The 271,339-nt window shown below is 40.3% G+C and overlaps 9 protein-coding genes and 2 long non-coding RNA genes across 18 annotated transcripts; 6 read left to right on the plus strand and 5 right to left on the minus strand.

Annotated features, from left to right (window-relative positions):
• The first annotated feature begins 6,724 nt into the window (after positions 1-6,724).
• TMEM237 (transmembrane protein 237) lies at positions 6,725-24,543 on the plus strand. The gene is made up of 12 exons (XM_063304176.1): positions 6,725-6,996; positions 7,259-7,314; positions 10,995-11,048; positions 13,037-13,135; positions 15,656-15,749; positions 17,974-18,128; positions 19,373-19,496; positions 20,638-20,829; positions 21,341-21,414; positions 23,178-23,271; positions 23,436-23,557; positions 24,245-24,543. The coding sequence occupies exons 1-12, from the start codon at positions 6,725-6,727 to the stop codon at positions 24,304-24,306; spliced, it is 1,398 nt and encodes a 465-aa protein (XP_063160246.1). The 3' UTR covers positions 24,307-24,543.
• Positions 24,544-27,113: 2,570 nt separating this feature from the next.
• LOC134507371 (cation channel sperm-associated targeting subunit tau-like) lies at positions 27,114-57,493 on the plus strand. Its single transcript, XM_063317986.1, has 8 exons — positions 27,114-27,566; positions 34,588-34,674; positions 35,614-35,665; positions 36,714-36,862; positions 38,510-38,632; positions 42,661-42,705; positions 55,771-55,839; positions 57,243-57,493. The coding sequence occupies exons 1-8, from the start codon at positions 27,258-27,260 to the stop codon at positions 57,432-57,434; spliced, it is 1,026 nt and encodes a 341-aa protein (XP_063174056.1). The 5' UTR covers positions 27,114-27,257; the 3' UTR covers positions 57,435-57,493.
• A 3,227-nt stretch (positions 57,494-60,720) lies between these two features.
• LOC134507373 (cation channel sperm-associated targeting subunit tau-like) lies at positions 60,721-79,253 on the plus strand. Its single transcript, XM_063317987.1, has 7 exons — positions 60,721-60,869; positions 62,507-62,618; positions 68,552-68,950; positions 70,310-70,370; positions 71,479-71,525; positions 75,463-78,159; positions 78,825-79,253. Exons 1-7 carry the CDS (start codon positions 60,739-60,741, stop codon positions 79,158-79,160), a joined length of 3,783 nt encoding a protein of 1,260 aa, XP_063174057.1. The 5' UTR covers positions 60,721-60,738; the 3' UTR covers positions 79,161-79,253.
• Positions 79,254-86,294: 7,041 nt separating this feature from the next.
• On the minus strand, positions 86,295-105,881 carry STRADB (STE20 related adaptor beta). Of its 3 annotated transcripts, none has more exons than XM_063317988.1 (12): positions 105,529-105,881; positions 103,655-103,711; positions 102,605-102,685; positions 98,434-98,536; positions 97,442-97,563; positions 96,792-96,900; positions 96,223-96,346; positions 94,472-94,643; positions 91,868-91,972; positions 90,387-90,613; positions 89,452-89,494; positions 86,295-87,871 (listed from the first exon to the last, which is right to left on the minus strand). In XM_063317988.1, the coding sequence occupies exons 2-12, from the start codon at positions 103,664-103,666 to the stop codon at positions 87,719-87,721; spliced, it is 1,251 nt and encodes a 416-aa protein (XP_063174058.1). In that variant the 5' UTR covers positions 103,667-103,711; positions 105,529-105,881; the 3' UTR covers positions 86,295-87,718. The 3 variants fall into 3 exon arrangements, with proteins under 3 accessions (XP_063174058.1, XP_063174059.1, XP_063174060.1); XM_063317989.1 differs by lacking the exon at positions 105,529-105,881 and adding an exon at positions 105,458-105,491; XM_063317990.1 differs by lacking the exon at positions 105,529-105,881 and adding an exon at positions 105,134-105,154.
• A 216-nt stretch (positions 105,882-106,097) lies between these two features.
• TRAK2 (trafficking kinesin protein 2) lies at positions 106,098-142,068 on the plus strand. 4 transcript variants are annotated; one of them, XM_063317992.1, is made up of 17 exons: positions 106,098-106,291; positions 113,864-114,155; positions 114,698-114,892; positions 119,468-119,544; positions 123,429-123,545; positions 124,827-125,036; positions 128,446-128,524; positions 129,125-129,255; positions 129,379-129,453; positions 130,803-130,940; positions 132,843-132,919; positions 133,973-134,176; positions 134,766-135,064; positions 135,807-136,079; positions 137,163-137,262; positions 137,597-141,110; positions 141,957-142,068. In XM_063317992.1, the coding sequence occupies exons 2-16, from the start codon at positions 114,119-114,121 to the stop codon at positions 138,267-138,269; spliced, it is 2,685 nt and encodes an 894-aa protein (XP_063174062.1). In that variant the 5' UTR covers positions 106,098-106,291; positions 113,864-114,118; the 3' UTR covers positions 138,270-141,110; positions 141,957-142,068. The 4 variants fall into 4 exon arrangements, with proteins under 4 accessions (XP_063174062.1, XP_063174065.1, XP_063174063.1 ...); XM_063317993.1 differs by lacking the exons at positions 106,098-106,291; positions 113,864-114,155; positions 114,698-114,892 and adding an exon at positions 115,817-115,957; XM_063317995.1 differs by lacking the exons at positions 106,098-106,291; positions 113,864-114,155; positions 119,468-119,544 and having other exon boundaries at positions 114,802-114,892.
• Positions 142,069-149,302: 7,234 nt separating this feature from the next.
• On the plus strand, positions 149,303-190,121 carry FLACC1 (flagellum associated containing coiled-coil domains 1). Its single transcript, XM_063317997.1, has 15 exons — positions 149,303-149,435; positions 152,680-152,748; positions 154,663-154,720; positions 157,894-158,033; positions 159,454-159,474; positions 162,144-162,237; positions 162,797-162,858; positions 165,262-165,359; positions 169,253-169,305; positions 169,532-169,631; positions 170,694-170,797; positions 183,754-183,816; positions 186,539-186,628; positions 188,572-188,681; positions 189,995-190,121. Exons 1-15 carry the CDS (start codon positions 149,332-149,334, stop codon positions 190,071-190,073), a joined length of 1,245 nt encoding a protein of 414 aa, XP_063174067.1. The 5' UTR covers positions 149,303-149,331; the 3' UTR covers positions 190,074-190,121.
• LOC134507378 (uncharacterized) lies at positions 158,939-159,833 on the minus strand. Its single transcript, XR_010068898.1, has 2 exons — positions 159,647-159,833; positions 158,939-159,068 (listed from the first exon to the last, which is right to left on the minus strand). It is a non-coding gene; the product is annotated as an uncharacterized LOC134507378 (long non-coding RNA).
• A 72-nt stretch (positions 190,122-190,193) lies between the features above and the next one.
• CASP10 (caspase 10) lies at positions 190,194-210,233 on the minus strand. The gene is made up of 11 exons (XM_063317996.1): positions 210,115-210,233; positions 206,405-206,748; positions 206,054-206,153; positions 205,146-205,281; positions 201,420-201,502; positions 199,302-199,326; positions 198,658-198,732; positions 197,526-197,605; positions 196,328-196,427; positions 194,399-194,924; positions 190,194-191,934 (listed from the first exon to the last, which is right to left on the minus strand). Exons 2-11 carry the CDS (start codon positions 206,716-206,718, stop codon positions 191,757-191,759), a joined length of 1,617 nt encoding a protein of 538 aa, XP_063174066.1. The 5' UTR covers positions 206,719-206,748; positions 210,115-210,233; the 3' UTR covers positions 190,194-191,756.
• A 6,687-nt stretch (positions 210,234-216,920) lies between these two features.
• On the minus strand, positions 216,921-249,304 carry CFLAR (CASP8 and FADD like apoptosis regulator). Of its 3 annotated transcripts, none has more exons than XM_063318000.1 (10): positions 249,217-249,304; positions 236,690-237,154; positions 234,187-234,286; positions 232,396-232,531; positions 229,729-229,808; positions 226,913-226,958; positions 226,216-226,262; positions 224,596-224,671; positions 222,257-222,734; positions 216,921-221,227 (listed from the first exon to the last, which is right to left on the minus strand). In XM_063318000.1, the coding sequence occupies exons 2-10, from the start codon at positions 236,983-236,985 to the stop codon at positions 221,092-221,094; spliced, it is 1,395 nt and encodes a 464-aa protein (XP_063174070.1). In that variant the 5' UTR covers positions 236,986-237,154; positions 249,217-249,304; the 3' UTR covers positions 216,921-221,091. The 3 variants fall into 3 exon arrangements, with proteins under 3 accessions (XP_063174070.1, XP_063174068.1, XP_063174069.1); XM_063317998.1 differs by having other exon boundaries at positions 226,216-226,265; XM_063317999.1 differs by lacking the exon at positions 249,217-249,304 and having other exon boundaries at positions 226,216-226,265; positions 236,690-237,578.
• LOC134507381 (uncharacterized) lies at positions 237,574-242,994 on the plus strand. Its single transcript, XR_010068899.1, has 2 exons — positions 237,574-237,675; positions 242,721-242,994. It is a non-coding gene; the product is annotated as an uncharacterized LOC134507381 (long non-coding RNA).
• Positions 249,305-255,701: 6,397 nt separating the features above from the next.
• On the minus strand, positions 255,702-257,429 carry NDUFB3 (NADH:ubiquinone oxidoreductase subunit B3). Its single transcript, XM_063318001.1, has 2 exons — positions 257,267-257,429; positions 255,702-255,945 (listed from the first exon to the last, which is right to left on the minus strand). Exons 1-2 carry the CDS (start codon positions 257,386-257,388, stop codon positions 255,789-255,791), a joined length of 279 nt encoding a protein of 92 aa, XP_063174071.1. The 5' UTR covers positions 257,389-257,429; the 3' UTR covers positions 255,702-255,788.
• Between the last annotated feature and the right edge of the window lie 13,910 nt (positions 257,430-271,339).

Consider the following 271,339-nt stretch of genomic DNA (forward strand, 5'->3'; position numbering starts at 1 on the left):
GGAAAGAGTTCTTTTTAGCTTTCACAGAACCTTCCAGTTAGCAAACAGCACACTTCTAGCAGCGCTCATGTTTACTGTGACATCATTTAAAATTTTCCCCAGCAGCCTGTATCATTGGTAGTACTGTAAGAAGCACCATTTTAAGAAGACTTGAGGTGCAGATTATTGTACCTTGTCCTTTAAATGTGTTAGTTCAAAATAATTAAGAGGAAAGAAGTCTATATTATGAAGGGTGAAGGTTTTGGAGAACATGTCACTTCTCAAATTCAATTTAATATTAGGGTTTCAAACTTGATTTATTACACCATACAGTACAAGAGTTTAGGATATACGGTAGTTGTCAGTAAACTAAACAAGAACATGGCTATTTTTCTTTAACAAAACAGGGCAACAACAACCAATATTAAACAAAACTAAAAGTTCTTATTCCTCCAGATCCATTTAGTGGCCCTTATTGACAAAACACGAAAATATTAGCCATATTTAATTTCTTATAAATTGTTTAATGGACTGTCAATATTGCTTTGGTAATTTGTTTCATTTTGTTTTTTGGGTTTTGTTAGTTTTAAGTAAACCACCAAAACTAAAAGCAATGTATAAATAAAACTGACATAGAAAATATCGATCAGGAGGTTTAGTTATCTTCTTGAAAGCTGTTAAAAATGGCTGTTCAACAAGCCTTTGGGGATTAATATCTACTTCTTTGCCTGCCATCTTAAATTTTATATGGTTTATAATGAGTGTTATGATGTGGTTTCATGGTTTTACTGCTTTTATTTTTGTAGCTTTATGAACTGCCTAAAAATGTCAATCCTGGTAATATACTAGTAATGGAAAATAAATAAAAAGTAAACAAGCACTTAAGTCTGCTCAGTTGTACTCCCTCTCTTCTACCCAGCCTGTAATCTTCTTAGAAGTTTTTTTCCAGTAAAATTTACTGTATTTTAATTGCAATTGTTTATATTGCTTGCTAGCCATATTGGAAGGATTGTCATTCTGAAAGCCAGGTTATTGTCATTCTGAAAGCCAGGTTTATTACTTTCATAAACATATATGATGGTATAAAATAGTCCTAATTCAAGTTCCCTGTCATTTTATTGCATTACGCATTTCACAATTCCTGGCCAGCAAAGCCATAGGGGGAATGGTAATTAAGTACCTTTATACTATTATATTCTTCAGCAAAGGATCGTTAACTGGTCGTGGTGCTGGAGCTTGAGCACCTCAATGATGCCATGAGCTAAACCATGAAGGGCCACCCAAGACAGGAAGGTCATGACAGACTAAGTGAAATCCCTGGGGAAGGTAATGGCAACCCACCCCAGTATTCTTGCCATGAAAACTAAATGGATCAGTACAACCAGAGATATGTCGGTATACCATCGGAAGATGAGACCCCCAGGTCGGAAGATGGTCAAAATGCTACTGGGGAGGAACAGAGGATGAGTTCAACTAGCCCCAGACGTGATGACGCAGCTAGCTCAAAGCTGAAAGGACGGTTAGCGGTCGACGGTGCTGGTGGTGAATGGCGAATCCGATGTTCTAAGGATCAACACACCATTGGAACATGGAATGTAAGATCTATGAGCCAGGGCAAATTGGATGTGGTTACTGGTGAGATGTCAAGATTAAAGATAGACATTTTGGGCGTCAGTGAACTGAAATGGACTGGAATGGGCCACTTCACATCAAATGACCACCAGATCTACTACTGTGGACAAGAGGACCACAGAAGAAATGGAGTAGCCTTCATAATTAATAGTCAAGTGGCTAAAGCAGTGCTTGGATACAATCCAAAAAACGATAGAATGAGCTCAATTCGAATTCAGGGCAAGCCATCTAACATCACAGTGATCCAAATATACGCCCCAACCACAGATGCTGAAGAAGCTGAAGTAGAGCAGTTCTATGAGGATCTGCAGCACCTACTGGACGACATGCCTAAAAGAGACCTTATTTTCATCACGGGAGACTGGAATGCTAAGATGGGCAGTCAAATGACACCTGGAATTACAGGTAAGCATGGCCTGGGAGAACAAAACGAAGCAGGACATAGGCTGATAGAATTTTGCCAAGTCAACTCACTCTGCATAACAAACACTCACAATATTAGCTCACTAATATTCCTAAGGAATATGCAGTGGAGGTGAAGAATAGATTTAAGGGACTGGACTTAGTAGATAGGGTCCCGGAAGAACTATGGACAGAAGTTCGTAACATTGTTGAGGAGGCGGCAACAAAATACATCCCAAAGAAAGAGAAAACCAAGAAGGCAAAATGGCTGTCTGCTGAGACACTAGAAGTAGCCCAAGAAAGACGGAAAACAAAAGGCAACAGTGATAGGGGGAGAGATGCCCAATTAAATGCAAAATTCCACAGGCTAGCCAGAAGAGACAAGGAATTATTTTTAAACAAGCAATGTGCGGAAGTGGAAGAAGACAATAGAATAGGAAGGACAAGAGACCTCTTCCAGAAAAGTAGAAACATTGGAGGTAAATTCCAGGCAAAAATGGGTACGATCAAAAACAAAGATGGCAAGGACCTAACAGAAGAAGAAGAGATCAAGAAAAGGTGGCAAGAATATACAGAAGACCTGTATAGGAAGGATAACAATATTGGGGATAGCTTTGACGGTGTGGTCAGTGAGCTAGAGCCAGACATCCTGAAGAGTGAGGTTGAAATCTTTAAGAAGCATTGCTAATAACAAGGCAGCAGGAGACGATGGCATCCCAGCTGAACTGTTCAAAATCTTGCAAGATGATGCTGTCAAGGTAATGCATGCTATATGCCAGCAAATTTGGAAAAGACAAGAATGGCCATCAGACTGGAAAAAATCCTTGGGAGAAGAGCAATGACAAATCTCGATAAAATAGTTAAGAGCAGAGACATCACACTGACAACAAAGGTCCGCATAGTTAAAGCAATGGTGTTCCCTGTAGTAACATATGGCTGCGAGAGCTGGACCATAAGGAAGGCTGAGAGAAGGAAGATCGATGCTTTTGAACTGTGGTGTTGGAGGAAAATTCTGAGAGTGCCTTGGACTGCAAGAAGATCAAACCAGTCCATCCTCCAGGAAATAAAGCCAGACTGCTCACTTGAGGGAACGATATTAAAGGCAAAACTGAAATACTTTGGCCACATAATGAGAAGACAGGACACCCTGGAGAAGATGCTGATGCTAGGGAGAGTGGAAGGCAAAAGGAAGAGGGGCCGACCAAGGGCAAGGTGGATGGATGATATTCTAGAGGTGACGGACTCGTCCCTGGGGGAGCTGGGGGTGTTGACCAACAGGAGGCTCTGGCGTGGGCTGGTCCATGAAGTCACGAAGAGTCAGAAGTGACTGAACGTTGGAAGAGAGTGTTTGTTATGCAGAGTGAGTTGACTTGGCAAAATTCTATCAGCCTATGTCCTGCTTCGTTTTGTTCTCCCAGGCCATACTTACCTGTAATTCCAGGTGTCATTTGACTGCCCACCTTAGCATTCCAGTCTCCCGTGATGAAAATAACGTCTCTTTTAGGCGTGTCGTCCAGTAGGTGCTGCAGATCCTCATAGAACTGCTCTACTTCAGCTTCTTCAGCATCTGTGGTTGGGGCGTATATTTGGATCACTGTGATGTTAGATGGCTTGCCCTGAATTCGAATTGAGCTCATTCTATCGTTTTTTGGATTGTATCCAAGCACTGCTTTAGCCACTTGACTATTAATTATGAAGGCTACTCCATTTCTTCTGTGGTCCTCTTGTCCACAGTAGTAGATCTGGTGGTCATTTGATGTGAAGTGGCCCATTCCAGTCCATTTCAGTTCACTGACGCCCAAAATGTCTATCTTTAATCTTGACATCTCACCAATAACCACATCCAATTTGCCCTGGCTCATCGATCTTACATTCCAGGTTCCAATGGTGTGTTGATCCTTAGAACATCGGATTCGCCGTTCACCACCAGCACCGTCGGCCGCTAGCCGTCCTTTCGGCTTTGAGCTAGCTGCGTCGTCATGTCTGGGGCTAGTAGAGCTCATCCTCTGTTCCTCCCCAGTAGCATTTTGACCATCTTCCGACCTGGGGGTCTCATCTTCCGATGGTATACCGACATATATCTGGTTGTACTGATCCATTTAGTTTTCATGGCAAGAATACTGGGGCGGGTTGCCATTACCTTCCCCAGGGATCGCATTTAGTCTGACCTCTCTGTCATGACCTTCCTGTCTTGGGTGGCCCTTCACGGTTTAGCTCATGGCATCATTGAGGTGCTCAAGCTCCAGCACCACGACCAGGTAACGATCCTTTGCTGAAGGGGGAGACTCCTAACCTGCAAATATTTCGCCTAACAAAGTATTTGTAGTTTCTTTATAAAGCCTACACAATGCTCTTCAGGCAGCTGACGTACTAAATAAAAGTCATCAGCAAATCCATAGTTCTGTAATATTAGCTAAAACCAACAAGTTTTTAAAAGGTTTATTATGTCTAAACTTGTTGAAGTTCGATATATTACTGTATTTATAGACAAAGCTAGTTGTGTTCACAGCTCCATAAAGAGTCCAGTAGGATGAAGGCCTAGACCATTCAGGTATGACCTAAATCATATCCCTTATGAATATACAGTGGAGGTGATGAATAGATTTAAGGGACTAGATCTGGTAGACAGAGTGCCTAAAGAACTATGGACGGAGGTTCGTAACATTGTACAGGAGACAGCAACTAAAACTATCCCAAAGAAAAAGAAATGCAAGAAAGCCAAGTGGCTGTCTGATGAGGCTTTACAAATAGCTGAGGAAAGAAGGAAATCAAAAAGCAAGGGAGAAAGGGAAAGATATAACCAACCGAATGCAGATTTCCAGAAAATAGCAAGGAGAGATAAGAAGGCCTTCTTAGATGAACAATGCAATGAAATCGAGGAAAACAATAGAATGGGGAAGACTAGAGATCTCTTCAAGAAAATTGGAGATATCAAGAGAACGTTTTGTGCAAAGATGAGCATGATAACGGACAAAAAAGGCAGGGACCTAACAGAAGAAGAAGAGATTAAGAAGAGGTGGCAGGAATATACAGAAGAACTATACAAGAAAGATCTTAATGTCCCTGATAACCACGATGGCGTGGTCACTGACCTTGAGCCGGACATCCTAGAGAGTGAAGTCAAGTGGGCCTTAGGAAGCATTACTATCAACAAAGCTAGCAGAGATGACAGTATTCCAGCTGAGCTATTTAAAATCCTAAAAGTTGATGCTGTTAAAGTGCTGCACTCAATATGCCAACAAATTTGAAAAACTCAGCAGTGGCCACAGGATTGGAAAAGGTCAGTTTACGTTCCAATTCCAAGGAAGGGCAATGCCAAAGAATGTTCAAACTAATGCACAATTGTGCTCATTTCACATGCTAGCAAGGTTATGCTCAAAATCCTACAAGCTAGGCTTCAGCAATATATGAACTGAGAACTACCAGAAGTACAAGCTGGGTTTCGAAGAGGCAGAGGAACTAGAGATCAAATTGCCAACATTCGCTGGATCATGGAGAAAGCAAGGGAGTTCCAGAAAAACATCTACTTCTGTTTCATTGACTACGCTAAAGCCTTTGATTGTGTGGATCACAACAAACTGTGGCAAATTCTTAAAGAGATGGGAGTATCGGACCACCTTACCTGTCTCCTAGGAAATCTGTATGTGGTTCAAGAAGCAACAGTTAGAACCAGTCATGGAACAACCTATTGGTTCAAAATTGGGAAAGGAGCATGACAAGGCTGTATTTTGTCACCCTGCTTATTTAATTTATATGCAGAGTACATCATGAGAAATGCCAGGCTGGATGAATCACAAGCCAGAATTAAGATTGCTGGGAGAAATATCAAAAACCTCAGATATGCGAACGATACCACCCTAACGGAAGAAAGTGAAGAGGAACTAAAGAGCCTCTTGATGAAGGTGAAAGAGGAGACTGCAAAAGCTGGCTTGAAACTCAACATTAAAAAAGTTAAGGTCATGGCATCTGGTCCCATCACTCCCTGGCAAATAGAAGGGGAAGAAATGGAAGCAGTGACAGATTTTATTTTCTTGGGCTCCAAGATCACCGCAGACGGTAACTGCAGCCATGAAATTAAAAGACGCTTGCCCCTTGGGAGGAAAGCTAGGCAAACCAAGACAGCATACTAAAAAGCAGAGACATCACCTTGCCAACAAAGGTCTGTATAATCAAAGCTATGGTCTTCCCAGTAGTAATTGATGGCTGTGAGAGCTGGACCACAAGGAAGGCTGAGCACCAAAGAATTGATGCTTTCGAACTGTAGTGCTGGAGAAGAATCTTAAGAGTCCCTTGGACTGCAAGGAGGTCAAATCAGTCAATCCTACAGGAAATCAACCATGACTGCTCATTGGAAGGACAGATACTGAAACTGAAGCTCAAATACTCTGGCCACCTAATGGGAAGAGAGGACTCACCAGAAAAGACCCTGATGCTAGGAAGGACTGTAAAAGGAGAAGGGGACAGCAGAGGATGAGATGGTTAGATAGTATCACCAATGCAATGAACACGAATTTGAGTACACTCCAGGAGACAGTGGAGTGGAGGACAGGAAGGCCTGGTGTGCTATGGTCCATGGGGTCACGAAGGGTCGGACACAACTTAACAACAAGGATGAAGGCACGTGACTGGCATACCGACAAGACCTTGTGGTCTATAACAGCTTCACTTTGTCAGAGGGGACAGTTTGCACAAAATTAGGTGATCTCCCAGAATGCAAAGGACTGGGACCATCAATTCGATATATAAATCCCAGAGAAAGGAGAGCAGTTTCTTCTCCTCGCAAGTAGATCCCCAGCCTACTCTGCAGCCGACCAACCACCGCAATGCTCTGAACATCATCGGAAAACAGGAAACTTGCAGGACGCAGCAGCGGGAACTAGGAGCTCAGCCTCCCCACCCGGAAATGGCGCCGCCGGCTCCCCTCCTCTTCCCTCGGCGTCTGCAGCAGGAGCGTCTGGGAGATCTGGCGCGGTTTCGGTTGCTGTGAGGAGTTTGCCTTGGTCGCTCGGGCTGCGGGAGCAGGAGCAGGATGGAAGGGGTCCGCCCGGTGAGCGAAGGAAGGGAAACTGTTTGCCGGCCGAGTCCCCGTCCTAGCGCGGTTGTGCTGTTCTCAGGATGCTCGCGGGGTGGTTCCCGAGGATGCACCTCTGTTAAAATCGGGCTTGGCAGAATGTGTAATTTTAGCATCTCTCAGATTTGTGGTTTCTTAAACTGGCAATTTCATGGCTTTTTTCCCCCCTTTAAGATGTTACGGGGGGATTGTTTGTGCACAGAACGGCCCCAGTTTAGGTCCTTTTCGAAGTAAATGCCCGGCAGTATCTGCATCGTGAATTCTTAGGTGGTATTTGGAAACGTTATCGTATGCTTCGCTTGCAAAACTGGCCGCTTGTTGTTTTTCTCGACTGTGGGTATTTTCTGCACGTAGACTCTCTGTGAAACGTTCGTTATTCGGTGAAGAAATCCACGATGGATAATCCGCACGTGGCCGTAAAGGTTAATACTTGATGCTTTAGCAATCCCCCAATAGTCCATTTTACAGTGTTTTTAAAATACTTCGGATTTGTTAAGACAGAGCCAGGAAAAACTTGCCCTCACCTTAAAGCATCCTCAGTTCTCCATCAGTTTTAGTGACCCTACCTTGAGTTTTTCCTCTGGGTCACTGGCAACCTAATCCTGCACCTATTTAATCTGAAGGAACACCCTTGAATTCAGGGTGCACCTGACATTGCAGCAATTTCCTTCAGTGTAATATCACTGTGGAAGAAGAAAGCCTCCATCACTCTCCAGAAGCTGGAGAACTATCTTAGAATTGGGGTGTGAAGCATTTCCTCAATTCCTAATTTGGAATCCTGAGTTTTTAGGGGTCTTCTAAATTTTACTGGAAGCCAGTCGGAAAACTGCTTGCTTCAGAAGGCATCCTTGCAATTGCTCTTCTGAAGAGTGATAATGAGGGCGCTAAGACTGGTAGTACAGCTTGTTCCCCTTGTACTTTCCCCTTTCTCATTTACTGTGAAAAAGATTGCCTCAAAGGAATTTTTATGTTTATACAATTTAGGCCTCGATTTCTCTCCCTGTCTACTTAGCTGAAATTGCTAAGAAAGCAATAGAGGTATATGGAGTAGCAGTGATAAGAGCCTTACAGTAGTGTAAGTTCCTTTAGCTTCAAATGCCCTTGTACTATCAGATAATTCAACAGATCATTTATCATAAATCTGATCACAAGTTCAGTGTAGTACAGAATTACATTTCGGGACAAACCACCCCACCCATGAAACTTTGTTTCAGAATTAACACTCTTTTTTACCAGAAGAAATTGAAATAGAAAAGTTAAAGTCAATTTTTGCATACTTGTTCCCTAACTTTCACTAAGATTAGCATAATAGAGCCTTCCTCTTGAGAGACACAAGATGTTTGAGTAGCAGGTGCCATTGAGAACCTACTTCTGTAGGGCAAGCCATAATAAAATAATGCCCTTTAATGAGTACAACCTCCAGCCCTAAACTAGGTGGGGCAAAAGTTCATTTCCAGCTAATCCTGGGTATTGGAAGTTTATTTTTAGTACAGAATTAATCGGAGTCATTGTAGGTATAGGACTTGGTTGTTTTTCTTCACATGTAGTCTCACTTGAGGGATATGGGGAAGAAGCAAGTGGTGAGTCCTGTTTTGAATTGTCACACATTTGTTTTTCTAAAAGAAAGTAAGATAAAGAGTATGCCTGAGTCTCCAGCTTCATGTTTTCTTTGGTTTCATTTATACCGTGAAATATCTGATTTCAGAAATGTTTCATCATTTTCAGGTGTGGAGGATACAGTTCACTTAACAATAAAAGGAATTTTCAAGTGCTTTTTAAAATGTATGCATCTTGTGAGGTACCTGGGTAGACACTGATTCAATTCCATTGCATATTTCAGTGGAGCAAAGAACATTGTTGTGATTAGGCAGGCTTTTCTAGAAGACTGCCTTTGTTGTAAATAATGCTGGTGCTCTAAAATTGATGTTTGTGTTTTTTTAAGGCATCTAGCTTGGTTTTGATTATTGTGAATTATCTTTTGTACTTTGCTAGAATAGAAATATAGAAGCAGAAATTTAAAAGTAATAGTTTTGCTGTTCCTCCAGTAATACATTCAGAAATCTATGCACCTGTTTTAATAAATGTTTAATGGCCCACACTTTATACAAGAATGTATACATTCTTATATACAACTGCTGAATATGTGCTAAAATAATTTTTTTAAGAAATATATATTGAGTTATATATTTTTATATACATTGCAGCGTCCACCCCGGATTCTTCCTCCAGTACCAAGGTAAAATTATGATTTACTGCAAAAATAGAATGGACAGGTTAAGAAATTTCAAGGAAACTATAATCCTTAACTTTTTTTTGTAGCTATAATTATTATGTGGGTGAATTTTATTATGTTTTTCAAATTTAGTATTATGTGTTGTATTATATATTTCAGTATTAACATTTTATATTTCTAATTTCATTTCACTTTGATTTGGAAAATATTACTCTGAAGTGGAAACCAAGGTGAGTACTACTCACTTTCTCCAAAGCTTTTTCCATTCATTCATTCATTTGCTGTTTTAACTTGTGAGCCGACTCGCATAAGTGAGATGGGCAGCTATATAAATTTAAATAAATAAAGTCATCCATATATTTAACATAACAAATATGGTTGGTTTTCAGTGGCTACAAGTGGTATAGGTTTTCAGAAACAATAATGGTTGTCCTTATTGTTACAGCTTGATTGGGTTTTTAAATCAGAACAGACTTTTAGATGTATGGATAGAATTCATTGTAATTTATTATTTATTATATTATCTATACTGTGCTGACTATTACTGCTGTATTTATATTCTTTTTAGAGCTTTATGGCAATCAATAGCTTTTTAAAACACTATAATACCCATTTATAATCAACTAGGGAAATATTAAAAACACTATGATAGTTATAAACCCCCATCTATATACTCCATGCTCCACTTTTTATCCCCTTTTTCTCTTTTTTGTTTACTTATTTTCTCTTTAAAATATGTAATTAAACATATTTTTAGAAAATAAACACCAATGGTTGTCGTGGAGGAAGATGAATTAGATTATGTAAAGGGTTGTGTAGGTTTTGAATTGTTTCTTCAAGTATTCATAGTGAAGTTAAAGAATTTCTTGTTAAAATATTCCCTAATGTTGAAATAATACTTTCCTGTGCAGAGCTGTTCCAAAATAAACTTCATTAAGTTAGTGATATTCCCAAGTAAGTGGAAGCTGCAACCTAAATTATAGTAGTTATAGTAAAATAGTTGCATTTTAAGAGCACTTTTTAAATATTGGAGTAGAGCAAAGAATAATGGATAGAGTATTTTTAAAAAGATCAGATCAGTTCTCAAGTTGGCTTACAATAAACTCTGGTCCTCTTATGGTTAGAGAAAACTCTTCCTGGCAAAGCATTTCACTAGTCATCACCTGCTTCAGTCATGGAATTTTACGTGGAATCCACATGTGTAATATTGTCTTCCATTTGTAACTTGGGTTTTCCTACTGCAGCTTTTTTTTTCTAATGTAAGAAAAAAGGGAGTGGTTACACAATGTCTCTTGGGGTAGCATTAGGAACAATTTGTCTGGAAGCAGCGTAGGAATAAAGGTCAAAGTAAGAATAGTGTAACTAGTGGCATTCCCCAAGGAACTGCATTGGAATCAATGCTTTAACTTACTCATAAATAACCTGGAGTTTGGGATAGAGAGGTGGCCAAGATCCTAAAATATTTAGGTGGTTGAAATGAAAAGGGACAGCATAGAGTTCCAAAATCATGTCTCCAAACTGGGGAGTGAGCGTTAAGATGGTTGAACTGTTGTAAATACACAACTAGGTAATGCACATGAAATAGTGTGAATACTGTAGTTGAGAGCATTATACATATGCTAAGAATGTATGTTTACTATTATGGAACCAACTAGTTCTTGGCTTCTGGTTTTGCAGATGAAATTCCTCTCAGTCGCCCCAAAAAGAAAAAAGCCAAAAAAAACTCATTAGGTAAGAGGATTTTTTTTAATTTTATTTTATAAATTTATTCAGCACCCATCTCTCCCCTACGGGGGGGACTCTGGGCGACTGAGAGGATGATTTAATTAAGAACCTTTCAGGCAAATTTAGATGAAGAGGGTGTAGCAGATTTAAGGGTACAATTTATGAATGGCATTATACCTGTTGGCTACTTAGTTTTGAATTTTAGTTATCACTTGCCAAAAGCCTGAGCTCCACAAAGGGTATGTGAAAGGAAGAATGTATCTTCAAATACCATTTCATGGATAAAAGTAGTTCCATGTTTACTGAGTTTTATAACAGCCTTTCTCAACCTGTTGACCCTGGAGGAACCCTTGAAATATCTTTCAGGCCTCGGGGGACCCCTGCACAGTCACGCTCAAATATAGGCCAGAAGTTACAAAATTATTATATTCGTTTCATGCGTAGGCCTCTATATATGCATTAACAGTGTTCTTAAACTAAAAATAAAGAATGAAACTTGCCTCTTTAATGTGAAGTTGTCCGAATTTGAAATAATTTTTAAATAAATCATGATCTCCCAGGGAACCCCTAGTGACATCTCGCAGAATCCTGGGGTTCCACAGAACCCTGGTTGAGAAACCCTGGTTTATAATATAAACACAAGCAGCTAAAGGTAGTACAAAGGTAAATCCTAATGGCTGCTCATCTTTTTTGGATCTACTGGTGCATTCCAGGTCAAGGCTGGAGGAGTTTTACCTTTCCCAGAGCTGCATTTCACTCAGGAGAGGTAGAGCAGGTAGTGGGTAGGGTCAAAGCCTAAAGCTTGTACCAGAATAACACATCATATCACCTCTCTCTCTGCTTCTTTCTCTCTCTCTCTCTCTCTCTCACACACACACACAATTCTTCCTCACTATTCATTAAGGCATATATCTATTCACGATCCTATCTCTATCTATTGCAATGTATTTCATTTTTGTTTTCTCCCTTCCTACCTATCTCCCCTACAGCAAGGATTCCCCCCCCATAAGCTTTATTCTTAGCTTTCAATTTCAGAAATTGTACCCTCCCAACAGTTATCATCATCATCATCATCATCATCCAATGGTATATGAGCTCAACAGCATCTTTCAACTTCTGTTGCATGGTTATGAAGTACTTAATTTCTAATTTGCTGGCTTTTTGAAGTCATGTGGAAATTGGAAGGCACTTAGTATTATCATCTTAAAGGGGTTTTTTTATTTGAAATTTGCCAGTTTTATTAGTGACAATCTTGATGAATCCAAAAGTAGAAAAAGATATTTCACCAATTATTGTAAGTTGACATCTTTGCAGAACCAATTGCCTTCCTGGTTTGTTTTTTAATCTTAGCAAAAAGTAGGAATTACCACTTTTGTGCCCAGCAAATGCAGTATAAAGCATAATTACATGCACTTATTTTCTAATCACTTCAGCAATTTCTTCATCAGATGAATTGGACATCAGTCCCTCTTAATATCTAGATCCCATACTCATACACACAATCCATATTTTTACAATAGAATAATCAGGCTGAGGCAGGGGAATGGGATGGACAAAACATCAGTGAAGTGTATGACACAGTTAGGAGTTGGGTGCAACAATGTGGAGATAATTAAAGGGTTGTGGGAGCAGGCCAAGGAAGTGATAGGTGAAGGAATCCTTACAGGCAAGCAGACTTACTGGCAACTGAGAAGCATCAAGGAGGGTAAACAGCATTGATTTATACTGTAATTGACAACATCCTAACTTCAAATACAGTCTGTACCTGCTAGTAAATACTGTGTGAAATATAAAATGTTCCCATAAACTGTTTGAAGAACAGCAAGAGTTAACTAGGATCAGAGGGTTTTGTTGTGCAGTTCTTTAAAGTTATGGAAGCATCTTGTGATGCACTGAAGCTACCTTTCCACAGTGCTTTTTAGATGGTATCTCTCTGTCTGTCTATGCGGTTGCTAACAGTCGACACTGACTTGATGGCATATAATCCATTTCAGATGGCACTGGTCAAGTCGCTGAAAGCAATGAGCCTCTGACCGCTGAAGTACAGGGTGTTCCACCTCAGAAGAAGCGTAGGAAAAAGAAGATGCCTCCAGGTATGTAGCGGATTTTGGAAAACAATTCCAGCTGAGAATACAAGCCAATGCAGTGCATTATTGTTATTTACTAGACTGCATATGCTGCCAATTTAAAATGTTTTTAAATGGTTTATAATAAAGGAACGAGCCAGTTTGATCTAATAGTTAAGGCACCAGCTAGAAACTGGGAGACGGTGAGTTCTAGTCCCGCCTTTGGCACAAAGGCAGATGGGTGACCTTGGGCCAGTCCCTCTCTCTCAGCCCTAGGATGTAGGCAATGGCAAACCACTTCTGAAAAACCTGCCAAGAAAACTGCAGGGACTTTACCAGGCAGTCTCTGAGAATTGGACACAATTGAACATATTAAAAAAATAATAATAGTAAAGGAATGAAATTTCAAACTAAGAATATTAAAATGCAGTCTGTTCAGAGAGATGTTTTGAATTTAGACTAGAAGTCATAGAAGGCTTGAAAGGTAATAACTAGCACTTTGTATCACGTCTGGAAATGAAATGGCAGCCAATATAAAACCTTCAGCATAGATACAATATGATCTGAGTTTTTTCTGGTTGAATTCTGTATTAACTGAAGTTTCCAGAGCTTGCCCATAGTAATGCTGAAGTTTATCAGTGACTGCAGTACTCTTCTTAGGTCATTTTTCCCAGATAAAATTAAAATTTATCAGCTTTATCAACCAAAGCTGATAAAATACACACCAGCTCCAGAAGCACTCCCAGACAAGAGACCCTCTCCTGGAAATGTGAAGCCCATCTAGAATCTTGAACTGTGACCCATTCATAGTGAGCAACTCCGGTTACCCAGTTTCAGTTTATTATCCCATATGCAATCCATTATCAACTGCAAGCAATCACTCAGGTGTGTCATACCCTTACCTGGAGATGTTGCAAAGAAATAAATTGGGTATATTCAGCATACTGATAGCACCCAGCTCTAAAGTGCCTCATCTCCTTGAGCTGTTTTGTGTAGACACTGAAAGCACTGGGGACAGTATGGAACCCAAGGGACACCATGAATTCCAGTTTCATGGAGCAACTGTGTCCAAGCAACACTATTTTAAGTCTATGCCAGAGCGATAAGAATGGAACCATAGAAAACGCTTCTGCTTTAAATGGTGCCTTTAAAGCAATTTAGAAGGAGAGCATGGTTGATGGTACTGAAAGCTGGTGAGACATCAAGAAGAACCAAAGGAGTCACACTCCTTCTGTTCCCCAGCCAAAGACCATCCATTCTGCCTACTAAGGCAGGCTTAATCGTGCAGCTTGCTCTGAAATCGGAGTCCATATAATCTGCTTCATCTAGGACTGCTTGCAGCAGTTGAGAAGCCACTGTCCTGTTGATGACCTTACAGAATCCTACAAGATACAAACCAGCCAGTAGTTGATCATCTCCATTTCATTAGAGTGAAGTGACCAGAGGAACAGCTTTGACGTGGTGTTCAGTTCTCTGCTCAGCCATAATATGGGTTGGGACAAGTCAGCGTCTCGCCCTCACTTGGCTTAGAGTTGTAAAGCTGAAGTTCTGTTCTGACTGCTGGAAGAAGGGCAGGTGTGTTGCTGATGAGATGCCCATGCTTAAATAACCAGTGTTGTGATTAATTGTGTATATGAAACAGATTATTTTCTGATTGCAAATACATTTGTTTCTGCAGAATATTAAAAATAAGAGGAAAGCCAACCAGCAAAATAGTCACAACAATATTGCTCCCTTACCATTTTTTGCATTACTTGGTACAGAAGTACTCACAGTACTTCACAGTTTCTCATAGTGTGTCTTACAGACAGTAAAAATATAATAAAATCAATGGCAACTTAATGTTTATTTGCTTGGTCACTCTTGACCAAGTCTACAGTCTTATGATAAACTGTCTAATGAAAATAAAGATACTAGTTTATAGCAGAAATGATTTATAATTTGTATTATGTAATGCACATCAGCTGCAATGTTTTGGAATTAATTTTTAACATATAGCAAGGAAGAATGTTATTGTATTTTCCCAGTTGAAATATGACTAGGAAGGTACATGCTGCCATCCTAATTCACTCATAAAACATACTGTTTTGTACATATTACTTTGTGTAAACCATTATCTCTCAGCACAATCTACCTTACAGAGTTATTTATTAGATTTATATCTCACTGTTCATTCTGCAGCTCAAGGTGATAAATGTAGAGCTCCTGCCTGATTACTCACAAGAAAAGCTTTGTCAGGAGGAGATGCATGTAGAGCTCCTTAACTGAAAGGTAGGAAATAAATATACTGAATATTTCTTCTATGTGACTTCCAGAATTCCAGTCACATATTACTTAGTATATTTATTTCCTGCCTTTCATCTAAGGACTCTGCATGTATCTCTTCCTCACAGGGTTATTCTTGTGAAGAAAAAAGGCAGGGGCTCTACATATGTCACCTTATCGTCTCAACGGAAGTGTTCCCTTACCCATCTCTTCTGGAGCTACAGTTACACATCAATTTTTAATGCAGCACAAATTCCCTGGTTTTCCATTTAAAATTTGCAGAATCTGAAACATCATTTACTGAACAGAATGGAAACGACAGGGATCCTTCACCAGTGGAAGATACAGTAAATCGTAAACAGTGGAAAAGAGTAAAGTGAGACTTTCCATTTTGACTTCTCTATTCTTTCTGAAGTAACAGATTTAAAATTTCTGTTTGACAGTAAGCTGATGATAATTTTATATTTCAGTTATCTACATTTGAGTGTGGGTGTGGGGGTGTGTGTGCGTAATTTCAGAATGTTCAAGCTCTTCACATGTTTCATGTTATTCTTATACACCCACATTGCAAATTAGAACAGAGGCTTAAGAAAGTATTTTACTTAAGCTTATGAAATGAATGTATAGCTGAGACCAGATCTGAGTTTTTCTTTATTCACAATTTAGCTTCTTAATTGCTATGCTATCCTTCCCCATGTATGCCTGCCCAAGGGTTTTTGTAGATGCTTAACTCTTTTCAGGGTAGAAATAAAAAGTTCCAAGCCAAGAAACACAATTAAGATAATTTTGTGCACATATGTATCTGATTGTACTGCAGTAAAGGCACTCTTTTTTAGTGTCATGCTTACCTGTCTGTCTTAAAATAATGTTGGTGCACAGAACATATTTTAGGAAAAAATTATCCTATTGAGAAACGGTCTTTATTCAGAGACAAGAAGGACTTGTTCATATATGATTTGGTTTCTACTAGCCTCCTAGATTAAAAGTCTTGTGATTCTATGTATGCTAACATCCCCCGATGGATAGTCATCATTACTCTGCTCATTCACAAGCCATTCTGTGATGTCTGTGAAGTTGTAGAGTGTATACTGTGTTGAAACACGTTTCTACCATTTTAACTCTTGGAGCAAAATTTGAACAGTTTATGATGAGAACTCATGTCAATTTGTCATTTGTAGCCAAACATTCACATTTCAGTGGAATATATTTCCAAGTATGTTCAAGATTGCAGGAAGCCTGTTGGATTTATTTATTCACATCACTTTAAAGACAGAACTTCTGCCTCAACAGTACTTCAGGAAATTTGGAAATAATAATAAGTATTATTATTATTTATTAAACTTGTATGCAGATTGATTCTCAGTGACCCTGAGCAGCTCACAACAAAAGCATTACAATAAAATATAAAAGTTATAAAAGATGGCGAGCATGATGAAGCAAGGAGTCTCACTCTCCCTTGCCTTCACAGCTCTTTTAAACAACAGCAGAGTGGGAGCCATCCAGATCTTGGGGAGGACCTCCTTCCAGAGGGCAGGCACTGCTCCAGAGAAGGCGTGCTTCTAGGGTCCTGATAGATGAGGTTGTTTAATCAAAGGAATCCAGAGCACGCCAACCCTGCAAGATGAAATTGGTTGGGCAGATGCTAAGACAGGCAGTCCTTCAAGTAACCAAGCCCTGTGCCATATCTTTATTGTCAGCCAGTTCCTTTTTTTCTTTCTTTTTTTTTTTTCTTTTAATTTTTCAAGATATAATTAAAACACATAATGCAGAATATAAGACCAAAAGAATACAAGTCTAAAAATGAAACAAGAAAAACTAAAACGGTGCAGGAATAAACAGAAAAGTGTATCAGACAAGTGGCTTCTGATCTTCTCCAGCACAGATATAAAAGTACATAAAAGTTAATCTCTTACTATTAATTAAACATTTAGTAACATTATTTCTCTAAAATCAAACCATTCAGTCATCAAAACCCAAAATCACAACTTCATTCTTTTGTGTTACACGCAAATAGTTCAAGAGCAGCTTCCAGATAGAAGGGAATCCAGTTACGGTGTTTTCTCTTATCCATGCTGTCAGTTCAGCCGTTTGCGCCCATTCCATCAACTTAATCATCCAGTCCTCCATTGGGGGAATTTGTGCATCCTTCCACCTTTGGGCATATGAGTATATAAGAACAGAGTTCCATGTTGCTTCTCAAGCTGCTCGTCCATCAAACCCAAGAGAAACAGCTCCAGTTTCCAGTTTCTGATAAGGGAGCATGTACTTTGGATCACCTTCTAGTTCACTGCAGTGGAGTACTGCTTATCCTATGAGAAACACAATAGCTCTTTGGATTTGAAGGGGGAAAAATGATTTGGAGGATTCAGCAGTTCCTTAAAGACGCTGTATCTTTTTCTGAATCTGCAATGAGCAAACCTAGGAAAAGATACATATTTGCTAGGATTGTGCAGCAATCTGCATTCAAAGAGGAAAAGCTGGAATATGTGGTGGTGTGTGCATCACACCTTTCATCACCTGCTTAAATCAAGTACAAGCATTTAGTCACTCAATTTAGTCACTCTCTTTAAAATCCTTTCTCTTTGCTATTATAATGTTAGGAAAACCCGGCCTGCAGGGAGTTCCAGCGAATTGGTTGTGGAGGATGAAGATATAATTGAGGATGAGCAAGTAAAAGGCACAGAACAGCATCCTGTGTTTTCTGCTCCAACTGGGGTTAGCCAACCTATTAGCAAAGTGTTTGTTGAAAAAAACCGTAAGTAATTTTTTTCACAGCAACAAAACGTCAGCATATTTCAAGAAATAAAAGATGACGATGACGACTGCTGGCATGTACATTTCTGATCTTGCACCTTTTAGGAATTACTTTCTGCATCTAACCTATGCAGATAGATAGATTTATGTATGTATATATGTATGTATGTATTTATTTCAAGGCCGCTTAGTGACTTTGGGCAGCTTATAATAAAAGAAGCAATGCATATAAAAGAGCATGGCCAACCAGAAGAATAAAACTAAGCAAAACCAAAAGGGGCTCCGTGACCACCAAGGCCTGAGAGAACAGATCTTTAGTAATTTCCAGAGCATCATATTGCGGGACGGGGGGCTTCCTGAATCTCTCTAAATAGCCCTTGAGTTGCATTGTATTTCAAAGGGTGCAAGGCAGGTCACGTCCTTAGTTAAGTAGGACAGTTTTGAAACTCAGATAAAGCTTTCCTGAACTATCTGCACCATCAGACAACCCTCAGCATCCGTTCAGTTCAGAGATGTGTAGGGACTCATTGTAAAAGCGATTCTTGAAAGAAAATTTGAAAATCTGATTTAGAGGATTTGCCATTGTGCCTTTTGGCATCAATTTTTCATTTTCCTTTGTAGACGTTTGCAGAATTCTTGGGGCTTATGCATCTGATTAGTGCATTATAATGTTAGGAATAGTATGGTCTCACATCATGAAGTTGTAAGAAGATTTGAAGGATGTAGTCATGTAAAGCAGCTAATTAAAAGCTTTGTAACATTTGATAGTCTTTTGAATCTTAACCAAAGAGCCATTACCAATCCTAACTTTCTCAGATGAGGGAAAGGTGTCTAAACTTCCATTTGTCCCAAAAGTTGATTTAGTACTTTTATTATTTCATTCAGATTCATTTTTTTCTTTTTTAATGACGGCTGAGGTTAATGGAATGAAAGTGTTAAGAGTTTTGCTCTTAGGCTGAAAAAAAGGCTTTTGATGATTGCAGCAAATTGAGTACCACCAAATAGTCATCTTGTAACTAGTCGTGTTTCACTGAAGTCAGTGGGGCTTGCTTTCAGATGACATTCCTGATATACAGGAAAAGCAACAGTGGGTTTGTATAGAAAAGTGTGTAAATGTAGGTAGTCACAGTTTAGTCTCTCACCAAAAAACTCTCCTAATTCTATTATGAACAAGTAATAGGAAGCACTAACAGTACTTAACCGTACTTTTCTTATAAATGCTTACATTTTATTTTCTTTCCTAAGGGCGTTTTCAGGCAGCAGACCGCAAGGATTTGATTAAAACTACTGAAAATGTTGAAATGTTTATGGATATAAAAGCTTCCTGGACCACTAAGGATGTGGCACTTTCAGTTCATCGTGGTTTTAGGTATGAAATTATTCCCACAATAGACATTGAAAATGAACAAGTGATTAAAATGAATAAAATGTCCAGTGATGCCTCTTCCTGACCTTGGAATCAGACTCCCTTCTGCTCCTCCCTCCCTCCCTCCCTCCCTCCCTCGTGCACACTTGAAATGTTGCCTTGGTTCTCCAAGATGCAGTTGTTTAACAAAATCCCTGAGATTTTACTTCATAACTCAGGTGAGCATCTGCTTAGCAATCAGCTGACCTTGCTTTAGAACTGTGTGGAGAAAATAGGTTCCCCTGCAGGTTCTTGGATGTCATTATAGCCTAAGCAAAGGTGCTGCAGACAGTCTTTAGTTCACCTTTACAGTGTTGACTTGGTAATACAAGTTCTGTTTTCAGCTTTGAAGCGCAAAGATGCAGGCGAAGTTTGCAACCCAGTGCCAAGCATTTTATGTCCATACAGTTACAGTGTTTCAAACTACTACAGTGAACGTGTCTGCTGACTTCTGGCTAGTATAGATGTATTGTTCAATAGGCTGGAGCAGCTTTGTATGTAATAAATCCAAGACAGTTTACAGGAAGTTCTATTTTGGGTTATATTAACGGGTCAGAGTCCCACGATTTGAGGGACGCTTCCACTGCATCTTAATTCCTCTCATCCATCTTAGGATTTTAGTCTGAAAGATCTAACGTGTGATGCACGCATACCACTGTAATATTCTGCCCAGTGTGTTCAGTCACATCAAATAAATAGTCTTCCAAAAGAATTAACATGCTGGTAATTCCTTCAGAGAATGACAGTAGTGTGAAATGATGATTGGCCTCCACTTGTAATTGTTTCTTATAATTGTTATTTACCACCTGCAAAATATATTTGAAGAGAGCTTATTAACTGAAAGCTTTTGGTTTTGAGCCATTCCCCTCTATGATTACAGAAATAACTTGAGACTTGAATACAAAGGCCCCTATTGCATAGCTGAATACTATTGACATGGCAAATTCAGAGGCTAGAATTAGAATTTAATTCACTAAATTCTGAATTGATTAGAAACTGGATTTAAGATGGCGAATATAAAGGTTCTTGTAAATCTGACATTCTGAACATTTAACTAAGATTTGTACAAGCTGAAATTTTTGCTAATATGCTTTCTTTTATTTAGGGTGATTGGACTTTTTACTCATGGCTTTCTTGCTGGCTATGCTGTGTGGAACATCATAGTGATTTATGTTCTGGCAGGAAATCAGTTTTCAACTATTTCAAACTTGCTGCAGCAGTACAAAACTTTGGCATATCCTGCTCAATGCCTCCTTTACTTTCTACTTACAATTAGTACTGTTTCAGCTTTTGACAGGTACAAGCATTTGTGCATTCCTCTGTCTTGGTGACAATGCTTATGATTCCTTCTGAACTTATCCTATTAACTGAAAATAAATGATTAAAAGCTTAATCATTAATTTATCTTAATCTTTATAATTGCAGCAGTGCAGTATAAGTTGGCCCATCAGATGTTTTTCTGATGACCTTTAAGGTGTTATGTTTGAAAACTACTCCCAAGCCAGAAAGATTTGCTTTGTGTCTGTTATTTCCTTATACTTCCTACTTTTTAAATACTTTATTACATAATAAAAGAATAATCAACATTTCTGAACTGGAGTGACATCTAGCTTAACCCATGATACCAACACAGAATAATTAGTCTGATGTGCCACTTATTTACTGGCATAACAGCCCGCTAGATCAAGGTTTTAGAAGACATCCTATTTCCTTAACTTTAATGGATAATTTCTTATGAGATATATCAGAACAAACTGGACTGTTTAGTGACTACTCTTAATTAAGTCCATTTCATACCTATTGTTCAGAATCGATTTGGCTAAAGCAACAGTGGCAGTACGCAGTTTTCTTACATTGGACCCAGCAGCAATTGCTTCTTTCAGTGAGTAAGCAACATTAACTGACCATTAAGCATTAGCAAATTATTCAAGTTTGTGTCTTGATTATATTTTCATTCCTGATTTTAAGAAGGACCTTGTTCTTTGTTTTCACATAACTGTTCTTAATGTGTGTTCTGAAAAGGCAGTCATTTCCACAAAGACTACCACAATACTTTGTTAAATAAAAATAATGCTAGGAAGCTCTAAGCTGGTTATACAGATATTTATCAAAGAAATAATTTAAATTAATTCTGCAGATTTATATCTCACAGATACACTTCTGTATCTCTGATCTGAATAGATTAAATAGCAAGTGTATTTTCTGACGTAGGACAGAAAAGAGCAGACTGAATGCTATCAAAGTGTTTTGCTTTTTTGGAATTTATTTATTTATTAATCAAATTTATCACTGCCCATCTCCCACAAAAGGGACTCTGGGCGGTTTATAGTAAAATATAAATAAGAGGAATATAAAACTATAAAATAATAATAGATAATAAAAATAAATATAACAGGAACATGATGGCTAAAAGTTCTCTGTGATTCGCAAGCAGAGCAGGGTCCTTCCAAGAGACTAGCCATCCCCAGAAATGACTATTCTCCCTCCCGCCCCAGGCATGATGACAGAACCAGGTCTTTAGTTGTTTCCTAAAGTCCAGGAGGGAGGGGACCAACCTCACTTCTGGGGGAAAGATATTCCAAAGGGCGGGAGCTGTTGCCGAGAAGGCCCGCCTCCTGGACCCCACCAGATGGAATTCTCTTGCAGACGGGGTCCGTAGCATGCCCTCTCTGCATGACCAGGTGGGATGGGTTGATGTGATAGGGATGAGACGGTCCCTTAGGTAACCTGGACCCATGCCATGTAAGGCTTTAAAGGTGATAACCAACACCTTGAATTGGACCCGGAAGCATACTGACAACCAATGCAGCTCACGGAGCAAAGGAGTGACATGAACTGATCTTGGAATGCCTAAGATGGCCTGTGCGGCTGCATTTTACACCAGCTGTAGCTTCCGGATACTCTTCAAGGGTAGCCCATGTAGAACACATTGCAGTAGTCTATATGGGAGATAACCAGGGCATGAGTGACCATTCGAAGGGCCTCTCGCTCCAGGAAGGGGCGTAACTGGTGCACAACACGAAGTTGCGCAAAGGCCCTCCTAGCCACGGCTGCCATCTGCTCTTTGAGCAGGAGCCGTGAGTCCAGGAGGACCCCCAAGTTACGCACTGGGTCTGTCTGAGGCAGTGCACCCCCATCCAGAACTAAAGATGACAATTTCCCAGAAATCGGGGAGCCATTAATCCACAGCCACTCCGTCTTCCCCAGGTTCAGCCGCAACCTGTTGTCCCCCATCCAGGCACCCACAGCCCCCAGGCACTCGAAAAGGTGGTCACGGCATCACTGAATTGCTGAAAAGGAAAATCTAGGCAGTGAACAAAGAATTTGGGAGGTTGTGGCAGTAGTGTAACCAGTATCACAGTTTTGAAAAACTTGGTTACTTCAGGAAAACTTTCTCTTGGAGATTTACTGCTCCACCCCACTGAATATTTAAAGAAAGTTGGCCGACATATTTTTTGTGCTGGAAATGTAATACATTTGAAGGGACATTGATGCAAATTAATAACATGTAATTAGCTCTTACTATTCTGGTGAATCAGGTTCGTGGAAGATATGTAAGGATCAGAGGTGTTACTGTGTTGTTAACTCTATTCCAAAAATCTGGAATATCTCAATAATAAACATTATTGGCTTCATTTCTCTCAGTGTACTTTGCTGCTCTTGTCTTGACTCTGAGCCAACAAATGACGAGTGACAGAATCAACTTGTACACATCACCTTTAGAAAATGGTAGTCTTTGGTAAGAATTATGGGCTCTTTTTCTTTCTAAAAGACAGTTACTTTGTAAAAAAATTGAACAATAAGGATATCTGTACATTATGTATGTTGACAGAAACAATTGAAGCTTTCATATCTAATAAATACATACGATTCTCCTCTCTCCCACTCCCCATCCCCATCCAGGATTTCACATGAAGAAAAAGAGATTCTTCAGCCTTGGATTGTGATTAATCTCGTGATAGCTCTTCTTGTTGGGATCTCCTGGTTCTTCTTGTCATACCGGCCCCAGTTGGATCACAGTGAAGGTACAGACTAGATAAGAGAAATTGTGATCCAATAGTATATGGGCATCTCCTTAATAGATTATCTCAGTGGCAAATTGCTCATTTTTTCCTAAACAAGGTTAGATCAAAGGAGCTGCTAGGGAAAAGGGTATGGCAGTAATTTCAATAGTTAGTCAGAAAGAAAGAAACAGCAGATAACAGTGTTAGAGAGGAATATGGGAATATATTTGCAGAGACAGTAGTATTGCAGAATGACTAGAGAAATTAAATTGAGTATTGTCCAGAAATAAGTAGAACAATTCTATCTCAGTTTGACTATTCCTATAAATGTATTTAACGAGTGTTATTCCATTGTTAACAATACTGGCAAATATATTGAGAGTAATGTGCTAATAATTTTAAGGAAACTTAGAATGCTGAGTGACATCTTTGTCAGCTTACAGAGGAGAGTTTTATATCTGCAGTAATTTGAAGGAGTCTACATATCCAAACGGGGAGTCCTTATGCAAAGGGTTTTTTTCCTGCTTCCCCCAAGCTTGCAACTTATTTCCCAGCTGTAATATTTTTAGAAAACTGTGTTTCCCGGTGGAAGGAGGAAGTGAGGGAGTTACTTTTATGGACCTCCCTTTTGGCAGTGCAACATGAGATATTGCAAATATATTTTTCATTATATTTTGGTGTACCGTGATATTTCTTCTTTTCTTGCAGAGCTGATGTTTAATGGTGAAGTGGAAGAATATCCAGATAAAGAAGCTAAAGTGTCTTCTTAGTGTAGACAACTTCTTCAATTTCTTAAGATGCCTTAGTGATTTATACTTGCATGTAATATTTTTACATTTTTTTAAAATTTAATTTGAATGAATTTTGTAATTACACTATTTATAAGTTATGGTAATGCAATACAAAATTATTTTTCTTAATCATCAAGTTATTTTCTATGGATTTTATGCAGCTATCAGGGAAGGAAGATGAATAGAAAAGGGGAAAAATCCATTGTAACGTATTTATTAATCCCTGTCTGTATTTTGATATTCAAAATAATTGAAATCTGTGGATATTTGTATATTTCAGAGGTGTTAATGCTAATTTGTCTTTGAAGAATTTAAATCAGTTAAAGAGTTAAAAAGTTTTTGTAGAAGTAACTCCTAATAAAGATTTTGTAAAATTTATCTCTATAAATTTATCCATTTTTGCTGCTTCATTGTGTCATTTAAGGTTTCATGTATTTATAAATTCATAGATTACATAAATCCATACAGGATATATATATACAGTGCACTTATATCCACCGTTACAAAAGTGAATTTGTGCAGCAGGAATTTATCTTTTATCCCTCTTATAACCTTCTCTTCCCTATCTGTGCAGAAATGTCCTTGAATCCTTTGTAATAGAGATGTGCAGGGAGACTACATCGAGGGATATTTTGATTAATTAGCTATGTGTGTTCTTTTGGTAGAAGGACAGTCTGGTGTACAATATAATACTGGAAAGCTAATATTCTAGATTTAGATGCTTGTTAGGTAGATTTCTTGGGATACAGTGTATCTATGTAAAACTTATTAATAATGAAAACTAGATTAAAGCAGGAGCATAAAAACAAGGATTATGGAAGTTTTATAAAATTCTTATGCTTTCAATATTGTGCCATCAGACTCAAATTTTTAAAATTCAAACTCATTTAAAAATAAGTGTTACGAATTTTTAAAAAACATAATTTAGGATTTTCAGGATTTTTAAAAAGCAGTTTTCCATAATTTCCCCTTATTTGGAAGAATATGTTCGAACTGCATATATTAATTTTAGGATTAATTGAGGGAGTGCAATCCAGTGTCAAGCTGGATTGCACTCCCTTAATTATGGACAGACAACATTAACTTTAAATATTGAAACCAACTTTTCAGAGAGCATGCTGAAAGACAGTTCACATTACATTCTAAAAGAGGAGTGGATGACATTTTGGGAAAAATGGGGGCAATAGGGGATATAATGCAAAACACCCTGGATTGTGCCAGGCATGCAGGTAAGGCTAGGATTTTTTGTTTTTGCTTGGGCGTTGGGTTTTTTAAGCCATGCTAAGCATCTTTTAGGATTTGCATTACATTTTCCATTCAATTTCCACCTTGAAATAGCAGGAAACAGCTACTGATTTTTGGCAGATGTAATTCGACAGCTTCAAGTGCCACAAAAAGGAAATTCAGAAGCCACAGGTTGAAGATTTAAGAAATAAATCTTGCTTATTCCCCTAACTCAAGGGCATTTCATTCATTATGCATAATCTCCATATAGAAGTTTCTGAAAAATGCTTCCAAATATTGGTGCCCTAAATTATAAACATTTGTGCAGGTATCCCAGAAAAATGGTATGACTTAAGAGTCAGGTGCTGCTAGGACTAGTTCTGATGTGAACCTATAAGATTTGGGTAATTCAAATGCATACTTGAAAGTATAAATTATAGAGACCACTATAAATGTCAACATTTAAAATGCTGATTTTTTTTATCTTTAACATTTTAACTATACCCTTTAGAGTTAAAAGCTAAGCTGGGTTCACACCTTTTCCTGAAGTGTAAGATAGTTTATAGATTGTGTGTGAACCCAGCACTGTGATTTGCAATGTGTTATTGCAGTACTTAAGGAAGAGTGCAAAGTTTGAGGTTTTTTTCCTTTGCAGATGCAGTCTTGTTCATTTAGAAGCTGTACATAAATATCTTACCTTAATAAATTTTATGATATAGGGTCACTTTTATGAACTTTTGAAAAGGCAACTTATAGTATACAATGCGGCATTTAAACCTAATGAAGTAATCTGCAGTAAATGATAATGAAATCCTGTCACAAGACCCAATTGCATTGGAACCTTTTTATATTATGGAAGGAGGCATGTGAATAACTGAATGAATCTGAAGTAACAAATATAAAAATATTTTTAATATACTGAATCATACATAAAATATATCCATCATATATGACAGTATATTTGACAGGTAAGAAAATGCTTCATGACACCATGCTTCACAGTGATAAACTGGACTCGCCCATTATGCTTGAGCCATAATGAGCTTGGTTTGGTTTTGGTTTAGTATGTTATGCGAATGAGGCCATCCCTACAGACTGACCGCATGAACTCAAAAAACTTTGAAAGGCATTTGACAGAATGATAGATCTACCAGTAAATACCTCTTGTTAGCCGTGAACTTCAAATGAGTGACGAGTCCGCTCCGGAACAGTTTTACTACTTGCAAAGGGGCAACTTTAGGGAGGGCTCCGATTTCTGTGCCTTGATGGAGGGCTTCCTGGAGTATCTGGTTAGCCAATCTGGCGCTCTTCTGAATGCCAACACTAAATCCAGTTTCAGTAAAACCATCTTACCCAGTTGCGCCTATGTTATCTTCCGCCTCCGTCGGGCGCCGGTCCCGCAGTGGGGAGAGGATGCCAGAGGCGAAAGACCGGCCCGTCTTCAGACTGGGCAGGGATTCAGTTTTAATAATAACCCCGGGCAGCAGCAGCAGCAGCAGCAGCAGCAGCAGCCACGAGCCAAATTGTGACGACGCCTGAGCGGGAAAGGGGAGGGCAAGAAAGCCGAGAGGGAGGAGCAGGCGACTCGCCAGAAATTCTCCGCCTCGCGCAGGGAGGCTCCCGGTGAACCGGGAGATGGGAAAAGGACACGGCCGGCAGCCTCCCGAGCAGCGGCCGCCTCAGCCCCAGCCGCAGCTGCCCTCGCCATGGCCACGGCCACGTTTGGGCGCCACAAAGTGAGCGATTCTTTGACGCCGCCGCGGCCCAGGACCCCGCGGCCCCAACTGCTGGACTCGACGGACACCTCCACCAGTACATCGCAGGTCCACAGCGCGAGCACCACCAGCACGACCACCGAGGGCTCGACGGAGGGAATGTCGGGCATCTCGCACTTCTCAGTGTCGACGATCCTCGGTCTGCGCGGCTTCGGCTCCTCCTCGACCACGGGCGGTGGTGCCGCCGCCGCTGCCGCCCGGGACAAGCTCAAAGGAGAGAAGGCTCGCTCCCTCCTCAAGGTGCAGTACTCAGTGAGGGGCTTCTCACGGGTCGGGGCTGACGGGCAAGGCCGGGGACTTGTCTCTTTTCGGTGCCGGGGTTGACCCTCGCTCGCCCTCTGAACACAACCAGGGCTCCTTTTTAAAAGTTTTAAAAAGGAAGATAAAAACTAATGTAAACTAATACAAAGTAAGAAAGAAAAGAAATCCAAGAGAAAGCTAAAAGTGCAAGAAAGGAAAAAAGTAAAAGAAAAATAGATCAGCAGGTGGCAATTGTGGCCAGGAGGACCTTTGCACAGCTGCGTGTTGTGCCCCAGCTACACCCATTCCTGAACCAACATGCCTTTCTGACAGACCCTCATGCCCTAGTCACCTCCTGTTTGGATTATTGTAATGCACTGTACATGGAACTGCCCTTGAAGGTTATCAGGAAGCTTCAGTTCAAAATGCAGCAGCCCGCATAGTTTTGCACAAGCCTAGATTTTGCAGATGTGTCACCTCTTTTGCAGGAGCTGCATTGATTGCTGATTTGCTCTGGGTCCAATTCAAGGTTCTGGTTATCACTTTTAAAGCCCTTCCTGGCTTGGGGCCTGGTTATTTGCAGGACTGCCTTTCCCCAGTCACATCTACCTGGCCCACCAGGACAGGGAGGCAGGGTATGTTGCAGGTCCCTTCGTTTAGGAAAGTACATCTATTGGGACAGATGAAAAGGGCTTTCTCTGCGGTGGCTCCCTCCCTTTGGCACATCTTTCCGCCAGAGATAAGATTGGCCCCCCTCCCTGGTCCTTTTTGGGAAGGCCCTGAAGATGTGTTTTTATCATTGGGCCTGGGGACCCCAGATGCCTTCAGAGCCGATCAAGTAGTTGAATTGAATGTGTTCGCTGCCACCCTGAGGTGTGTATTGTGTTTTTATGGTTCTTAATTCTATAAGCTCCCCGGAGTCACTGTGTGTGAGTTGGCGGCCATATAAATTGGTAGAAAGAAAAGAAAAGGAAAGAGAAAAGAAAAGAAAAGGCTTCCAATCTTCTTTACAGCAGTTATAAGTACAATTATAATTTACCTGTTTCTTTAAACTTACAACATGTCTGTCATAGAAAGAAGAGATAATTTCTTTTAATCTATTCTGTCTAATCATCAAAACCACAAATCACGTGTTTTTTTTCTGTTTTCTGCCAAAAGTTCATAAGTAGTTTCCAGTCAACAATAAACATAGGTATTGTCTTTTCTCTAATCAAAGAAGTAAAGTTGGCCATCTCAGTGAGTTCCATCATCTTCACCAACCATTCCTCCATAGGTATTGCCAAATCTTTTCCATCTCTGTGCAAATAATAATCTTGCTGTTATCATATACAAAATAAAGTTCCATGACTTTTTCAACTGTTTGTCCGTCAGTCCCAAAAGAAAGACCTCTGGCCTCAATTGTATATTAATCTTTAAAATCATCTGAATCAGTATGTGTATTTGAATCCAAATTTTTCTAGCTTTTTCACACATCCACCAAGCATGACAAAATGTCCCTTCTTGTTGTTCACATTTCCAACATGAATTTGAAGTGCCTTTATACATTCTAAACAATTTCTCTGGAACACAACCAGGGTTTCCATAGCCGGGCTTGCCTTGGGAGCTGGGCACAGCTGAACAAGCAAGTTTGAGTCAGATCATGGCATCTTAAAGGCCAGCAAGCCTTACAGCACCACATACATGTGAATCTTCCACAAGACTCTGGATGGCTTTAGTACATGCACATCAGGGAATGGGAGAGCCCTCCCCCAGTGGAGGGCCGGAGAATAGGTGAGGATACAACTCCCACAATTCCAGGCTGTGAGGACACTGGAATTCTGGGAGCTGTAGTCTTAACTAGCTGCAGGCACCACATTGAGGAAGCCTGAGTTAGTGGAAAGGACAATTCTGTGTGATTTCTTAGTCATATCAGTTTCTTATACAAATAAAGTAAGCACTGTTTCATAATTTTCTATGAGATGCTTGCTAGGCATTTGCTTCCTCATGCCTTTAGGGTAACCACTCTGTAGGCGCCAATTCAATAAGAGGGTGACAAAATGAATTTCTGTTTATTATCTTCCCAAAAGTTTAGATTCAGTTCAAAACCCGCTCCAGTAATTCTGTTCTGGATTACATTGTTTCTGGTAAATGAAATATACATTCTACAAGCATAGATGAATGCTCTTGGGTATCAAAGATAGGCTGACCATACGTCCCGTTTTTTTAACACTTCCCGACCATTCTGTCGTTTTAATATAAATGTCAATTTTGTCCCGTTTTTTAAAAACATTGGAGCCGTTATTGGGAAAAGCAGGAAAAAATTGAAATTGAAATTGAAAAGGAGGCTGACTTGGCAGTAGTTCTCAATCCTGCGGGAAACCTAGAGCAGGAACCGCAGGAACAGCTGATCGGCAGTGAGCAAGAGGGAGAGTCGCTGCCACCGATCAGTACAGTGGAAGACGGTCGGAAAAGTGTGCCCAGCAGAAAAGCCAATTGGCTCTCAGGCCAAAACAGCAGGAAGAAAATAAAATAAAAGGGGGCGCCAGAAAGGAACAGGTTGTCGGGGACAACCGTTGACTAGACTCCTCCTAGTCCTCCCGTCCCAGCCCTCCGCTTCTCCAGCCTCCTGCCGCCTCGTTCCTGTCCTCCCGTCCCAGCTCACCGCCGCCCTCAGCCCTCGCTTCTCCAGCCTCCTGCCGCCTCGTTCCTGTCCTCCCGTCCCAGCTCACCGCCGCCCTCAGCCCTCGCTTCTCCAGCCTCCTGCCGCCTCGTTCCTGTCCTCCTGTCCCAGCTCACCGCCGCCCTCAGCCCTCCTGCAACCTCTCCACCCAATGTCATCCCTGCACTAGCCTCTCTGGACCCAACCATTGCCGCACCTCCCCCTCCTGCACCTTCCCAGCTTACTGTCAACTTTTTTTTATTGTCTTTTTCATAAATATGGAATATTACATAAGTTTAACCCCATCCCGTTTTGCCATCCCAATGTCCCGTTTTTGTCTCAAGGAAATATGGTCAGCCTAATCAAAAAGAATCCTTTCTCAAATCCTAATACAATTCAAATGTACACCAACATGGTTTTGCCTTCAATACCATGTGAGTTCAGTGAATTCTGGGTTACTGCTCACTGTCCTCCCCATACCTTTTGTAAGCTGTAATAAGTAAAAAGGGCCTTAAGCAGGTACAATGCTATGCATTTATATTCTAATTGCACCATCTAGACATACATATCAAAAGAGAAACACTCCCTATTCAATGGGAGGGACTGCCAGTGTACAGCGTCCCCATTGTAGAATTGTCCATTCCCGTGTACACACTCCAGTTAAGAACTTACTGATAGACACAAACCTGCTTCCTTCTTCTTGCATTCAGTCAACATAGTTGAGAAGGTGTGAATAGGGCTATGTTGAGTAGAAGCAGAACTTCCACCATCCAGAGTTCCATCCTAGCTGAGACTTGGTTTTCCCTGAGCTAGAATGCTGGCTATTTATTCTATTACCTCAGTTCTATTATGAGGTAAACTTTACTCTCCAGGTTTTGACTGGTAGGCACAAAAATGTCCAATTCCCAGGCTTTTCTAATGATAACTGTACCTTGCATTACAAAAGTGCCAAATTCCAAGTTTGGGGATGACCTAGAAGAATCTTTTTTATTCATTCATTCATTCATTCATTCATTCATTCAATTAATATCCTTCCAGGAGCTCAAGGCAACACATGTAGTACTCATTACTCCAGTTATTCCTCACCACAGATCTATGAGGTAGGTTAAATTAAGAGGTAGTATCCAACCCAAATTCACTCTGTAAGCTTCCATGACTGCAGGTAGAGTTGAATCTGGATTTCCTAGAACCACACTATGATAGGGGACCCCATCATGTCCCCTATTTCTAGGGAGAGATTTATAAATCTAACTTCCTTCACATTTTTAATCCTGTTGAGCCCCAATCTATGTTGTGAACTGTTTTTATCTAAGTATATATCTAGTTAGAACAGGAATGTTATTTTTCTGAGGCTACATATAATTTCTGTTGTTCTCAGCACAACCTGTACGTAAATGCTAGAGCTGATTCTGTTCTACTGAATGAGCATTTGCTTATTCATGGTCGGATCACCTCCTGCTCCTTTTATTCGTAAGTGACTTTGTTGTGTAGACCAATTGCCTTGGATGTGTTCTTTCCTAGAATTAGGAGCTCCAATTCAATTTGACTTACTATTGAAGCCACTCATTTCTATAGAGTTAGCCTAAAGGGTAAGAGCATTTGTGAGGAGAATTTACTCCTTTTTACTTGTTACTGTGATAGATTTGGTGGGGAAGAAGGTGTCTTCTATTCAGTTCCCTTACATTAATCTTTATTCTTTATCAGAGCACTTCCTGAAGCAATTTAATTCATCTGATTGACCAATGTAACTGATTCTTTAGAACAACAAAAGCCTGGCAAAGCATACAGGTTAAGCATTTTAATAACATATGCAAATTGCTCAGCACAACTAATTACCAATCATATCTTTGCTCCTATCAAATAGTAGTTTTCTCCATTAACAATATCCTATAGCCAAAGTGCAAGCATCTCACACAAAGCTGCAGTTCTTCTTAAAATGCACTTTGGTTTGGATGTTTGAGAAGTTATGATGAAAATGGTAAAATCAACTACTGCATATGGCAGCAAATGTAATATAACTTTATTGATTAATCAGTTGACCATATCAAAAAGTTGGGCATCAGCCACAATAAAATATAGTACCATAAGACAATAAGTGGGTGACACTTATTGTCTTATGGTATTAAATGCAATAAGATAAAATATACTGAGGTGAGATAAAATACGCTAAAATACAGTAGGGTAAAAAAGAGATGAAAGAGTAAGATAAAAGTGTAAGATATAATAAAACGAGTAATAAAATACAAAAACAATATGTGTTTAGGTGAATTCATTACTGTTACATGCCACCCCAATGTGTTCTATAAATTGTGTGCTCAATTGGAGAGCTCTAACTATAAACTTAACAGTTCTATTGACCACATATGGTCAATTAACTGCCAACTATATGCCCCAGCAAGGGCTCAGTGCCTCCAGACACTACTTGACAGAACCACATATTGGGACTGTCACAAAAGACTATGTTACTTCCTTCAGGGCACAAATACATATGTGGTCAATAGAACTGTTAAGTTTATAGTTAGGGCTGTCCAACTGAGAACATAATTTATAGAACACATTGGGGTGGCATGTAAAGGTGATGAATTCACCTAAACACATAATGTTTTTGTATTTTATTACTCGTTTTATTATATCTTACACTTTTATCTTGCTCTTTCATCTCTTTTTTACTCTACTGTATTTTAGCGTATTTTATCTCACCTTAGTATATTTTATCTTATCTTATTGCATTTTATCTGTCTTATGGTACTATATTTTATTGTGGATGATGCCCAGTTTTTGATATGGTCAACTGACTAATCAATAAAGTTATATTACATTTACTGCATATGGCCAGCTTACAATCTGGAAACAGTGTTCCTTATGACATCCATTTAAAACTCAGCTAAGTGAAGAGTAAGGACATGGTGGCGCTGCGGGTTAAACCGCTGAGCTGCTGAACTTGCCGATCGGAAGGTCACCGGTTCGAATCCGTGTGACAGGGTGAGCTCCCGTTGCTAGTCCCAGCTCCTGCCAACCTAGCAGTTCGAAAACATGCAAATGTGAGTAGATTAATAGGTACCGCTTTGGCGGGCAGGTAATGGCGTTCCATGTAATCATGCCGGCCACATGACCACAGAAGTGTCTACGGACAAACGCCGGCTCTTCGGCTTTGAAATGGAGATGAGCACCGCCCCCTAGAGTCGGACACGACTGGACTTAACGTCAAGGGAAACCTTTACCTTTACCTAAGTGAAGAGTATGGCAAGGATTATTTATAGTTTTTCACCATCTCAGAAAGCATTAAAATTGGGGTAGAGATTTGAAAAATTATTAATCTCTCCCTCTCTAAATACATTAGAAGATGAGTCACCTAAGGGAAACTAGATTGTACAAAGAAACTGAGTGTTCACCCATTCTAATAGATATGGTTCTATTATTTACTGCTTTATAGTCAAGCATATATTAAGCTGTGTCCTTTGAGATATCATTGATATTCCTTTCCTTTGTATGGTTTCATGCCTGAATCATGTAGTCAAGTACAATGTAAGCATCTAGTTAGATGGCCCAGCCTAATCTACTTAATTTACTCATTCCTAAGACATTCCATTTAATGCACTTCTTATCCACTTTGGCAGTTTAAAGTTTTCCTTTGTTCACACTTCTCACATTCCATGTTCTGGTTGCACATCCTTTTTTATCCTTTTTAGGGTGTAATAATTATAAAAATGTTCAGTATTTCAACTGTGAATGCATAGATGTGTATATGGAATTATGGATTGGTAATGTTTGAGGAGGGCTAGTTTCTTGACATGAAGAACATGAAATTGATTTTCTTTCTTTCTTGCTGCATGCTAGGTTGATATTTTTTATTGAACTATCTGCCAGGCCTATGTAAGATGACTTCAATTCACCCCCAAAAAAAGCCGTGCACCATGGATCTCATCTGATTCTTTTTGTTGAAGCAATGAGGCAGTGTGATTGGCCTCCATGAAGCAGTCTGTGTTGTTCAAAGCACCTCTGGATTTTGTGCTGCTAGGATGACAAAGAGGAATCTTTATGCCTCTGGGGAGTTATTAAAGAATCTCTTTGCAGGTTTGCAGTTCCTGCAACAGCATGTACTGCAGCTTTCACAGCTTGGTGACAGGAAGGCCAGAGGCACTGCAAGGCAAGATGAAGTGTTTCATCCAAGCAAATTGCATTGTCTCTTTCCTTCAAGAAAGAGAATCTCATTCAGCATGCAAGTTGAGGTACATGCTGATGGAAGAGCTGCAATGAGTTTCCTCACAATTCATGGCTCTTTGGCCTGATTTTTAGCACTTTTTTCATTTTCATTTTTCATTTTCAGGTTCCAGTAGCTATGATTTGTCCAAATTACAGAGCCTAATTTATCCCTTTTTATAGATGTTGATGAGAAATCAGAAGGTACATGAAGATACAACAACTCAAATGTCCACTGATGTCCATAATTTAATTCCTTGTGGTGATGTGGTATGTAGATTAAGTTTTTTTTCAATGTCATGCAATGCATTTTATTGCTAATCAACTGCTTTAAGACTGCAAATGTATTTTGATGACTAATGGTGGGAGATGTCATTGTGAAACATCACATCTGTTGTATGAACCTATTCTCATCCTAAAACCTTTAAACTTAATTTGTTCTAGAGTTGAGTACAAATGTTAATGGCCTGTGCCTACATACTTTAGATCTCAGCAGCTGGCAGCACTCAGCTAACCTTGTTTGGGTTCAGAAGTTCTGCAGAGTCAGGCCTCCCAGTATCTGAATGGGAGACCCCTTGGGAATACCACAGTTGAAGGACAGACTGTGAAGTCTAAAACGTATCCCAAAAGGTGGCAGTGGCAAATCACTTCTGTAAAGTTGCCAAGAAAACTACACAGATGTGTCCAAAGTCCCCAGGAGTCAAGGTCAACCCAAAGAAGATTGTATTGCCCCTTATACTAGATTAGCATATCTGCCTATGATGGAGATATAAAGGAACTGCAGACTTGGTATTCCATTATGATCTGTGACCCTCTGGTACAGCAAGTCTTGAAATAAGGAGGAATTTCCTGGCTGTGAGAACTATTAAGCAGTGAATAGCCTGCCTCCTGAAGCTATGAGTGTGCTCTATTGCTGGAGGTTTTCAGGAAAACATTGGATAGCCATTTGTCTGGAGTGGTATGAGGATTCCTGCCCTGGCAGAGGGCTGGACTAGGAGACTTCCACCCCTAAGATTCTAAGTCAGAATATTCTATCCTAAGTAGGCTGTTATAGGCTCAAGGCTTATGCTGGTTTTTTGTTTCCTGGGTGATGTTAAAGTAGCAATTTTCTTTCTCAGAGTGCCGACAGCTAAATACACTTTCCAGGTTTGCACGTGATTCTATAATGAAATGAATATAATTGTTATTAGATATTTACTATTTCAACAGGCTGGCTTGCTGGCAATTAATGTGAAACAGTGCAAAGATTTCACCGCCAGATGTATCTTTTTTCCCGTAGTGCTTGCAGCTGACTGACAACTGCATTTTCTTAGTATATAACTAGACATGATGTGAGAAGTTCATGAATGTAGTATCAGTGTTGCTGTGGCTGTAGACACATATAGTGCAGTAGAAGCAGCAGGATATATGTACCTGTAAGGAGACCAAGATTAAATTATACATATTATTGTTGACAAGCTCACAACATTGTAGTGAATGTAGAATACTTTTGAGACATTGTATTAAAAACATCTTTGATAAACTGACATGCAAATATATTCCCCCAAAGTTCAAATCTGTTTTTTCCTGTCTTCATAATATACTACACAGTCTTATTGTTTAATAGACTTAAAGATAGTAATAGTCCTGTTGTTTCCTTTCAAACATCAGTATTTTTAATTGCTGAATATACGACTAACTCATGGTTTAATTGTAAACCATATTTGAAAGAGTGGTTTGTTCATTTATCACAACTGTGGCTTAGTTTGATGTCAATTTGTTGTTTCCTGGATTATTTAGTATCTTGTCAAAAACTCTTATTAATCCAAAATGTGCAGGGCAACAAACCAGGAATTTACTTCATTCAGCTTGCTTATCTGACAAGACTGACAATGGTTTGTTTAAGGTTACAGTATCAATACAGACAATCATTAGATGGTAGCAAAGTACTAAAGTTTTCTGTTTCTTTTTTCTGCCAAGGTAGATTTTTGACTGGATTTTTACGGCCCAGATACAGTATGATAGTCCTAGGTTTTTGACTTGTTCAATAAATCATGGCTTAGTGTGATATGTGAATACAGCTACTGTTCCAACCAAATTTGGAGCCTCTCAAGTGCTGTTCCACATAACACTGGGAAATCAGATTTTAAAAAATTCTCATTTGTTTTATTTTTAGACTTTATTTTCCATCACTATGAATGAGAATTGAATATATAGAAACCTAACTACATTTCATAGCATAGTCTGAATTCTTATGTTATGTGGTCATCTTGTTTTATTATAATTTCCTGACCAGAAAGACCCATGCTTCCTTAACATAGGGCTCTCAGTCAATGTTAAACGTGACACCTACTTGCTGATTCGCATTAGTATTGATAAAATCATGAAATGCACAAACCCCCAAGTGTACAGAGCACACTTCAGGACCAAAAGGATGAATGCAATTTATTTCGGAGATGTGAGATATTTTTCTGTAAAGGTATGTCTGTTTATTCTTTTCTTATCTGTTTATTCTTTTCTTGTCTGTTTATATGTTTATTCTTTTATTCAATCATCTTTTAAGAAATAATCTGTTTATCATATATCCATAGGTAACATTCATAAGAAGAAAGCTTTTCAATCATAGCCATATACTGTAATGCTTTATATGAAAACCTAAATACTTCTACATTTAGCTTGGTAGCAAACTGGCAATGTACATTTTTTTCACAGCAATATAATCTAGTTCTAATTAGCCTATTAATTATTATTTGAACAGATTTTTTTCAATTGCTCCACTGCAAATTTCTGTTCCTGCAAGTGGAAGGCATTGTTTCCTCTTTTCTTCTTTTTTGTTTAATGCTAGCAGGAATAGGTACCCTCATACCCTCCATATGGGCATTACTGCAATAATAAAAATACAATGGAAATTGCAGCATGATGTCAAGATGCCAAATCCACCCATTCATATTTTCATTCCAATGTCACACACAAGTTCATCAGTCATAGGGATTACTTTGTGGCATCATGACATGCATTTGTCACTTCTTCTCTCCCCCGTCCTCCCCACATACACTTAGTGGCTAATGGCAAGAGACTGGGAACTGTTGCAAAAGATATCTAGTGGATATGAGACTGCCCAGTGATATGGTGATATTTCACTATAGAAATAAAGGAGAAGAAATCAGATGGTGGGGCAATTGTCGGCTGTTTGTGGCCCAGATAATAGCCCATTCATCTAATCCTCCTCCTATGAATTATGCTTACCATGAATCAGTCAAATAGCCTGAATTGCAGGGAGGAAAAAATTAATGTTGCTAGGCACTTTGCTAAATACGGTTTCTAATGAGGAGGATCTTGGTGATTAGTACAGTGCTCTATTAAATGCTTATATGAAATAAGTTTTTATAAATTCTGCCTTTAGCTAATAGTAAAAAAGCAATATCTTAACAGGGCTGTGGTGTGATAGAAAATATACAGAAGGCATATAACTTTGCAGTGATATTGCTGTTTTGACTGTGGGTGCTTATTACTATGCAAGTCTTCTACAACGGAGTTCCCCATTCTTTCCTTTAGGCTTGGAGCCCCACTGGCCTTTGCAAGAATCATGATTTCCAGATTTGCATCCATTCTTCAGCTTTAGAGAGATACTTATAGTTGGGTTCAGAAGTTCAGGCCTACCCAGCTCTTTAGTTCCAGCCTGGAGAAAGTTGAACTGGCTACTTGAGCAACAGACAGCAATAGGTGTCCACACTTGTTCTGCCTGTTGTGCAGATAAATCACAGGACTTACAAGAGTTGTGGGCAACAGACATTCTCCAAGTGCTGCATACTCCCAAATGCTGAACACCCTTACTTCTTCCCCTTTTCAGAGAAAGTAGATTAGGGAGAAGATAGGTTCCCTGCAGTTCCACTGAATGAAATCCAAAACCTACTACCTATAACTAAAGAAAAGGGACAGAGGATTGGACCTTACATTTTTTTTAATTAGAAGCCCAATGAGAGCTCTAAGAACAGACAGTTGTCAATCACATTGATAAACTGATATCTGTTGCAGTTAACTGCTGCAAGTCGGCAATATTGATGTATGTTTTCTTTTTTCTTTTTTTTTCATTGTAAACATGTTTGCTCCATATTTTGATTTTCAGGTTCCAAAGCAGAAGAGTGATCCTAGGAATAGGATTGTTTTAGAGTTGGTGGGATTTGAAGGTCCAAAAGACTTTCCAAGGCTGTTTGGGAATGTAACTATGCACCTTTATGAAGTTATTCAGGTAGGTGTAATGAAAAAAAGCTGTTCTTCTATATAATTATGCTGCAAGACAAAGGGTTGTAAAGCATATATAATGTTAGTTGCCTTTGGAGAAATTCACCTGTAGTTGATGTTTTTTCATAATGACAGTTGATACATATAGTATATAGTGTTTTCAATTACTTGTCAGTATTTTTTAAAGATTTCCTATAGGCTTCATGACATTTTTTCAGCCACATTTTGAAGCACAAGATTATTATATTTATGCCTATAGACTGGTGGTTAGACCTAAGATATATAAACAGAGAAGAAAGACTTAAATCTAACATTTCTATATTTATGAAGGTGGAGGATCAATCACTTTACCAGCAGCATAAAGAAATTTGGCAATCTCCAGAAGGATAGACTCTGACTAATAGATAAGAGGAGATGTGTGTAAAATAAATCAGTACGGTTTGGATATTTTATCAAATGAGGGTAAATAAAATGGACTCTAATGTCCTTATAAAACTAGCAACACAATAGCACAGTAGGTCGATGAAGATCCTACTGTCATCCAGGTGGAATTGTCTGTGGTTGAGTCATGGCAACTGGATTTCTTTCTGTTTTGGTAGAAATGTTTCGCTGCTTGTCCAGCTTGGACATGCAGCAAAACGTTTCTACCAAAAAAGAAAGAAATACAGTTGCCATGACTCAACCTTGTCCAGCCATCAGTCTATAGGCATAAATATAGGTTTAAAGGGAATTAGAATTATAATAGTACTAACAACAGTAGTTTTTTTAGTCTTGATAGTATTGGCAGAAATAAACATTTTTTCTTACTCTGTTATCTGACTGAGCTTATATTCCAGTCCAGTGTTTCTAGTTTTGACTGTTCTAATCAAACTGTTGGGTTAATTATATAATGCTATGCTGGTCAATGACTCAGATAAATATTTTGATCTGAATTGAATCTTTGATTTTTATTTGATTCAAGTCAATGTCAACTCTTAGCAACTACATAGACCTTCTCCAGACAATCTGTCCCCAACCTGGCCTTTCAGGTCTTCTAATGGTGCACCATCACCCAATTTAATTGAGTCGTCCTAGCTGTTGGTCATCTTCTTCTTCTCTTTCCTTCCACCTTCCTTACAGATTTCTCAAGAGAGCTAAGTCTTCATATAGGTGAAAGGTGAAAGGTCCCCTGTGCAAGCACCAGGTCATGTCTGACCCTTTGGGGGGATGCAGCTTTTGCGACGTTTTCTTGGCAGACTATATCAGGGTGGTTTGCTGTTGCCTTCCCCAGTCGTCACCTTCCCCAGCAAGCTGGGGACTCATTTTACCGACCTGGGAAGGGTGGAAGGCTGAGTCAACCTGAGCTGGCTACCCGAGAATCCAGCTTCCGCTGGGACTGAACTCAGGTCCTGGGGAGAGTTTCAGTTTGAATACTGCCACCTACCACTCTGTGCCACATGAGGCTATAAGCCTTCATATAATATATCCAAAATATAATAAATTGAGCCTGGTCATTTGTGCCTTGAGTGCAAACTCTGGATTGATTTGTTTGTTTTCTTGGCTCTCTGTGGTACTCTCAGGAATCTTCTCCCACATCAAAGTTCAAAAGTATCCATTTTTTTTCTATCCTACTTCTTCAAAATCCAACTTTCTCCTCCATAACAGCATCACAGGGAAAACCATTGCCTGCACAATTCTGATCCTTTTGGGTATAGACATCTGAATATCTTTTCCAAGCTTTCATTGCTACTGTACTAACTGGTAGTCTGCAACATACTTCTTTACTGCTGGTTCTTTTGACAGTTGATCCTAAAAGACAGAACTCTATCAGCACTTCAATATCTTCATTGTCAGTTCTAAGGCTGAGTTGCTGTACCTGTTGACATTACTTTGGTCTTATCTATATTCAATCCTAATCCCATTTTTTCACTATGGTCAAAATGGGAATTCCATATTTCCCCTATATTTAGAAAAAGTGTCTTTCTGAATATGCAGTAGTAGAGACAAAGAAGACGCTCATACCCTATTTGTTGGTTCCCAGAACACTGTTTTCTGTCCAGGGTGATGCAGGCAACAGAGCATAATCGATTAACCAAGTCAGGTTTACAAAGTTACAACTAAACCAAGGCTACAGTCCAAAGATGCTATATAGTAAGTCCAAAGAAACACACACAGAACAGGATCAAATGACGTATCAAAGGTCCAATAGCAAACAGTCCCAAAGGACATGACTGACTGTTTCTTCCAGCCTACAAACATCACATAGTTTCATTTCCTGCATAGAGAAATCCACATTCAAGACATCATCTTTTCCCAAAAAATTGTCATGCAAAGGAGCTTGAAAATGGGAATTGCCATTGCCTAAAACTTTCTCAGCAATTTTTATGGACTGTTAATGCCTGAAAGCATCTGCCAGGGCTCAGTTTTACTCATATTAGTGAAGCATAAAGACTAACCTTCTAGTATCAGTTTGAATATATTATTCTTCTGAGTTCTGATTCCATTCAAATTCCTTATTTATCTGAAATTTTCCACAAAATTGTCTCCAACTATTTATTTCAGCCTTTCTAACAGTTCTCCTAATTAGAACTTTCCAGCACTTACATTGCAGGAGAACATAACTTGCCAGTGTTTGCTTAAGTCTTGACATGCAGGATTACACTCCGGCATCACTTTATCAGTCAGCAGTCTGCTAAACATTCACATCATTTAACATTCAGCAGTCTTTCACGGATCCAAAGTTCCTTTTTTGTTTATATAGGCTTCCCTGTAGGTAAGGTTGATTGGCTGCAGTAATTCTATTATACAACAAACATTTAGAACATTATTCTGGATCAGTCTATTCACTCAGAAGTCTCAAACAATCTATTTCTGTCTAATGAGATGTCAGTTTGCCTTTTTTAAGTTTGCCTGCTTCATCACTAGATGTGACATCACTTCTCATGAGGCTATCTTGGAGAAAATTGTACATGTAAGGGTACTGTTATTAAGGAGAACCATGAAACTGTTCTAGTAATTTCCCATTGCTATCCATCTTACACAGTAACTCACTCCCTTACAGTGATGATAATATTGAAGTTCCTACATAGTATACAAGTTTATGTTGTATCTGTGAAGGTGATTCAACCCATCTGTACCTAAAGGGAGACAGAGATAGTAAATATTAAAGACCTGTAAGACCTGGTCTGCATCTTTGGAAGGCTTGTGAGGCTGTAAGGCTCTGCTACTCCTTACTTAGCTGTGTCTTGTTTCTCACTCCACCAAACTGTTTTAATTTCAGCTCCTCCATGCATGACTGGCTATCTTCCTCCACTATTCTACTGGTATTGGACTGAGCTTTTGTAGTATGAGTAGCTGGAAGTCCCTCTCAAAGCCTGCCGCTAATTTCTAAAGAAGCTGAGGCAGAGTCTTGCATTTTTACATTACTCTATTTGCTGATCCTCAGTCAGTGGCAATGACACTCTTGCAGACTTGGAGGTTAGATGGCTCAAAGATAATTAGGGACCTGTCTTAGAGGAGCTAAGATAGTGGAGGGACATTGCTATGTTTCCGTGAGGTTTTTTTAAAATGTTGTTTATTTTACTAGGCTGCTCCAGTGACAGTTGATTCTGGAAGCTTATGTACTCATTCGGTAATAAGATCTTTAAAATGATTCAATAACCATAAGAACAAAAAGGCCTTAGCACTGGAGTAACACTAAACCAAACTAACATTCCACTACTGGAGGGATCCATTCCATCCTCGAGGCCCCAAAGCCTTTCTGTAACTCATACTAATTCATAATCAACAAAATGCTAAGGATCAAAATCAGATCTGATGTTTATTTATACCAGATGGGTTAACACTTCCCACTAAGCCATAACATGATTTGATTTTGATTTAATATGGTGGGTGAATCCAGCTACTGTTGTAATTACAGGCATTTTCTAACCCTATTGCCCTTCTTTGGAATCTTAATAAAATCATTGGATTAAAGTTTTTATTGCTTTTATGAAGTAAACAATATGTGAAGACAGAAAAACTGTTTAAAATGTTTGCTTCTGCCTCCATATTTAGAAGCAGTCCTTCATTGAAATGTGTCCTATGAGGATTAGAAACATGGTAAGACTTTTTTGCAAAAACAATTGTTTTTTATTTTTGTAAGAATATTGCATTTATCAGTAAACAGTACTTTTTTATTGTCAGCACATAGATCTAAATTTTGTAAGCTCTATTTGTGTTGTAGACAAAACAGAGGATAGTTTATGAACTATATAAATCCACATAATAAATTCAAGTATATATCAACAGAAGATGGGAATATTAGCATATTCTTGTCAAGAAATCAAGTTTATTTCAGTCCTAAGGAAATACTCTCTTCTAGTTCTTTTTTCCTTTCTTTCTGCAAATGGAATTGATATAAAATAGCAGATTTTAAAGCTTACTAGTAATGAATTTTTATGATTTATTTATTTATTTGATCACATTTTTATGACCATCTCCCCCACACGGGGGACCCTGGGTGGTTCACAATAAGAACAATTTAAAATTCAATAAAATCATAAATAATGCCAGTAATCAATAAATATAAAATGGGATAAAATCCAAGTAATGGCAGATTGAATTCCACCCATAAGGGGATAAAACTGGTCACGGTAGGACTAGAGAACCAACCATCCCCAAGAATGGCTCTTCCTCTCCCTACTCTAAGCCTGGTGGCAAAACCAGGTCTTCAGCTGTTTTCTGAAGTCCAGGAGGGAGGGGGCTAACCTCACTTCCGGGGGAAGGATGTTCCAAAGGGCAGGAGCTGTTGCAGAGAAGGCCTGCCTTCTTTAGCATGGATGTGTAAATAGCAAAAGAAGAACCCAGAAGAACAAGAAGAGATTTTTTTAAAAAAAGACTGATATTACACCCATATATATTTAGAGGGTTTTTTCTTGTTCATATACAGTATATTGCTCAACCATATAGTGGTTTCCTTCTTTCTGGTTTAGAGCACTACCAAATGACCAACTTGTCACCTCACAAACCTTTTGATTCTAGTATAAAACATGCCTAAGATTGATTGGTCTGATTTGTTTATTTGTTTATAACATTTATATAGCTGCCCATCTTAAAACAACTCTGGGCAGCTTACAACCAATAAAACAATGTGGTTCTGCACTGGCATGGTTCTGCGCTGGTTCTCCTCCTTTCTCCAGGGTCAGTCTCAGTCGGTGTTGATAGGGAGCGAGAGATCCAGCCCGCGGCCCCTACTTTGTGGGGTGCCGCAGGGCTCGGTACTCTCTCCGCTCCTTTTTAACATCTACATGAAACCACTGGGTGAGATCATCCATCACTACAGGGTGAGGTATCATCAATATGCTGATGATACTCAATTATACATCTCCATCCCAGGTGAAGTAAGTGATGCCGTGACCACCCTTTCCGAGTGCCTGGGGGCCATGGGGGCCTGGATAGGGGACAACAGGTTGCAATTGAACCCTGGTAAAATGGAGTGGCTGTGGATTAATGACTCCTTGGTATCTGGGAAATTGTCATCTTTAGTTCTGGATGGGGTCGCACTGCCCCAGACAGACCCAGTGCATAACTTGGGGGTTCTCCTGGACTCACAAATCCTGCTCAAAGAGCAGGTGGCAGTTGTGGCTCGGAGAGCCTTTGCGCAACTTCGTGTTGTGTGCCAGTTACATACCTTCCTGGAGCGAGAGGCCCTTTGAACAGTCACTCTTGCCCTGGTTATCTCCCATATAGACTACTGCAATGCGCTCTACATGGGGCTACCCTTGAAGAGTATCCGGAAGCTATAGCTGGTGCAAAATGCAGCCGCACGGGTGATCTTAGGTGCCTCAAGATCAGCGCGTTACTCCTTTGCTCCGTGAGCTGCATTGGTTGCCAGTATGCTTCTGGGTCCAATTCAAGGTGTTGGTTACTACCTTTAAAGCCCTACATGGCATGGGTCCAGGCTACCTAAGGGACTGTCTCATCCCCACTACATCAACCCATCCCACCCGGTCATGCAGAGAGGGCATGCTACAGACCCCGTCTGCAAGAGAATTCCATCTGGCGGGGTCCAGGAGGTGGGCCTTCTCTGCAACAGCTCCCGCCCTTTGGACTATCCTTCCCCCGGAAGTGAGGTTGGCCCCCTCCCTCCTGGACTTTAGAAAACAATTAAAGACCTGGTTTTGTCACTGTGCCTGAGGTGGGAGGGAGAATAGTCCCTCCTGGGGATGGCTAGTTCCTTAGAGTGGCCCTGTTCAGCTTGTGGGTCATAGAGAACTTTTAGCCATCGGGTTCCACCATACTTATATTTTATTTTGTATTATATTTATTCTATAGTTTTATATGGCTTTTTATACATGTTTTATTGTAAACTGCCCAGAGTCCCTTTTCCGGGGAGATGGGCGGTGATAAATTTTAGAAATAGAAATAGAAATAAAAAAACCTGGCACCGCAGCCACACTTCTCTAATGCACCCACATTCTCATCCAACCCTGCCATCACCCTATCCCAATGCCTGGGGGAAGGCATTGAAGAGCACTTAAAACCAAGTGCTCTCCAAAAGGATAGACGGGTAGAGGCCTGTTGGATATTAGGTCCCTCTGTAGCTGAGTGCCAACCACCCTCTCTACAACCTTCCCTAAGAAGGGAAGGTTGGAGACTGGACAAAAGTTGTCAAGAACTGTTGGGTCCAAGGATGGCCTCATGAGAAGGGGGTGCACCAGTGCCTCCTTCAAGACAGGCAGTACCACCCCCTCCTGCAAAGAGGCATTAACCACAGCTTGGACCCAACCAGATGCCACCTCTCAGGAGGCCTTAACCAACCAAGAGGGGCATGGGTCCAGAATATAGGTGGCCAAACTCACAGCCATGAGGACCCTATCCACTTCCTCAGGACCAACCGACTCAAACTCCTCCCAGATAATAGGGCTCAGTCACTTCTAATGGATCTGCCCAGCCAGAGTCTAATCCTGAGTGAAGTCAAGAGAGTTTGTCTAGCAGATGCTGAGAATATTCTTCATGGTGGCCCTGTAAGAGCTCCCCTGGCTCCTCCTGGTCACCTGAAACAGGGCCGCTGGGCAGCTATCTGCAGACACAATAAGGTTAGAGGAGTAATTGCACTTCACCACCCTTACTGTCACAAGGTAAGTTCTAATGAAGGCTCTTACCTGTGCTTGGTTGACGTCACTCTTTGTCTTTCTCCAGTGGTGCTCAAGGTGTCTCTTGTGTTGCTTCATCTCTCAGAGCTGCTTGGTAACCATGGTGCTCTATGAGATCCACGTGCACAGAGAGTCTGCATAGGTGCAATTCAGTCCAGCGCCCCCATCACCTGCTCATTGCAAGCTGAACAAGGGTATCAGCTGAACCATGTGCCAGAGCTTCAGAAAAAGCACCAAGCTCCCTCTGAAACTGCACTGGGTCCATCAGGCACCTGTTCTTACCATGTTCAGATTTATTCAGATATTGGACATCAGTTCAATTCAGTTTATTCCATTTAGGCATCACCTGGACTGTTCACAACAAAACAAGACAAAGCAAAAAAAAAAAGACAATAAAGATAAAAAAGACAAGATGGTGAATTCAGCCAGCAACACTCGCACATGTAAACATATCCAACAGCCACCCCCTGCCCCCCGCAACATCATGAGAACAGATTTGTTTACATGGTAGCAAGTTTAGGAGCTTGCAAAAAAAAAAATACCAGCCAATAAGTACTTGTCTTTTCTGGCCAAGAGCTGTGTGCAAAGGATTGTTACTCCATCAGGGTCTGGTTCCAAGTCAGCCTTGTCCTTCCTTCAGTAAGAAACATCATGAATATGTTTTCTTCTCTCATGTAAATGTTTTCTTTGGAGCCAGCCTGTGGGATGCAAAAGTTTTTGTTGTTTAGGTTGTTTATTCGTTCAGTCGCTTCCGACTCTTCGTGACTTCGTGGACCAGCCCACGCCAGAATCTCCTGTCGGTCATCAACACCCCCAGCTCCCCCAGGGACAAATCCATCACCTCTAGAATATCATCCATCCACCTTGCCCTTGGTCGGCCCCTCTTCCTTTTGCCCTCCACTCTCCCTAGCATCAGCATCTTCTCCAGGGTGTCCTGCCTTCTCATTATGTGGCCAAAGTATTTCAGTTTTGCCTTTAATATCGTTCCCTCAAGTGAGCAGTCTGGCTTTATTTCCTGGAGGATGGACTGGTTTGATCTTGCAGTCCAAGGCACTCTCAGAATTCTCCTCCAACACCACAGTTCAAAAGCATCAATCTTCCTTCTCTCAGCCTTCCTCATGGTCCAGCTCTCGCAGCCATATGTTACTACAGGGAACACCATTGCTTTAACTATGCTGACCTTTGTTGTCAGCGTGATGTCTCTGCTCTTGACTATTTTATTGAGATTTGTCATTGCTCTTCTCCCAAGGATTAAGCGTCTTCTGATTTCCTGACTGCAGTCAGCATCTGCAGTAATCTTCGCACCTAGAAATACAAAGTCTTTCACTGCTTCTACATTTTCTCCCTCTATTTGCCAGTTATCAATCAAGCTGGTTGCCATAATCTTGGTTTTTTTGAGGTTTAGCTGCAAGCCAGCTTTTGCACTTCCTTCTTTCACCTTCATCATAAGGCTCCTCAGTTCCTCTTCGCTTTCAGCCATCAAAGTGGTATCATCTGCATATCTGAGATTGTTAATGTTTCTTCCAGCGATTTTAACTCCAGCCTTGGATTCCTCAAGGCCAGCTTGTCGCATGATGTGTTCTGCATACAAGTTGAATAGGTAGGGTGAGAGTATACAGCCCTGCCGTACTCCTTTCCCAATCTTAAACCAGTCCGTTGTTCCGTGGTCTGTTCTTACTGTTGCTACTTGGTCGTTATACAGATTCTTCAGGAGGCAGACAAGATGACTTGGTATCCCCATACCACTAAGAACTTGCCACAATTTGTTATGGTCCACACAGTCAAAGGCTTTAGAATAGTCAATAAAACAGAAATAGATGTTTTTCTGAAACTCCCTGGCTTTTTCCATGATCCAGCGGATATTGGCAATTTGGTCCCTAGTTCCTCTGCCTTTTCTAAAACCAGCTTGTACATCTGGCAGTTCTCGCTCCATGAATTGCTCAAGTCCACCTTGCAGAATCTTGAGCATTACCTTACTGGCATGTGAAATGAGTGCCACTGTTCAATAGTTTGAACATTCTTTAGTGTTTCCCTGTTTTGGTATGGGGATATAAGTTGATTTTTTCCAATCTGATGGCCATTCTTGTGTTTTCCAAATTTGCTGGCATATAGCATGCATTACCTTGACAGCATCATCTTGCAAGATTTTGAACAATTCAGCTGGGATGCCATCGTCTCCTGCTGCCTTGTTATTAGCGATGCTTCTTAAGGCCCATTCAACCTCACTCTTCAGGATGTCTGGCTCTAGCTCACTGACCACACCGTCAAAGCTATCCCCGATATTGTTATCCTTCCTATACAGGTCTTCTGTATATTCTTGCCACCTTTTCTTGATCTCTTCTTCTTCTGTTAGGTCCTTGCCATCTTTGTTTTTGATCATACCCATTTTGGCCTGGAATTTACCTCCAATGTTTCTACTTTTCTGGAAGAGGTCTCTTGTCCTTCCTATTCTATTGTCTTCTTCCACTTCCGCGCATTGCTTGTTTAAAAATAATTCCTTATCTCTTCTGGCTAACCTCTGGAATTTTGCATTTAATTGGGCATCTCTCCCCCTATCACTGTTGCCTTTTGCTTTCCTTCTTTCTTGGGCTACTTCTAGTGTCTCAGCAGACAGCCATTTTGCCTTCTTGGTTTTCTCTTTCTTTGGGATGTATTTTGTTGCCACCTCCTGAACAATGTTGCAAACTTCTGTCCATAGTTCTTCCGGGACCCTATCTACTAAGTCCAGTCCCTTAAATCGATTCTTCACCTCCACTGCATATTCCTTAGGAATATTAGTGAGCTCCTATCTAGCTGATCTGTGGGTCTTCCCTAATCTCTTTAGTCTGATCCTAAATTGTGCAAGAAGAAGTTCGTGATCGGAACTACAGTCAGCTCCAGGTCTTGTTTTTTACCGACTGTATAGATGTCCGCCACCTTTGGCTACAAAGGATGTAGTCAATCTGATTTCGGTGTTGTCGATGTGGTGAAGTCCATGTATAAAGCCGTCTCTTAGGTTGTTGGAAGAGAGTGTTTGTTATGCAGAGTGAGTTGTCTTGGCAAAATTCTATCAGTCTATGTCCTGCTTCGTTTTGTTCTCCCAGGCCATGCTTACCTGTAATTCCAGGTGTCATTTGACTGCCCACCTTAGCATTCCAGTCTCCCATGATGAAAATAACGTCTCTTTTAGGTGTGTCGTCCAGTAGGTGCTGCAGATCCTCATAGAACTGCTCTACTTCAGCTTCTTCAGCATCTGTGGTTGGGGCGTATATTTGGATCACTGTGATGTTAGATGGCTTGCCCTGAATTCGAATTGAGATCATTCTATTGTTTTTTGGATTGTATCCAAGCACTGCTTTAGCCACTTTACTATTAATTATGAAGGCTACTCCATTTCTTCTGTGGTCCTCTTGTCCACAGTAGTAGATCTGGTGGTCATTTGATGTGAAGTGGCCCATTCCAGTCCATTTCAGTTCACTGACGCCCAAAATGTCTATCTTTAATCTTGACATCTCACCAGTAACCACATCCAATTTGCCCTGGCTCATAGATCTTACATTCCATGTTCCAATGGTGTGTTGATCCTTAGAACATCGGATTCGCCATTCACCACCAGTGTAATGGTTGCCCTAGCCCAATATACTCAGACTCACAAGAGGCTTCTTTATGAATTCTGATTTATTAAAGAACTACAGGCAAATACAGAGAAAGCTGAGAATGAGCAAAAGCGCGCCAAATACAAACTTAAACCCTTGGTGCAAACGTATCCCGCCTCCCTCGTAACAGCCCCGCCCGGCACAGGTGCTAGCAATCATCAGAGTTGCTAGCCTGGGAAAGTAACCTTGAGCGCAGTAGATAATGTAAATACATTCCAAAGCAAAGCCAAAAGATAACTATTCCCATCCTCCCTAGAAAGATGAAACACGCATCCAGCTAATGACATGCGAAACGTTACGATGTATCAAAGACATTGAAACGGCGAACATGACATACCACCCCCCTAAAAATGCACTTAGGGACCCGGTTTAGCGGGATAGGCTGAGTGGAAACGGGCAACTAGAACAGGGGAAGCCACATCTGGTGCAGCGACCCACTCAGGATGAGGAAAATGTTTCCAGCGAACTAAGTATTGGAGAGTATTGCGAAGGCGTCTAGAGTCCAAAATTTCTTTAACTTCAAAGTGTTGCTGACCGTCAATCATGATGGGGGTTGGAGGTGGAGGTTGGCGGTGCCAGCGGTCAGAAGGAATAGTCGGTTTGAGCAAACTGCAATGAAAAACAGGGTGTAAGCGTTTGAGGTTATGAGGCAAGTCAAGTTTAAAAGTCACAGGGTTAATTTGAGCGGTAATTGGGAAAGGACCCACAAATTTAGGAGCCAGTTTCTTGGAAGGTTGTGAGGACTTTATGAACTTGGTGGAAAGGTAAACCGAGTCCCCTACTTGAAATGCCGGCTGAGGAGCCCGCTTCCGATCAGCGTACTGTTTATAATCCAATTGTGCATCAGCTAGTGCCTTTTGAATCATTGGCCAGGAGTCTGCCAATTGCGTTGCCCAATTATCCGGAGTGGCCGATCCGCCGGTAGGTTGCGGTAGATCAGGGATAGGGACAAAGTCTCTGCCTTGGGCCACACGAAATGGGGTTTGGCCAGTGCTTTGATGCACTGCATTGTTATACGCAACTTCAGCAAAAGGGAGGAGGTCTACCCAGTTGTCCTGTTGGTAATTCACAAAAGCTCGGAGGTATTGCTCCAGCGTAGAATTTAAAGCCTCAGTGGCCCCGTCCGTTTGAGGATGCCAAGCCGTGGACAGGGCTTGCTTCGTGCCTAACAATTTAAGGAATGCCCGCCAAAATTGTGAGGTAAATTGTGTGCCCCTGTCCGAAATCAAACGTGAGGGACATCCGTGTAGCCTGTACACGTGTACAAGAAATAGGCGGGCCAACTGACGTGCCGACAGAATGGACACGCAAGGGATGAAGTGGGCTTGTTTTGAAAAATAGTCTTTGACCACCCAAATGACAGTTTTGCGTTGACTGGGTGGTAGCTCAACAATAAAGTCCATGGAGATTTCATCCCAGGGGCAAGCAGGAGCAGCCACCGGCTGCAACAGTCCCTGGGGTTTGCCCACCTTGCGTTTAGACATGGCACAAACAGTGCAGGAGGCAATGTAGTCTTTAACATCCTTACGTAATGTGGGCCACCAAAACTGTCTCCGAACCAGGTGCAAGGTTTTGACAAACCCGAAGTGACCTGCCAGTTTGTCATCGTGTGAACGTAGTAACACGTCTTTTCTGAGGCTTTCAGGGACATAGAGGCGATTAGATTTCCAAGCGAAGCCTCGGTCGAAAGTAACAGTGTCTTTATTCGCAAGCAACCAAGTATCCGTTTTTAGTTCTTTTAGAAACTTTTGTTGCAACTGGGAGGGAATTGACAAAGCGTTCGGCTGGGCGGCGTCCGCAGTGGGCGGCTGCTGCGCGCGTGTTTGGCTACTCGTCACAGCCTGCATACCCAATTGGGGCGCTGTCCACAGGGTGCTGACCACTTCTGGCGCTGCCCCGGAGTCCTGAGGTTGCCTGGACAACGCATCAGCCAAGAAATTCCTTTTCCCCGGAATAAATTTCAACTGAAAATTGAAGCGGTTGAAAAATTGAGCCCACCGAACTTGTTTGGGGCTCAGTTTTCGAGGGGTACTAAGAGCCTCTAAATTTTTGTGATCAGTCCATACTTCAAAGGGATGATTAGCCCCCTCCAACAGATGCCGCCAGGCTTCTAATGCGGCTTTTACTGCAAATGCCTCCTTTTCCCATACATGCCAACGTCTCTCAGTCTCAGAGAACTTGCGGGACAAGTAGGCACATGGCTTGAGGCACCCTGTCCCGTCTTGCTGCATCAACAATGCCCCAATGGAATAATCGGATGCATCCGCCTGCACCACAAAAGGTTTTGAGGGATCAGGATGTTGTAAAATGGGCTCTTTGACAAAAGCTGCTTTTAGCCGCTCGAACGCCGTTTGACAAGCAGGCGTCCAGCGCAACAGCGCCCCTGGATTCTTGACTCTACGAGTATCTCCCACACCCTTGGTTCGAAGCAGTTCGGTGAGTGGCAAGGCAATTTCAGCGAACCCCCTTATGAACAATCTGTAGTAGTTGCTGAACCCCAGGAAACTTTGCAGTTGCCTGCGGGTGCGGGGGCTTTCCCAGTCCATGATAGCCTGCACCTTGGCAGGGTCCATTTCGATGCCTTTATCTGAAATTCTATATCCCAAGTAGTCAATTTGGGTCTGGTGAAATGCACATTTAGACAGTTTGGCATACAATTCTGCTGATCTGAGTTTACTCAGTACCCTTTTAACCAGAGCCACATGCTCTTCCATGGTTTCAGTATAAATCAGTACATCATCCAAATACACCAATACCCCTTTAAACAGATGTTCATGCAGTACTTCATTGATCAATTGCATAAATACCCCAGGGGCCCCAGCCAACCCAAAAGGTAACACTTTATATTGGAAGGCTCCCAACGGGCAATTGAATGCGGTTTTCCACTCATCCCCCTCCTTGATTCGTACACGATAGTATGCTTCTCTTAAATCAAGTTTAGAGAAGATCTTTCCCTTAGCCAGATGTGACAACATGTCTTTGATCAATGGCAAGGAATATTTGTCGGAAATTGAGACGGCATTTAATCCGCGGAAATCGGTACAAAGTCTCAATGTCCCATCCTTTTTTGGGCGAAATAGAACTGGCGCCCCCACCGGTGAATTCGCCGGCTCGATGAATCCGCGCGCCAAATTTTTGTCCACAAAGTCTCTCAACAAAGTCAACTCCTTTTGTGTCATGGAATAAATCTTTGGCTTGGGCAATTGTGTGTTGGGGAGCAGCTCGATGGCACAGTCCGTCTTTCTATGGGGAGGCAACTGGTCGGTTTCCTTTTCGCCGAACACATCAGCAAAAGTCCTGTAATCCGCCGGCAAGCCTTCCAAAGGAGGGGCCGGGCAATGCGGAGTCGCAGCTGCCGCAACCCCCACCATCTCCTCTGGGGCACCCTTCCCCTCAGTCGCCTGGTAGAACCCATCCCTAAACGTGATAGTCCAATAAACCCAGTTGATTTGGGGGTTTTGCTGCACCAACCAGGGCACCCCCAACACCACCAAGGGACCACCTACTGGAGCCACGACGAAGGACAAATCTTCCCGATGGCTGCCCAGCTGCAAAGCTACCCGCCCTGTGAACTGGGTGACCGGTTTGCCCCCTGCCATGGACCCATCCAGCTGTGTAAAGGCGATGGGTCGTTGTAAAGGGAAAGTAGGTAGCTCCAAAGCCGCTACCACATCGGTGTGCATTAGACACCGGGAACACCCCGAATCAATCATGGCCCATACTTCTACAGTCTTGGTTTGGGAGCCCAACTTCAATTTCACCGTGAGAATGCGGTAACTACCACTCACCGATGAAGGCTCGCGCCCTTCTTCCACCACCTGCCCTGCGGTGCCCTTTAAAGCAGGTGGCCGGCGTTTCCCGCCGGCTGCAGGATTTCGGGCTCACCCTCCTCCTCGTAGAACATCGCATCGTCTCCCTCGGTTTCAGCCACCGCGGCTTTCTGCTTCCTCGGCAAGGCAGGGGACTTCGCCGGCAGTTTTCCAAGCCGTTCCTCTCCCTTTGCCTTCGGGCACGCCGCCACTCGATGCCCCTCTTTACCACATCTCAGACACAGGCCTTTCGCATACCGCTTCTCTCGCTCTTCGTCCCAGGGTCGTTGTCCTGGTTTTCCCCCGGTGCTCAATGGGCGGCTGGGTTTCACCTCCCGCCCCGATTTGGCGGTCTTTCGATGGGCGAAGATCTCGTGGGCATGTTCAGCCCTCCCCGCCAACAGGATCCATTCGTACAGCGTATATGGGTCGTCCCTCCCCAAGGACCAGCGCAGCACCTCTGTATTCAGGCCATCCTTGAATAGCTCGATAATGGTAGCTTGGGACCAGTCATCCACCTTCCCAGCCAGCGCTTTAAACTCCAAAGCATAATCCGCCACGGATCTGAACCCCTGCTTAAGTTCCTTCAGGGCTCGCTTTGCCCTCTCTTTCGCCAATGGATCCTCGAAGTGTTGTTTCAATGCCCAGAGGAACTCATCGAATTTTTCCAGTTCAGGCGCTTCCGACTGGCACATCTGGACATACCAGTCTGCCGCCTTCCCCTTCAGTTTGGTGGCAATGGTAATGATCTTTGCCTTTTCCGATTGGAAAAGCGACCCCCATTCCTCCATGTAGGCTTTAGCATTCGTCAAGAAAAATGAGAGTTTGGTCGGGTCCCCATCAAACTTGACCGGGAAGTCTCTCATCCCGCCTCCCGCCGGGCTGCGCCCTGCCGCCGGTGCTGCAGGGGTTTGTGCTTCCCTGGCTCGCGGCGGCGCGGGGGCCCGGGGCGGTCGCCCTGGGGATGCCGCGACTTCCATCTGGACCGACTGGTCCCCTTCGCGTCTCCGCACTGGCCGTCGCTGCTCCGGGGACTGCACATGGGACGAAGGGGTTGAATACCGTTGGCTTGACTCTTCCCGGACCTCCCGCAACGAGGTCACATCTAAGCTCAGCTGTTTCAGGATAGCTTCTAACGAGTCCATTTTTGACTCCAGCACTCGGATCCGATCCGGGGTGGGAGAGCCCTCCGTTGGCTGCACCTGCACCACGTTGGGGGATAATGGGTATCTCTGCCTCCAAGATGGGCCCCCCGCCACCGTGGCATCCCCTTGGGTCTCATCCCAGGTGACCAGCTCGCCCGGAGAATTTACGGTAGTCTCCGGGGCGGTTTTCAGACCCTCGGCTTCACCCTCCGACTCGGAGCTCGCCTCTTCTAGGATGGCAGACAGCTCCCCTCCCTGGGACGTTCGGTCAGGCCGCCTCACGGTCGAGTCCGGTTCCCCTTCTTCCATCCTCACGATGTCGGGTTCGGTCATCGCTGGCGCTCTCCCTCACAGGGTTAGACAACTTGTCTTTTCCTGGACAGGGGCCAGCGGAGTTAGGATCTTAGATTCTCAGCTTTATGTAATGGTTGCCCTAGCCCAATATACTCAGACTCACAAGAGGCTTCTTTATGAATTCTGATTTATTAAAGAACTACAGGCAAATACAGAGAAAGCTGAGAATGAGCAAAAGCGCGCCAAATACAAACTTAAACCCTTGGTGCAAACGTATCCCGCCTCCCTCGTAACAGCCCCGCCCGGCACAGGTGCTAGCAATCGTCAGAGTTGCTAGCCTGGGAAAGTAACCTTGAGCGCAGTAGATAATGTAAATACATTCCAAAGCAAAGCCAAAAGATAACTACTCCCATCCTCCCTAGAAAGATGAAACACGCATCCAGCTAATGACATGCGGAACGTTACGATGTATCAAAGACATTGAAACGGCGAACATGACAACCAGCACCGTCGGCCGCTAGCCGTCCTTTCAGCTTTGAGCTAGCTGCGTCATCGCATCTGGGGCTAGTTGAACTCATCCTCTGTTCCTCCCCAGTAGCATTTTGACCATCTTCCGACCTGGGGGTCTCATCTTCCGATGGTATACCGACATATCTCTGGTTGTACTGATCCATTTAGTTTTCATGGCAAGAATACTGGGGTGGGTTGCCATTACCTTCCCCAGGGATTTCACTTAGTCTGTCATGACCTTCCCGCCTTGGGTGGCCCTTCATGGTTTAGCTCATGGCATCATTGAGGTGCTCAAGCTCCAGCACCACGACAAGGTAACGATCCTTTTCTGAAGGTTGTTTAGGTAGTCTTATTTATATATACAATATACACACACACACACACATCTGTGGGAAAAAAGAAAAAAAATTGCATCTCATACTTGTAATGATTTCAGTTAACCGTTTAGTCATGCCGGCCACATGACCACGGAAGGGTCTACGGACAAACACCGGCTCTTCGGCTTTGAGACGGAGATGAGCACCGCCCCCTAGAGTTGGACACGACTGGACTTAATGTCAAGGGAAACCTTTACCTTTACCTTTACCTTTACATAGTATACATTGTAAACTAAAAGTTGGATGTTTATACTTTTCAGATTTTCTGCACAGTGGAGGTTCAATTTATGTTCTGCTATGGATGTCTTGGATATGGATATTCACATCAGGTTACTATCTCCTTGTTAAAATAGGTTATTTGAATTTGAATCAGATGTTGAAGGAAGAGATGATTCATACTCATCATGTAACAAATTGTTAAAGGAAGATGAATGGGCCAGATGAATTATGGAATATGAAGTTTAAGGCAGGGCTTTAACCTTACACTAAATCTGTGTCACCTACTATCATCCTTCTATTTCCCATTCAGATCTCTTATATAATAGAAGAGCCAACTCAAAGCAGGAAATAATTAAAGCAGTTTTTCCTACTAACTAAGCTTCAGCTGTGGGCTTTGGCCAATGATAAGGCATACAGGCATAAACAAATAGTACAAATTACAATTGATTAAAGTTGCACTGATTAGTTGTAAAATCTATGTGTCCTCAGCTCTCTGCAGCATAGTACTTAGTTTCTGCTGCTATGATAGGCAAAGACAGAAGAAATAAAGGGAGCCAGCACTGAGACAAGTCCTCCAGTCACGATATCCAGACCAGATAAAACGAGCCTCTTCCAAGATGTGAATCTGGTTTTGTATCCTCTTGAATAATACTACAATTTCCTCCCAGAACATTGTAAAATCTAAAACAATTTTGCAAGAAAAGCAGAAAAGGACAAAATACTCTCTCTCCTTTCTCCCTCTCCCCCCAAAATATTCAGGGAGGGGACATCTGAAAACCACAGGTATCAATGGTAATTATTTACCTGTCAGGTGCAAGAAGGAATAAAAACAGGTCCAAATATGTATGATAAAGGACGAAAAGGATCTGGCACACTGATAGGACAAGGAAGAAAAGTGAAAATAACATGAAGTGGCTTAGCAAAGCCAAAAATCAAGCCCTGAACTAAAAAAAAGCAAAGCCAAAAATCAAGCCCTGAACTAAAAAAAAAAAAAACAAAGCCAAAAATCAAGCCCTGATCTGAGGAAATTTTATAATGGATTGTCCAAATCAAGTCATATGGGGATCTCCAAAGACAGAGTCCATGATGGTTCTATAAGTTTATAAGTCAAATCAGTAGAAGAGGCAGCTAAGTAATACCGTGACTGTTTCAGTTGCCTTGGGCTACAATTCATATCTCCAACTGGGCAATGGATATTATAGGTCTGGAAACTTTTAGTAGAAGTAACCAGGTCATACCTAAACAACTCCAGATTGGAAATAGAAATAAAATTACAGATAGTCTTTGGAGTAAGAAAAAACTAATACAAAACAATTGTCTTACCAAATCTCAGTTTGCTCTTCCATGAATGCTGTGGGTAAAAGAGATTAACAAGAGTGTGGCACATAATCTCTAAAACTTCAGGCTATACTGTATATGCTATTATTTTTTATGCTGTTTATTTTAGAAAATTTATATTAATGAACCAAAATTATATTGTTATTTATTTTAATATATGGTGGCTTTTTTGCAGCTGAAACTGCCAGGGACAGATCCTGCCCATGCTGTGGCATATTCCATGTTTCTACGGGTTCCACCACCAGAAGACAGAAAAGATTATACAAGGCACTTATTCCTGACATTAGATGTTAGATTTGTTCTAATTAACTTAACTAATAGCATACATACAGTTTGTCATGTGATTTTAGAATTAAATCATTTTTAAAAGAATTAGAACTGTAGAGGTTAAGATGAAAACATTCATCTGAAAACATGAATTACCTCTCATCTACCAGTGACTCTCGCCTAGGAAATAAAATTCTCATAGTAATATATTCTCTGTTTTTTCCCATCATTGGGAAAAGATATATGAAGAATTGGGAGAGAATGGTTTTTGACCCTCACTTCAGTATTAGATAGCCTGGTGTTAACATTCTCTAGGTCTTGTAGAATTCAAACTCTTTTTTAAAAAATTACCAGAAATTGGCATTAAAACAGGATTTGCTGCTATCTTTTCTCAGAATTATTTAGGTCAGGGATACTCACACTTTGCATTCAGTAACCCTCTTAAATGGTAAATGAATGATGAAATGATAAATGAAGAATAAATGAATAAAACTGATTTAATTGGAGTAAATTGGGCAAAAGAAATGCATATTTCACTTAGGTTTAATAATTACATTGTAATCTATATTTCAGTTAAAACAATGATAGAACGTTACAACACACAATTCACTTTCAAACCATATTGTCAATTAGGAAGGATGAGTTTGCTTACTTTTGCAAAATTCCTAAAAACTGGGTTATACTTTTGAGGCAGCCATTCTCATTTCACATTCCACCTTTATTTTTTTATCAATTTCTTTGCAAACAGAGCAGTATGCTCATGGCCTTCTTAATGAATTCTTTGTACTCACTTTACCCAGTGATCCAAAATTCAGGGAGAGATGTTGTTGGTAATTTTTATTTTTAAAGAAGTGCCAAAAGAGACATCACAGTGAATTGCTCCTCTTCAGTGGTAAAGTCCTCAGACTGCTACACACCATGCCAGCAGATGTTGGAGGTCCATGAATATTGTGCATCATGATGATCTGATAATAGTTTGTCACCTGATCAATAGGTTACTGTGTATTCTGTAATTATATTCAGGTTAGAATTTTGTCCATTTCAATTTCATTAAAAACTATTAATTTTTTTAGCAAGTTCCCCCTCCCCAGTTGCTCACAATCTCCTGAGAGATGTCAACTCATAGCTTGAGAACCCATGATTTAGGCACCTAGGTTCTAGCTTTTATTAAAGAATATATCAAAGATATTACTAAGATACTACAAAACTTGTTTACCTACTTTACAGAAAGGCTTTTCTCCCAATTGGACTGTGGGTATATACACCCATACTTTGGGGACAAATCGTAATATTTTTGTGGATGCATAACTAGTGATATCAAAAATTGTCTAATGTAAATTTCAGTTATATGTTAGAACACACATAAACAAACATTTCCCCAAATTGGAAAAATATAGACCTAATTTATGGCAGTATAAGTTCTTCCCTAAAATCTGTTTTTATTTAAGTTATTAAATAGTCAGCAGTGCACGATCGAAATTCAGAACTGTGATTTGCTTAACAACCACTGTAAAAATGGTCATAAAATTGGGTCCAGTCACATGGTGACTCGATTTACGACTGCAATGACTTACAATGGAAATTCCTGTCCCAATTGTGGTCATAAGTTGAGGACTACCTGTAAGGCATCTCATGCATGTATATAAGTGCAAAGTATTTTACACAAAAGAATTCAAAAAAGGATGACAATATTTCATTATAATTGTCCATACATATCTATGTCTGTAAGCAAGCTGCAAATAACATCAAATCTTCAGTCTATTGAGTAATTGGGTCTATAAATTTATCTTTCCAATATTGAAGATAGCGGAATTTGTGCAATCTTTTTGCATTTGTCAGAATGATTAAATCAGCCTTGCACTGCAAGCTCTGCCCCTTTTAGGTGAATGAATGTAGAAGAGGGCCAGAGCTTGATTTACGAAACGTTGGGGCTGCTTTTGTCAGTTTGACCCTCCTTGTACTCTGAAGATGCCATTGGTTGAAGAACAAAGTGATGACGGGTACAAAGAATCCATTTCTGTTGTCCAGACTTCAATTTCCATGTAGTAGCTATGTAATTCAAAAGAACGTGGGCATCTCAAAATATTAAAACCTGCCTCAGAATCAGATTAACATACTGTATGTAATTATATCTTCCCAGAAGATAATGATTTTAGAATGTAGCATTCACATGATTCTCATATGCCCTCTCATATTTAACAAATCAGGTGCTTCAACTATTTCTTAATACCTATGCTACAAAAATACCAGTCCATCTCTGATTCCATGTAAATAAGTTGTAAATATCCAACCAGTTACAGAAAACCACAAACATTTATTAAAATGTAGGTATTTAAATAAGTTGCTACTGTTTAAAGAATGTATTATGGATAGAGATTACCCCTGAATTCTGTTTGGACATATCTATATGAACATCTGATTTATTTCTTAAATATCTAATTTAATGGTAGCCTGTATGGAAATTGGATCTCCTAAAGTGGATTAAGTCAAAGGCTTTTACCAGTAAGTTTTCTGTTCTTCAAGGTGAATTTACTTGTTTATATTTCCAGCTTACACTCTTCTCTTTAATTAATGGTTCTTTGCGGTTTCTGTGCAGTCTCATGTATGAGTTCTCAGTGTATGCAGAACTCTTTTTAGGAACCTTAAGTCAGGCTAGTTGGGTTCAAAATTATGGGATTATGATTTCATGGTCACAGTGGCTGGAGAATTCTGAGAATAGTAGGTTTCACATATTGAGAAGATACCAGATTGCTGATGGCTGAGCTAGAATTTTGGTGGGAACTCTGTCTTCCCTATTGACACTGATACTCAAGGGGAATGCTGTCTGTCTGCTTGCTCAGATTCACTTTGTAAAGTAGTAAACAGCAGGGAGAATGCATCACATGGCTAGTTTGAGATGTGAAATTTCACAACAGAATTCCATTTATTTCCAATTAAAACTCATCTGGAAATGAACAGTAGGAGAGCAAATTTGAATGTGTGGACTACTTAACACGAAAAATTTTTGAGAGTAAAGAATATAAACATATTTAGAGCTGCAAAATTCTCCATAAATGATGTCTCTAGTTTCTCTGAACATTTAAATGTAATTCTCTGCACATTTAAATATAATCTTTATAAAGTACTTACTTTAGCTGAGAAAGCATGAACACGTTGGTTGATCTTTTTAAGTGAAACTATGTTTAAGTATCAATGAATCCTTGTGCTTAAGTTACTTTTATTGTGAACGTTATTTACTTCTGAAAATATTTTTTTCACTTAAGATATATAAAGTACTTTTCCTTGAGAAAAAAAAGGTATCAGAAGGGAAGGGGCTGTTTTGTGATTACTTCTACTAGTAGCAAACTTTAAAGGCACCGTTTTTCGTTTGTTTATTTTGCAGCAATGTCATCAAACCACGGCATATGGATTACCCTGCTTTCTTATCTCCAGATCTAAAGGTCACAGTTGGGGGCCCTGAGTTGGAGACTCCTAGAGAAAGTTCAGAGCACTACAAAACCCTTCAGAAAGCTTTGAAAGAACCACCCCGAGCTAGGTAGGGAAACAGATGAAAAAACATTTCTGTTTTATTTGTTAGCTCCTCCATCTGCTCTCTAAATTCAGGCATGTGTTGGGTATAGTCGCTTTTCTTTTTTTATAAAAAAAAAGTCCAACTGACTGAGGAAATAGATTGAATCTGAAAGTGTCCTACTTTTTCTGTGGGACTGGCCTTGTGCTTTGAAAATCTTTATATGTCAATATCCAATCAAGCTATCCACCTTTTCCTTCTCAAAATAAAAGACATCCCATCCGGCTGACATTTTTCTCTCCATCCATCCTTGAATCAGCAGAAAACTTTACTGGCATGAGATTCCCTGTCCCATTGTTGCTCCCTAGACTGCCTCTCTATCAAGACACTGCAATTGCCCAACTTCTCTCCAGAGTAATTAATGGGGGACAAAGCCTAACACTTTGAGGCTGCCCTTAGAGTTGCAGTAAGGGAGAAAATGCTACTTGAATACTGGTGTAGCCTAGGATGACATAAGCCTATCTTTTATGAGCTGGCAATGAGATGAAGGCAATGACATGGAAAAATGGCAAGGAAACAGCTGTTGCCAGGATATCTGGTACCATGGTTAGGTGCAGATGATGAAGAGTCTGCAGAAGGGACTCTAGGGTAGATCCTGCTTGGTAAGTTTGAATTCCAAGTATTAGTTGGTAAAATAAATCAGCCCTCAGCAAACCTAGGACAATATGGGAACATAGAAACTTTCCAGAGCTTTAACTTGTTCTGTAATATTACAGTATGCCAAGTAATGTTAGATTGTATTATTTTCAGCACCATTCATTCTCAAGTCTCTGTTCTTAACTTCTGTGTAGGCATCACAAGGATATTCTAGCTATAGCTTTTTGATATTCCTTGATCTCATTTATACAAAAAAGAAAAAAGAGAACCCTGTGCCAATCACATGCAAACTAAAATGTGCTATGAACTGTCCATTCTACTTCATTTTAGACCAGATAGGTATTGTCCTAATGTGTAGCGACATTCCTTCTTTCACTGCAGTCAGCTCATGATCCAATGTCTAGGAAGCAAGAAAGAACCTACAGATGTAGACTGGCTTCCAAAAGGCACCCAGTATTAACATATATAACCTAGTATAAATGAAGAGTTAGGCCCCTTCTTGAGTCTTAGAGATTGTTTCCTCAGTATAATACCAATAGAATCCTCACAATTAAGTTTTATCTCTATACTGATTGGAAGTGTTTGTTTATGTATATGGGGTTTTTAGATATTTTTATCTGATTGTTCAACATATAAATGCAATCAGGACTGCTTACAAAATTAAATGTTAAACATAATTTAAAGAAATCAGTAAATGAAAAGAAAAAATATAGAGGAACTAGATTTTTTTAAAATGTACACATATCCAACTCCCTTTGAAGGTATTAAGCTCTAACCTGAAGATTCCCAACGTGGTGTACTTGGGTAGTTGTTAAGTCTACTCACTTTAAAATAACTGATTTAGCTAATATTGATTGCAGATTCGACTGATGGGATTTGGGGTAGATACCTGATACTGCAGCTTAATATCCTCAACTGAATCAGAATGCAGTCTTGTCCTTCTCTACCTGATAGCAAAAAATTTGGACATCTGGACATTTCAGTCCTGTCTGTCTGTCTTTCCTTAGACTGGAGAAAATGAAAAAAGAATATCGGACATTAAGAACATGGCGTGAAAAGGCTGAGTATTTAGACCAGCTGATTTTAAAAAGAGGACCAAAATCAAGACCTCAACCAAAGGTAATGTTATATTACAAATCAGGCAAATAGTGTGCAATTGATTAGAGGCCAAAGTACTTATTCATAACTTGTAATTCTTCTTCCCTCTCTGATATTTATAAAAAGCAAAAACAGGCAGCTGAAAACTAAATATGCAGTATCAGTTACCTCTTTGCCTCCCGTTGTTTGTCTTCTCAGAATCCAAAACTTTTTCTATTCCTTCTCTTCCAAATACCATGTGGAATAAAATCATCATGGCTGTGTAAAAAAGATTCCCTTTTAAAGTTTAATCTAAAATAAAAATGATGATCAAGAAACAAAAAATATGTTTGTGTTACAAATATTCAGGGGGGAAAAAACCCTTACACTGTATTATTTTTGGCTTCCATGCAAAGATTTTTAATTGCCTGCAAATATTACCAAAAGTGGTCCCAGTTTCCTGAAATTCCCAGGAGACATTTCTACCTGTACACACTATAACTCCTTGTTCTCACTAGAGTTTTGCATATTCTAAGTGTTGATCTTTCTCCTTTGGCTATCTTAGATCATTTAGGCTTTTCCAGGAATCTACTTGTCCATCAGCATTTTATTTTGTTTCCTGAGGTGTTTTTTTTTTCAACTGGAAAGCCCTCCCTCTCCTAGTTATTCCCTACTTTTGCGAATGTTTCTCCTGCTAAGGTGTGCTACACTTTAACTTTATTTGTCACACACCATTATCCATTTGCTTTTCAAATCATCCCCAATGTTCTTTGATGCCATCACACATTTTCTCTAGGTTGTCCTCATTGTGTGTGACTCCTAGATTCACTTCAGTCTTCACCCTGGGCTGTACTGTGAAATGTGATTGGGAGGAATGTAGCATGGTAGGCACTTTCCCCAACAATATGCTTAGAAACATAGCAACATGGGAGCAATGTGCTGGCCCTAAGATGAAGAAAAAAAGAAATTTGTTTCTGCAGGGATGGCCATGGAACAGGGTATTTTGGGGGGTGGGAGGTACTGCAGATAACAGGACAAGAACATTCCTTTGCATCCTGGTTGTGCGATGGCTGCAGCAGATATGAGATATAATCCTCTTGTAGCAGAATTTTTAAATGCATCAGCTTAATTATGTCCAGTGATGCTCATGAAAAATTTATCAAGCCCTCCCATAAGCTCATAGAGGATTAATCGTACTTCAATTCGAGGAGTAGTACCCAGTGGTCTAGCCCCTATAGTGGTCAGAATCTATTGGAAAATGAGGGTTTTTAAGTTAGAGCTCCCAGATCCACAGCCAGATAAAGCTGAAAATAATGCAAGACATTCAGAAGTCCTTGCATTAAGTAGAACCTACTTCTGAGTAAGCTATTAACAAGGGAAGGGAATCTGTTTATATTTTGCACACATTAATGTTGAGCCTTAATCACCTGTGGTCCTTGGTAGGTAGTGCTTTGGCCTTGTCCTTTGATTCAGTCTAGGGCCCTTGGCCTCATGGAGAACCCAATCAGCATTTTCTAAGGATTCAGGATTCCCAGTCTCATGTTCAGAGCTTCTTGGACTTAGCTTCTGTTGCAGGATATTAGAGTCTAGACACCCAGGCTTGTCTTTCAATGAAAATTCCTCAGCAGACATGTGAGAAATTATAATTGTAGAAATCAAAAACAGGGTGGCAGTCAAGAGTTAATACTTCTAGCTACGAATCCATCCTCATAAAACATGGGTTAAATGCAGAAAGTGAAGTGTTAAAAATCAGGTGGCTGTCACTTTATCCTATCCAGTAAGCTTTCATCTGGCAGTCACTCTTGGAGTGTGATCCCTGCCCCATTCAACCCAGCCATGATCTGTCTCAAAGAGATTATTTTTATAGGTTATTTAACTATTAGATGATGTAATGGTATGTGGGAATGACTTGGGAGACCGGGCCCAGAGAAGCTGCCTAGGGAATGGTCAGATAAGAGACAGCATAGTCTGTAGCTGGATAGTGGGCAGGGCAAGAGGCTCAGAAGAGACCCTCCCTAATTTCTGGGGAGGTAAAGGAGATGGTGGGAGAATTGTACTTTCAGACTTGCAAGATTCTGTTAATGTAGCCTTACAGTGAAGTAGAATTAGCTCATCTGGTTGTGTTTCCTGTCTGGTCCACCTGGCAAGGCTGACAGATATACAGGTAGTCCTCAACAATGGTAATTGGGACTGGGAACTCCATTGCTAAGCAACACGGTTGTAAGACGCAATGTCACGTGACTGCACTGACTTACGTTGGCAGTCCCAGTTGCCCTTGTTAGGCAAATCCCACGTGGTTACAGCGTTCCGCCATCACGTGATCGCCATTTGCGATCTCCTGCCAGCTTCTCCATTGATTTTGCTTGTCAGAAGCCAGTAGTGAAGGCTGCAAATAGTGATCACCTGACTGCGGGATGCTGCACTGTGATCTTTGATGGTCACTGAACGAGTGGATGTTAAACAAGGACTGTACTGCTTTTCAAGAACATTCAGTACCTCGTAAAGTACAAATGACCAACACAATGGTCTTGAACAAAGATCTACAAATGTACAAATAAATTTATACAGTTGGATATGAGGAAATAAACCAAGCTTGAGGTTATTTGAAAATGAAATACACATGCTGATTATCTATTCAAAAAGGTCAGTTTAAACAAATACGTTTCTAAGTTGCAAAGCACTGTCATAGAAGGGTCACCACTAAGAAATACCTTACTTATATTTGTCATTCTTTTCCAGCTGCTTAAGTGCCTATGATTTTCAGACTTGTCCCTTTCCAGTCCAGGGGCTGGTAGTACAACTGCACCATGCCTATTGTATACAAAATAATTTTCTTCTCTTTTTTGCTTCAATTGTTTGCTTCAACATAAAATCCATTGGCTAGTACACAAATTGCTAGCTAGCAGAATAATGAATTTAATCAACTTCATATTTGTGGAAGTAAAAGTAAAGATTGAATGAGAAATTAGTAAGTCTCCACCCTCCTTCTCCACACATGTAGCAATGCTTTCCCTCCTTTTGAGATCTTTTCCTAGCTATCAGGCATGAAATTGTACATTTTGTCTAATCATTAGGGACTTAAACTAACAGTCCTCAGAAAGAAGAAAAATCTAATATGCAGTTCCGATACAAATTATCATTAGCAGAAGATATTATATATTCTTACAAATATTATGTATCAAAGTTAATTTGTGACTGCTTTTTCCTCCCAAGGTGTCTCGCTTCAGAGAAATTGTTGAGAAGATTCATATCCCTGTTTGTCAAGAACCTACATTTTATGCTTCTTCAGGTTTAGTGGATATTTTTATTTTTGTATTAATTTCTGGAGTAGAAGTTAGAATCCTCATTTATAGTATAGCAGCATACACTAGCATTTGCAGTATTAAAATCAAATATATCTTGAATGAAAACAGGAAGAGAAATTGATCTTTGTTAAATGACAATCTGTTTTGTTTTGTTTTTTTCTAAGATGAGTCAGCTTAGAAGTTTGCAATTTAAACTGTACAGTTAATTGACAGGAGATTAGCTAGTTTTAACAAAGGTGCTTGTTTTAAAGAATTTATCAAATGAAAGGACATTACCCCAGGTTTTTTTGGATCCACAGGCATATACTGAAGTTGGAATGATTGTCTTAGGCACCACTGCAAAGTGTCTGCCATGCAGGCCTAACGTAACACATTCCTTGTTTAGCAATCTGGGTACAATGCAGTGATTGTACCTTATCCTCAAGTGCCAAACCCAGTATTTCTCTGGATATAATGCAATAGTATTTCTGTTTCCTAGAAGGAAAGCTGAAGAAGCCAAGACAAACAACTTTTTCAGAAACATGGAGGAGTTGTTCCAAAGTGCCTCCACCCAGCTTTGCGTTGCCCCTACAGGAGCAACTATGGGGTTTTGTTCTGATACGTGTGTGATGTGTAACTCCAGTCTTTGAAAACAGATAAATCAGGCACAAGTCTCTATAAAAACATAGGAATCCTTTATCAAAACAGGCTTCTAAACTGACAGCTCCGACACTGCTACAGAGAATACGTTTAGTTCTTCATGGGGGTCTCCGTTCACACAGGCGGGCTGTGCCCTGGGTAAGCCCTGTGCAGAACCTTTTAGAACCTGAAGAATGGTGGGTGGGATGCATCACTCCTGTGACTATGTACAGGCAAGTCGTGCTGAATTCCCTGTTGCTTTCTGACCGCCATAGATACCGTATAGCACATCATTATTCTAACTCCTTTCTCTGTTTCCATTCTTCTGCTCTGCCTCATTCTTTACGCTTTCCTACCTGGTGAGTTGTAGAGAAGGGGTTTGTTTCTGGGGGTGGTGGTTTGCTCTTTCTCTCCTTGCCTTCCCGCCTTGGCTGTAGGATTTTAAAGGGCCCTTTCTGCAAGTGACCCTACTGTGAAATCAAACGTTACAATTTCACAAGTGTTTTTAGATTCAGATTTAGGTGCAGTTTTTAGAGTCCAGGCATTCTGAAAATTTTTCATGAATTCACAGGATTACAACATCTCAAATTATTTTTTTATTTAACGCTGGCATCTGCAAGTGCCATTTTAGGACACAGTGGAAAGGTCTACCAGTGGATGCCACGTTCCTGCCTCTCGATTGAGGTTTGAAGTTGTATTATACTTCAGCTATAAAAGTGCTATTCTGCTATTACACTCAAATGTCAAAACAGAGTATGTAGAATACCATAAAGTTAATTACAAAGTAATTTATTTACTGTTTTTTTATTTTAAGATGATAACATAGAATGTTTAATATTTTAAAAAGTACATCTACAATCTTTAGTACACTGATTAATTGTTCTTAATCACACTGCAAATTATCGAATGAGTTTTTCTGTAAAAATTCCATAATACAATCAGCAGGAATGGTGATTTAAACCTATGTACCAGCAAGGTCAGAAGTAAAATTATATAGTGTTGTGAGTTTTGTGACCAGGACTGTGTCGTTAGTGTCTTTTTTTTCCATGTATTAATATGTAACCACCTTTTTTCTCCTGTCTCTGTAGAAGTAGTTAAGGGAGAAAGACCACTATCTGATGTTCAGGTATGAGGTTTGTAGCTAAATCATGTGATTAAATGAGACCTCCACAGACTGCAATCATCATCATCATCATCATCATCATCATCTGAGCCTCCCAGTTCTGCACACACCATTTTTTTAACCCAGGCTTGGAAGAGAAAAGCCATTTACTACTTTTAAAGTCACCCACATTTCTTTCTATAAGGACAGCTCAACTGCAGCATCAGCCTCAGTGCTGAGACTTGGTGAAAGATAAGCTGGGAGGACAGTGGGTTTTCTTTTGATACCTTTTTCTCCCATGGGAAGAAAGCACATTAACCCAGCTGCCTAGACAAGCTTTTAATGAGGAGCGAAGTGGGTTAACTCTTCTGACCCCTCATGCAGAAATTAAACCACACTCACTCTCCATTAGAATCTTTGGAGGCTTTTATTGCAGCCCTAGTGGTGGGTTTTTTTTTAAGAGACAGATTGCACAAATGTGTAATATTTTCTAACTTGGGCCTCATTTGAGATTAGACAAACCTATGCATCAGCAGAGATAAATTCCAAAGAAGCTTCCTACCTCAAAGGGAAATAGGAGATTTCACTCTTAATTACCTCAATGTTAATTTATTTCTGCATTTAGAAAATTAAATTTAAGAGGAAGTTTCTACCATATCCCACTCCCTGGGAGGTAAAGAATTTTACCCCTAAAGAATTTTACCATGTAAATGTATTTTATAGGTAGATGAGCTCTGAGTTACTGCAAGCATTTTCAGGGCTTTGTCTTCCTAAAATGTTTTGAAAGATAAACTTACCAGGTTTATTATGAAATGAAAGAATATGCATGGAAGGCTATTCATTTGCCATGCAATGTATATATGTATATATTTCATCAAAGAAATTTTAGTTTTTTCAGATTTAAACAGATGATTATCATGATGATTTATTACAGAAATTATTTATTGCAGAAATTTTCAGGTATTCCACCTGACTTATCTAATATGTATTTACAAATTCCTGCACCGGTACCATCCCGTGTTGAAAGTGACTCAGAAGAACCAGCGAAAAGTGAAATTTGTACATCGGCTGAACAAGTTGAACTTCCAGAACTGATTGTGGTATCTAGCAGGCCCCATTCACCAAGACTTTCATCTGACAGAGCAAACCTGGAACAGAAGATTAAAAGAGAACAAATTTCTCACGTGTCTGAAACTTCTCTATCTAGTTCTGGAGAAATCACAGCAGAGTTTTCAGACAGCGGTGATTCTGAACCCACTCCTCTTCCTGGTCCTAGAAGTAAAATAGTACGTGAAGAGAGATCTGTAAAAGAAGCACCTGCCTTGGACTATCTATCAGAACCAAAAGAGGTAGCTGCTGCTAACATGTAATTATGCATTACACTCTCTCTTCTTCACCCCCTTCTGTGCACAGGAGTTTGCATTTCTGTCCTTCCTATTTTGAAATTCATGTATTATTCACAGAGCATGTCTGCACTGTGGACTTAAACTGGCTCCAAATCACCTCACTGGGAACCTGCAAAATGTCCTTCCATCAGGAATTAGCAATGAATTAAAAAGCAAGCGCAGATACATTTTTAAAATAGCTATACTAGCATTGCCTTAAACCAGTTTCTGATCACCATTGGCAGCTAGGAATTTTGCTTTAATAGTGAGATGGGCGGTGTATAAATTTAATAAATAAATAAAAGAAATAAATTTTATCCAGACAAGTGAGTTTGCTGCCTAGAAGAGAAACAAAGTGGCTTTTCTGCTGGTAGCCCATCACATTTTTAAAGAACGGGGAAGGAAAAGTATATAGAAGGACATTTTATCTCCTTCTGTTTCAACTCTGGTTAGCCAACCCTGGTTTACCAGATGGATGAGCTGAACACCATACTTGTTCCATTTTCAGTGTATCTACCAGGACTGGTAAAAGCAATGCTCTCTCCCTCTGCTGCCAGCTTATTGGGCTTCAAAGCTAGATGTATAGCTGCTAGGGAAATTAAAGCATAGGCTGCTGAAGAAGGGATAGCTTGGTAATGCCTTCCCATCTACCTGCACCTTTGGTTTCCAGGCAACAAAAGATCCTACCAGCCCACCCCAGAAATGCTATGGATAGGCAATGGAGGAATGGAACAATCCATCCCTCTACCGCCAACCCACTGGACTTCTTTCTATGCTAGATGTGCAGGCTAGGAAAATCAAGCTTCATGTGGCAAGTCCTATACCCCTCCCGCCCAGTCACCAATACCCCAAGTGCTACTTGCTATTGGCTGTGTCTTTCTGTTACTGGCACCCGCTTTCTCTTATTGTGGGGAAAGACCCTCAGAACAAGGCTGGGCTGGCTCTGGAGAGTTTCACTGGTTACAGTCTTGCTGCAGCAAATGTACTGCCAGGAAAGCAGCTCTCCAGAGTGGGCCAGCTGAGGCCAACCCTCATCCTGAGTAGTCCTCAGTATGGACAGATATTTAATGCAGCAGCTGGGAAAATGCAGTTTTCCCTTTGCCGGAAGTGAAAGTACTCATCCTTGTATGTGACAACTGTAGTGTTATGTAGACAAATCACTTTGCAAGTTGGACCTATGAAAAGAAAACCTTCATTAGATACAATTCTCCCTTCAGATCTTTGACTTTGCATACTGATTTTTCTTCTTGTATACATTTATGCAATATTTTTACTATTATTACAAACATGAAAGTGAGTAACTATTCCTTTCTTCTTGATAAGTTGCCTTCTAAGACTTCAAAGGAATCATTTTCTGTTTCTGAAATTCCTGTGAGAATCTCAGGTAAGGTTATGACACCTAAATTCTCAATGAAACAAATATATGTATAACAATCATCTCTTTCCAAGCAAACCACAGTATGTTCAGTATTCCAAACAACTTGCTTACGTAGAACTGTACTGACTTAATTTTTAACTGATAGTAGTGGTGCTTGGAATAAAAAAAACAAAAGATATAATCAGTATGATGCTGATTTGGGTAGAGTTAAAAAATAGGCCCCTAAATTTCAACTTGCCCACTCCGATTACATCAGAGTATTATGAAATGTGGCCACCAGGCAGGGAATGAACAGATTAGCAGCCCCAGGCCAAAAAAAGTTGCCCACTCATTTTACTAGGGCAGCAATATTAATTGTGCAACCATAATGTGGAAAAGAGTAGAGGAGGCTATGAAGCTCTCCATTTAGGACTATATAGAAAGGTTAGATGGTTGTTTATTGCTACCTTAGCAATAAGAAATTGTCTGAGAATGCAGATGTGCCATCACTTAGGGAACTTCACAGCCACTACAAGGCTGAAGTCCCTGCCTCTTAAGAGTAGTACGGAAAGGGTCATGCAGGGAGCAACTGAAGGGGTAGGGGTTGTTTATCTCCTTGCCCAGAAAATATTTGACTGACCATTTTTTTTGAGCACACACAACATTTTCCCAAAATTCCAAATATGTCCCCCAGCCCAAAATTGTTTGCCTTGCATAGTTTTTTTTTTTTGCACAAGACTACATTCATTGTGAACAACGTTGTAGAGTACATATACTAGTATATCCCTTTCCCCATCTCGTTCACACAAACATGCCATTCACAAATGCACTCCTACATGCATACCATCTTCAACTCAATTCAGTTCAATTCAGTGGAACAGCTGACTCAAGGCTCCCTCAGAACTTTAGCTAATATTTCCACACTAAGCCAGTTTTTGTGGCTTAAATCTGGGGAAACCATGGTCTCAAATTGCTCCCACTTCTAGTTTATCTTATCAGAAAAGATAAGCCATCTTTGTGAACCATTTTCTTCCCAATAAATTTCAAATGGACACTGAGTAGTACCTCATAGTTATAAAAAGCATATTTAATTGCTCTTATATTTTAAATGTTCATGCTGATTAATTATTTCCAGATTCAGTTGTTGAACCAGAGCAGCAATGGCCATGGAAAGAGGTTACGGTAAGAAATAATTAGTTACACGGTATTAAAACTGCATAATACAGTGAAAGTCTCAGAATAAGTTTGCATAAAAATTTCTTTCCAGAGTCAACCTAAAGGAGAGTAGTTTGGTTGCTGCATCTGGACTATGTGCTCCTAGTAGGGCTTTGTGCCTATAGGTGTGCAAGCTTTATTTCACAAACGTTTGGGTTATAAGAACAAGCTATTGCCAACAGATGGTCAGTGTCTTTATTTAACACATCTGAGTATTGGTCTTCCTTTCGAATCTGCCTTCATTCCCAAACGTTAACAAAATAGACATGCAGTCACTGTTTTTGATTCCAATCAAAAGGACAAATAACATTATTTGAAAAGCTCCACTGGCCAAGAAATGGAAAAAGAGTTGAAACACTTCTTCTTCTCTGCCAGTTGGTCTCTTAGAAGGACCCAGAACCATTTACTGTCAGTCTGGACCCTCATCATCAATCTGTCTACTATTTCCCCTTTTCACCCCTCCTGTCATGAACCAGCCTCAGGTCTTGATATCATCAATTTTGTCAGTCCTGAGAGATGCTGATTTGGCTACTTAGCATTTAGCTTTTAAGGATGAGATAGAGAGATAGATGATAGATATAGACAAGAGAGAGAGAGAGATGGGTGGATGATAGATGATGAATAGATGATAGATAAAGTTTAGATAGATGATCAAGTTTTTTTTTAACACAATATACCTTCCTGACACTCATGATCCCAGCTGCTTAGAATCTGGCAAGCTCACTTCTCATCTCTGCTGTGGGGGTGTGGGAGGAATTTTTCCAAATTTTCTTCTACCTTTCTCTTTTGATAAAGTTTCTTGCTGTTGTTGACCCCCTTGACATCTATCTTGGTATAGGGAGTTCTTTATACTTCAGCACAAGTGTCAAAGCCTTTGTGTTACCCATTGTGCATGATTAAGACTCTCTTGCATATTTCCAGGCTTATTAGCAGCTCACTTTTGTGACTGCTGCTTTCCCTCCTACTGTATGGCCCAAGAGGCCACCCTGAAGTATTGCAGATGTGCCTTCCAAATCAGCATCCCCTCATGCAGCACCATTAACTGCTATTTGACTACAACAATGTTCCCTTTTGCTTCACTTACTGCAGTTCTTCCAATTTCTGTGGAAGTCTTAATGTCCTGATATGCCACTCCTGGCAAGGCTACTTTGAAATATGTTCTGGCATTGGTTTCTTGCTGTTGGTTGTTCCAGGTCTCCAAAAGAATGAGGATTTTTACTTGGATTCAGCATCGTCACACTCCAAACACCAATCCCTCTGCTGAGCTCCCCATTGTACCATTCCTGATGCTTTGAATTAATATCACTCATTCCTGGAAATCACTTCCTGTAAATCACTGTTCAATATAAGAGAATATATCCTCGAAAAAAGATAGCAAAATATTGTTCAACCATGATTGCTGTAAGGAAACGGTATATTAAGTTTTCCTGTTTCCATGTTAGAAGGCAATTAGCTATGCATTCCTCCTTTACATATTTTAAATAATTTTATTATAATTTTGTTTAACATTTAGTGCAGAATTGTGATCATATAATAAATGAAATTTGGCTGTTGAGCAATTCCTCTCTCTAGACCCAGCAGTGGTAACCAGCTCATTCCATCCTTGTCAGAGAAAATAGACCATATGCTGAACAGCTTTTACAGATGACCAGTGCCTTAGGCCTTGAAGTTCACCAGTCTTATCCTATGGAGGATGACGAGTTTTTCAGATTATTTGTTTTAATTTAGTAACTCCTGATGTAATATAAGTTCTGTCAACCACTTTGAATTCTGTGAGAATTATGCTTGGAATGATTCACTGCCAGCTTTAGGCAGCTGTCAAAGAGCCTGACAATCTTGAGGAATAGGAAATTGATTTTCAGGTTTCAAATCAACATAATAACACTGCAGAGAATGATTGCAGAGATCCAGCTGCCCACTTTTACTTCAGTACCATTGTGTTTCTCCCACTTAAGCTATTTGGCCCATTTCCAACTTACTCATTTCTCCATGACTACAGACATATGGCTATTTTCACTTATCATAAAGGGCTACCAACATTAAATTTTGGGCTAACTATCACTGAACAAACTATGGAACAACCAGTCAGTGGAGGATATGTATGTAGCTTGATAAAGGAGCAACTGAACCCATTCCACCTCATGAAGTTCCTCAGGGATTCGGTTGTAGACATTTTGCCATCTTGGAAAAGATGTCTATGACCCACACTGGACTTTGTGGTGTGTGTGTGTGTGTGTTGTTTATTCATTCAGTCGCTTCCAATTCTTCATGACGTCATGGACCAGCCCATGTCAGAGCTTCCTGTCGGTCATCAACACCCCCAGCTCCCCCAAGGACAAGTCCGTCAACCTTTAGAATATCATCCATCCATCTTGCCCTTGGTCAGCCCCTCTTCCTTTTGCCTTCCATTTTCCCAGCATCAGCATCTTCTCCAGGGTGTCCTGTCTTCTCATTACACACACGCACACACACACACATACATCTTTCTTAATTTCATATAGCAAAATTGACTACTACTTAATCATTGTTGCACAAAGGGCTTTGGTTTGCTCAGCTGATTTATCTGACATCATTCATGTCTTCTTCAGAGATTGACATTTGTTTTTCTGCTCCCAAGGGCAACACAGTAAGCTTGGAGTATCTTTATAATACTTGTCAAAATGGGCTGTGGCAGCTATAAGACTGCTATGATTTATTAAAGCAACCATTTCTGTTCCCCATCCAAACATATTCTACCATGGTGATATCCACCCTCCACAGTTTTCTTTCGGCACCTCCAATTGCCAAAGCTCAGTATGGCAGCTACTTGGTCGCATCCTCCACCTTTATTCAACACTGCTTGTTGGACCTTCATGCCCAGAGGGGTGTAATGTTTGGGAAATTGGTTCTTTCCTCCACCAGAGTGACTACCTTGCCCCTTCTATGTGAATCACAAGAGTCTTGATGAAGACAAGCTGATTACCTGGACCTGTGGTTCTTCAGGTGCTCATCTGTGAATACAGAAACCCACCCTCTTTTTCTTCAATATGGTGAGGTATTACTCAGTTTTGAAGGGCTGCTGTGTAGGTTTCAGAGTCTGATTGACACAGAATGCAAGAGAAGGCAGGGTTACCAAAGATCTCTATACATTTTGGGATGTTGTAGATGAAGCTCTGCTTGGTGGAGAATCTATTAGCATGAATTCACAGGTGGCCACTTGAAGAACCAGAGTTGCAAGTAACAGTTTCTATAGCCCTACATAGCTGCATCCGTGCACAGAATAGCTTATACCATGCCAGTGGTGTTAAGTGCTTGACACACATAATGCTCTTGTTTTAGATATGGTGCATACTGCAATCCCATCATAAATGATTAGTAATACTATGCATTAAGCATTTTAGGTATTATGTATCTCTATGGGGGCCACGTCTGTGCTCCATCGTAACATATCTGTCTGTCCCACTGAATATATAGATTTCGTTATGAATGAATGTGTAACATTTTGTTAGTTCAACATTAACTTTCCTGGGCCCTCTGTAATTTTTGTAATTACTGCATTGTTTAGCCAGCACATAGTTTAAAAGCTGATTATGGTTGATTTGTGAGACAGATAAAATATAATCTTAAATTGAAAACATTTTCATTTATTGATTTTACAACAGAAACATTTACCTGGGTAGAATTTATTTAGAATTATATATATGTGTATGTGTGTGTGTATATGGTATATAAGTATGTGTGTGTGTGTGTGTGTGTCTGTTTATATTAATTGTATTGTATTGTATTGGAAATTTAGTCAAGAAAATTTAATTATTTGTAAATGTATTTTAAATTCTGGCATAGAACACATATTGCACATGTCACCATTATTTGCAATTAAGACTTCAAAAGATCTTAGTTCTACCATCCTTTCTTTAAATTGCAGTTCCAAGATGCATTTTTTAGTGGAAACAAGTTTGAACCCTTCCTGAGACGTGTTTATAAAGTACAGCCACCTGCGCTTAGTAAAAACACAGTAGACTATTCCATTCTTTTAGAAAAAACATACACACCTGTTGATGTCAAAGAACAAGAAGACCAGGATCCACCTCCGGATCTGTATTTGACAAAAGTAGACAGTGGCTTAGACCCCAAATTAGTCAGAAGTGGTGAGCAACTTTCAATATTAAGACTTATTGAAAAAAAAATGGATTTAGAAGAGGAAGAGAAAGTTGCAGTGCTAGATGAAGAAGAAACGAAGCCATCAACTACAACTTCGGAGTTGTATACAAAGCCACGAGGGGATAAGCTATCAGATGCAGAAATAAAACAGGTTAATATTTACTTCAGAAACTCCCTCGAATCTTTTCTTGTTGATAAAGTTGTAAAAGTGGTAGCACTTAAATCACTTTTGAGCAAAAACATTGAAAACCTAGTTGCAGAGAGACTTTCAGGAACAGAGTCACCCCAAGAATTAGAAGACAGCAGCACATTAGATAACAGAGTGAAATGTTCTCTGAAAGAAATAACAACTAGTACTACAGATACGTTTTTAGAGCCAGACATTAGTGAACTGAAAGATGCTGTGAGTCAACATTTGCAGGCTCAACTTATAGAGAAATTTTCTGAAAAAGGTATAATCCCAGATATGGCACCATCAGAGAACAACCAGAAGGTGTCTCTCCAGAGTTCTAGTGATTTGCTCAAGAAAATAAGTTTATTGAAAGACGTAACTTCACAAACTGAAATAATAACAATAAAATCATTAAGTGATAATGAAGTAAGAGAACTTTCCAAATCTGAATCCATGTACAGTAAAGAAATGAGTCACAAAAACAAGCCAGTATTTACAGAGGCAGATTTATCTGAAGGCAGAAAAGATGATCACAAGGAGCCTATTTTACTTCCTCCTAAAAGCCAAGCTAGTCTAGTTGAAGAGCCAAAAGTGGATTTAAAAAATACACCCTCAAAAAAGTCATTAGAAATCATTAGAGTAAAGTTACCGTTCAGCACCGAAACAGATAATATAAAAAAAAATGTTTCCCTCCATGATACCCTCCTTCAAAAGATTTTAAAAGCAGAAATCAAAAGTTTAAAATCATTTTTAAGCAAAGGGATTCAGGACCACCTTAAGGATAAACTTTCAGAAACTGGATTAAGTGAAGAAGACTTAGAAACTGTGTGCCAGAAGTTGTCCTTGAATGTGAGGGAGAAATCTAATGAGGGCTTTGATGACAGTGTGTTAAGCAAAAGTATTCAAAACCTTTTTGAGGTACTTTCAGAGAATGAAATTGCCAATTTAAAGTCTGCATTGAACAGGAAGATCCAAGACCATCTCTCAGAGAGAATTTCAGAAATTGGACTGATCACACAGGAAGAGTTAAGGAAAATACTTGAAACTGTGTTTCCAGTTGTAGCCAAAGAAACAGCACTCAGGGCAGCTAAAGGACCAGATTTAGCTGGAGAAGGGCAAAGTGTACAGCAACTATCCCATGTAACCCAGAGTCTGCAAGACAGGTTCTCTGAAGAAGAACTGCAAAATCTAAAGTCTCTCTGCAACAGACTTTTGAAAGAAGGCCATGGAGACAAACTTTCAGAATTAGAAATGAAAGGTATAGCAACTGTTTTGCAAAAAAACTTCGAGGTGCTTCCTGCACCAAGCAGTTCTGAAACTGGGAGAAGCAAAGAAGTGGAAATAAAGGATGTGGATCATGAAGTATCTCTTTCAAGTATTGAAAGCATTTCAAAAGTTAGTGAGGTAGACTTACCTGACAAAGCAAAACATCCTTCATATGAAAACCTTCCTAATACTTCAACTGCAGGTGAAAAATGTAGAAAGGAAAGTCTAGACCTTCCTACGAACAGTAGTTTCGAAATACAGACAAAGAACCAAGAAACCCAGACGTCTCTTACCAAAAAAGTGAAACCGACTTCTAAAAAAGAACGTTACAGATTGCCAGGTTACCCTGATAATCTGGAGGTGTCAGATTTGAAGAGAAGGTCCTTTGAAGAAATATCACAAAACAAGCCTCAAAAGGAACCAGTGAAGAAAATATCTGAACCATTTGCCTTTTCCTCTTTTTTGAGTGCACATGACATTGGAGCCCAAACTGAAATTAAAAATTATCTTTCCAAGTCTCCAAATTATCCTTCTAAGCCTCCCTTTCCAGTGAACCCTCAGACTTTTCTTTTTTTACACCCAGATTCTGAGGAAGAAGCAAAGCCGGCCTGCAAGTATCATCAAAAGGCCAAAGTCAAGAAGTCTGATAGAAAGAAGGATGCTGCGTTGCACCACTCACAGCAAGGAGGGCCAAATCCTTCAGTCAAAAAAGAAAAGGCAAATAGCAGAAGTCTAGCTAAGGATGTTTTAAAAGAAAAAGGCAAAAAACATGGTGAATTGTCTTCTAAAAAATTGGGCACAACAGAAAACAAGAAGGATTCAAAAACAATATTATCTATGAGTGGTGTAAGAAAGGAAAGCATGAAACAGAAGCCTGAGAAGAAACGTGATAATGAAGTCAAACCAAAAAAATCATTTAGCAAGACGGCTACCCTGTCTGATTCACAACTATCAAAAAATGTTCAAGAAAAATCTTCTACAATTAAATTTCCTACTACTGGGCATACAAAAGCAAATTCATTGGTAAGAACACAATCAACTTTGTTCTTCAAGATGATTTATTATATTCTTTAATGTATTGTACAAATTCATAGTAAGTCAGGACCAAACAGAACATTTGGTCTCCGAGATCACAAGTCTTGTTCTCAAAAAATAAGAACTAGCCAATTCTACAGCTCCAGAATACTCTCCATAGTATTGGAGTCTTAAATTTTAAAAACTACACTTGGCCCCTCCAGATGTATTAGAACTACAAGTTCCAGATTTTTAAGAATGCCTGATAGGAATTCTGGGAATTGTTGTTGCAATACATTTGGGCTACCAGATTGGGAAATACTAGTATAAGGTTTCCTCAGGCAAATTACCAATGTGTTTTCTTACAGAACGTGCACTATTTGTATACTGTTGTTCTAGCCAGAACAATTCCATTTATAGTAAAGTTGTCAGTATAGAAACTGTACCACCACAGAAATGTTGCAAGATTATGCTTTTCCTAGCTAATCTAAGATAAATAGTGTTGTGTTGTGTTGTGTTGTGAATTTGATAGATGAGATAAACATATACTAAAAGGCAAAAACAGTGCAAATTTGGTGATACAACAAGGATATTTAGTCTTGGTTTATGTAAAAGCCTTTGTAAGACTTATCATCGTGATGATATATGCATACATTTTTTATTTCAATGTTTAGAACTCTATAGGCATAGAAGATTTAGATTTGGAAGCTTACAAGCATCTTGAAAAAGCAATCGAAAGAGCACTTCTTGATTTACAAGGCGTTGAGGAAGGGAGCTGCAGCCAGGGAAGATCAATTTCTGCTCCAAATGTTGCTGCTCTCATGTCTAAAGATGCACTTCGATCATTTCCTTCTGCACTGGAGACGCCAAGAAATCAAGCAGGCACAATATCAGACATGCTCAACAACCAGGACCAAATCTTAAAAATGACACCTGAGCAGTTGGAGGTTGTTCTTAAGGTTCTCCACAAAATCCTGAGGCAGAACTCTAGACCCCCAAATAATGGATGAATCTTAGACTTCTGATCCTCAGCCAGCTAGAAGTGTACTTTTGGGTTACAATTTTCCCCTGGCCATAATGAAAAATAAAACACTCTTAGTACATTTTAATTTGGAAAGCTTGAAAACTTATTTGAATTATTACTAAGGCAACCTTGTATTTTCATTCTTTTTTATATAAAAAGGTCATTCTCCTTTTTGTCCCAGCCTGATGCCTTTGAAACATATTGGACTACAATACTCATCATACCAATCAATAAAGTGGCTGGACTGACACATGATTTCTTCCCAGAGACTACTTGCTGTACTGAATATGGTTGATTTAAATAGCCCTGAGTTTAATGAAAGTGCAACTTTTATGAATCGTTTCATTGATCCAGGATGTCAAGAGGTTTTGTTTTTTTTTTAGATTCCAACATGGAAAATGAGTCAAATCTAATTTGGTCAGTTATTCTTCGAATCAAGATAATAGGTTTTTAATCCTGCAACATGTGCATTTATTTGTTCTACCATGATAACATGCTACTCCAATTGATGCTGACTCTGAGCAGATTACATAACCATCATCCATAAACAGGATTAAAACAATAGAAGTAATAAACCATTATGATGAAGCGCTATAAAAATAGTTACATCCCAGTAATAGTAACATTATCACTATAGCATCTCCTGCACCAGGGAACCCTGAAATTCAAACCAACATTCCCACTGGACTCGCAATGGACTGGGCTGGGACTGGGCTCACACTGTATCAGCCTCCAAGACTTGAAACTGGCAGTTTTATAGTGGCTTTTCTACATCCCAAATGGGTAGGGGCTAGTAAAATCTCAGGACAAATTCTATTCCAAAAAAGAGCAGAGACTTGGAAAGGTGAGATGGGCAGCTAATAAATGGAGTAAGTAAGTAAATAAATAAATAAAAGGCCTGACTCTACAGTCCCTTTTGATGTTATTCCCTGAGAGAGAGGACCAGAGGGGGCAGGCAGATACCACTGGGAAGAAGTCCTGAGCCATTAAGGGCTTTAAAGGTAAGAAATGGCACCTTGAATTGTACTCAGAATCCTAATAGCAACTGGTGAAGTTCTTGAAGTAGAGGTATTATATGAGAAATATATAACTAGTATATATAATATACTAAGAAATGCCCATAGAAGGTGTTGCTTTCTGGACCAGTTGCAGCTTTGCAGTTGTCAGCCCCTTGAAGAGGATGTTGTAATAGTCCAAATGAGAGGTGACTAAGGCATGAGTGGCAATAAGTAAAGTCAGAACAGGTCATAACTGGCACGCCAAATGAAACTGCAACAATCCCCTTGGCCACATCTGCACCTGCTGCCTATGCTATGCGACAGCTTGGTATGAGAAAGCATAACCCTGGCCAGAATCAAAGATGGAATATTCCTAGAATTGGATGTCTTCCAAGCCAAAACCACTCCATCTGGCTAGGATTACCATCTAATCCATTATTCCTCCCCATCCAGTTCCTAAAAAACTTCAGCACTTTAACATTACCTGTTCAGCCCAGAGCCAAGTTGTGTAATAAGGTATCAACATACTTATTATACTTGACTCCATGCCAATGAATGCTCCCCCCCCCCCCATGGTTTCATGTAGATGGAACAGAGAATGCTTTGAATCCTATGTCACCCAACAACTTGAAGGTCTGGGGCTCAACCTCTCACCACTATTACTAGTTCTTTAGGAAAGAAGAAAACCATGGCAAAAAGGGCCCCCATGATCAATCTTCCAGAGGCTCTCCAGAAGGATATCATGACCGGTATTGAAGGCCAGTGAGATAAGACCAAAGGGATTGCACTGCCCCTATTCTAGCCTTGCCAAGGCTCTTCCACAAGTACCCAGAACATTTTAATATCATCCACAAACTTGGCCAGTTCACTGCTTACTTCTAAACCAAGTTAACATATGAACAAATTAAAAAGCACCAGTCCCAACTCCAGTTCTTCTCTGCATTGAGAGAATTGCCCATTTATTCCTATTCTTTGCTGTTTTTTTTTAACCAGTTAGCAATCTATAAAGGGACAGATTGTCATGACCACTGAGTTTACCCAAAAGGAATTTTGTCAAACACTTTTCAAAAATCCAGGTAAAATACTAACAACGTCATCTTCATCCTATTCCTGTCTGCACTCTCAGTAACTTTAGGAGGTTGGTGAGGCAGGATTTATCTTCCCAGAATTATGCTGTACTTAGTTATTTTTTCTTTGATGACCATTTCTCCCAATATGCCCAAATCAGATGATAAATTGACTGGCCAGGAGTTACCTTTTAAAAACAATTGGTATTGCATCAGCTGCTTTGGAAAACTGGAGTTCTTGAGCCCTGAGCATGATTTGAGGGATAAGTTAACATACTTTTGCTAGGAGGTCAACAATTTTCATGTTTAATTCTCTAAAACTTCTTAGTCAGATGGATGCCATCAGGACCTGGTGATTTGTTACAGCATGATCTCTCAAGATTTCCTAGATTCATCTCTTCTCAAAGAAACTTCCCTCTGAGAGGATAGCAGTTCTGGTGAAGTGGACTTCAAGCAACATAAATAATATTCTTTTGGGTCAAGCTTTTGTGGTGACTCCATTGCCTTCTCTTGGGATGGAGATAGATAGATAGATAGATAGATAGATAGATAGATAGATAGATAGATAGATATAGATTGATTGATTGATCGATTGATTTATGTCCCAGTCTAGTACACAACCCTGAAATTTCTGCCTGGTAATTAAAACGTAATTATAGAGGAAGCAGGGATGGTTTCTAAGGATAGAAAGGTACAGAGGAATGAATGTGCTGTTGTAAACTTGATTTAACTTTCCTTTCCTTATGTTGAAAAAGTTACTTTGCTTATCATTTCTGAAACCCTTTTCTGTACTTTGTAAAATGTTGGTTACCTGGAAAGGGAATAGAATGATGAGTACATGTATGTTAAAACGAAGAACAATTTTGTGGTTGATGGTAATGGCCTTAGGATGGGAAGATCCAGCCAGCAGTGATCTTTGCTTGCCTTCCTACCTCTGGGGATGGAGCTTCCCTGTGTGGACATGCAATGAGACTCAGCCTTTTATTTTGATGTACTAAGATTGCCATGCAAGGCACAGGGGTCTTTTTTGCCACAGAAGATCTATTCTACCTTAGCAGTTCAGACTATCAGGAAATGAGAGCCAGTTTGGCCTAATGGTTAAAGCAATGGGCTAGAAACCAGGAGGCTGTGAGTTCTAGTCCTGCCTTAGGCATGAAAGCCGGCTGGGTGACCTTGGGCCAGTCACACTCTCTCAGCCCAACTCACCTCACAGGGTTGCTATTGTGGGGAAAATAGGAGGAGGAAGGAGTATTAGGTATGTTTGCTGCCTTGAGTTATTTATAAAAATAATAATAAAGGTGGGATAGAAAATAGATAAATAAAAAATAAAATGTTCACTAGCTCACTACTGTATGAGTGTGAAGCCATGCTGCTAGGGCTATGGCCACCCCTGTGGTATCCTTTCAGGATATTGGTGAAGTTGCTGTCAACCTCAACTGCCTACTTTTATTTAACACTGTCTGGATATATGGACTAAAGGAGATAACTTCTTAAAAGCAGCAGTTCTTGACTTTTATCTCCAATAGCTAAAGTTGCTATTGTCCTCTAAGTCTGATGCACAGAAACGCTAAAAAATTAGAAGCCACTTATTTACTTATTTGCTGGGGCATATACGCCATTCTAGAGAGTCAATTTGATATAATGGTTAAAGACACTGGGATAGAAACTGGGAGACTGTGCGTTCTAGTCCTGCATTAGGCACAAAGCCAGCTGGGTGACCTTGGACCAGTCATTCTCTCTCAGCTCTAGCAAGCAGGCAAAGGCAAACCATTTCTGAAAAATATTGCCAATAAAATTGTATGGACTTGTCCATGTAGTCACCAGGAATCAAGACTGACTTGAAAGCATCATATACTGTATATGCCACTCCAATTCAGCAAGACAAGACCAAGGGTCCTGGATGAAATGGATTATCTGGACCCCTTCCAGTCAGGTTTCAGGCCCGGTTATGGGACAGAAACTGCATTGGTTGCACTTATGGATGATCTCTGGCAGGAGCGGGATGGAGGTAGTGCATCCATCCTTGCTCTTCTTGACCTCTCAGCGGCTTTTGATACCTTCCACCATGGTATCCTTTTGGGGCGGCTCAGGGATTTGGGGGTGGGCGGTGTGGTTTTGCGCTGGTTCGCCTCCTTCCTCCAGGGCCAGTCCCAATCGGTGGTGATAGGGAGTGAGAGATCTGACCCTCAACCTCTCCGTTGTGGGGTGCCGCAGGGGTCGGTCCTCTCTCCTCTCAACATCTACATGAAACCACTGGGTGAGATCATCCATCACTACGGGATGAGGTATCATCAGTATGCTGATGATACGCAATTATATTGTCCAGATTACCAGGAAACACACTGAGACAATGACTTGGTCTCTAATATTTATTAGTAGTACTTAACAAGAATCCTAACAAACTGAGGAAGCGTGGGAAAACCCAGCCATATAAACCCCAAAGGTTAAGGCGGTCCCGATCTGTGTCTCTTTGAATGGCTGAACAGTTCCTCAGTGCTACGCATGCGCTTGACAGTCTGGGTGGGAGCCCCCTGCTCGCCATCCTTACTCATGACATATATATATCCATTCCAGGTGAAGTAAGTGATGCCATGACTGCCCTTTCTCAACTGCCTGGGGGCTGTGGGGGTCTGGATGGGGAACAACAGGCTTCAGCTGATCCCTGGTAAGACAGAGTGGCTGTGGGTTGACGGCTCCTCTGCTTCTGGGAAATTGTCATCTTTAGTTCTGGATTGGGTTGCAGTGCAGTGCATAACTTGGGGGTTCTCCTGGACTCACGGCTCCTGCTCAAAGAGCAGGTGGCAGTCATGGCCAGGAGGGCCTTGGCTCAGCTTCAGGTTGTGCGCCAGTTACGCCTGTTCCTGGAGCGAGAAGCCCTCCGAACAGTCACTCATACCCTGGTCATCTCCCATATAGACTACAGCAATGCGCTCTACATGGGGCTACTTGAAGAGTATCCAGAAGCTTCAGCTGGTTTAGAATGCAGCCACACGGGCTATTCTTGGTGCCCCTAGATCGGCACATATAACACTTTTACTGCGTGAGCTGCACTGGGTGCCAGTTTGCTTCTGGGTCCAATTCGAGTTGTTGGGTATCACCTTTAAAGCCATACATGGCATGGGGCCAGGTTACCTGAGGGACCGGCTAATCCCCATAAATTCAAGCCTCCCCACCCAGTCATGCAGAGAGGGCATGTTATAGACCCTGTCTGTAAGAGAACTTCATCTGGCAGGGTCCAGGAAGCAGGCCTTCTCTGCACTGGCCCCCGCCCTTTGGAACTTCTTGCGCCCGGAGGTGAGGCAGGTCCCTTCGCTCCTGACCTTCAGGAAGGCCCTGAAGACTTGGTTCTGCCATCTTGCTTGGGGCGGGAAGGTGGGTAGCCATTCTTGGGGGTGGCTTGCGCCTTAGAGCCCCTCCCAACGGATTGGAATCATAGGGCCACTTTGATTTTATATTTATTCATATTGTATTTATATTTGTAACTTGTTTTTATTTTTATGGGATTTTAATGTTTATTGTTATTGTATTAATTCTATTGTAAACCGCCCAGGGTCCCTCTTTTGGGGGAGAGGGACGGTAACAAAATTTGAATAAATAAATAAATATGTATGACATATGGTTCTTCAAGTGATTTTTGTTGTGCATTATTCTTCCTTTCTCTCTGCAGCAACATCTTCTCACCATTCTTAATGGGTACTACAGTATGGTGGCCTGGGAACCGAGAGTTGATAGCTGTGTTCAATAGGAGCATGCTTGAATAGGAAAGTTGGGGGGCTCACCAGAGTTTCTGAAGGTTAATCTGTAGGCTTAAACCACATGTGCTGAATGTCTGAATGACCACTTGATGAATCAGTTACAGATTAGCAACCTGTTGTTAATGTTCACTGAAATGACTCTTCCAGTATGCTTCTATATAATTGGCACGGTATCTTTATTGCATATAATTCCTCTTTGACTCTTTCCTTTATTTTCTCTTCCCCCACCTTGGCTAAATTGTATGTATATTCTTTCACAATCCAGTGAAATGGACTTTAATCCATGAAGGTTTATGCCATAAAAAAGACTTTAAAGAATACCACAAAAGAATTAAACTGACCTATAAATCAGTAGTCATGAATACTAAATGTCACAAGAAGGGGAAAAGTTTTAGACGCTCTTAGTACCAAAAGCTAAACACCAAATTTGTGTTCTGCTCTGCAAAAGGGTCATCAAAGAAGCATCAATTTAGTGACTCGTATTAAAACAGCTACTTGTGGTTGAAATCTGTCGTTAGATTAAAAAAATTCCTAGGTTTTCAGTTATTTTCATTTCGAGGATAAGAGTTTCAAGAGTCTGTGTATCAATATGACTCTTATGATGTATTTACAAACTGACAGGGTAGTGTGCCTTTAGGACCAAACCTGTTCTTTTTCACAAAAAGTATTTTAATACAAAGTATTGATAAACCTAGAAAAAAATAGTTAAAATGCTAATCCAGATTGATCAATGCAAAAATGGTAAGACAGATAAAAAAAATCTACCAATTCCAATTCAAACAAGTTTGAAACACATTTTTGTTAGTTGTTGTTCAACACACTTATCAAATTGTTTTTAAAGCTTTTTGCTGTAGTTTTTAGCAAGCACTTTTTAAGACAAAAAGCTCTATAAAACACATGATTTGGTATAAAGTTTAAACTTTTCATAGTGTCTTTGGCCAAAAATTATGACGACTAACGCAATACAAATTATCATGGTTTATTCCTCACAAAGACAGACATTTCCTGACAGAACAAAACAACACTGGTAAACCTTTTCACTAGTTTCCTTACATATTTTTTGCTTTAGAACCCACAGAGAAATACTGTGCAGTTTTTTTGTAGGTTAAATTTCTTGTACTATTTTGCTACGGACCACAGTTGGGTATGGTCTCAAAATAGTTCTAGGCTATTATCCTACTCATGCTTACTCAACAGTATGCCTGTCTAAAACAATAGGGCTTCTAAGTTAAAATGCTAGTATTCTATATTAATTCTCTTACCAATAAGCACGCAATAAGGCATCATTCACTCAAATGACTTTTGTTAAATAACATTTTATTACAGTTAAATTTGTCAGAATTAGGTGGAAAATACATAATTTTTCTTCAGTAGTTTCCTAGTTAAAAGGACACTTGCGATGATAATTAAGATTATATACTTAAAACTAATTTCTATTTTTACATGAGCAAATAAATGTACATTAATGAAAAATTGTTAATAAAATATTAAAACTATCGCCCAAAGTATGTTATATAGATAACAAGAATTTAGGTTTACTTTATTCAATTATTCACAGTACTATTCACAGAAAGCAGCCTTTTTTTTCTGTCAGTCTGATATTTCCTGTTTATAATTTGGACTGATCTTTCTCTTCTCAAAAAAAAAAAAAAGAAAAAGAAAAAAGCAAAGCTACAAGATCAAGATGTTAAGCTGAAAGTCACCTTTTTTTCAAATACTAGTATTAACCAGACTTCTCCTTGCTCTTCCACTGCCCCTGGAGCTATGGAGTGGAAAGGAGGTGGACTATGAATCATGGACTATTGGTAGATGCTTGTATTTCAGTGGAATGACACCACTGACTACAGCTCAGAGCCTTCTACAATGTACTTTGCAGCAGTGGGCTAACGCTAATGTACTGTTGCAATCATACTCATGTAGTTCAGCAGAACTTTATGGCCAACAGTTCTTATGCTTTGCCTAAGTAATATAGATCTCTTTTATATTAGTCCTACAAATTTTGGTTCAAATTTTGGCTACCTATTCAAAGGTTGAGTATGTGTAATCCCTGAACAGCAAATCACAATTAAAGCTATGGAAACTAAGTAATATTCTTAAGTATATAGTCAAGTAATTTCAAGCTCTTATTTGGCAAATTATTTTTTCCTTGATTAGATTTTGCAAAGACACATGTTCCATTAAAAGATCACAGCTGTTTCTTTCAAGTTACAGTGATGGCTACTTTGACAACCACTGAAGGTCACGTAGTAGATTTCCAGCACTCTCAGAGGTTTGCACATTGATATTTTTGCAAGTAGGAAAAGACACTATATTTTAAAGAAGTCTATGTATATGATATAAATTTGATGATAAGGAGATGATTAACAATGTATTAATAGAGAATAGAAAAAATATTTTAGATTAATACTGGAAAAGCAGTCATAGCACATAAGCACTATAATAGCACATGCCATTCCAAGTAAAGTTTTACTATACAAATGGATACCATCACACTTCAGATGTAACAAAGAAATCTTTGTTCAGAAGTGTACAGATATTTCTGAAATTCAATTAGTAAAGGTTAATAAATTCTCAGAGTACCACTTTGAAGAAATTTCTATGTATAGCATCATTTGTACAATCATTTAGCATTTTCAAGTATACCAAAACAAAAACTATTTCAACAAAAGCAGCAAGTAAATCACATTATTTTCCAAAGATGTCAGAAGTATGGTTTTAGTATTCCTAAAATTCCCAATATATGTCTTTCTCATTTGGCAACCTACATTCAGATTTATTCGAGATGGCAGCTGAACGCACTGTTGGTATTTGTGCCTGACTGTGTTGGATGGCAGGAGGCAAGAGTGAAAGTAGTGAACTCTTTGTTTGTTCTTTCACCTGAAAAGGGAGAAGGCAGTGATTGGAATAATGACCTTATATCACACATCTATTAAAAACAGTTACGAATACCTTCTGAGAGGTTTATGGAAAGATAATGCAGATTCTCAAGTTCTGGCTGCCTAAATGTTAACTGTTGTTACTAACTAAAGCTCATAGAATCAGTGAGTGCTAATGGAAGGCTATGACTATCGAGGGCTGCTTCCAGACAGGCCTTTCAATAGGTCTGATTAAAGGTGGCAATTTCATCATAAATCCAGATGACATTGCCATCCTTTAGTTCAGTGGTTCTCAAACTGCAGGATAATTTGGGCATAACCTTGGAGCAATGGGGCAATTTGTAATTGCTGGTTTGTGAGTCAAGGATCTAGTTTGGGACTGCTGCTGCCAAGATACTTGTTTAAAACAATAGAGTCTGGCGTTTTGGGGGGGAGGGTAATGACATTATTCAAGACAGAAAAAGGAGAAATTGGGTCAAAGAGTTTAAGAATCACTGCTTTAGTCAATAGCCTATGTTCATCTCCCTTCCCCTGAATGTGAATAATTACATTTAATAAAAAAATAGAGGTGAGAGTGCTACATAGGCTGCCTTGAGCCCCACAGTGAAAGACAGAACATTAATTAATTAAATGTAACTCTTTTATGCAGAAAGACATAAATCAGAAATGCATACTGCAGAAGATATGGATGTTCTATTATCCTTAATTGCTAAAAAAAAGTTTTTTTTCCCAGATGGGTGGGTGAGAAGGAAACTTTTACGTTGCAAAAAAAAATGTATGGAGTAGCAACTGCCCATCCTGACTGCCGGTATCTAAAGCCCTCAAGATCTCTTCTTTTCAGAAAGGAACTTGAAAGCATATATAGTGTGGGGATGCAGTCGGGACTGGGACTCCATGGATGAAGAGAGTATTTAAATACTCTGTTGCACAAACACAGTTGAGCTTCTTGATACTGGTTATTATCCATGGTGCTTGTGATTTTATAATCAGAAATAAGATATTTTGCATTTCCAGAATTAGCTATAACCCCCCTCCTCCCCGCCAGTCCCCCCAGAATGTGTATTTCCGATGAAGAATCATTTTATAGTACTGGACTTCCAATGAAAACACATACTTGTAATTACTATTATTTTGTACAGTATATCCCCAACTACGAGTTTAAAAAGAAAAAAGAAGCATTGCTGGCAGTGCTGCAGGTAAGGCAAGGCAAGGCAAACAAATACCAATTCCAGTACCATGGGCACGATCCCTGGGTTCTTTGAAATAAAACAGAGAACAGGAACAGCTTATAAGGGCCCTAAACTGCAGTTCTGTAAGCAATCACAAACAGAAATGCAACACCTTAATCTCAAACGGGGCTTGTGCCTGGACACCGCCCATTATACACAACTCATGCTTGCAGAAATGGCATTAGTACATTATTACATCAGTGCACAATTTATATATTAAACTCAAACTGCTGCAAACAGAATCCTCCCTCTTCAAGTCAGAGCTGTTGATGCTTCCAGCATGTTTTCTAGACCCAAAGCCTTAGTAATTTTATGCAGCTAGAATATCTAAGAAAATGCATAACAAACTCACCTGCTTGAAAAAAGCATGTGACAAAAGACCTCTTGCTGATGGCCTATATCCCAGAAGGAAAACACAAAACTTAGATTTTTAACCTTTGGAAACAGTTAGCTGGTAATTATTTCCCCTCCTCTTGCAGCCTTTTACAGAATCAGTTGATTGAAAGAAGAATTAATATTTTTCCCATTTTAATTATCCTATCCACACATCCTCATTATAACAGATAGTTTAAAAACAGAATTAACTCTGTAAAAATGTATTTTTCTCTTCAAATATGAACAGTTTTAAATTTACAACAGCCAATTAAAAATGAAGCTTCATCAGCTGCCTTTTAATTGACTGACATAGCAGTGCATGCTAAAAACATAAATATTACTGTCTTAATAAAGATACAATTTAATATACGTAAGGCCATGAATAGAAAAAAAATGTAGCCCTCCAAATATTTTCTTTCAACTCTCATTAATCTGTCAGCATGGTCAATGACACAGTGCCATGAAAGATGCAGGTTGAGTCATCTGCTCAGACTTATATTTTTGCATATACTGTATTACTCCTTAAGGGGTCAGCAATCTTACCATACAATAAAACCTACCTGAGATTACATGAAAACTAAATTTTAAAAATCCCTGAAGACTTACATGAGAATACTATTATTTCACATACTCTCATATTAAAATCTTTCAAAATTTGGTGATATAATGAGATTACAGACATTTTAAAAAGTTGTTTTAAAATTTTATTTTTATCTTGTAGTTGCCATCTGGGGATATTATGGTCTTCTGATAATTATGAGTAATCATGGATGTCCTGTTGACAATTACAATTTGGTAATTACAATTTGGTAATACTGTATGAAACTCATATAAACCAGGCTTTCAAAACCTAACTCTAACTTCAGTTTATAACAACTAAACTGTAATTTGCGTGTTATTCTAAAGCATTACCTTTGTTCTGGGTCCTGATGCAAACACAATTCTATCAAATTATGGAAAGCAGGAGAGAAGGTTTTAGGTGGAGTCGGTAGTCTCTCACTTGTCATTGTGCGTGTCATGCTTTCCCCAATTCCAGAATCAATTCCTGACTGGGAATTTTTTATCCTAGATTCACCACATGAAAAAGTATTTATAGCCCAAGGACAGTAAGACGGGCCTTTAAGCTTTTGCAGCAGCATCTGGTAGAAAGACATGGACAATGTTGGAGCCATTTTGGAACAGAGTGGTAGAGAAACACCATGACTAAATGAAAACAAAATTTCCAAGGTCTGTCTTAGTCAACATAAGAATAGTACATTATGGCTGCATTAAATAATAGTCAGAGTTTTACAAAAAGCATTTATTGGAAAAAGTTATAAAGCATGCAAGTTTCCCCCGTCTTCTGTAGTTTTCAATATTCTTTGGGAGTTAAATTGTGAGACTAGGCTGAAAATACCATAACTAAAGATGAAGCAGGCACATAAGCAGAGAGAGGACAAAAAGCCAGGAATCCTGTCTAAAATCTTGTTTCCTTCTTATCTACCAGGGAGGTAGGTAAGAAGGAAATACATCATTAAGGAAACGAACAAAAAAATGTCATCTGAACCAGACGAAGGAATTTGGGCCTGAGCACATGGAAAATCTTCCCCATCCCATCAACAGCTACCAGACTTGTAAATTAACAAGGCAAGAGTAGCTGCCAGTCTTGTGAATCAACAAAGCAAGGATATTTGGGGGATAAAAAGGGGTCCTGATGCCCGCCCACTCTTTGAGTCATCTTTGGATCCAGACTTGGCAGCTTCCGTCCCTCTAGCTAGTGCCTGGCAGCCTAGTTGAGAAGGACGTGGGTAAGTGTGGATGTGTGTGTGTGTGCATGTGAGAAAGAGCAAATGTACATTGTAACCAGTAAAGTTTTGCTGTTACTTTAAATTCACTGGGTCTCCGTGTATTTCAAAGAACCTGTTGTGTCTCCGTGTTCGGTTGGAAGTGATTTGTGTGTGCCCCTAATTATATCCTGGCTGTTGACCAGGGTTGTGTGTCTCATCTGCTCAAGCCGCACCTATCTGGAAAACCCAGGTAGACAGCGGGGGGTGGAGGGGGCTTACAAGAACTGCGTGCCTCAACAGGCTGTGAGTGTGTGAGTGAGTGACCATAAGCCGGAATTGGGAGCACATGTAACAAAATCCTAGTGACATACTGCTGTGCTGCCAAGGAAGGGCAATTAAGTCAAATGATCAAGAGCAGTGCTTCCTGGACTGGTCCTTGCAAGAGCCAAGCAAACAGTGAACTTAATGACAAATCACTACATCCAAACCAAACACACTCAAAACAGTGCTTCTTAGAGAACTGAACATTCTAGGTACGTAAAAAAATGCAGAGTTGGCTTATGCTCTTGACAATGTCAGTTATTCAGTTAGTTATTAAGAACCAAATCTAGGGATTTTATGCTTTACCTGTGTGCGAGGCATATCCTGAAAAGGTACACGCCCATTAGCTAGTTCACAAGCTGTAATGCCCACACTATAGATGTCAGATTTCACATTATATCCATGCATATCCTATAGAAGAAAAGACTTATCAGACAAACTCAATTGCTCCAAGCTTGTCCATGCATGTGAAGAAATGGATGCCTACGCAGGTGAGAAATTTAAACATGCTATGTGCAATTCTATTATTTGTACATTTGGAATAAGTCTACTAACTTAAATAAAAATGCTTCACCTCTGAAGTATACAATTAGGCTATACAGTATTCAGCTATTTTAAATATCAATGACATGCAATTTCACAAGAGCTATCTTTGCTGCATTCAAGAAATTCATATGGTTTCATATGTAAAATATATTATCAGCGCTATCATAATAAAGTTATCTTGAAATCTATCTTCACTGAAAATGTGCACAAATTTTAATGTACTTGTGCTTGAATGTCCATCAAAATATTTGGTATCAATAGAGGAGATGGAAAACCTGTTTTTTTAAATACTTTACATTCTAGCTATAAAGAAATAAACAATCAAAATTAGTGTACACTGCTTCTCAAGATGAATCATTAAAAAAAAACCCTTAACACACAGTCAGCAAAATGCAGTATTGCATACAGTACATGGTCTTTCCCCTCCTTGATGTATGTATGACATACATCCAAATATATTCTATTCTTCTCCCAAAATCTGGGGCAAATATTGACAATGTGTGATAGGCTACAAGTAAGAGAGGAATGCTCCTCTCCCCATTCAAATAAAATATTTCCATGAATGGGAAGACTTTTTAGAAATATCCGCAAATAATACAAATACACCAGCCATCAAAGAAAAGGAGAGAGAGGGATATAAAAGGGCCCCAGCAGTTGAAGCTTGTGAAGTTTAAACTAGCCCCTTGAATTGACAACCAGAACAGCTGGCCAAAGTAGAAATGCAGGTGAGTGCTGCATCATTTAAGATTGCATCTGAGAGTTGAAGTCCACACATCTTAAAGTTGCCTAGGTGGAGAAACATTGTTCTAAATATCTTCAAAAGCTGCCTCATGTAATTAACTTGCAAGAGTCAAGTCTGGAAGTTACAGAAACAAAGATCAGTGCTGCAAGATTTCATTAGCTTTAAAAGAAAACCAAACCTCATATTAATAACAATTTTTAAAAAGCAGGCTAGCCCCAGAATTATCTCCAGTGTTTTTATCTGATTAAACAGAAACCCCATCAGCCTTACTCAAGCTAACTCTTTCCAGATTTGTTTTTTTTTTAAGGTAGCATTATAAAGAACAGAGTACTATTAGATTATTAACGTATTTAACTCCAAAATCATGAATTTGAAATTGAACCATTTCCAAAACTAAAACCACCCTTTTTAACAATGCATAATACAGAAACGGACAAATTATATGATTAACATTAATTTTGAGCTAATAGGTAAGTTTCATATCTGCTGGAAAATGGAAAACATTTCAGAGGATGTACACACATACACACAGACATATATATATGCGAGCTACTGATACATAGTTATGAAGGTGCTGGACCAGAGAGATCCAGATTCTACCTCACCCTTAGGCACAGAAGCCGGCTGTGCGATACTGGCACCATCACTCACTCACTCCCTCTCCCTCAGCCCTAGATGGAGAAGTGAAAAAGATCTACCAATCCGCCACTGGACCAGCATACCAGATTACAGTCTGTAACTTTCAGTGAAGAGGACTTCACTCAGAAGTGGATTGAGTCAGGCAGATCATTTTATATATGTGTATGTGTGTGTATATGCATATGTATGTGCCCGGCCATCTGTGTATGGAATCTTATATTAGAAAGATACTTGTAATGTATAAAGGGATACACACAGATCCTATGGAAAGCATCTATTTCAAATGGTAACTTCTTCCATATATGATATATGAAATGGTTAACCTAAGAAATAATGAAAATACATTTTAAGTCATTGGGTAGAAGAACCTTGATCTGAAGATGATATTGCTTCACTATTTATACAAATTCTTTCAAAGAAAGCCAGAGGGTTTTTATGAACATCTCAACTACTACGGCAAATATATTTTTGCCAGAATGTTGGAAATTTATTTATTCATTCATTCATTCATTCATTCATTCATTCAATTTGTCCCCGCCCATCTCCTCCCACTGGGGGACTCTGGGCGGTTTACAACAGTCAATTAAAACAACAAATTAAATTCTACCAGGAAGAAATGATAACAGAAATAGAGGAATTAGAAACATCTATTTTACTATGTACATATAAGGACAGCCTTCCTAATTTTCAATGATAATTTGGCAAGAGCAATTGCACATGGGACTATACTGATTCAGAGATACCATTTTTTAAATAAAGTGGAATATACATCTTGGAATCATAGTATAATTGTAGTGCATCACAGACTCATAGTGCATACATAGTTTTAGATATAACATTAAATACCAATGTTTATAAAATAATAAAGAATGCAAGCATAACATAATTAATTTCGAGTGTGCAGAATTTAATATTTAATGAATTTCTGAGGCAGTATATACAGCACAAACACAGAGCCACAATGAAATCTAATATATACTGACCTGCCTCAGTAGTTCAGGACTCAGCCAAGGAAGCATAGATGTACTGAACTGGGGGAAGTCATACACAGCTTTTAACTGTTGTCCACTGCTGACTAAACTATAGAGGTGGTTTAAGCCTGACAGATAAACTAGGCCATCCCCTGAAATCAGTATGTGGCTAGCTTTAATACTTCTGAAATACAAACAAACAAATTAATTAATTAAAACCCCAATTGTCTTGTGAGAAAACTTATTCCGTTAAATACATATTAAGATTCTGACACCTCTCCTAAAGGTTTGATTCTTTTCTATAGCTTAAAGGTTTTACTATTCCTTATTGTATCGAAAAGCAAGCAAGCAGTTGAGATATGCTGCTTATGTTAACCTTGATGCTGTTCTTGATTGTGTTACTCTTGATTTTAGTTAAGAATTACTCTTGACTAATAAATAGCAGATCTCAGTCTGTGAAGATGTAGCTAGAAGAGATGCTCACCACAATGTAAAAGATGCCTCGGCCTGATGTGACAATTTCAAATGATTCATTAAATAGGCCTTACCCCAAGAAGGCACCAAATCTTTCCCACTCTACTTTTCTGCAAGACTGGGATGATAAACTTCTGGCTTGCAGGCTGGATTCATCCTACAACCCGCCCCACCATCCAGCCTTCCAAAGGTTCAGCCCATATCTACATGCACAGAGAGAAAATGGATAGAGATCAGGTAGCTTCCTCTGTGGCTAGAGGGAAACAGAGAAGATTTGTGAGCTGTTGTGTGGTAGTTTGTGGAGACAAATTAGCCATTGCCAGCTTACAACTCCCAATATGCTTCTAGGGCTGAGGAAGATTCAAGAAAAGCCCATGGTGTGAAATGTGTATGAGTAATCCCTTGGTCAGTGCAATGTAAGACAACTGTTCTAGGTTGATGTGACCCATTTTTTCACATTTTTTTCTAATTCTCTTCCCTCCACAACTAGATTTTGAGTCTCAATATTTGAGAACAAAATTATCTTGATTTTTTTCTTTTTTTTTCAAAATGCCAGTTTAAACAATATTTCAGGATTTCTAATTTTAGTAAGGTTGTGACTATTTTAGTATATGCTTTTTATTTGTATGTTTGTTTTCCACAAAACTATATACGGATCTTGCTACCTCAACATACTCATTTTATACCCGAGAGTACCAACTAGAAGAGTCTGTAATGTAAAGAAACTTAGGGCTTTATAAAGTAGAAGTCACAACACAGAGAACACATGTCCAAATTACTTCACTGTAAACAGTTGTGGCAACAATTCAAAGAGATCACTTAGCTAAACACAAGAGCTCATATAGATGCCTCAGGTTTTCTTTTGTGTCCTACTCCCTGTTGCACCAATTCTTCACAATGTATTTAGAAACTTCAAAGGTTTCTTAAAATTTAAGAGTTAGCAAAGAGAAACCAGGGGAATGAAGCCTTGATAAGCTCATGCATCTTGTCAGAAAATGCCTTGGACCAGGAACTAAAGAGTCACATCATAACATACTCAAGCATGATATATTCAAATAATTAGAATATTTGTGAGGTTTTAATGTATTTTAAAGCATTTTGGAATTTTGGGATCCACTCTGAGAACGGTGATTGAAAGATGAGAACATAAATTGTTATAATTGACAAGGATATCCATCATAATCAAAGAATGCTATTGAAAGAAAATAGATAAAACAAAATAATCACAGAACTTTTCAAGTTCCAGCTGAAATCACTGGACAGATTCCAATAAAGTTCTCCCATAATACCTGTGAATGTAACCATGCTGATGCATATAGTTCAATCCACTAATTGCGCCAAAGAGGATATTTCCTATCAAAGCTTCACTCATGCCTTCAGGGAAGTAAGTCCTCAAGAGACAACTGGCTGAATCTAGAAAAAAGAGCCCAAGGTTTAGTAGTAACTCAACATTATACCCTTATAAATATAGGGAGGTCAGGGCTGGCCCAGACATTTTCTACTATAATTAGAATGATCGAATTCTTTGCTCTCTCACCGTGTTTCAGAAGAAGCTCAGGAAGAGCTCCTGGGTACGGTACAGATGTGCATGATCTAAGAAGGACTCAGCACATTGCAAAGGAGCCAGGAGTGCCACTCCAGGACTACACTGTTTCACCACTGGCCTCTAAAGCCTGCAACTGAAGCAATTCTCTATTTCAAAAAGTAGTCTTGCTGTTTTCCTCTTAAGTAATTATCCCACTTGGAGGTATAAAAAATTCCACAAACTAGGTACTAGTAAGCTGAATTGCTCTGCATGTGCAGAAGGAATTTAATAAATAAGGAAATAAGGATATATCTTTGTAAACAGAGTACTTACTGTATGCCATAAAAGGAGAAATAACCCAAAGCCAACTTCCAGCAGTAAACACTGCCCAGAAAGTCAAGATGTTTGGATGTCGGAAAGAGTGGGATAATATCACCTCATTCTAGAGAAAGGAATAAATGTTTTAATAATCTAAAAGACAGGAAATACTCCATACAGTTTTAGCCATAGGACACTGTATGTGTGTGTGCGTGCCTTCAAGTCAGCTTTTGACTCCTGGTGACTGCCTGGACAAGTCCCTGCAGTTTTCTTGGCAAGGTTTTTCAGAAGTGGTTTTCCCTTGCCTGCTTCCCAGGGCTGAGAGAGAGGGACTGGCCCAAGGTCCCCAGCTGGTTTTGTGCCTCAGGCAGGACTAGAACTTGCAGTCTCCCGGTTTCTAGCCTGATGCCTTAACCACTGCACCAAACTGCCTCATCATAGAGCATTAGTGATCTGAAAACAATCCCTGAATCAGAAAAAGGGATAGTTTATTATAATGTCAGAAATGTAAAGCTGAAATTACCTGAGAAAGCTGTTACACATTTAATATATTTCTGAATTTCTTTGCATACATTAAGAATATGGGGATATACTGTAGGTAAGAGTCTCAACTTATAGAATTTTTACTTTCAAGCATTATATATCACGTTTAAAATCTCGTTTACTTGTAAAGCTTTTAAGAGTTCTTCAGAACATCTTTCTAGATCTGTAATTCTTACAGCCACCAGTGTTCCTGTAGGGATATGACGGGCGAGGTAGATTGAAGTTAGGTTGTTGCATCCCTTTCCTATAAAGAAACAGGAATGTATCACTTAACATTCTTATTAATTAATTAATTAATTAATTAAAGAATCTTTGGGAATGGGTAATATACAAATAAATAAATAAATAAAATTAGTTTTTTATTACTCTATCAAACAGCATTCAAAAACCTTAACAATTTCGAAAAAGAACACCTTTCAAAGCAAGCATAATGAAATAGCTGACTTGAACCAGAGGACAACACAGCTATGATTCTGAAAGCTATTTCCTTCATCCAGTATTCAGAAGACATCAGTGAACTTTGGTGCAGTATGTTAAATATGTTTAAGACAATAATGCATGAAAAAATGAAATAAGAATTGAAACTGGTGATTTAATAGGGACACCAACTGAAGTTCATTTGAAATATATCTTAAGCAGCTCATTAGCATAACAGATATCTTCATATCAATTACTAGTATTGTGTGCCAGTAACATACAAAGATGCTTGTGTAACACTATCATGAAGGGGCAGTATTCCCCTCTTCTTATACCCTCATGCAGGATCTGAGGCAACGAAGAAGATGCAAACATGCACTGGTGACAGATTTTGCAGCTGAAAAACTAGACATGCACATTGCCCCAATGTAAGTTATCCTTTATAGCAGTGAATGGATCAAAAAAAAAAAAGTCTTACCAATACCACAATCAAAGGCAAGACAAGAAGTTAAATGGGAATAGATTGTAAAACACAAGCAAGCATTAATAAAGATAAAATTAATGTATACATCACAACTCTTGGTGGGGGGAGGGGGCAAAGAGCAAAATTTCTGGTCCATAACTTCAGTGCAGGTATAGACTAAAGCTCTCTCACTTAGACAGAAGAGGAACATCTTTCAGGTCATAAAATAATCACCTATCTCCACCTGGAGATCATAGTGTGATACATCAGAGGACCACAGTATCGGTTCATCTCCTCTTTGAGTTGATTGGCCCCAGCATACAGCAAGTTCATCTGTCTGAAAAGCAAACATATTTATTAACTTTTATCATATAATATGGTGTAGTTTCACATAAACTTTGAAGATCTGCCAACATTTCCAGACTGAAATGTACCAATTGGTTTTTAATTTTGCCTGGCTTTTGATGGCAAGGGCTTCTTTTTTTTTATCTCTTACTATTAATTTATTAAACATTTAGTAACATTGTATCTCTAAAATCAAACCATTCAATCATCAAAACCTAAAGTCAAAACTTCATTCTTTTGTGTTACAAGCAAATAGTTCAAGAGCAGCTTCCAGATAGAAGCGAATCCAGTTACGGTGTTTTCTCTTATCCATGCTGTCAGCTTAGCCGTTTGCGCCCATTCCATCAACTTAATCATCCAGTCCTCCATTGAGGGAATTTGTGCATCCTTCCATCTTTGGGCATATAAGAGTCTTGCTGCTGTTATCATATATCAGAACAGAGCTCCATGTTGCTTCTCAAACTATTGGTCCATCAAACCCAGGAGAAACAGCTCCGGTTTCAATTGCAAATCCACTCTGAGAATCTTTTGAATAGTACTACATATTCGGCTCCAGAATTTCTTACTTTTTCCACAAGTCCACCATAAGTGATAGAAAGTTCCTTCCCCCCGTAAGCATTTCCAACAGACATTTGATATCCCATTATACATTTTAGACAGTTTATCAGGATATAATACCAACGGTACATCATTTTATAAAAATTATCTTTCGAATTATAGTTCAAAGTGAATTTCAGACCTTTGTTCCACATGTTTTCCCATTGTTCTATCATAATCTTGTACCCAAAATTCTTAGCCCATTTAATTATACAATCTTTAACATATTCATCTTCTTTGCCTCTATTGTATCTTAAAAAAAAATTAAACCAACTTTGAATCAATTCACATACTTATTCTTAATCTCTTATCCCACCTCATAGTAAACCAGAACATTTATTTGTCTCCATATTAAACACAGGACATTTTTTTATAAATGAATCATGGAGCCTGAGTGGCCCCCTTAGAAAGTCTGCAAAAAACTTCCCCCATACCAGAGCTATCCCATTCTCGAAACAAACCCTGAGAGAAACAGACCAGTCGTTATCTTGCGAGTCGAATTATCTATCTATCTATCTATCTATCTATCTATCTATCTATCTATCTATCTATCTAATTTATCCCCGCCCATATCTATCTATCTATCTATCTATCTAATTTATCCCCGCCCATCTCCTCCAGTCGGAGGCCTCTGGGTGGTTTACAACAAGTAATTAAAACCATCAGAATAATACAAAAAATAAAATACAGTAAAAATACTAAAAATAGAAATAAAGAATAAAGAATAAAAAATCCAAGCGATGAAACATCTAAAACAGTCCAAGTGTGGGAGGAGTGGTCTATAACAACCATCCCCATGTAACTCTATTCCCCTCTCCACCCCAAGCAAGGCGGCAGAACCAGGTCTTCAGACTCTGCCGAAAGGCCAGGAGCGATGGGGCCAATCTCACCTCCGGGGGCAGCATGTTCCACAGGGCGGGAGCTACTGTGGAGAAGGCCCGCTTCCTGGAACCCACCAGATGAAATTCTTTTACAGACGGGGTCCGTAGCATGCCCTCTCTGCACGATCGGATGGGACGGGTTGATGTAATGGGGAAGAGGCAGTCCCTCAGGTAACCTAGTCCCATGCCATGTAGGGCTTTAAAGGTAATAACCAACACCTTGAATTGGACCCGGAAACAAACTGGTACCCAATGCAGCTCGCGCAGCAGTGGTGTTACATGTGCCCTTCTGGGGGCACCAAAAACAGCTCGCGCAGCTGCATTCTGGACCAGCTGAAGCTTCCAGATACTTTTCAAGGGTAGCCCCATGTAGAGCGCATTGCAATAGTCTATCTGAGAGATAACAAGGGCATGAGTGACCTGAGCAGCACATATCCATCAATTAGCATGCCTCCACATTCTGGATTCTCACGATTGGAAAAAATGCCTCCTTCTTGATATATCTCTTCCACTCCCTTCAGAAAGCCCTCAGCCAATTGATATCTTTTAAAAATAATATCCCTAACATCTTGCAAAATAGCTTGAGTAGTTTCATGGAGAATTTGTTTGAAATCAGCACACAGCTCGGCACAGAGTCCTGAAACGGTCGCTTAAGGTCTTCCATAATCCAACGAGTAATTTCTAGCTCCCTATGAAAGACTTCCAGAAGCTACTGAATGATATTGACAAAACAGAAAGTATGCAAACCAGCAGATACAGTGTCCAAGGAAAGTGAGCAAAAAGCTGAAAACTCAGAACATCAAATTAAGCGTGTAGGAGAAGGTTACATCCTTCAAGTTAGATACAAGAATAGTAACAGAGAGGTGCTTATTTTTTCCTCAGTCCTCCTTAAATTTTAAATGGGAAGTAAGCCAGCATTTAAAGGAAGATTTTAAGGGTAATCCAGAAACAGCAAAATGTTTAACAGCAAGAGCTTCATTTCTTCTTGCTGTGGAGAGTTTCTCTTGAGGTACAAACCTTGAAAATATATAAATTGGGTGATTTTGGAATGAGAAAGACTTGACCTAGTGTCCCAAAGGGGCTTCAGCATGGCCTGGAAAATGGTGGTACCCCTGATTCCCATCTCCTCTTACTGGATTAGCGCCAATGCTGTTTATGATCCTCAGGCTACGAGGTGACGTTCTGAAGTACAAATGGAGTGATTCCGAGTGTTTTCTATCCATGAAAGCACTCTAGGGCAACAGGAAAAGCCTGCCTGTGCCCCCCAAAAGAGTCCCATGCTGCCAGGTCTGCCTGCTGAGTGGGAGGTGTTAGGGCAGTCTGTTCAGGCAGTCTGCGGGCAAACTGCGGGCAATCTGTTCAGTCGGCCATCTTCCCTTCCAGCAAGGGCTTCTTTAATCAGGATGTGATTTTTTTCAATCAAGTTCAGTGTATTTAATTTCTAAAGAATTAAATCATCTACCTTATGTGGCTGATCAGGTAAGGTACACCTTTCAGTCCATCAATCAATCCATGAAAAAGCCAGGCATTCATTTTCATTCAAGATATTGTACAATGTAAGTACATTAAAACCAAAATACTGAAACATATATCCTATTAAAAAATGCTACCATATACTCCAGAGGACAACAAATGTATTCACTATGTAATTCCAATTCTCTAAAGGCATACAGGTAGTCCTTGATCACTGACCACTCATTCAGTGACTGTTCAAAGTTGTGACGGAGCTGAACCTGGGGAATTTATGACAGGTCCTCAAAGTTCCAGCCGTCACACCACCCCCACAGTCATGTGATTGTGATCTGGGTGCTTGGCAACCAGCTTGCACTTAGGACAGTTGCAGCATCCCAAGGTCATGTGATTGCCATTTGTAACCTTCCCTGCTGGCTTCCCACAAGCAAAGTCAATGGAGAAGCTAGGAGAGAAGTCTCCCTCACCCAGCAGCAGCCACCCCCAGGCCCAATATTGCTTGCACATGCTGCTACAACACCCACCCACCCTCCCCCACCTAGCAGCTGCCATTTACCTGCCCGCTGGCCTGCTTGCAAGCCACTTGGGACTTACATCTTCCAGCGGGCTTCCCTACTGACTTAGGCTTTTGGAAGCAGGCAGGAAGTTGCGAGGAGGTCTTAACAATCCATGATTCTTGCTTAACGACAGCAACAGGGACTGCCAGGATTGCCATTGCTAAGCGATGCAGTCACATGACATCATGCTTTACAACTCTATCACTTAGTAATGGAAATTCTGGTCCCAATTACTGTTGTTAAGCACTGTAGTAAGGACTACCTGTAATCTCTATTCAGCAAAAGGGATGAGAGCAAGGCCTCTGAATTACTTCATACAGCTGCACTGGATAGATCTTTAATGGCCTAACAGTCTTGAAGGAACTGGCCTTTATTAATTCTTGCAATAAAATAGGCAATTCTTTGCAAGAATGAATACAGCAGGCATTTTAATTTGACATATATAACTCAAAGTTAATATAAAATAGACTGTATAAATTTTATCCAGTATGTAGACATGATTGTGATAGGACACATTATATTAGTTCAGTTAAGATAAGATAAATGCTTTCTTACCAAGTCTTGACTACTGATGCTTTCCGATTGCTTTTCTACTCTAATAGATTCAACTCGTGTCCGTAGAATACAGGAACAGTCCTAGAAAGAAATTTGAAAGTGGAGAAATAAAGTCTTTAAAATGTAACTCACTAATCTCTACTCATCAGTTATGATATGAAACTGCAACCTCAGCTCATAGTAATAATGAATTACCTTTAATACATAATAACAAATGAACCCTTTCCAAACAATGTGGCCAAATGAGTGGGTTTGGGGACTTCGAAAGGTCCATTTTAAAAATCATGATTATGTCCATTTTTTTAAAACTAAGTAGTTCTCCTTGGAATAAATTTGCATACAGAGCTACATAAATAAGATACAAGAAGTCCTCACTTAATGACCATTCATTTAGTGACAGTTCAGACTTATGACAGTGCTGAAAAAACTGACTTACAACTGGTGCTCACACTTACAACATCACAGCATCCCTGCATGATTTGGGCACTTGGCAACCGGTTCGCATTTATGACTGTTGCAGCATCCCATGGTCATGTGATTGCCATTTTCAACCTTCCTGGCTGGATTTTGGCAAAGCAAAATCAATGGGGAACCACATGATTTCCTTAACGACTGTGGTGATTCACTTAATGACTGCTTTGCTTAGCAACCAAAATTTTGGTCTCAATTGTGGTCATTAAGCGAGCACTACCTGTAGATGTTAGACTTGGTCATCTAAGTGGCTCTTCTAATTCTTAATTTTATTCCTATAATCTTTAGCTTGGGATATTGTTCATTAACAACTTGCTTTGGGGCCTGAACCTGAACATTATATTAAGATGTAGCATGAGAGGAGGCATTAAACAATTTTGTGTTGTATTCCTACAGTTCAAGGAAGATTCCATTTAAAAGCAATGGAGAGAGACCTCAGTTGTGACCCGCTCTCTGCAATGCTCTTTATAGACAAAAGAATCTCTCTTTGTAGCTTTTTATTATATTTTCAACATGCAAACAGTATAGGTGTAAACTTAATACCTGCTAGATTTCAAAGATTAAAAAAAATGTGCTTACCAAACAAGACATGGAACTGCCTTAGTTCATGGAAAATATCATGCAAACCCATTTACCCTGAAATAGAACATTAAGATATTAAAGAGTACAGTACATTCAAAATCCAGGTATCAACCAAAGATGTCTCTTTTCCTCTGTGGCCCCAAACTTCTACACAAATCCTCCAACGAATAGTATTCCAGGTGGAATTAATGATCCCCACCACAGCTCATCAAAAATATTTGAAATCGTACTCTGCTTTTGAATCTGAACATAGAGGTAGGTACATCTGGGTAGTAGGGAAATAACATCAAGAGAGGTGGTCAGCCCCCACCCCATCTAACACTGGTGCTGATAATGAAAGACTCCTCCCCCAAGTGTCAACTGGCAGCTACCTTAACAAATGAAACACAGTTGGTTATGGTTTGCCATACTGTGTCATGATTATAGGTCAACTTAAATTAGCATGTCATGCAAACATACTTTTGTCTCAGCAACCAATTTGTTTTTAAAATATATTATTTCCTCACATATGTACCTATGTATACATTATACAGTATACATACTTATAAAATAACATGTCCAGGAATGAACTCCAGGAAAATCATTTCCAAAATTCTTTGCATCAACTTTGTTTTCATCACACAGACAACACAGTAATACTCTCCTCAAAGAGGCCTGTAGCTGTTTTAATGGGTTTCCTTTTAAATAAAGATGAAATAATATACTAGACTTCAAAAATAAGAAATACCTTAAAAAGTTTGCATGCATATGCCCAAGTCATCTTCTCCCAAAATCCTGTCTCAAGTGCTAAAGATTTTCTGTAAGTTTTAATACTAGCTAAGATGGGAGTGAATGAATAGGTAGAAAACATCAATTTATAGGGGGTTTATAGAAAGCCTGATTTTTAATCTGGACATGCATACTTTCTATGTTGACTACAACCTACCCATACTGTCCCCAACACATTTTGCAAGATCACAGATTCCTCCATTAAAAAAGGATTGTGTATGTCTTAAAGACCAACAAGTTAATTTTATTATAAAAGCTTTTCTCAATCTGTACTAAACCTCCCATCAATCTTAGGTAGCTAAAGCAATGGCCAGAAATTATAGCCAGCACTGGATTCTCTTTTGTGCTAGCTTTAACAAACTAGAATAGTTACCCACCCCACTCCCCCAGAAATAAATACTTTTTTTTTTAAGGTAGGCAGCCTACCAGAAAATGGGGATGGAGGAAGGCAGGAGGAATAAGTCAGATGCTTAGAGTCAGTATTCAAATCACTTAAATGTATTAGGAAGGTGCAGGATGTAACTCAATCCATAACAGAAAGATCTACTGTCAGTCGGCTTAAATGGGTATCAGCACATGCTTGAACTACATGTTGGGCTAAATGCAGCCAGGTGAATTATAATAAGAATGTATGTAATCAAGCTGCACATAGGATCAAGAATATCTCATGACCTAGGCATCTTAACGTTAACAAATACTACTGCTAACCTTTCACTAAAGAGTCTATGAAGGTAGAACCTTCAAAAATCTAGTCAAAGCCTTTTGAGTATCTGATTCCTGCAGAGCGCAGCGTATCTCTGCTTTCATCTAGAGAAGCATCACAAGCACTGGCAGACTCGGTCTCCGAAGTTTTCTCAGATCGCACGATATAAAGTATTATAAGAGGCAACAGCTTTAACCACCCAAAAGGATCACAGCTAATTTAGCCGGAATAATAAGCACCTAGGAAGGTTTAGTGCGAATAAGCCATGTTTTACAGAAACCGAGTGGGGAGGTGACACTTGGCGTCCTGCCTTCCCATTCCACACGTACACTCGTTTCTTCCCACGTTGCACGGACTCTCTCCTTTACACCAGGTCCCGAAATAAACTTGCGTGTGTTACCTTCTGCAAATTTACCGGGAAGTCCGCCCCATCGTGCCTCGTGCGTTTTCCTCCCGAGCAGAATCGCCCCCGAGGGGATTAGGCTGACCCGGGCCGCGAGTGCTTTGCCTTCTAGCCTCTCGGTGAGCAGCGGCAGCAACCGTCGGGAGAGGGGGGCAAACGCCCCCCAGTACTGTGGAGCAGACCGAGAACCGTCTGGGGTCGACCCAAGAACAGCCCCTCCCTCCGCCAGCTCTTTTTCTGAGCAGCAGCGACCGCCGGCGACCCCGAGGCCCCTCAAACTTCAGGCCCCGCCCACAGAGCAACTGCGAGGGAGTCCAAACCGGCGAAGGAGACCCGCACGAGCGCCTCCCACTGAAGGACTACGAGCCTCATAGTACTCTGCGATACAGATTCGCATGAGGGGAGTTTCCAAGGGGGAGGAGGAATGGAAGGAGCCGTTCCCGCCCCACTGTTGCACGATGGGAACCGTAGTTTCAAAACCAACGGATGAAAGAAGCTTCCTGGTGGGCTCCTTACGGGACAGCTATCTCGTAAAACGGGAGGAGGCGGGGCGGCTCGACCTCCTTTCGGGGGCCGCCATCTTGTAGCCCAGCGTGACCGCCTCCTCTTTCCCCACCCCTCCCACATTGCCTGACTCCGTCCGGTGCTCCAAAAGAGGGAGCCGGGGAGGCTCTTGCGCGAAGAGTGGTGGGTGCAGCGCGTAGCTGGTATGGAGGCAGCTGGAAGCGCCCAGGTGGAAAAGAGCCAAATCCAGGAACGGGTAAGGAGCAAATGAGGGGAGCCGGGATAATGGCTCCGCATTTTCCCTGGTTTTGTGCACCCGCCCTCTGCTGTCTTCTGTCCTTTCTTTTCCTCCATTTCTGCAGTCAGTTCCCTCGTCCCTTCCCCCAGTTCCATGTTAGATGAGTGTTATCTTAAGAAGCACTGGATCAAAAATGTAGTACTGTAGTAGGTCTTTCAGCATTAGATCTGGGCTCCAAAAAGCTGGACGACCGCGAGATGCTTTAAGTCCAAGAGATTAGAAAATCTGACCTGTATCCCTCCAGACAGTAGGGCTTCTCCCAGCCAAGCGTGACAATTGCATCCTCACACTCTTCCCTCCTTCCCTTCTTCCTGTTTTGCCAGCTCCTCACGTCCCTCTGGAAAAGGTCTCTGTCCCCTGATTTTCACCCCTGCCTCCCAGCCTTGCCATTTCACCTGCAACTTCCATCTCCTGGGCAGGCGCTTCTCTTTTCTCTTGTAGCCGTAACGAGAAATATCCAGTGGCGAAACACGGGGTGGGTTGTTAAAAAAAGAAACAAAAGCAAAGTTGGAAAAAGAGATGACTGTTCCGTGTGCAACTGCGGTTTGCACATTTTGTAAGAGTGCTCTATAAACAAGAAGCACGAAGCAGCTGCTGATGGTGTTGATACTCTTGTCATTGACGTCTTGCCTAGGACGGTCACAGATTAGCGGGTGTCCATTTCTCCCTCCCACCATTATTTAAGGAAATTATAACAATAGGCTCTTTCTCTTTTGGGGAGTGACATCACTGGAATCCGTAGTCAAGCGATAAAGAGTGATCAGTATGAGCTCAGGAGCTGGTGGTGTTGCCTGTAGTGGCAGGCAATCAGGGAGGGCACCCATGTCTGTGGATAACAATCAGACTGTGGTACCAATCAAAGAGAACATTGAAAATGTTGCCTAGGCTGGCAATGAAACGTCTGCAAGAAAACAAGAAGGCTCAGAGAGCACCAAGGACTCCACATAATCAGATTGATTTTAAGTACCAGAGATGCATTTATTAAAACACATGTATTGAGTTATTAGTTTTATAGCCACTCCTCACTGCAGCCTGTTGGCACTTAATAATAAACATATGGCAATCAACCATTCAATGAAATTACAATGCAAATGCATATAACTTCCATAATATAAAATTAAAACTGTAAAATAAAAGCAAACAACAAGAACAAGTGAGTTTATCAGTTCATCTTCGGCTGGCACACACTGAGGAACTTGAGAGTGACTAAAAATAGGCTTTGTATAATAGAGATAGTTTTAAAATAACAGCGGTGCATAATATTCAGCAAGTATTTTGTGAAGTACAATGAAGCACGTACATAATATTTGTCAGTCTGTTCGTTACATGCACTTGTTTTACCAAATGTTGAGAAAAGCTTGTCTATATTTACCATAATGTAAGTCAAACTGGGTAAGCTCAAACTAGAACTTACTTCCTTGTGAGCTAGTTTAAGACTGTAAAGATTGCAGTTTAGACTGATTGGATTCATCCATTGTGGTAAGACCTAATGTGGTTTATACAGTTTAACCAACTGTATTTTATTCAGTAAAGGTGCTTGAGCAGACCATTGCTTAGTGTGAACCAACCTATATATTGATTATTTTAAACAATGTCATACAGCATGGCCGTGAAACACTTGGGATTAGATCTCTAAAAGGTGCCACTGTACAGTCACACTCCCGTGTGCTCCAAGGGAACTTTTGGAGATTACATCCAAAGTGCTGCACAATCCTAGGATTCCATATATTACTTTTATTTTAAAATGAAATTGGAACAGTTTGCCATGCCTATTTCTTTGTTACTGTATTTTCAGACATGTATTCATGTCTGAATACAGAGCCAGTTTGGTATAGTAGTTAAGGCATCAGGCTAGAAACCAGGAAACCATGAGTTCTAGTCCCACCTTAGGCACAAAGCCAGCTGGGGGACCTTGGGCTAGTCACACACTCTCAGCCCTAGGAAGGAGGCAAGGGCAAACCACTTCTGAAATCTTGCCAAGAAAACTGCAGGGGCTAGTCCAGGCAGTTGCCAGGAAGACTGACTCGAAGGCACCTAATAACAACAACAACAAAATAATTGAAAGACAAAGCAATCATGTGCAACAAATTTAGAAGTATCTGTTAACTTGTTGTGTACTATTAAATAGGTTTGATGACATTTAAAACATATCAGTAGCTCTTCGCTATTTCTTCAGCTTGTGACAGTTTTATTTATGTGTAATTATTATTTACATTATACTAAGCTGATTAATGGAGGAAACAGTATGCATTCATACAACAATATTAACAATACTATAATCTCATAATTTTATTTATTTATTTTTCAAACTTCTATTACTGCCCATCTCCCCTAAGAGAGGGGGACTCTGGACGGTTTACCATAAAATCAGAATTAAAATCATAAAATATAAATTACAATATATAAACCAATAAATAAGAATAAACTAGATACCAAAGCCAAGGAGTGAAGCTCTTATTCGGTGGGGAGAGATCTATGGTGCTAGCCACCCCCAAGAAGAGCTGTTGCCTCTCCCATCCCAGGCAAGATGGCAGAACCAGGTTTTCAAGTTCTTCTGGAAGTCCGGGAGCGAAGGGGCCTGCCTTATCTCCGGGGGCAGAATGTTCCAAAGGGCGGGTGCCACTGCAGAGAAGGCACACCTCCTGGACCCTGCCAGGTGGAATTCCCTTACCAGTGGGGTTCGCAGCATGCCCTCTCTGCATGACCAGGTGGGAGGGGTCGATGTTAAGGGGATGAGATGGTCCCTCAGGTAACCTGGCCCCATGCCATGTAGGGCTTTAAAGGTCATAACCAACACCTTGAATTGGACCCGGAAGCAAACTGGCACCCAGTGCAGCTTGCGCAGCAAAGGTGTTATATGTGCCGATCTAGGGGCACCAAGAATAGCCCGTGTGGCTGCATTCTAGACCAGCTGAAGCTTCTGGATACTCTTCAAGTAGCCCCATGTAGAGCACATTGCTGTAGTCTATATGGGAGATGACCAGGGTATGAGTGACTGTTCGGAGGGCTTCTCGCTTCAGGAACAGGCGTAACTGGCGCACAACCTGAAGCTGAGCCAAGGCCCTCCTGGCCATGACTGCCATCTGCTCTTCGAGCAGGAGTCGTGAGCCCAGGAGAACCCCCAAGTTATGCACTGGGTCTGAATGGGGTAGTGCAACCCCATCCAGAACTAAAAATGACAATTTCCCAGAAGCAGAGGCGCCATCAACCCACAGCCACTCTCTCTTACCAGGGTTCAACTCCAGATTCCTACAGCTCCCAGGCACTGAGAAAGGGCAGCCACCGCATCATTTACCTCACCCGGGATGGAGATATACAATTGAGTATCATCAGCATATTAATGATACCCCATCCCATGGTGACGGATGATCTCACCCAGAGGTTTCACGTAGATAAAATAGGAGAGGGAAGAGAACTGAATATTTAAATTAATATAATATAATTATATAATAATCAGAATCACTTTCATTTTATCACTTTATAATTGTATTCATCTGGATAGTGTTGATAACCAAAGCAACTTCAATAGATATTTATATTTTACTAGACACCCCTGTGACCTGTTGGGTCATCCTTTGAGAGAAAGGTAGTGCAGTGTGATGTGACCAGAATGAATATTAAATTTTAGGCTGACCGTATATTTTTTTTTACTCCAATGCTAGACAGTCCCATGATCATCTAATAAGAGTGAACTTCTTCTTAGCGTTTTTCCCACGCTATGGCAGGGTCCGCTTGTCGGCATATCCATCTCCATTTGGCTCGGTCCAAGGTATCTTCAGGGGTGGCGTTCACACATTCCATGTCCTCCTTAACGCGGTCCATCCACCGTTTCTTGGGTCTACCAAGGGGCCGCCGGCCACCAGGGTCCAGGCGCATGGCTGTTCTTGCCACCAAGTCTTCTTTGCTGCATATGACATGTCCACACCATCTGAGCCTTCCTTCCCGCAGTTTTGCCATGATTGGCACAACTCTAAGAGTATATATCATAAATAGAAAAATAATTGTAGTGGCAAACAAACTTCAATAGTAAGTCATTATTTACTTACCTAAACAGATAAACCATGGGCAGGCAAAAAAGCAGTGGGAGTGGGAGCAACTTCTGACTTCTTCCCATTTTCCCCATTGACTTTGCTTGCAAGAAGCTGGCAGGGAGCATTGAAATTGTGACCATGCAGACGCTGCAATGGCTATATTTTTGCTAATAAAACTTGTGAACATCGTGGTAGTTTCAGTTCCATGGGAGTAATGGGTCCCAGATTTTTTACGCATTAATTCAGTGGATTTTAGGTACCTTGATTCAAAGTCATTGCAGTATAATGCATTATTTGGGCTAACTTGAGGGTACAAACAGATAAACACAATTAGAGTTTTAGTAGTATATAGATTCAGTCTTTCGCTATGATGTTCCAGTTAGGCCCAAGATCTTTTGGTAGTCCATCTTTCCATCTTATAATTAATAACAATAATTATAAAAAGGAAAGAAACCTGGAAAATTACTTTATGAACCGGGCAATTCCCAAAAATTTGAAAGCCTTCTTTATCCTTTTGTCAACCCCATTCAAATGTTGACAAGCTATACATACCAACAATTTATTCTTGCAAATCAGGTGTAAATTTCTGTTTTCAATATTATGTAATTATTCCTTTAGCAAGCTCCAACGCATGAAACTACACAATTCTTAATATCTTGATAGATTGCAGTTACTAGGGATATAGCCAAGAAAAACAAATGTACACAGGGTCAAATTAAGAATCCTGTTGTTCTAAACCCAAAATGTGACAGTAACAGAACAAATATAGACATATGAATTAGTGTTACAGCTCCTGAATTGCTTTGCCAATAGTAAAGGGATTAGAACTAACCATTATTAAACATGTTTTGATGTGTCTGGCATTTACAATTTTAATTGTGTTAACTTCATTTGAAGATCCCAGGAAATTAATTTCACTTTCTATAAAAAAACAAACAAAAAAGTTTAATGGCTTAGGAGAGGCAGCTGATTCCTCTAAAACCTCCAGCTACAGCAGAACTGCAGAAGCAACAGTATCATCAGGACCAAATAGCAAAAGTTTGAGTTGAATTTACTGCCTAGAAGCCCTTTTGGATAAATCGAATTTGTCTGTTTATTTTTAATTCTGCCAAAAAACTAAAAATGCAATATTGTAATATTATACAGTATTGTCACTGAAGCCAGTGTTGCCTACTTTATCATATAGGAAGATAAGAGTTTTGTCCCCGAATAGTCTTCCATCTTCGGCAGAAGATACCTTTGAAAACAAACAAAGGGGTGGGCGATAGGGATGTAGACACTATAAAAAGTTACTTGTTTGGTGAATTTTAACCCTTTTTTTGTAATTCCTAAACCAGAATTCTCTTTTTCTTCCTTGTCCTTTTCTCCTTGCTTCATTTTCCTCTTCTTTGGTTCTCCTTTTTTACTTTTTGTTATTGTTATGCAGTTATGCCTTCCTCTTACCCATATATCCATCTTTTCTTTTTTCTTTTTTCTTATACTACTGGAAAGAGGAAAGGGAATGTCTGTATGTATGGATACTTGAGTGTTTTTGTGTGTGTGAATGTGTTTTGTGTGTAGGTGAGTAAAAGGTAGAGAATGGTTATACAGAGAGGAATCAATTAATTTTACAAGTGGAGTGTCTTGTTTTATAAGGAATTAATTTTAATCAGCAATTCAGTGCCTGGTTTAAGTTCATTGAGAACTTGCTTCCACTTACTACACATATTCAGGCCTCTAACATTGTGAATGACATGGAAGTTCAGAAGTTAAAAAACAAAAACCTGGGGAGGTGAATGTGAAATGCATGATTCAGAAGTCTCTGCCTATCAGAACTATTCTGTAACATGTAGTATAACACTGAGTTTACAAAGATGTGTTGGATAGGCATGTGTTAAATAAATACTGTACAATGAAAAGTTAGAAAAAAGGTTTCTCAATTACATTTACAATACAAAGTGGAATATGTGAGTTGACAAACTGAATCCTTGTTCAGGACCTAGGCAGATAAAGGCCTGAAAATGTTAAACCAAAAGCAGCTAGTTTCCAGGGAGTGAGTGACTAGCAGCAGATAACAAGGGTTTGGTGACCGATGGGGGAGTTCCTCTGTAAATTGATAGTGTTTATTCAGCTAGCTTGAGAACTGGAGAAAAGAGTAAGACAAATAAAATGATTGGTGTTGGATTTTTTTTACTGACGGTGTTGTAAGGAAAAAAAAATATGAATGGATAAGACTGCAACCATGATCTGCAATGCTGAAAACATGTTTGAGTCCCTGAGCAAAAACAGCTTTGCATATAATTGCAGCAAGTGCTTGAAGAAAAAATATTAAAGGACTGGAAAGTGAATAGTGGTAGCCACATTTCAGCTCAAAAGAGAGGATTCAGATTTGTTTAACAAAACAAAGGAGGCACTACAACAGTGATTTAAATTATGGTAGTACTGGACTTAGATCATGTTTTAAATTGATTGTTATATTGTTAAACTATTGATACTGTTCTGAAATTGTTTGCTTGTACTGTGCTTACATTCAAGCACATTCTAAATAAAAATATGAAAATACTAACAGGAACTGACAAATGAAGCAACTCTTTGTATGGGAGAGAATCAAACAAGGTACAATTTTTTCCCCTTAAGATTAAGAGAAACTAAAGCTAGGTGTAGTCAAATGCAAGAAAATAGCTAATTAATAAACTTAGAATAATCGTAAGTAGGGTTCCATCACAGGAGAAGCTAACAGAAAAAGTGGCCCAAGTTAGTTTCTTTTAAAAAAGAGATACTAAAAGACTGATTGCATACTATTCCAGTAAGGAAAAGCCCACATAAAAAGTTTAATGAAAATCTGAAAATAGAAAATGATACACATGGAAGTTGATGAAATGAGGAAGAATAGGTACCTTGGATTTGTAGAGATGGTGTCAGAAAAACTACAACTCAGAATGAACAAATGTTAGAGAAGTATGCTAAGAACAACAGTGGAACTCTGCAGATATGTTCAAAAGAAAAGGAAAAAAGAAAGGTGTGCTAGGTGTTCATTGAGAATGGCAAAGGGTAGGACTTCCAGTGAAGAAATGGCAAACTGAAGACAGCGGAGCTGACAACCACGGTGGAATGCAATTCCTCTCTGGACAAGGAGAGGACTGGGATCACCCACAAATGCTTCAGACAGCTGCTCCTTGTGAGGAGACTGCAGAATAGCAATCTCTGGCAGATTGAGAGCGCTGGGAGACAAGGGGATGCCATCATAGCCCAAACCACGGTTCAGTGCCTTTAAAAAGGACATCGGATTTGCATACTACCATTCTTAATCACTTTTGGAAATTGCTTCTTAACTGCTTTTTAGGTATTAGGAACCTTAATAACAGCAAGAATCCTTCCCGTGGGAAAATGCTGTTGTTTTAAATACTTTTAAAATGTATATGATAAGTTTTGAAGGTTGGACACTAGAGCGAGAAGAACTGTTTAAGATTGATGTCTGAAATTGGATTTTAACCATTGTTTTCCTCTCTTTTTTTCCCAGGATGGTGAATGATCTAGGCAAGATTGTGATGTAAGGGCAGTGAATCTGGAAGCTTCAAATGTGTCCTCCTTGGGCCTAAGTTATCCTCCTGTCTATCTAGTTGGCATAAGCTGAACATAATGCCAGCAATAGGTTAATGGCTGTTGCTTGCCCTAGTTTTATGCCAAACCATCTCTCAACTCAAATGAGAAGAACCAAGACATAAAATGGAAAGAGGATGTGGTTTTCGAATAATTGAAGCCTAAAGCAACCCTCATGAATTTCAACCACAGAGATTCAGAGAGCATCACTGGTAAGCTGATGAGTTAATTAAAAGGTGCTGGTAGATGTTTTGGAAATTATAAATGCTTCAAGGCTGTAGTCTTTAGCAGTTTATTTTGAACTTTAGAACTGTCTCAAATTTACACTGAGGCAATACCTTTATGAGGCCAAACTCGAGGTTGATAAAACGGCATGCAAACTTTCACAAAATGCTTGAGCAGGCAGATCATATAAAAATTAGAAAAAAAGTTGGGGAGAGGGAAAGAGAAAAGGATATTAAACATCTAAAACATGCTGCCTTTCGGAATGAAGGACAAATTGAAATACTAATAACTTAAAAGCTGGAGTAAGAGAGAAATCCATGTTAAAATCAGTGCAGTAGATGAAAAACCATAGCTTCTTTGAGATAGGGATAATTGGTTTCCAGTAGAGGTAAACATTTCTCACTAGCCTTAGTTCAAGTCAGAATGAATAACATTACTCATTTTGAGTGCTAAAAACCATTTATTTAGCAAAGAAAATAATGGTTTTCTTTCAAAGTTGATCTAGTATGATGTCTGCCTATATCTTCAGATGTTTGCCCTAATGAAGATCTTCCTGAAGTAGAGCTAGTGAGCATGCTAGAAGAACAGCTGCCTCAGTACAAATTACACGTGGATTCCTTATATCTTCCTGTAAACGATGACTGGATCCAGTCAAAAAGCTCTCACAGTCATGTCCCTGAAATTTCTTCTCCTGTCCTTGCTGAGGAGGCACTCCATTATATGAGTAAGTATCTCAATACAAATCTAAACATTAAAGATTCAGTCAACCTGCAAAAGGGCAGAAGTGCCTCCTGATTTGGAGAATTGTATATTTTCCAATATTGGTATAAAGAACCAGGCTTGGATCAGGATATATATTTCTAATAAAATTTAAAAAACAGTGTAACGTCCTATGGACTCTTGCTGTTGGCAAATGCACTGTTGAAGAACGTGGGAATAATCACAGTGAACACAGTTGTTAAGATGGCATGGATTGCAGCTTATATATAAGACAGTGACATTAGCTTATGTCAAGACACACAAAATAAGACTGTTAAAATCTCTTTGTACCATCTGTAACTCAGAAACAGTGTACCTGTTGGTTAAATATTGGCTTATGCAACTTTATATTATCTGTGATCAGCTATATGGATTGTGGGTGTGTTCAGCTTTCTATCTTTAGGATTGAACTTTCACTCCAAAGCTGATGAATAACATATTGATCAATCCAGCTTTCAGTCCACCTAGTAAATAAAAGTGAAATTCATTATTGACTAAATAAAATCAGTGCAGCTTCTTTAAGGAGCTGCTGGCAAATACAGCAATCATGCCCATGCCAGATACAAAGCACCTTTCCCCCTTCAGATTGAAATATTGTACACCTCTAATCTTGTATTACATTGGTGTGCTTACACTTACAGTAGAAGAATTGATTCTTCAGTGAAGCTAAACTCCTAATATGATTGCAATATTCCACATTTAATACCCTTTGTAATTCCAGAACTAGGAACCTAGTTGACTTCTTCATTCAGAGCTGCAATAGCCAATGTTGCAGTGTAGCTCCTCCTATTTTATGGCACTTCGGCTTGCAGGAATCTTTATTTGATAGCTGAGTAAATATTAAGGAGGGTTGCTTGCAAGTTCAGCAGTGTATGTGCCGCAGAACAAAAGGTATGGGCCAGGCATAACCTCAGTGTGGGTGTAATTCTTCTAAACTGCTCCCTGTACATAAGTTGTCAGTTGGATATCGCCCGAGATAACATGGACGTGAACCAAAATGAAGAGCTACTTATGGGTTTCACCTTACAAGGTAAGTGGGCACATAAACATTACCATATATACATTATATTTTGACTAGATTTTCCAGAAAATCTGAGAGCTTTATAACACCTATACATTTTTATAAGGTTATAGTTGATGGTTGGAGTTTTGATGTTTGTTAGCTGCCTGAGTTACAAATCAGAAAGTCCTTAGATTCAGCTGCTTCTTCAAAAGCTAAGGCCTTTCTCTGTTATATTGTAAGGAAAAACTGCAGTCCACAGCTGAATACAGAGTTGTGTAAAGTAGAATACTTCAAACTTCCCATAGGCAAGAGATGGTAAGAGAAGAAACTATTTTCACTGATTACCCCCTTTCCCATTATTTTCTCTACATCCATTGCCACTAAAAATGTCTCCCAGAAGTTTGGGGGACCATTTGGAAGAGGAGTTGCTGCAAGGAGGAAGAAAATGTATTAAAAAGGGCTCCTCCTTCCATCTGTAAAGAAGAGCCTCTAGTTTATGGTGCAGAAATCTTCAGTGATTCTGACTTACTTCTGAAAGTGGAAGGAACTCTTCTGTTAGTACTTGTGCAATTTGAATTTGGATATTTTTCTCACTGGATTTTTGGTATTTCTATATACTAAAGTAAAATGATAACTTGGGTTCTCCTCTCTCTCTCTCTAGTATTTATATATTGATCTTATTGGCTAAGCTGAGCAGGCTTTTGTCCTTTCCTCTTAATAAAAATGGGTAGTTTGATAACTGGGATCTGTCTTCTTCTCCAATAAACTGTAAATCATTCGATCATAAATAGATCCACAGAAAAGATTTGTCATACGGGTATTTCCTGTTCTGTGTGGAACAAAGGGCGTTGCTGCATAGAGTGATAAACTGTGCCTCACCTACATTTTTATTCTTTCCAACTCAGTGGAATTTTGGAAATTATGTACAGTAAAGGAGATTGGGACTGTGTCCACCTGCCCATCTATCTATTTGCCCTTCAGCAGGGTAACACCAACATTTAAAGAAAACTGGACTAAATTAGGTGTTGTGGGGGTGGAGTGGGGAACCGAGCAACAGAAAGACTGAGTTTGAAAATGGATAGGTTTCAGCTAGAAACAGCGAAGAAAAAAAATTTCACCAGTGCATCCCTACGGGAGAGGCATAGATTCAGACTTTTGCTGACTTTTCCATTCTAAACCCCTCGCTCCTTCTCCTTAGTCACATGACCCAGAACAGAGTTATTGTTAAGGATTTGGAGAAAAAAATCCAAAAGCCATTCTCTGCATTGCTTTTGCTACTTCGTTTAGTCTTTGCCTAAATTTAAAAAACCAAGACTTCTGGCAACTGCACCAACCTGGGATTTTTCTTAGCAATAATACAGAAATGGGTTTCCCATTGCTTTCCTTTAGGATATTTTTTTTTCATCTTCTCAAACTAGCCCTGGGATTTGTTAGTGGTCTTCCATCCAAGTACTAATCCCTCAGATTCTTACTGAGATCAGCCAAGGACAGCCAGGTGCTGCCACCTACTATGACAACCTTTGCATGCACTCCTTTTGTGTGTGTCTGCCTTCAAGTCACATTTTGACTCTTAGCAACTACCTTGACTAGTCCCTGCAATTTTCTTGACAAGATTTCAGAAGTGGTTTGCCCTTGGCTGCTTCCTAGGACTGAGGGAGAAGGGCTGGCCCAAGGTCACCCAGCTGGCTTTGTGCCTAAGGTGGGACTAGAACTCGTGGTCTCCAGGTTCCCAGCCTGGTGCCTTAACCACTAGATCAAACTGGCTCTCTTGCATACACTCTACCAAATATTTTTTCAATGAGAATGTATTGCTTGCTTACTCCCTTAACAAATTGATGATGGAGGGAGAGAAAGGGTTGCCCTCCACTTTTCTCTGCGTAGTAGATGAAAGGTGAACACAAACAGTTGATGATACATACTCTTCAGAAGAACTTAATATAAAAGTCATAAATATCCAGAAATTTGAGGTGTGTGTGTGCATTGATGTTTGCCATGTTTTTTACAAAACATGACAGATGAATACTGCTGTGTTATACAGTAGTGAAGAGATTAAAAAAGCCTCAAGTATTGCATTCCTTTTACAGTGCAGTGATCTTGACATTTTCTTGCTATTGCTATTGTTTCTGCTGTTTCATATTTGCTGTGTTGCCTTATTTATACACCAGAAATCACTGAAACTGACATGTGTTTTAAAACTATGTATGTGCATACATTTCCCAAATAATTTCCTATTTCATCTGTTTTTGAGCTAAGATTTAATCATCTGTACACTCACTAGCTTTTCTGTTCTATTTGGTGAGAAATAAAGACTTTCCATGCAGTATGGCCTCAGTGTAGAGAACTTCAGAGGTGATGGCAGGAAGTAACCATGCTGCTCTCTGTCCTGATGTCTTTACATCTGCCAACTTGGCTGTGCTAGCTAGATATTACATACATGTATTCTATTCTAGGCAACATGTTCTCCGTGGGCATTAATGTGCCCACAGAACTCTCAGGGTTTACCAATCCAGTTTCAAATTTTGTAAATTCACTTAATGACTATGAGGATTGAATGTTGGTAAATTGCAAGGCATCACTTTCCAGCATAATTTTTACTCAGGATACTTCCACATCATTTTCACTACTCTGACCTAGAGATACAGTTTCATGTTGACTTGCACAGGATTGTAGGACTGAAGAATTTATCTGGGATTGAGTGCATTTACAAGAACATTTCTGGCCCCAAATAATACCATTGATATTCTCAGAAATTAAACATGGTAGGCATTTTCTTCCAGGTCCTTGTTCTGGAAGTGTCCTCAGAAAAAAAGTAGAGGTAAGCTGAAGTAGTGGACAATATCCTGGAGAATTAGAAGAGATGGTCAGGAATAATTTGTGAATAGGCAAGCTGCCCTCTCTTATAACACTCTCTCAAAATAGCACCTACGTCTACAAGATTTCAGATTACAGTAGTAAAAGTAGAGGTTTTCTTCCATGTAGCATCCTTTTGCAAAGAAGTGTCCTGCTTCTACGTGAAGATTGCCCTTATGGTATTGAATCAAATTATCCAGTAAAGATAATAATTATAACATGAACATGCAGACCTTTATATACCAAAATGTACATTGTTACTATAGACTCTAATTCACATCTATACAGATTTGTAACACTTAAATGTTTTCTCCTTCCTCTCCTGCTTTTATTTGTTCTTCACAACTAGCTCTTATTGAAATTCCCCCTTTCTCCTTGGCTGGATCTCACAAAAATGCACAGATTAAGTTTCTTCTGTCCTCAAATCTTGCATGACGAGATTGCTTTTTTATCATTACTTTAAAATCTTGCTTGCTTGCTTTATTCTTCTGTTTTTTTTCTTAAATTTTTAATTAGACTGTATTCCACAAAAGTGTGATGCAACAAAGTCTAAATATCTTTTTTCCTATTCTTGTTCTTTAACCACTAATCCTCACATTTTTTTAGTATATTCTCAAGTATGTTATTCTTGGGACTATATTATTTTTATTTGTTTAAATCACACTAAGGAGTTGTTTTGTTTTTCAGTTGTTGGTGCAGATAGAGGAGAGCATGTGTCAAAAAATTGCAATGATATAGAAGTAATCACTCATCTGTTGGCTGAGGTAAAATTGTCTTTCCATTTGTTTTGATTCTGAAGTTATTTATAAATTTGTTGTTTTATGCTCCTTTGATTTTACATTTGAATTTGAATTTTATGTATAAGTTGTCAAGACAACAATTTAGAACTGCTGTAAGTGAAAGCATGTAATAAATACAAATTTACTATTTAATTTTTTTTGTTCTAAAAACAGCTTACTAATTCAAATCAGAAAAAGCATTATTTTACAGTCCAATTAAATGTTTGACCTTGCTGTTTTCTGGTTAAAAATAGCTTTAGCAATTGGAAATAATTTAAATTTTAGAAAGCAATAGATAATTTTAAGGGTAGACATTTTAGTAGCATTATTGTTAGGGTGTTCAAGTTCCAAAGCCATAGTCTTTCTCTGATTCAGGTAGTTCAAACTTACAGTAGCTAAAAATATAGTAGAATCTCATACAAAATGTTACTGCTGGAATAAGTAGTGAAGATATTGCTGGGCAACACTGCTTCTTTGATAATTTTAGTTTGGAAGATAGACAGGGGAATTAAGTCCCATTATATCAAAGAAGGGCTCAAAGATTTGGTAGATATTGGTGATACAATAGATCTAGAAGTCTGAGCTAGACAGCAACTCCAGTATGTCAACACATTTATAAAGTAACTGTCTTCTTCTAAGTAATAGGCAGAGGAGTAGGATCCAGGCTGGGAGAAAGGGCTCAAAGTTTCCTTTTTCCCCAGTCTAAATCCTGGCAGCAGCAAAGACTGTAGAGCCATTTTTTTCCTGACTGGGCCTTGGACTCAGACTCTTTGCCCAAAAGCCCTAGGAGAACAGGAGCCACTAAGATGAAATCAGCAAGAAAAGTATAGCTAGAAACACCAGGGTTATTGTAATGGTATGTGGGAATGACCTTGGGAGACAGGAGGAAGAGCCACAAACTAGGCAACAGTCAGAAAAGAGGCAGCTGAGTCCACAGAAGGAATGGGAACATGGCCAAGATCTCAGAAGGGACCCTCCCTAGTTTCTTGGACTATAAAGGCAAGAGGGGAGTGATGTACTTTCAGGCTTGCAAGATTCTGTAAATGTAACCTCCAAATAAAGATAAAACTAGTACTCCTGGGTGTACTTCTTGTCTGGACTACCTTGCAAGGCTGACAGTTATTTTATTCTTTTCAGTGTTGCTTTGCTTAGTAGCTTTATTGTGCTTCCATCCTCTGTTCCTCCAATTGTTTCTTCCTTTGTGGGGTTGTAAGTTAATGATTGCTAGCATTGGTATGTATAACTAGGCCTCCTGTGACTTGGCATATCTATCTTATTTTCCAAGACTTTATTTTCTTGATTACAATTCTTTATTCTTTGACTCCAGTGTCAGGTTTGTACTAGAACAATGGCTACATATTCAGAAATAGCTTGGACATGGTAAACCCATTTACAAGGGAAAACTGGAGCCAGTTATGTAAAAGTTTAGCTGTGGGGAAGGGGAATCTCCTGTTATGCTTGATCCAGATTCTAAGTAAAGTGGGGAGGGGTGTCTTCCCAGTAACAAGGGGTGGCAGCTTAACTGCTGGGTTTCGGTGGAACTTCTTACCTTGGGGAACAGGTATACCTAAGGCACCACAGAACTCAGGCTAAGAGGTTGGAAGTTGAAGACCGGAGATCTCAAGAAAGGAACTTGATGACTTGTGCTTGTGCTACAGGTGATTCTAGTTGTTTCTAAAGGGCTGGTTCAGAGGTGTGTTGGATAGTAATGGCTTGTATGTTGGCTTTGATTTCTGCCTGTTTTTAAATGCCAAGTATCTGAAAAAGGTCCTGTGTTTTTCCTGAGGTGCCACTACTTTACAGTCGATTCAAAACTCTTGTCTCCTCTCTTCAGTGGCTACTTCTAGGGAGACAGTGGTGGCAGGTTTGGTGGTAGTAAATTAGGCCAGATAACTTAATTCAAATAAAGTAAACAAGTGAAGCTTTTTTTTTTAAACCTGGGTTCCCTGGGGGAAAAAGTGAAATTGAGGTGGTGGTGGATCTCCATTCTTTTGGTTCTCGCTCTTCCTCTGGCTTTTCCATTTACTAAATGAACATACTTTTAATCAGAAAAACTGCTGATCTTGATAGGGATATTCAATTTTGGGTTGAAATATATTTAGGTTGTAGAGATTTGCAAAAACTTCAAGCTCAAGATGCTTCCAAAATATTAGAACAAATCTATTTCACACTTAAAATAGCTGCTTTGCACTACAATCAGGGGCACAGAATAAAGTGTTCTGCACTTAGAATGGTTCAGATTCAAAAAGTTTTGCACACTTCTGGGTGGACGTTGGACTATAGCTGGGCCTTGCATTCATAGCACATGACTTTAGTGACTAGAAAAATTTAGCGACTTAGGATCTCAATTGGTAAATCAGTCTTAGTAGAAAAGAACTTGGCTATATTACATATTTAATTCTTGGGACATTTAAAATAAAATAAAATAAAATTTAAAATTCTGAATAATCAGGTACCAGTTTATTTAAATAAGCATTTTCTGATATACTCATCATTTAGACTGAACGCTACCAGAGACAAAGCCTTTTCCCATGGCAGTCTCCACTGAAGACTTTGTAAATATGGCAATCTCTCTGCCACGAACTTCCTCTGACATTCTTTTGTATCCTTTAGCAATCTTTAAAGTGGTTTTGTTCTGTCAGTTTTTTTATTAATCTTATTTTTTAATTTTTTTTTGCAAAACAAAACCCAAACCCCAACGTATGTACAATTGTTTAAAAATACGCCAAAAACAAGAGAACTAATAAAGGAAAACTAAATAAAGGAAAGAATAAAGGATAAAAACTGAGATTGTATCCGAGAATATGAATATATATAATTCTAAGAAGGAACACAAACATTTTAAATATCCAGAAGGATCTTTTTAAAGAAGACTATAATCTGTGAGAGAAGACATGGTTAGTATTGTACATTTACCCTTCACTGTAGGGTGTTTCAGGGATCTCTTTCATTGTGTCAGTTTTGTAGACAAAGCAATTTCTCATAATATTTATTTTGGTTTTGTTTTAACATTTTTATTGTAAGTCTTCTTGTGAAGGCTTACCCTAAAATTCATGGAAAAAAATATATAAAATAGTAATAATAATAATATCAAATTTAAGGAGATGCCAGGAATCAAAACAGCCTTGAAGGCACGAATGTCTTTTTTAAAAAATCATAAAATGAAATGAAGTACCTAATTAGCCCTCTAGGCAACAGTAATTAGCTAACCCATCCAACTTAAATCTGATCCTCTAATAAAAAGAATACATTCTCCTCTCCAGTCTGTCCCAACTGGCTAGTTAAAAGAATGCCCAGGATGATTCAAGAGGCAGTGAAACAAGATGCACAAAATTTTTCCACTGTCCCATCTGAACATGGACATAAATAATCCTGATGGAATGTTAGCAACCATTCCTCCAAACAATGATGGTAGAACATTGAACTTGGTGAGTAACAATGGTTTCCTAGGTACAAAAGTGAGGAAATGGAAACCACTCTTTAAATCCAACATTTAACTATTCCTCTAATATTGAACTTGAGTCTATTGTGAACATTTAGGAAGAGCCCTACAATAGTTGTTATGTCATCAAGTGATGCCTGAAAATTTTCAGGGAAACTAGCCTTGTTAAAGATACTATTTTTATCTTAAGTCAGGATTTGCATATTTTTTACATTAGATTTTTATCTAATATATTGGCTATAACAAAGACTTGCAATGCCTATTTTTTCCTTTCTTCACTTTGATGTGTTTAAGTCTTTATGTCTCTTAAGACATAAAGAGAAACTTTACATTAAACAAAATATTTTATATGCACAAATGAAGAAAATGCTAACGTTTGAATAAATCCTTGAGGAAAGAAATAATGCTGTTTATTTTTTCTGAGCAGAAAGATCGAGACCTAGAATTAGCAGCACGAATTGGACAAGCCCTACTTAGACGAAACCATATCCTAACTGAGCAAAATGACGTTCTGGAGGAACAAATGGGCCAAGCCTTTGACAAAGTAAGACAGCAGTTTTAAGCTTTGAGGATTTTAAGAGCTAATGTATTGTGTAACCATCTGTTGAAGCCATATTAATTATGAAAGCTGCTGATGGGAAATCAGATGGAAACTTTCATCCTTTTGATCTGAGAATGGAAGCTTTCTTTCCTAGGATTTTTCAAGTTAGTCTTTGTTTAATGAAGAAAGGTACAAGAATTTTGAGGGCTACTTCATTTGTTTCAAATGTGGAAGCCTGTATGTATTATGAAGAGATGAATATTTCAGCTGAACTCTTACTTGTATGCTTATTTTTTGCACCATTTTTCAAACTGTTCTTTATGTATGCTGCATCCTAATCAGAGATTAAGCTGTGTGTACGAAATAGGAATTACAATCCATGTAAAGAGAATAAAATTTGAGTCTAATATTTGTATGTATGTAGTTATATGTATGACATTCCCAATTTCCATGGTTCTTCTATCTTAAAATAGGAAAAGGTTAAAAAAACCAAGAATCCCAGAACATATTTGAAAGTATTTGATTCAGCAACTTAAGTGAAGTCTAGGTTTGGATAATGGTTAGATGGATGATCACTTTATTTTAGGTCCCAGGGAAGAACATTGAGATATGAACGAAATAAATACAATTTACCTATGGATGTAATGCATTTTAATGTCACTACTTATAGGAAGCAGCTGGACCATGTGTAGATATATTGCATTGTGAATAAAGAAGTCTCTTGTTTGATGAATGTGGGAAACAGCTCTTTATCTTCCTATAATTAAAAAAAAACCAGTGTAGATGATGGGCTGATAAATATTTCTTTAGACTTAGAGCGATTGGCTTTTAAGCCTCCCCCCAAGGTACTTCTGCCAAGGAAAATTGATCTGTTTTCACATTATTGTATTTTGGATAATTAGACAGTCCAGGAAAGAAAATATAATCCTTGGAAAATGGAATAAGCAAAGACATTTTCCATGAATATTTCTAAGCCTTCTTATAAAAATTGTAATTTTGGAGGGGATCCATATTTAATACCATTTTTTAAAAAGCAGGTGGGACTTTATCGTATCCTAATTATTAGCATAGCCTAATAATTTATTCTCTTCTTATCCGTAAGCTGCCTAGAGTCACTTATATGGTGAGATGGGCAGTGTATAAATTTAATAAATCAATAAATATGAGGGGGGGGTGGAGATAGCAGTAGAATTTTATTTTAACTTGTCTGTTGATCCACTAGAGTAAATTGCAATGTTTTGAGAAAATGTCTATGTTTAGTAAACAAAAGCCCTTTAAAATCAGATTCACCAGCTACAGCATGAGCTAACAAAAAAAGATGAACTGCTTCGTGTGGTATCCATTGCTTCTGAAGAAAGTGAGACTGACTCTAGCTGTTCGACACCACTTCGCTTCAATGAGTCCTTCAACTTGTCACAAGGTTTCCTACAGTTGGATACCTTGCACGATAAACTCAGGGAACTGGAAGAAGAAAACCTATTACTTCGAACAAAGGTAACTTACATTCTCATTGCTATTGAATATTACTAACTGAATATTATTAATTGAATATGAATCCAAGCATTAAAAGAAGGATATATTAACACGGCTAAGATCATGCTTGTGAAGTAAGGGATGAGTAGGATTGTTCTACCAAAAAAAGACAGTAAAGAGCTCTCAAAGGATATTTCCAAATTGAATAAATGGACATTAGAATGCAACTTAGATACAGGTGCCCCCAAAGCAATTGTAACTTTACACGCATGCTAAGATCTGAGATGACAGTAACTGACCAGAAGAGGGATGTAAGCTGACAGTGGATGCTTCAGTGAAAAATTTTCTGTAGTGTGGCTGCTGTGAAAAAGGTGAACTCTTTTATTTGGGGTCATTAGAAAAGGAATTGAAAGTAAAATTAGCAAGATTGTAATTTCTTTATATAAATCTGTGGAATAACTCTACTAGAGATATTTGTAGTGGTGTTAACCCCATTTGTCCGCGTACATACCCCACTTCTCTGTGTATCTCAAGGCCATAAAGTGTCTTGTTACACATGCTTCCAGGTTTGGTTTATGGTCACTCACTCAATGCACCCACAGCCTGTTGAGGCACATGAATCATGTAAGCCCCCCTTGCTTTCTACCTGGGTTTTCCAGATAGGCGCGGCTAGAGCAGACAAGGCGCATAGCCCTGGTCAACATCCAGGAAATAATTAGGAGCTTTCAACTGAACACTGAGGCAAATCACTTTCAACCGAACACTGAGGCACTTCAGGTTCTTTTAGAATACACGGAGACCCAATAAATTTAAAGTGGTGGGCAAAGTGGTTACAATATAGATTTGCTCTCTCTCTCTCTCTCTCTCTCTCTCTCTCTCTCTCTCTCTCTCTCTCACACACACACACACACACACACACACACACACACAAACTCATCCCCACTTTCCTTCTCAACCAGGCTGCCAGGCATTAGCTAGAGAGATGGAAACCACCAAGTCCAGTTCCAGGATGACTCAAAGAATGAGTGGGCTTCAGGACCCCCTTTATCCCCAAAAGTCCTTGCTTTGTGGATTCAGAAGTCTGGCAGCTACTCTTGCCTTATTGATTTACAAGTCTGGTAGCTGTTGATGCGATGGGATCCAGTGAATGAAATAACATACATTTTGGGGTACTTAACTGGGAAAGTTTTGATGCTCCTAATTGATATTGGTGATTTCAGACAAGCAGATTCTTCTATACCATTTGCACTGAACTCAGATCTTTTACTTTTGGAATTATTTGTTCTACACACTTGTCTAATTACATATTTGATCTCTGCAAATCTTAAGTTTTCAGATATGAATTTAAACTGAAACAAGTGGCATAATGGATGATCATATTTGTAATTCTAATATAGGGTTACATCCAGTGGTGTTCATGCACTGAAGAACTGACATCCATTAGTGGAACATGTTCCTTCCTCCCTTAGAATCAAATCTCAAATTTGCCAAGAGTGTTGGAGGTCCTTTTGAAACAAATGTTGGGGCAGGATTATAAGTACTTTCCTAACGTTGAATATCTCCGCAAAGGATCGTTACCTTGTCGTGGTGCTGGAGCTTGAGCACCTCAATGATGCCATGAGCTAAACCGTGAAGGGCCACCCAAGACGGGAAGGTCATGACAGAGAGGTCAGACTAAATGCGATCCCTGGGAAAGGCAATGGCAACCCACCCCAGTATTCTTGCCGTGAAAACTCAATGGATCAGTACAACCAGAGATATGTCGGTATACCATCGGAAGATGAGACCCCCAGGTCGGAAGATGGTCAAAATGCTACTGGGGAGGAACAGAGGATGAGCTCAACTAACAAGGCAGCAGGAGAAGACGGCATCCCAGCTGAACTGTTCAAAATCTTGCAAGATGATGCTGTCAAGGTAATGCATGCTATATGCCAGCAAATTTGGAAAACACAAGAATGGCCATCAGATTGGAAAAAATCAACTTATATCCCCATACCAAAAAAGGGAAACACTAAAGAATGTTCAAACTATCGAACAGTGGCACTCATTTCACATGCCAGTAAGGTAATGCTCAAGATCCTGCAAGGTAGACTTCAGCAGTTCATGGAGCGAGAATTGCCAGATGTACAGGCTGGGTTTAGAAAAGGCAGAGGAACTAGAGACCAAATTGCCAATATCCGCTGGATAATGGAAAAAGCCAGGGAGTTTCAGAAAAACATCTATTTCTGTTTTATTCACTATTCTAAAGCCTTTGACTGTGTGGACCATAACAAATTGTGGCAAGTTCTTAGTGGTATGGGGATACCAAGTCATCTTGTATGCCTCCTGAAGAATCTGTATAACGACCAAGTAGCAACAGTAAGAACAGACCACGGAACAACGGACTGGTTTAAGATTGGGAAAGGAGTACAGCAGGGCTGTATACTCTCACCCTACCTATTCAACTTGTATGCAGAACACATCATGCGACAAGCTGGTCTTGAGGAATCCAAGGCTGGAGTTAAAATCTCTGGAAGAAACATTAACAATCTCAGATATGCAGATGATACCACTTTGATGGCTGAAAGTGAAGAGGAACTGAGGAGCCTTATGATGAAGGTGAAAGAAGAAAGTGCAAAAGCTGGCTTGCAGCTAAACCTCAAAAAAACCAAGATTATGGCAAGCAGCTTGATTGATAACTGGCAAATAGAGGGAGAAAATGTAGAAGCAGTGAAAGACTTTGTATTCCTAGGTGCAAAGATTACTGCAGATGCTGACTGCAGTCAGGAAATCAGAAGACGCTTAATCCTTGGGAGAAGAGCAATGACAAATCTCGATAAAATAGTTAAGAGCAGAGACATCACACTGACAACAAAGGCCCGCATAGTTAAAGCAATGGTGTTCCCTGTAGTAACATATGGCTGCGAGAACTGGACCATAAGGAAGGCTGAGCGAAGGAAGATCGATGCTTTTGAACTGTGGTGTTGGAGGAAAATTCTGAGAGTGCCTTGGACTGCAAGAAGATCAAACCAGTCCATCCTCCAGGAAATAAAGCCAGACTGCTCACTTGAGGGAATGATATTAAAGGCCAAACTGAAATACTTTGGCCACATAATGAGAAGACAGGACACCCTGGAGAAGATGCTGATGCTAGGGAGAGTGGAAGGCAAAAGGAAGAGGGGCCGACCAAGGGCAAGATGGATGGATGATATTCTAGAGGTGACGGACTCGTCCCTGGGGGAGCTGGGGATGTTGACGACCGACAGGAAGCTCTGGCGTGGGCTGGTCCATGAAGTCACGAAGAGTCGGAAGCGACTAAACGAATAAACAACCACAAACGTTGAATATACTCCAGAGTGAACTTTTTGTTTCACAGAGAATGGAGAAGAAAGAATGTATTTACAGATAGTGTTCATTTTAAAATTAATGGAACTCTTAACTGTTTTTGAAGGCATGCCACCTGAAGACTGAAACCATGACATATGAAGATAAGGAGCATCAGCTGGTCACAGACTGTGTTAAAGAAATCAGTGAGTATTCTGATCACGTCTTCCACAGAGAAGAGATCTTTAGGTACAAACCCATTTCACCTTCATACCTCCAGGTTTAAGCTCTGTACCATTCTTAACTTCACTTGGTCCTTCAAAAGAATTGAGGTATTTCGGGGTCCCTCCAGATATAATTGAATTGCAATTCATACCATCCCACATAATTGGCCATGCTTGCTTGAGTGTGAGGGTTTGTAGCTCAAACAATTAGCAGGGAATAGGTTCCCTAATTTAAAGCTTTATATATTAATTGAAGTTTTTAAAGATTTAAATTATATTTTTTTCCTATCAAATTCAGTTCCTCTTACCTTTTGTCTGCCAATCTTTAAATATGGTTATTAATTGCAAATTCAAGTGAAGTGTTAACAACCTTTGCAATTAAGTAGGGTATTAAAACCAGAATGCAGCACTGGCTTTAAAAACTTGATTAATGGAAAATCCTAGTTGTTGAGATCTAAGATTCAAGCAGGCACAGTTATTCTGGCTTATGCTTAAAATAACTTTATTGTGTGAAAGGCTTTAAGGAGTTTGTTGTTCACTGCTGTTGTCTCAGCTAAGCAAGTATCCTGCTATATATCTTAGAGGAAACAAATGCTCAGATTGCAAGAATGAGTGAAGAGCTGATGAGGAAGGATGAAGAGCTGATTCACTACCAGGAGGAAATTTCATTGCTTTTATCTCAGATTGTTGATCTTCAGCATAAGATCAAAGAGGTATGTGTGCTTAGAGTTCTGAGAAAGGAAATGTTGAATGTCAAACAGTTACTTGCATTAATAAGTTATTACTTCCAACAGTGTTCATTTAAGATTAAATAACCATGTTTTGTATGCCCTCAGCATGTAATTGAAAAGGAAGAACTGAAACTGCATCTACAAGCTTCTAAAGATGCCCAGAAACAGCTGACAGCAGAGGTATTGATGCCATCTATTTTCCCATTTTTGGTGTAGAGAACAAATATGGAAAAGAATAAAATGGGAATATTTTATGTGAGAATATGTAGATTTTTGCTGAATATTGATGGAGAATTTTCTTGTGTACAGCTTTGATTGGGATGCCATTTATTTTGGTTTGGTTTGAAAAATGAAGAAAAAACAGAATCTTAAAAAAGACTCCATATTAATTTTTATTCCTTGTATAAATATCTTAGATTAATTCCAATTGCCAGAATATTTTGGCTGAAATATTTGAAGGATAAAGAATCCATAAAACATACTTCATACGGCTCATGGTGCTATTCTGTATATGTTTGTGCTGAGGCAGAATTCACTGTGTTGGTAACGCTAGGCTTCTGCAGGACTGATGAGTTGCTCCACTGCCACGGAAGGGTATGGCATGCCTATGTTGACTACTTCCTTGAGAGGCTTTTAGTGGTCCCTGAAGTATGGCCAGAAGACCTTGGAGGGTCTCAAGGTGGCATCAACCCTTCAAAAGACTGCAGCTAATTTGTACCTTATGCCATGAATCTAGCACACAGACCTGATATTCCATACAGCAGTTGTGTCAGGATTTAGAGTGAAGAACCACACTGAGACCAGAAGATTGAGCTCTGGTGTTTATTGTTCTACTCTACTAGACGGAATCCTGCTAAGCTGAAAGGCGGTAGCAAACTCTACCAGAAAAAAAACCCAGAAGCCTCAGGGGGGTCTTTTCTGACCTTCTTGGCTGGGAGCCCAAGAGATTCCACACTGCGCATGCGCTTTTCCCCCTGGAGAGGGCCCCCCAGCAATCTCCATAACAGGTTGTAGGTTTGTAGCCTTACATGTTACATGCAAATAAATGTAAAGCATTACTTTAAAATTACAATTGTATCCAATCATACCATCTCCAGTTTCACCAAAATAGATTCCTCCTCTCTGTGGCAGCTTCTCATGTCCCCCTAAAATCTATTCCAGCAGAAAACAAATACACTGGACAAAAGAAAGCCCCCCTGGGCAGTGCTGGGTGTTGGCCTTCTTTGGAGGGATACTAGAATAATTTACATAGCATTTCTTTTGCCTTAGTTAAGTTTTTTTAAAAAACGAAGGGACAGCAGCTGTTAACATGCTTCAACATGCTTAAAATAGGTATTTCATTAGTAGAATGGTGGTTTTGTAATTTCTAGTTTGTCCATCTTCTATTTATTATATCAGTGATTGATTAATGTGTGATTTCAGAAATGCCCCATTGGTAATAGTATTTCTTTGGCTTATATGCAGTTAGCTTCTCCAGCACCTTTTGTTCTCACGGCTGAGTAAACGAGTGTCCTTTTATATTCTTGTAGCTGCACGATGTACAAGAGCGGAATGTGGAATGTCTGGGGATGTTGCAAGAGTCGCAAGAAGAAGTGAAGGGATTGCGCAGTAAAGCTAGCCAGTCTGCCCTTCTCTGCCGACCCCAGTTGTGTGGAGCATTTCCTGTGGTAATATAAGCTTTCTGACTGTAGCAGATCTCATTATTTAAGCTCTTCGATCCTGCCAGTATGTTATAGGTACAACGAAATTTCAAGGGCAAACTAAAACTGATTGTTCTTCAGAAGTATAAGAGAAAGTTGGCACCAGGGATCCCTTCTAAATTTAGCTTCTTTTTCTGTGTCCTGCTTCCTTTTGTATTAGCTGAGTAACTTACTTCATTTGGAGAACAAAGAAGGCAATATTGAACAAGAAGGACTCTTGTTTTGAGGCTACTTTCCCTCTTCCTTAGTTCTGTTGTTGCAGGTTGGAAGGAACACTGTGGTCTTTGTGCTAGAACTGCAACTAACATTGGTGTCCACCACTTCTTTCTGACCTTACTTTCATTCTAATAGGCTGTCCTACAAACTTCTCAAATAGTTTCGTTTCTGCTTTGTGCTAGTTTCTATCTTCTGAGGGAAGAGGAAGGAACAGATTATCTGGACAGATTTTTAGTCATCTGTTTGTTAAGGGTGTCTATGGAAATAATATTTGTTGCTTTTTCCTCTTCTTTTAAGAAAAGAATAGTGGGAACACAGTAGTCTTTGGAAGCTACGCCTGATCTGAACTGTAGTATAGTTTGCCATGACATTACAACAGACACGTAAACTTTGAAAATACTCATAAATAAAAAACTGGAAAAATTACATTTTCTCATCCTTGTGTAAGGATATATTAACATTATTTGCCATTTTTCTACCTAGGTGTCCTGTTGCAATACCTATTAATTTCTTTAGGCTTAGAACTAAATACTTCAAGCATTTATTGTGAAGAAATACTGGATGAAAATTTTTCTTCCTGTATAAATAGACTAAGCAAGAGACTTACTCTTAATAAGCTGGAGAATCAGAATAACATCAGTAGCACTGTGGTGGTGCAAGCCCCACCCCTCACCCCTTTTCTGTGTGTGTTGTAACATTGCACACATACCTAGGAGGGGTGAGCTTATGTCAAGAATGCCGTTCTGATGAACATGGCCAGTTCTTGTGGATATGCCTGCTATTAGGAATTACCTCATTCCTTCATTACTATAGGAAAAACCTCAGTATGACTGTATTATAGAGATTAAACAATGAATTGCCAAAGTAGTTCTGCAGACAGGCTGTCAAGATCACTTCTGAATGGTTTTTAATAGAAATTTTTTAATGAGAGCATTTAGAAAAATGTCTTTGTTCTGAATTATGATTGTCAATCACCTTGGCACCGTATACATTTTGTTAGGACATTTTGCCTGCAACTGAGCTTTATAAGGAGTCCTCTAGCCGTTTTAGACATGTACATAGCGCATTAATAGGATGATGAGGATGAGGAAACTTTCAGATGAGAATGTACTGAACGTACCCCTCTTAGGGGGAGATGGGCGGTGATAGAAATGTGAAAAATAAATAAATAAATAAATAAACAAATAAATAAATAAATGTGCTGATTTCCTGATTTGGGATGAAGAGGTACTTGTTTTGTCCTAATTGGAGATTCCTCCAAAGAAGCAATGTTGTTGTAGCTCCTGAATTATTTTGTAAAGGGAGTTGTTTTTGTACTTCAATATCTCCTTTTCTTAGTTGCTGGTGAGAATATCAGTTCTAGAAAAATAATCTGAGTGGCCAATTTGTTAGAGAAGCTAAAATAATGGAAATTCACCCAGGTTTTGAAAAGGAAATGATTTGAGTTCAGAAAAGAATCTGTAGTTACCGCTTAGCCCTGCATCAGCATGGATTGGTACAGGTCTAATATGTAAATGCTATCTTAAACTTCAGACGTAGGCTTCATTGGCACATTTTCTGGGTAGTATTAAGCTGACTAAAAAAAATCAGGTTACCATTTTATCTGGGTATACCTTAAGAAACTTGTTAATTCCCACTGTCTTAAACTTGAAGGAATCCCTGGCAGCAGAAATTGAGGGAACAATGCGGAAAGTGCTAAGTTTGGATGAGGAATCACTGACTAAACAAAAGTAAGTGCAGCTCTCATTTTTTCCCCCTTAACCCACTTTGCAGATTCTTCTGTAGGAGTTCTTCCCTGCTATCAGTATAGTATTAAGATGAGTTGATATAGTTCCACATAAATATCCAATATTATTTTATAATAATAAACTATATATTACTTTTGTACATATACTCAAGTATTTTCAAACTATTACACAATTTATTAATTCTCTAATGTATAACTTGCTGAATATAAACTAAAATTATGTCCTTCAGTAAGGTTTCAGGGCTTTTATGCTTAATTCATGCTAAACTCTGAAATATTATTCCATAACATTTTGAGATAAGAACATTGGTATGCAGTTCCAGTAATTACAAGGCTAGTTTTCTTTCATTAGAAAAGCTACCAGCTACATTTTTATTTTCACATTTTTTCAGGGTATTCGTTGGTGCGGTATATAAGCTAATTGCCCCTTATATGAATCCCACTAGGAAATTCTGAAATCATTTTTATAGCCTTTTACTGCATGTTTAGGAGAACATTTGCAATCATTTTCTTAAGCTTTCTTGGCATTTGTATATATCACACAGCTGCTTCTCCATCCACAGGTTAACTTAGGAAGCTCAGGTGCAAGGAGCTGCAACCTAGATCCTTCCACATTGGCCCATTATCTCTCAGTGCACAAAGTGAACATGTTGCTGTAACTCCCAGAGGGTAAACAAGTGGGTGGCGTGAGGCCTGTCCATCAAAAGTGAGATGGTGAAAGGGGAAGCACAAGCATCACTTTGTATACATTGCCCCTGTTCTGGTTGCAAAGGCATGCAGTATGTTTGGTACCACCCAGTCAATTCCTTGTCCATCTCTTCTGAGATGGGTGCTGTTCCAGCAACTGGGGAGGGGCTGAGAAGAAGGAAGATGATAACAGAGATACCTTTTGTGCATACTTAGAATGAGCTAAAGAATGTATTATTGGTTGGTTTCTAATGGTGGTTTTTAATACCAGATGAAATATATGTCAACCTCTTCCAGAAGGGGCTTGCAAAGCCTTTTTGTACTCATTGTCTTTTTCTCTTTTTTCCAGGATTCAACAGAAACGTGTATTTGATACTGTCAAACTTGCTAATGATATGCGTGGCCGTTCTGCGTCGTGTCCTGTTTCGCTGTCCATTCCAGGATCGAATCGTTCAAGTGTCATCATGACAGCAAAGCCTTTTCATTCTGGCTTGCAACATGTGGAAAGAAAAGTACCTCGACCTCTAAAGACCAGTGCAGAGGATGTTTCCAGGTAAGGAAACAGCAGTGTTTGAGCTTTGATTGGCTGGTTGGATTCTGCACTACTAGCTTTTTATGGGGGTGCGGGGAATTGAGGGCCGGGGAGAAATTTTCTTTTAAGCCAAATTTTGCTTTTTTTCTTATATGCTTTATTTAATATATATGTGTATGGATGCTGAGTACTACCAAGTAGAAGGACCAAGAAGGCTGCGTATAACCATTTTCTTATTAATGTTATGGCTGCCATGGGAAACATTTTCATATATTATACTTCAAATAGTATAATAACGTCAATTTAGAACATAAGCAACAAAGAAAAGGTTACTTTGCTTACATTATACAGATTTCCTTCATGGAGTCTTCACCCAAACTCTCCTCACTGGATGGAGACGGCTCAGTTATGAGACAACTGGGACAGGATGGAGTTTAGTACAAATCCCTTACTACTAGAGGAGCAATTACTTTCTTTGCCTACAGCAACATGTAACATTATATATGGTTCTGAATCGTCTACAAAAATGAGGTTGGCAAATTGTGCTAAAATACTGGACGATACTAGTTTATGACCTATTGATACAATATTTAATTTTGTATTTTAATAGGGAAACTCAGAAGCTGAGCCCTCCAGATGTCCCTTCAGAAGATGATGTAGCCACTGCTTTACATAGACTTAATCTCCGTTGTCAGAATTACTTGAGTGAAAAACGGTTCTTCGAAGAAGAATGGAAGCGTAAGATACTTTTGCTGGCTGACCAGAAAGAAGAACTCACTGGCTGTAGCACACCGGTAGAGAACTACCTTTCACTGAGAAGCAGTTCAGAACGTGCTGACTCCTCTGGATCTTCCAGCAGCCTGCGTTCCCTTCTCCCAGAGAAATTGCAAATCGTCAAACCCCTTGAAGGTAAGGCGACCACAACCTTGTTTTCAGTCTCCAGTGAGCACAGCTCTTCACTGCGAGCCTCATAAGGCTGTCTGCAGGTGGCTACTTTACAGCCAGACAGTGATCCGGCCTCAGGTTCAATTAGCTGATCGTTCTTCTTCATTACCTGTTAGACTACTTCCAGATATAAGTTGAGCTGTCCCACAGAGAGGGTGTTTGGGTCTGTTTCTGATTACTTTTCATCCAAATTATATATTAAAGGGAAACCATTGAATACAATTGTGCGCTTTTGGGTATCTCTTCCTGACTTACCTCAGCTGTTAATCCTTGTTACATAGCTCTGTGTCTCATACCCAACTCCATGTTATTGAAAATAATCCATGTCCAAGCAAGTTTTCACAATGGAACAGAAAGAATAAACTTTTGTGGGAGTTAACAAGCAAAGAAATTGCTGCCGTTTGGTCCATTAAATGCTATCTAAATATTCACTGAAGGAAAATAAATGAATGCAGATAGTGTCTTTGTTTGCCTAGCCCAAACCATAGTTTTCTGCTTCAAAGGAAAACATCTCAGATTTAAATCTGAAGGATCCACAAGTGGGAGGGACCTTGCTACATTTGCTACTCCCTTACAAAATCCCGTCAACATTATGTTCAGTAGCCTCCAGCTCCCAATTAATACTTCTTTAGTGGGCTGCCAAGTATTAAGACACACGTGAGAAGTGTGAGAAGGCCTTTTGTGATTTGTATTCCTTCCTCTCTAGGCTCTCAGACCCTGTTTCATTGGCAGCAGCTGGCCCAGCCTAACCTAGGCACAATTCTTGACCCTCGCCCTGGTGTTGTCACAAAAGGTTTCACACCACTGTCTCAGGAGGACGTCTATTCTCTTTCTGATTTGGAGGAAGATGAAGAAGGGGATGAAGGGATAACCTTCCAAGTACAGCCCTCTCCATGGGAGGAAAGTAAACAGACAGTGCCAAAGTCAGTGCCAGGAATTTTCCTCCCACCTGTTAAATTAGCAACAGTTCCTCTTACAGGTAAGGATTTGTAGCATGACCGCTGCAATCTTTGTTGAACTTTCTGACCACCTGCTCTTGTATTTCTGCTTCAGTGACTTCAACAGATCAATTTTTATTTATTCTTGTATAGTGTGTGATCAGTCCTGTTAAAGCAGTTCAGTTCTTACAGGAAGATACATATTCTTGAAGAATGTGTGGAATCCTATCCCACTGGCATGAGGGAGGTTCTGAAAACACACTTCCCAGAGTCTCTTAAAATCTATATTCAGAGAGTTCAAAAACCCTCTTGGAGTACAGTACACTGTTGTGTGAGGAGCTGCGAGGATTCCTGCCAAATTAGGCAGAGATACTTTCAGTGAAAAAGCTTATTGCAGGAACTCTCTTCCATTAATATAACAGAGGCTTATATATATTTAAACTTGACAATTTTTCTGTGTACTTTTGTAGAAAGAAACAGTAAAAGATTAACCTTACATTCACTCAAGGATAATGGTTAGTACAGTAAAATAGATGGTGACAGTGACAATCTTGAGCTGCTGCTGAAGTAATGGTCATTATATAGAGTGACCGTGAGATTGGCTGCTCCCTCCCTTTATTTCCCTCTACTTGATTTAACTGTAGATTTATCTTGGCATGGTATTTATCTGTCATTAATACTAACAAATACAATTACTCAAGCTCTTGAAATTGATGTGAACAGAATCTTTAAGCACTGTTAATTGCAGAAGTGTTCAGTTCAGTTCAGTTCAATTTTATTACGGTCACTGACCAGTACAAGATATTGCAGAAGTGTAATTTGGACCAAAGAGGAGCTGTAGAATGCTTGAACACGCTCCCCATTTTTATCTATGGTTAACAAATGGGGAAGAATATATCAATTGCATTCCTAGTTGCCATATTCACAACAGCCCATTCTAAAATAGCAAATGTTGTGTTTAAGAATCATATTAGAAAGCTGAATTGAAATAATGTAGATCATGTTTTCTTTCATCTATTTGCACTGAATTACTAAATTTATTACACATTAATTCAGTTTTTCAGTGGCCTGCTAGAATATTTTCCACCTCCTTTTCATCATATGTGTTATAATTTGCCTTGTAGCTTCCAACCCAGGAAAATGTCTTTCATCTACAAACTCTACATTTACTTTTACTACTTGTAGAATACTTCACCCATCTGATATCACACAGGTTACACCCAGGTAAGGAGGTTTACTATTACTCTTAACAGTTGGTTATATTCAGACAATCTGGAATTGAACATTTTCTTGATAAACAGACTACAGTTTATGTATTTATTAATTAAATTAGCAACATTCACATTTAAATTTTTTAGAAAACAAGGAAAATAAACAAGGAAAAGCAGATAAAACAGGTATGTACCGTATATTGAATTCAGAACCTAAAATTGGTGTGGCACAGAAGTTCTGATCTTGAATACTGAGAGGTTTCTCCTTCCTTCCCCCCTTTGCACTTTCTACAAAAATTGTTAAAAACAATATTTAATGTGTTTTATTTTCTTGCTCTGTTTTCCAGTGCTTTGTACCCTCCCTTGTGCTCTGGAAGTTCTAGCAGTACAAGCAGTGTAATTACAAGTTCCCCAGCCATCTTGTATAAGCATAGTATTGGAGAATTCCTCACTAACAGAAGGGATTCAACTACCACCTTCAGTAGTACTAGAAGTTTAGCAAAGCTTTTGCAAGAACAAGGCATCTCAGCCACGGTCTACAATAGTCCAGCCTTGGAGAAAGCACCACTGCTTCATCATTCCAAGACACTTGCTGTACCTTCAACACCTCCAAATTCTCCTTTGCATTCCCCCTGTTCTTCTCCTCTGCCTTTTGAGTCTCGAGCATATGCGTCTGAAAACTTTTTGGCCTCTCGACCAGCTGAAACATTATTACATGAGCTGTATGGACACAAATCCTCAAATCCTTCTGATGCAGGACAGCTGAAGATGAATCTGGTGGAGAGGTTAAAGAAACTGGGGATTGCTAGAGCTGTCAAACAGCCTGAGGCCGGGGGTAATAGAAGGAGTCAGAGGGAAAATAGCTGTCTCCAAAGACAAGGCTCAGGAGTGTATGTTAGTGCAGGCAGCAATTTGATGGGGGGCCTGAGAAGAAACCACAGTCTTCCAGTCTTGATCGGAGCACTTGCAGGCCCAGTAAGCACATCCTCCACAACAATGGGGGTCCTGAAGGAAGACTGAACTATTTGGCATGGGATATTCTTAGCTGGGAAACAATACAAAACGTTTGGAAATGGGAAGGTAGATTAAGTATAAATGGATGTGTTAAAAATAAGGTTGTTGAATGATAAAGGTACGTGGTTAAATGGGATGTGGGAGACTCAGCATAAGAAGAAATAGTAAAATTTAAGAAAGGAAAACGTAGAGAAAACCAAAATTTAGTCTTGAGACAACTGAAAAGACTTTCTGTCATGATTAAAAGGAGGTAATGCAAACAAATATATTTTCTACCATTGATATTAAAAGAACAGCAAATATCTATGCAATTTTATTTTAGAATATGTTTTATTGCGTATCATCTAAGAGATCCTTGAATATAAGTAGAACATCTAAAATTATATATAATTGTAAGGAAGTACATACTCCAGGCAACAGGTGCAATCTGTTTATAGAGAAGAAATCAGCTTAATTTTAAAATAGAAAGATTGGTGAAATATTTGCTCTTTTACTAAACAATCTCACACAGTCGGAGAAAATCTAGGAGTGCAAAATTACAATGTATTCTGTTGCACAAACAAAAAACCTCAGTGTTTAAAAAGGAACCAAGTCTATATGCTTTATGGAGGTTATATATACATTTGGGAAGGATATATTTTGCAAGCAAGAAGGTAGTTGTTATTTCTACGTGTGGCTGTATTTGGAAGATATTCAGCACATTAAAGTTGGAATAATCTTGGAGAAAATTCCATACATTGGCAACACAATCACTAGTTAATAAAATTGCCTCTGGGAATATGTATGTTACAAAAATAGTGTGATAACGATTTTCTGATTCTTGGGAAGTTTTCAGGGAAAATATCAAAGAGATTTACAAAGTAATATGCCCTGTGTTAATGTGTAACAGGATGACAGCTATTATTCAAGCTGCAGTAGACAATTACCATTCATAAATAATTAAATCTAATGTTTCTGAAGCAATTTTGGGATGGCAGAATTTTGTGTTTCACAGAATGAGCACAGTGGGATAGCTCTAAATGTGAAATAGAAGCAGGAAGGAGAGAAAAAGCACAAGCGGCCCAGATTTTTCTTCTTTTATACTTGGATCACTGAAGCAGAAGATTCTTAAACTACACCCCTCTCACTTGATCATTTAATTGTTGAGCAAGAATACTTGCAAAGAGTGCCATGAGTGCACTGAGCTGCTTGACTGGTGGTCATGATGAGCAAATGCTTGTAGCCACCTTGCCATAGATCAAGCAGGAGATGATGATGATAAAGGCTGTATGGTTTGAAAATTAAGCACAGACAGTGACTAGGTGATTTAACCTGTGGGTTTTATAAGGCTGTTCTCTATATACCATAGGGTGCATCCAGAAGCAGTAAACAGACTGGATGTAACAATATGGTGGCTTTATATGTCAATGTATTCAAAAGTAAGGGGTTTGTCCCCTTGAATAGGCATTCTAGATGAAGATTTGGAAGGATTCCTTTAAAACAAACATTTTCAAGACTGCAAACAGCCATGCAAGTAGCTTGTCAATTCAATCTTTTGATATCAATCAATGAGCTTGGCACCACTGGTTGCAGCTACTAAATAATAGTGCTTGTAATTAGCAAAAATGTATTTATTGTAAGTTTCTATATACGGGTTAATTCTATTTAAATTCTATTTAACTTTTTTTAAAGCTTGTAAAATGCATTTCCTTTGTGATGTTTAAAAACTTTGCTTTCCTTGGCAAGATAAATAAAAGGGAATATTTAAATTTAGATTCCAAAGCAGCCTGACGTACTTTTACATAAACAGAGAAAAACTTGGGTAATGAAACAGTAACTTTTCTTCAAGATAATCTGCAATAACCACAGGGAAACAAGCACAATATTTCAGCTACTGTGGATTTGATGTATGTCAGTTTTACGCATTATGTAAATTCTTCCTGCATCATAGTAATCTAGAATGAACATTTCTAATTGGATTTCATATATTAGTCTTTTTTAATTATTTGTACTTGCTATCAGTGGCAGAAGAAGACCTCGTAAGTCAGACGTCGTTCTTTCCAACCATATCCTATAAAAGTTTTGTAAAACTATTCAGTAAATACATGTTTATTTGAAGTAAACTTTTTTCCTTTTTTCCAAGTATAGATTATCTAAAATGTCATATTCTGATTTTTTTACTTGGGGCTGGCTTACATTTTTTACTTTCTCTGTCACTAATGATGGTGCAACTAGTAGCAGAAAAATCTAAATCTATTTACCCCAAAAGTTAAAGTGCTGGTTGTATAGCATGCCTAAAGGTCCTCCTCTAAAGAAAATTAGCTGGGAGCTAGAGGAGCAGCACTTTTGTGCCAAAACTCTTTAAAGAAATGAGCCTGGGGTATAGAAAACAGATGAAGAAATACAAATCAATATAGTTACCAGAAATACATGACTATGGAACATCCCAGATAGCTACTGTTGTAATGAATGAGCTATCTGGCAGGACTGATACAGCTAACCAGTATAACAACCCTATGGGAACCTTTGAAGCTTATCATGATCACTTTCATATATACTTTGATACCATACTTGAGTGCCAACTCATCATGAAGAAATAGATGCTCTTGCCGTATAAATCAATATAGGTAAATATTTCATTATCTGAATTCTTTATATGTTTGATCAACAACATGTATGCTTCAGTCTGCTCCTTGAATGAAAATAATGCTTTTTTAAAAAACCAAATATATCTATTTTAATATGCATATACAGATGAATCATTTTTTTGTTCAGGCAAAACTTGAAATGCATTTCATTTGAGGAAGAAATAATTGTAATCCAACATATAATAAAAGATATTATCTCTTTTTGCCTTTCCCCTTTGTTGTTGTTTATTCGTTCAGTCGCTTCTGACTCTTCGTGACTTCATGGACCAGCCCACGCCAGAACTTCCTGTCGGTCAACACCCCCAGCTCCCCCAGGGACGAGTCTGTCACCTCTAGAATATCATCTATCCATCTTGCCCTTGGTCGGCCCCTCTTCCTTTTGCCTTCCACTTTCCCTAGCATCAGCATCTTCTCCAGGGTGTCCTGTCTTCTCATTATGTGGCCAAAGTATTTCAGTTTTGCCTTTAATATCATTCCCTCAAGTGAGCAGTCTGGCTTTATTTCCTGGAGGATGGACTGGTTTGATCTTCTTGCAGTCCGAGGCACTCTCAGAATTTTCCTCCAACACCACAGTTCAAAAGCATCTATCTTCCTTCTCTCAGCCTTCCTTATGGTCCAGCTCTCGCAGCCATATGTTACTACTGGGAATACCATTGCTTTGACTATGCGGGCCTTTGTTGTCAGTGTGATGTCTCTACTCTTAACTATTTTATTGAGATTTGTCATTGCTCTTCTCCCAAGGATTAAACGTCTTCTGATTTCCTGACTGCAGTCAGCATCTGCAGTAATCTTTGCACCTAGAAATACAAAGTCTTTCACTGCCTCTACATTTTCTCCCTCTATTTGCCAGTTATCAATCAAGCTGGATCCATTTAGTTTTCATGGCAAGAATACTGGGGTGGGTTGCCATTACCTTCCCCAGGGATCGCACTTAGTCTGACCTCTCTGTCATGACCTTCCCATCTTGGGTGGCTCTTCATGGTTTAGCTCATGGCGTCATTGAGATGCTCAAGCTCCAGCACCACGACAAGGTAACGATCCTTTGCTGAAGCCTTTCCCCTTAGAGTGCACATTTCTTAAGTTTACAGTCTGTGACAGGTTGCTTTTGCATATTATTTTATCCCACAGTGGAACTGAAGCTTAATAATAAAAACAGTAAAAACCTGCCTTTTTACACATTTCTGTTGTATCGTGTTTTCTTTTATGCATGATTAATTTTTATTTAAACAATTTACACCTCTGTTCCTAAAATGGAACTAATGGCAGAAAAAGAATCACCAGTGTTTAAACTAGTAAATGAAAACATTTGACAGTCTTAAGAGTCAAATGTTTCTCAACCAGGGTTCCTTGGAACTCTAGGGTTCTTCAAGAGGTCACTAGGGGTTCCCTGGGAGATCGTGATTTATTTAAAAAATTATTTTGAATTCGGGCAACTTCTCATTAAAGAGGTAAGTTTCATTCTTTATTTTTCATTTAAGAACACTGTTAATGCATATACACAGGCCTACACATGAATTAATTAATTTTGTAACTTGTGGCCTGTATTTGACCCTGAATGTACAGGGGTTCCCCAAGGCCTGAAAAATATTTCAAGGGTTCCTCTAGGGTCAAAAGATTGAGAAGGGCTGGTCTAGACAAACAATCTTGATCATAAAAGATTAACAATAAAAAAGACTAATTTGAACCAAGCACTTTCTTGAAGTGACAGATTTATATATACTGCTTAAAACAATACTATGTTAATTCTTTGTTGGTGGACCATTCCACACAGTGGTGACAACTACTGAAGAATTAGACTATGGATGGCCATCAACCTTCATTAGTCTGACCATACGTCCCGTTATGAATGGGACAGTCCCGTTTTTTTAACATTTCCCGACTGTCCCGTCATTTTAATATAAATGTCAATTTTGTCCCGTTTTTTAAAAACATTGGAGCCATTATTGGGAAAAGCAGGAAAAAATTGAAATTGAAATTGAAAAGGCTGACTTGGCAGTAGTTCTCAATCCGGTGGGAAACCTAGAGCGGGAACCGCAGGAACAGCTGATCGGCAGTGAGCAAGAGGGAGAGTCGCTGCTGCCAATCAGTGCAGTGGAAGACGGTTGGAAAAGCATGCCCAGCAGAAAAGAAGCCAATTGGCTCTCAGGCCAAAATGGGAAGAAAATAAAAGGGCGTGCCAGAGAGGAACAGGTTGTCGGGGACAACCATTCACTAGACTCCTCTGTTCCTGTCCTCCTGTCCCAGCTTGCCACAACCCTCAGCCCTCCTGCACTTCTCCAGCCTCCTGCCACCTCGTTCCTGTCCTCCCGTCCCAGCTCGCTGCCACCCTCAGCCCTCTTGCAACCTCTCCGCCCAACGCCACCCCTGCACCAGCCTCTCCAGACCCAACCATTGCCGCACCTCCCCCTCCTGCACCTTCCCAGCTTACTGTCGATAATTTTTTTTTTCATCTTTTTCGTGAATATGGAATATTACATAAGTTTAACCCCGTCCCATTTTGCCATCCCAATGTCCAGTTTTTGTCTCAAGGAAATATGGTCAGCCTAACCTTCATGGAACTGGCAAATGTAGAGTAAGCACCCTGCAGATGACCAGAGATACAGTGGCAGCCATTGCATTTAGCATTCAAATAAAATAGGTACAACCTGCTGAAAAGCTGCCACATTTTGTTCCAACTGCAATTTCTGGGTATTTTGGGTGGCCAGCCCTATATAGAACACATTGCAGTTTTATAATCTGGACGTAGCTAAAGCATGAATGACTATAGAAAGGACCACTTTTGGCAAAAAGTTATAGAGGAAGATCAGCCCAAACTGGAAACATTATTTTCACCCAATTCCACTTGCAAAACTAAAAGGAAATATTTTGAATGAAATCATTTGCATTCTAACAGAACTTTTCTCTTGTTAAGATAAACTTTCAAGGTCTCCTCCAGGGTCAAAAGGTTGAGAAAGGCTGATCTTTGCTGACTTCACTCAGTGACTTCACTTGAACATTAAATAGGATGGGGGACAAGACTGTGCCATGTGGAATGCTATTCGCCATTGGCAGTGGTCCTGTACCATCATCACATTCTGTCTTTCAGTAATGAATGGAATCAATTTTTCTGTATTCAGGTACCGATGATTCCCGTTGCCTTCAAGAAGCATAGCATGATAATCTGCTAAGAAATTCTGGAGGAATCAACAATGATTCATTTTCCTCGTCTATCAAAAAATACAATTCATTTGGAAGATCCAAATATAATAGGCAACCTGGTAATTTCCAGGTGTTTTGGACGACTGCTTGCAAAATTCCTTGCCACCGGCTATATGCGTTGGGATAATAGAAGGTGGAAACGCAAAACATTAGGAGGCACTACATTGTCTACCGTATTCACTCTATATACTTTGCTCAGATACAGCAAGTCATTCAATATCTTTTGTTGTTTATTCGTTTAGTCGCTTCCGACTCTTCGTGACTTCATGGACCAGCCCACGCCAGAGCTTCCTGTCGGTCGTCAACACCCCCAGCTCCCCCAGGGACGAGTCCGTCACCTCTAGAATATCATCCATCCATCTTGCCCTTGGTCGGCCCCTCTTCCTTTTGCCTTCCACTCTCCCTAGCATCAGCATCTTCTCCAGGGTGTCCTGTCTTCTCATTATGTGGCCAAAGTATTTCAGTTTTGCCTTTAATATCATTCCCTCAAGTGAGCAGTCTGGCTTTATTTCCTGGAGGATGGACTGGTTTGATCTTCTTGCAGTCCAAGGCACTCTCAGAATTTTCCTCCAACACCACAGTTCAAAAGCATCGATCTTCCTTCGCTCAGTCTTCCTTATGGTCCAGCTCTCGCAGCCATATGTTACTACAGGGAACACCATTGCTTTAACTATGCGGGCCTTTGTTGTCAGTGTGATGTCTCTGCTCTTAACTATTTTATCGAGATTTGTCATTGCTCTTCTCCCAAGGATTAAGCGTCTTCTGATTTCCTGACTGCAGTCAGCATCTGCAGTAATCTTTGCACCTAGGAATACAAAGTCTTTCACTGCTTCTACATTTTCTCCCTCTATTTGCCAGTTATCAATCAAGCTGGTTGCCATAATCTTGGTTTTTTTGAGGTTTAGCTGCAAACCAGCTTTTGCACTTTCTTCTTTCACCTTCATCATAAGGCTCCTCAGTTCCTCTTCACTTTCAGCCATCAAAGTGGTATCATCTGCATATCTGAGATTGTTAATGTTTCTTCCAGAGATTTTAACTCCAGCCTTGGATTCCTCAAGGCCAGCTTGTCGCATGGATGTGTTCTGCATACAAGTTGAATAGGTAGGGTGAGAGTATACAGCCCTGCCGTACTCCTTTCCCAATCTTAAACCAGTCCGTTGTTCCGTGGTCTGTTCTTACTGTTGCTACTTGGTCGTTATACAGATTCTTCAGGAGGCAGACAAGATGACTTGGTATCCCCATACCACTAAGAACTTGCCACAATTTGTTATGGTCCACACAGTCAAAGGCTTTAGAATAGTCAATAAAACAGAAATAGATGTTTTTCTGAAACTCCCTGGCTTTTTCCATTATCCAGCGGATATTGGCAATTTGGTCTCTAGTTCCTCTGCCTTTTCTAAACCCAGCTTGTACATCTGGCAATTCTCGCTCCATGAATTGCTGAAGTCTACCTTGCAGGATCTTGAGCATTACCTTACTGGCATGCGAAATGAGTGCCACTGTTCGATAGTTTGAACATTCTTTAGTGTTTCCCTTTTTTGGTATGGGGATATAAGTTGATTTTTTCCAATCTGATGGCCATTCTTGTGTTTTCCAAATTTGCTGGCATATAGCATGCATTACCTTGACAGCATCATCTCGCAAGACTTTGAACAGTTCAGCTGGGATGCCATCGTCTCCTGCTGCCTTGTTATTAGCAATGCTTCTTAAGGCCCACTCAACCTCACTCTTCAGGATGTCTTCAATATCTTATTTATGCATTATAAATGATGTCAGCTTATTCTATTCTTTTTTTGGACAAAGCTCTATTAATTAAAATAAAAAATGTATTAAAGACTATTAGGATGCATGCACAGCATACAGTGCAGGGCTTCACAAAATGATTCTAGACTAAGTCTACATGGCTGGAATAATCGGGCTGTACAGCTGAGTGCTGCCTCTTCATCAATTTCTGAGTAAAATCCTCAGTTCTGTTTCCTCATACAGCGTTCTTAGGCACAAAAAAGTGCCAACTCTGTTTTGGCAATGCCATATTCAAACCTGCGCTCCACAAAGTAACAGTTTTATGAGGAAAATAAAAAAAAACTTAAGAAAAAAGATAGCAAGCTGTAGTATTCAGTGTAAGAGTGAATACTCTGGTGAATTTTCAAAGTTTATACAAAGCTTGTGCCTGGCTTGTTTTGCTGATGTGACTCAAAGCTGAAATGCCGGTAGATGGACTGAAAAGCTTTGAGGAATGACAAAACGGGCCAGCAATAATGGGGAGAAACAGCACAGATCACCTTGTTTATGAAGACTAGTGGAACTGGCAAGGAAGAAAAGAATTGAAGCAATAAAGTGATTGATTGACAGGAGTACTAAACCCTTCAGTGCTATCATAGGGGAAACTAAATGTATGTTACATGATACCATTTTTATTGCCGAAAAGGATTAGGCAGCCACTTTGTACTAACTTCATTCTTAGTACAATTTTCCTTCCTAATGTTTTGGCAGTAAATGTAACACTGCGCAACATGATATTCAGTACCGAGTTATATAGGTTTTGACGGTATCCCATGACAGGAGATATCTCCGATTTTCAAAACCCCAGAACTTACTTGTGACTTAGCAAGGATATTTCCTCTTCCTTATTTTTAATTCATTGCTTGCTGTGATGTACCTTCAGATGGCTCAGGAAAGCCAGTATTAGAGCACCCCTTTAGTTTGGAATAATTTAAGCACAAGGGTGACTAAATCGATTTCTGTACTGTGCCTTTAAAAATAGAATGGAAGGCGGCAGACAGTAAATTTGTTTCCATGGTGAGGGGATCCCGGAAGGAGGGAAATGCTAGAGTTCCAAGCTTTAATGGAGACCATCCGCACGCAGTAAAATCTGTTCCGTTGTAAGTTTCTCTGGACTGGTTTTAAGTGTCCTGTATTAACCGGCCACCAAAAGAGCAATCCAGATGAGTCTCGTATCAATCTAAGTGCGAGTGAACCTGCCCCTTGAGCCTCAAATGGTGGTAGGCAAGATCCATCCGTTGCTATGACCAACTGCACAGTTTTGATGTTTGTTTCTATTACTTTTTCATTTCATAATGCAACAAAAATGACAGGGTGATTCCCCCCCTTTTTTTAAAATTGTGCTGGGATCTGCCAACTTCTCTGTCCTTTAATTTTGTTTAAAATTAAAATTCTTCTATTTTGTTGTTGTTAAAGTGGCAGGCTAGATATCTAGGATATTTATTGGTAAGGATGTCTCCACACAAGCCTCAGAAGCGTTCTTACACAATAAAAATGATGAGAGTACAGCCTTTTTGTGCGAGTGCACGTAATATTTTTGGGCCCACAATCCCACAAAGGTTCCAGACTCTGAAACAGAATTCAGGTCAGTGTGGGTGTGGATTTATATACCTATAATTAAAATAACTGGTTGCTGCCCCACCCACCCCATTTCCAGGGCTAAGGGGTGTCCACCTGTTTATAAATTTGGTTGGGTTTCTGAAGTCTCACTGTATTTTATAATTGATTTTTGGAAGGTTTATTATTTAAAACTGTAATGAACTCTTCTGTGTGGTTTAAGTATTTTAAGCCACCTTGAGAATGGATGAACCTTTTCTAACGGTTCAGTATAAAAATCTTTGTAAAAGGAATTCAGTGAAAGAATGTTTTTAATGAGTTTTATTTTAAAAATGTCCTAGATATAAAAGATAAAACGTAAAGTAATATAAAGTGAAATTAAAGAAAAGAACAAAATGAAGTGAGAAAGTAAGAAACGTATGAGAGAAAAAGTACAAATAGAAACAAGAAAAGACATATAAAAAAGCAATTCTCAATCTTCTTTACAGCAGTTACAAGCAAACAAATCCTCATCCGTCCCTCTTTAAAATTGTATCATGTTTCCCTTCTTTCCATATTCAACCCTTTTTAATCAGCAAATCCATAAATCACCAGATCAGTTTTTTTCCATTTTCAACAAAAAGTCCATAAAAACTTTCCAGTCTTTAAAAAAAGTACTTGTCCTGTCCCTGATCAAACAGGTCAATTTTGTCATTTCTGCAAATTCCGTCATCTTCACAGTCCATTCCTCCATTGTGGGTATCTCAGCATATTTCCATCTTCGTACTACAGGTAGTCCTCGAAGTTACTGGACCAAGGGACTTTACAACCGGTACTTGAAATTCTGGCCGTTGCAGTGCCCCTGCGGTCACGTGATCGCTATTTGCGACCCTCACTGCCGGCTTCCCCCAAGCAAGTGGGGAGGCTGGCAAGGAAGTTTGCAAATTGCTGGGGTAAGTCTTCCCCCCCCCCCGACAACCCGCCTTTCTTCGCTTGCATGCACCACGCCCTCCTTCCCCCCTCCCCTCCTTCCCCCCTTCGCTGGCACACACCCCACGCCCTCTTTCCCCAGCTCCCTGCGCTTGCACACACCTATGCAGTGCGATCACATACATGCACACACGTACCCCGTGCCCTCTTTCCACAGCCTCCCTGTGATCACGCACCCCCACCCCGTGCCCTCTCTGCGATTGTACACACACACACACACACACACACACACAGAGGCACGCACGTACCCCTCTTTCCTCAGCCTTCCTGTGCTCGAACCCACCTTTCACCCTCTTTCCTCAGCCTCCCTGCACTCGCATGCACACACCCACCCTGCACCCTCTTTCCCTGGCCTCCCTGCCATCATGGTTTCTGCAGCTGCAGTCACCATATACAAAACCAATCTTCTATCTCTAAGTCCCAATAGAAAAAGTTCTGGTTTCATCAATGAAAGGAATTTGTGCTGCTCAAAATCTCTTCATGATGGCTTCCCAAATGTAATTTCCATGGAGTTCAATTAGTCTGTGCCTCAAGGAAGATGGTTGAAATTTGGTTCAAATGAACAATGGGGCAAAAGAAAGGCGAAATAGAAAATTACATTTTATATATTATATTATATTATATTATATTATATTATATTATATTATATTATATTATATTATATTACATTACATTACATTACATTACATTACATTACATTACATTACAATATTATTATATTTGGTTGTTTTCACATACTAGTGCTTTAGCACACTTCGTCAACTTATCTGATGATATGACTCCAAACTCCCACCCTCCCCAGCCATCTAGAATCAGAGAACCACACTGTCTCCTTAGAAGCACATGTTGGTGGGATAAGTCTCTGAATTGTGAAGATCTGTTTTGTCTTCCATCTTGCAGGTTTCTTGACATACAGCTTTCAAGATCAAGAGATTATGTCCGAGACTCCCTTATTATACTGCCGTTGTTGGGATCCTTGGAAAGCAGGGAGTAAAAGGCTTATAAAAACCAAAGCAGACCTGCTGAATCAGAAGCTCAAGTAAGTAAAAGTACAGGGATGGAGATGTGTACGTGTGAGGGTCAATAATTTCTGGGTTGCTGAACTACCAAGGAACATTTGGACAACCACAGAATCTCTGTTAGTGTTTGTTAAAGGTTGAGAGGGCTGTGGGGGCCTCCATGTATGCTGTCATATTTTAGTTTTGGGAAACCCAAAAGAACCCAACTGTCCAAACAAGAGGGGTCACCATGTGCTTAAGAGCAATACAAGGGTGTCTCTCCAATCATTCATTAAGAAATAACTAAATACTGGATCTTGAGAGGGAAGGATACAATTGGTGGAAGAGTCTGTGGGAGGGAAGACCCTTCGCCCACAGAGCATATGAAATTTTGGATCTCATGCAACAGTATTGTTCTCAGGTTATTACCTCCACCCTAACAGAAATACACACAAACAGGACCAGTAAAAAGCTATTAAAAAGGGTTATCAAGGGTTGGTATACTACCAACATTAAGCATAAATTGTCCTCATGATGGATAGAGGCATCAGGGAACCCCCTCCCCTGCTAAATTTCAAATAAGGTAAAAGGCCAAAATCTCACTGAGTTCCTTTTGATGTACCTGGAGCCTGGAAAAATTACTGATCCCTGACGTAAACTAAGTGTGTAGAATGTATGTAACAGTCAGATTTATTGTTTTTCTAATATGCATTCAGGAATAATAATAATAATAATAAAAAAATTATATGCCACTTGACTCCAAGTGACTCTGTGAATGCATTCCAGTATTCAAACTGATACAAGAAATGACAATGATCGTATAAAAAATCTAAATAATTCTATTACAATAAACAGTGAAAATTAAAATGTTTTATGTAACTATAACTTAAAAGGGGAAAAAAAGATAAAATATGAAAGGGAATGTCCCTAAATCTGTTTATCTTTTGAGACTGAAGCTTATTTCCTAATATCTGAACAGTAGATAAAAATCATTAGCAGAATGAGATCAATTACTGTGGCATGCAGGGTGAACTAAAGATTTGAAGTTACATTAAAAAAAGAGTATATTAATTTTTAAAATACACAGCTGTAACAAAAATCAACAGTCCACTTAAATTTAAGTAATAGGCATGCCAAAATGTTGCTAAATAGTGTCTAAACCCTAGATATTTACAGTATGTAAAATAACAAAGAATTACTAAACAGTGCACTCGTTCCTAGAAAGATCTGAAAGAACATTTTGTATGTATGGAAAGCTACAATTAAAAAACTGTCTTTAGAAATTATGGAATGAACAAGATATTATCACATTAGTTCAATAATTTACCATTCTCGGGGTGCAGATCCAAGCAAGAAAAGACATTAAGACTAAGAATTATTCTGTATGGAGAGGAGATTATAAAACTGGCTGCTGCTAGATCTTGTGATCACAGATGTACAACAACTGAGCTATCTTTATGCTGAAGAAATAGAAAATTGCTAAATCTTTCCATTGCCTACTTGTAATTTCTATTGGCTGAAATCCCAGAATGAAAGCAATCATCTTGACTGAAAGCACTTTTTAGGAGGGATGGGTTTGAAAATTCACTAGCAACCGAGATCTGATTTAGAATAATCTCTCTTGGTTTATTGGCAACAGAATCCAAAATTGACACATTTGACATGTTGAAAGTGTGCTATGGGTGCTGTCAAAAATAGCTGTCCATTGTGAGAATGGGCAGCCACTAAAAGGATAAATAAAAATAAAATGAAGTATCAAATTGGTGGACTTGTTCCTTGCCATCCCCTAGAGCTACCCAGGATGTTTTTCATTAGGCCAGCTTTCCTTCAACCTTTTTCTGGTAAATGGGCAGACCTTCAAACAAAGCAGGGTGCTGATGTCAACCACATTTCAATGTTTTAAGAGTGTTTATTGTGTCCTCTGTGGGACCCAGAGGGCTCCATGTCCATAAAGATTTGCAGGAAGCTGTCACTTCGCCTTGCAGATACCAGCACTCTTCTTCTTCCGGGTGTTTTGCGACAGGCGCAGGGTCCGCTTTTCGGATCAACGAACACCATTTCAGTGTCCTGTTGCGACATTGAATATGGCTGTTGATCCATTGGTTGCGACAGGAATTAACCGGCCAGCTTGTTGCCCGAGCCTGATGTTGGTTGGTCCATGTTCAGCTCAGCGCCACCCTCGCAGGAGGTCAGTTTCCAGCGGCACCAACAAGGAGGGACGGACCTCACCACCTTGCAGATACCAGGATTCCTTCTTAAAAAATCAGTCTCAAACAGAAGCAGAGGGGTCAACAAACTTAGTGGTGATAGACACAAAGGGATAGGCCTACCCTTAAGCGAGAATAATTTTTTTTATACCATCTGCCAGTGAGCATATATATTTCAACATACTCGGTTGCTGGTGGTTGTTGTTGCTGTTAAGTGCAGTAAGATGCTTTGCCACACACACAAGTTCAAGTTATTCCTGCCTTTCCTGGAGTTGGTTACTGCATTTCCATGCTAGATTTCCTTATCTGCATGGATCACTCAAAGGAACTCTGTATGCTATTGCTAAGACAGAGGGACTTCCACTGGCACATCTAGGTTTTAGCAGAAAATGGGAAAAATTAGATTTAGGGATATTTTAATGTTACCTTGTTGTTAATGCACGGTTTCTCATTAAGTGTCCTTATTTGCCCCTACCGCACATGAGTACTTTGGGCAGTCGGGAGTGAGGAGACTGTTTCCAGATGGGCAAACTGGGATCACAAGTCCCTTACTTAAGCTAGCAAACGTCTACCCGCTCACTACGTGTCTCTCTAAAGCTGTGCCTGTAGTATTGTACTGCGTGCCATTTCATGATGGCTAATTTTTCCCCAGTCTGTGTTGCTGAGCTTTTCATTCTACCTGATGCCTCAGCTCTTACAGCTAGCTCCACATATGTTGCTCATCACAACCAGGATCTAATCTAAAGAAAAACTCCAAGCGTGCAACTAGATGCACAACCTGTTACTATAGTTACTGTCCCATGCTGCCAGACTCATAGGGCTATCGTAAGATTTGCAAACTTCTGATGAAAGATGCAGCATTGCTGTGTGGCAGAGAGGACAAATGTATAATTAAGAAATGATTTTATCCATATTTAAGCCCCAAATGCTGAGAAACACACGTCTTATTCAGCTCAAGGAGGCTCCCAAATACTGGTGAGAGTATCCTGTTCTAAGAACTTAATGACCCAATGCATTTTAGACTTGACATTTGAAGAATTATGAATTCTTTCTGAACAAAGTTTATTTTTCACGTTAGAAAACCATCATTAGGAATGATCCTGAAAGACCAGTCCAAAGTCCAATTAAATCCTTCAGGTACTTCTAGGTAAGTTTCTTATGCTTGGAGATCAAATGCAAAGGTGAGTGATGTGCAAGATACAAAACCCTATGTGTACACTGGGAATTGTAAATTTCTCACATACAGACAGTGATCTTCAGAGCACATGATCAAACAAGATACTTCTTTGTGGCATTCTTGACACATCTGTGTCCTTTTGTATGTCCAGAAAGGATGTGATGCCACAATAAATCTGAAGTCTATCACATATAAAGATGCAAGCACATGGGTGCAGATCACCAGCTACTGAAAAATATATTGCTATTTGAAAAATTGCCTACCTCACTGCTTATCCCTAGCAGCAGTTCCAGTATGGAGACTCAGGGCAATCTACTCAGATTCTCTCTACTGCAAATTTGTTCCAGTATACTATGTTTACTGTGGCATCCCACTGATATGTACATGGATATTCTGCTTTATGGTGCAGAACATTTTAATTTTTGAGAAATCCTGCTGATGCTTTTGCTCTTAAATGTTCTTGATACTTTTATCTTTATCAGAATCTTCCACATTTCACTCAGAACTGATACTATATTAATTGAATGCAGGCCAATTCATTCTTCTCCTCAGGGTCCCTTTTTAAATTGGCTGGTCTGTAGCATCCTGGTTTGGAGGCCAGTTGGAGGAACAAGGTGTATAGTTTAATTGTAAAAGCAACAAAGTCACAACAGCATCTTTCAGTATGCTGTTAATTGGTTCTACAGAAGCAGTTGTGGATGAGTCTTTCTTTCTGTGTTATTGCTGGCTCATTCAAGGCATTTTAGAAAGGGTCTAGACATCAAGTTCCTATATTTTTTCATGATACTTCATTCTTTTCTTTTTTTTCTCCATAAAAAGTCTGTTAAGGAGAGACAACACCCTTTGATAGATAATGCCAGAAAACTCTGATCTGGAAATTCCCTTGATTAATTTTCATTTTATTTTTAGCTTTGGCATGATGTGATTTTGTGGCATATATTGCATTTTAATTATTTTAACTTTCTGTAATTTATTCATTGGATTTTGTGGTGCCTATTGTATTTTAATTTAATTTAATATGTATTTAATTCTTATAATTTTGTGAAGGAAGCTTCCATGCTTCCTTGATTTTTCTATGCTGATACCCTTGTAAGTATTCTCTCATGAATTTCTGAAATATATGTTCTACTTTTGTGCAGGAGATCCTGGTTTTGACATGGGTCCCTAAACAAAACTGTTTTGTTGCCTTGGGATTTTAAGTAACCTTAACTTTCCCTTCCAGAATGAGATTATCACTTCAGAATAAAACTATTAACATAGCTGCACAATCCTCAGAAGGCCACTAGCAAAACCTTTTTATAGAATGCTTAAGCTGAATGGATGTTCTAAGCAAGATGCTAGCTATTTCTCAAGTTGAATTGATAAAACAAAGCAAATGACTCCAGTAGCCTTCTTTTGCACATGCTTGTCCTAACAGAATGTGAAACTAAATTAGCTTTCTGCAACTTTGAAGGAAGAACACTTAGTAATGATTGAACTCTAGAAGCTGGACAAAACATCTTCAGCAAAAATGTTAAGCAATTTCTGCACAGTCTTTTAATGGAATTTGTTGCAATTCAACAGTGACACACTACTTATTCAATATGAGACACTTAAAGGACAGACTTTTTCATAGTCTGTCCTTTAAAAAATTAAATGGCAGTATACAGACCAAGTTTTTTTTTGTAGAGAATAACCTGCTTAACAAAGTGTAATTTGGGGTATATTTATATTGGAGATAAATATTCTTTTTATGGATATTGTTAGGCATCCTTTACAAACTGACATTCAGATATAAATATTCTTTCTAGTTTTGTGCAGGGATCCAATTTTTGACATGTGCCTCTAGGCAAAGGAACTTTATCTCCTTGGTAGTCTAAATAAGCTTATTTTTTTTCCTTCCAGAGTGAGATTTTCCACCAAAACCTATGTGCAACCATTAAGAAGCAGAGAGCCTCAAGATGTAAGTAGAATATATTGTTCCTTGTTTTTTATGTGCATTATGATGGTACTTGGAACATGAATGCTTTAACCCAGCTTTTTCCAACCCAGTGACCTCTAGATGTGTGGAATTACATATTTCACAATGACTAAGAATGAGATTATGGCAGTCATAGTTCTGCTTATCTGGAAGACACGAAGTTAAGGAAGACTGTTTTAATCATTCTCTTTCCTCCATCTGTGTAACTTCCTTGTCTTGAGAACTACAAAACCTTATATCAATTTCAGTGAAGTAGAGGCATAAATGAAAAACTCCTTATCCCATGGAATAAGAACTTGATGATTAAGGTCAGAGATCAGTAGGTTTCCTTTCTTGACTTTATAGCTCCTCCCTTAAAAATTGGAATGAAGTATTTCATCCAACACTATTCTGTTCTGGTTCATGAAGTTATTTAAAATTCTAAGATCCTGTGGCATAGGATAGAGGTCAATGGTGGTGGCATATTATTATTATTATTATTATTATTATTATTATTATTATTATTCCTTGCCCTTATATTGTACAACTCAAGGTAGCATAACTAATGCTCCCTCCTTCTATGTTCCCCACAACAGCAACCCTTTTAGGTGGGTTGGGCCGAGACAGGATGACTGGCCCAAAGTCACCAGCTGGCTTCTGTGCTTAAGGGAGGACTAGAACTCACAATCTCCTGGTTTCTAGCCTGGTGCCTTAACCGCTACACCAAACTGGATCTCTTGTACTGGCAACAAGACCCAGAAAAAAGACTGGGGAATGTGGGGGACAATCCTAGCAATAGGTGCAAAGATACAGTTGCAAAGGAAGTGGAATGGAGAAAAAAAGCAGTTTAAAATAAAGTAGACAGAGAAAGGGGGAACTAAAAGCTTGGACTTGGCTACACCTTCTGGGAAAAGGAGTTTGAGGGTTGAACAATTGTTTGTTTGTTTGTTTTCTATCCTGCCTTTATTATTTTTATAAATAACTCAAGGCAGTGAACATGCCTAATACTCCTTCCTCCTCCTATTTTCCCTACAACAGCAACCCTGTGAGGTGGGTTGGGCTGAGAGAGAGGGACTGGCCCGAGGTCACCCAGCCAGCTTTCATGCCTAAGGCGGGACTAGAACACTTGGTCTCCTGGTTTCTAGCCCGTTGCCTTAGCCACTAGGCCAGACTGGCTCTCTCAGTAATTACTGGGAAAGTCTTTCCAGGTGCTGTTCAAATGTAGCATAAAGATGATTCTGCCAAGAAAGGAAGTCAGTCATACCAGGGGTGATGTCTTAAAGCAGAGAAGGCAGTCTGCAAGATACATAGGGCCCAAGCCACACATCTTCTTGATTTCCCCAAAGATACTAGGCAAATAACACAGGAATTGAAACATTGCAATCCACCAAACGTTTGAAATAAGTCAGTGCTCCATCTTGATGTGAAATCTAAGCCCAGCAAGGAAAAGGACAATTTACGATGGCTCACTTGAAGCAGAGCAAACATTTCTAAATAGATCAGTCTCCAGTTAAATTTTCTATCCTTGACTTCTCTTCCAGTATGGCAAACAAACACATCTTTATTACTGTCAAAGACCAGCATAAGGAGGGTGGGGTACAGTTGGTTAAAAGCATAGAAAATACATTAAAGTTTAATATAAAAAGCTAAATATATAAAAACCATAGAAGTCTAAAGGAAAAGAAAAGGAAAAAAATCTAAAAGGAGGGGTAGGAGCATTAGATGGATGAAGGGGAGCATAAAGGTTAGTATATCTGTAAATACAGTACTCTAGTGTGATGAATTAGATGCTCATTAAGTTTAGTTTATGACACCAGTCATCATCTGGTGAATTTTAAGCACTGCTGTGCAGAACCTGACAACATTATATGTTGTAGTGGGGTTGGTATCTGACAGCAACAGGTAGGCATAAAATTGTCCTGAGCACCATTACAAATATACATCAGTGGTAAGATGAGGCTGGTGTGAATGTCTCTATAATACAGGCACTGGAGGAGCACATGGTCTGTTGTTTCTGTGTGACCAGAGTCCCAGGGGCATTGTCTCTCCGGGTAAGGAGTCTTCCTGTATCGGCCTTCACAGACAGCTGAGGGGAGGGGAGGGCGTGACATCGTGCCAGAGTAAAGGCCCTCCGATGGTTGGGTACCTCGAGTTCCATTAAGAATGCCATAGGGGAGGCAGAATACCTGCTGGATTCACTGGCAATAAAGGTTGCGGACATGGCTAGATCCAGTCGGCGCTCTGTGTCTGCTGTGCGCTGTTTGATGAGCGCTTTGGCCTGATCATATCCCATGCTGAGTAGCAGGCCTGGAGAGAAGCCCAGGGATGAGATTTTAGATGCCACTGCCTGTTCCAATGTAGACTGAAAGTCATCCCTCATTGTTAATGGGGCTAGGCCAAGGGAAAAACTGGATAATCTGAGCCAATAGTTGAGTATGACCACCCACATCCTAGCCTCCACTTTCATGAGGCCTGTCTCTAGTCTTGGGGTGGCATTAGAGACATATTTTGGGACTTGAAGGGCTGATCTTAGGGTGATTTGGATTGCGCAAGTTCCAATGGTGCAAAACTGGAGAAAGGGCCAAGCTGGCCACCATACAAGAGTTGTGCTATTGGCTTGGCTTTGAATAATTTGAGTGCTACAGGTATATAGTGGCCACCTCTTGACATGAGGTATTTAAGAATGGCAAATAAACTTGTTATGTGAGCAGTTTGGGCTTTTGATTTCTCTTTTAGTCCCTATAAGTAATGTTCCAAATGATCCTCTCTGCAGGATGACCCTCTCCAGACAAATATTTGTATTGCTATGAAATTTCTCCAGAAAACAGTAGACTCTTATCTATTTTATGTACCTTCTTTCCTTCAGATTATGTTTTTAGCAAATGAAATTGTCAAAATATTAAGTGCTCAGGAATGCTGGGTTTTCTAAATACAGTATTTATCAGTCAACCTGAGGTTTCCCAAGATTAGAAAACTAACGGACAGCACACTCTAGCTTTCCCTTTTGGCAGGAGAACCAAGAGCATCTCATTCTGGCTGCTTTTATGAGAAGGCAGCACCTCAGGCTAAAGACACAGATCAAAATGCTTTAAATAAATACATTCAATTTCAGGAAGCGTAGAACTGGTTTGGATTTGGAAACTATTCTTTTAGGGTTACTTCTCTTTTCATCCCAGATATCCAAACTATTTGAAGAAGAGATCATGCCTGGTTTTACTTTGTCTCGCAGTAAGGAATGTATTGATATCACACTGGGTGAAGAATTCTTTGAGAAACAAAAACCTACAGAAGAACCCGTCAAAACCACTGTGCCCAGGTAATCTTACATACTGGCAAGATCTTGTCTTTAAATAGCATCAGTCCCAGTTTCTTGCTGTGCGATATGGTGTCAGTGGTTATTTCATGTATGTGGGAACAATGCAGCCAGCTGAGATTCTATGATGAAGGCTTTATAAGATTCCCAATAAATTTTGAAAGACAATTCAGGGGTGTTTTTTTGCTGATGGCTTAGCTATCCAAATAATCCCATCTTTTTTCCCAGAAACTATAGTGTTAAATGGATGAAGAGGGCAAAGGTCAGATAGAGCAGCCATCCACAACCTGCCCTCCTAGTGTGTTGGACTTCACCAGATACTATGACCAAAGACCATGTTGGCTGGGAACCATGCTGAAGCCTGGCACATCTGGAAAGCAATAGGTTAAGTTAGGCTGAAGAAGGACATATTATGTTCATGGGTACATGCAGAGGGGGCAAGGGGTGTAAATAAGAAGCACATTGTGATGTTACCATACAATTCACATATCTGCATAAGAGCTCCTGATGAAGTAGGTCATGGTGGCATGTGTATGGCTCCATCATTGCCCACATCTCTTTATTTTGCATCATGGTGGTTTACTGCTTAGGTCTTATTACAAGCAGATAAATCCAAAAGAATCAGCTTCAAAATAGATGATTTTTTCTGTCCTAAGTGAGAGCTGCCTGCAGAAGTCTATGAAGAAATCTAGAATTTAGCTGTGATTATGATTAGACAGCAGTTAATCTCTTCCCTTTCCCTCCTCCCACCCCCCCAAAAAGAAGCAAGTGTTTCTTAGCTTACAAAACCCTTAAGCTGCTTTTTCATCTGCTTGGGGTATCTCTAACAGTAGGGAAGATGTATGCTTCTGAAGGAACCTTCAGGGAAACCTTTAATTAATTTCCCATGTCAGTTTTGACTCTCAGGATTAGCCTGAATATGTTTATTGTTGACATTTTAAGATGAGATTTTGATTCAATTAAATCTGTTCACAGAAGAAATATATTTGATTCAACTGAATGGTTTTCTGTTATGCTTTGCCTCTATAATGAGATTGTCTAGAGATTTAAATAAAAATATATTACACAATAGTATTAATCAAGACAATGTAATTAATTCTCTCAATCCTTGAGCATGATGTTCAGTTTGTTTTATGCTTACCTACATGAATCTCTATCTAAAAGCTCTAGTAACATCCCCAAATTCCAGCCTTGTATTAAGACATGATGCATATAACTGCTGTGTTTAGGATATGCCTGCAGACTGCATAATTTGCAAAGCATTGTAATCCACAGAATTCAGTGCATAATTTCTATACACACCCATGATTATAGATTAGATATTGGATACAACTGCTTTCTAAAATGAATGTGTTTAACTGATTGTAATGGGGGCTTAAACTGCCTTTTTTTCCTCTCCCTTTCCCTTTGTCTTCCCCTGCAGCACTCCACCTAAACTTGAAACGTAAGTACTGATCTTTTGCCCCTTATTCTTTTCTTGGATTGCAACCAACATAGTGCCTAAATGTGTCCTCTGTACTACTTGCTCCTCTATATCCTGTATTGTTTATAATCTCAGCCTTTCTTTATGGTCTACTTTAACATGAGTTTACAAAATGTTTTGTGGAACAGTGCACCACTAAAATCTGTTGTCCTGGAAACAACACATTCTTGTTCTGCAGAAAGTCTGAAGTGTTGCTCAGTTAAGCACTGGTGTACTTGTTGACTTTTCTCACATGTCTGTCTGCTCTGGAGTAATCATTGACAGTTTGACCAGCTTCATCACTGACTGCTGCCTTGTACAGAAAAACTGAGGAAGGCTCAGTAGTGCTGTAACATAACATAACATAACATAACATAACATAACATAACATAACATAACATAACATAACATAACATAACATAACATAACATAACATAACATAACATAACATAACATAACATAACATAACATAACATAACATAACATAACATAACATAACATAACATAACATAACATAACATAACATAACATAACATAACATAACATAACAGCACTATCCATGCCTAAGCTTTGGCAATGCTGGACAAGACTAATGAGAGTGCTAGGCCAAAACATCTGGAGGGCATCAGGTTGCTAGTCTGTTGAATTAGTTGGAATTCTTTCTACAGTAAAGTCTCTTATTGTAGTTATAAACCTTTATGTTCAAAAGCCTCTTTTGTTGGGGCAGTCAAGAAAGCCTCCTAAACTGGAGGAAGAGAAAATTGTAAATTGTGGTAAAATTGGGAAACATTTCAGTCTCCAAGGATGCTCTGCTCTTGACCTCAAAAGAAAGGTTTTTAAAAGAAAAGCATACTAACATGAAATGTCTGAATTGGACTATTAGCCACTTCCAATGAGCAATCTGGTGTTACTTGATCTAATATTGAATGTTCTTCTTGCAGACCATGTATTTTTTACAATTTTTTTCAGCAGAATTTGAAGTCATCAATTTTTCGTCATTCAGCCTTTCTGATCATCCAGAAAGTTGTATGCTACGGCTGGGAAAACTGTAACCATGACAATACATACCTTTATTGTCAGTGTGATTCCTCTGCATTTTATTATTTTGTCTACATTTGTCATAGACTTTCTCCCATATAGCAGACATGTATTTATTTCACAGCTATAGTCACCATCCCTGTATATATGGTTGTATAAAACAGATTTGTTTGTTTGTTTGTTTGTTTCAGCTGACTACTCCCATAGACTCTGGTCAGCTTACAAATACAAAACAATAAAATCAGTTAAAAACATACAACTCCACAGGCAACCCAGACTAAAACAATCATAATAGTAGCAAACCAAACCAACCAAACCAGAGGCCCCACAAACACATCAACCCCAGACCTGAGACCAAAGCCAAGTCTTAAGTGCTTTTCAGAACCCCAGGAGAGAGGGCACTGTCCATATCTCTGGGGGGGTGCTGGTCCAGAGGGCAGGAGCCATGACAAAGAAGGTATGCTTCCTTGATCCCATAAGATGACGTCTCTTCTGTTGTTTCCACCCATCCGATCCAGTCAGGCAGACTGGATGTGCTTTGGGTCCCATTGGCTAAGGAATGCTGGTTGGTGGAGCCTACAAGACATGCCTTTTCTGTCGTAGTGCCCACCTTATGGAACATTCTCCCTCTGGAGATCAGAATGGCCCTGACCCTGCAGGCTTTTCGTAAGCCCTTAAACACCTTGCTCTGGGCCTGGGCCTGGGCCCCTGAGTATGTGCAGGGACCTGTTTCTTGGTTAATGTAGCTGTTATAATGTGTGATTTATTCTAGGCTGCTATGTATTTTAATTTTTGTATCATTGTAATTGTTTTTATTTTTTAAATTTTGTTTGCCACCCAGAGTCACTTGTTGAGATGGGCGGCCATACAAATTGAATGAATGAATGAATGAATGAATGAATGAATGAATGAATGAATGAATGAATGAATGAATAAATAAATAAATAAATAAATAAAACATTTAATAGAAGGGACCTGGAGTGTACCCGCTCTGCTGGAATGTAGTGGATGGGCGGAAACAGTTGGAGCTAAGTGGTCCCTCAGGCATCCAGGTCCTATGCCATAAAGGGATTTATAGGTAACAACCTGTCCTACCTTAGAGCGAAGAACCACGCTGAGACGGTAGCTTGAGTCTCTAGTGTTTATTGTTCTACTCTACTACAGCAAATCCTGTCAAACTGAAAGGCCGTGGGAAACTCACAGATTAAACTCAAAAATCAAAGCGGGTCTGCTCTGAGTTTCTTTGAAGGAAGGTTCAAAGTCTCTAAACTACGCATGCGTTTTTCCCCCTGGATAGGGGCCCCCTACTGCTCACCATCAGTACTCACAACACAACCAACAGCTTGAACTGCACCTGGACTGGCAACCAATGCAGCTCATGTGGCAGTGGTGACACATGAGCATACCAAGAGGCGCCCATTACTGCTTGCGCCTCTGCATTTTGTACCAGCTGTAAATTCCGGATGGTGTTCAAGGGCAGCCCCAAGTAGAGCGCATTGCAATAATCCAGTTATGTCCATTTAAATGTGATCAATTTTACATTGATCACAATGTAACTATTATACTTTGTAAAATTTGTTTCTCTCGAACAATTTGTACACTATATTTTGCAGGGAAGATGTTGTTGCTGATTTAGTGGAACAGATTTCTGAGCTGACAGCTATTATAGAGCAATTGCGCCGAGACCATCAAGTGACACATAAGCAGGTGAGTCACATTGGTAGTGGAGAGAGCCTTCCATGTAGATATATCAGAATTTGCTATATTTGGAGAGAAACTACTGGTTGGGAAGAAATAATCAAGACCTATTCCAGAAACCAATTACTATCAGGTTAGGTGAACTGGATTTGAAAGACATTTCTGGAGCAAAAGTATTAATGGAGAAAATTAGTGTGGAGGTGGGATGAAGGGGAATGTATTTAGCCTCTTGGTTTCAGATAGAAGCTCTATGCACAGTTGTGCTGTGTACCTTCAAGTCAGTCTTGACTCCACTCTTGACTCCAGTCAAGTCCCTGCAGTTTTCTTGGCAACATTTCTGGAAGTGGTTTGCCCTTGCCTGCTTATTAGGGCTGAGAGAGAATGACTGGCCCAAGGTCCCCCAGCTGGCTTCGTGCCTAAGGCGGGACTAGAACTCATGGTCTCCCGGTTTCTGGCCTTGTGCCTTTAACCACTGCACTGGCTATCCGTATGCATGGTTACAGTACTACAAAAAAACCCATTATGAAAATGCTTATTAAATGTAATTTGTCTTTTTCTTCGTTTCTAGTTGGAGAACGATATGGAAGAAAAATGCAGCGAGATACAAGAGGAACATGATAATAAATTGAGGTCTGGCTGTCCCTGTTTTCAAGTCTTGAAGTAGTATTTCTCCACAGTTCTAGAAGCAAAGGAGGAAGAACAACATATTAAGGAAACAGCTTCCCCCCCATCCTTAGAAAGGAAGCAGACAGCATGTGACTTTTTAACATTGTTCTCTGCAGGCTTACTCAGAAGTAATAATGAACAAAAAGTTTTTGACTGTTGATTAATCCTATTTGAACCTGTCATTGGTCATTTTCAGTCACATAAAAATCTTTTTAATGTATAGCACAAATAGAGTGTGCAAAAAAGAGATGGCTTATTGTCAAAATATTGTATTATTTTTAACTATGCTGTACACTATGTATTTTTTATACACTTTAAAACTGATTTTTGTGTGACTGAAAATGGCCAACAAAGGAAACTCAAGATTATTCAAGAAGTAAGTCCATACAAGTTCAGTGAAATTTTCTTCCAAGAATATCTGGATGTTTAGGGCCACATTCAGCAGAAGTTAAATAGTGCTGCTATTCTATCCGCAGTAATAAACAATTCCCTCCCAGACTGTAGCCCTGTTGAAAATCCTTCTTCTCTTATTTTCTCTGCAGAAAAGTTCCTCATTTGGTACCATGATAGACTTCCTTCCTATGCAGGTATTAGCTCAGGAGAGGAAAGGATTAATTTGGAACCCAAATAATTATCATCTTTCCCTTCCCACCAGCACCTGCTACTTGGCCTACACGTCAGATGCAGCTTTGGGCCCATGGAAAGCCATTCTCCTGTCTCATTAGTTCCAAGTTTCTTCCACTTACTTGTCTGCACTGAGACTGGAATTGTTCTTTAATAAACCACAGTGGCAATCTGTCTGGGCATGACATAGTTTCAAATTTCCTGTGAATAAAACCACAACCATAATAATGCAGTATAATAAGAATAATCACAATAATTGTTCTCCATACAGATTATGTGAGAGCCAGTTTAATGTAGTGGTGAAGGCACCAGGCTAGAAACTGGGAGACTGGGAGTTCTACTCCTACCTTGGGCATGACAACCGGCTGGGTGACCTTGGGCCAGTCACTCTCTCTCAGCCCTAGGAAGTAGGCAAGGGCAAACCACTTCTGAAAAACCTTGCCAGGAAAACTGCAGGGACTTGTCCAGGCAGTCTCTGAGAATCTGATACAATTGAACAGATTAAAAAGAAAACAGATTACATACAAGAAATTAAAAAAATATGTAAATATAGTAAAACATTGGTTTTGAATGTAGTAAGAAAACTCATCCTAAAAACCTAGGTTTAGCTCCTGTGCAAGTTACAAGCATTCCAGAGCTTTTCAGGACATGTTGGAATTATCCATTTTCCCAAATTCAGAAGAGCCAATTATTTCAAGGCCTTGCTATGGAGATTTTTCATGAAACTGGATCTAATACAGGAGGAAAGATGCTGTTTCACCTACTCTGCAGCCTTTCCCCACTGCTGAGTTAAAGTTCCATCTACTACTATAGTCCTTGGACCAGCAGAGAACTATACTAGTATTGAATTGCTAATCCCTGCCCTGCCTCTATTGGTTACTGTGTGCAAAGCTTATTAAGGAAAGGAATTGCTGGATTCCTTTGGCTTCCTTCCTTCCCATTCCACCAAACAACAGATGGAGAAGGGGCTTGGAGAGGATGTGCATTCTGACAGATGGCTAGAAGAGTAGGTATTTGGTCCTGGTGTCTTGTGTGGGTGCATTCAAAAGAACCCTGGTTAACAGCTGACATGCTATGGGCCTTCTTGCTTCCCTGTGCAGCTCTCTACCAGCACCAGTCAGCTGTTAGCTGGGCTGATCCCTCTTTCAAAGCCAGGTTGGCCCAGAGATCTGGCAAGTACATGAGGGAAGCCTGGATGGTCCCACACAGATGCCCAGACCAGAATGGCCCTGGAGTATGGTACCCAGGGACTGGAGGGAAAGGTGGTTACCCACACAGGCCAACATCTACTGAGCTGATCCTACTCTTTAGGTTCGTATGACAGTACCACAAAGAGAATGATACAGGAGGGCTGATGTTTTCTACTTTATCCCTTCAGACTAAGACATGATCGTGTATGTTTCTTATGTGCTTAGTGCTGCTGTGCTGTCACCTCCTCCAGCTAAGGCACAAGATTTTTGTAGATTCTCCCCATCCCCCCCCCATATATTTGAGCCCCTCTGACTTCCCCCTAAGGAGCTATTCCTGAAATGTAAAGGATATTTTACAACCAAATTAGATATGATTTTGGATATGACTAAAGACTCTACAGTAAACTGGCAAAAATCAGGTGCTGTGGCTTGTAAAAGAGAAGGGCTTCGTGTGTATCTCTCCAAGTTTAGTACAAAGTCATATTAAAGGGCCTAGCAGACCCCTAGTGCAGAAATGCCTCTTTTACATGGCTTTCCTCTGTTGCCTTGGCAGGGAGATTCAAGCATTTCACATAGCAGAAGTGAATAACCTGGAAGACCAGTATAAGAAAGAGTTGCGGAACGAGAGGGCCACTGCACAAGAAAAGCTGGGTATGATGCAGGGCTACCGATTCGTCTCGCACCTGCATGTGTGCTGGGACTGCCAAATTGTACTGCCAAACTTGAGTTATTTTGTTGCTGAATTTAAATGGTGTGATTTTGAGGTGCTGGGAGGCTGTAACTAGGAAGCTAGGGGCTGCAAGTTGCCATCCCCTAACGTATGGAGATGGGGTGACTGAGCAGACCTGATTGGCTTCTCACTTGGATCTCTAGGGAAACAGTCACAGCCATGTTCCAAGGCTCTGACTCAGCTCTCCATATCTTTCTCAGCCTCTCAAACTGCACTCGGCCTTCTTATTCCTATCTAGAATGATGTTGTCTATTCGTTCAGTCACTTCTGACTCTTCATGACTTCATGGACCAGCCCACGCCAGAACTGCCTGTCGGTCGTCAAGACTCCCAGCTCCCCCAGGGATGAGTCCATCACCTCTAGAATATCATCTATCCACCTTGCCCTTGGTCGGCCCCTCTTCCTTTTGCCTTCCACTTTCCCTAGCATCAGCATCTTCTCCAGGGTGTCCTGTCTTCTCATTATGTGGCCAAAGTATTTCAGTTTTGCCTTTAATATCATTCCCTCAAATGAGCAGTCTGGCTTTATTTCCTGGAGGATGGACTGGTTTGATCTTCTTGCAGTCCAAGGCACTCTCAGAATTTCCTCCAACACCACAGTTCCAAAGCATCGATCTTCCTTCTCTCGGCCTTCCTCATGGTCCAGCTCTCGCAGCCATATGTTGCTACTGGGGATACCATTGCTTTAACTATGCGGACCTTTGTTGTCAGTGTGATGTCTCTGCTCTTAACTATTTTATCGAGATTTGTCATTGCTCTTCTCCCAAGGATTAAGCGTCTTCTGATTTCCTGACTGCAGTCAGCATCTGCAGTAATCTTTGCACCTAGGAATACAAAGTCTTTCACTGCTTCTACATTTTCTCCCTCTATTTGCCAGTTATCAATCAAGCTGGTTGCCATAATCTTGGTTTTTTTGAGGTTTAGCTGCAAGCCAGCTTTTGCACTTTCTTCTTTCACCTTCATCATAAGGCTCCTCAGTTCCTCTTCGCTTTCAGCCATCAAAGTGGTATCATCTGCATATCTGAAATTGTTAATGTTTCTTCCAGAGATTTTAACTCCAGCCTTGGATTCCTCAAGGCCAGCTTGTCGCATGATGTGTTCTGCATACAAGTTGAATAGGTAGGGTGAGAGTATACAGCCCTGCCGTACTCCTTTCCCAATCTTAAACCAGTCCGTTGTTCCGTGGTCTGTTCTTACTGTTGCTACTTGGTCGTTATACAGATTCTTCAGGAGGCATACAAGATGACTTGGTATCCCCATACCACTAAGAACTTGCCACAATTTGTTGTGGCCCACACAGTCGAAGGCTTTAGAATAGTCAATAAAACAGAAAGAGATGTTTTTCTGAAACTCCCTGGCTTTTTCCATTATCCAGCGGATATTGGCAATTTGGTCCCTAGTTCCTCTGCCTTTTCTAAAACCAGCTTGTACATCTGGCAATTCTCGCTCCATGAATTGCTGAAGTCTACCTTGCAGGATCTTGAGCATTACCTTACTGGCATGTGAAATGAGTGCCACTGTTCAATAGTTTGAACATTCTTTAGTGTTTCCCTTTTTTGGTATGGGGATATAAGTTGATTTTTTTCAATCTGATGGCCATTCTTGTGTTTTCCAAATTTGCTGGCATATAGCATGCATTACCTTGACAGCATCATCTTGCAAGATTTTGAACAGTTCAGCTGGGATGCCGTCATCTTCTGCTGCCTTGTTATTAGCAATGCTTCTTAGGGCCCATTCAACCTCACTCTTCAGGATGTCTGGCTCTAGCTCACTGACCACACCGTCAAAGCTATCCCCGATATTGTTATCCTTCCTATACAGGTCTTCTGTATATTCTTGCCACCTTTTCTTGATCTCTTCTTCTGTTAGGTCCTTGCCATCTTTGTTTTTGATCATACCCATTTTTGCCTGGAATTTACCTCCGATGTTTCTAATTTTCTGGAAGAGGTCTCTTGTCCTTCCTATTCTATTGTCTTCTTCCACTTCCACGCATTGCTTGTTTAAAAATAATTCCTTGTCTCTTCTGGCTAGCCTGTGGAATTTTGCATTTAATTGGGCATCTCTCCCCCTATCACTGTTGCCTTTTGCTTTCCTTCTTTCTTGGGCTACTTCTAGTGTCTCAGCAGACAGCCATTTTGCCTTCTTGGTTTTCTCTTTCTTTGGGATGTATTTTGTTGCCACCTCCTGAACAATGTTGCAAACTTCTGTCCATAGTTCTTCCAGGACCCTATCTACTAAGTCCAGTCCCTTAAATCTATTCTTCACCACCACTGCATATTCCTTAGGAATATTAGTGAGCTCCTATCTAGCTGATCTGTGGGTCTTCCCTAATCTCTTTAGTCTGATCCTAAATTGTGCAAGAAGAAGTTTGTGATCGGAACTACAGTCAGCTCCAGGTCTTGTTTTTCCCGACTGTATAGATGTCCGCCACCTTTGGCTGCAAAGGATGTAGTCAATCTGATTTCGGTGTTGTCCATGTGGTGAAGTCCATGTATAAAGCCGTCTCTTAGGTTGTTGGAAGAGAGTGTTTGTTATGCAGAGTGAGTTGTCTTGGCAAAATTCTATCAGCCTATGTCCTGCTTCGTTTTGTTCTCCCAGGCCGTGCTTACCTGTAATTCCAGGTGTCATTTGACTGCCCACCTTAGCATTCCAGTCTCCCGTGATGAAAATAACATCTCTTTTAGGCGTGGTGTCCAGTAGGTGCTGCAGATCCTCATAGAACTGCTCTACTCCACAGCTTCTTCAGCATCTGTGGTTGGGGCGTATATTTGGATCACTGTGATGTTAGATGGCTTGCCCTGAATTCGAACTGAGATCATTCTATTGTTCTTTGGATTGTATCCAAGCAGTGCTTTAGCCACTTGACTATTAATTATGAAGGCTACTCCATTTCTTCTGTGGTCCTCTTGTCCACAGTAGTAGATCTGGTGGTCATCTGATGTGAAGTGGCCCATTCCAGTCCATTTCAGTTCACTGACACCCAGAATGTCTATCTTTAATCTTGACATCTCACCAATAACCACATCCAATTTGCCCTGGCTCATAGATCTTACATTCCAGGTTCCAATGGTGCGTTGATCCTTAGAACATCGGATTTGCCGTTCACCACCAGCACCGTCAGCTACTAGCCGTCCTTTCGGCTTTGAGCTAGCTGCGTCATCACGTCTGGGGCTAGTTGAACTCATCCTCTGTTCCTCCCCAGTAGCATTTTGACCATCTTCCGACCTGGGGGTCTCATCTTCCGATGGTATACCGACATATCTCTGCTTGTACTGATCCGTTTAGTTTTCACAGCAAGAATACTGGGGTGGGTTGCCATTACCTTCCCCAGGGATCGCATTTAGTCTGACCTCCCTGTCATGACCTTCCCGCCTTGGGTGGCCCTTCACGGTTTAGCTCATGGCATCATTGAGGTGCTCAAGCTCCAGCACCATGACTAGGTAACGATCCTTTGCTGAAGATCTAGAATGAGGGGAAAGCTATTTCTCTGTCAGGTTGTTTCCTAGTATTTTGGAACAGGCAGCTCCTAACAACAATGAACTACTCTCCTAGCAGAAAGATCATCAGCTGCTGGGACAAGTAAAGCATTCCCCTGCAGCAGTCCTGGCTTCACTAATTCTCTCCTGCCTATGTTTAGAAGTGGACCCTGGATAAAAAATACTGATGATGATTCTGTAGTTAATTTCTCAGAAAAATACATCACTGAATTAAGACAATTCACCCCAAAAAACATGTAAAAAGCTTGAATCAGTAGTTTATAGTGCTACGGCTTGGATGCGTGGAATGCATTAGTCCTTCCCTTTTTTCCCTCCCAGCTGCAATGCAGAAGGAATACAAATACCTGAAGAATGCATTTCGTATGTACCAGGTATGCATTTAAATTATCATCCAAGAAACGTTCAGGTGGCTTACGAGGTAAGGTTGGCAAACTTTTGGATTTATGAGCATATTTGGATTTGGGGGAGACGTCAAGAGGCAGCTTCTCAAGCTAGCCTCTGTTTGGCTGTGGCTTTCCAACAATGGGTAATGACGGATTTTAATAAATGGATAGGCAGAGCTGGTTGGTGGTTTTGTTTGTTTATTTGTTTTGGTAGGATAGCATTTCTGATGAAATGGAAGAAAAGTGGCTGAGGAGGCAGGCAGAGTGGAAAAAAAGCGAGAGGACTGAGCGGGAGAAGGCATTATTACAACAAAGTGAGTAAAGGGGATGTACTACCCTTGCACTACTGTGATCAAAGCACTATCTTCTGTTTCCTCAGTTTCTTATTATCCCATTAGCAAGTCTTTAGGGAAAAACAAGGACACCCAAATGCTGCAGGTGCTTTATCTAATTTTACATGATGGTATAGTACAGTGTTTCTCAACCTTGGCCACTTTAAGATGTGTGGACTTCAACTCCCAGAATTCCCCAGTCAGCAGTTGAATTCCACACATCTTAAAGTTCCCAAGGCTGAGAAACACTGGTGTAGTAATATGCATTCTCATCTAAAGGAGAGGAAAAGAGAAAAAATACTTGTTCAGCAAATCCAGGTTATAAAATTGCCAAGAGTATCGTGAGACCAAGCACAATGACTTACAGCATTCTGGTTTTTAAAAAAGGTCACATGCCTGTGGTGTGGGGAGCAGTGTCAAGGGGCGGGGGGAAGAGGGGTCAAAACCTGCAAAATGGTGAACAAGATTGAACAGAGTAGAGGAGAACAGGCACACAGGACCCATCCTAGGCCATCCAGGCCTAAGTAAGAATAAGATTAAAATATGGTTAAAATTTATATCCTTCCAAAAATTGCCCGTATGTATGTATGTATGTATGTATGAATGAATAAATAAATAAATAAAGTAGTATATAACCCAAGTAAATCTAAATACATAAAACAAGGTGTAGAAGGTAGGAAGTAGTATAGAAGCAGTTGCCAAAGGCAGAAGGAAGCAAACACATTAGCAAATAGAAGAAACAAAAACCAGGAAGAGAAACTATTTTGTTAACTTGTTGTGGGCACCAGCGTTTTCCTGATTTTATATGCTGCACACAAAATTTTGCCGCACTGTGTTAATGGTAGGAGTCTTATCAGACGATAGGAGCAGTGTATAGAAATGCCTGGGGTGCCCTGGAAAATCTACTGGCAAGGGTGTAACAGAGGTGTTGCGTACATGGCTATGCATATCACATTGCCATGCTAAATTCTAACACTTATCCATGACTCAGGCACAATACAGTTAAGTAACACACATTTTAAAAAAAGTTTATCCTTTCCTCAGAGCAATCTTTAACAAGGAGATTTGAGCTAGAATTAGAGGAGCAGAAGAAGATTATTCAGAAGAACAGTTTTTTGCTGGGCAGAGTTTATGAACAAGAGAGAGAAGTAAGTGCATTTCCTACTTATCAAAAGCTGCTTTGCTATGTTCTGAAGGCTATTGTAACTTGAATTAAAAGTTTTTTTTTTAAATCCAGCCAATGTGATTGTGGCAGATAGGCATGGCCTGGAAGATGTGTGGCATTGTCTCTGTATAAGCTTGTATTCTTATAAAACAGCATGAGTTACCGATTTGCTCTCATTTTTGTTTAGCAGCAATCAGCAGTAAAAGAGAAACAAAATTAAAAAGCAAAGGTCACAAACCATTTGTCATGAGTGCCGTTGAGCTGAAGTCATCAGCGCAATGGCACACATGACAATAGCAAGGAAATAGGTGAAGGGGCTCAAGATAAGTAGCCATCAACCCACAACGACTAACGGCCAACAAACAATAACTAAACGGATCACGGAGCACACCCAAGCCATCAGCACCAATACAACGGAGATCGCCCAGCTGACAGCAATCACCGGATGAATAGAAAACCCGATGATGGGCGATCCCGGAACGCCAGCGGGGCCTCACAACCCCTCACCCACCGGCAGGACAACGTATTGGACAAAGGGGGGTGACGTGACCGCGAGTGAGGGGGCGCTGACCGGCGCGGGGTATTTAAACCCCGCACCGGCGCGCTCCTGTCACTCTCAGCTTTTTTCTTCCGACGCTGTAACTGCGCTGTGAATAAATCAGAGCCTGATCCACGAACCAGTGTCTGAGTATTATTCAGAGGCAGGCAGCGCATGACATAAAGCTGAGAGTCATAAACTCAGCCTCGCCGAGCCCCACCGGACGACAACGAGCCGAGGGAGGAGTAGGCGGCGAGAAGACCAGCAAGATGAGGCCGGAGCGGCGCGGGCAAGGAGGGCGAGCCGCGCGGCAAGAGACAGAGGAGGACCGACCAAGGCCAGAGGCACCGCGGACTCCCGGAGCCATGGACGCCCACCCCACCCGACCCGAGCCTTAGCTCCAACCCCAAGGGGAGATGGCGACGGAGGCAACCCGACCGCGGGAGGGAGCAGCACGACTTCCGAAACCAGCAGAGGACCCCGCGCCCCACATCGCACCCCAGCAACGGGCATGGAGCGACAGCCCAACGGCGGTCAACACGGAGGAGGACGATGGAGACACCCAGCAGACGGCGGAGGAAGCGGACCCGCGGCAGAGGGAGGAGGAACCCCGCCGGCAACCCACCCCCGAGGACGCGCCAGCGGAACCGGCCCCAGCGGCGGCGCGGGCTGTGGACGAGGAGGCACGAGCTGAACTCGCGGCCATGCGGGCTCAACTGACGGAACTCCGGACCATGCTCCAGTCGCTTATGCCCCCCGCGCCACCCAACGACGTCCCCGCACAGGCCCACACCCCGAGCGAAGCACCGAACCCCCACGGGCCAGCGGAGGGTCAGCAGACGGCACAGGCGGACGACACCACAGACCGGGAAGCGAGAGGCAGGGCCGCGCAAAACGCCCGGGCCCCAAAGGACTTCCCCATCTTCTTCGATGGGACCCCCACGAAACTCTCGTTCTTTGTCACGAACGCTAGGGAGTTCATGGGGAGGCACGGACACTCCTACGACTCCGAGGCCGACAAGATCGCCGCCGTGGCGATCAAACTCCAAGACAGGGCGGCGGACTGGTACGTCCAACTGTACGAGTCCAGCTCCCCCGCCCTCGCCACCTTCCCTGCTTTCATCAATGAGATGAAAAACTACTTCGAAGACCCCCTAGCCAAAGTAAGGGCGAAAAACGCACTCCAAAGACTTAAACAGGGCACACGCACGGTCCCTGACTACGCCCTGGAGTTCAAAGCCCTCGCGGGGAAGGTCAGCGACTGGTCCGAGACCACCCTGCTGGAAATGTTCAAAAGGGGGCTCAATCGCGACGTTCTCCAATGGGCCCTCTACCGCGACGACCCAGAAACGCTACACGGGTGGATCCACCTCGCGGGGAAAGCCGAACACGCGCACCGCACCTTCCTCATGACAACCACGGAAGACACAAACTATGCCGGAAAAAAGGTACCCGCACCACACGTGGGGATGGCCGGCCCCATATACCCAAAAAAGAAATTCAACCGGGAGCCCTGTGGGAGGTGTGGCAAATTAGGGCACAAGACGGTGGATTGCTTCGCCAACCGACCGCCGACCAGCGCGCCCAAACCCACCCCGAAAATTAGCCCCAAACCACTCAACCTGGGGCCGCCCCCTCACCGCCGAATGACCATGGCCACAGCGACACCAGAGGAAGGCTGGGACGCTTACTGGGGGGAAGAGGATAACGCAGACCCCGAACAGCCGGCGGGAAAAGCTCCCCGCCTGCCCTGAAACGCGTGGTGAGGCAGGCGGTGGGACAGCAGCGCGGACCACCTCGACGGAACGACGAAAGCCCCGTAATAATGGCAGCAATCAAACTCTCTGCCGGCAACGGAGCCACCACGGCCGCGGCACTAGTGGACTCGGGGTGCTCAAAAAACCTCATCCACCCCGACCTAGTCGCCAAACTCGACCTCCGCTGCTTCCCCCTCCCCACGCCGCTGGCATTCCACCAGCTGGACGGCTCCACAGCGGGAGGGAAACCAGCCACGCTACAAACCGAGCCGGTCACCCTGCAAATGGGCACTCACACCGAGCGCACATCGTTCGTCGTCACGCACGTCGGACGGCCCATTGCAGTCCTGGGGATGCCATGGCTCGTGACAAACAACCCGCGGATCAACTGGGAGACCCGCACCTTCACATTCGGCGACGGCGAGTATCGAGCACCAGTTCCAGCGGGCAGAACCAACCCCACTGTAGGACGAGCGGAGGCGACTACACAAGACAACGCCGCTACCACAGCAGACCTACCGGAACAATACGCCGACTTCTCCGAGGTCTTCGGAGAGGCAGAAGCTGACCAACTACCCCCCCCACCGCAAGACGGATTGCCGGATCGACCTACTGCCCGACGTCCCCTTACCTAGACCAAAGATCTACTCGATGACCCCGAAGGAGATGGCAACCCTCCGGGAGTTCATCGATAAAAACCTTGACAGGGGATTCATAGAGCCAGCATGCTCACCGGTCGGAGCCCCCGTCTTATTCCGGGAGAAGAAAGACGGCACCCTACGGCTCTGCACCGACTACCGGGGCCTAAACGCGGCTTCCCTGTCCAACAAATACCCCTTACCCCTGGTGAAGGACATGCTCGCCCACCTGTCCACGGGCAAAGTCTTTTCCAAACTGGACCTTCGCGAGGCGTACTATCGCATCCGAATCAGGGAGGGGGACGAATGGAAGACGGCGTTCAACTGCCCTTCCAGGCGCCTTCCAGTACAAAGTACTGCCCTTCGGACTCGCGGGGGCCCCTGGGGTGTTCATGCAGCTCATTAATGAGGTACTGCATGAACATCTGTTCAAAGGGGTCCTGGTCTACATCGACGACGTCCTTATTTACACAAAAACGCACGAGGAACATGTGACCCTAGTCAGGCAAGTCCTCGACAAGCTCAGAAGGGCGCAGCTCTATGCCAAGCCTACAAAGTGCGAGTTTCACAAAGAGCGCCTAGACTACCTGGGGTACCGAATCTCCGGGGACGGCATCGAAATGGACCCCGCAAAAGTCGAAGCGGTGCTAAACTGGGAGCGCCCCCGCAACAGACGCCAACTACAGAGCTTCCTCGGATTCGCGAATTTCTACAGGTCATTCGCCCGGGGGTTCGCAGAGATAGCCCTCCCCCTAACGGACCTCCTCAAAACCAAAGGGGTGGGGGACACCCGACGCGCCAAGAACCCAGGCACAGTGCTGAATTGGACTCCCGCGTGCCAGACCGCATTCAACAAGCTGAAAGCGCTGTTCACTACGGAGCCAATCCTCGCGCACCCGGACCCAGAACGGCCGTTCGTGGTCCAAGCCGACGCCTCAGACTTCTCCCTGGGAGCCATCCTGCTACAGAAAGACCCCACGGGACTCCTGAAACCATGCGCCTACCTGTCAAGGAAGTTCTCCGAGACAGAAAGGCGATGGCACGTCTGGGAGAAAGAAGCCTTCGCGGTGAAATCAGCGCTAGAGACATGGCGACACCTACTCGAGGGAGCCACCCAGCCATTCGAGGTCTGGACTGACCACCGGAACCTCGAGGCCCTACGAACGCCTAGACGCCTTAGCCCAAAACAGGTCCGATGCGCCCAATCCTTCAGCCGCTTTAATTTCCAGCTGAAGTTCATGCCGGGCAAAAAGAACTTCCTGGCCGACGCCCTCTCCCGACTGCCCCAAGACGAAGAGCCCGCCCCAGACACCATTGGGACGGTCCTATCCGCCTCACAACTGGGGATGGCCGTGACCACCCGAAGCGGCGCGCGGAGGCAGCTCGACTCTACGGCGCAGCCGACGGCGGGACAACCGGCGACCGGAAGAAGCCAACCGCAACTACCAGGGGGAATGCGCACGGACCTCGCCGCCGCCCCCAAAACCGACCCCTGGTTCCTGGCAAACCCCGACAAGGTAACGATGGCACAGGACCTGGCATGGGGGGAAGGCAGAATCTACGTCCCGGACTCGCAACGCCAGGCGATCTTGCATAGGTCACACGACGCCAAACAAGCGGGACACTTTGGGTTCCTCAAGACCCTACACCTAACACGGCGTCAATTCTGGTGGCCCGTGCTCAGGCGAGACGTAAAAGCCTACGTAGCATCCTGCCCAACGTGCGCTAGGGCCAAACGGGCACCAGGCAAACCCGCGGGGCTATTACAACGGGTGGCAGAACCCTCCCGCCCATGGGAGGAAATCTCTATGGATTTTATAGTGGACCTCCCACCCAGCCAGAAGAAAACGGCCATTTGGGTGGTGAAGGACTACTTCTCAAAGCAGGCCCACTTCATCCCCTGCACGTCGGTCCCATCCTCACAACAGCTAGCCAAACTCTTCCTCATCCACGTGTACAGGCTACACGGATGTCCCGCACGTGTGGTGACCGACAGGGGCACACAGTTCACCTCCAAATTCTGGCGGGCCTTCCTAAAGCTGACGGGGACCCAACAGGCCCTATCTACGGCTTGGCACCCCCAGACGGACGGAGCCACAGAGGTTCTTAATGCCACCTTAGAGCAATTCATACGATCATATACTAACTACCACCAAGACGACTGGGCTGAACTGCTCCCGTTCGCCGAAGTCGCATACAACAACGCCGTCTGCACGAGCACGGGGAAAACTCCGTTTGAAGTAGTCTCGGGGCGCGACTTCGTCCCCATACCGGAGCTACCTCAACCCCCGGAACCCCAGGTGGACGCTAGCGACTGGGGACGGAAGATCGCGGAAGCATGGCCAGTAATCACGGCGGCGCTGAAGGATGCACAGGCAGCCTACAAAGAGCAGGCCGACAAGCACCGGCGCCAACAACCGACGTTCCAAGCGGGGGATATGGCCTACCTATCCACCAAGTTCCTAAAGTCAACCCAACCCTCGAAAAAACTGGGGCCTAAGTACATCGGGCCGTTCCGAGTCACGCAAATAGTGAACCCGGTAGCAATACGCTTGGACCTGCCACACAACCTACGGAGACTCCACCCGGTGTTCCACACCAGCCTCCTGAAACCGGCAACCACCTCCCGATGGCACCCAAGCACGCCACAGCCCGCACCGGTGATGATCGACGGGCAACACCACTTCGAGATAAGGGACATTCTCGACTCCCGCAAGCAACGAGGAACTCTACACTATCTGGTCAGGTGGAAACACTTCCCCCACCCGGAATGGGTGGCGGCGCACAACGTTAACGCGCCTGACCTAACCAGAGCATTTCACCGGGCATACCCCGACAAGCCACAACCAAGGTCAGCAAGCCAAACCCCCCCCGCAGCCCCCCCGCCTCCCGTGCCCCAAGGGAAAGGGCCCCCCCAAGCCCGCGACTTGGGTGGACCTCCCCCCCCGGGACTCACCCCCCCCGCCCCAGGCCCACGAGGTGATGACAAGCGTTCGCCAGCACCCTCCCCCCGCCCCCCCGGCCGCGGGGGAGTGGCAAGCAAGTCAACAGGGCAACCTGGGGGCGACGCCCAGGAGACACAACAAAGGCGACGCACTTTAAATTGGAAAAAAAAGAAGGGCCCTACCTGGAGCTGATAAGCACCCGACCAGCCACGCCTCTCTCCTCGCCGAACTGAGCCTAACAAACAGGGTGTGGCTGGAGCATGCGCACGCCAGGACGGGACCCGGGCATGCGCACCATGGACACACCCTGGGAAGGCACATGGTAGAGGGAGGAGCAAAGGGAGGGGCGACAACTACTCCGGCGGGAATTTCAAAAAAAAAAAAAGTGCCGTTTGACAGCTCCACCGAGAAAAAAAAAAAAAACAAAAAAAACCCAGAAAACCGGGGGGGAGCACTATTCGGACAGGGGGCAGTATGTCATGAGTGCCGTTGAGCTGAAGTCATCAGCGCAATGGCACACATGACAATAGCAAGGAAATAGGTGAAGGGGCTCAAGATAAGTAGCCATCAACCCACAACGACTAACGGCCAACAAACAATAACTAAACGGATCACGGAGCACACCCAAGCCATCAGCACCAATACATCGGAGATTGCCCAGCTGACAGCAATCACCAGAGGAATAGAAAACCTGATGATGGGCGATCCCGGAACGCCAGTGGGGCCTCACAACCCCTCACCCACCGGCAGGACAACGTATTGGACAAAGGGGGGTGACGTGACCGCGAGTGAGGGGGCGCTGACCGGCGCGGGGTATTTAAACCCCGCACCGGCGCGCTCCTGTCACTCTCAGCTTTTTTCTTCCGACGCTGTAACTGCGCTGTGAATAAATCAGAGCCTGATCCACGAACCAGTGTCTGAGTATTATTCAGAGGCAGGCAGTGCATGACACCATTAAAGCTTGCTCCTGAGCAGAATAAAATTTCTTCAGGAATAATTAATCAGAAATCCCATTAATTCGTTTCTAATTAAAAGGCTGTTATTCATGAAGCAAATGATCCCAAACAGGAAGCAATAAAAAGGGTTGAATTTTGAACTGATGTTGTAAGATACCTTTGCTGCATGAGATTTTATGATGGGCAATACTGTAGTACCCCAGTACTATTTGGGATATTTCAAATTGCTATTTTCATTCTCCTTCCAGCTGATGGAGAAAGATTAACACTGTAGCATTGATGATGCCAACTGGGAAGCAATTTTAGCCAGAGACATGGTGGTTACAAGCTGGTAAACTTTCCATGAAACCCAATTTTCTGAAGTCATTTGGTGGCCTGCTAGAACCACTGAAATGGAGCAGAGCTTAACACAGCTGAGATGCTGTCCACAGAAAAAGAATATTATCTTAAAATAGCGTTAAGGAGCACATCAGAGAAACACGGGTTAATGATCTTACACATTCAGCCCTCCCAAGCATAAAGAATTACACGCTTAGACATAGTAGGTTTAAGATAAGTAAAAGAATATCTTACTCATTTTTATTCATGGTTCAGTTACATCCATCTTCAGTGGAAAAGATGACGTCTTTGTTTCTTCTGTTCTTTCTAAATACTTAGTTTGCCCTAAACCCTCAGCCCTATTTGCTGCCAAGGGCTACGTGGAAGAAATGGGAAAATCCTTCTTTTCTTAGGCTGGACTGCATGGCCCAAGATGGAGGAGAGCAGCACACAGCCGTGTGCTTCTTTCGATGGGAGGAGGAGGAAAAGGAGAGAGAGGAAGTGGGAGTGGCAACAATCAGCTTCCTCAGAGTTGCATCATGTGATGAACTCAATTTACATGCTAATGCACATGCTAATATGAGCCTCGTGTGGCGCAGAGTGGTAGGTGGCAGTATTGCAACCCAAACTCTCCCCACGACCCAAGTTCGATCCCAGAGGAAGCTGGATTCTCGGGTAGCCGGCTCAGGTCGACTCAGCCTCCCATCCTCCCGAGGTCAGTAAAATGAGTATCCAGCTTGCTGGGGAAGATGATGAGTGGGGAAAGCAATGGCAAACCACCCCGCTATAGTCTGCAAAGAAAATGCTGCAAAAGCGGCGTCCTTCCAAAGGGTCAGACATGACTCAGTGTTTGGACTGGGTACCTTTCACCTTTCACACGCACATGCTAATGAGGCATGCTGGATTTGCCAGGACCTCCAACACCCATTCTCAAAACATGCATGCATCATGCCTACATAAGATTTAACTCACTTCGTAGGCCTTGATAGACACCCTTTGCAAGTGGCTTTTTCAGGATGTCAGCGATCATGTTCTCTGAAGGACAGTACTCCAAATGTATTAGTCCTGTCTCCTGTGCCTCTCTAATCGTGTGGTAACGAACATCTATGTGCTTGGTCCGCCCTCCCACCTTGTCTGATAGAGTCTTATACAACTATGGTTGTCCTCAAAGACACTTCTTGGAGCAGAAACACATACCCCCAGATCCTCAAGTAGATACTTGAGCCATTGTACCTCTGCACGTCTCAGCCATGGAGACATACTCCGCTTCAGTAGTTGAGCATCCCAATATAGTCTGCTTGCGACTAGCCCAGCTCACAGCCCCTCCCCCAAACAAAAAAACATTCCCACTAGTGGATTTGCGATCAGTTGCATCTTCTGCCCAATCTGCATTGGTTTACCCCACTAGTTCAGGAGAATCAGTTGCTGGCAGCTTAAGCTTCAGGTCTGCAGTCCCCTTTAGGTATCTTGCCACCCGCTTAACGCCTGTCCAGTCCCTTTGGGTGGGTGCGCTGTTTTTTCTGCAGAGGATCCCCATTGCAGTTGAAATATCTGGCCTTGTTGTGGTTGACAAATATAACAGCTTCCCAATGGCCTCACTGTAGCCATTGTTCTAAGGCAACTGTTCACTAGTGTTCTTGACTTTGCAAAAGTCTGGTTCCATTGGAGTTGGTACTGTGTTTGGATCTTCCAGCCCCAGGCTCTCCAATAACTCTAGAATCTTTTGCCTCTGACTAAGGAGAAAACTTCCATCCTCTTCTTTGTCAATTTGTATCCCCAAGTAGTAGTTCGCCTTCCCAAGGCGTTTCACCTCTACTTCCGTGTCCAAATTGGATACAATTTCATCAATGTCCCTTTGATCCTCATAACAGAGAATCAAATCATCCACGAATGTCAGAATGAACACATCTTTGCCATTCTTGTGTCGTGTGTAAAGGCAGGGATCAGCTTTGCCTTGAGTGAAAGGCATCTAGTTTAATTTCACATCCCAGGCCCTGGCTACTTGTTTCAGCCCATAGTTCCCCTTCTGAAGCTTACACACTAAATGCCTGTTCTTTGGATCAGTGAATCCTTCAGGTTGTTGCAGTTACAACTCCTCCTGAATTTCCCCATGCAAGAACGTGTTTTAATGTCTATAAGTTCCACTTGCATGTTTCTACTTGCAGCTAGACTTAAAAGAAGTCGAATTGTGTGGATCACAACAGGTGCAAAAGTTTGGTCGTAATCGTTTCCATACTTCTTGTGAATAGCCCTTGGCTACCAGTCTAGCTTTGTATCATTGGACTTCTCCCTTCTCATTCTGTTTGGTCTTAAAGACCCATTTGCAACCAATTGCCTTTTTGCCAACAGCTAACTTTGTGAGTGTCCAAGTGTTGTTGTGTTGCAGAGCCTCAAACTCTTATTGAGCTGCTTCCCTCCACTTAACATGCTTCAGCTGGTGGAAGCTGCTGTACTTCCTTCCATGAAGGTGGAAGGTGGAAGCTGCTGCACTTCCTTCCTTCCTTCCCTCTTTCAGCAATGCCACCCCTGTGAGGTAGGACAGTCACTTGGCTGGAACTCCCTTGTTGGGTTGTGATTAGCGCCTCAGGTCTGGATGATACTGCATCTCTGCCCCTTCTGTTCCTCCTGGTTCCTCATCATCTGATTCAGGCGGAGTCTCCGTCTCAATGTCCTCTCTATGGGCTTGCCTGCTCGCTGCATCTGGAAACACTGGGTAAGGTACTTTGAACAAGTCATCATCACCTCCCCCTTCTGCAGTGCTATTGGATAGAGGATTCATATTTGGCTCTGTTCCTTTTGTTGGTAATCTATTTTGTAGGTAAGTAACTGTCATTGCTACTTCTCCCCATCTGTTACCCCCACGGATGCTTGAATTGGCCCACACAGCTTGGTGTGAATTTGCTCCAGGGGCTGCTTGGAGTGCCTGGTGCTTTGTTTTGGGATTGCAGGCCTAGTGGCCTTTCCCTGCAGGCAGGCTTTGTGCCTTGTATCAGTCTTACCACAGTCCTTGCTTGCCAATCCATTTCTCTTCATTTGAAGAATTGCATTTGAATCTCTGTGTTCAAATCGTCTATGCCAGAAGGTGGCGCTGTTGTCCTCTTTTCCTCGGTGACTAGCCATGCATGCCATGTCTCACTTCTCACAATTAAGAAAAATCAAACCCTGACCTAGGAATCCTGTTAAAAAACACCTTTTTGATCCATTATTTCACATTTGTTACCTTTGAATCGAAGAGTATGCCCTTTCTTCATGAGGGCAGATGCGCTAATCAGGTTCATTCTCAATCCTGGAACATACAAAATGTTAGTTGCAATCATCTTTCTCTGGGTGGTGCCATTTCCACACCTCAGGAGGGCATGCCCCCCACCTTCTACTGGGATTATTCTTCCATCAGCCAAACCGGTTTCTTCCTTTGAACTTGGGTTCAGTTCAGTAAAGGAATCAGGATCGTTAATCATACTGCAACCACTGTCTATTATGAAAGAAGAGTGACTTTTATTAATTGCGGAAAATGCAACAAGAGTTGTTTCTGGAACTTTTTCTCTGTTGGTTTTCTGATATGCCTTTCTGGCCCAGCAATTTTTCTTTAAGTGCTCACTCTTTCTACAAAAATGGCATTTGATGGGTCTCTTTGTCTTTGAAACACTTTTCTGCTTCTGACCACCATCTTTGCCCTGAGGCTTTGAAAAATAGCTTGCCTCTCAATGGGTCTGTTTTGCATTTCTATAGAAATCCTGCCTGCTATGCTCATATTTCAATTTTTGAATTAAGTCTGAGAGTGGTTGCCTTGACCCTCTATAGCTGGCAGCAAAGCTTGAATAATTCATCTTCAAGTTCTGGCACAAATTTTCATTTTGATTCCATAAACAACTTGTTTTCATTTCACAAACCATAAAACCTTTTCAGCATTTTACCCCAATTTAGGCATTGTACTTCAGAAAAGTAAATGATGTCCCCATAATCAGCATCCATACTTTTAAGGAACTCCTGGAATTGGCAGTGATTCTGTCCCTTCTTGGCCCTTATGAAATTCACTGTTTTGATGACAATTTGCATGACATTATCCATTTTTAAAGCTTTTGCGCATAAATTTTCTTGATGTAGAATGCAGTGATACTTCATCAAATGTGAGTTGCCAGCGGCACTTGCATCGTCTTCTATCGATTTGTGAGTCCCTCACTTTTACCAACCATTGCTGGGGTGCCATCAGTAGATATACCAGACAGGTTGACAATGGTCAAAGAAAATCGCTTTAATGTCATTTTTACTGCTTTGTACAAATCAAGAGATTTAATTGTTTCTTTTAATAGCACCAAAGAAGCCATTTCTTCAGTGACATTATATTCGTTATCAATACCTCTAATAAAAATGGCAAGTTGAGCCGTATCTGTAGCATCAGTACTTTCATCCATCGCCAAGCATAAAATTTGAAATTAGCAGCTTTATTCTTCAAACCTCTTTTGATAGATTTTCCTGTTTCTTCAATTCGCCTGGCTATAGTCTGGTGAGACAAACAGATTTTAGAAAAATCGCTTTTTTTTATCAGGACAAATTATATCTGCCATGCTTTCCATATATTGCTTAATAAATTCACCATCGGTAAATGGTTTTGATTTTTTTTGCAATCAGATTTGCTACCAAATAACTGACTTTTCTAATAGAGTTCTTTTGAGTTGTGACTTAAAAAAAAAATTGTTGAGACACAGACTTTTTGTCAGTACTGCTAATTTGTCTTTATGACAAATTCCTTGATACGCTTCAAATTTGGCAGCATGTTTTTCCATATGATGCCTTTTCAAATTGTAGTCTTTGAAAACTGACACATTTTCCCTACAAATTAAACATAATGCCTTAATATTTGTCTCGACAAAAAAGTACTAATCTGTCCATTTTTCATTGAATATTCTTCCTTCATCTGCAATTTTTCTTTTTTTATTTTCTTTCTGGGGTTCTGTTTTCTGTTGAAATGATGTTGAAGCCATGCTGGAATAAATTTATTTAGGAATAAATATATTTTTTAAGAAATAACACAAGCCCATGATAAATTGTTAGGTAGGCAAATAAATAAAGCAAAATTTAATAATCAAATAAGAAAACTTACATGTCTACTTTATGGTAATAACAATAAATGCCTGTTGTCACAGAACACGTGTAGGTAGGTTGAAATATGATATATAACGCCAAGTCGCCACAAGCTAGCTGTGTAGCGGGTGGCGGTGTTATGAGCACTGATGGTGAGCAGGAGGGGGCCCCTATCCAGGGGGGAAAACGCATGCGTAGTAGCGAGGATTCAAAGAGACACAGAACAGACCCGCCTTGACTTTTGGGGTTTATCTGTATGGGTTTTCTCACACTTCTTCAGTTTGGTAGGATTTTCTGTCTACTGTAGCAGTAATAAAACACTAGAGACCTATTCCTTGTCTCAGCGTGGTTCCTGCCCCCTCCCCTACACAGTGTTCCATTGTTTCTACCTACACAGTCTGCGCTTGAGTAGCGCATGATCGAGTCACGAAAAAAATCGCAAAATAATGTTAAAAGTTTACCATTGCTAGCTGTTCAGGAAGTGAATCTAGCAAGCCTGTTTTTTTCCTATTATCACATAGAATTGCTGTACAAATTAGTTTCATTCAGTGCATAGCTAGTCAGAGTGTGAACTGAGCTGCATAAAAGGAGATGCACCCCAAGACTTCATTGGGAGCCCACAGAAAAATTAAGAATTAAAAGTTTATTTCAGGTATATTTTTTCTATTAATTCCCTATCCTTTTCTTTTTCTTTTTCTTTTCCAGGAATTTCAGAAGAAGTACCAAATGGCCTTGGAAAATATAGAAGAGTTAAATGTCAAAATCAAGGCATGTGTGTTGATTAAAAAAAATTGCAATTGAGGCACTTATTTAATAAGTAGAAACCAAATGGTCTATCATAGGCTTCCCCTTTATATGTATTAGATGTAACTCCCCCGATATTCTACCTGCTAGTTGGGGAAAATGAGAGTTATCAGTGGGAATAGCAATAATAATTTATTAAACTTGTATTTGCTTTAGTATTTTGGATTAGGTCCAGCAGACCCTGACTGTAATGCCTTTTAAACCATGAAGCAAACCTAATGGTTTCTTCTGTTTCTGTTAATGGGAAATCTGGCAAGTTTGCCAATACATTCTTCCTTTTTGATAACCTCCTTTTGACTACTAAATTTTAAGTTCAGTACCAGTATATACAAATCAAGAACCAGTTTATTCCCTGCCACTGCAGTTCTTCAAGTGGTCATCTGTGAATTTGTACACATGGATTCTGCATCTATGCAGAACCTAGTTTTGAACTTCTAGAGTTTACAGAGTTGTTTCACAGGAACCCCACCCTCCATGCATACTAAGCAACCAGGTGAAGCTCCCAGATAACAACTTTTACAGTTCCTAAGACCATCACAGGGGATTTGAAGGGAACAGTGAGATCACTTGAGACCAAAATTTTAAGAGGATAAAATTTTGTGAAGTCACAGATGATCACCTAAACTACATTTACAGGAAAATAAGCAGTTCTTCATTGTGATCTCTTATGAGTCACATACAGTATATGGATCAGTAATAATCTTTATCTGGGGAAGGTCTAGCTGTCCTAAGATGACCAAAGAGAAGTTGGAGTACCTAAGTACTGGTCCCATCTATAAGACTGGATGGGGTGGGTGGGCTGAGCTCATCTGGCTGCCAATATAGTTCCAGTGGGGAATGTCTCTGAGGAAAGCTGCCAATGTTGATGTTACTCATGTGCAGTGTGTGAGAATAGAAATGGGAGCACTGTTGTTTGGCTAAATTATACCAACACTTGAACATTGGCACTATTGTTAGAGAAACGCTGAAGGAAAACACAAGCTCAAGATTCTAGAGCTTGTCTAGATGGCAAGAGCATGAGGAAAATCCAAAGAATTAATGAATATTTCCATTGGCATTGAAAAGATGAGAACATGATGCTGTGGCAATATATACGAGTGGCCTTAATCCTCTCAGCTGTGCCTCCCCCCCCACCCACCCACCCATATCTGGGTGTATGGTGCTGATGCAGCTTCTGGTTATGAATCATGCACTGTAGCCATTTCCTGCTGCCTACCTATCTTCCTGGAGGAAAGAATGCCTCGTTCAGGCTCCTCCTCTTAACCCAAGCTTGTTGGAGAGAGGGGGCTCTCACAGCCCAGGAGCTTAATTTATTTGTAACCATAATAATGATGGTGATAATAACAATGGTGATAATAATCATAATAATGACAAGGAAAACCAATTCTGTATCACTATCTCCTTACCCTAATAGCACTGAGACATGTGGCCAGAGAACAGGAACCCTGTCTCCCTTTGAGGAGACGACAATAAAAACATCAGTCTTGTGATTTAAAATCAGTTTTATTAGAAATAAAGAAAAGTAAAACTTTCTTTTAGCTTGGGTAGCCAAATGTCCAAACAGTTTCGGTGAGATGGAATAAGGCATTTTGTTTTGCCTGGGGAAGTCTGGACTTGTCTCCCTTACCCACTCATGCCTTTGCAAGTGTGCTTTGTAGAGAAGATGTTAATTCCATGCTTGGGAATCAGCTGTCAATTTTCAAGAAGCTGAGTGAATGTGGGAGAGCAAAGGGCTTGCCTACCTTGTGTGAGCGAATGGGTGTTTGCCCATTCATTGCAGCCTTTAACATAGAGACAAAAAGGGAGACGTTACAGGCCAGAGGAGGCAGAGAACATGTAATCTGTCTCACATGTAACCTACATCTGCATAACCACCCTATCTTCCCCTTCCTTTCCTCTCCACCTTACCCCAATTTAAATCCTACATCAGCCTAGCCACTCAATACATCTGATGAAGTGAGTTATAGTTTATGAAAGCTTATGCCTGGGTTGTGCTAGGTCTTTCATGAAATGGCTTATTGGTGGGTTAGAAAAACCTTAACTGTTGAGGTTACCAAGGCAGTGCGTAGTTGATCTTCACCAACACACTGGTGAAGATGTGAAGAAAAGGTAAAGATCCAATAAAAAAAAATTAGTTAGGGACTTGAGGTCTATCCAACTCCTACTTCAGATGAGTAAGACTCCTTTGGCCAATGGACTCTTTTGTATACTGCATAAATATTTCCTATCCCGTAACAACTTTGATTGGATTGGATAGGTAAGCCGATTTCAATTCCATCAGCTCCAGTGAGGCAAGTGGCAAGAGCTTGTGAGAATTGTAGTCCAAACATGAGGGCAGTAAGTTGCCGACAGTTTTGCCTGTTAGAGGAAGGAAGGGATGTGTCGCTAGGTAATTCAGCAGGCACCATGGTGCCCCCTAAATTCCAATATGAATTAAAAACCAATGTAATTTTTTTAAGTACTTGAATTTTTGGAACGAGATGTCATGAGATTTGGAGCTTTTTAAATCACTCACACAGAGAGCATTTCTACCCTGGCATGCAAAGTATTGCCTGGGATATTATTCCTGATAAGCAGGCTTATTTATTTTACTGTCAAACAAAGTTGCACATTTTCTTGGAACATCTGTGGAAATGTGATATAAATGCTTGAAATAATTTTTTAAAATGTTTTTATTCAATAAAAGACATTGGAGAATGAACTGAAGGAGAAGAACGAAACTCTTACTGCTATTGCTTCATCTCTTCACAGAACAGAGAGAGACCTTCAGAAGGAGGTGAGATCTGTGATATATGACTACCCTTTTGAAATTTGTCTAACTTTACTCTCTCCTTGCTGGTGGCAAGAGCAGATTTATTTTATTTATTTTCTATCTCACCTTTATTATTATTTTTATAAATAACTCAAGGCAGCAAACATACCTAATACTCCTTCCTCCTCCTATTTTCCCCACAATAGCAACCCTGTGAGGTGGGTTGGGCTGAGGGAGAGGGACTGGCCCGAGGTCACCCAGCCGGCTTCCATGCCTAAGGCGGGACTAGAACTCTCTGTCTCCTGGTTTCTAGCCTGTTGCCTTACCCACTAGACCAAAAAAAGATTATTTTTTGAAAAGATTGACAGCATGCCTTTCCTTTTGGTAATCTACTACAACAGTTCAGAATAGGAATAATCCTACACATCCATGTACCCAGCAGCATTGGCCCCTTCCCAGAATGGGGTCCAAGTATCTCACTCTGCAATCCTGGAGGAGGACAGCAAGCTCCTGGCTCCTTCTGCTGCTTTGGGGATGGGTTAGTCTCCTTTTCGCCTGGAATGCTCTTCCTCAAAGGCCAGAGGCAGGACCTTCCGATTGGCCTCGCTCCCCTGCTAGGCACTTTTCTTTACCTCTACAGCTGGAGAGCTTTTATCTGCACTAACAGTAAATGTGTATCTTTTTTCCTTCCAATAAATCCTCTGGCCTTTGGTGAAGAGTACCACCATGTGCAATTCTGCAGCACCAGCAAAGCCAAGCCCCAGGTTCAGCCATTGCTTCACTGATGTTCTTGGAATGGGCGTTATTCATAAAATATTTATCTTTTCCCTATCAAACCAAAAGGAAATAAGCAAACTTTCTGCTCTGATAATGTGCCATTCTCCAAATGCTACATCACTGAGAATGCTCTGGAACGCAGTCTAGTTAATTTTTGCTATAGTTTGTTTCAATTGCCCCTGGTTTTCTCTTTGTATCCCACTGCTATAGCCCCCATGGGTAGCCTCCCTTGCCATGGAGCATTAATTACTTCTGCAACTCACCTTTATTTGCTTATCACTTTCTCCTGCCAAAGAAGTCAGAGGCAAGAGAACGTGCAAATCATTGAACCACCGCATTAATTCCTCATGCAAGCAAAGTTTTGCTTAACAAGGGGCGATGGGAGGAGATGGGCGGAGACAAATTGAATAAATAAATAAATAAATAAATAAATCAAACATATGGGGAGAGCAGCACATGAGAATAGGTAACTAACATAACTAATGGAGAGAGCAAAATAATATAAGATTTATCTTTGCTTTATTAAGTACAGCAAGATTTTTGATTATGTACGTAATACTAGAATGTGGAATATAGCAAAGCTAATGGGTGCATCAGAACACCTGATTATTATTCTGAGAAACTGTTACATGAACAAGATATTGAGACTGAATCTGGAGAAGAGATTTTTAAAGGAATGCATACTGTATGCAGGGAATAGGATATAAGAATGGCAGGATTAGTAGAGCTGACAGCTGGAATTAAAACTGGAGATCAGAACATTAACAATGTGAGATATGCAGACACCACCACTTTGTAGCCAAAAAACAAAGAAGAAAAGCTCATTATGGAAAAAAAACCAAAGTTAAAATCTGGGTTGTTAAATACCAACAAAGATAAGATCAACCAGCAGTGCTGCAGTGCTTTTAAGCTACGGTAATTTTGTTCAGGTTTCTACTTTGGGACCATCAGTTAGAAATCCACACTTTCTTTGTTGGTGACCTAGCAGATGACTCCCTCTAAAAAGAAATGGCCCCAAAGCCTCTTATATTAAGATAAAAATTCTCTAGTTCAATGCTAACTTAAAAAGTGCTCAGATATCAGTGCCTTCTGAATGATAGCAAGAAATTTCATTGATGATAGAAGTTGGCATAAGGAAATTTATGTTACTTCCCAAGTTTCCAAAACCCATTTTGTTTTCTCCACCACAGAAAGCCAGCTTGGCAGACATGGGAAAAACTATCCAACAAAAAGTTGTAGAAGTTGAAGAGAAATATCGAATTAATGTAGCTTCTTTGACAGAAGAAAACAACATTTTGAGGTGGGGGGGAAAATCTAGTAAAATCCCAGACAGTAAGTTTTCTGAAAGGGTTTTGTTAAGCATTGCAGATTCCTATAGAAGTATGTGGAACAAATCGTGGTAACATTTCCAATAGATATTTATATATTACTGACTTAAATTATTTGACTTTGTGTGGGTGAGAAGACTGCTATTCCCTTATGAAGATTAGATGTTCTATAGAAAATGTATGTTCTATGATCAAATTATTCTGAATACTTGCATGTAATTAGCTTGGTTAGCTTATTTGCAAAATTCACCATTTTGGAAGCATTTTTAGTTTGGGGTTGACAAGGGCAAAGATGTAGGGAGGCAAGGGGAGATTTCAGAAAGCCTTAATGACTATGAAGCTGCATGGCTAAATTTGCTGTCCTTGGAAGTATTTGCCATTAAAATAAACCTTTGAAATTGTTAGAACTACTTGAAAAAAGAAATACATACCAAAAGCACGCAGTAACATTCAATAATTACATAATTGCATTGTGCATTGATTTAATAGTTAAAATTCCAGTTGCAGTATTCCCTCTCTTTAGAACAATTGATTGAATTTGCTTTTGAGAAAACGAGGGAGTTGGTAACAATATTCATGATGAGGTCTGATTCTATGAGTCTCCATGTGACTTAATAGCATGCTTATATACATGGATTGTCAAAAGTAAGTCCCATTGTTTCAAGAGGAATTACTCCCAGGTTAATGACTCCACTAAGGATCATAGCTATTATATGTGGAAGGTGACAGCTTGGAAAAAGCTGTACTGAAGTTAAGCTCTGCCTAGACTTTTGTTCCAAAACACAACTGTTCCTGTAGCTTCCAAGCATTTTTATCTAATCATAGGGTCTCCAAACCAACTTTTAAAAAACAGGCTCAGATGTGACTTTGTGGCACTCCTTATACAAAAGAGTCTTTAACATCACAGAGAATCAAGCCTACAAATTTGGCGGATTTTCCCATGACCCAGTTTGGTAAACTGAATTTATAAATCAATTCAAGACACACATCTTATGCTGTGGTACACGGGTGGCCTTGCCACGTATGGTTGTGACTTGGCCAAACAAAACATTTGATACTTCTAGTTATTTTAGCACAGAATTTCAACCAGCTTCTTATAAAGCAGCTTTCACTTGATTGTGTACTGGATTGCACAACAGGGGGCGGGGGTGGGGGGATTGTCAAACCCGAATCCCCTATGCTGCCTGGGATTGAGGGAAATGGTTTCCAACATCTGGCACACTATAAGCTCTGCAGTCTCTGTACAAAGGCAGAAAAAAAAATATTGCTTTCCCCCCCCCCACAGGCGCAAGCTTATTGAGAAGAATGAAGAGATATTTAATGAACGTGCCCAAAAAAGTAGCATTTTGGGGATGTTTGATTAGGACTGTAAATGAAAAATTGGCTTATGGGAGACTGGTGTGAAGCTGTTTCTTCGGAACATCAAGCCGAAGCTGGAACCCCAGAAGTGTCAAAGATTATTTACATACATTTACCATTACGTTCTTTATTTTTATTAGCTACTGCCCAGTAATTTTGTGCCATGTTTTTGCCATCATCAGTTGATACATGGAATAAATGTTTCCCTGGCCAGATGGTGGACAGGTTAAAACATACACTATAAAAAAGGCATAACCTGGTCCTGTAGATTTAAATGTACAGCTAAATGACTCAGCATAAACTGAAACATAGACTGACGGATTATAACTAAAATACTATTTGCTACAGTATTACTTTAAATATCAGGGACGCGAGCTTCTGCACTGAATTTTTATGAATCGGCTCCAGTAGTTCCTTGTAGACCCACCTGGGGTTGTACACCCACCTATCCAGGACCGTTCTCATGTTTGGCAACTGTTGCACAATGTATTTAAAATAAAATCAATTAAAAATAAAATCAATTAAAAAAGCTCAATTTAGAGATTTGTAGCACTTCATATCTGAAGCCAAAAGGTACTGTTGATGCTTCCTTAACCCATATTTTCCTGGGATTGGATGGCTCCTGGGCATGTAAAGACAGCTTCTTTAAGGTGTGGATATGCCCCCAGGTCTGCCCCAAACTGCCTATTTGGCTCTGAATCCAAAATTCTGCACATACCTAGTTTATTCCTGCAATATGACTCTAGATAATCTGCCTATTATCTAGAGGATTTATGCAAGAACTTCTTTTCAAAACATACAGCAAATCAAGACTTTTCTATTATTTCTCTTCTGATACAATTTTCATTTTTTAATGGCTTGAACTTGGCCTCTTTGGGTCCTCCTTTGCCAGTCTTTGCAATCCCCCTGTATACGTTATTTCCTTGTTGAAGTCTTCTCTCTGCTCTAAAAACACTGCTTTGTGATTTCTCATTTTGCCTTACTTCCTCTCATCCTCACTGTAATGCAACTCTTCAGATGTACAATTTACAACTGTAAATTTACAATATACATATATCCTGTGGACTAGAGGAAACATTTTCCCATTGAACAGGGGCAACAGAGCTACCAGCTGCTGCCTTTTACAGGGATTTTGTTCTTAACTTCATCAACTTCTTGCAAGGAGTTGGAACTTAGGCAACATCTAGAATGGAGGCCTCTTAATGTAAGGCAGCATTGTGGCAGTAGGTCTGCAAACTGCATCTACTCGCCAGTAAGCACTAAATACACACAGTATCCACTCTGTTTAATAGCTGAGGCACATGTTAATTTATTCATTGCAATGTGGTACTGTTAAAAAACCACACTGTGTTTAACTCCCAACGGTTGCTCCTGGGCTTGGAGATTCATTCCTGAGCATCAGTGGTTTTGCAGTATGCTCCTTCCCCATCAAGCAAACCTGGTGAGATCACCTTCAGCTCTATAAAAGCGGGCTCACTCAACAAACGTGCTGATCATCCAAATCCACTGTGACATGCAGTGAGTGGCAGATGGGGAGAGTGCCTGCCTGTTCGTATTCTTCAGCATCAGATAGCTTTGTGAAGGCAACAGCGTTCAAAGCACAACAAAGAATGAATGAAAGCATGAGAGAAGGGTAAACTCTATTTGAACTCACTGCTCTTTTCTCTGTAAGTCCCCAGCAATCTAAATTATTGCATGTCTGAACTCTGCTCTGATGGTACAAAAGGATCTTGAGGCACAGGGAAGATCAATTTTTTCCTGAGAGTATAAGCTGGTTGTGGCATCTGTTTCTTTAGGCCTTGAACATCTGCACGTTTGCTCACTTCTTCATTGACTTCTGTAAGAATGGATAATATATCTTCACCTCTGAAGAGAAGAAAACAAACACCAATTAAATGTCAATTTTTACTTTGCACTTTCATATTATCACTGGATTATAAACGAATATAATTTCAAGTCAGGAAGCACAAGACCAACTGCAGATTTAGGCCTGGAGACAAATTCTCTAGCATGTTGGAAATTCCTTAGGCCCCACCTTCTCTGCAACCAGGAAGTTATACTCTCTCTCCCCCCGCTACCTATCCAGCACCAAGATTACTGGAGCCAGCATGGTGTCGTGGCCAAGATGTTGGAGGAGGTCTGGGAGACCCAGGCCAAGGGCTACGGGAGTTCCCTGGGTGACTCTGGGCCAGTCACGTTCTCCCAGCTCACCCTACCTCACAGGATTATGGTTGTGGGGATAAAATGAAGGGAGATCCCCAGGTCAGCACCTTGAATTCCTGAGGAAAAGGCAAGTCGTAACCACGTAATAAATAAAATTGCCAATCTATTCAGGAGCCACATGGTTTGAAGGGTTTTGTTTCATTTCCCTCTCCCACTGCAGAATTAAGTGCACACTTTTCTTGCAGATGTATTTTACCTTTAGAGCTAACAGATGCATGCAGGAAACCTATTTTTCATTGTTGGTTTTTACATCTTTAATTTGTATTACATGTCTTAACTATCCAAGGAACTGCAGTTATGGTGCATGTAAAGTAATATACAGGGTGTACCAAAAGTCAGGCCCATTGACAATTTATTATACAAATTACATTTAACATTCAGATTGGTTGCTATTTTCTTCTGAATATTTTGCTCATTTGACTCATGACCTCTGAACATTCCTAAGTACAGTAACATTTTCTCTTATAAACAAACAAACGCATTGTGATTGACCTATGGGGCCTGATTTTTGACATAAATTAAAGTTCTACAATGGTTACCAGACATTTCAAAAAGCATTCAAATGTATGAAGTCCCTTCCCTCTACAACAGAACTGGAAAAATAAATTAACAGGCCGTTTTCTTCCATGATGCTAAGTAGAAGTCTGCAGTATTCAGATTCAAAGCAGGAAAAGTGCTTTAGATCAGCATGGATGCACTCGCTGTATCTAAAAGAGCTATATGGGTTTCAAGAAAATATAACTCTGACTTCAAGAGGAATTAAGGAGATGGAGACAGTGTGCAATATATTGCTGCCTTGTACCTCCTTAATTCAAAAATACTATTTCCCAGGGACCACACAACTATGGTGTGAGGCTGCTGATGGGTACAACGAATGTGCCCCTGTTGATCCAAAGCAGTTTTACTTCTCTTACCACGTAACTAGATTCCCTTTTTATATAACAGAGATCATATGAAGAAGGTTAATAGCCAGAGCCATTATTTGTTAATCTGACTTTCTCCTTATTTAAAAAGCTGCTAAGATAGTAATTGCCAGCTCTTCCTACTTCAACCCGCCCAGAGTTCCTCTTTTGGGGGAGATGGGCGGTAGCAAAATTTGAATAATAAATAATAAATAAATAAATAAACCCTCATTTTGGGAAAGCCAGCTTTAAATACAAAACTAGCATAGTTTTAGCTTAAAATTGGCCATACATGGAGAATGATACCTAGTATTCTTAAGGATATTATAGTACTTACTTTACTAGATCAGAAATTGTCACCCTTTTCAAGCTATGTTTAGATCCTGCATTGTCCATATCATTACTTGAGTATCTAAGAATATCTCATTTTCTGGGGAGCCCTGGCAACTAAGCAATAGCCACTCATACAACAATGAACCATGCCAAAGAAAGTGTCTCAGACCCATAAGACATCTGGTACAAGAGATCCCTTGATAGAAACTCCTCATGTCATGGAGGGTTCAGCTTGGTCAGTGCAGGATGCAAAATGAGATTGCATCACCAAGACCTCTGGGACTCTTCTGATTTTGTATGGAAAAGGGGTAAGTTGATAGTTTGCTCCAGTTGCTTATAGAAACTTGTTAGACAACCACTTTCATCCCTACCTTAGATGAAAAATGGCAAGACACACGAGCCCCCAATCCACAAATGACACTATTGAGGTTCTTCTGATGTTGTCTCCTTCTAGGACAGTCTCAGTGGCTCTGTTGCCCTCCCTCCCTCCCTCCTCCAGGCAAAAATACTCTTACTTCCTCTGAAAACACTCTTATTCCCTCAGTCATTTTAATTTGTTGGAAACTATTTTGACATGTGAAGAATTCTGACTGTTCTTTTACCATTTAAAATATATTTATACTCTCAATTCAGTTATTTCATTATAGTCCCTAACTCAGGCAAGACTGTGCTATCAGGATTTTGAGCTGGTTCCCAAGGCCATTATAGAAATGTTTTGAAAGAAATGAAGTTATGAAATGATTGAAAATTGTGTGAAAAGTCCATTAGAATTGGCTAATTGGCCTACTAACAACTCATGAATCTATACTTGGTAGTTCATTCAGAGCACTCGTGTTAAAGAGAAGAAGGCTACCATGTGACATGAATCTTACCTTGGCACCAGGAGTTGCAGCTTATTGCAAAGAGCCTGAATGTACCAAGTCCCTTGATGTACATGCCGGAAGGAGAGGTAACCATCTACAGTGGCCATGCCAAGCAGGAAATCTGCTTCAGCTGGAATACTTGAGGTCAGCTGGTGGGAAGAGACAAATCCTGAACTCTGTGCATCTGGTTCAAGTGAGATGGAATTGTTGCTGTCTGCTTGGAGGTAGACAGGCTGTTGTGCCTTTCCACCCTGACATGCCTGGATGAAGAAGAGCTTAGGTTTCTGAGCCAGCAGTGGGCATTGGTTGGCTGTGAAATAGGACATGATCGTACGGATTGGAATCAGACATGCATCTGTCCCATAAATTTTCCCAGATACTCCATGAGATAAAATGCAGCATATCAGACAGTCACTGTCTTTCCAATTCTCAGAAGTCTGCCAGTCCTGCAAAAGTTTTTCAATTTCAATGGAAGTCTGGTTGTCATACTTTTCCACTTTGAACCCAAGCCAGGTGAACACATGTTTCAGCTCCACTGTAACACAGAAACAAGGTAAAGAGTTTAATATGAAATAATGGCAATAAACACAGTGGATGTGCCATTTACATGGATTTAAATTACACAAAAAACATGCCTACAGTTTCTATTCCTGCAGTTTTAGGATAAAACAGATTTAACAATTACTAACAAAACTGTATTTTTTGGTAATCTAGTAGAATTAGGCTTATGACTGTGAGACTGCCCTTGCCTACTTACCTCTTCTAAACATGATATAAATGCACAAAATGATTAATGACCTGTAGAGGAACTTGACTACAGATTCACAGGGAGCCTATAGCTCTATTTCAATATTCTGGTGGAATTTGCAGAGAAGCTGTGGAATTGTAAACACCAGCGTGATCCCTTGCATCTCTGACCTTTCTTCACTGAACAGGAAGGGCTTAAAGGTGGACAGCAAATGTGAAAAAAATATAATATACAGCTAATGGCTATCATCCGAACCCTTCATTAATCACTACTGCAGACATCTTGCGTATGCTCAACATTTAGGAGCAGAAGTAATAGTATACAGGTAGTCCTCACTTACCAACCACTCATTCAACGACCATTCAAAGTTATGACAGTGCTGAACAAGGAGACTTATAACCAGCCTTCAAAGTTGTGGCTGTCACAGCATCCCCGTGGTCACATGATTGTGATTCGGGAGCTTGGCAACCAGCATTTATGAAGGTTGCAGCATCCCATGGTCACCTGATTGCCATTTGTGCACTTCACACAGCTGGCTTCTGACAAACAAAGACAATGGGGAAACCAGCAGCAAATCACAAGTTCCGGTTGCATGATATTGTGCTTAATGACCTCTGGTGATTCACTCAACGACTGCAGCTGGAACTGACGAACCGACATTGTAAGTTGGGCATAGTCACGTGACTTTTCATTTAACGACCACATCGCTTAGCAATGGAGTTGCCGATCCCAACTGCAGTTGGTGAGAGAGGACTATCTGTAGTATATTATGAGAAAGTTGATGGGAAAAGAATTGCCACTGTCGTCCTTTCCACAAGGTTAATGTGGAAGTTGCAGTATGATCGCTCCAATCCATGAAAACTAACTTATTTTCATCTGCACACATCCCAGTTCCATTTGTTTATCTTCATCAAGCTAATCATCTCTAAATAATAAAACTCTTGCCTGGCATCTTCTGTGGAATAAAGTGGCAGTTTAAAAATAAAGTTAAATAAAAAAATTTAAAAACTGGACACAGGCAGCAACAACAACAAAAACTAAAAAGCTTTTATAGTCTTAAACCACATAAAAAGTACAGACTAGTAATCATTTGCTGCTCTGTAAAGTTAAAGCACTTTATAGAAAGATGTTCAAGCAATTAAAAAAAGAAAGGGGACACCCCAGTATAAGCACCGCTTTAAGCCACTTACTGGCATCCTTCTCAGATCCGTTCCTTCTTCTGAGACCACCCTCAAAATTCACATTGTTAATAATGAGGCAATATCCTCTGCACTGCCCATCCATTTTATACTGAGATGGCCTCTGTAGAATGAAGGACAGAAGAAGAGTATCAGATTTTGGTCTATAAGGTCTTCATAATATTAGCATTACTCTGAAAGCTTATATTATATATATTATAGACGGCATAGGGAATGGTCTTAAAGGACAGGAGGAAGAGCCTCTACCAAGGCAATGATCAGACAAGTGTGGCTTGAGTCCGTCCCAAGAAACTACTTTGAGAAAATATTTCAGGCCTCTCCCTAATTCACACAAAGATAAAGGGAGGGAAGGGAGAAGCACATTCAGACTTGAAAGGTTCTGTTCCAATAAAAGTAGTTTTAGTCCTATATGGCATTGCTTTCCTGGTCTGGTCTATCTTATAGGGTTGACAGCTATAAACACATTTAAATATCAATGAGCTTCAGTTGTTTTGCAACAGTGTCTGGAACCCTAATAAGATATCTTTGATTGAGACAGCCTAGTCCACACCAACTTCCTTTCTCAATTGCTGGAAAACCAACTGGGCTTTAACAATGGTCCTGCTAAGTCAGACCCAAGGTCTGTCTGGTCCATATTATATCTTAACATTGGTGACTTTCAATTCCCTGCTTTTAATTACAGGCTTCGTACGATATTTGCCACCAACATCTAGCATGCACGATACATTGCCCTTAAAATCAACATCACTATTATAACCTGCAAATTGGACATTTTTTTTGAAGGACCAACCACCTCAGAGTCATCCCAGACCACTCCTCTAGTGAATCTAGCTTACTCTGATTGCTTCTAGAAATGAGGCCCGAGTTGAAGACAACTAGGTGTCAGGTCCTCACATATAAAGCAAATGAACAAAGTTATGGCAAGGTGGGGAGAGCAACAGTTGGCATGATGTTGTTGGACTACAATTCTCATGAATCCTGGCTATTAGACTGGCTTACTGGGTCTGAGGAGAACTGAAGTTTAATAACATCTGAAGGGCTTCCTATTGCCCATTCTGTAAAAGGACATTTAAAAGTTAAGGATTGGCCAACATAAAATACATTAAACAGCTAGGTTTGGGACAAATGTTATGCCAATACATATAATGATTGATTGGGATATGCAAGAAACAATTTAGAAGGTACAAACCTCTGCTGCAGCTTCATTCTTCCTGACAGCTTGTTTTAAGCTCGGTCCTGAGGGATCAAATATTGGTTCTGCCTTGACAACTAAAAAAAGTACAAAGAAACCCTTAAATACACTTGATAAGATTTATCTTATCTCCATTTAATCTTTTGAGAGTAGAATACTCTAGATAATAATGAAAGTATTTCCACAAAAAGACAAAAATGTGATTTCCCCCTAGTTTCTTTCAATTAAATATTTTTGGGGCCAATATTTTCTTTCTTTCCTGACTGGCAGGCAGCTTTCTCATAAATAGGGATATCAACTCCAATACAAAGTACAGATAGTTGGAGGAGAAAGCCAATAACTAATTGATAACTTTACTCAATGTTATAGTGACTCCAGTGTGAAAAATGTGGTATGAAGGTACTATTGATTGTTTAAAAGATCCTTTGAGCAGCACAAACATGTATTTGTTTAACATATAAAAGAATTCTGCCACCTGCCATGACTTTTGGCAATTCACAAAAGTATGAAATAAAAATAGAATATTCACAATACACTCAATTTAAAATGAGATTAAATTAATTTTAAAAACAGATCACAAACTATTTAAGTGAGTAGATTAAGCAAACAAAAAGGGTCAGAATGCTGAAGTATCTTCTGGGAAAAAGCACGGAGGAAACTGGATGTCTTCTGGATATTCTGGATCAAAGCAACTCCCATCAGTTCCAGTCAGCATGACCCATACTTGTTATATGATTTGTAGCCCTAAAGGATCATCAATCTCTTGTCATACATGAATCTCATAGAGATTTCTAGAAGAATAGGAAAAATCATTAAAAAGACTGCTGAAATGTCAGTCTGGGTATAACACATAAATATGTTTTGATGGGAGTACCAGGCATGTGTACCAACCTCACATCTCACTCTAACAAAAGGCTCTTTGAGGATCTTAAGGCACTCTATATTTCCCCCCTTTCTCATTTCTTCTATGCCCAGGATGAGAAGAACACTGGATACATTTTTGTATTCTACTGTAGTGAAGTCTGAACAGCTCCTAGCTTAATTCAAGCTCAACCAAAGCAGCTATTTACCTTAAAACTATAGTTAAGCAGAATAAAAGGCTCCACTCATAGAAAACTTCTAAACAAACCTTGATTTTCAGCTAAAGAATGAAAATTTCTAATATGCTCTTCCAGGCTCCCAAATTCTTCAGTGCAAGGGAGTTCTAAGAAGGAAAGGAAAATTAATATATTACCATTTATTTTATTGCTTGCCTTAGGGCTTTATCTCAAACACTAGCTGATTTTCTACATAACATTTTGCCATGGCTGATTCCCAAAATAAAATCACAGTTTGTAGCCAATGTGTACAAATCTTACATTGTGTTAACTACAGCTTATTGTTATTTCCAAATCCAGGTTCCTATTTTCTTTCGGTGCCCTATCCCAGCCTATTAATTTCACTGCCACTATGAGAAAACAAACATGGAAAGGGACCTCTGGTTATATTTCTAGTCTCTTCAGGACTGTACATAGAAAGCAGAACCAAAAGTATTCTGGCTGCAAGACAACATTATTCAAATAACTCTTTAGACCAAAAGATTGGGGACCACTCGACCAGCCTATTGGAGCCGTATTTCTCTTCTCTTGGCACAGACGTTGGTGGGACTATTACTGAGCATACAGGACACCTTACAAAGCTGAGATGAATGGCAAGAAAGTTTTGCCAAAAACTTAAATCTAAAGGGCAGATTAGGAAAACCGGAACATTTTAGTTCAGTACAAAACTACTTGCCATGATTCTTCGGCAGAAGAGGATCCTGCATAGGAAACAAAAAAAATAATTAAGATGAAGAATTTCTGGGCATATCTACTCAGAAGAATGCCTTCTTTGCATTTAAGTAGCCTATTCCTATGTAACTGTGCACAAGATTGCATTCTAAACCAGCTCAACTGGGCTAAAAATTTACTAGCAAATTCTCTAGAAGTCTGACCAGGAAAAGGAACAAGATCAAGGATGTTAGGACATGGTCTATTTGTAGAATATTCTTTGTTCCATTTCACTCCCATCTCTTTCATCATAATACAAATCTGTATCTATTTCCTCCAGCTGGAAATTTTAATCAATACATACTAGTTGTAGCCTTTTAAAAGGAAAAAGTGAGGTTGAACATTAAAATATGATCACAAATTGGTACCTTCTATTAAACAAAGTAATAGGCATAATTTGCATTTTATGATATACAGATGTAGCATGGATGTTACAAAAGAGATCTAAGAAGAATACAAGCAGACAGACAAGAGTAATAGAAGAAAGAAGGAAAGATATTTGTCCAAATCAGAATCACCAACTTTGGTATCCTTTAATAAGGGTCACAATACTGAACATTCCCTCTAATATATGCTGGAAGTGGAACATAAAATACTGCCATGTCATAGGATGCAGCATGGCCTCTATTTATCAGATGGATTAAAAAAAAAAAAGCCAAACCTCTTCTTCTTTGAACTCACTGTCAAATATCTTCTCACTTGCCCATAATCTAGTGTTAATTATTATTATTTTATATATATTATTATTTTATATATATTTTATATATATGAAAGTTTTAACAACAGTAAGAACTAATATGAACTAAATTAGAGCGATAAAGAAGAAAGAGAAAGGGAGAAATAAAAGAAAAAGCTAAAAGTACAAAAGAGAAAAGAAGAAATTAAAGAAAAAAGAAAAGTAGAAAAGATACAAAAAAGGTATAAAGAAGTGGCCTCCGATCTTCTTCACAGTGGTTATAAGATTTCTCCATTGTAGGTATTGCCAAATCTTTCCACCTTTGTGCATACAGTAATCTCATGCAGTAATCATATACAAAAACAGTGTTCCATGGCTCTTTCCTGTTTATCTTTCAGTATCAGGAGGACAAGTTCTGGTTTCAAGGTGAATATTAATCTTTAAAATCCTCTGAATCGCGGTACGTATTTGAGCCCCAAATTTTATAGCTCTTTTACACGTCCACCAAGCATGATAAAATGACCCTTCTTGTAGTTCACATTTCCAACGTAAATTTGAAGTACCTTTATACATTCTAGATAATATTTCTGGTGTCATATACCAAGTGCTAATTATTTTTCAAGCAAATACAATCCTCTGGTACAACTGCTCTCATCACTTGGGGATTCTTAACATTCCTTCTCTCTAGGAGACACAAGGTTGGGGGAAGCAGGCTGAAGTTTTGGGAAGTTTTATTTATTCAAAACTGTTAGTGAGGCTGATAAGCAAGGAGTGCAGAACCCAGAAATTAAATAAAAGATTATTAGTAATTTGAAAAAAAAAACCTAATAAGATAATCAGACAGAAAGTAATGGAGAAATCAAAACTCCTGAGTAAAAAGTAGCATTAAAGAACCCCTGTAACTAATGGTCTGGGACTGAACACCTGAAGGAGTATCTCTTCCCACACCAGCCTACCCATCATTCAGAAAGAGTCTAAAACACCCTATACCAGCCTTTCTCAACCAGGGTTCTGAAAGAGATTGCTAGGTGATCCACAAGAGATAGTGAAAAAAAAAATCACTATTAAAACTTTGTGAATCATGCAATGCTAGCACTTGAAGAGTTGGGATTTCTATGTGCTGCAGTGTATCTGCTGGCCTGCCCCTTTGCTAGGGGTTCCAAGAGAGATTATGCGAAAAAAGGTTTTATGTACTTTGTGCGCCACACAATTCTAGCACTCACAGTGATGGAATTTTTATGCACTGTAACCCAGCTTACTGATCACGCTAATGTACTGTGAGCTATAGATATAGTAATTTTTATGCAGGGTTCCCTGAGACTTGGACATTATTTCAAGGGTTCCTCCAAGGTAAATATGTTGAGAAAGGCTGCTTTATACAAATGGACAGCATTTCCTAAGGCATACCTGGAGTAAAGTGGTTCCAAAAGTTGGTTTGTTAAAGCCACAAAATGGAGAGGGCACAGTTTCTTTGATTCCTTGATAAGGCACTGCAAGGCAAAGTTAATAAAATGGTTTGGAAAGAATGCACTTCCCCCCTCACAAATAAGCACTAAATTTTTTTTAAGTTGGTTTGTAAAGCCCTAGAAGTCAGCTACAAGATTAAGGAAGAGTCATAGCCTTTTGACAATGAACAAACAAAATGGAATTCTTTAGCACACCCCAGTTTTTAACGTTGATTGCGCTTCATATTAATTACTAGTTTCAAAATACAATTTCTGATATCTAGAGAAATAAACTGTAATCTTCCACATACATCCCCTATTAAACTAAGCTTCAGAAAGTGGTATTTTTGCTAGAATAGAATAGCTCAAAGATGGAGGTTACTCCCCAGAATCTCCCCCAGCTTAGTGCGAAATTCTTTTGCAATGCCATTCTCCTTCTTTTATTATTGTAACAATATAACTGAATCAGTAAGTAGAATATTTAGGTTATGCTTCACAACTGCCTTAACTGCAGGCAAGTACTTAAAAATAGGCTGTAGTTAGGCTGTTATTGTTCATGGTTCTCTTGTGATTACATTTTTTGATGTGTGCGTGTTTTTTTTTTAAGTGCAACTCTTTGCATAGAAGGGAAAAAGGTTCAGGAAAGATGGCAGTGGTCTGAAGATAGCAGTAAAAAATATAGGAATAATGGCAGTTTCATTCATTTCATCCAACATCCTTCTCCCCAAGGTGAGATTGGCCCCAACTCTGCCAGCCTTCTGGGAATCCCTTAAGACGTTAAGGGATCTCAGGGGAGATGGCTACACTGCACATAATATCAAGATGCTCTCTCCTAGTCTTTTTAATATTAATGGTTTTATTATTTTTTATAATAGTTTTTATTATGGTATAATTTTAATGTTTGTTTTTTACAGTCTGTTTTTATTGTATGCCGCCCAGAGTCACATATGAGATGGGTGGCTATATAAACGCAATGAATGAAAATCCTGATCTGCTTTCTGCCTCCACTCTGGAATGAGGCATGCAGCATAACTTCTTGCTAGGAGTTTGGGCCACCCAAAACCCCATACCCCCTTTATCTTCTCTAACCCCAGACCAGGAAATCTGGTTTACTGATGGGGCTTCATGGTGGGAGGCGGCGATCCAGTATACCTCTTGGGCTGCTGTTTCTACCACAGGTTTGAAATTAGGGGCTCTTTTACCAAATTCTTACGGTGCACAAGAGGCAGAACTAGAGGTTGCCCAACAGGCACATGCCTTAGCAGTGATAAGTTGGGAGGAAAAAGACCAGATTATTTTGGACTTGCACAATATGACTCTCTAGGGAGTAGGGAAAACCTTGGCAAAGGCATGTCAAGTTGCAGCATGGCCCAATCATCGACACATTGTTCAGCCCACTGTCACTAACTGCCTGGAATGCCAAGTTCAGAACCAGAACTACTCCAAGTTGCAACTCCCACTCTATGATCACAGATAGATTGGTACATGGCACACAATTTTCCTGGACTACACTGAGAGATTTTCTGAATGGGTAGAAGCCTTCCCCACATGCAATAATACTGCAGACACCACTGCAAGGTTGTTGTACCAACAGGGCTATTGTCACTAGGGTCTGCCACTCCATATTTCAGCCAAGAGGGACACTACTTCAGTTAGTCAGCTCTTTGAAGCCTTTACCTCAGTTAGAAATCAAATGCAAGCTGCATGTGTCGTACAGGCCTCAGATCAGTGGAAAATGTGAACATATGAATGATACCATTAAGACTGTGTTAAGGAAACTCTGTCTCTAACACCCACATGCATGGGCAGGCTTTCTGCCAACCATTCTAGCAGCCATCTGAAGCTCCATCTCAGCTGGATACAGTCCCTATGAAATCCGGTTGGTTTCCCCATGCACCTTGGGGTGCACGGTAAACCAGGGGAGGTTGGCTTAAAAACTTAAAAATCATAAATACCCTTCCAACTCTCCTGCTTTACCTGTGAAAAGGTCTACAATATCTCCTATGCCTCCACCCCTTTATTTTTTTATCCGAAGGTTTCTTTTCGTTATGTGGGCATGAGACATACTCATGTCCCAGCCTATAGCTTGGGGGTGGGGGGGTTGCCTTGTGCCATTGGGTGCTTGACCTCTCTCTATGCCCTGCATCCCAGGAAAGTCAGTCCATCAACCCAACTTAAACAGGAATTATCATAATCTTGCTGTTTGTATTATTTGCCTTTATATTAATTGCTTCAATCTTTCAATGTGTTAAATCTGTTTTCCTGAAATATTGTATCTCCATGTCAACTGGACAGCAAACTTATTGGCAAGAATAAGTTTTTTTCTTTTTGTAGTTTTTTTCTTTTTTGTAGTTTTTATCTTTGTTTCAAACTTAATAAAATTATTATTAAAAGAAAAGAATACAATGAAAAAAAACCTGCAATGCTCTGAGTGGGTGATTAGTGAGCCCCATTTTGTGGCATCTCCTGTTTAACTCGATGCCCAGGCAGGCCCGCAACTAGGGTCTGTGTCACCTGGGGCAAACATGGATTCCGCGCCCATTTTGGTGCCCCCCCCAGCGCTCATTTTGGTGCCCCACCAGCATGGCGCCCAGGGCACATACCCTGGTTGCCCCCCACAAGTTGCAGCCCTGTGCCCAGGGGAGGAATACGTGAGACTAGGCTGAAGCTGCCATAACTAAAGATGAAGCAGTCATGTAAGCAGAGAGGACAAAAAGCCAGGAAACTTGTCTAAAATCTTGTTTCCTTCTTATCTAGGGAGGTAGGCAAGAAGGAAATACGTCATTAAGGAAACAACAAAAAAAGTCACCCGAACCAGACAAAGGAAGTTGGGCCTGAGCACATGGAAAATCTTCCCCATCCCATCAACAGCTACCAGACTTGTAAATTAACAAGGCAAGAGTAGCTGCCAGTCTTGTGAATCAACAAAGCAAGGTCTTTTGGGGGTAAAAGGGGTCCTGAAGCCCGCCCACTCGAGTCGTCTTTGGATCCAGACTCGGCGGCTTCCATCCCTCTAGCTAGTGCCTGGCAGCCTAGTTGCGAAGGACGTGGGTTAAGTGTGGATGAGTCTGTATGTCTGTGTGTCTTGTCTGCTCTAGCCATACCTATCTTGAAAATCCAGGTAGAAAGCAAGGGGGGCTGACAAGATCCGCGTGCCTCAACAGGCTGTGAGTGTGTGAGTGAGTGACCATAAGCCGGACCTGGGAGCAGGTGTGACATCGCTTGCAATCAACGAACAGGAGCATAAGAGCAACCAGGTGAGGAGAGGATGCTGGATGAAAGAGGAAAAAGAAAAGCGAGGCTCCTTTCTTCTCATCGCCCTCCCCTTAATCTCTTCTCTCCCAGGTGTGGGACATACGGAGGAATGGAGTGAAGCCCAAGCCCTTTCCCTGCCTCCCTTCACTACTCTATTTTTCTGCTCTTTTTCTCCTAGTGAGCTACAGAGAAAAGACATCACTAACCAGTGGAGAACAGGGTTTAACGAAGGAAAGGGAAGGCCACCTCCCTCGCTTCAAAGGAAAAGGAGGGTGGACTTAGGAAACCCATGTTGGCTTGGCTCTTAAGTCCTCAGTCAAGCACCATGGCGACAGAAGACAGATGCCCATAAACATTCACAATTGCAGGTAAGTTCCTTAGAGGTACCATGCTTCAGTGAATTTGGTAAGCAGTGTTTTTCAAAATTAGATACCTTTTGTTTGTTTGTACATCACTATTTTCTTCTGGAGCTGAGGTGCTATCTTCTGGCAGATTTTTTCAAGAATACTCAGGTCAGACTCCATTAGAAGGCTTTTCTTCTCCAGGGAAGTCAGCAGCTCCAGAGCCGACTGGGAGAGAAAAATCAGTGCAGTAGTTACAGCTTTAATTGTGCCTTCTATACCACTCGAGTCACCAAGTCTTTCCACACCTGTCAGCAAACAAAAGCAACTTCCTACGTTTCTTCAATCAGAATGAAAACCTCCTAAACCGCACAGGCCTAAGTCAGTCTCTAGGATTTTGCAAACAGCTTTTATGGACACGTAGAGTGCATTTCTGTCAGGAACCAGGTCAAGAACCACGCTGAGCCGATATCTCCAACTCTAGTTCTTTATTGTTCTCACCATATAGACAGAATCTTGCCAGACTAAAGCCACTCAACTAACCTAAGGGGAAATAACCTAGAAGGGCTCTAGGACGGAGCTACCTTGAACCTCTTAACCTTCCCAGCAACAGTGTCTGGGCTGCGATGCCTCTTATCTGTCTGGAATGCATTTCCTCCCTGGGAACTAGTGACATCGCCAGAATCCACATCACCCCCTCCTTCGGGAACATATTCCATCACAATTTCAGAAAATTTCAACCTTCTAAGATTTTCTCAAATTTTGTGTATCTTCAGGGGGGCTGTGTGAAGGCCCCTCTCATTGCAGGGACTAAGGACAGTCCTTCTTGCTCTTGACAACACACCTATAGTACTCTTTCCTTGGGGAGGTGGGTTTGTTTTTAAATCTCATTTAACTTTTTCGAATTTATCTTTATTATTCTTGCTTTAATTAGATTTTTGGCAGGTATTCTTTTAATGTGTTTGATGTTTATTGTTTATTAGTCTCTGTGTTTACTCACCATAGTAGACTGCTTCTTTGGGAGGTGGTCCCTCAGAAGAAAAGCAGCATCTTTCACATTATCCTTTGTGAGCTCTTCTGCTATTTCATACAGCATCTGTCTGGGTGACAAGTCTAAAAATGTAAGCTAATTCTTTTTATATAAGGTTATACATTCATCCTTAGCACCTTGCCTACCATCTCAGTTTAAGCTTCTGGAATTTTGGACAATGAACTGTGATGGCATTTATTTAGATATAGGATGCAAATAAATAAATAAATCATGAAAATGCCTGTTACCCATTCAGAAGGAAGATAATACATCAATCAATGCTTTTTAAGCAGAAGTTATATTCCTATTTGAAAAACTCACCGATATCCGGATACCCTTCCTCTCTTAGGCAGATGTTGTTGAACAATCTCTTTGGTATAAGCAAGTTTCTGGAGCAGAAAGTTACACTTCATCATGTAGAGAAGCTCTGCTATGAGAAAAGTATCATCCCTATTCAACAAGTCTTTACTGATGAGCAACTGGAAAATATCCTGGGCTGATTTCACTGTTTCCAGCTTCTTTAATGGGATGAAATCAGAACAGAGAAATTTCAGGTCTTCTACATCTTCCTTCCCTAAGTTTTCATCAATTGATAGTAGCTGCTGGCGAAATATCACATTGCCGTTGTCAGCCATGAGGAAAGATTTTCTTAGGAGCTAAAATCTCTAAAACAAGGGGAAAAAAAATAGAACCAGTTTGGCCTAGTGGTTAAGGCAATGGGCTAGAAAACCAGGAGACTGAGAGTTCTAGTCCCACCTTAGGCCTGAAAGCCGGCTGGGTGACCTTGGGCCAGTCCCTCTCTTTCAGCCCAACTCACCTCACAGGGTTGTTGTTATGGGGAAAATAGGAGGAGGAAGGAGTAGTAGGCATGTTCACTGCCTTGAGTTATTTATAAAAATAATAAAGGCAGGATAGAAAATAAATAAAATAAACGATTAGAAGCAAGGTAGTGGTAAAAAAAAAAGCCCCTGGAACATACACACTCACAAATTCTCTCCCAACCAAACAAAAGCAAACACTTTTGCACAAAAAATTACTAGTAAGAGCAGCAGTTATAGCAAATAATGTCAATATAACTAAAGGTAGATAATTCAGCAAATGATCAAACAAGGGGAAGGAGGAGAACAGATAAGCCATGTTTCTACTTTTGCAATGTGGTAACATTACCAAAAGCTAGAACATTTTTGGTTTTGACATGCACACATATATACACTAAAGAAGTAAAATATATCTTACGACTGTTACATTATCAGAGCGTTCCTTCTTAAAGTATATCTGATACAGCAGATGTTATTCCTCAAGGTATTCTCTGGGCATAGCAATAATGCAAGGAATGGCTTCAATTTGTTTTCACCCCTATATTTTTTATGAACTATGTCACTAAAACACTGGTACTAGCATCTATTTGATTAAAAGGTCATTTTTAAGGGTAGTCAACATACAATACATAAAATCCTGTGACATAATGCAACCATTTGCCAAAATACCATTAAATAGCATCAATTGTGGTTTCAAGTCCCAGCATGATATGAACACCAATTCACATGAAAGCAAGAAATCAGACTAAAAAAAGATGCAAGTGAAGAATTGCCTATGCAACACCTATAAAATGAACCTATTGTGAGAAAGAGGACTCCTGCATATTGGTCACTGCTTGCTGGTTATAGGCAATTCTATCTATTTATTCCACAGTTAGATCTTAATCTGACCACATTTAAAGATTAAAATATTCTTTAAGATTGGTTGCAAACCTCCATTTATAACAATCAGGTGCCCTCTCCAAAGCACCTCCATCTTTTTGTTTTGTTTTGTTTTGCTTAGGTCTCTTTTTTTTTTTTTTTACCTTGATCCATTTCCAAATTTCCTGCATACCCTGTTACAAGAATTTGGGACAAGTAGATGGAGATAAGAGTAAGAGTTTTCACATCACACTTCAATCCAAACCTCCAAATGGTATTGATTCATGTAGAAATTAACAAGCACAGGGGATAATAGGACATCCTCTGGAAAAACCCTGGGTTACTAGCCAAATATCACCTGAAACTATTCCTCTAGGAAGCAGCACAGGATTATACTCTTCTTTCATATGGCCAGGAGAAAGAATAAGCCAGAATTCAGTTCTCTTTAACAAATTACTAGCTTGTCTTTATGCATTAATCAAGAATTGGGCTTAAAATTCTACTAAACATCCAAGCAAGGCAATCCAGGTTTATTGTCACCTTCTGCTGCACTGTTGAATGTATGTGTTCTGGCAAATGGTTTTATGAAGAGATTGATGAGCCCATGTTCAGCCATTTTGTACTCGTATTTTGTATTTTTTTAGCCATTTTAATATTTTGTATGACTTTCCCCACCCTTTTTGTAGGAAGGCTGCTCAGTAACAAGCACCAGAAATCACTTGCAAATCATCCACCCAGCTGAACTGATAGAGTCATGACATCTGCATCTGAATAAAGTAACCCCACTCTGACCAACTGCAAGTGCTCAGGTTATTGCTTCCTGTTGCCTACAAATGCTTCACACAGAGTTGGTTGCTGTGCCAATGAGACACATTACCAATCTTGATGAAGAAACATCAGTTTCTTTATTTCATTACCTATCTTAGCTTGTTTTGCTAATAAGAAACATCACTTGCTTTATTTTGCTAAATGCTACATGTCTTGCTAACTTGTAACAATGGTTGGGATTTGGTCTGGGGTATGCCTGTTTTGAGAAACTCTTTCCAGGCATCTTTTTGTCTGTGCAGAATAAAAATAATTTTTAATATTTATTAAAAATTGGGCTGAGCATGCCAGGCACAAACCCAGCCTTTCCTGGGACAAGATCACAAGTGATTCTATTCCTTTTTTACTCTCAACACAAAGATTCTTCACAGAGCAGCATGCACTGCTGTAGTAATATTAATATTAATATTAATATTGCAGTTATATCAGGCAGGACTAGTAGTGAGAAAACAATTAGAAGTTGGAGCATGCTTGAAAGTTAAGGAGCACATTTTTCATACAGTAAGGCCACCAGCTGATCTAGAATGAATGGCCTTTACTTCCTGTGGAGCGAATGCCTCAACCTTCAACCAGATTTACTTGGAAGTTCACTGTTAACCACTGCACAGCACATAACATTACAATAGGGTACCAAGATTTCCTTACAGATCAATTTTGCAACGTTACTTATCTAGGATTTCGTTTGAGGATATGAATTCAATTATTACAGTTAAGGAGTGATAACTCTGTTTTGGGATTATCATCTCAAAAACAGGGCCTGGAGAGTTCTTAAGTGAGAGAAATGAATAATTTTCTATAAAAACATTCAGAAAATATGAAGTTTGTACACTTACAGTTTAAGGTAAACAACATGGCAACCATGGGCATCAGTGTCCTTACACACTTTCTTTGGTGCTTTCCTGACTTCCTGACCATCTAGTTTTTTAAAACAGTATTCATTTTCATAATGCGCAAATCCTTCTGAGCAATGAGGACAAGGCAGCTGTCAGGGTAACAAAAAACACTGAATCTATTTGAATTTGTTCACATAAAGAGAACAAATATTTTAAGAAGATACCGGCAGAGTTGTGACATACAGGCAGCCATCACCTAAAACCATATAAGGAAACTGCTCCTGCCCCGGAGTTCATGCCTTCATTTTGGGGCATGCATTTGCAGCTTGGACCAATTAAAGTGGTCACCTTATTCATTAACTGTTAATGGCAGGCCAGGAAGGGCCCCTCATTCACGTTACAGGGCCAAGGTGTTCGCGGAATTCAGAACAGCCACTCCCTTCCGTTGTCACCAAATGCCCCTGCTGTTTTTTCCCAACACTTTCGATTTAACTGCTTTCCGTGCCTATTTTCTGCAGCCTGAGCGGAGAGAACACAAACTTTTCAACTTCTGTGCATCAATTTTGTGACTTGTTCGCTTCGCGGGCGTGGGGGTGGGGGCTCATGGCTGGAGAAGGAAGGACGCAAACAGCGAGGTCAAGGAAAGTGCACCCTGTCTTAGCTTCTTAGTAAGACACCCCAACTCGCTTGATACCTCGACTTCGGCTCCTGAAAAATTCTCTGGCGTTGGGATCTCGGAAGGGGCAGCTAGGGCGAAGCTGATGAGACGGTAAGCAGATATTACGCACCGAAACTTGAAACGGGAAAAGTCTTGAAAAACTTGAAACGGGAAAAGTCCTTTTACCGCGTTCATTCAAAGCAGTCGCGGTACTAAAGCGCGCAGGCAGTGCTCGATACCGGCCGCGTGCGATAAATTGATCGGAGAATCCTTGTCCGGCCACGATGAAGTAAGTTTGGCCGAGGTCGTTTGAATTTCCTGGTTTCAGGCAGCGTTGAAACTCCACCCCTCTTCCTTCGTAGCGATTTAGCGGGAAATGAGGTTTCCGCCTCTACCAGTGGCGACCAGAATGCGTCGCTCCCCATCAAAGTAATACAGACTTCGTCATCGGGTTTAAAATAGTGTTTTCGAGGCCACATGTCGTTCCCTGCCCTTTCATGTTCAAAAGCAGATACTTTTTTAAAAGGAAGGGGTGCACATTAAAGGAGGAAGCCGCCGCCGCCACCATCTTCGCACGTCAGCCGCGGCGGCGGCAGCAGCGAACTAGATGGCGGCAGCCTCTTCGCTGCCAATTTCTCCTCTTCCGGATAGTTGCGCGCATACTCCTGAAGGGAAGAGGGATCCACTCTCAACCTAAGGCAGCGTTTCTCAATCAGGGTTCCGCGAGAGGTCACTGGGGGTTCCCTGGGAGATTAATTTAAAAAATTATTTCAAATTCAGGCAACTTCACATTAAAGAGTAAGTTTCATTCTTTATTTTTAGTTTAAGAATATTGTTAATGCACATATAGAGGCCTACACATAAACTAATATAATTTTGTAACTTCTGGCCTCTATTTGAGCCTGAATGTTCAGGGGTTCCCCGAGGCCTGAAAAATATTTCAAGGGTTCCTCCAGGGTCAAAAGGTTGAGAAAGGCTGATCTAAGCGGGAGCGGGGAAGAGATATTTTGAATGACTGAGGTGAGGCGGGGTGGGGGGATCCTCGTATGGCGCTGCTGGCGGGAAGCAGCAGTGTGGATCCCCTCCTCCCTTTCTCTCCCCCGCAAACTGCGAAAGCGGGGAGGGCGGGAATCGACGCCTATTGCGGGGGCCCTACTCACCCCTGACGTCCAAGTTCCCTTTTGCGAATAACTCCCTGGAAGGCTGTTTCCCCCCGCAACCACATACTGTACAAGTGATTAAAAGGGCCTGAATGTAAAGTCCACCAGTAACGTGGCCTTCCGGTATCTCGGATTGTTGATCCCCATCTCATCCTTTCTACCCCCGCATAAGAAATTATGCATCTAATGGGACTTAAGAGCTCACTGCAGTTCCCAGGATCTCCGGATGCCAGAAATGTAAAATACTTCTGCTTGGTCCAGTGTTTTGGCTTTGGACCTCTTCTCCCACTCAGGCTTAAGCTTGTAAACTATGTTGAGGGGAGTGGGGACAATTTTGGATGAAAATGTTTTAATTAATTTAACTCTGAGATTAGATATTAATGCAGCTTTTGTCACTGATTTATGAATAAATATGGCCAGGATGGTGGATTACAGAATTGTATGCATATTTATTCAAAGATACCACAGCATTCAGTGAACTAATTCCCTAATGGTTCAGCTGAGGACCTTGACTTTAATTTTGCTAGGAAAAAAAAATCACAATTACAGTAGTTGCTTTATGTTTCCTGCGTTGCAGGGTTACAATTTAGCCATCACTCTCACTCTGCAGCCCTATAAATACTTACTTGCTTAAAAAATTGATTAGCTTGAACATACAACACATTATTTGCTGCATGGGTAAGTGCCACAGGGCCAGTAGATCCCAAAACCACTAACTGCAATTTTTAAAGATTTTTTTAAAAATATTTCTGCCCTGTATCAAGATTCCTCACAGCTAGTCAGCAAGCAGCAGTCACTATCTCTTCTTTCCAACAGCTTTGATGTAAGTTAGGAAGTTACTTAATATGATTTTTAAATTATTACTACTCAGTGGTGATTGTCAAGAGGGTGCTTGAATGAGTGAGCAAGCTATTGTTTTAATCTCTTCCACAATCTCTTTCACATTATCATTCCACCAAATATCCTTTTCCAGGGGGCCAGTGAGGCCACTGAACCTTGACCCCACTGCTTACTCCATTCCCCTTTTAGCATCTCCTTAAGAATTTTTAAGTCCAAGCTATGAATTTGACTTGAGTTTTAGTCCCCTTAAGACCAAGAATGCCAGCATTACATGATCACTTTTCCCCAATGTTTCTGTGTCTTCCGCTTCATTTTCTCTATTCCATATTAATTAATATCAAGCTCCTCAGAGGTGAAGGAACAGAAATTTTAACCTTCTGGAAAGTTATGAAGACCCAGCTCTTCTCCCAAGCATTCGGCTAGGGTGGGGTTGAGTCAGGTCAATAATTGGGTTGGACTGGCACCTGTTTTTATTCTATTGTTTTCATTGGTTGTTGCGGGCTGCCTAGGATCACTATGTGAGATAAGGAGCCCTTTAAGTTCTTTAAATAAGTAAGTTGATTTTGTTCAATGATCTCAATGTCATGTATATTTTACACCTGAAATACATCTTGGTCTAGTAAAAGTAGAGACTGAAAAGCTGAGATCTGCCTGTGCCCATTTTAAATGGTATAAGGTTGTGCTTGTTTAGAAATGGAAACTTGATACCATTTAAATAAAGTGGGCTAAAAGTTTTCATTGTGGTTCTAGATTTCTTTCTCAATTCTTGCATTATACCATCATATGAATTGTTTGGTTTTGTCTTAGCATGTCACCTGAATGAAATCATATTGCTTTATCAACCATAAAATACATGAACCAGAAAATGGAGTTACTGCCAAGGGTAATTTACAATGGGCTATTCCACTATAAAAACAAAGCAATACTGTTGCAGTAAATAGTCACATGGTTTTGTTGTACGTTGCGTTATGTCATCCGGGGGTTGAGAACAAGCCTTTATCAAAGCTGGGCCCTGAGAAGGGATCTGAAGACAATGCACATATATTTTAGGAAGTATTCCAAGAATACGGGGCAGCCAGAGAGATGGCAGAATCTCTTGATGGACCAGGCAGCTTTGGGAAACTCAGTTTGGTGATCTAAAGTATCAAAGGTTATGCCCAGCAGTATCTCCAGGTATGAAGAGATTTGGTAGATGGGATTTCTAGATGTTTGCACAGGATTGCTACTTTAAAATCTGATTTTGTATAGTAGTCATCCCCAACGTGATTTCCTCCAAAGATACTGGGACTAGAACATCCACAATGCTAGATGAGAATTCTGGGAGTTGACATCTGAGCACTGAGTCTGGAAGGTACCAGATTGAATGCTGCTGTATAGAGTTAGACATGGCTAGACTAGTTTTTCCGAATTCAGCATACAGTGAAGATGCCAAAGGAGGTAAATTTAGAAGAACCCACATCAACACCTGAATTACTGAATTATATTAAAAGATTTTAAGGCATGTTAAAACAGCAATTTATTATTTAATCATGAGGGCTTTCAAAGGGCTTTAAGGTGTGTTAAAACCACAATTTATTACTTAATTACTAGTGTTTCAAAACATATAAAAAGGTTATTTTATATTATTCTAAGATACTGGTCTATAATAATAATAATAATAATAATAATAGTAGTAGTAGTAGTCTTGAAATAGGGATTAGGAATCCACATTTCCAGCTAAGGAAACCACACGAATACTGTATATTTCTAATTTCATCTCTGTCATTGCTACTACAGCCCATAATTTGGTAATCCACTTAATGGATTTACAAAAATCTTCAATTTTTAAGCCAATTTTACACATTAGACATTAGTAATTTGGAAGGATTACTTTAGTTGATTTTTTTTTAATTATTAAAGCTTTTAAACAAGAAGATTAAAAACTAACACAACCTAATAGAAAGTAAGAAAGAAAAGGGGAAAAGAAGGAAAACAGAAAAAGCAGAAAGTGAAGGAAAAGAAAAAAGGTTAAAAAAATAGAAAAGAAAAATATATGATGTAGCTTCTGATATTCTTCACAGCAGTTATAAGTACAATATATTTTAACCTCTAACAATACATCATGTTACTCTTTTTCCTATAATCTGTCCTGTCTAATCATCAAAACCATAAATCATGTTTTTTTCATTTTTATGTAAAAAATCCGTAAGAGGCTTCCAGTCACCAATAAATGTAGATAATGTCTTTTCTCTAATGAAAGAAGTCAATTTATTCATTTCAGCAAAATCTGTAAATTTCACCAACCATTCCTCCATAGTGGGTAGCTTTGAATCTTTCCATCGCTGTGCATACAGTGATCTTCCCACAGTAACCATATATTCAAAACTATCTTCCATGGTTTTTTAAATAACTGTTTAAGTTCTGGTTTCAACTGAATATTGATCTTTAATACTCTTATTGCACAATTTAGGATCAGACTAAAGATATTAGGGAAGACCCACAGATCAGCTAGATATGAGCTCACTAATATTCCTAAGGAATATGCAGTGGAGGTGAAGAATAGATTTAAGGGACTGGACTTAGTAGATAAGGTCCCGGAAGAACTCTGGACAGAAGTTGGCAGCATTGTTCAGGAGGCGGCAACAAAATACATCCCAAAGAAAGAGAAAACCAAGAAGGCAAAGTGGCTGTCTGCTGAGACACTAGAAGTAGCCCAAGAAAGAAGGAAAGCAAAAGGCAACAGTGATAGGGGGAGAGATGCCCAATTAAATGCAAAATTCCAGAGGTTAGCCAGAAGAGATAGGGAATTATTTTTAAACAAGCAATGCGCGGAAGTGGAAGAAGACAATAGAATAGGAAGGACAAGAGACCTCTTCCAGAAAATTAGAAACACTGGAGGGAAATTCCAGGCAAAAATGGGTATGATCAAAAACAAAGATGGCAAGGACCTAACAGAAGAAGAAGAGATCAAGAAAAGGTGGCAAGAATATACAGAAGACCTGTATAGGAAGGATAACAATATCGGGGATAGCTTCGACGGTGTGGTCAGTGAGCTAGAGCCAGACATCCTGAAGAGTGAGGTTGAATGGACCTTAAGAGGCATTGCTAATAACAAGGCAGCAGGAGACGACGGCATCCCAGCTGAACTGTTCAAAATCTTGCAAGATGATGCTGTCAAGGTAATGCATGCTATATGCCAGCAAATTTGGAAAACACAAGAATGGCCATCAGATTGGAAAAAATCAACTTATATCCCCATACCAAAAAAGGGAAACACTAAAGAATGCTCAAACTATCGAACAATGGCACTTACTTCACATGCCAGTAAGGTAATGCTCAAGATCCTGCAAGGTAGACTTCAGCAATTCATGGAGCGAGAATTGCCAGATGTACAAGCTGGTTTTAGAAAAGGCAGAGGAACTAGGGACCAAATTGCCAATGTCCGCTGGATAATGGAAAAAGCCAGGGAGTTTCAGAAAAACATCTATTTCTGTTTTATTGACTATTCTAAAGCCTTTGACTGTGTGGACCATAACAAATTGTGGCAAGTTCTTAGTGGTATGGGGATACCAAGTCATCTTGTCTGCCTCCTGAAGAATCTGTATAACGACCAAGTAGCAACAGTAAGAACAGACCATGGAACAACAGACTGATTTAAGATTGGGAAAGGAGTACGGCAGGGCTGTATACTCTCACCCTACCTATTCAACTTGTATGCAGAACACATCATGCGACATGCTGGGCTTGAGGAATCCAAGGCTGGAGTTAAAATCTCTGGAAGAAACATTAACAATCTCAGATATGCAGATGATACCACTTTGATGGCTGAAAGCGAAGAGGAACTGAGGAGCCTTATGATGAAGGTGAAAGAAGGAAGTGCAAAAGCTGGCTTGCAGCTAAACCTCAAAAAAACCAAGATTATGGCAACCAGCTTGATTGATAACTGGCAAATAGAGGGAGAAAACGTAGAGGCAGTGAAAGACTTTGTATTTCTAGGTGCAAAGATTACTGCAGATGCTGACTAGAGTCAGGAAATCAGAAGATGCTTAATCCTTGGGAGAAGAGCAATGACAGATCTCGATAAAATAGTTAAGAGCAGAGACATCACACTGACAACAAAGGTCCGCATAGTTAAAGCAATGGTGTTCCCTGTAGTAACATATGGCTGCGAGAGCTGGACCATAAGGAAGGCTGAGAGAAGGAAGATAGATGCTTTTGAACTGTGGTGTTGGAGGAAAATTCTGAGACTGCCTTGGACTGCAAGAAGATCAAACCAGTTCATACTCCAGGAAATAAAGCCAGACTGCTCACTTGAGGGAACGATATTAAAGGCAAAACTGAAATACTTTGGCCACATAATGAGAAGACAGGACACCCTGGAGAAGGTGCTGATGCTAGGGAGAGTGGACGGCAAAAGGAAGAGGGGCCGACCAAGGGCAAGATGGATAGATGATATTCTAGAGGTGACAGACTCGTCCCTGGGGGAGCTGGGGGTGTTGACCGACAGGAAGTTCTGGCGTGGGCTGGTCCATGAAGTCATGAAGAGTCGGAAGCGACTAAACGAATAAACAACAACAGTATGTATCTTTAATATTAATATGTATTAATATGTATCAAAGTACTGTATGTATTTGAAGTTACAAAATTATTATATTCATTTCATGTGTAGGCCTATATACAATATATGCATTAACAATGTTCTTAGATTAAAATAAAGAATGAAACTTACCTTGAAGTTGCCTGAATTTGAAATTAATTTTTAAATAAATTGTGATCTCCCAGGGAACCCATGACCTCTCACAGAATCCTAGGGTTCCATGGAACCCTGGTTGAGAAACCCTGTTCTAAATAGTTTCTCTGGCATCATGTACCAACAATACATAATTTTATAAAAATTCTCTTTGAGACCATAACACAATGTAAATTTCAATCCTTTTAACCACATATTTTCCCATTGATCCATCTGAATATTATAACTAAAATTCTTAGCCCACTTCATCATACATTCTTTAATCTGTTCTTTGACTGTTTCAAATTTCCACAAAAGTTTGTACATTTTAGCAATTACATGCTCATTATCAGTACACAACTGTATTTCAAATTCTGATTTACTTTATTCCATACCATGAGTTTTTTTTATCCATTTTAAATCTTTCAAGTAACTGTAAATGGGAAAACCATTGACAGCTATATCCTTCTGCTATTAGTTGTTCTCTTGATTTAATTTTAAATTCCCCTTGGTAATTTTCCAGTAACTCCCGGCATGTCAACCATTTATCTTTATGTGTCATTTCTGTAAGATGCTTCTTGAGGTGAAATCTATAAAGGTGCTTTCAGGCAAAACCTGAGTTTATATCTATTCCGTATCTTCTATATGGCATGCCTAATAAAATGATTTTTAAAGTCCACATTAATTTCGACTTTATCATGCCATAAATATCCATTCCATCCAAACCTCTTGTCATGATCTTCTAACTGTAAAAGTCTCTTGTTTCTCAGCAACACCCATTCTTTCATCCAGAACGAACAAGCAGTGAAATACAATTTCAAATCTGGTAAACCCAATCCTCCTCTGTCCTTTGCATCTTGTAACATTTTATATTTAACTCATTTTTTCTCTTGCCATATAAATTTAGATATGTCTTTTTGCCATTCTTTAAACGGTACATCCATTGTCAAAACAGGTATTGTCTGAAACAAAAAAAAATCGTTTTGGCAAGACATTCATTTTTCTCACAGAAATTCTCCCCAACAGTGATAGTTTTAATAGAAGGAAATACTTTAGTAGATTTTCAGGTGGATGTAGGATGAGACTCTGCAGTTCAAGACAACTAAACTAAAAACAAATGGATATACTGTTAACATATTGTGTGTCCTGTGTGATTTCTGTGCAGAAGTGTGATTTTTGTACTGTATGATATAAAATGAAAGATAACTTAAAAATCCCAAGGCTTATTGTTTTACAGCCAAATTCTGCTGTGAAATTCTAGCTGTGAGAAAAATAAGTTTTCAGATGAATGGTCCCGTTTAAACCAAACTGAAACATGAAGGTATGTGGCAACAGCCTTGGAAGCTATCTCACACCAGCTTCTGCAGCTTTTGCTAACTTTTCTCAGGACATTCCTATAGCAACCCACAAATCCCTGTATTCAAGAAGTTTGCTCCCTCCCTTCTTCCTACCAAGACAATGGCTTTCTTCAAAGTAGGTAAGTAGGACAGAAAGTAACTTGAGGTGCGTTGCTTATGAATATGTATACAGTATATGCCTGCATAAGACATATGAATATGCATGCTTACATCATTTCCTTTTCTGTAATGTATAAATAAGGGGACCCGGTGGCGCTGCGGGTTAAACCGCTGAACTTGCCAATCGGAAGGTCGGCGGTTCGAATCCGCGTGATGGGGTGAGCTCCTGTTGCTAGTCCCAGCTCCTGCCAACCTAGCAGTTCGAAAGCATGCAAATGTGAGTAGATTAATAGGTACTGCTTCGGCGGGCAGGTAACGGCGTTCCGTGTAGTCATGCCGGCCACATGACCACGGAGGTGTCTACAGACGCCGGCTCTTTGGCTTTGAAACAGAGATGAGCGCCGCCCCTTAGAGTCAGACACGAGTGGATTTAATGTCAAGGGAAACCTTAATGTATAAATATCAGTGCATTTCTTTTGTCTGTAGGGAAGGCACCCACCATCTTGGTGAGGACCCCTCCAGTGCGCACTGTATCAATAAAGACTGCAGTCAGCCTTGATTATTTTTGCTTTGAGTCCTGTGTTGATTCCACATAGCAAGTTAACAAGAATTTTTTTGTCACGGCATAGATAAGCCCTTGACGAAGGAACATTTTCCTCTGAAATACTGCATTCATATAAACAAAATAGGCGTAATGAGAAAATTTTACACGGGTTGCTGTGCATTTAATGCTTCCCCTTTTACCTAATGCTCCTCCCCACCCTGCAAATGTACCAACTAACCCAACCAGGTACAAACAATTTACCATATAATTCCAAACTCAAGCTCCTATCATATTGTTCCTTATCACTGATCAGAACAGACTTTGTTCTAAGCTTACGAATCCTAGCTTTGTTAGGAAGAACAAACCATTTACGGTTACAAAGAGTTAATTTCTGGTTCCTTTACTGATCTTTTAGAAAAGGAGCCATAATATAATCATAAACTCTTATAAAACTGAAATGGTTTCAGGGGCTTCACTACCCCTTGGAGCCATACAGTAATGGAATACAAGTGTTATCAGCTATCTGAAAGGGAAGGGTGACAAGCAGTAGTTCATAACAAGTTACCAGCAACAACTAAATCACTCCTCACTAGATCTCTCTGTGTCCACTAAATTGTTCCCCAATACTCTGAAACAGATTCTGAGGCACCTACAGGGAGACTAAAGGCAGGCAAATTCATCTAAAATAATACTGGAAATTAGTCTTAATAGAAAAACACAGTACAAGCTCTAAAAGTAATCTACTGAAATAATACAGGCTGCATTCAAGCAATTAACACAATGACTGTTTTACTGTTTTTAAAATTAGATTTTAAAAAGGGAGGATTTTCCCAAATGTTAGGATATCTATAAATGTGTAAGACTGAAATATTTCTTACAAGCTTCCACAGAAGGTAAAAGATAAACCAAAATATGCGAAATAATTGAACCAATTTTTAAAATACAGATGCACATCACACATATACCAAGGCATGTAGGTGAAACATACACTGTTGTATTTTAGAGAGAGTTACTAGTATAAATAAATATTACAATATCCTAAGAAAGTTCTCTCCAACTTAACAGTGCCAGCTCAGTTAACAATCCCAAAAGAGAGAACAAATCTTGAGTCAATCCCTTATCAAGACTATGTTCTATACTCCTCAAATAGCTTCTTCCCAATTCTTTTTTTCACCTTGCCAAACCCCCAAGAGTTTGCTTAAATTCAAAGCAACGAACCTTGTTCATCCCTATGTTACGGAAGTTCAACTGGCTGTCTTGACTAGCCTGAAAACAAGCTTGTTTCCCTTATATTTCTGGATTCATGGGATTTCTTACTGCCCCAAATGTCAATATTCTACACTACAGTCATTGCAGAGCTAGCCAGCAAAAGAATCATAAAATAATCCCACAACAAATGTTGAATGAGCTCCGTAACAGCATGCAAGTAAACTCAGATTAGGTCCACTGAAGATGTCTAATTTCAGTATCTGGGAATTATATATATGATTCCAATTTATACATTGTAGACCAGTCGTCCCACTAGCTACATTTAACCACAGCCTCCCTTACCCTCAGACACTCTTGGCCACTAGGTATGCTTTTATAGAGATGATGGGACTATAGAACAGTACACCTGGAAGGCTGAGATAGGGAAGACCTCAAAACTTATGAACAAGATGATCAAACCAAGTATTTACTTGGGGACGCTTCTGAGCTCTGCCAAATTTCCAGCCTCCTTTTCCAGTGCCATTTCTACAAGAAGGCCCTTCCAACCAAGCAGTGATACCTCCATATTCTATTTGTGGCTCAATACAGCCAAGCATTTTGGTATCTACTGTCACATTACTTCTGACTACACCTATATGCTGAGACAAATACGTTGTCTCTTAATTATCCACCTTGGCTTTTGTTTGAACTCATATTCATAAGCAAGGCCAGAAAGTAATATACTTCTCTGAAGGAAGCTTTGAGAAAGTTTATAAAAGATGAGGTACTAAAGGCCCTTGTGAAGCCTTTCTGAGATTGCTGTCTACCAGTTTCTCTTGGAGGGTCAAGCACAGCATATCTGGGAGTATTCAGAAACATTTGGCATAAATAAGGTGGTATTCCAATGGCATCTATGGCCTGCAACAAGATCTTAAGAAACAAATTGTAGGAATAGTATTTATTCCTACTAATTCTTCTCAAAGACTAGCAATTATCTTAAGCTAGAATTATTTTGTCTAAAGCACAAAATGTTTCTGAATGCTCCCAGATATGCTGTGCTTGACCCTCCAAGAGAAACTGGTAGACAGCAATCTCAGAAAGGCTTCACAAGGGCCTTTAGTTGCCAGACAGGAAAAGTTTTTTCCTCAGGGTGTGCTTCAATAGGAGTAAGTACTGTTCTGTAGGATTAATTCTATTCCACTCATAAATTCTGTTGTTCAGCTCCACAAGAATATCCAGCAGAGGCAGCTTTCTGTAAGGAAAAAAGGGGAAAGGAGAGAGAAAAAGTAAATACCTTCAACCCATGTGACTATGTAACTTTTATAAATAATCTGCAGATGAACAGCTCCAGATTTTGCAAACATGTCCAGTTCTACCCCACAGCGAAAGGCTATTCAACTACTCTAAGGCACACATGGACTGTGGAGCACTTGGGATGATTCCAAAAATGTGCTTCAGAGCATTTAGGGATGCAAACAGCACCTCCCTGCAACTCCAATATCAAGAGACATAATTATATAAACCCTATTCATTTAACAGATTTTACTTCCATGTAAGTATCTTTAGCAGAACTTGAGGCTCCGTGATTTGCATGGCTTCTCTCTTCCAAATCAGAGCCACTCCTTATAGTACCTGGAGTACATAGCAGAGTGACCTTTATTTGGTGAGGAAGTCTTCAAGAAGCTTTCCCTGTTCCCAGATAAGGGACAAGAAAGATGTGTTTATATCAATGTTTTCATCACACATCTGGAGCAGAGGCGCTATGTATGCATGGCAAGCAGTGGCTCCAAGCCTAACCATCTGAAGCCCTCCACTTCCCTTCTGTAAAGGAAGGTATATGGGGGACGCTGCTCAGTTTCAGGGAAGCCACTACATTTCTATAGCATGCTTTGATCTGTATCAAAATTGTCCCACTTCTGCCGCTCTCTCCTTCTGCAGGAACCAGTATCAGTGCTGTGTTTTATTATTTTAAACCACCTTCAGGGTTGGAATAAAGGTGGAGCTTAAGTGCAGTAAATAAATAATCTGTGCCCAGGCTAAAAATGCATCTTAAAATCCTAAGAAATCCAAATTGTGTGCCACTCCCCTAAATTTCACACTAAGTATAATTTCCTGTCATTGTCATACATAAGGAAAATCAGGATAAATTATTTAAGGAGGACAATTTTTACAGATTTTAAATAAAAGCTGACTTTGTCAGAATGCTACTTTCATATTCCTATTTTCCATCCTCCCACAGAACATGGCGCCTGTACGGCTAGTATCTAACCCAAGCGCCCACCTCTTATGAGGATCCATCAGGAGGTCAGCTAAATTGGAGAGATAATAGGACGATGCACTTGGGGATCTGTCCAGGGCAGAGGCATCCAACATGCAGTGGCTCCAGAGAATGTCTGCTCCTTGTGGGATGGTACATAGATCTCCATCCGCCTCTGTCAGGCTGGTGTTTTCTTGCCAATTTTGTGGCTCAACATAGTTCTGGACAAAGAAGAGCTTTGGTTTTCCTAAGAGATCAGGACACCTCTCGCCAGTAAAGAAATCCTTCAGCCTTTCCAGTTGGAATCCTGGAACAATATGGTCTGTGCAGAATACACTGTGATGGTTCCCGCGACTGACAAGCACGCAAACAAAGCAGTCTGCGTCTTTCTGTGCTCTTAGCTTTGATACTTCATACAAATCATGCATCATTGCATCCATATTCAGAAACAGTCGACAGTGAACTTCAAAATGTAGCACTTTAAAGGTATCCGCCAACAAACCTACAGACAGGAGAAAAAGGTGCAGGAGGAAGAATGTCACGCCTGTCAGGTGGTTAGTGCCCAGGCTGAGGAAGGCTGACTTCGTTTTAAGATCCAGTTGTTAACCTTCTATTGGCCTGTCCAGTTACAGGGCTGGCAGACATTTTTAGCTATAGGTCACTTGCTCTCTCTTTCACCCTTACAATGAAATCCTTGTAGTAAGACATGTTTGTTGTACCAAAAAACTCATTTCTCAAAATCACTGCTGGAGGTGATTCACAACTCACTTTCTCCCTTTCGCCCAAGCCTCTTTCAGGCACGACACAGCCTCAACTGAAGTTGCCCTGCATGCATTATTTTTAGCCACTTGCATGTTTCAAGCCTTCAAGAGGCCTTTGTTTGTTCATAACTTTAAGATTTTCTAAAACGATTAGGAGGAAAAAAAAGGCCGTTTTAGTCTGTTCATAAGCCTCGTGTGGCACAGAGGGGTAGGTGGCAGTATTGCATCTGAAACTCTCCCCATGGCCCAAGTTCGATCCCAGCGGAAGCTCGATTCTCAGGTAGCCGGCTCAGGTCGCCTCAGCCTTCCATCCTTCCGAGGTCGGTAAAATGAGCACCCAGCTTGCTGGGGAAGGTGATCTGGGGAAGGCGATGGCAAACCACCCCGCTATAGTCTGCCAAGAAAATGTTGCAAAAGCGGCATCCCCCCAAAGGGTCAGACATGACTTGGTGCTTGCACAGGGGACCTTTCACCTTTTAAACAGTCTGTTCATACCACCTGACAAAAGTTTGCACGCACGCTTTGTCAAAAGCAAAAAAGCAAACAGATTTTTAAAATCTGTTAGTTTCAGTTTATAAGCCAAATGGTTTAACAATGTAGTAGAAAATTAGCAAAAAATTCTGGAGTGTTTTGCTGGAGTGGAAAACATTGTCTGAATATGGAGTAATTTATTTCATCGTCTTCCCCATATATATATCCTTGATATCGTTCTGTCCCCAAGGCTTACTATCTCTTGCGTGGCCCTTTATTACTCCTCAATCTGTTCATATTACACTGTTTCTTCTTTTATATTCTGCTTTTTCGTTAAACTGCCCCTATGGATTTTTTTTGAGAGTGGAGATTGCAATTTCCATGCATTAGAGTTTCAGATTTGTGGTATTGTAATTTACACTGGTATGAATGGCTCTAAAGTTCAGATTTTTAAAACTATCTCTCCATACTTTTTCCTTTCCTCTGAGGACTTTTCTCCTTCTCCCTCTCTTGCCAAACTTTCTCCACCTTATCCTTTCCTTCCCACTTCATCCCTTTCAGGGACTTTGATTACAGGGCACCCCCCCTTCCTGTTTGGAGCCACACAGCCTGCAAGGAGAGACCTCTCTTCAGCGCAGCGAAGAGTGTGATAGAAAATGTTTCTTATTAAAGGTAATCAACCACCTAATTATAAATTGTGGGCAAATCTTGCCATTTTGGGGAACAATGGAAGATCCTGTTTTGGTTTTTTGGACCATGCTGATGCAGCTGTTCCAGATGTAGCCTGGGAGCTCTTTGGAAATTTCTGGAAACCACCAGACAACCCCTGAAAAAGTTGCAGCAGGGTGATCTAGAATGAAATTGAAATTTCTTTATTACGGTCTTTGACCAGCATTATAAGAAAAAGAAACAGAAAGCCCATTACTAAAAAGATATTTTCATAAAACAATAGAATTACATGTCTAAGTCAAAGTTTTGTGCAGTTCCCATGTTCCCCAGAACAGTATGTTTTGCACACCCCTGCTGCTTATTTTTAGACACCATACTGAAGTGACATGCCTGCCCAACCAAATGTAGTATGCTAATTAATGTCTAGCAGGAAGGAGCCAACTTGATTTCCACTGCACTTACCTGCATCATTGCCAATGCAGTCAATAATCAGGCACACTCCTAAAGGCTTGCTTTGCATTCTGTACTTGTTAGGGCCCTGCAAAAACCACATCATGAATGAAGCATCTTGCTCTAAACCATCAGCACAGCACTTCCCTCTCCTTGCATAGGCTAATTAGCTCTGCCTCTGTGTGGCACGAAACAGCTACAAATGATGGCTTCTCAGACTCCTTCCTAAAACCTGAGGCTTGGGAGAAGTCTTATGTTTTGGATGGCTTATTTCTACTTTAGATTCAAAGGCAAAAAAGGGCACAAAGGGTACATCCACAGTGTCTGTTTGCCAATCTTTAAACCAAACAAGGGTTTTTCCAGAACTGTACTGCAGCTGTAGAAAGCAGACGGTGAGAAAAGATGCAGCAGCAATCAAGAAATTGCAGGTAGGTACTACACAATGTTCACACTCACCAGAAAGCAATTTTCTTCCTTTGTATTTGAAGCACTGCACAATCCTAACATTTTGCCTTGAAAAGGTAGTTCTGAGCTGAGTGTTTCCATTGTGTAACTCCACCTGGGCTGCAATTCTATATTTATAAATATAGTAAGGCTTTCTAGATGTGTTGGTATAAATACACACATGTACATGTACACACATGTGAGATGATCAGTCTTTGATTCTATAAGCAGGACTCTGCTCATGGGATCCTGACACTGCTGAAAGCAGGAGGAAATGTTCACTGATTCCCCCAATTATTTTTTGAAAACAATGTTCTGGAAGCTTGGGAGATTCTCAAGAATAGCAAGGAAATTATCAGGGAAGGAACTTTCCTGTTGACAGAAGGACAGCTCAGAATTATAGAATTTTTCTCCCCTGGAGAAACTAATTGTGCCCCAGGGCAGTTCTCTCTAGCCTCTGACCTCCCAATGTGATGGACCTGAGCTCTTAATTCACAGATGGTGTGGTCCCCACCGTCCACCTCTCTTCACCTGCCTATCTTCTTTTGAACAACTGTCCTTCTGGTCCACCATTGGCTTTTCACTCTGAAGGTTAGTTACTGCTTGTGGAAATCACAGGCGAAGAGGAAGGGGTTTTCTTCCAGCTGTCCCCTCAATGCAGAGCGATTTGGGTTAGAAAGTTATGTATTGATTTCATCCTAATCACTATTCTGACCGGGGTAATTTGGAAAGTCCACAGGCCACATCCAAGTATGGTATGAAGTGCATGCAACTGGGAACGAAGGGTTATAGACTGGACTTCAGTCACCAAATGCTCACAGACTGATATGAAAATAATTTGGCCTGCAAAGCAAGAGGCCAATGGCAGTAGTGAGTGTGGAGAAACTTGAGGAGGATGGATTTCTCATAATTAGCTTTCAAGTTCTTCTTTGCTCTCACTGCTTATTGTACTCTGCTTTGCATGCCAGTTTGTTTTCACCTTCCCTCTCCAAGCTGAGGCATATATTGCAATGCACTCTGTTGTTCACAAAGGCAAAGTACAACTTAGTTGCAACAGACCAAAGGTAATGCAGACACTGAGAATGTAACCAGGTACTTCCTAATGCTATATCACTCTTTTAAATCCCTAAGGTGCTTTCATACTAAAAAGAAAGATATATGTTTCAAAATTATAATTTTGTACAATACCTGTGCTAAGGCGCTTCTTGTTTCTGGAATGGCTATATGAATCTGTTCTGCTGCAGATACAATAAAAAGGCTGGTTAGTTGCATTATGCCTACATTCTTCAGAATATGAATGTCAGCGAAAACTCAACGCAAGTTTATGTACTGTAACAATCCTCTCCAACCTGTTATTCTCCATATATGCTAAACAACGCCTTTCACACTGCACCTACTGGCCATGCTAAATAGGGACAGGGATTGAAGTTCACACATTCTAAATGTGTGGGCAGTAGGCTAGAAGCAAAGCTTTAGGATCACAACGTTTTAACTAGCCAAGTTAAAAAGCAACTCTATCATTGTCTGCTAAAAATAGATAAACATGTGGGACTGAAAGGGAGTTCATGACCTACGGCTCTTAAAATGAGATTTTTAAACCACATTGAGCATACACTGGAAAAAGGTGATATGATGAATGTGTGGCTGGGCATAATAAGAATTTATCCAAAAAAAGATTGACAGTGAGGCAAAGTGCTCGTTTCGAAAAAGCCCAGTTCAAATTGTTAATTAGCTTTTTAAAAATATTCAAAAAACACAAAATGCAAGATGCTTTAACAATTGAAACTGCATTCTGATGCTCCAAAAGAAACCCCACCTGAGCTCAAAGGGTATTATTCCCAAGTAATCAGGGACAGAATGGCTATAAATATGTAACATGGCTTACCCTGGACAGCACAGGCTCCGTTCATCACCCTTTCCTTGTTTGCAATCTGTAAACAATAAATAACATCAAATCATATTTTGTCTTTGTTGGTGAGCTTTTACATTTGGCTTTTTGGAAAGGGCAAATTCTGGACAGGTAATTAGGAAAAAAAATCAAAACATAAACTGTTTAATAACAGCTTTACATAAATCCATGAAACAGCCACATTAAAATTCTGTGCACAGAACTCAGTGACGTATCTGAAAATGGATTCTGTAGAATCAGAAAGAAATACAATTTGGGGTAGTAGTTAAAGGTACTGGGTTAGAAACCAGGAGATTACAAGTTCTTGTCCTGCCTTAGACATGAAGTCAACTTTGGGCCAGTCGCTCTCTCCCAACCTTTGGATGAAGGCAAAGGCCAACCACTTCCAAAACAAATGCCAAGAAAACCACAGGGACTTGTCCAAGCAGTTGCCAGGAGTCAAGACTGACTTGAAGGCGCACACACACAGAGACACACAAAAAGAATATGAAAAGGACAGTCAATATGATCCAAGATCTTCCCTATGGAGATAAGCAGTGCAAGGCTGTCTTACTTAGCTAATAAAAATGGCTTAAGAGGAAAAATTGTGGGGAATGTATGGTGTTAAAACAGAAGACAGAGCAAGGTCTTTCTCTATCCCTTTCCTATCTCCAGAATTCTCAACTTAGCATCAGTGTAATGGTTTGTCTACCCACTCTCAGGATGAATCCTGGCCTTAGAAAAGAAAATACAAAACAGGTAAGAATTTGGCTTTAAAATATGATTAAACAAATCCACTCAGAGTAGGGCAATCAATGGCTAGTAGCCACAAGGATTTTTTCAGAGCTAACGTACTTCTTAATATCAGGTTGGTACAGCCTTCATAGGTTGGTTGAAAAATTTGGCGAATCAGATTAGAAACAAGCCTAGGCTGAACAGACCCTCCTCTAATCTGGCAGATCATTTTTTATTCCTTATCCTGCAGCATGTTTCTCCAAGGAAGATATATACATGCACACACGTGTTCATGTGAGTACACATACATACAATGGCATCCTGGGTGTGGGACCTTTCACTGCAGAAATAAATAATGCTAATCTTCCAAAACCAGAAAAACAGAAACTGCTTGCTCTGTTGTAACAGGGATATTATCTGGCCTGTATTTGAAGCATATGCTGTGCAATCCATAGCAGGGTTTCTGACCAAGGAAAGATGATTCAGAAGTAGGAAGAATCTGCTTCTGCAAACATTCTGCACCCTCCCACAAGGCAGACATAAATGGGTAGAGTCTGTGTCCAGCTTCTCTGAATTCATGGTCCTCATTCTTGTGGCTCTACTCACTGAGCATTCCAGCCCGTTTTTTTGTCCCAGTTAAGCTTTTCTCCATGAGGCATGTGCTTCTATCCCATAGTTTCTGCCTACCCTCTTTTGAGAAAAAATAGAGAAAACTGCCAGAAGCTGAAAAGGGAAATCAAGCAGCACAGAGCTATTTACTGTTTCACTGAAGAAACAGTGGAGTGGACGTAAACCCACACACTCCCCATATGGATGAGGTGCTGGGGTTGTATAGCACTTCAAATATATTTGTTATAATCCTCTATAAAACATAGGGGAGGGAGAATAGGTTATATTCATTTAACAAAAAATTAGTACACTGGAATGTATTGATCATAAGTTTCTGGGATTTGGTGGGAGAGAGGAGTCAAACTCACAGGTTTAATCTCACCAAATACCACCCCAGCTTTCAGATGACTGATCAATCAATCATATCAATTTATGTAGCTGCCCATCTCGCAATGGCAACTCTTCTTTTTTACTATGGTAACTAAAAGCATGCCACAAATAAAGTCTGAAAAAGAAATAAATGCTATTCTGGGGCATTCCTCCATCTGTCTCTAGCCACGCTTCCTTAAAGAATTTTTGTTTTCAGCATGGCAAGAAGCACATTTTTTGAGAGGCAGCTGAGAATGGACAGATATCTGTACATTCAAAAGGACTGCCTGCTTTTGCACAGGCCAACAATCCTTTGTCTTTCAGGTCTAGTGGGTGTATCTGGAATTCTGGGAGACAACGGGTGGGTGCTCTCCCAAAACGGTTACCATTGTGAAAGGGGAGGTGTCCATTAATAAAATAGCTGTCCTAGCAAGTAAAGACATTCTCAAAATGGCCATTTACCAAAATTCTTAACTCACCACTGACCAGGTTTCCCACCCCATGGTTTCTCCTGGTCCGATGGGCAAATTTCAAAACAAAACATTGGGCCGCAGAGGATCAAAAGACTTTCTTGGAAACAAAGATAATGATGAGAATCTGTACTTGGCTTAAATGACTGCTCCCACTTTTAAAATTATGTTTGTTGTTTGTTTAAAACATCTCCAATAGACTACACAAAAAGAAACAAGGGGGGAACAGAATTTCCCGCTGACCTCATCAATACAGTCCTTTTGCTGCTGAAAACAAGAAAGGGCAGCCTCACAGTCACACAACTGATGCCTGTCACAGTTTTAGGCCAACCCACTGAGGCCACAGCTGTTATTAGAAACTGATCAACCCCTATATAATAGGCTCCTCCTTTTCAGTGGTTAATGGCTGCAATCTGTACATTGTCTGTAGCCTCGACTCAAACTCTGAGCAGAATACTCATAAGCTACATTTTGCCAAGTCCACTTAGAAAGGACCTAGCCCAGCCAATTCATCAGTTCCTAGTCATTAGACAAGCTTTTCACAGCTTCTTGGCATTCCACACTTCAGAAAATCCTTTCTCCCAAAAGCTTTGGAAACTACTTCATTGTACTGCATTACAATGCACTTACCTTTGGAGGGTCAGCAAGAGATAACTTGGGAAAGGACACCTGAAGAGGGTTTGTGTTCATAGCTGGAAACGGCCCTAGAGCTGAAAACGGAAGAGAAGGCCTCAGAAACCACATCAGCAGTGGTCATTCTGTAAAATGACTGTCCTGCTCAATCCTCCTCCATCCCTGGAAGCTGAATATACTTAAAGGTCGATCACTATATAAGTGTTTCCAGAAGGAGTCTCTACCTTTTGCATCAGGAAATGTGTACATCTCTAGGATGTATTTATAAGAAAAAGTTCTTGCTAATAGAATTAAGGGGCTGTTAAATCTATCTATGTGGTTGCTAAGAGTCAACAACAACTTGGTGGCATGTAATCAATCAATGCACTTAATAGTCTGCAGAAAGATGCAAGCAGCAGAAATTAATATGACAATGTCTTAACCCTGAATGTATTTATCTTTAAAAATAAACCCAAGCCATACTGGTTTCAGCAGGATATACTGCTAAGCAAATCTGTTTACAAATGTATTAATGTTTCATTTCTGAGTGCACTTAGGATTAACACCTATGAACTTCTATGACTTTGCCCAGTCAGATTCTTATTCCACTGGGACTTCCTAAAAAGGCCATACCAGTACCTACTAAACTTACATCTAATTTCTTAATAACTGCATTAAGAAAAGTATGCTAATAGTGGCAACCTATACACATTTGAGAGCCAGTTTGATGTAGTGGTTAAGGCACTGGGCTAGAAACCTGGAGTCTGTGAGCTTTAGTCCTGCCTTGGGCACAAAGCCAGCTGGGTAACCTTGAGCCAGTCACTCTCTCTCAGCCCTAGGAAGTAGGCAGTGGCAAACCACTTCTGAAAAACCTTGCCAGGAAAACTGCATGGACTTGTCCAGGCAGAATTGGACACAACTGAATGGAGTAAAAAAAAATAATGCACATTACTATGGCATATGAAGTGGATGAAAACTAGCTTCCAGGTCACCATGCTTTAAAAACTTTGGACAAGCCACTCCCTCTCAGCCTGAACTCCGTAGCTGCATTATTCCCTCCACCAGTACAAACCCCAGTTTGTACTTCAGTTCCGAACTGACAGATAATGGAAGAAGCCAAGAAAAAAGGTTGTTTTTTTATATACTCAGAGGGGTACATCATAGAATCATAGTAGATTTGAATTTCAAAATGTCTGAACAAGAATGTCTGGACTTTCGAAAGACTCAGCTTTCTATTGGTAGTTGAACCTAGAGGGAAAAGGTCAAATTAGCAGCCACAACTAACAGCAAGGCTATGCACTTAAGTCCCATTAAATTTGATGGCGCTAACGCTCACAAGCTGTGCAATGGGATACAGCTGAATTGAGAGCAGTTTCCAGGTGGAATATTGGAGGTTAGTTGAAGCCAAAACCAGAAGAGGAAAATGAAGGGCAATTAATCGACTCAAGCCCTTGAAAGAAGTGAAATGACATACTTGCAAGTAGCAAAAGAACTTGACCTATTAGAACCAAACTTTGTGAAGCTACTTTCAATTGCCATTTATTTACCTCGTTGTTTGCCAAACAGTGTATACCCTTTTTATTTCTGCTAAGAGAATGGTCATCATCACATGCATTACAAAAACAGGAATCTTGCAAACCTTACAATAAAAATTAGGCAATATATTTTTCTGTCCTCACCACTTCAACTGTTTTGAAAACTATTTATTTAACTTTTAAATTAGGTTTTCATGTTAAGAAGCCAAGCGTTCTCCTTTCATTGTTTTGGACAAGTTAAGCACTGTTCATGTATGAAAAAATACACCATTCCCCCTTTTTCTTCTTTTAATTTACTTGGCAGTTGTAAACTTCCTCTTTCCAAAATGCTCAGCCTCTTAAAAAAACAGGGAAGGAGGAAGAATAGATACACAACAGTCCTGGGGTATCGTGATTACTCTCTACAGCAAAGCTATCCACTACTACCCTGCTGTGCATGTGGTAAGGTAGTAGCCCTGTGCAGAAGCTGATCCCTTCTCATGTATGTGAGGAGAAGCATACAGGATAAATAAACTCTTGAGATCCTCTAACGCATCCTCATTGCCTGCTATATCTATAAAGGTCCATGCTTGAAAGGATGTATAGAACATCTTTAATATAATCTACATGTGTAGGCGCTCAGGATTTAGAATCATGGAACATCAAAGCTCAGAGTTGCATGGAGAGCCAATATCAGAATAGGGAGCTCCCTTACTGCAGCCATCACTTCTCTGATGTATGGAGGATTGTTCAGACAGGCAACAAAAATCCCAGGGAAGAGCCATGACCAACAAGTTCATTCCTGCATTCTCCCTCCCAAAATTCTCATTATGTGAGAAATAAACTTTTTATATATTATTGTACTGCTAATATTACCACCTTGAACTAAGGCTTAAATGGGTTGATGGTGAGATGAAATGCTGGTTTTCATACTTTCACAATCATGAAACCCAAATTTCTGGATTTACAGCTGTGTTTAGATACTTACTAATAGCAGCATGGTCCTATGTATGTTTACATTTTAGTAAACTTCACTGAGTTCACTAAAATTTTTACCCAGGTAGCCTCAGAGATTCCTCAAGGTAGGCAGGCACTGCAGAAATCTCTTTGTCAGTGAAGACAGCAAACTATAAGAATTAGCCTCTAAATGGCAAAATATAGCAAATCTTACCTTCTAGCTTGTGCTTCTGAATCTTTTTTGCCAAGTCTGTCCTGTGAATGGTCAGGAAGCAATTTTCTGTTAAATCCAGATGGTCAGGAGATACCAGATCTAGCTTCTCAAGGTCAGTTATAATTGCCAGAAAACTCTAGAAAAATCAGAAAGAACAAATGTAAAGAACAAGCAACACACCCTTCTGAGAATGGACAGTTATATTCAGCTTTCAGAGGATACAAAAACACTGGTAGTCTAGTACCTGCATCCCCTGTTTAGGAAAATATATTACTCCAGAATTAGCACTTATCCTATGCTAATCCTGCAAGGTAGAGTTTTTGGGGTTTCCTGTTTTACTAACGAGGAAGGGATTCCACAACACAGTGGCCTGAACTTGAAATTAGCAGCAGAGCAAGTTCATTTCAGTCAACGAGCTGGAGCCTGGACTTTTCACTCCAAGCCCATCCCAGTCCTCTAGATATTTTTAGAGTACCACACTAGATTGGCTCATGCTGAGGATGACAGTAGTTCTTGTCCAAATCACCTGGAGGGTGCAATGTTAAATTCTACTCTTACCAAAAATCATTCTAAGAAACATACAATTGGGAAAAGGGACTGCTGAGCAGTTGTCAGCATCCAGTAAAATTAAATAATAAACAGTTCTTGATCAATTAATTTGCCAGCCAGGAATTCTGCCTCATACAAGTAGGCAGGGGAAGGTAAAGAGCCTCCTCAACTGGGTATTACTAGTAGCACTGGTAATCCCCAAATGAACTTGCTTGCAGTTTCAATATTCCACTATCACTGACCACCTAGATAAAATTGATATTTTTAGTATCCTAGTGCAGGAACAATTACACTGTTAAAAGGACCTTATGGAAAATTGAAGAAAGAAAGAAAAAAAGGGGTTATTATGCTGTTCCCAGCCTTGAGGATCTGTTTATTCACCCTTTATAATTTATAATTAAAATTTATAATTTGAAGTTGCTTGGTTCCAAATCTCTGATCAGGGACGAGCACATAAATAATTTCCAACTGCATTCAGATTAAAAATAATACAATTTTAGAAGAGTTTTTTTTTAATTGTAAAAGATGTTTATGTTTAGAAGAATTTCCAGTACTAATGATTTTAAAAATGATAAGGTAGCCACCCAAATGATTTTCATATGCCTTTTTTGAATTTAGTACATGGTCAGCAGGGGGGAAAAAGTGCTTTCATCTGAATTACCATAGCTTGGAATACCAACCCAAACACTGTTTGTACCTGTTGAGGTATTAGACCTTTGGGAGTGCAAGAAGATTCATTAACCTCCACATGTGCAAGGAGAGTATGTTTGCACTGTGTCCTTATTACAGAGCTTTCCATCCCACTAGGTTTATTGCTTTCTGCCCCACCTGTTGATAGAGTGCTTTCTTTCCAAGTTTGATATAGCTCCAGGAGTTTCACTTTTTTTCTCCTATTTCTCAACAAGCTTTATATATAAAAAAAGCAACCTGCATCATAGCTTTCTTCTAGCATTACTCAACCTACCCTTTTGGTTCTGTGTCATGCCCGTTTTCCATTTCTACAAGGAGTCTTTAGACCTGAAGGAGAAGTGGGATAATTTCTCCTGGCCCTACTCCAAACTACGTTGGGCCAATCCAACAAGCGTACGTCACAGCACGTGCGTGGTCTCTTACGCCTGCATATGGGAAGGAGGTAGGGCCAGTAGATATGAGCCTGGGCATCCTTCTTCCCTCCTCTGTGCCCATTTACTGTAACATACAAAGAACTGTCATGAATTACCATCGTGTACATGTTAAGTTTACCTTCTCCTTGTGGGATGTACCAAGGTAATTTTTCAGAAGGAAAGAAAGAGATCTCAAGTCTTCTTTGTCCAGATCCTCACTGATTTCAGCCATGAGCACCCTGCACACAATTTGCAATTAATTTCATTAAAAAAAAAGCCTTGCTCTCCTACCCAGCAGCCTGAGTGTGTATTCTTCTACACATACTCCTTCCTTAAACTGTATTTTAACCATATATGTATTTTTCAACCAACAAGGAGTAAGACCAAATAAAATCTCAGCACAATTATAAACAATAAAAAATCCACCCAAGCAAAAACTACAAACAGTAAAAACAGAGAATATGTATGGCTTAATAAAACCAGGAGAAGGTTCTCTGGAACAATTTAGTTTTCAAAAGCTATTATAGTTATTTTGGACTATACCTCCTATCAGTCCTAGACAGAATGGTCAATGGTGAGGCATGAAGGCAGTCTGTACCTTGACATCTATGGAGAAGGCTGGTGTGCACAATATTAAACTAAGTGGGCCGATAATATAACAGTATAGAGCAGCTTCCCATAGGAGTAATCTATCAGTTTTGCTTTTATGCATCTTTTGTACAGCATAAAATATATCTGTCATGTTCACTGTTTCAATGTGCCTGGTACATTGTAACACTTCACATGTCATTTGCTAACCACGTATTTGATTTGTAACACTTCACGTGTCAGTTATTTGATTTGTAACACTTCACGTGTCAGTTGTTAATTGCGTGGTTGATTTGCAGGAAAGGGAGGCTGCCTTAGCCCGGACTGTTATCTCTTGGTTGAGGGAATGGAATGTGTTTGGGTTTTCTCAAATGCTCAAGGTTGCTTTCCCAGGACTGGTGAAGACAGTTACTGGCACCTGGGAGGGAGGGAGGGGGGGGGCGGTTAGAACGGCTGGGTGGGGGGAGGTCTTACGTTTTGAGCCGAGGGTTCTTAATTTGTATTTGGCGCGCTTTTGCTCATTCTCAGCTTTCTCTGTACTTGCATACTAATCCTTCAATAAACCAGATTTCCTAGAGCCCACTTGTGAGTCTGGCTTTGTTAGGTTAGGCAACCATTACAATATCCAGTGCTCAGGTTCAGTTCATGTATGGATATGAAGATATGCATATTTAGCATATCCTACCAAACTCCTAATCTACAGGTTTTGGTAACTCTTCTGACATTCTGGTAGCTGATGATCTGAATTTTAGGTTAGGGGTAATGAGACTCATTTGCATGCAGAGCTTTATTAAGGAAATTTTGGAGTTATGGTAATTCAATTTAATATTCAAATCATCAGAGTAAAAATACTTCAAGCAGACTTCAGTGGAATTACATTACTTTTAAGTTCCAATGGTGGATTGTATAAATAGAGAATACAGATTACTTAATAATACCAACAAGATGAAGCAAGGGGTGGATTTGCACCACACTCTACACCAACGTTTCTCAAACTTGGCAACTTTAAGATGTATGGACTTCAACTCCCAGAATTCCCCAGCCAGCATGCTGGCTGGTGAATTCTGGGAGTTGAAGTCCATATATCTTAGAAGTTGCCAAGTTTGAGAAACACTGCTCTACATTAAATGTATTTGTGGCTAAGTCTGTTATGCAAGCTCTGCCCTCATTGGCACATATGAAGATTTGAGTCATAAAGGAAGCCACGACACAAGTCCCATTACAATTCCTTTCCGTCAGAAAGAGGAAAAAGCATTCCAATCCTGAAGACAATTATTATGCCCACTGAAAACCATCTGCTGACACAGACATGGAATAAATAGGACCTAATCAAGTGGCTTGGCTAACCTGGCTTGTGGATTTGACACTAGAGCAGCTTCCACACCCTAGGGTCTTCCAGATGCCTTGGGACCAAAGCTTTCATAAAATAATACTAGTTCCTGGGAGTGTTGGAAGCTGTAGTGCCAACATATTTGGCATGCAGCAGAAGAGAAGGCTGTTCTAGCAACTGCAATGGGCTGTGACTCAACTTTTGGCATACGCAAGTATGATTGCTGAAAATATTTAAGATGAAAACAGTTCTTCCACTAGTTAATGGTGAAATCAAAAAAATTGAGAAGGGTACAACAGCAATTTTTTATTCATTACTTACAAAATGGTTCAAGTATAAACTAGTTTTGGTTTGGGTCTCAGTTGCTTACTTGCTTGCTCCCTTGAACAAATTATTGGTGTAAATAATTGTGATTTCTAACATCCATGGTTGTCTGAGAGGTCAAGTTGCATGATTGGCATATTTAGTTTTTATTTTAAAGATTTATAAATCAGAGTTATAACCTAATACCAGCTCACTATTCTTCTGCCACAAACTAATCATTTTTCAGTTTATGGAAATGGAACTGAGATCTCACAGAGGTTTACAGTTCTGATGTTATACTGATCGTACAAACAGAGCATTTTCAAGAAAAGCAATTCTTAGAAATGGAAACCAATGAAAATTAACTAATATGGAACTATATATTTTTTTAAAAGCCAGAATGATCTTCAACTGAACTCACCTGTACTTTGACAACATCTGAGGATACTTGGCCAAATTGGCTTCCACAGCTGCTCTTCCGGTCCCCAGGAACTTTTTTAACAAGTCAAATCTTTTCAGCCTGTATAATAATTCAGATATGTTGATGGTGGTCAGCATCCCCTTCTCGTTCAAACCCATCAAGAGCTGTAGGACATCAGGCACAGATAAGTCAGGCATGAAATCTCTGCATAAGAAGAGCATGGTTTCCTTTTCATCTGTATCCAGTTCCTGTTCAAGCTCATAAAGGAGGGATGCTGGCACTCTGCAAAATGTCATCACAGGCCACTGTCCCTTTAAAGTTCTCCGTGTGTGTTTTAAGCAAGAAAAGCCACGTCATGAGGCTTGCTTCTAAATGCAGTATCTGCCTTCCTCATTGATCTTCAATAGCCAGGCCTTGTTTTATGCCTTTTATATATCAAAGGAGTTTTGACAAGGAAGGGAAGACCTAGAAAGACCCAAATAATTTTCAACATACACAATGGATTCAGCAGGTTCACTGCCAGCACTCATCCTGCCATCTCATCTGCTGCAACAATCAGGGCATTAACTCATGGCTGGGAACAGTATGAACCTTTTCAAATTAAGTAATGCTCATGATGAATCAAAATGGAATATCCAGTTTTCAACAAAGCTCTCATAATCACGCCACTTAGAATGCCCAGAGGAACTGAAATTAAGCAAAATTACACCCTGAAAATGAGAAGTCACAATATGCCACTGATATCTATAAATGACTTCCACTTAAAATTGTTCATTCCTTGGAGGGAGGGGTTAGCTCTTCAGGAAAGCAGATGTTTTGCATACAAAAAATGATGTCTAAGCAATTTGTTGGCATTTCCACAGAGAACTGGAGAAACTGCCACCTGAAGTCCTGGGGAACAACTGCCTGGCAGCGTGAACAATACTGAATAGGATGGGCTGACTCGGTTCTGTATACAGCAGCTTTCTCTGTTCCTATACAGTAAAGTAACTTCAGATTGTAAATCTAGGTTTTGTACCAGAATGCTCCACCGGGTTTAGAATATATATGGTGTGCATATTACTATATTTACCCCAATGGAAAATGACCCTGAATTTAGGATGATCTCCCTGACCTCACAGGAAGTGTGGACAGAAAAAAGGATTAATAATATACAGTATGCAAAAATCCTCAGCAATGCTTAGCTTTCCCACACTATCTACCAAGGATTGTTAACCAATCCAGATCCTCTTATGACTCAAAAAAAATGTATGTGGATGAGAGAAAAACTGGTAGATGCATACAGTATACATATGAACAAGTATGCAGACCTGCTACATGGAAAAGGTTAAAATAAGGCCCCCTGCTCTATAACTGATCCCCTGTCTGCTTCTCAGTTATTTGGGGGATGGGGGCTTATTGTACAGGCAACTAACTTTTTTCCTTGTAGCAGGCACGAATACTTGGTCATATGTGTATGCATCTAGCAGTCACACAGATACTGCTTACATACCCAGAAACACACCACAGAAGTACACAAGCACACACATTCCCCTCCTTCCTTCTAGCAGAAACAGGACAGAGAACCCATCAGAATGGAGATCGCATTCTGAGGAGCTGCAGTGGATAAGGCAACAGAGGGCAATGAGGAAGAAAAGACGTAATTGAACAAGGAAGGAAGGAAAAGGAGCCAAGATCTGGCCTTGTACAAGTTAACATTCACCAGGCAAACAGCCACTCCCCAGGAGCTTTTCAACAGGGATGCCTGCCAGTAACTTCCACCTCCTGATCATTTGCTTACAACATAATCTTCTATTCCTTTTCTTAGCAAATGTAAGGTCACTTCCTCCAATCTACTTGGGGGTGGAGAAGGTGAAGGGAAGATGACCTTGGTATTTTCATAATAAAAATTTCTAGCTGTTTCAGTTACTCAAACATTCATCATTAGCTTCAGCCCAATCTTGTAACAAACTAAAAGTTAAGTTAGTATAGATTCTTCCCATTCTCACTGAGGCTGAAAAACAATGGTTTGGATGAGGCCACTGAAGGAATAGTTTGAAGCACATCAGGATCAGGAATTTACCAATTTACAGCTGCGTAAATCAGCTACCACTAAGCAGATATAAGTAGATAACTGTTTTAGACAAATTCTTAATGCTCTCTGAATAAAAGAACACAGCGTTCATCAAGTATTACCTCTGTGGATTCCACAGTGCATCATCAATCAATCAATCAATCAATAAAATGTATTTGCAGATATATTCCCAACTCCTCACTCATTAGGTCATTAGTGAAAATCCAAATTAAACATCTATAAATATCAAGTTTTCAGTAAGAATATTAGTGTCCACAGATGAAGAAAAAAAATCCATTTATAAGAATACTAGCACAAGGAGTAAAATACTACATATTATTCCAACTGACAAAAAAGGAAGAAATTCCCATTTAGGCAAATCATCTTTCTAGAATTTCCTATGTATCATGTCAAAAGCCACCTCTGTATTTACTGAGTCAACCACTGCTGACTGCAGGATTTCTGAATATAATCAAAATAACAATTTTCTAATATATGCTAGATGAACTTTTATAAATCCAAATTGTTCAGGATACATAATTGAAAGTAATATAGTTTGTAAACTACATGCCAGCATAACTTTCAGGCAAATACTTAGACAGTTGATAGTAAATAATAGAGCCAGTTTGGTCTACTGGTTAAGGCAACTGGCTAGAAACCACAGGAGGCTGTGAGTTCTAGTCCCGCTTTAGGCGTGAAAGCTGGCTGGGGGACCTTGGGCCAGTCACTCTCTCTCAGCCCCAGGGCTGCAACTAGGGGGGGCAACCAGGGCATGTGCCCCGGGTGCCGCGTTGGGGGGGCGCCAAAATGAGTGCTGGGGGGCGCCAAAATGGGCACAGAATCCACGTTTGCCCTGGGTGACACAGACCCTAGTTGTGGCCCTGCTCAGCCCAACTCACCTCACAGGGTTGCTGTTGTGGGGAAAATAGGAGGAGGAAGGAGTATTAGGTATGTTCCCCGCCTTGAGTTATTTATAAGAATAATAAAGGTGGGATAGAAAATAAATAAATAAAATTATGGGCGATAACTAGGCAACTATAGAGTTGTACAGTATATAATTTTGTCGATTTGCTAATAAAATGGCATCTACCAGTGCCCCCCCCACCTACAGATGTGCTTCAGAGGATCTGGCAACTCTCTCAAGGAAATCTGGGAGCATGCAGAGGGCCAAGGGAAGACAGCAACAGGAAGACCCATTACTGGAGTAGGGCAGTTCAGGAAGGAAAGTATTACTAGGGAGAGTCTGGAAGAGAGGAGGAAAGAAACAAGTATTTCTCAATTGTCCTTGCTCCCAATAAAATTAATAAACGTGCTTTTGAATTGTACTGGTAAGGCAAATATCAGGCTGAAATCTCTCCTTGACCATGAGGCTAATGGGATGATTTTGTGCTAGTTATATTTCTCATTTTAAACTACCCCATGCAAATTATGCAGGTAAAATAGAGGGAGATACACACACACACACACACACACACACTGTGCTGAGGAAGTTTGAGGGTGGATAGAAAAAAACCAGCAAATAACAAATTGCTCTTCCCATCTTCAGCAAGCACACAGTTCCCAGCTTAAGCACCATTTTTATAGGGGGAAAAAAAAGATTCACAATCACAGAAAATTTGAAAGAAATCAACAAAGGTACCAATATTGCAATTTTATGCTTCCAAGCCTGGAAACTAATCTAGTTAACTTTAGAGTAAAAGTGCACAGGATTACACTGCCAGGATTTAAACATATTACAAAGAGAAATTATCACAAGGTCTGAATTCTGGTGCTGAAGTTAGTAAAAATAGGTAGTCTGATTCACCATATCACTAAAAGCATATTATCCTGTAAATAAGACTGATTTAAACATACCCAGAGACTGAAGTTGTTTCTTCATAACCCACAATCCCGGTTTATCTTTGTTCAGATTTAGTTTTCAAGACGGAAATGAGTCCCTGTGGAATCAAGAATATACCAAAACTGGGCCTGTCTCCCTTGTAGCTATGCAGGAAATTCTACTTTGTACTCAATGAGGAACTGGAAGAATAAGGGAAACATCACAGCCTTGACATTCCAGGCATTGCAAGCATACCACGTAGGGCAATTACATCCTTTCACCTGCTTTTCAAGCCAAGGATCAGCTACAAAATCTGCATTCTTCTAAAGAGATTTCTAATAAGGAGTACTTTAGAAAGATTCAGAAAGTATGCATCCTGTCTGGAAACATGCTCCAGGCATATTTGGACTACTAAAATTTAAATTAGTTAAATCTCACTGACTTCACTAAGTTACTAAATAATAAAGGCAGGGTAAAAATTAAATAAAGTTTTATGCATGCTGACATATAAAAGCTGCCTTCTATATACCAGATTTGCACGCTATCCAGTCATAGTATGATTTGATTTTGACTCTGTGTGTTTTGTAAACTTGGCCAGTTGTGCTTTGGACAGTAAATCATGGTTTAGAAACAACCATTAGAAGTATTCACATGTTATACTCCATTAAAAAAATAGCTAAGTTAAATAGGTTGTGCATACTACCATATCTTACATCCAATCATGTTCTGTATTTTTAAGTTTTGAGGCTCACTATATTGTCTACAAACCTCTATGGGTGAATTAACACAATCTAGTAGAAGCCAAAACCAAGCAAATAACATTACGGCCACAGCTAGGTGAGCAAACTCTTTGGGATTAGGCCTGTTCTGTATTTTTAAACTGGATGAAACCTGGAATAATGTGTAAAGCAGCCAACCAAAAGAATGATAGGGTGCATGGGGCTGAGAAAGAAACATACAAAGCAAGGTTTAAAAAATGTGGTCACCATATTGTGCACATCAGTTCTCTGTATGTTTTACCTTTCACAGGGGTTTAGGTTCTGAATTAGTAACAATAAGGTTACTATTTCAGAAGCTACAAGCTGGACTGGCAATAAGATGTAAAGCAGAACTGGTGACTTTTCAAGCCACCTCCGCTCCATGTCCTGTTTTCCCCATAGCAGTCAACATTTTGCTGCCACTGAGCATACTGTATTTATACCTCTTTAAGCACTTCCAATTTCCTTTCCAAAAATTGACTGAACTTTTTTTAACTGGGGGATTTCCCTGAGAGTCTACTGATAGTATCATTCTGTCTACCCACCAGCGGAGCAGCACTCAGTTCTGAGCACTGCAACAGAAAGAAGGAACAGTGCTATTCCTTAGTTCAGGATCCAGGGAGCACATTGGGTCTATACTTCAGGGATCCAATACTTATTCAGGAGTGAACTGAGTTGAACTAAGAAAAAAACAGCAGTGTAGAATAGGATAGAGGTTTATGAAAAGGAAAATGGTACCTAAAATAATATCCAGGCTTCAAAATTCATGGAGCGGTTTCAGCCAAAAGCAGAACTAACAAAAGTATTTCTAAAGCATGACAAGTACTGAGCTTATGAGTATATTAAAATTCAGGGAAATCCCAATTGGGATTGGTGGCATCATCTTGAAGGAAGTGTCTCTTAGTATTCAAACCGCACAGAAACGTGCTAAGAAAGACATACCGAAATTCAAAAGTCACAACTTCATCACAAACTTCAAAAAGGAGGCAAAAGCTGAAATAAATATCAATCTCCATTTTCTCTTATTTGTAAAATATGTTATGTTCACAGTAACTTAGTCTGTCAATTACTTGGATTCATCTTACTTATTTTACAATAGGTAAGAATAATTTCCCCCCCCCAATTCATCTTAATATATATTCTTTTACCATCTAAGGTTGTTTCCCTTTAAAAGGTGGTTCTGCAAGAAGATTGGCTTTCCATTTCCTGCAAGGTGTGTCTGTAAATAAAACAAAACTTATTTCCTACATTAACCTTGTAAATTAGCATTTCTCACAGCAGGGGTCACAAGACAAAGGGTGAGAAGAGTTACATTACTTTCCTTTGTGAGCAGGCTTACCAGTTTGATGTAAAATCATACTGAGAAGCTTTTTTGCTTTTTTTTAACCTTTCCTTTCAAAGGGAATAATCAAGGTTGGAGAACCCAAAACTTCAATGAAAAACTCTGATCTTTATCCTGCAGACAGAATTACAAACAGGGGAAAAGAAGGGAGGGGCTGAGATTATTGGGGAGGGAGCTTCAAAAGCAGCGAATTTCACAGGCTACGGTATTTATTAAATAAATAAATAAAATTTTAGTGGATGAAAGTGGCTGTCTTCAAAAGGAAACTCAGATTTCAGAACGATGCAAAAGTAAGCAAGTTCATTATTCCCATTAAAATGTGGTTTTAAATTTTATTTTTCTTATTTTGATTGATAGGGTTTTATTTTATAAAGCTATGTGGTTCTATCAGTATTTTGTTTGATGTACAGATTAAAAGTGATAACTTTTATTTCTTGCTCAAGCTTAGCCCCACTAATCTTGGGGGGGGGGGTTGTCACACTAATTCATGTTATCATTTAAAGGGATTGTGTATTTGCAGAGTTTGAGAAATCTTCTGTATATTTTTCCAAGAGGTCTGCTTAGCACCAGAGGGACATAAGGCCTGCCAAGGGACTGATGATTGATCTAGCTTCTTCCCCCTCTGTCCCCCGAACTACATTATGACTGAACATCACATTTTTTAAGGGGTTTTCTCAAGGAAAATTACAGATTCCAGTGACTAAAGAGAAATACTTCATTCTTAGGATTCACAATGACATGATGGAACATAACAATGGCTAAAATAGAAGGCTTCAGAGGACATCTGTCAGTCTGCTGGTTGGCTAAGAAAAGTCTAGAGCTCCAAATTACTAGGATTTTCCCTAAAATACCCACAAAAACACCTTTATTATTAAACTGAAAACTACTATTTTAATTATGTTGTTTATTCGTTCAGTTGCTTCTGACTCTGCGCCTTCATGGACGAGCCCACGCCAGAGCTTCCTGTCTGTCAACACCACCAGCTCCCCCAGGGACGAGTCCGTCATCTCTAGAATATCATCCATCCACCTTGCCCTTGGTCAGCCCCTCTTCCTTTTGCCTTCCACTCTCCCCAGCATCAGCATCTTCTCCAGGGTGTCCTGTCTTCTCATTATGTGGCCAAAGTATTTCAGTTTGGCCTTTAATATCATTCCCTCAAGTGAGCAGTCTGGCTTTATTTCCTGGAGGATGGACTGGTTTGATCTTCTTGCAGTCCAAGGCACTCTCAGAATTTTCCTCCAACACCACAGTTCAAAAGCATCAATCTTCCTTCTCTCAGCCTTCCTTATGGTCCAGCTCTCGCAGCCATATGTTACTACAGGGAACACCATTGCTTTAACTATGCGGACCTTTGTTGTCAGTGTGATGTCTCTGCTCTTGACTATTTTATCGAGATTTGTCATTGCTCTTCTCCCAAGGATTAAGTGTCTTCTGATTTCCTGACAGCAGTCAGCATCTGCAGTAATCTTCGCACCTAGAAATACAAAGTCTTTCACTGCTTCTACATTTTCTCCCTCTATTTGCCAGTTATCAATGAAGCTGGTTGCCATAATCTTGGTTTTTTTGAGGTTTAGTTGCAAGCCAGCTTTTGCACTTCCTTCTTTCACCTTCATCATAAGGCTCCTCAGTTCCTCTTCGCTTTCAGCCATCAAAGTGGTATCATCTGCATATCTGAGATTGTTAATGTTTCTTCCAGAGATTTTAACTCCAGCCTTGGATTCCTCAAGCCCAGCATGTCGCATGATGTGTTCTGCGTACAAGTTGAATAGGTAGGGTGAGAGTATACAGCCCTGCCGTACTCCTTTCCCAATCTTAAACCAGTCCGTTGTTCCGTGGTCTGTTCTTACTGTTGCTACTTGGTCATTATACAGATTCTTCAGGAGGCAGACAAGATGACTTGGTATCCCCATACCACTAAGAACTTGCCACAATTTGTTATGGTCCACACAGTCAAAGGCTTTAGAATAGTCAATAAAACAGAAATAGATGTTTTTCTGAAACTCCCTGGCTTTTTCCATTATCCAGCGGACATTGGCAATTTGGTCCCTAGTTCCTCTGCCTTTTCTAAACCCAGCTTGTACATCTGGCAATTCTTGCTCCATGAATTGCTGAAGTCTACCTTGCAGGACCTTGAGCATTACCTTACTGGCATGTGAAATGAGTGCCACTGTTTGATAGTTTGAACATTCTTTAGTGTTTCCCTTTTTTGGTATGGGGATGTAAGTTGATTTTTTCCAATCTGATGGCCATTCCTGTGTTTTCCAAATTTGCTGGCATATAGCATGCATTACCTTGACAGCATCATCTTGCAAGATTTTGAACAGTTCAGCTGGGATGCTGTCGTCTCCTGCTGCCTTGTTATTAGCAATGCTTCTTAAGGCCCATTCAACCTCACTCTTCAGGATGTCTAGCTCTAGCTCACTGACCACACTGTCAAAGCTATCCCCGATATTGTTATCCTTCCTATACAGGTCTTCCGTATATTCTTGCCACCTTTTCTTGATCTCTTCTTCTTCTGTTAGGTCCTTGCCATCTTTGTTTTTGGTCATACGCATTTTTGCCTGGAATTTACCTCCAATGTTTCTAATTTTCTGGAAGAGGTCTCTTGTCCTTCCTATTCTATTGTCTTCTTCCACTTCCGCGCATTGCTTGTTTAAAAATAATTCCTTATCTCTTCTGGCTAACCTCTGGAATTTTGCATTTAATTGGGCATCTCTCCCCCTATCACTGTTGCCTTTTGCTTTCCTTCTTTCTTGGGCTACTTCTAGTGTCTCAGCAGACAGCCACTTTGCCTTCTTGGTTTTCTCTTTCTTTGGGATGTATTTTGTTGCCACCTCCTGAATAATGTTGCGAACTTCTGTCCAGAGTTCTTCCGGGACCCTATCTACTAAGCCCAGTCCCTTAAATCTATTCTTCACCTCCACTGCATATTCCTGAGGGATATTAGTGAGCTTATTATCTAGCTGATCTGTGGGTCTTCCCTAATCTCTTTGTCTGATCCTAAATTGTGCAAGAAGAAATTCATGATCAGAACTACAGTCAGCTCCAGGTCTTGTTTTTACCGACTGTATAGATGACCGCCACCTTTGGCTGCAAAGGATGTAGTCAATCTGATTTCGGTGTTGTCCATCTGGTGAAGTCCATGTATAAAGCCGTCTCTGAGGTTGTTCGAAGAGAGTGTTCGTTATGCAGAGTGAATTGTCTTGGCAAAATTCTATCAGCCTATGTCCTGCTTCATTTTGTTCTCCCAGGCCATGCTTACCTGTAATTCCAGGTGTCATTTGACTGCCCACCTTAGCATTCCAGTCTCCCGTGATGAAAATAACATCTCTTTTAGGCGTGATGTCCAGTAGGTGCTGCAGATCCTCATAGAACTGCTCTACTTCAGCTTCTTCAGCATCTGTGGTTGGGGCATATATTTGGATCACTGTGATGTTAGATGGCTTGCCCTGAATTCAAATTGAGATCATTCTATCGTTTTTTGGATTGTATCCAAGCACTGCTTTAGTCACTTGACTATTAATTATGAAGGCTACTCCATTTCTTCTTTGGTCCTCTTGTCCACAGTAGTAGATCTGGTGGTCACTTGATGTGAAGTGGCCCATTCCAGTCCATTTCAGTTCGCTGATGCCCAAAATGTCTATCTTTAATCTTGACATCTCACCAATCACCACATCCAATTTGCCCTGGCTCATAGATCTTACATTCCAGGTTCCAATGGTGTGTTGATCCTTAGAACATCGGATTCGCTGTTCACCACCAGCACCGTCGGCCGCTAACCGTCCTTTCGGCTTTGAGCTAGCTGTGTCATCACGTCTGGGGCTAGTTGAGCTCATCCTCTGTTCCTCCCCAGTAGCATTTTGACCATCTTCCGACCTGGGGGTCTCATCTTCTGATGGTATACCGACATATCTCTGGTTGTACTGATCCATTTAGTTTTCATGGCAAGAATACTGGGGTGGGTTGCCATTACCTTCCCCAGGGATCGCATTTAGTCTGACCTCTCTGTCATGACCTTCCTGTCTTGGGTGGCCCTTCACGGTTTAGCTCATGGCATCATTGAGGTGCTCAAGCTCCAGCACCACGACAAGGTAACGATCCTTTGATGAAGGGAATAATTATAGCGGCCTAATTTAACCAAGGATTCCAACAGAAGTGAAATGAGGATATAATCCTACTCCAGTTTACATTGGAACTTTTATTTAAAATCTTTTGTGGGGGAAAAAAATAGTCTGGAATGAAGATGCCAGGAATTCATCTGCTGGACCCTGTTTGGTTTTGAAAAAGCTCGGCAGGACCTGACCTGTTAGTACTCTGGTAGGGGAGCATCAGAAATCCCAGAGCTGTTAGAAAAACATCCAACGAACAGCTTCTGTATTATGGCAAAGTAAACTTCATTTCACATGCCAGTAAGGTAATGCTCAAGATCCTGCAAGGTAGACTTCAGCAGTTCATGGAGCGAGAATTGCCAGATGTACAAGCTGGGTTTAGAAAAGGCAGAGGAACTAGGGACCAAATTGCCAATATCCGCTGGATAATGGAAAAAGCCAGGGAGTTTCAGAAAAACATCCATTTCTGTTTTATTGACTATTCTAAAGCCTTTGTGTGGACCATAACAAATTGTGGCAAGTTCTTAGTGGTATGGGGATACCAAGTCATCTTGTCTGCCTCCTGAAGAATCTGTATAACGACCAAGTAGCAACAGTAAGAACAGACCACGGAACAACGGACTGGTTTAAGATTGGGAAAGGAGTACGGCAGAGCTGCATACTCTCACCCTACCTATTCAACTTGTACGCAGAACACATCATGCGACATGCTGGGCTTGAGGAATCCAAGGCTGGAGTTAAAATTGCTGGAAGAAACATTAACAATCTCAGATATGCAGATGATACCACTTTGATGGCTGAAAGCGAAGAGGAACTGAGGAGCCTTATGATGAAGGTGAAAGAAGAAAGTGCAAAAGCTGGTTTGCAGCTAAACCTCAAAAAAACCAAGATTATGGCAACCAGCTTCATTGATAACTGGCAAATAGAGGGAGAAAATGTAGAAGCAGTGAAAGACTTTTTATTCCTAGGTGCGAAGATTACTGCAGATGCTGACTGCAGTCAGGAAATCAGAAGACGCTTAATCCTTGGGAGAAGAGCAATGACAAATCTCGATAAAATAGTTAAGAGCAGAGACATCACACTGACAACAAAGGTCTGCATAGTTAAAGCAATGGTGTTCCCTGTAGTAACATATGGCTGCGAGAGCTGGACCATAAGGAAGGCTGAGAGAAGGAAGATTGATGCTTTTGAACTGTGGTGTTGGAGGAAAATTCTGAGAGTGCCTTGAACTGCAAGAAGATCAAACCAGTCCATCCTCCAGGAAATAAAGCCAGACTGCTCACTTGAGGGAATGATATTAAAGGCAAAACTGAAATACTTTGGCCACATCATGAGAAGACAGGACACCCTGGAGAAGATGCTGATGCTAGGGAGAGTGGAGGGCAAAAGGAAGAGGGGCCGACCAAGGGCAAGGTGGATGGATGATATTCTAGAGATGACGGACTCGTCCCTGGGGGAGCTGGGGATGTTGACGACTGACAGGAAGCTCTGGCGTGGGCTGGTCCATGAAGTCACGAAGAGTCAGAAGCGACTAAACAACAACAACAACAAACTTCCTGGAGTGGTCGGTGAAGTCACCAGCGAAGCTCTGCCCCAAGAGTTGTTTTCCTTCTATAATCTTACACAGGCGCTTATAATCAATGAAATATAGACTGTTAAATGTGTAAGGCTGAGCTTCTGAGTAAGCACAAGAATAGGACCGGACTGCTACGCGGACCCACAAAAGAGGAAAAAATGCTTCCCGAGGCCGTCGGGAAGAAGAACTGGAAGCGAAATGGTTCTTTCACTCTCGACCACCGCCTCAGAGCTGCTTTGAGGTTTTAAAGCGAAACAAAACAGGTGATCGGGCCCTGCATTCTTCCCTCTTTAGACCAAGTCAGAATACACGCCTAGCATTCCCGGAACATAAAATGCCCTGGGCGTTCGGAGGAGGAGGACGGAACAAAAGCCTCCCTCTCCGCCACTACAATAGCTTTTGTTTGCGCAGGGTTAAGGTCGCCTTTTTTCGCCGCTTCTCGAAGGCAAAGGCAACCTTATGTACTTTTACTCATTATTAAGTCCCTGTGTTCAGCGGAGCCCGCTCTCAGCCAAGCGGAAACGGGCTAGTCCAGCCACAGCCTTCCAGCGCTGCTCGCTTGGGACGACACCGTAGCATTAAGACGGCAGCTCCGAGTCGCACCCTTACTGAATTCAGCGGCGCTGACTTCGGAGAAACTGGCATCGATTGCGCGGATCGGGCACCCGTTTCTTTTTCAGGCAGAGATGCGCGCGCAACTTGATTTACAGGTCTCCTGAAGAAGAGTCAGAGCTAGCCCGGATTTTAGTCGCATGGCCGCCTCCGAGAAAATGCCCGGTCCTTTCACTTCTCTTCTCCGAGTACGGTGGCGAACGTGCCAGCCCACAGACGCCCCATTCCCCACCCGGCTTCTCAGCCAGCTCTACTCACAGCCCGAGCGCCCTCTCCGCTGTGCCCTTCACCTCCTCAATATGGCAGCCTCGGCGTTTCGGAAAGGGCCGTCGCCCAGTTGCACGCACTCAATCCTGAACGTAACTTTCGGTTTGGGAGCCGCCCAGCTTAAATGCCTCGGCGCGCAGTTCCTTTGTAGACCTGAACGGCGAGTGAGTAAATGCGGTGGATCACGTCGATCACAACACGAGAGCCCTCTGAGGGCTTTTTTTTTTTGAGCGGGGAAAAGATATAATTGTATTTGTAATTACGATCTGCGTTGAAGTTTGTTGTTAGTAGTGAGCCCCATGTTCTACAACCGGAATATATGAACATGCTGCTTTATATCTGATAACTCCAGAGCAGTGTTTCTCAACCTGGGCCACTTGAAGATGTGTGGGCTTCAACTCCCAGAATTCCCCAGTCAGCCTGCTGAGAATGGGGAATTCTGGGAGTTGAAGTCCACACATTGAGAGGCCCAGGTTGAGAAACACTGCTCTATACCTTTCAGTTTGGGAGAGGTTCAGATAAGACCAAGCCAAGCTTATCATCACAGACCCCAGTGTGATGTCCTAAAGAGAAGCCTTAGCTATTTCTTCAGAAGATGTGTCTCCTGCTTGTGCATATGTTCTGCTTTTTCTATTACATATCCACAGAAGTTAACACCCTACTTAAAATGTCATTATGGTGTTGGAAGAAATTAAGATCTCTCCCTGCCCCCCATATTGTCTTCCCCCAGAACACTGTCTTCTGCAATATTGCCTTCTCCTTGAGCAAGATAAAAGGTTAAAAGTTATAGAATAGAATGGCTTCTATGCAAAAGGGGATGCCAGGGATTAAAATGTAAAAGGAAGCCCAACTGTTTACACAAAGGATTCCCTTCCAATTTAATCAGAAACCCTGGAAAACAAAAGGTCACTCATTCACAGAATTTAGCAGAGCCCAAGCCACAGCCCAGCAGGGAACCCAGATCATCAGAACAGAAACACAAATGGCAGGGCACATGACCACAGAGCGCCTCCTCTCCGAAATCTGGTAAACTACACTTCTCTCAGGTTCCTAGGGGGCGGGAACACCTTTGCATAGCAACAGCCAAGCTCCCCTACATAAGGGCTGGTGGGGAAATACATGTGTGGCCACTTTCCAACCAGCATACTCTGTACAGTAGAACAATTACCCCTCTGCTCAAGCAATTTCCTGCATTTCTTCATTCATGGCTCAGGACAAACCCTTGGTAAGATTTCCTTCCAACAATGGAATACTTGTATCCCAAACAAACTCCATCTTAAACAGATAGATATTTAAAAAAAAAAAGTAAAAGTCACAATGTAATTTATGAAATGTGCTGTAATAATATTGATACTTAGAGATAGGTGCCATTTAATTCTGTGATTTTTAAATTAATTTTAGATGTTTTGTTACTATAAAGTTTTTGCATTACATTACACTACACATTGTACCTTCTATATTAAGCAGTCTTATTTTAAGCCTTTAAAATTTTCTATATGTCATAATGGGCATTCATTTTCTCAGTTATGAAACATAAAATTCTGCCAATCCCATAAAACAACAGTTCCCCAATTTCCTTTTTTAAAGATTTGAATTTTAGAGACTTACTCAAGCAGGACGATAACCAAATTTTAATTTTATCAAACAATTTTTCAAAAAAAAAGATCCAGATATTTCCATTGTTAATTTTTGTGGTAATTATTTCTGATGGCACAGCTTTTAATGCATAGTAAACTGTTAACAAAAGATTGTGAACCACCTGCGAAACAAATTTTGGCTGTTGATTATAATGTAAAACATGTTTCAGATAAAAACTAGCATAGGAATTCTGCTAAAAAGAAAAAAGAAAAAAAGCAAAACTAGCTTTTACCTGTTTTATTTTGCTCCACCCTAGCAGTTTGAAATTTGAAAGCCTTGTTATTACCTCACTGTTGCTCAAAAACAGTTTTGGAATTATGTTCACCAAATTCTCTCAACACTATGTTACTGATGCTGATTGTAAAATATTCACATAAATTAGAAATCCTCACAGAAGCAGGTGTGAGAATCAGCATTTTCATGTTTTTTCCTTTTCAAATTCTTGGCTGAATATGACCTAGGTTTGAGTATATTTCATAAGTCAATTTATCTCTAGTTTCAGTGTTTGGCAACAGTAGATCTAGCAGCTAATGGGGAAAAAAACCTTGAAAATCATAAGAGAGATACAATTGCATATAGTAAAAAGGTTAGAAATTGATTTTGGTAAGATCATGGTAATCAACAAAGAGTTACAAAAATGGCTTTAAGAAGCTTATCATCTTATCAGGTGAATTTAGATATTTACCTAATTTGAAAAGTTTTAACATCAATTTGAGAAAAAGTATAATCTGCCCTAAATCAAAATAGATATTATGTAATGGCAACAGCTGATACAAATCTGCTTAAAATGATCTGATCCAGGTGCCTGATGGATCTGGGTGCTGTTCTGAATATACCTGGGCATGTTACCTTATTTGTTCCCCCTTCTTCCTGTTTGCCTCCATTGGCTCTATTTTGCAGACACCCCAATACAAGTAGTCCTCACTTACCAATCACAATCTGGACCAGCAACTCAATCGCTAAGCAATGTGTTCATAAAATGAAAAGTCATGTGACCACACCTGACTTATGATGTCAATTTTCCAGTTCCGGCTGCAGTTGTTAAGCAAATCACTGCTGGTTGTTAAGCTAGATATGATATGACTGTGACTTCCTGCCGGCTTCCTGGTTGACTTTGCTCGTCAGAAGTTGGCTGTTAAGGTCGCAAATGGTGATTACATGACCACAAGATGCTGCAACCATTATAGATGTGCACCAGTTGCCAAGCACCTGAATCGGAATCACGTGATTGCAGGGACACTGCGATGGCTGCAACTTCAAAGACTGGTCATAAGTCTCCTTGTTCAGTGCCGTCATAACTTCTAATGGTCACTGAACTAGTCAGTAAGTGAGGACTACCTGTACTTTGGTCAAGGCTAGGAGGCCAAAGATAAAGACCTAAGGGGGACCTTTTCAAGCAGGCATGACCTAAGGTTGTTCAAACATTATTTCATGTTAGATTGTGAATTTTAGCAAGATAGTGGCACTTCTGAGGGAAGGATATTTGCATTAGGTGGGGTAACTCCTTCTGACTAATAAGCAAATATTTTTTAGTAATCTTCATTCTTGCCTGGAGGAAAAGCCATTAATCAAACCAAACAATGAACAATATTATAGATATCCTCACATCCATCCATCTTTCTTCCTTTCTACAAACATTTTCTTACTGTCTTACTTCAAATGACTCAAAATGCTTTACAGAATAATAAGAATAAAACTATCAAGTAATTACAAAAGCAGGTTCATCAGTTGCACCAAAAGCGTTTGGGAACAATATGGTCAAAAGGCTTTGCAAAAGGCAAGTAAGGTATGGGTTGCAACCATTCAGCATTTATGCTCTTCTTTTATCGATCAATGTGTTTGTATTTAGTTTCATACTAGGATTTTTTTCCCCCCTAACTACAAATTTTCTTTACCCTTTCCATATTTCCTATCTGTCTCTCGGGTTTGGCCTGTCTCTGCCCTCCTCTTCCTTGATGCTTCCTTATTAGTAAGATACTCAAGCATTGGAAATTGATCGGGCTGATCAACTACTAATCAATCACAGTATAGCCCAAGTAGAAACTAGTTTTGATGCTTTATGGTGGAAAATATTCTTGGCAACAGCCCTGTTGCGGTTTACCCCATTGTACAGTAATCCTAGTTAGCCATGCAAATGAATGACAATAGGATGGGACAACTTTGACCTTACTGCATGATGCCCATGTCTCACCAGCAAAGGTAACTGCCAGGAAGATTTCACATATGTTGCATAAAGATAGCCTAGAGCTGAAAGGAGAAGCTGCATGTCAGTTTGGCAAAAGCACTGGGGTATCCTTTTCATTATTAAAACTCAGGCAAGAGACTCCCACCAGAGATGTGCACTTCTGCCAGCATTGGTTTCTTTTAATTTGCTAAATCCCCACCCACCCACCCACCCAAAATATAAAAATGGCCCTCTACCACTCAGCAAGTCAGAAGAAAATCAATTCCTGCTCCGTTGGGCAACTGCTATTTCTCTCCCCCTTTTTGTTGTTATCGTCAGGCTCCCTTCTTTTGGTTTGCCTGCCGTTAGAAGTTTCTACACGCAGTAACTGCATTCCCGGAGAACCAACCCGTTAGCTTCACATTCCTTTGCCTCAGGCATTTAGCCAAGAACGCTTTGCTGCTGCTGCTAAGGCACCTGCTTTAATGAACTGCTGAGATCATTAAAGTGGGGGGGGGGGAACTCAGGACTGAGAAAGAGCCTGTTGGCGAGACAAGGAAGAGGGATGAGATCAGAGGAGGGAAAGAATAATTTTGAATGTCTTGGCGCCAAATCCTCACTTGGAGCTTTGGCTACTATCCTGTGTTAATCGGATCCTCAATAAAGAATTCTTTAAACTTCCTGATGGATTGTCTGGAGAATTTCTAAGTTGGGATCTTGGTACTGGGATCGTCACAGTTATCCAAAAGAAGCTAAACCACTTTATATCATACCATCCAGCAAAGACTGCTTGGAAACAGACTTTTTTCTCCCAGTTTTTCTCCCTTGATGAAAAATCTGAGCCACATTTTTTTCTTTTTCAAAATTAAGATGTACCCCATAATATGCTCAAGAACTCCATCCAGTCTGAAAATATGGCCACGTTACATTTCTTCATTACAACTTCTGTTGTAACAAGAAGACTCAACACTTCTCCTTTGCTGTGGCAGATTTGAAAGTTGCATCTTTGTTTTATTTTTCTGCTCTCTCCATAGCTACACCATTCAATCCCTTGCTTCCCCTACATTTCTTTGAACTTTTCTCTCTCATTGAATGCATTACATTCCCCCATAGCTTACCACTTGTAACTACAGTTAGTCCCCAGGTTAAGAACGAGTTCCCTTCCCAAGATCTGTCCTTAAGTCAAATTTGTATGTAAGCCAGAACAGTATTATTATATAATACTGTATAAGTAGCATTGCGTAATAAACTCAAAGCATTGTGTATTTAACTTGAATCATTGTGTATGTAACTTGAATTTTGCTACAGTAGTCTCTGTTTTTAATTATGGGTTGTCCTGGGGCATTCTTAACCCGGGGACTACCTACTGAATACCAAAGGAGTGTTTGATTGCCTTGAATGCAATGACTATCAATTATTATTTAGTTATTTATTGAGCCAGTTTGGTGTAGTAGTTAAGGCATCAGGCTAGAAACCAGGAGATGACGAGTTCTAGTCCTGCCTTAGGTACAAGGTCAGCTGGGGGACCTTGGGCCAGTCACTTTCTCTCAGCCCTAGGAAGGAGGCAATGGGAAACCACTTCTGAAAAACCTTGCCAAGAAAACTGCAGGGATTTGTCCAGGCAGTCTCCAAGAATCGGACACAATTGAACAGATTTTTTTAAAAAGTTATTATTTTGGACTTCCAGAAAACCTAAGCCAATTTGATAACCTATAGTATTCAAGGTCCTGATGGAATTAGTACTGAAGGAGGCCACAGTTCTTAACAGGCAATATCTCACATCATTGGTTGGCACATTTGTCCATGCCCAGCTAATCTGTTGAATATGGAGACAGCCTGGGCAGTTGACACTATTGCTTCTAAACATCCTCTTTACTCTCTCAGAGCCAAATTGGACTGTTGGTTCCTAGGGAAGAGAGAGCGATGGTGGATGGGATGTCAACTGGAGTACAAGCAGAACTGTTGGGCCAGATCTGATAATGTAGTGAGGCCCATGTGAACTCTGTTACAGAGCAGGGATTCTTTCTCCCTCCTATGCAACATCCCTACCAAGATGCTGGAGGGAGGGAGCTAAAACCCCAACCCTAAGTGGCTGTGAGGAATTTTAATTCTTTTCAGACATCATCAGTTGGATCCATTCTGACTTGTACTCCAGCTGCCTGGCTTCTATCTATAGAGGTTGCCTGCCAACAGGTAGATTTTAATGTGCTGGACTTGGCAGTGGGAATATCTGTACTTAAATCATGCTTCTGGTCTGGATCAAATTGCCTTCTCTCAACCTCAACTTACTTCATGGGGGTGTTAATGGGGTAAAACTGTGGGAGGGCAGATCTAGCCACATCCATATATTTCACTCTAAATTTTTAGAAAAAAGGATATGATACAAATGCAAATTTTAATAATAGTTATGACATCCTTTTGTCATAACAAGTGATGGGCATGATGCATGAGAGTCATTATGTTTAACTCGGGGTCATAGGTGGTCTCCTAGCTGTCTGAACAGAACAGAAAAATATTGGGATAAAAATAACCAAATAGCAGACAAAAATAACCAAATGGGAGGCCTATTGTGCTTTTCTACAATCTCTCCATTTTCTTTAGTAATAATCAGCTGTTTTGATGTATGTCTACCCTTCCTCACATAATGGTGGTGGAAAGTGAGACTACACAGACATTCTTCTTGAAGAACTTTAATGTGCTCCATTCTGCGAGCAGTCAGACTATACTACTGATTCAGAACTTAGAAGAGACAAACACATCTTCAGTGATGTCCATTATCTTTTCCTGGAGGGAAAAATGTATATTCAACTGCAAGCGCTACTACAAAGGCGGCAAACCCCCATTTGAATCCTTTGGTGGCTACGTCCAGGAAAGTGGGTGGTTTTGCAAATCCACCTGTGAATCTCCATGCTTCATTGCTGAGAAAAAACAGACATAAGATGAAAAATTACCCAATTTTGCAACTTCACTTTTTAGCCCACAGTTTAAATTCCACATAGTATTTTCAATACAGAATTAAATATCCCTAAAAATTAAGTAAATTATTCAGATTTTCTATCTAGATTCACCATCACCCAGCCAAAAAGCCTCTCCAGAAGTTAAATGACTACTGGGACAACATGGGATGGAGTATGTGTTGACAGATGAGGGAAGGATAATTGCCCCTAATACCCTTGCATCTTACAATAAACTATATTCAAAGAAAAAATATACAGGATTCCTTATTCCCCTCTAAAAGCAATTACCTCTTTCCCCATGTTCTCTAAAACCTGATGCTATTACTTATAGCTTGGGGCCTCTAATCAGAATCCTCATAGCTGTATTCACAAGCCTTCATATAATTTTCCATGAAGGCTTGTGAATATAAATGTCCATATACTTCATGCTGTGATCACTGATCCACTTAATAGAGCCACTTAATGAGGCAGCTATTGAAAAAAAACATGTTTTGAAGCTACTATGAATATTTTGCAGACAGTTTATTCCTTTACTAGACATTCACTTCAAATGTTTTCGGCTGGAATTTAATCTTCATAGAACTAAAATAGTTGCATAAGAAATGGGATTTATGAAATCACCATAATTTAGGCAACAACTAAAATTCTCATATCCCAACTACTATCACCTTCTTTCAATGAATGAGTACTTCATCTATTATGAAAGTCATACCCTCCTGAAAGGTCATGTGTATAGATAGGGTCAATCAAAGTATCTCCATTCAAAAGCAAATGTTTTTCAAGAGCACCAGGTGCCATTTTTGGTTGAGTTGCATTTCATAAAGATAGCAATGAAAAAACTATCTGAAAGTTAATGTTCTCATGAGAAAATCTGTCAGTAAGCAATTTAAAGGATAATATATTTTCTAGCAGAGTCTTAGCAAAAATAAATTTTATGTTGAATTTAAATTGAATATTCTTCAAAATATGCACTGTACAAGTTTAGGCAAACACTTCTTTAATTTACAGATGAGTTTTCTGAAGAACTGTATCGGCTTCATATAGGGAAATTTAGTTCCTATGTGCAATAATGTCCTCATAAATCTTAGTTATCAGCTTTTACATTTCTATTCTAAACTTTCAGAGTCAAGCTACTTGGTATTTCCTAATATAGGACAAAAAGTGGTTGGAAAACATGATGCTTAATGGCCTATCTGAAATGGGAACTTTGTTTGTTGTTTCACAAAATGTGTTTTGTGGCTGACTTGAACAAAGGAAGGATTACATTTATGCCAAATCTTACCGAAGCCATGGATCCTTGAGACCAAGCTTAGCCAACCTTTCCTGGACATTTTGCAAGGGGGTACCTTCTATTTTCCATTGCCTATAATCAGGAAGCTCGCCGTTCCCATGATCATGGCCCATATTCCTTAGAAAAGATTTGTAAAAGTAAACCTCACAAAATGTATAGTGCTTTCTTATTTAGAATATTGCAAAATCAGCATTGTGGAGTCCTTGGTGCTTTCTGATCTTGGCTGTTTGCTTGCAGACGTTTCATTACCCAATGGTAACATCATCAGTGCAAGTGAGGGTGGGTTTGCTGGTGTTGTTTTCTGCTTGATTGTTTGCCTGGTGGTAATCCCTGCTTGTCTGGGTGTTGGCTGCTGGAGGGGAAGTGTTCTGGTCTTTTTGTTTCCTTCTTAGCTTTTGTTGTCTCTTTTGAATGGTGTGTAAATATGGTTTATTTCTATGTGTCTATTGATGGCTGATATGCTAAGAAGGAAACAAAAAGACCAGAACACTTCCCCTCCAGCAGCCAACACCCAGACAAGCAGGGATTACCACCAGGCAAACAATCAAGCAGAAAACAACACCATAATCAAGGAACTACCCAGGAGAAAACGACACCTCCACCAACACTGGCAGGGCAAGCTACTGCATATACACAGGGAGAAAACCCCACCCTCACTCGCACTGATGATGTTACCTAGTTGGGTAATGACACGTCTGCAAGCAAACGACCAAGCTCAGAGAGCATCAAGGACTCCACAGTTCAACCCTGAGCTACAAATATACTGTTCTATTGAAAATAAACATTCTCCATCATGTAAATGGGAAATGTACTGTCCAAATTCCTGTGGCCCAGAAAAACTGCCATGCCACATTAAAAGAATCATAATTATATGTTGTAGTTATAACAGTAAGGCAACTTTGTCTAATGGAGTCTAAGAAAGATTGGAAACTGACATACTGTTTTATTTTACCCTAATAAGTAAAAGGGAAAAAATGCTCTATTTCCACTAGCTATATGCAACAATTTAATTCTGTTAATAGCCTCCAGTAAACGGACAGGCAAAGTAATATTGCTTCTGTTTCTACCTTTTTTTTGCAGGCACAGTTTTTTATTCATATCATCTGATTAATTTGTCAGAGCCAATTTATATAATTAATGCAGTTATTTCTTCATTGAAAATAACTGCATTAATTATATAAAGAGTTTTTTGTTTTTGGAAAAATACTTTCCCCACAGGCAATCAATCAATCAATATCCCTTGTTAAAGTCACTGACCAGAATTTTATACAGTTCCATGACAAGAATCACTAGGCATAAAGAGAAGTGAAATAAAAATTATTAAACAAATTCTACATTAAGCTAAAACAAGCAAAATATTAAATAGGTGCAAATACTATAAGACTAAATATACTAAGAGGAATGTAAAATGCCTACTAAAACATTCAAATGCTGTACTCACTACTGTAACCTAGTTTATCAACTCTGTTGCAATTACAGATGAATACTGTAAAAGAAAAAAAACACTAGTTCCTATCTCTCTACAGTTTTTGCTCCTCCCTGCACTGACACCATATCTGGCATGTTGCCAACCAAATTTTGCTTCTTGCCACATAATTTTGGAGTCTTCATCTGCAAGCATACAGCTGATGTAAAAATTGGCTGACGCACCCTGAACTTTTTTTTAATTATTATTATGGAGGCTATCACTGATCTTGGATAGCTCTGTAAAGGAGAAAGTACAAAGGAACACAAGAAAAAATTGTAATGCACCTCCTCCACAAAAGCAGGGTCTCTTTTTGAGGACGGTTTTTTGTATCTGCCTTCCAGAACTGTTGAAAGGAATATAATGATCTTGTTTTATTGCAATTTTACTACACCTGGTGCTTCCTGAAGAAGAGGGATAAAGATCAAAATTCTGTCTTTAGTCTTACTCAAGAAGAATCCCTAAACAAAAATATTCATGCTCAGTTTACATTTTGATTAATTTTCAAGAAAGAAAGTCCATTATCTCATTCCTTCTTATTTATATTCTGTGGAGCAACCACTGTGAGTTCATGTCATTATTTTTCACAATTTTACTTAATATGAGGAATCAAGAAGGAAAGAGCCATAGTGACAAAAGGCCACATTTAATTTTGTGGGTCTGTGAGCCACAAGTGGCAGGATAACAATGTAAAGCAATAGGATCACATCATGCACCTGGATGGGGGTAGATTTTTCTGTTCTGTTTTATTTTTTAAGAACCTGTTGGACGGGGGGAGAACACTTGTATTATGCTACTCTAAAACAATTGTTTATTATATTTTCCACTTTAAAATGTTGGGAGATGTCACTTGATTGGTGAAAAGAGATTCTTACCACTACAGTTAATAATGGCAATGGTATAGGAGGAAACAACATGGAGTATGCACCATCTGAGGCTTCCTGAATTGTTTTATTTCTACTTTTATCAGCCATATCCAGCCAAACCAATAGCAAGGGACTTCAGGAGCATCTGCACCTTGTCCTTAATCTAGAAGGTCTCATGTAAACTATATTTCAATTTCTTACTTAGCTGTAATGCTAAGGGTACAATTAAGGGGCTGCTCTTTTTTTATGGCTCCACTCTATCCCATAGGAATACTTCATGCATTTCCTTCCCCAGTATTTCCTAACAAGGAGTACCTACTATATAGACCAGGGGAAAGGCACCATGTCCACAACTTTTATTGTTACAAGCAGGCATGCTTTGTTCTTTCTAAACATCTAATATACTGGGGGATTTTAATTTTGTTTATATTTTATTATATCCAGCATTCTAAGTAAATCAATGCAGTACACATTGTTCTGCCTCCATTTTATCCTACCAATATTTTTTAAGGTTAGTTATCCTAACAAACTGTAACGTTGGTTAAGAGATAATGATTGACTAAAGGTCACCTTTATAAAGTTATTTTATAAAGCTTTAAAGCTCAGCTTTATAGCTGAACAGAATTTTCTCCATGTGGCATTCTATCAGGAATCTTATTCTGGGATGTCTCAGTTTTATTGATCAAAAACCAGCTTGTGAAATTAGCATAGATTTTCAAAGACCAATGTAATATGCTTTTACTTTCTTATCTTCAAAATGTGGCATATGGCAAAACTGAGCAGTTCCAGGATCCAGGAATTTATCACAGGAACTCTAGAAAGTTATAAACTCGCTTTTCAGTATTTCCCTCTTCTCTGTAAGCAGGCCTCTCACAAACAATCAATCTTCTTTGACACACAAGAGCTGTTTTTGCAGGAAGAGGATAGACAACTTAACATTCCTCCATGCCCTTTCACTGATGCATTTCTGGATTCAAACAATTTCAGCTTAACCTAGAATAGTAAGATTTTCAGAATAAAATTTTATATAAACATTTTCTAGTTGTCTGCTTTTGTTTTAATAGAATCAGGTTTTTCCTTTTGATCTACTAACTCTTCCGTTATGTTCTTTCTCCCCCTGCAGAGAAAGTGCAGTTATTCCAAAAAATAGCCATTGCGTTGGCTGTCAAAGCTTCACCCCTAGAAGAGCAATAAATCTCACTTTAGAAATGCAAACACAATTTTAGGTGTTGAAGGTTCAACTATGAGGCTTAAATTAGTTGCTTTTACTGCAGATGTAAAATCTAGCTATATTTACATATCAGCCCCAATAAACAAGTTACAGAGCAATATAACCTTGCCTTTCCTGCAAGGGTTATCCTGTGGAGCCTGATCAATCTGTCTCGAAAATCGGTTTATTAAAAGCGCACCAGGAGCTAGAATAATCTATTTGCTTTTAGCAATATAGTCAGTAACCATTCAAGGAGAGGAAACTGCAGTTACTCACTGCTTCAAAGGCGTCACGCATTTTATCCATGACACCCGACTCTTAGGACAGATGAAACCTTTCTAACAGAAGCAGATATTTATGGAAAGAAAAGATGGAAATTTGGGGTTGGGAAGAGCAAGAGACGTGCATCCAAAAAAGCCCATACCCGGTACTCGCGACCCTTCTCCAAAATGTCAAGGAAGCGGAAGCGGAAGCTGGTCCGGTTCGATGCCACTGATCTACCCTGAAACACGAAGCCGCTTTAAGAGGTTCCGTAGGAAAGTTCTTTCTGGCTTTACTCGCCCCGCCCCCTTCGCGCGGACTCCGATTGGCGATGCGATTCCCAGCCGGCCGTAAGAGTGCTTTCCCTTCTCCCCCCCACCCAACGTGTTTTCCCACAGGCGCGCGCAATGGGAGGGGGCGGCAAGGAAGCCAATGAAGGCTGTCATTGTTAGGGGCGGGCCGCTGTCCAATGGGCGGGCGCCTTCTTTCGTTGCCGTGCCTGCTGACGGGCCGGAGGCGGCTGGAAGGGGAGGGATTAGCGGCAGCGCCGGTACCAATGGTGGCGTGGGCTGCGGTGAAGAGACGCTCCTGAGGTAGCGCCAGGCTTTCTGCTGTCGTGAGCAGAGGAAGGACGTCGGTAGGTAATCGCCTCCCGCTCTCCCCGCGCTATCAGTAGAAGGGATGGGGCGGCTCACGGGCACCTGAAGAGCCGCCGCTTCTTCGCTGAACCCACGGGCTGCACTGACAGCTGTTCCTTGCACCCTGGGACAGAGAGCCCCCAATGGTTCCCTGGCCAGTTCGGGTTCCCCTACTCTCCCTTCCTGCTTCCTCGATCCTCCTGAGGGATCCTCCTGCCTTCTTCCCTCCTCACCACAGCCAGCAGGTAGCCACTATCCTCTCCGTCTCCCCCACGCACTCCTTGGATGTGACGAAGCTTTTCGCCCTCTTTCTTCTCCTCCTCGGTCTCCTGCCAAGGCCGGTTGTCTTCCTCTTTTCTGTACACACCGCTAGCGTAAGTCCCGGTCCAGCGCTCGCCGATCCGGCCGCTTTTCCTCGGAGATTTCGTTTCCGGATAAATTACGATGATCTCATCGCCGTTTTCTGTTCATGAAGGGACGTTTTATTTTCCTGAGAGGATGAGGCCTCTTTGCTTCTTTACAATTACTGATTCTGCGAAGGAGTAGCAATACTCTTTTTCCTTCTCAAAATAAAAAGTAAGCGACATTTCCAGGCAGAGCTTTATTTTGATCTGGGCTGAATGCTTCCCTGAGATGTTTAGCAGTCCCCTTTTCTAACCTAAGTGAAGTCCCTCTAACTAACATTTCTTTCTACATCGATTGCTTCCTGGGAATTGTTGCCTTAAAAGATGTCACAATAAGATAAAGAGTATGGTAGAATAAATGTATGAATAAATCTGATATATTCACTTTGTAGATTGACTCTTTGGTAAGCAAACGCGCATATTACCTACATGTAAAAACATTTCCCAACATATCTTTATTACTGCTGCTTCAATTTCACAATTTACATAGCTAAAAGAGGAAAACCTTTATATTCACATCACTATGTTTATTTATTTAGTTTCTTTAAAATCATAGGTTTGATTGGTGGGCTTTCAAAATGGCAATTTCTTTTTTCATGGGGAGCAGAAACTTCCATTCTATAAATCAACAGGAGATAAGTCGAAGTCATTATATAAGTAAGGGCATTAATTTATTAGTTATATTTTTATTCCTTACTCTGAATGCTTCAAGCAATAACTTGTCTCCTAAAGAACACACATTTACAAGTCATATGCCACTAAACTATTGTTATCTATGTATCTATGATATGTTATCTATATCATTCTGGTGGTAGTTACAAACAGCATATATTTTTTGCTTCCTGGTTCATTTGAAAGTGTTAAATATTGTTTTACTTATTTATGTTATATTTATTTATTTATTAGATTTATATAGCTGCCTATCTCACATATGTGATTCTGGGTGGCTTACAGAGTTAAAAACACACACACAACCCCACCCCCCAAATAACCAAAATCAACAAAAGACCATTAAAACAATAAAAAGTATTAAAACCATTAGAACAAAACAGTGCAATCAGTCTCAGTAACAGTACAGCCATTTTGCTCTACACCACCACTACCAGATCCTCAGACTAGATGGCAAAGCCATATCTTCAGGCCCTTCTGGAAGGCCAGTAAGGTTGGGACAAGTCTGACCTTAGTGGGAATGATCCATATTTTTATGTATCTTGGTGAAGATTGGGATAATAATTACAGTTGTGGGAGAGAAAAAATAATTTTCATCATTTTTGTGTTAAAACATTTTATTCAAAAGAATCTTCCATTTATTAGAGTATTTTAAACAATTCTTAGAAATGGGAGGCTTAAGATAATTAGTGGCTAAAGAAAAGAATAGGAAAACAGCAAGATTAATGCTTAAATTATTCAGTTTAGTCTTTATTTTGGCTCATATTTGATTGCTGCTTTACAATGAGATTTGACAGATGGTTGGCCTTTCCATTTCCTGGTATATGGTAACAAGCTTGGTGGCAGTAGAATTATTTTTACACTCCAGACTTCCTTTCACATAGGATGAAAAACTGATCAGTATTATATCCCTAGACAAAAGGAGAGTTTCAGCTCTAAAATATTTCATTGAGCTTACTTATCTGTCGTACATATGGTGTTAGGCATACAATTTAATGTTACTGTTAAATGTACATACCATTTATTACCATTTCAGAAAGTTTAGTTGTGCTTGGTAATAATTTATTTCAAAGGAAAGCATTATTTGGTGTTTATTTTGATTCTTAGTACTTTATGATGAAAGAGCTGACTATTGTACAGTAAGCTGGTCTTGGAGAACGCAAGTTATTTTCACTACTTTAAATTGGACACGTTAGGGTGATTGTGATTGTTGTTCATCGACTTTGACTTGTCTCTGGAATCTAGTGAGGTTGAGCAAAAGTATAGTTTTCTTAGTATGGTAATCCTAAAGGGCATGGTAATTTTTTTACAAAGAATTTACTGTAAATCCCACTTGATTTTGTTTAAGTATAAAGTTATTAAGGGAAAAAGAAGCTACAATTCATTGGCATTTTGACTTATTGTTTACATCTGAAGTCGACATCATAGGCTTTCTAGCTCCTTTCTCCTCCTCCCTGGAAAATAATGCTTCAGACAGGTGGATCTTCCACTTAAAAAAAACACATTGTAAAGAATGGGCAATATTAAATAAAATAAAAATGTAATGATAAATATAGAAAGCCGGCTGGGTGGGCAAGTCACTCTCTCTCAGCCCAATCTACCTCACAGTGTGGTTATAGTTGTGGGGAAATAGGAGGCAGGAGGATTAGGTATGTTTGCCACCTTGATTTGACCAAAATATATACGAAAGGTGGAATAATAATATAACAACAACAATAACAGTAACAACAATGATATAGTTTATGTGCCTTGAAATGCTGTTTCTAGTCTATACAGTTTCATTTGTTTTTGTGTTCCAAATTATTTTTGCTGATAATTCTATCAAAATTCAAAAAACTCAGTGTTGCTTAAATAATCTAAAAACTTTAGATTAATGTATAGTTTGCTGGGTGCTATTCAGTGACTGTACTTTAGAAGCTAGCTGCAACCTAACCTTTTCTTCTAGGACACAGCATAGCCTGTGCTAGACTTGTGATTTACTTGTCCATATTCCAGTTGGGGGTGGAGGTTAGCATGTAGGAATTAGCATGGCATCTGCATTGAGAAGCTTGGATATAGTAGGAAATACACATAGCATAGTTATATAAGTACAGTTGCAAGGGTCCTTTTGGATTGTGAACTTTAGTCTAAAAACAATGAGTTCTGTGTGCCCAAAGAGGCTTTAAACTTATTTGTCCTCAGCTGCCTCTTCATATCACAAGACAAACGATTTGTGAAGTTCTTTCCAGGCATGTAAATTAGATTGATTCTGTTCCTTATGCACAGTTGAAGCAAAATGTTTCATAACATGCTTTCTGCTACTATGCCATGTGTTCACCATTTTAGTGTTTATACATTTGTATATACTATTGTCTTGAAAAACAGTTAGAATTCATATTTGACCCTTTTAATGAGATGAAAGCTCATTGAAGGTTAACTATTATAGTTTCCAAAGACCTGCTAATAAGACAACACTTAGAGGAAAACAGTTTTATTTGTCTTATTATAAGCCTTTATGTGTTAGATTTTAGCAACCCAGCCAGATACCTAGTCTAACACATTAGCAGATAGCAGGCTAGGTGTAGGGCCTCAAATATCTGATAAAATTGGTTTTGTTAAATCATATGCTTTTCTGAAAATGTAACTTTTATTGTTCTGTAGATGTATCAGTAAAACAATTTTTATTAGGAAAAAATGCTATACTGTACAGGTAAGAAAATATGCTCATGGATAATTATTCTCATAATTGAAAATACTCTCGAACTGCCATCCAGTGCAATGAGAGCTTATGCCCTGATAGAGCATAATGTTACAATGTTGTGTAATAGTTAAGAGTGATCCATTCACGCTGCCACTTAGCCATGGAGCCTGCTGGATAATATTGGGCCAGTCACTCATTCTCAGCCCTATCTACCACACAAAGTTTTTTTTGTGGGGATAGAATGAGGGGAAACCTTCATGTAAAAACTCATGTAGAAACCGTCAACCCTTAAATTTTCAGAGAAAAGGTGCAATATAAATGCAATTAAAAAATTGTTGTGTATTGTTAAAGCTGCTGTTGTTTCTGTTCTTGCATTTTAAAGCTGTTTACAAGGAGGTTTTTCATATGCAAATGTCTGTACAGTGAAACTTGGATGCAATAAATGAAATTTCCATTGTATTAATGCCATTTTATATCATTTGCATAATGACATCACCATGGACAATATACCCTCTGATTTAAAGGACAGAAGTGAATGTCTGACACATCCCCCCCATTAGTCCATTAAATTGAGACTTCATTGTACCAGAGTATTGTGTGTTTGCTCTCAGAGCCTTAGCTTAGTTGATCTTCATAAGCAAAGTTCTGTTTTCTTCATACCTCTGATATTTGATTTGCTATATAGTTGAAGGTCTATAGTAGGTAAAGGTTTCCCTTGACGTAAAGTCCAGTCGAATCCGACTCTAGGGGGCGGTGCTCATCTCCGTTTCTAAGCCTTGGAGCCGGCGTTGTCATAGACACTTCCGGGTCATGTGGCCAGCATGACGACACGGAACGCCGTTACCTTCCCGCCGAAGCGGTACCTATTGATCTACTCACATTTGCATGTTTTCGAACTGCTAGGTGAGCAGGAGCTGGGATTAACAACGGGAGCTCACCCCGCCGCGCGATTTCGAACCGCCGACCTTCCAATCGACAGCTCAGCGGTTAATCTTGTGGTCCATTTGTTCTGACATTGGGAAAAAAGAACATTTCATATCCTAAGAAAAAGATCTAAAGGCAGTTCTAGCTAGCTAAAAACTATTGGACTGGGACTCAGTGAAGTCCAGTGCTTGCAGAGATTTTCTTTCCTAGTATGATTTTGGAATCAGTCCCACAAATCAATAAACTTCAGTTCAAGCTGTATTTCTTACAAGAGAAAACTTCAGACGCTTGCATTTTGCATTGTCCTGTGCTCTAATGTACACTGACTTCCAAAATAAATTCTTGACTCCTGTGTTGTACAAATAACAAAAATGTGCTCTGCTAGTGGTCCAGTTATGAATAACCAGTAACTAATTGGTTAATTCTCAGATTGCAGTTTTATCCATACTTACTATAGGAAATATTAGTATGACTTGCTTTGGAATAAAAATGGATATAATTGGGCGTCATGGTGATTATGTGGAGAAAACTGGCCCAGGAATAAGAACTTGGTACTCTTCAGATATTTTGGTCTACAGATTCCACAATCCTTTGACATGCCTTATATACATGTGTATATTGTCACAACACAACTGCAAAAGGGGAGAGCTTGTGTTGTGATTTCATGGTGCATGTTTTTTTTTCATTTTGGCATCATTGTGGTTAGAAATACAATGTATTATATCAGACACACATACACATACACACAAACATAAGCACATGTATACGGGGGGAGAAATTGATAGGATGTATGAACCGATTGTTGTTTGGAGTTAGTGGGGTTTCATAAAAGTGAAATGGATGTGTTAAGGCTTGACATCTATTTTACTTCTTATTTCTTTTTAAAAAGAATTTCAAACATTGCATTATAAATTTGGTCATTTTTTTTGCCAAATTTTGGTGATGTGATTTGGGACCACAGAAAAAGTGCTGGAGGGCCACAAGTGACTTGCAGTTTACCTACCCCTTGTATAGGAGAAGGCAGGAGAATCATTACAAGTTTCTTTTTCAGTAAGAAAATTGATGATGACATTGGAGACAGTCTTCTCTACTCTAAAGCCCTGTCCCTGATCTGGCACAGTCAGAAGTAGAATCTGGATCTCAAACTGGATTCAGTCCCCCATGCTGAATTCTAGTCTGCCATCTGCAGGTCCATCACAAAGGCCTATATTCTTTAATTGCTGGGGGGAAAAACTTACTCTAATTGTTGGCAATAGAAGCAGTAGCAATTGCTTTCTATTGTATAGATACAACAGGGGTCTCCAGTGTGGCAGAATCTCCTTGGAAGTTCTGGAGGTAGAATGTTCCTGCCATCAACTGTCAATGTTTCTCAATCGGTGATACTTGCACCACTGGTAATATGTGGTAGTAGTTTACGTGAGGCTCAACTCCCCTCCCTAAATTAGGAAGGAGCTCATGAGAGAGAGAGAGAAGTAGAGCAGAGTCTCCAGGTTCCAATCAATTGCTGAACAAGAAACTTCAGAAATTCAGGCTAAAATAAATAAAATGACATTTTGCATTAGTCGGCTCTTACTCTCATTATTTGTTGCTGCTCCTGGAAGTCAGATGAGGACTGCTCTTACTGTAGCAGATGTTGCTTCAGCCCCATTTAATTCTCACTCATCATTTGGATATATTTCTTGATTTGGGCCTAGTGGCAAACACTGCGTCAGCCCCAGTTAGCTCTCTAAAACAGTGATACAGTACTGTCAACAATATTACTGAAATTGTTATGTTCTTAAAAATTACCATAGTTGGTAAGTATAATTATCAGATACCTGTAAACATGTATATCTTCCTCAAAAACAAAGCTTTGTTGTTTCTATCTCGATTGGACTCTGGTTCTTTGACAGTAGCTAATGGGAATTAAGATATAAAAAGTCAAGAGACACTGCTGTAAATGTACTATTTAGGTTCTGTTTGAGTAAAAACAGTTTATAAAACTGAAACAGTTCAGAACTGTTCAAAGTTCCCATTTCCGCTTCACCCTCAGTCTAAATGTAATTACGGAATTAAGTTATATGACATGTTTTGTTTATACATCCACTGCTTCCTGGATTTACCCATTTTTTCTCTTTACCCCTTTGCTGTCCTCTACCATCCTGTATTTATTTATAGGGAAACCCTACCATTATATTTGTTTTTGTCATTTAAGCCAAATTAATATTTCAGTGTCTTTGTTGCTTTGTTGCTAGATATGGGGATATAGTCAATCTTGAATTTAATGTAATGAAGTCTCCATCTTGTATAAGATGGTAGATAGCACATTTGGCAGAATTGCATCATAGTTGACCAAATTAATTTTGCAGATATGCTTTCAGCTGAACTAATATTATGGCCATACCTAGGCACCACTCCAAACTATAGTTTTTACTAAATGTAAGTAAAGTGCTTTTAAAGAAGATCTTGGAACTATAATTGTTTACAAGCCAAACATGACTCAACAGTATGATGTGGCTTTAAGAAAGGGCTGTAAAAAAGGTGAACACAATTATCAGGTTATTTTCCAAGTCAAAGGAAGTATTTATTGCATTCTACAAGTACTCTGCTCTGCCTTGACCCTACCTTGAATATTCTGCCCAAATCTGGGGATCACACTTTAAGGAGGATTTAGACAAACTGGAACAGGTTCAGAGAATTTGTCTAGACTAGAGGATTTGAAACTGACCTGTAAGGGAGAAATTGAGGGAACTGGGTGGGTTTAGTGTTGCGATGGGGATATGATAGCGTTTATCAGATACATGAACCAACTGCTTATAGAGATTACTAAGTCTTAGTCACTACAGTAGGTACATTGAAACAGTGTCTGATTCTTGAACTGAGTGGGAGTTGAATTCAGTGGCCTGAATCCCCCCTTCCTCCTGTTTAGTTCTGTATGTACTTTTTAGGTCCTATACTACATTTTTTGTGTTTCTTGTCTAAAATTGACAGGAACTCCACTGCCAGTTTATAACCCTTGTTGAAATTTGGTAGGAGCTCTGGAAATCACAAAAAAAAGGGGGGGGGGAATTGAGTGTTATAAACTGTCTATCCCTTGTCATAGAAGAATCTAGTTTCCTACTACTTTTGTTCAAGCACAGGCGACCTATAAATCTCCGCAGCTATAAATCTCATGGTTAGGATAAGCATCTTCTTGTCTCTGTCTGTAAAAGTTTAATCAATCCTACCGTTTAAAGCTGGGGATGTTAACTCTGTATATCCTGTAAGACTGAATTCTTCTGACGCTGACATTCTTGGACTAGGAAACTATTTTTAAAATACATTTGTTTGAATTTATGTAATGCTTGTATCTAGACAATGTCTGTGTGAAATGTCAACAAGCTTCAGATGATTTTTAATGATTGTATGTCAACAGACAACACAATTGTGCTCTTATTTAAGAATAAAAAATAAGTGATATGGTTTGAAAATCTAGAAGTTAATTGCCAGTTTGGTATAGTAATTGTGCAGCCATACTGAAAGTGATTGGCAACTAGGGTTTGCCATATTGAGGCTGCAAACATCTAGCTGATGATTAGAGGGCAGCAGAGAGGTTGGACCGTTATGGCTCTTCACTGCCCTTCAGTGGGGTTGTCTGGGTTTTTGCAGCTCACGTATGACAAAGCTATCTTTAAGCAAGTGACATGACTGATGTTGTAGGGATGAAATATGTACAGTACCTCCTGCTAGAGCTTTTTGAGTTCAGATCTTTATTCTTTTAACAGTGTAAGTTCGCTTTTCTTTAAAAGTATAAAGCAGGATAGTATGCACAGAAATCAGTTAGTTGACACAGGAGGAGGTGTATTCCCCCCCACCCCTCATTCCATTGGTGATTTCGTTGTAGCTTCTCATCACTGCTCCTGCCCATTTGCTGCTTCCTGCCCTCTTGCTTCCTGTCTATTCCACTTAGTTGCAATGGTTGTATTTGAACAAAAAATGAATAGTAGCTGGGTGCAGTAGTATACCCTATTCAGTTTCTCCTCTCTATTTGTCCTTTTGAAGGACTGTACCAAACCAATTGCTTTGTGATATTCTGAAGCTAAGGGTAAAGTCTACTGAGGTGACTGGCTTTTCAATTGATAGTGATAATGTTTGATTTTTTTCCCCTTTCAATCACAAACTTTGAATTTTAAAAAACTGTACTTAAAAAAAAAAGTAGTTTTTTAAAATTCAAAGTTTGTGATTGAAAGGGAAAAAAATCAAATCAAAATTCTTAGAAAATTTTAATATAAGTGTAAAACAGTAACTAAAAATATGCTGCAGTCTGTGAAATATGTCAGATAGTTTAATGTTAAATCAATTGTTTTAATTATGAGCGAAATGCCTGTTTACTGCTTGTGCTAGAGGGCAGATGAGTACTAGACACTACCAGCTCGTATATGTATGATATATTTACATAACTGCAAAGATTGTATTGATTTTTTTTTGTGTGTTTTTGAGTCAGTCTTGATTCCTGGCAACTGCCTGGACTTCCTGGCAACCCTGCAGTTTTCTTGGCAAGATTTTAAGAAGTGATTTGCCATTGCCTGCTTCCTAGGGCTGAAGAGAGAGACTGGCCCAAAGTCACCCAGCTGGCTTTTGTCTAAGGTGGGACTAGAATTCATGGTCTCCTGTGTACTAGTCTGGTGCCTTAACCACTACATGAATGTTAAAAGTAACAAAATATATATTATGTTATCCTTTCAACATTAACAATCTCAGATATGCAGATGATACCACTTTGATGGCTGAAAGTGAAGGGGAACTGAGGAGGCTTATGATGAGGGTAAAAGAAGAAAGTGCAAAAGCTGGCTTGCAGCTAAACCTCAAAAAAACCAAGATTATGGCAACCAGCTTGATTGATAACTGGCAAATAGAGGGAGAAAATGTAGAAGCAGTGAAAGACTTTGTATTTCTAGGTGCGAAGATTACTGCAGATGCTGACTGCAG

The sequence above is a fragment of the Candoia aspera genome, chromosome 1 (genome assembly GCF_035149785.1).
Source record: "Candoia aspera isolate rCanAsp1 chromosome 1, rCanAsp1.hap2, whole genome shotgun sequence".
NCBI classification, from domain to species: Eukaryota; Metazoa; Chordata; class Lepidosauria; order Squamata; family Boidae; genus Candoia; species Candoia aspera.

What these genes read in the sequence shown, in the direction of transcription:
- TMEM237 (XM_063304176.1), top strand. Translation starts at nt 6,725, where the DNA reads ATGCAAAGGACTGGGACCATCAATTCGATATATAAATCCCAGAGAAAG. An exon ending in ACTGTTTCAGCTTTTGACAG is followed by an intron (nt 20,830 to 21,340) that starts GTACAAGCATTT and finishes CCTATTGTTCAG; the next exon opens with AATCGATTTGGCTAAAGCAA. An exon ending in AGCAGCAATTGCTTCTTTCA is followed by an intron (nt 21,415 to 23,177) that starts GTGAGTAAGCAA and finishes CATTTCTCTCAG; the next exon opens with TGTACTTTGCTGCTCTTGTC.
- LOC134507371 (XM_063317986.1), top strand. Translation starts at nt 27,258, where the DNA reads ATGGCCACGGCCACGTTTGGGCGCCACAAAGTGAGCGATTCTTTGACG. An exon ending in AGGCTCGCTCCCTCCTCAAG is followed by an intron (nt 27,567 to 34,587) that starts GTGCAGTACTCA and finishes CCCTTTTTATAG; the next exon opens with ATGTTGATGAGAAATCAGAA. An exon ending in CAAAGATTTCACCGCCAGAT is followed by an intron (nt 35,666 to 36,713) that starts GTATCTTTTTTC and finishes TAGGGCTCTCAG; the next exon opens with TCAATGTTAAACGTGACACC.
- LOC134507373 (XM_063317987.1), top strand. Translation starts at nt 60,739, where the DNA reads ATGGATTACCCTGCTTTCTTATCTCCAGATCTAAAGGTCACAGTTGGG. An exon ending in AATCAAGACCTCAACCAAAG is followed by an intron (nt 62,619 to 68,551) that starts GTAATGTTATAT and finishes TATTTATTGCAG; the next exon opens with AAATTTTCAGGTATTCCACC. An exon ending in GGCCATGGAAAGAGGTTACG is followed by an intron (nt 71,526 to 75,462) that starts GTAAGAAATAAT and finishes TTTAAATTGCAG; the next exon opens with TTCCAAGATGCATTTTTTAG.
- STRADB (XM_063317988.1), bottom strand. An exon ending in TGATCTCCAGGTGGAGATAG is followed by an intron (nt 97,564 to 98,433) that starts GTGATTATTTTA and finishes GTTTCTTTATAG; the next exon opens with GAAAGGGATGCAACAACCTA. An exon ending in AGGATATGCCTCGCACACAG is followed by an intron (nt 90,614 to 91,867) that starts GTAAAGCATAAA and finishes TCTTTCTACCAG; the next exon opens with ATGCTGCTGCAAAAGCTTAA.
- TRAK2 (XM_063317992.1), top strand. Translation starts at nt 114,119, where the DNA reads ATGAATTTCAACCACAGAGATTCAGAGAGCATCACTG. An exon ending in AGATTCAGAGAGCATCACTG is followed by an intron (nt 114,156 to 114,697) that starts GTAAGCTGATGA and finishes CTATATCTTCAG; the next exon opens with ATGTTTGCCCTAATGAAGAT. An exon ending in AGCAACAGTTCCTCTTACAG is followed by an intron (nt 136,080 to 137,162) that starts GTAAGGATTTGT and finishes TTTGCCTTGTAG; the next exon opens with CTTCCAACCCAGGAAAATGT.
- FLACC1 (XM_063317997.1), top strand. Translation starts at nt 149,332, where the DNA reads ATGTCCGAGACTCCCTTATTATACTGCCGTTGTTGGGATCCTTGGAAA. An exon ending in AATCCTTCAGGTACTTCTAG is followed by an intron (nt 152,749 to 154,662) that starts GTAAGTTTCTTA and finishes TTTTCCTTCCAG; the next exon opens with AGTGAGATTTTCCACCAAAA. An exon ending in TTTATGAACAAGAGAGAGAA is followed by an intron (nt 170,798 to 183,753) that starts GTAAGTGCATTT and finishes TTTCTTTTCCAG; the next exon opens with GAATTTCAGAAGAAGTACCA.
- CASP10 (XM_063317996.1), bottom strand. Translation starts at nt 206,718, where the DNA reads ATGGCTGACAACGGCAATGTGATATTTCGCCAGCAGCTACTATCAATT. An exon ending in CAAAGAAGCAGTCTACTATG is followed by an intron (nt 205,282 to 206,053) that starts GTGAGTAAACAC and finishes TTTCTCTCCCAG; the next exon opens with TCGGCTCTGGAGCTGCTGAC. An exon ending in TTCTTTAGCTGAAAATCAAG is followed by an intron (nt 197,606 to 198,657) that starts GTTTGTTTAGAA and finishes TACTTTTTTTAG; the next exon opens with TTGTCAAGGCAGAACCAATA.
- CFLAR (XM_063317998.1), bottom strand. Translation starts at nt 236,985, where the DNA reads ATGACATTTTGCAGAGTGCCAGCATCCCTCCTTTATGAGCTTGAACAG. An exon ending in GTACATCCCACAAGGAGAAG is followed by an intron (nt 232,532 to 234,186) that starts GTAAACTTAACA and finishes TGATTTTTCTAG; the next exon opens with AGTTTTCTGGCAATTATAAC. An exon ending in CTGCATTGGCAATGATGCAG is followed by an intron (nt 222,735 to 224,595) that starts GTAAGTGCAGTG and finishes TCCTGTCTGTAG; the next exon opens with GTTTGTTGGCGGATACCTTT.
- NDUFB3 (XM_063318001.1), bottom strand. Translation starts at nt 257,388, where the DNA reads ATGGGCCATGATCATGGGAACGGCGAGCTTCCTGATTATAGGCAATGG. An exon ending in CTCAAGGATCCATGGCTTCG is followed by an intron (nt 255,946 to 257,266) that starts GTAAGATTTGGC and finishes GTTTTTTCTCAG; the next exon opens with CAATGAAGCATGGAGATTCA.